At 38.1% G+C, this 288,358-nt stretch overlaps 6 protein-coding genes across 8 annotated transcripts; 2 read left to right on the top strand and 4 right to left on the bottom strand.

Annotated features, from left to right (window-relative positions):
* The first annotated feature begins 40,717 nt into the window (after positions 1-40,717).
* Positions 40,718-49,349, top strand: LOC127452350 (grifin). The gene is made up of 4 exons (XM_051717768.1): positions 40,718-40,805; positions 45,651-45,730; positions 48,680-48,842; positions 48,953-49,349. The coding sequence occupies exons 1-4, from the start codon at positions 40,794-40,796 to the stop codon at positions 49,115-49,117; spliced, it is 420 nt and encodes a 139-aa protein (XP_051573728.1). The 5' UTR covers positions 40,718-40,793; the 3' UTR covers positions 49,118-49,349.
* A 916-nt stretch (positions 49,350-50,265) lies between these two features.
* On the top strand, positions 50,266-55,047 carry LOC127452345 (neuropeptide FF receptor 2-like). Its single transcript, XM_051717761.1, has 2 exons — positions 50,266-52,204; positions 52,728-55,047. Exon 2 carries the CDS (start codon positions 52,816-52,818, stop codon positions 54,181-54,183), a length of 1,368 nt encoding a protein of 455 aa, XP_051573721.1. The 5' UTR covers positions 50,266-52,204; positions 52,728-52,815; the 3' UTR covers positions 54,184-55,047.
* A 20,912-nt stretch (positions 55,048-75,959) lies between these two features.
* LOC127452346 (carbohydrate sulfotransferase 12-like) lies at positions 75,960-87,625 on the bottom strand. 3 transcript variants are annotated; one of them, XM_051717764.1, is made up of 3 exons: positions 87,546-87,606; positions 85,787-85,926; positions 75,960-77,684 (listed from the first exon to the last, which is right to left on the bottom strand). In XM_051717764.1, the coding sequence occupies exon 3, from the start codon at positions 77,629-77,631 to the stop codon at positions 76,315-76,317; it is 1,317 nt and encodes a 438-aa protein (XP_051573724.1). In that variant the 5' UTR covers positions 77,632-77,684; positions 85,787-85,926; positions 87,546-87,606; the 3' UTR covers positions 75,960-76,314. The 3 variants fall into 3 exon arrangements, with proteins under 3 accessions (XP_051573724.1, XP_051573722.1, XP_051573725.1); XM_051717762.1 differs by lacking the exon at positions 85,787-85,926 and having other exon boundaries at positions 87,546-87,625; XM_051717765.1 differs by lacking the exons at positions 85,787-85,926; positions 87,546-87,606 and adding an exon at positions 77,818-77,887.
* Positions 87,626-89,142: 1,517 nt separating this feature from the next.
* On the bottom strand, positions 89,143-105,318 carry LOC127452341 (eukaryotic translation initiation factor 3 subunit B-like). The gene is made up of 19 exons (XM_051717757.1): positions 105,088-105,318; positions 104,516-104,708; positions 102,960-103,079; positions 102,815-102,872; positions 97,928-98,056; positions 97,656-97,813; positions 96,949-97,080; positions 96,777-96,843; positions 96,640-96,686; positions 96,288-96,498; positions 96,121-96,193; positions 94,455-94,577; positions 94,284-94,362; positions 94,058-94,196; positions 93,343-93,468; positions 93,172-93,249; positions 91,464-91,572; positions 89,697-89,809; positions 89,143-89,607 (listed from the first exon to the last, which is right to left on the bottom strand). The coding sequence occupies exons 1-18, from the start codon at positions 105,188-105,190 to the stop codon at positions 89,709-89,711; spliced, it is 2,046 nt and encodes a 681-aa protein (XP_051573717.1). The 5' UTR covers positions 105,191-105,318; the 3' UTR covers positions 89,143-89,607; positions 89,697-89,708.
* A 9,324-nt stretch (positions 105,319-114,642) lies between these two features.
* LOC127452347 (guanine nucleotide-binding protein subunit alpha-12-like) lies at positions 114,643-202,438 on the bottom strand. Its single transcript, XM_051717766.1, has 4 exons — positions 201,647-202,438; positions 181,489-181,704; positions 127,924-127,974; positions 114,643-118,801 (listed from the first exon to the last, which is right to left on the bottom strand). The coding sequence occupies exons 1-4, from the start codon at positions 201,965-201,967 to the stop codon at positions 118,232-118,234; spliced, it is 1,158 nt and encodes a 385-aa protein (XP_051573726.1). The 5' UTR covers positions 201,968-202,438; the 3' UTR covers positions 114,643-118,231.
* Positions 202,439-210,312: 7,874 nt separating this feature from the next.
* Positions 210,313-269,840, bottom strand: LOC127452339 (caspase recruitment domain-containing protein 11-like). Its single transcript, XM_051717753.1, has 24 exons — positions 269,722-269,840; positions 240,885-241,101; positions 237,280-237,417; positions 236,611-236,936; positions 234,141-234,320; positions 233,870-234,016; positions 229,830-229,955; positions 229,534-229,728; positions 229,059-229,208; positions 228,912-228,963; positions 225,771-225,898; positions 225,555-225,658; positions 224,936-224,988; positions 224,715-224,850; positions 224,325-224,523; positions 224,116-224,242; positions 223,438-223,678; positions 222,324-222,408; positions 220,682-220,777; positions 220,454-220,574; positions 219,718-219,900; positions 217,162-217,286; positions 215,079-215,194; positions 210,313-214,899 (listed from the first exon to the last, which is right to left on the bottom strand). Exons 2-24 carry the CDS (start codon positions 241,087-241,089, stop codon positions 214,695-214,697), a joined length of 3,438 nt encoding a protein of 1,145 aa, XP_051573713.1. The 5' UTR covers positions 241,090-241,101; positions 269,722-269,840; the 3' UTR covers positions 210,313-214,694.
* Between the last annotated feature and the right edge of the window lie 18,518 nt (positions 269,841-288,358).

The following is a 288,358-nucleotide window of genomic DNA, read 5'->3' as shown; positions in this document are numbered from 1 at the left end:
GTCATTGTGACAGGTTTGGGGAGAGTGTGTAAGCAAATAACTGCTCTGGCTCATGAACTGAAGGCATGTGTGTGACCCCTCTCAGGGCATTTAAGCACTCCTGTATCAGGCCAGATAAGAGCATAGAGACCAGCTTCCTGCCCTAAAGCCCTAACTCATCAGTTTTACTGCCCTTCTGTGGGCCACACTCCTATGCTTTTTTCTCGCACTTTCCGGTGAATGGCTGCGCTTTCACTAGGACTGAATTATACTTTTTCTTTCGTATGGTTGCTACAGCCATCTATGTGTAATATGCTGTCCTTCAAAGCCAAACTAACTACGCCAACACTGGAACTGAGAAAAATGGCTTCAGAATTTTTTGACTGCCCAGCCAAATGTGGATTATCAAAAAATCGTAGTCTGTTTTCTCGATATTTGAGCATAGTTTAGCTAAACCTGTCTGCTACAATACAGAACATAGTCTAACAGGCCCAGTTTCGGTTATTACAATGTTGACAAAATGTGTAGTTACTGCATTTTGCCTTTGCATGGCAGTATAGTTATCTGACTACAGAATGCTTGTTAGATTTGACATGCAATATTTGATATGTGTTTTTTTAGTCTAAGATGGATAGACAAGTGTTGATATAATATCTACTTTCCCAGAAGCCATCAGTTACTGCATCGACATGAAGATCGGAACCATTTTATCCTACTATTTGAGTTAGTGTGGATGTAAATGATATAATCTAAAGATAACATAGAGAAATGTTTGTTTTGACATCAAAAAAGAGCAAGGCTTTTTTTGCTCTCTCCAGCAAGTTTGGCATGAGTTTGATATTTGTCTACACAATGTGGAGGGTGGTAGAGAAATATCCCACTGTCAGCAACAACATGGCTTGGTACAGAGGTACAAGCTATCTCACCTCAACACTGGAGCTTTCTGGTAGCAGACACACAGTGCAGGAGAGCCAGACTGTTGTCACCCCCACCTTCAGAAAGGGTTCCCACTGAGTCCACATCATGGCAGTGCTTACAGACCACAGTGAACACACAGATCTCACTTTAGATTTCCTCTGTTGCCATGATAATTTGCAATGATGAAATCTGAAATTTTAATGATCAGAGAAAGCCAAGGCCTGTATTGCATTAGCCAATGCAAAATATATTTAATGGATGTGACTGCAGTGGCATAACTTTTAGTCACTTTGACCCAGAAACACATGATTTTTGAGTTTATGCACTAAAGTAAAATGGAAAGTCTCAGTGAATATTACTATACCTCAACAACATAATAAAATGATGGATTAGATCACAAATGTCATTAAATATGTGTTCAGCTTTTTACTTTAAATAAATGTTTTGTATGGAAATTTAAATACATTCAGTAATGTAAAACAAATCTGAATCTCTACAAAGCAGACAGGTAATAAGATAGTTTAAGAAGTGCAGTCTCATAGTCTTATTACTAAAATATGTTCTGTACACAGATGTCACTAGTGTGAATAGGTCCATTTGAATGCATTATTTTTATTCAAAGTCTTGTTCATGGTTAATATTCACTTGTGGTCTGAATAGGCCTTTACTGGCCAAATGAATTAAGAGCTGACAGAACTAGTTACACATCAGCACCTGTTTAACAGATAATACATTTGATGGGGCACCATGCATTCCCAGCACCAAAGAAAAATCCTAGTGAATGTGAATGAGTACATCCAAAGCAGTAAAACTGTTACTGTTTAGCAAATCTAGTGTAATGCAAATGAGATACAATGGTGAAAACTGTATTGAATAATGAGAATTTGATTGATTAGATATGAAAGTGCATGAGAGGATGAAAGTGATTTTTCAGTTGTTTATCTTACTATGATGGACAAGCAGAAAGATGGTTTTAAGTAAGGTAGAGAAAGGGCAGAGAGCTACAGGAACAGCTTGATCTCATTAATATACGTAGCAATTTGTATGTTAATATTTGTAACATTTAAATGTACATTTGTTGTCATGGAGAGAAATCTCAGGGACAGAGTGTTGGACTCAATCGCGGGTTTTATTGATAAAGGGAATGGGTGAGAGGTGAAACAAACAGCTGAGGTAATCCAAACACTGGTATAGCACGAACAGCAGGTGAGTAAACTTCAAACAGGGTATAGATGACAATAAACAGATGATCAGAACACGGACAACAGTCTTTTGGTCTTTGTAGGAAGCTGTCACAGTCTGTCTCCATCATGTTCTTCAAGGACTCTTATTTTGAAGTTTTCCCCTGCACAACATTTCCCAGAATTCACTGCCTTAATCACTTCCATCTGTTCGTCGTCATCCTCACCCGCCTTCCATTCCCTCATTAGTTTTCTGTGTATAAATACCCTCTAGTTTTGTTCAGTCATTTGTCAGTCCTTGAAGTGTTGCTTTGAGTTTATAAAGGGTTACATTGTGATATGTTAGCATGTTGAGCTTTAGTGTTTGTTTCCACTCCAGCGTTTGTTCCACTCCAGCGATTATTATTAAAAAATTTAAATCTACTCCTGCATCTCCTCTCTTCCACTCCTAGACTCAACGTTACAGAGGGACTGACCCGCAAAGAATATGGATATACTTACCTGCTCTTCCAAACGTCTTCCTCTACTCTAGCGATCCTACTAATCCTCCTCTACTACAAAGCCTCACCTTGATGAGCACATCACCGAGCATGGAGCCAACAGTGTTATTCTTGGAGCTGTTCAGGCAGGATCTTCCAATCTTGGAATGCACTACCAAGTTCCTTCACCTCGCTGCTTCGACATCAGTACAGGATATATACCTCAAGCCCATTTATGGAATGGGATTAAACTTCCACAGACCCACAGCACTTCCGGAGGCAGAAGATCTTCCCTTGGCGAATTACATCCTAGCCACCCTGAATATGCATAACCCTTCACTCGCATCATGTCTAATACAGAAATTAACTTCTTCCACGACTCCTCCCTCCGTGACTTCCACGGCCCCTGTCTCTGCGCCTTCCATGCCCCTTATCTCCAAGGTAACTCCTCTCCATACAATTCCCCTAAATAATTTTTTTTTGGGGGGGGGCTCATCCTCTCCAGGTTCTGGTGGTCGATTCCCTGCCGCAGTCAGTGGTAGCGACCACGGAAGTTGCATTTCTCCCAGATGTTGTGAATTATGGCGGGAATCCCGGGTCACAACCCGTGCCCATGCCTGTCACGGTTAACGAGCCAGAGCCAGTGCCTGTAGCCGCGACGGTCCCAGAGCCAGTGCCTGTAGCCGCAACCATCCTCGTATCCACGCTCCCTGCTGGCCGGAAGAGGAGGAGAAGGAAAAGGACTCCTCCTCCCCAGTCTCTGCCTATGCTCACAACCACGAAGGTCATTTCCCATTCTCTGCCTATGCTCATGACCACGGAGGTCGTTCCCCAGTCTCTGCCTATGCTCACGACCACGGAGGTCATTCCACTGCCTCTGCCCATGTTCACGACCACGGAGGTCATTACCCAGTCTCTGCCTGTACTCTCTCCCACAGCTCTCGGCTCTGCCCCAGAGTCTTCCATGGCTCCGCCTTCCACAGCTCCGCCCCAGAGTCTTCCATGGCTCCATCTTCCATGTCTCCGCCCCTCGAGCCTCCCATGGCTCCTCCTTCCTCAGCTCCTCCTTCCTCAGCTCCACCACCCTTGGCTCTGCCTCCCTTGGCACTGCCCTCAGACTCTTCCACGGCTCCCCAGAGTCTCCTCCTCCAACGGTTCCGCCTCCTGACCCAGTCCTTGCCCTGAAGCCACCCCCCAGGCCCCTGAACCCTTTCCCAGCCCTGAAGCTGCCTCCTAGGCCTCCTGATCATCCTCCTTGGATCCTTCATCTTTTATGTCACCCTACCCTCATCATCCATTTTTGGGTGCCAGGAGTTGCCCTTTAAAGGGTGGGGGGGTGGGGGGGTTATGTCACAGTCTGTCTCCATGTTCTTGAAGGCCTCTTATTTTGCAGTTTTCCCCTGCACTACATTTCCCAGAATTCCCACATTACAGAAATGTTGCAACACAGAGGAATAGATACGTCACTGGAGAAATGCACAGAGGATGAAACAAGCAGTATTCTCGGGCACGGGAAACAAACAACAAGGTAAGTATTTCGGGAGGTAAGACTAGAAGGGCTAGGGAGTCCGTAGTCTTTGTGAGAACACTGATGAGAACAGACAGTGACAGAGTGTGAGCAGGGTATATATGCAGTCCATGATTGCCGTTCTGATGATGTGCGGGTAATTAAAACTCAGGGGAGAGTGAGCGCAGTGCCGACAGAGAGGGAGAGAGAGATCCCGGTGGATCCGTGACATTTGTACGTTTGGATAGACACTAAAACATACAATAATGATGTTTGAAAGCATCTAAAACGTAAACATTTTTATATAGTTAGAACTTTAGAAACGTAAAATATTGACAAATCCATTACAACTATATTTGAAAACACGAATCAATTATAAATATATTTGTACATTTTTACTGTTTTATAGATATTTTAGATCCCTTAACCCTACCCCAACCTCTAAACATAACCACATTTCAACAATATAAAAACATGTATCAAGTAGATTAATGTACAGTAGCAATAATTTTTGTTACAATATATTCATTTCTATATTTTTTACAGCTGCTAATCCCACACCTACTCCTAAACTTAACCATAATCATTTATAAAGCATATAAAACACATAAAAGGCAGATAAATTGAATCACAATTTATTCAGAAAAATGGCAAAATTCAGTACAAAAGTAGTCTAAAGTGCGATACGCTGCATCTGATATGCTCCCTGGTGGCATACAATAGCATTGTGTGAAGTTGACAGTAGAATTTAAATCAGTGGCGGACTGTCCATTGGGAGAACCAGGACTTTTCCCGGTGGGCCGGCCATGAAATGGGGCCGCATGGGCCGCTGTGTTCTGCAGAACGCACCACAAAACGGCGCCGCGATATGCGGAAGGGAGAAAAGGACAGAAAAGGACAGCAATCCTTTAAAAAGTTGTATAGGGCTGCAGAAATCACACAGAAATAAATGAAACCATTGAAATGTCATAATATAATGTCAACTGCATTAAATAAATGTGATGGCATTTAACTAATCTCATTGATTATAAATTAAATATAATTAACTGATTAAATCAATGAATTATTCAATATGAATCAATTCAAACAGTACACGTGAACATTTGTACAATTCTGTAGGTGTTAATACTTAAAATTATGACGTTTAGATGCTGTCAATATTGTACATTTCATTGTCTATGCAAACGTAAGAGAATGCACATTTGCTAGCACCAAACTTTACGTAAGAATACATACGAATTATCATGAGATCACGTTGACAAGAAAGGGCCATCTCTAGAGACTTAAAGATAAGCTGTAGCACAAAGCTCTGGGTTCCAGTTTCCTGAGAAACTTCCCTCTTTGTGTGCAAAGATATTTGATTTCATGAGTCCAGTTTGTGTTGGCTGCGTAAGTTTGGTGGTAGTGTTAGTTCTAAACACATTGGATAATTAAACCAAGTTCATTGGAATGATCTTAAAATACACTTTCAGACACATTTATCCACAGCTGTTTTCAGTGTTTACACTTTTTTATGTGCATGTGTCTTTTGGGAATTGAACACATGACCTTTGGTGCTGGTGCCATGTTGCTAATACCAGCACTACCAGTTTACTTAGAAAAACACAAAATATACAGTAATTTTGTTATAATGGGTACAGGTGGATTATGTTTAAAAAAAATAAAAAATAAAATCTAAGAACAGATAGGCTTTGATTTTGAAAAACATGAGAGTTGTTACTGCAGTACAGTATGGGAGCTTTACTGAGTAGCTACTTTACCTTGTTATAGTTGCTAACAGCAAGACAAAAATGTAGCTAACAATTGCCAGTGTTGTTCTTGTTTCCAAAATTAAGACAAGCACAAAACAAACAGATTGTACTATAGTAGGAACTAGTTTTATTTGTTTAATGGATAATTAGCTAGCTAGCCATCATCCGGTTCATGCTCCTACTCCAACAAATTATTACTGCACTCACATATGTGTAACAACTGTCTGGGTTAAAATAAAGATTTTCTCTTTATATGCCCTAAAAAGAAGTCCTTCAAGCATTCGTTCATTCATACAGACGTGGTACTCAGCAGCAGCAGGTGAGGAGAGATGATGATTTCTTCTCACCTGCCACAACATTTTGTTCTCAGTAATGTATTGTGACCCAGGTTCTCTCAAGAAACCCCCAGTGAATGGAAAGCATTTTAAGCACTTTGTTTCCTCTTAGCAGCTTCTTTTTTGTTAATAACAATGACCGTCTTTGTTCAGCAAACTTGCATTGTAGATTGAAGTCTGACACACTGACTGGGGCAGTGGTGGCTCAGCAGTTAAGGCTCTGGGTTACTGATCAGAAGGTTGGGGGTTCAAGCCCCAGCACTGCCAAGATGCCACTGTTGGGCCCTTGAGCAAGGCCCTGGACCCTATCTGCTCCCAGGGTGCCATAACATGGCTGACCCTGCACTCTGACCCCAGCTTAGCTGGGATATGTGGGGAAAAAAAAAAAAAGTCATTTCACTATACATGTACAAATGTGTAATAATTATAAATTATAGCACTGTTCAGGAGGAGCTGCAGATAAACTGTACTTACTCTCCCTCAGAAGCTACTAAAATAATTCTCCCAGCAAGCATATCATTGGTGCTGTGAAATATAAGAATAACATTGTAAATCATTCAAGAAAGATACATCTAATAAAAGTAAGGGTCACAAATGTTCCCAATGTTAGCCATTTATGTAAAACATTTTACTTGTTGATATCCGAGGGGATCCTTCTTTCAGCACATTCCAGGCTAAGTCAATCACATTCCGTATGTGGATTTGAGTCAGTAGGGAGAGTGCAGGGATTTGGGACAGTGCCTGTTTTTGGGCTGATAAAAGGGGGTGTTAAGGCAAAGTGTGTCTTTGTGTCGTATCTCTCTTGTTGGATCTGGCTTGTGTGAAGTCATCTGGGGGAAATGGGCTTCTTTTATGGAACTTACAACTGTTAAACTGTGTTTGAAGCCTGTATATATAATGCATTATATAGGTGTTCATATAGGTGAAGTGTGTCACTTCAGTGCCATTAGTGTCATCATTCTGACTTGTAAAAATAATTACTGTTTTCATACACAACATTTAATGCAAGATAATGCAGTAAATGCCTTATTATATATACACCATATAAACAGTTGTATGTTCTCACAAATAATAGTAACCAATATTCCAACTAAATTAAAATGCATACTTATTCATGGATATACCTTCAAAGAGTATAATGGATAAAACACATCATGAACACCAAATTTCATGTGTCGTGTTAAAATGCACTATAATCTTTAACTGTGCAATAATGCATGTATATGTTTTAACCAACTTGACTCAAATAATATTTTAGCCTATTTATAAGAATTACACTTTTCAATTTCATAACAAAATTCCATTAAACTGAATTCTGTAATGTTTAACAACATTCTATTAATAATAATAATTACAAATATTTTACTTTTTTTTTTTCTAAAGATTTTTCAATTTAATTTGATTGAATTTTGTTATGAAGTTGAAATGCGTAAATCTTAAAAATAAGCTAAAATATATATTTTAAGATATAGGCCTAATGGATTACAATGTCTTATTCTTGCAATGTTCATTAAGAAAGGCTTTATAAGGAAGTGTTGACAAAATGTAACAAAACCAGTTTATAAACTGGTGGTCGTGTTAGAGAACAGTGAGTTGGAAGAATTAATGATTATAACCATAGAACATATGGATTTGTATCTGTATGCACATACAAATTTATTGAAGAGAAAACACTGTTAAATGCACATCAACATAAAGCACTGGTCTGGATCTGACCACCACATTGAAAATATGCTTGCTGCATATCATCACAGATCACTGACCCTCAAGAATCTCTAGCTCGTCAATGTGCATTGGTGGTGATTTTAATGGTTGCATGTAACAGGAAGACTGCATTGATTGCAGAGTGGTTCCCAGGGTCCCTCTCTCCAGGAAGAGATCTGGATTGTTGTGTGGATCTCTCCACCATCATTACAGCCAATGAGATGCACAATAGGTCAGAGAGATGAGATAACATTGTCTGCCAGTGAGCCGCAGGTGGGAAGCTCAACAAGGCATTATTAGGTGTCCTGGTCCCAGGGTATAGCATTGCTCAGGGGCTCTGCCCCACCATCTGCCAATGATCTCTCTTTTCCAACCTCGTTTTTGCTCCCTCTCTCCTCAGACACGATTTTGGACATACTCTTTAGAGTGAGCATATGCACAATCAGTGTTTATTAAATCTATTTAGACAGAAGACCTCTCCTTAATGACAAATCACCACTCGTTTGTTCTGTCATTTAGGAACATTAATAGTACATGGAAACAGGAAGGATGAACAAGAGGTCTGTAAGAATGTTAATCTCCTGTATCCATTTATTCCTCATTCTTGCGAGTCTCTCCCTTTCCTGAACCTAGTCTATCAGTTATGAATTTTGTTCTTAGAGACAAATGCTGTCTGTCCAATAACAAAAGAGCAGCAACAGCTACAGAAAAAACATATGACAAAGGATGTTGTTAGTGATATAGCCAGATAAAGCCTCTCATTGCAGTTTGACCTGTTTCTAAATTTGTTCTCTTTGTTGCACTTTTGAACTTAAAACAATTAGGAGTCATAGACTGATTGTCTCTTTCCTTACATTACCCCCGATAGCATTACAAGATAGCAGACAGGAAATCCTAAGAACATCAGATGCCCTGGAACTAGAGAGAGACCAAAACAAATAGCAATAATATTAGAATAATATTAAAAAGTCCATATTGGAATTCTGCAATTCAAAAGCTAATTTTTAAACCCGATAAAGAAACAGAGTTTTAGAATTGTGGAAAATATAATATTTAAGATTGTCCACGATTCTAGGTCACTAATCAAATAAACAATTTTGTCATATTGACCATTCAAAGCAGATTTCCTTCCATTAACACAAGATGCTCATTAGAAAATTCACAAATCAGCCTGGGATAACATAGATCATCAGGTTTTGCCAAAACATGTGGAGTCTGATGCTGATAATGCACTGTAAAAATAGTTAATGTGCAATTATTACTATAATTCTCTATTTATACCTAATCTAATCTTATATAAACTTGACCTGGGAATCACAGGAACTGCACTTGGATAGTTTGAGTCATACCTCACAGGTAGATACTTCAAGGTCACCTGGAGAGGTGTCCAAGTCATACAAGCTGACCACTGGTGTTCCTCAGGGATTAATGCTTGGACCCCTCCTCTTCTTGATCTACACTACATCACTCGGACCGATAATTAAGGCACATAGCTTTTCCACTGCTACGCAGAAGATACGCAGCTCTACCTGTCATTCCTGCCTGACAACCCCACCGTCTTAACTCGTATTTCTGCCTGTCTCCCTGAGATCTCGGCCTCGATGAAGGAACGTCACCTTCAGCTAAACCTGGCCAAGACAGAACTCCTTGTGATCTCAGCAAACCCATTTGTTGACCTCAACCTCTTGACCGCAACCTCTCTTGGTTTGAACTATGCTAACGCCAAAAAGGACAGCTTAAAATCTGGGAGTGGTGGTGACTTCTCGTCAACCGCCCTGTCTTGCAGGTTCGCGCTCTACAACATCAGGAAAATCAGACCTTTCCTCTCTGAATATGCTGCACAGCTCCTGGTCCAAGCTCTGGTCATTTTAAGAATGGACAACTGTAATGCTCTGTTGGCCTGTCTCCCAGCTAGCACAATGAAGCCACTGCAGATGGTCCAGAACACTGCAGCGTATCTGGTCTTTAATTAGCCAAAGAATGCTCACATCACCCCTCTCTTGATTTAATTCCACTGGTTATCTGTAGCTGCCCGTATCAAATTCAAGGCTTTGACTCAAGCCTTCAGGACAGCCTGTAGAACAGCACCCTCTTCAGTTCACTCCTCCAGGTCTATGTCCCAACTCCCAACTCGCTACGGTCAATGAATGAGCAGCACCTGGTGTTCACGTCACACAGAGGCACAAAGTCTATTTCACGATCATTCACTTTCTCTGTTCCTCTGTGGTGGAATGTGCTTCCAGCCTCTACACGATCTGCTGATACCATCTCAGCATTCAAGAACCAGCTGAAAACACATCTGTTCAGGGAGCAATTATCCAATCCACACTACATACACTTAATATTTAAAAAAAAAATCTTGTCAATCTTTCTTCTACACTAGCTTCTATACTACTCCAGCCACTTTGAGAACTTGACAGTGCGATGCTGCAGATATTGTTGACTTTTGTACAACAAAGTGCTTGCTATGTTCCTTATTTGTAAATCGCTTTGAAAGCATCTGCTAAATAACTAAATGTAAATCTAACTCTTAACAATTACTTTCTTTGGTGTAACCTAATGTAGTCAGGTTAATTTAGTCATGTTCAGTGATTGGTGTAATCTGATTACAAAGTAATTAGTTACTGTAATATTACTTTTTACACAAAGTGGTGTAAAGAATTCTATTTTAAATTCTTGTAATCAGATTACAGTTACTGACTTTAATTTAAGGTAATTCCTTTCAAGTTGTAACATTTGGGCAGGCTGACTAAATACAGGACGAGATGAAGATGAAGCGAAGAACCCGTTTATTTACAAGTGCAATAAATCAAAAAAAGTGAATTCAAAGAAAAAAAAAACAGAATATAAACCAGAACATAAACTAGACTATTATGACTTGACTATAACATTACAAACAACAATATTCAACCAAGGATAAGCAAACATGAGGGCTTAAATACAAGGACATGGGCAAACACATGACAGTGACAACCAATAACAAGACTAAACTAATAACAAGATAACAAGACTACTAAAACATGAACCAATGAAAATATAAGACTGATAACAAGTTAAGACATTAAGCCAATGAGAACAAGACACATGAACATGAGGGAAACAGGATATCACATGACTAGACAAGGAAGTTAACTAATTTCAAAATAAAAGACCTGAAACCATGAACATGAATCTAAACATGAAACAAGAACACAAATATGTTACACAAGTACATTACTTAAGTTTCAAAATTGATATTATTTGTGTATAATTCATAAAATATGAATTCATATATTAATATGTACCTCTGTTTGTGTTTTTGTGACAGCTGAAGGATGTGCAACAATGAATAAGGAGGAAATATAGACATTATTTTGAATTTATTGAGTGGAAAAATAAACTTTTCTTTGAAAAGTGTTAGAAAATAACTTAAAAGTAATTCTGATGAAGAAATTAGTGAAGTAATCTTATTGCTTTTTTTAGAGAAGTAATTAGTGATTTGTATTGGATTACTTGTTTTAATTGACTTACTCAGCACTGGTCGTGTTATATAATAAATTTGACGTACATAAAACTTTTTTAATTTAGATGAACAAAGCACGTCCATAATGTTCCTCAGGCACACATGATTGTTTTCTCCAGTCATTGAAAACCTGTAAATATGAGAATTTTTTAATGTTTTTTGTAATAAAATAAAAATGTATTACATTAGAAAGATGCAAAACATTTTCACAAGTGGACTAAGACTTTTGAACCCCACTGCAGAGTAATTAATTTTTCCACTAGTCCTGCATGCTTTCATGCTGTTAAAATAAAAGAAGTCTCATCATTCCCCATCCACACCTTTATCTCCTTATTTTAATTGTAAGTGTTCTGTAAACACAATAAAAGCAGCCTGCATTGAAAAGAGATTTTGACTGATGGAATGATTGGTGGGTCTGATTGGAAATCAATTAGCAGATAAGGAAAAGGGAAGCACAGCAAGTGAGAGACCATTACAGAATGCAAACAAAAGTAAGTGAGAATGTGTGGAGGAAGCTTTTTGGGCCAGAATTTACATTCAAATGGCTAGCAGGGTGAGGATAAGGGAGCACCTGGAAACATTCAGGGGAACACTGTGTGTCTGTGTCAAAACCTCCATCTGACAAAGGTGATCCAACAGGTTGAAGAAATAAATTAAAGAACAGGCAGTTGAAGTTGATGAGCACTCACCATGCTTGAGATGAAAGATGATGGTGGTGGTGATCATCATCTCCAGGTTTGGTATATGGACCATATTACCCTGGTTATCACTCAATATGATTTGTGGAGCATCCTGCACCAGCTTATTCTTGGGTAGTCAAGCTAAGAGGTAAAACGGATGGTTAAAGCATGAATCTGTCAGTGGACTGGTTTATACACACTGTTGACAAACCTCTAGTCCTGTTCACCCTTTGATCTGAGGCCAAGGTGCCAAATCTAAGATGATTCCTCTAACACACGTGTGGACCATCACTTTAGACATGACATACCTCAGAAGAATTTCAGGGATATTGAATTAAGGCTTGCTGTCTGAAGGAGCATGTGGGTCGTTATCTCCATGCGGACAATCACAATAGACCAAATTTGCATGAACTTTTAGAAAAAAAATTTCAATTAAAGCCATATATATGTGCCCTTTAGGACTTGTAAGGTAGGTCATATGGTGGCCATATTATAAAACAGAGGCAAAACACTCTCTTTTGATGTGTCGTACTGTTTGTACCCTTTGAAGATATCACATAACAGTCGTAAGTGCTCTTACCGGTTTTGACTTTCAATATGTCATTGTTCTGGTTCCCAGTCAATTTAGCCTGTTTTATAAACCTCCAAGAATTGCAGAATTTATTTATTTATTTATTCTCCCCAGTTCCCAATGCGCTCTAAGTCCTCGTGGTGGTGTAGTGACTCGCCTCAATCCAGGTGGTGAAGGACGAATCTGTTGCCTCAGCGTCTGAGACCGTCAATCCGCACATCTTATCACATGGCTTGTTGAGCGTGTTACCATGGAGACATAGCGCACGTGGAGGCCCACGCTATTCTCCACGGCATCCACGAACAACTCACCACGTGCCCCACCGAGAGCGAGAACCACACATTATAGCGACCACGAGGAGGTTACCCCATGTGACTCTACCTTCCCTAGCAACCGGGCCAATTTGGTTGCTTAGGAGACCTGGCTGGAGTCACTCAGCATGCCCTGGATTCTAACTCGCGACTCCAGGGGTGGTAGCCAGTGTCAATACTCGCTGAGCTACCCAGGCCCCCCAAGAATTGCAGACTTGCTGTCCACACCGGCGGTTGTAAACTGGTGGGTTGCAGGTCTGTTCTGATTGGGTTTTGGACAGAAGTAAATATATGCTAAATGCATATAATTAAATACAACTAACCATCTAATCAGGCAGGACACCAAAATAAATAGGCTTATTAACTTTCTTAAGTTGAAAAGTTGACTCATCAACATAAATAAGCTTATGAAAAGGGGAGGTTCCCGGCAAACCCGGAAATGTGAAAAATGTCTATTTTGCAACATTTTGATAAAACAAACCTGGTAGCAAATTTTGCAATGTATCTGTGAAAACACTCAAAAATTATTAAAGCAACTCATTTCATGCTCCCACATATGGTATATGATTCAGTAACAGACACCTCAAACCATGATCTGTGACCTTTGCACCCGGACTAACATGCTTAGAAATGCTAATTATCCACATATCCCCCATTTGAACCATGTCGCCATATATCCTGAGTGTGTTCTCAGCTTCTTTCCATTCATTAATCTTGCTAGCATGTCTAACAGGGGGCTTTGGAGTGCCTGGTTGTCTTTGGCATTTCAGATGTCCTGTTTTGATAGAGGGAAATGGATAAGCGGCTAGGCCTGATTTGTCCCAGGCACAGTAGATGCGCTTGTGCATGTCCAAGAGGCTAATGATTTCAGCAGATGACCCCGCTCTGACCTTCAACACAGCCATGCACCCTAGAAGACCTTCTATATCATGATTTACAATCGTCTGAATAACAAAAAGGCTCAACATGGGCAAAACTGGTACGGCATATTTGCACAGGAATCGGCAGCTAGCACTGTGCATGTTGCTGATTAGACATGGCTGGTATTAACATAATGGATACAGAGGGGGAATATTGTTCTAAATGTCTAGTAATAATGTTATAAAATAACAAGTTCTCACTCTACATTGAATGAGCTCCTTGCAATGCAAAACTTATTGCAAGACAAAGTTTTTTGTGACAGACGGGAACACATATTTTAGAAAATAAATTCCTTCCCTGTCCTCTAAGCGGCACCGTACATAGATAACCATGTATACACGGCTGCAGCTATGTGGTTTACAGATATGTTTCCAACTACTTCCTCTTTGTGAGGGCCAGACAGTGTGCCCCCTCATTGAAACCACATCTTACTTTCCTTTATATTTCAAGGAATACTACTTTGAACATTGCAGGAGTTGCAGAATTCTTTTCATCAACACAAATCATCAACAGTAATTTGGAATGTGTATATGGCATTTAAGGATTATCTTTAAAAAAGATATATATTTTATTTAAGCAATAAGGTACGAGATTGCTATATTGTGGATATTGAAGGGTGTTGTTAGGCACAACATGAAGCGGAGTAACTGCAACCCCTTCAGCCGTGATTATATTCACAATATGGAACAGCCTTGAGTGCCTTATTGTTTTTATAAAACAGTTACCACATCATAAAAATATTAAGGATGCAAATTCTCATTAAAACATTTTTTACTTTATTTTTTATTATTAAAATCATTAAATGCCGTCCTTCCTCTAGAAGAAATAGTCCCTGGCAGTAAACAGTAAATAGAATCTTGGTAGGTAATAATAATAACTGTCAGCTATGGGTGCTGCGGAGGGATACAAATATAAGTTCTGTGAAGAGGTCAGAGCTGCTTTATCATAAATAAAGAAAAGCTGTTGACCAATCAGCATGGAGAACCGGTGTCATGTTCAAATGAGTCCGCCCATGAAACAGAGTCCCCAGGGGGAAACCGTTGTAATGCCTAATCAAAAACCTATTGTGTTCTCACAATGGCTTTGAAACAATGTGTACAATGTAAAGCACTATATATTGTATATGAATATAACTTGACTGGCTTTACATATATAATAAACATGTTTATAAAAAAAACAAAAACAATTAAAGACATGTTTTAGGAAAGTTGGTTTTAGCTAAATGTTCTTAAATGTACTCAAACCTGCAGAGGACACAATACATTTTCCATCATAATTGCTGGTGTGCATACACAATTGTAATGTGTGTAAATATGATAAATATTTTGTAATATTGTGGTTCAGTAATTCTGTGGCACATAGCTTGCCAAATGAAAGCTAACTGAAAAACAGCACCGCTTTACTACGTGAAAATGCAAGTGAGGTGTTTTTTCGTTTTTTCCCACTCCCACAGAGGTAAACTGGACCTGGCAGACCACATTCAGACAGCTATGACACACTGCACTTTATCATAATACAAGCATTTAATTGTTATCCGTTTAATTATGCTTAATTTTTAGGTTTCAACTTGTTAATAATTTGTGTTAAAATTTATAGTTGATATGAATATTCCAACAGTGACAGCTCATATTATTACACATGCAAGTTCAACATTAAAGAAAATTGCAATGTACTTTTTAAATTTAATTTGTCACCCCAGATTTTTTAGAGGCTTAAATGTGATTAAAATTGTTGTAAAAGGAATATAAAATAAAACATACATTTTCACATGTATATGTGTGTGTAAATATAGTTGCACCCTTCCCCGTCTCAGTTTAACGCTCACAAAAATGTGCTTACCTTAACTATAACGCAATGGGTGAATGATATGAGAAGACGGTCAGAGGTGTCTTATGAGATATTTTTAATGACTTGTGTTGTCTCTTGGAGTTTTATGAGCACAGAGGCACATCAGTACATCCACAGCTTGAAGGCAGGATCTTGTGTATTTATGAAGAACTCATTTTAAAATCTCCACGCTCTGCTTCCAGTTGTTATGACATCCCCAGAACACTTTAAATACTCATGATAGCTTTTGACAACTCTATGACCTGTAAATCCACTTCACTAGCTAATTACACTTTGACATCAACACCATAGATATCTATATAGAACCGCTAGAATGGAAGTTCCAAGACAAATTTTTCAAGATGGCTGCGCACTAGTTTCTCTGGTGCATTAGGTGAAAAGTACTCATTAAAAGTTCTATGCGCCAATGGAATCATTAGGAATTGCTATGATGTCAGATGCAGACGTATTTTCACAGGTGGACTCATTTGATTATGACACCAGAACTATCCGTTTTATAATGAAATATGACAGAGTCTTTTCAGCATTAAAGGAAACAGACATTTGTTCTACAATCCAAATACAAAACCTCAAAACCCTATATAATTTAGACACATCCTCGTTTGTTTAAATGTGCATTTACATAGTTCCATTTACATAACCAAATCTGACCTTAAAACCATTTAACTTGACAAATTTCCTGTTTCCATTGTTTATGTTAAAGGTGCAGTATGTAAGATTCAGAAACCCTTTTTATTAATGACACCTGTGGCCATTAAGTGAACTGCACCCAGCTACCTGTTGCTCGTGCTCGTGCTCGTGCACACACTCCATGGGGACATGAGTGAGCGAGCATCGGCCAAAACAATGACGTAACGTACAAAGAGACTGAATGTGATACACCGGCATCATGCTGACAGATGAGGTAGCATAATTAAAATTACAGTAATGATTGTTTTACTACAAACTTTGAGACTAAACTAAAACTACTTATCAGCTAACATAGCATACTGATACACACATACAGCTACATACTACCAAACTATACCAGACAGTTTACTGTTGCACTGCACTGTTATGTTGCATGTTTTGTATGTCATATGTTGTACTATGATCAAGAAACCAGCATATTTGCTTAAATTTATCCTGTATACCTGACTTTTAGTATAAAGATAAGATTGTTGAAATTATTTGAAAGTTATGAAGCAAGGTAGCTTGCAAATCATCAGCGTTAGCAGGCAAGATCAAGTTAGCTAAAATTACACAGATCAATCCTTATGGCACTATATTTCACATGCTTTGCAGAATGTAAGCTTACCTGTCCGATAAGAAGAATGCCAATTCAGGGTCGGTTTTGATCCCCAAAACCGAACGAAGGTCCCTCCAGGAATCAAATGCCCTGCCGATGTTCACTCTAGTTTTCACTCGACCACGATCACGTTCCCGCTTAGCAAGACGGGACTCAGTAGATAATTTTTTTTTTTTTTGGCTTACTTGAGTTTGTGTAGGAGTCTGTGTTGTGCTGGGAGCCGGACGTTTGCTGGATTCCACCTCTAAGATAATGTTACCTAGTGTTGCAGTTTGTTGTCGCTGTTGAATAGTGGAAGAGAAGCACTGAGGCAAGGCTCTCAGGAGCACGCATAAACGTCACATCCTTTGGATTTTTCTGGCAAAACCGACCCACTCCCTTTGCATGAAAATCAGTCTACAGGCTTTAATAGGGAACCTAGGAAGTCCAGGAAGGGCTCATTTTTTAAGTTGTGTTACAAGCCGTTCACACATTGGCAAAAAAGGTGAAAATTACATGATAATTGTTACATACTGCACCTTTGGAAAATTTTAAAAAGCTGTTACATACACAATCACAAGAGCTTCACGGATCTTCTGTAGTGTGTCTGATATCAATACAGATGACAAGCACGACCACCTGAAGCTCCTTTAATACAGGTAATCCACTAGAATAACAGATAGTTCTACTTGACATGTTGCATTTTTGCTTAGATTAAATTTCAACTGCATCAGGGAGAAACAGCACATCGTTTTTTCACGCTTTGTCTTTTCTGACTTTGTTGTGCTTTAATATCATGTAGTGTAACACACTGACATAACACACTGACATAGTGGTTGACGTATGTCCCTCCCCTCCAAATACGAACACAAGTGGTCACAGGAGAAGCATTTAAACGACCAGGTGTATACAGCAATGTGTCTCACCTGACCACATGTGATTGGATCACCTGAGACGCATTGTAATACCCAGGTGGAAACTCTGTTTTCTGAACTTGGGTATGCACCTGCAAACCGCACCCAAGTCTGCTTAAAAAGGTGGTCTGGAGTACGCTTCATGTGAACTTCAGTATGGTTTGCTGCTGATATGAATGCAACTGTACCAAATTGCAAAAGTGGACCACTATTGATGACGCTTAGGGCCCCCATATGCTCGGAAATGGCTCTTGGTAAAGAGGTGGTGGCAGTGGTTGAAGGAAGAGACACATTAAGAGGATGTGTTTGACCATGAATAGTATGTTTGTCAATTTCTTGTTTCAGTCAGCAAACAAAGATACTTATAATGCTGTCTAGTGCTCTTCACATACAGTACAACAGTTCAGAGTGGGTTTGACATACAGGTGTCCAGTTGTGCTGGAGTGGTTGCAGTTCTAATTGAGTAACAAATGAGATAGATAGGCTACTCTTTGTTTCACTTCTCATTTCATTTCTTTATTTCTCACAGTAGAGAAATTTTCCTTTACATATACACACTCAGCATACCGCATACCATTATATTTACATTCACATACATATACCCACAATAACTTCACTAGGATACTTTTGCCATTCTTTATTTTGTAACATTGTTGATAGTGGCACCATAGAAGACTTATTAGAAGTTCTATTTCTCTTGCATTATGGTAACTATACTTTTGTCCCAGTGGCATTAAAACATACTCCTTATACAAGACATGGTCTGGATTTTATACAGTTTTCCTCTTCCTCAATATAGCTACTGTATCTTGCAAAGAGGAAGGGGGCAAAGTGCCCATGTCTTAGGTTCTGCAACTTTAGTTTTACTAACAATTTACCATGGCATATACCATCCCATGTTGCAGGATAGATTCAACATTTGCTATGTAAAATATCAGCATGACATTTATGCAGGGACGGAGCTCTCCCGCAATAACCTTTTCTATAATTTTTTTCTTTGACAAGTTTTCATGTAAACTCATAAAATCATATGGAATTTTTTTAATTCCTTTTATGTTTCCAAAATTGAGTTTTCCTAAGTGCACAAAAACAGCAGCTAGGAAACTAGTTAACTCGTATACTTTGAGACTGAGTGTCATGAAATTAAATCAAATTATGTGGTGATCTAGAGAGGGTAAACAACCTATCACACAACTTCATTATACTTCTTTGTAAGTGTACTAACTAATTTTGCCCACTCTGATGAAGTAGAGATGTTTACATGCAGCTTCATAATAAGTAAATAGGACTGAATCACGGGGCTCTTCATAAAAAATTTTTTATCAAAGTAAAAATAATTAATTCAAGTCTTTTTCAGTCTAGTTCCTTTTTATAATAGCCAATGGGCTTTTGTTTACATCACAGCAGTTAACATAATTTGTTCCTTGCTTCTATTAGGAGAGGGGCATTCTCATTCTAGAAAGCATTTCATTGGACATCGTGAGGGAGTGCGATGTGAGTCATCAATATTTTGATTAGTATATCCAGCATTCCTGGTGTAAATCGATGGCTTTAAAGCTAACGGACAGGAACTAAAAGCCACATAACTTTGATTTTGATTTCATGGGGTCTTTAATGCAGCATTTCAAACAAAAGTTTGTAAAAACAGTTGTAAAATCACTGTAATGCACAGCCTCTCATGTCTTATTGCTTCACATAAAGAATATTATTTTATTCAGGATGGTGATGTCTTTTTTAAGAATTATCTTGTACCATTATCTTGTTTTATTGATATATAATATATAATTTAAGTAAATGTAAAAGATCAGGTGACTGATTCTATAAATATTAGCCTGTTTGTGGTAAATAACATGAGTTAATGGCTTCAGACAGCGCTGACATGCGTGCAGTGTTTTCAGATGCAGTACAAGTCAACCTGTCTGGTCTGCAAGTCCTAATCTTATCAAAGTGCTGGAAATAGAGAGTTGGGCAGCACTACGGCTGTCTTGACAAGTGTGAAATATCACAAACACAGTGTTATGTGCAACACACTGTGGCTGGGAGTCTTTTTAAACACTCTCCTATATTTAAAGATATCGAGCGCAAGCGTTCAGTCAGGCCACGAGAGGCAAGCTCAGCATCAGCTGACACCCAGCTGACCTACTTCCTCCAATCACAGTAGTCTATATATCAAGGATGGCCTACATACAGGTATATATATATATATATATTCAACACAACATTATTTGCAGCCTAGCCAAGCACTTGACAACATACCAAGCTAGCAACATGGCTCGACACAGCATGCTCCCATTATACTTAACTTGTCTTACCTTATTCCTTCATGATGGATAGCCCGGAGATAATCTCAGAGCCTTTGATCTTCAAGGATTTCCTCGAGGACACACAATTATTAATTCAGAGAAGTGGAATATATACCGCACTCAGATGCAGCTCCATTAGCAGCTAGGCATGTCATCCTGCATATTAAAATTAGACAGGCACACTGAGGAGCCGCTGTGAAATTTTCATCCTGGGTATATAATCGCTTTTTCAAGATTTCTGATCAGTCAGTTATTTATTTCAAATCCACACGAAGTTTACACTATGTTCATTAGGCAATTTGGAGCTGCTCAGCTTAATTTACAGTGTTTTGGGGGGTTCTTGTAGAGCTTCCCTCTACTTCCTTTAACTGCATGAGAAGAATGACCCTCAGCTCTGCAGGTCCATACAATGCAAGTGAAAGGGTGCCAATATTCTGAAGCTCCAAAAATCACATAGGTCAGCATAAAAGTAATTGTTTGGACCTATAGAGCTGAGATATTCTTCTAAAAATCTTAATTTGTGTTCTGCAGAAGAAAGAAAGTCATACACATCTGGGATGTCATGAGGGTGAGTCAATTATTAGAGAATTTTTAGTTTTGGGTGATCTATCCCTTTAACCCCTAATCCTAAACCTAACACAATCCTAAACCTAACTCTAACCGTACCTCTAACTCTACCTTAGTAGCAACAAATGTGAATCTTGGGAGAATTTTGCAGAACAACACAATAAATACATGTATTGTATGTATTTTAACGTTAGTACACAGTATAACAAATCAACCTACAAATGCCTTACAGCTGTCTCTGCATATAAAGCTGTGATAGGAGAAAGTATTTAAAAATCACCATTTAAAATGTTGAAAAGTTAATAACCATCTATCTGAATACTATAAAATCTAAATATTTAAAAATCAGCATTTAAAATATTGAAATGTTAACCATCTATCTGAATACTATAAAATCTATATACTGTATTATCATGTAATGAAAACTTGTCATTCGTCATTTCCTTGATACATTGTGCTCCGTGTGGTAACAGGGTGCCAGTGGGGCCCATGTTTATGCACAGTGCTTACAGTTTGCTGTCCCAGTGCCCCACCACCTGTAAAAGTCATTCATACAGCAGTGCTGCCAGAAAACAGTAATCAAAATAAATAGAAAGACTGAAAAAAAGAAAGGGAGTGGGGCCACAAGTCTTCTTGAAGGAACCCTACTGAGTAACCCCTCCTTCCGAATATGAGAATACTGGCTAAACGCTTCAGTGAAAAGCTGGACTCTTAAATTATGGTAATAGTGGTAAGTGCTGCATTAGTACACAGTGTCAAAGTTATGACAGAGTGTGGTGGGTCTGGGTTTCTATGAGGACAGCAAAGAACGCTGGCCTCTCGAGTCAGACACTGGTGCCAAGGAAAGAGGTCAGTCCTAATGTCCCTGTGAGACATGTCTCCCTCTGCCTGAGACAGCGGCCTAATCTAAGCCTGATGGTGCAGACCGGAGGGCAGGTCACATGCCTCTTACTGATGGGCCGTTCAGTTTCAGGACCCTGGAGAAAAGTTTTTACCTTTTGGCAACAACCACCTTTGCTTGTGTCACAAAAGGGATTTGCAAACTTTCCTAGCGTTAAAAGAGTTTAGTCTTGTGTGTTGCTGTCTCTTCTCATCTCTTTTCGTCTCTTCTTTTCTGAAATCTTCTCGTTTTGTCTTTTCTTTTCTCGTCTCATTTAGTCTCTTCTCTCCTTTTCTTTTCTCATCTCATTTTCTCTCTCTTCTTGTCACTCTCCTCTCTATTTTATTTTATTCTCGACTTCTCATCTAATCTGTTTTATCTCATGTTTTTTCTTGTTATCTATGCTATTCTTGTCATCTTATCTCATTTTATCGCTTTCTAGATTCTGTTCTGTCTGTTCTATTCTTGTCTCGTCTGATCTGTTTTATTCTGTTCTCCTCTTGTGTTTTCTCTTCTTGTCCTTTCTATTCTGTTTTGTCTGTTCTCATCCCTTGTCTTTTCTTTTTGTCTATTCTCTAATATATTCTGCCTATTCGATTCTCATCTTGTCTCACCTGTCTCATTTATTCAGTTTTCTCATCTCATGTTTTCTCTTCTCTCCTCTCTTCTTTTGTTTCTCTATCTTGAGACTTACTGATTCAGTAGTAAGACAGGATGTTTCCTGCTGAAAGCCTTTAAAATCTCACCAGACCATGAAAGAGTTTTTATAGCTGAGATTTATAGCTCAGACCCTGTGAGTCAACAAGTGCATGAGCTGCAAAGTTTGAATCTGAGTCTCTGTTTCCACCTTTCACTATTCCCTTGAAACAGAAGTGTCATTACATCATCACTGAAAAGATTTAACTTATAAAGAAGTTAAACATTTGGCAACCTTATGCCTTGTAAGTGCACAAACGTGTGCTGGATTTATAGCTGTTCTCAGAGAGCAAAATATCACAAAACTCATTTGTTTACCACTTCCTGCCAAAACTACCATGTAATAGTAGTGTTTTTGGCTTGCCAAAAGACTTATCAATTAAAGTGTTGTTTTATCTGTGAAAGTTTCCTTATCAATGTGTTGCACAATGGCTTCATTGTTCATTGTTATGCTGACCTCAAAGCAGACAGGCTAACAGAGCCTGACTGAAAAACCACAGCAGCATTGTCTGACATGCCTAACAAATCCAGGACTTTGCTCCAAATAGATAAGGGGGACAGCAACTGAATGTTAACGCTTACAACTTTATTATGATTTGAACTGTCAAAACTGTGCTCTTTCCGAAAGATCAAACATCTCTGTGATAAACTGGTTTATGACAAAGTAAAGTTAATTGTACCACCATGTCACTCCCTCAAGAACAAAGGCATTCAATTCATTTCAGGGGCCCTGACCAGGCAATATTAGGGCTTTATTAGTGGAGCCAGGGCTATGTTTATGGGTCCTCATAAAACCATGGAAATTAAAGTGTATATGTGATAAATGTTGCACACTGTATATCACCTGCTGTTTTACTGTGCTTTAGTGAATGTAGTGTATCCTTGAGCAGTCCAGCAGAGATCTTCATGTGTCACAAACCATATCGGCTAAGAGAAAAAAATGTATTGTGCAAAGGTTGCTTATTCATAGCTCAGGAGATATTATTATGTTCTCAGTTATGTCTCATTTAGGTATCAGCTTTGTCTCATATGTTTTTCCTAAAATACCTTAGAAGAAAAAAACACATAAAAGAGACAATTGTTGGCAAACAACAAGAGGATTAAGCTATAAATGTAATGTTGATAGTATAATTGGTTTTGGAATAATATAAAGAGAAAGATTTTGATTCATATTAAAATCTCTGACTTTTGATTGCAGATTTTGGTATCTTGGCAAATTTGAGCAAAGTTTGAGAAATTTTTGAGATCTCTTCTGAAACTTAGTTCAGTCATTAAACTACAAGTTGCTAGCTGTTAGGTCCTTTGTAATGTAATCTGTTAGCCAGTCAACTTGGATGCTCTCTCTTTGTCTAACATTTAAATTGGATCAGTTATTTGCATGTAAGCCGGTTTCACTGCAGCATGCTATGAGAGTTTTATCTCTAAACCTCCTCCTCCCCAGCAGCACATGTCTAGATCTTCTTCAGGGGGATTGTATGTATGTATGTAAAGCAGCATGTCCTACACGCTTAGTGCAGCATGTCTCATGTATGTCTAATTGTGCAGCAGCCAGCAGTTGCAGCATGTCTATGTATGTTCTAACAATAGCAAGTCTTCATACCTGCTATTGCTATCAGCGTAAGCAGATATCATGCGCAAAACCCAAACCTACTAACTTGTTAAACCATTATAACACCTTAAATTTATTCACAGAGTTGTCACGACTGAAATATAATTAGAGATTACCAGGGTCTTTATCTCAGAAGAAACATTTGAGAAACACGATACCTAAGCAAAAGACCCATTTGCTCTCTATTTAAAATTGTTGTTTTCTAGGAGAAACACTTGAAATAAAGAGAACTCGTTTATAATTTTGTGTTCAATGGGTGAGATTTAGGCCTACATCTGGGATGTATGAGCTGTCTGTAGATTAGCGCTTTTGCATACTATATATTTTAAATTGTGAAAAGATTCAGAGTCTTCGACTAAGATGCTAGCAATTAAGACTTTCTAAAATATTGCCAGAAATGCCAGAAATCCAAATGAACACAATTCCTGACAGCTCTTCACTGGTCTGAACTTGTGAAGGGATTCTGCATTATGCTTGTGATGTCATTCCTGGGAGCTTAGTTCCCAGGAACTAAGATCCCTTGTTTGATCAGAGCTGTGGTCACAAGATTCACCACAGCCTCTGCAGCCCGGCGCTGAAGGAATGCATTTCTGCAGGGGGGTCTCTCCTGGGATGTCTATCATTTGCGAGGGGCAGGCATGCCAAATGCACTGCGCCCTGACAAACAAACACACATAAGTCCTGCTCTCCTTTGCCCTGTGATTTGCGAGGAGTCAAGAGTGTGTGACCTCCTGAGGGTCAGAGGTTGTCTCTAAACAAACAGTAGCTGAGGGGCACCCACCCTTTAACTGGGCTATCCTGTAGGCTTAGCCCATAAGATAGACACATCACAAATAAGATCTCTTTAAAGTCTCAATTGTTTTTCTTTAGACAGCAATGAGATTAAACGGAAAGAAATTGTGACTCTTGCTTAGGTCATCTGCTTCTCAGATTTGTCTCCTGAGAAAAAGACCACAGTTATCTCTAATAGTTTGTTTCCTCTAGAGTTTCAGAAGAGATCTCAACAATGCCATACACTGTGTTCAGATTTGCCAAGATATTACAGTCAATCAAAAGTCAGAGTTTTCAATATGAACTTTTTCTACATCAAACATCATCAGAAGTAAACTATAGCAGTGAATGGGAGCCCACAAAAAGAATTATATTTGCATTCCCATTTGCTTTAACAGCAAGAGAAATAATCCACTATTATGTTTCCATGACTTTCCAAAAGAGAAAAAACAAATGATACAGAGAAATGGATTACCACAGTCAAAAGAGACAAAATGCAGAATTTACTATCATTCCCTCAGCAGCTATTCAGCATTAGGGCTGGCCGATATATATTGAATGTTCACGATGATTTTGCTGACGATATTAAATTAAGCAATATCGTGAATATCGCGATCATTTTAATGTACCTTTTATTTGGCTACTGCGTATCTTAACCCCTTAAAGCTCTAAAGGGGGGCGCTATATTTAAAAAAAAAAGTCTACGCTTAAAATGTTAAAATCTCCATATACATAAGTCAGGCATATGAGGTATCATTTGAAAGCTTAGAATCTGAACTTTTCAGAGATAATCAATTCTACATTTTTTGTTACTTAAAATAACAAAATAAAGCCTCAAAACACGCCCCCCAGAGGTAATGGGGTAGAAATATTTATATAAAAATAGAAGTCCTTCACATAGCACCTAAATGGATGAGTCATATCAAATAAAAGTTCTCATTCTCAGGAATGTGACTGTACAGTTAATTCTGTTGCCCTAATACCACAGTTCGAAAGAAAAAAGTGAAATATAATTTCTGTAAGTAATCAAATACAAGCATCTTGTTTATGCTCCAATAACTGCTGCTGTAATCCCCAAATAGTCAAAGATGTTATATCTGCTTTTACCTTTTTCTAAACAATTAACCATTTTTTACTTGTCTGTGAGCTTGCTTGGCTGAATAATCCAATGTTATATCTTAGGTATCCAGAACAAAATATGCCATCCAGAAGGAAAAGCTTGCAAAACAAATCATCAGAAAATATGGTTTTGACTACTGATGATAAAAAAAAATTATATTATCGCTTTCTTCTTGTCCACTCAGAGGCTAAGATATTCAATGAAACAATGAGAGTGGTGCTTCAACTGAAAAATCGACTGAATGTCTATGGACGAGCACATCTGTGAGGGATAAAATGCATTACAGCACCACCTACATTTCAGATCTGTTTATTGTGATGGAATGTGATAGAGAAAAAACTAATATTTTTTCTAGTGCTTGCTGCCACCTAGTGGAATAAAATTAGACTTTTCAAAGTGCGGTAGAGTGAACAGAACCAGAACTACATGTTTACAAAGTTAGGTCAACAAAAAAAAACTTTTGTTTTTTGATAATAATAAAAAAAAAATCTTTCTTTTTATCATAAGATTATAAATACATACAATATTATTTATGAATAATTGGAGTATTTAGAAAAATTTTACCAATTTTTTTGCAATTTCTCCACAGTATGTTGAGCTTTTAAATTGAGTGTGAAAAATTGCAGGTGGCAGCCCAAAAATGCACCAGAAAGAGCGCGTCATCACACTAATTTCATGATCCTTCAGAGCTGCACAATTAATTAAAATAACATCAGAATCACGCAAGCCTGCAAAAGGCTGTGACTTTATGACATGAATACACGGTCTGTGCACACTTTAGAGGGAATGGGTGACGGGCTGCTCTGCGCACATTCTCATGAAATGCTGTTTTCAGAGGTCTCGGAGCGGTTCACGTGCATTGTGAAAGCTAAGTGCTGCAGGTTCACACAATCACATAATTCCAAACATTTGTAACTGCTGCAAGTTATTATACAAATCAAGAAACACGACACAGAATCACAGAAAAGAAGGAAATCACAGCGTCTCACCAGATTTGTAATGAAAACACTGTAAACTGTCAAACACACACTGACATTGAAGTGCACTTTCAGTGTTCAGCTAATATAAAAGCTCCAGGTGAAATAAATATGACAGAAGCACATTACTTTTATATAAATCAAATCTAATCCTCAAAATAATAGTATTAATTGTTCAGTACTTTATTACAATAATGAACTTGACTGGGTCCCACAATAATAATTCAGTATTAAATAATATTCAACTGGGTTCCAGAAAATAAGTGAGGGATGTTCATTCACAAAAATGTTTTAGTAAAATATATGTAGGTAAATAATGGTTTTTATCAGTCTACTATGGATCATTGTACAGTATATAGGCCTACTGTAGGTGCATATAAATGAAAACAAATTCAATATCATTCTTCTTTGTGTTCATTTAGTTTTTTATTTTTAACTAGGTTTTTAAATTGTAATGCATTAAAATCGAATTTACTACAATGGTTGTTTATTTGAAATAATGGTTCCTCTGAAAATAAAAACAAATCACTTTTAAGCTATTTCAGAGCAAATACATAATTATTGAGATACATATCAAATATTGTCAATTGTCTAAAAAATATAGAGATTTTTGTGGCCTTATCGCCCAGCCCATTGAACAGTATCTGAAACCCTATCGCAGCAGTTTTGACTAATTTAAACAAATAAAAATAAAAAAACAGGGTAATATAACAAAATAAATATACATGAATTTTTTTTATTTTATTATTAAAATATAAAAAGTTGGTAGTCAATCTGTGAAAAGGGTCCTTTTTCAGCACTGAAATTTTTTTTTAACGCTAACTGCTTTGTTTCATGTCAGAAATTACTGGAGCACATCACTGAATCGAAAAGAATACATTAGGTTACACCACCAAAAATTATTTTAAAGGTTAGATCATGTAGAAATAGCACCTTAAATTAACAATTGCAGTGTGGGCTATGCTATCCACAGTAATTGACTGTATGTCTACAAATGTGTCGTTTGTGTCTATTTTTATACAAAGATGATACTTAAGTGAGAGACATAACTATAGAGCTCAGTTAAGTCTCCTGAGCAATGAAAGAGCAACTCTTTGAACAATAAAATTTTCCTCTAGCAGCCTTTTCTGCATGTGTCTCAAAGAAGGTACAGGGCTGTCATCTTCGAAGGAACCCCAGCACCACACAGCTTGCCCCCTTGTGAGGCACAAACAGACCTAAGGACCAGGGGGTCTGTCAGCCAATCAGATCACTCGTTTAGTAGATTTCACCCTGTTGCTCTGTTGGCACATGTGATCCTCCTTTTGAGGGTACAGACAGAGGCAGTCGAGCTGTTGCCATGGCTATGAACAGGCTATTGCCTGTTAGAGTAGGGCAGATGAAGGATTTTTGCAAAGTCATGTTCAGACAGCAGCTGAAGCTAGTATGGCTGCCTTTTGTACCGATGCATCTGTCCATCTGTTGTATATGTATATGTGTGTGAGTGGATACTAGGGTGTATTTGTGCTCTTTGTCAAAAACATAGCGTGTACTCAGTTATAATCAAGACTGTATGTGTTATAAATAATAACTTCAGTCATAATGTTAACTTTTGGTAGAAAATTAGGTTAAGTTTATTAGGATAGTTCATGCATATAATTAAGATTTTATGTTAAAATGTATATAAATATTTAAGGGAAAGTTCAGGCCTATACCTTACATGTTGGTGCTGTACTTGGTCACCATTTCTTTTGTTTTTTACCATTCGAATCACCTTTTTGCCTTAGTTTATTAACGTTCTGCGGTGTGACAAATTCATTTTTAAAAGTACAAATATTCATGTTCTTGGAAAAAAATTACTTGGAGTAATGTGATGTTATTGAATATGTTCACTGTGAATCTCAAACATTTAAAAATATTTGTGTGAATTCACCTCCTTGAAATTCTGATATTAGTGGCAGATTTCAGGTCTCAGTATTCAGGTTGCTAAATTTAATTGGCAAAATTCAATGAAGATGAGCCAGATTAGGCGTTTTACATTAATGTGGATATAATAAATGTTGGGTGTAATCTGATTACAAAGTAGTTAGTTACAGTAATCTGATTACTTTTAGTCACAAAAACAGTGTAATGCATTGCATATTAAACTTTTGAAATCAGATTAAAGTTACTGACTTTCAATTAAGTTAATTACATTTAAGTACATTACATAGAGTACTAATGTTTCTGAAATAATGTAAATATTATGAGAATATTATGAGAAATATAACAAGCTCCTTCATGAGTCACTGTAAGGGAGAAATGAGAGAATGACTTGAGTGCAACAATGAAGATGGGGGAAAGACATTCTTTTGTAATAATTATACTTTAGATGATGTGTTGAGCGGAAAAATAGTCCGTAAATTGAAAGTAAAGTAATTAGTAACGTGATTACTTTATGATTAAGTAATCTGATTACAAAATTTACAGAAGTAATTACTAATACTGATTATAATTCACATTATTGTGGCCGTGATTATTGTCTGTATCCCATAAACACAAGCTCATGAATACAGGACTGTAAGCACGTTTTCCACAAGTGAGCATCTCTGTCCATCTACACACTGAAAATCAGTACATCTTCTCATTCTTATTGCTCATTCCAACACAGGTGGGATGATTCCTGATGCTTTGACTGTCACAATGAAGGTTCCATCAGAGAAGCTTGTTGTGTGACCTCTATCAGGGGTAGTGTGAGAAAAAAGCCCCATCAGCTGCCCTCACTGTCATGATGTAGTCAGGCCCCATCTGCACCATATGGTCAATATTCACAAAAGACCCAGAGAACTGACAGCATCATTATGTAAATGGGGATGCTGAGATTTGTGGGGGCCTTGTACACAAGGTACAGACTTCAGCCCCTTGTCATTGTTATGCACAGAGGTCAGAGCAAACAAAGACGCAACATAATGACGCAGTAGAGAATGCAGGGCTTTTAAAAATGGAGACGGATAACATGGCCGGCGTATGTTTGGGTATTTTTTCTTTTCTTTTTTTCTCTCTCTGGGCTCTGAGACTCTCTTGGGAAAGAGAGAGCTTTAAAGTCCGAGACAGGACTGAGATGTAAACAGCAAACTGATGGAATTAGGTCTTGAGAAAGTCCCTCTTGTGTAGCAATGTGCAAAATTATCTGGGAACATGAGCACTCAAAGAAGCACTTTTATGGTGTGTTCCATGATGTGGTAAAACTGAACTGTGACATATATTGGGATGATAATGTATGGCCTGTTTGTTTATAAGAGGAAGAAGAATGATTTGTTTTTGGCCCCTTGTTCATATTTTATATTTATATATATATATAAAATTAAAAAAAAATTAATTATGGAACATAGTATCACTTGAGATCACTTGATGATATATATAGTCAATATAACAATGAGATTTTGTGTCAAAAGTGTATGTTGGTTTAAAACAGCTAGTTCAAAATCTTCTTAAATTACAAACTTTTGTGTGTGTGTGAGTGTGTGTGTGTGTGTGTGTGTGTGTGTGTGTGTGTCTGTGTGTGTGTGAATTCTACCCTCCAAAGTAAGTGACCAATATGATCATATTTGTTATAGCTCTTGTGTAAACAAGCGAACATAAACAAACCACAGGCAAGGGTCAACTATGAAGGCAGATTTTTACCAGTTTAAATCTGTTCATAAAGGTATTTTTCATGAAAGTCAGATTGAGGCATGTTGTCACATTTCCATCAGGGCAAGTTGTCACATGTGTTTTAAATGTCATAAATTTATACAATTGATCAATTATAATATCTGTCAGCCTAAAAAACATGTTTGTGTATGTTACCTTTTCAGTTTTGGGTTTCATTCATCGTTTTGTGCCTCATAATTGTTATACTTTTTACATATAGCTGAAAAGGCTGTAATAGGCTGTTTAAAGGCCTGTTTACACAAAAATCGTGACGATTTTGCGAGACGAACCTCTGAAAGTAGGTCTATTCACACCGATTCTTTAAAAACATTAAACGAAAAACGATTTCACCCCAGAGCAGTAGGCGGCGCTGTTGCTATTCTACAAACATTTATACCAGTCTCCTTCCTGCACGTTTAGCTGTTACAGATTAATATATTGAACACTGTTAAAGCATTTATTAACCTACTTTGGCGTAACTGTTTCATAATATTTTTTCCATGGTGTTGATGTTTTTTATACGGGTGAGATGAGTAAAGAGCGCAGTTGCATATTTATTTGTACTTATATTTTGTATTCCAAACGGACTCCCAAACCATATTCTCTTTTTATAATGTCTGGATTAATGCCTGGATAATATGACACAAGGTGCAGTGATATAAATACACGTGGAATAATGTACATTAAGAATAACAGTTGGCTATAGTACAAAATAGGATGCATTATGTTAAAAATAATATAAAAGAAAACACTAGCTCAAGTTCTTTTCTTTATTTAAATTATTGCAATACTTTGTTATATTGTCCTTGCAATAATAATAGCAGTGTGGTTCTGCAATTTGTATGTCTGCAGTAAAGCATTGCATGTAATTAATTTATGTGATATTTTATTACGAGCTTAGTGCAAACGAATTGCCAAACGTCGCTGCTATTTTTAATGCCATGAGAATATAACAGGCACAGTGATAGATATATTAAATGATGTACAATAAGAAAAACACCATAAGTAGACTTTCAAAAACAGAACGGGTTTATGTTTGCAGTACAAGGGGTTCATGAACTACAACTATTTATTTTTAGGTATATAATTTTTGGAGTGTGTATCAGTTGCAAGTCCAATGTGTGTGTTTTCCAGTTGATTAGCACCACCAACAGGCTGGATTAAACAGCTGTAGCAACTCTGGAAAAAATGACAAAAAGCTCTTATCTCATTGGTCAGTCAGTTTTCATTGCAAAAATCAGACCACTCTCCGTAAAACAAACCTTCGGATTGTTGGTGGACAAATCGAATAGCACGACTGAGAATCCATTGTCCAACCCTGAAAACCCTAATAAGTTCATTGCACTCATTTGATTGAGTAAACTCATTCCCTCGAGTGATGGGGTCTCCCAGAACTTCAGTATTTAAGTTCAATAGCTTGGCTTTTAAGTAGAGTGAACTTAACTATTTAAGTTGAGTTACCTACATGCAAGTGGACTTAGCTTAGATTTTAATTTAAATATTGTTGTTTTTACTGTTGTACATTTTAATTGAATTGATTAAATTTTAGATCAAACAACAGCACAGCTCAAATAAAGATGATAACTGATTCTAGGTCAATTATTAAATAACTCTTTACAGAAATGCATATATGCACTTCAGCTGCACATGCACAAAGAACACTGAGATAGTGTGACCAGGGTCCAAAATGACCAAAGAGACACAGATCACCCTAATGGTGACATTACACCAAACAACTATTTGCAACAAAGCATAAATAAAACAACAAAAGAGCTAAAACATCTATGAATTCTTAATAACAATTATTTAAATTCCCCCAATCTGTTCCCTCTGAGCAAGGAAACATAATTCAAGCAGCAAGGGATTGTGGGTATTCACCATAGCCTCAATTTTGTACTCAGTAGTTTTAGTTATTAACACTTCAAATCTTAAGTCTATGGATTTTTAAGAAAAAGTTCTTAAATATTTGAGTTATGAGTCCAAAACTTTACATTTTGTCATAGTCTGTCTCCATCATGTTCTTCAAGGACTCTTATTTTGTAGTTTTCCCCTGCACTACATTTCCCAGAATTCACTGCCCTCATTAGTTTTCTGTATAAATACCCTCTAGTTTTGCTCAGTCATTTGTCAGTCCTTGAAGAGTTGTGTTGAGTTTATGAAGTGTTACGTTGTGTAGTTAGTTTGTTCTACTCCAGCATTTGTTCCACTCCAGCGTTTGTTATTAAAAGATTTAAATAATCTACTCCTGCGTCTCTTCCACTCCTAGACACCAACATTACAGAAGGACTGACCTACAAAAATACAGATATACTTCCCTGTTCCTCCTAACGTCTGCCTCTACTCCAGCGATCCCACTAATCCTCCTCTCTTACAAAGCCTCACCTCGATGAGCACATCACTGAGCATAGAGCCAACAGAATTATTCTTGGGAGCTGTTCAGGCAGGATCTTCCCCTCTTGGAATACACCAAGTTCCTTCACCTCACTGCTTCAACATCAATACCGGATATATACCTCAAGCCCATTTATGGAATGGGATTAAACTTCCACAGCACTTCCAGAGGCAGAAGAGCTTCCCTTGGTGAATTACATCCTAGCCACCCTGAATATCCATTACCCTTCACTCTTCACATTTAATAGAGGAGTTGACTCCTTCCACAGCCCCTGTCTCCGTGCCTTCCACGCCCCTTATCTCCAAGGTAACTCCTCTCCATACAATTCCCCTAAATAATTTTTTTCGGGGGGGACTCAGCCTCTCCAGGTTCCGGAGGTCAGTTCCCTGCCACAGTCAGCGGTAGTGACCAAGGAAGTTAACCGCGGAAGTTGCATTTCCCCCATATGCTGTAAATGATGGCGGGAACCCCGAGCCAGTGCCCATGCCTGCCAGGGTTAACGAGCCAGTGCCCATGCCTGCCAGGGTTAACGAGCCAGTGCCCATGCCTGCCAGGGTTAACAAGCCAGTGCCCATGCCTGCCAGGGTTAATGAGCCAGTGCCCATGCCTGCCAGGGTTACCGTCCCAGTGCCTGTAGCCTCGACCTTCCCCATATCCACGCTCCCTGCTGGCCGGAGGAGAAGGGAAAAGGACACCTTCTCCCCAGTCTCTGCCCATGCTCATGACCACGGAGGTCGATCCCCAGTCTCTGCCTGTGCTCTCTTCCATGGCTCTCAGCCCCGAGCCTTCCACGGACTCTTCCCTCAATCCTCTCATAAATCCGTCTTCCACGGCTCTGCCCCCAGAGTCTTCCGCAGCTCCGCCTCCCTCGGCTCCACCCTCAGACTCTTCCTCGGCTCCGCCCGTTTCCCCAGAGTTTCCTCCAGCAGTTCTGCCTCCTGACCCAGTCCTTGCCCTGTGGCAAGGTGATGTTTTTCCTATTGTCTACTGCCCAGTTTTGGTGAGCCAGTGCAACCTCCGTTTCCTGTTCTAAGCTGACAGTTGTGGTACCCAGAGGGGTCTTCTGCTGCTGTAGCCCATGTTCCTCATTGTTTGACATGTTGTACATTTAGAAATGCTTTTCTGCATAGCACTGTTGTAACACGTGTTTATTTGGGTTACTGTCACCTTCCTGTCAGGGTGGACCAGTCTGGCCATTCTCCTCTGATCTCTATCATTAACGAGCCTTTTTCGCCCACAGAACTGCCGCTCGCTGTATGTTTTTTTTTTTTTTTTCGCACCATACTTTTCAGTAGTTACAGAAATACTCAAACCAGCCTGTCTGGCACCAACAATCATGCCACGGTCTAAATCACTGAGATACAATTTTTTCCCCATTCTGATGGTTGATGTGACCCTGAAGCTCCTGACTCATATCTGAATGATTTTATACATTACACTGCTGCCACACGATTGACTGATTTGATAATCGCATGAATAAGTATATGTTCAGGTGTACTTAATAAAGTAGCGTGCGTGTGTGTGTACAGGGTTGGGAGGGTTACTTCTGAAATGTATTCCACTACAGAATACATGCTGTAAAATGTAATTTGTAACGTATTCCATTAGATTACTCAAGGTCAGTAACGTATTCTAAATACTTTGGATTACTTCTTCAGCACTGGTAGATTTTTTTTCATTTATTCTGACTATAAAAACTCTGCCAGTACAGGAAGACAAAATACACATGTTCAAAATACATTCTCTGAAAAACCTAAATATCTTATGCAGTGTTGTTTCTAAAACAAGATAAATCAAACTGATCTTGTTTTAAGGATTTTTAGATATTTTTACAGGAAAACAATACAAAAATGATGGAAAAAAAGAAATTATGATCTAATGTGAATTTTCTTGGTAAAAAAAAAATATGATTGTGCCTGGTAATATCTGCATGTAAAATGGCTAGAAATAACATTTTAGCTTAGGGTAAAGCTGACAATTTACACAAGGTTTATTTCTATTTCTTCTGCTCCAGACTTCAAACTTCTCTGTCCTCATATGAATGTAACACATCATAAGAAAGTGTTTCACCGCTGTTCAAATGCACTTTGGATCGCATCATTTATATGTATAAATGTTTTCCATCTGAAAGGACTAAATATTAAATGAAACAAATGACAGTGAAGTAATCTCTTCAGTAATCAAAATACTTTTTGAATGTAACTGTATTCTAATTACCAATGATTTACATTGTAACTGTAGTGGAATACAGTTACTTATATTTTGTATTTTAAATAAATAATCCCGTTACATGTATTCCGTTACTCCCCAGTATGTGTATTTTTATATGTCATGTTTTTTTTGTTTTGTTTTTTTTAAGCATGGTGAGAATATCAATCACACAATTTGCAGGAGTTCTCTCCCAGGCTTTGAGGTTTACACAGGTCATAGGATGGCTTAATTTCATAATGAAGTCCATTTTGTGTGATTAAGAGCCTATTAAAGTGGAAAACTAAACTGTATACGGCTGCCTGGATAAACAATAACATTAACAATACCAATAACAGCTTCTGGAGATAACATGCCTCTTTTAAAGGTTAATGGAGAGAATAGATACAATCGAGCAGAGAAAATCATGATTAAAAGGCCATCATTGACAGTCTCTATTAACCTCTACTGAATTGTTTGCTTTGAGATTCTAAAATATCGACATACTGAGGAATGAAACACCAAGCACTATCACGATGTGTGGTAACTATTTTGGCTTGACACCCAATAGCAACAGGCTTGTTTTTTCACATACCATAATGCAGGCATAAATAATGAACAAACGTAAATCTTTGTCGCCCTCTCCTGTCTGTTTGTATAACTGCTTAGTGAAGACTTGGTTTTGCACACCCCTTCAGTGTTTGTATCCTACATGGAATTGACCAGAAGATTAAGAATCTCAATATAAATGTATGTATGGTAATATAAAAGAGAGTGTCATTTCTCCCCATGCAGATGTAAGTGTCCACAAGTAATTTTCTGAGATGAGAGATTGTATGAGCACTGGCAGCTGTGGGCTTAATGCCGAGATAATCAAGGGACTCTGACTCTGTTGAGGGCACAGAAAGAAGTCATGTACTGTATTTACCACAGAATTGTATGGTATGTATTATAAATAACACTATTCTATTAAGAGACCAGTGATTTTTTTTTCCTGCCTGAAGCCATCAGACAGTACATCCTTACCCCCATCCTTCCACCATATTTACCCATTGGACTATGTGTGTCTGTCTCTCTATCTATGTGTCTGTCTGTATGTGAATAATATCAATTTCACATGTGACTCATACTTAAATGATCTTAATTTCTACAGGCAAAAATCTTAGTTGAACTGTGTTTTATAACTACACTATAGCCTGTATTTAGTATCTGTCTGTCTGTCTCTCAGTCTGTGAATAATATCTATGTTACATATGACGCATATACTTACATCTTCTTTATTCCCACAGACAAAAAGCTGACTTCACCAGAGAGTGTTTAATATTTAACATTAGAACACTAACATTAGAGGAGACACAATGTGTTACAATGGTTTGTTTGTACACTTTAGTTGATAGTTCATATTACCACTCTGTTTAGACCCCCAACCAGTTCTAAGTCATTTGTTCTTGCTGTGTGTCTGGGCTCATGGTACCCAAGAGGCACCTCACAGCCTCATATGAGATGTAATCTAGCAGGACGGAGCCCCTGGCATGAATGGAGATGACATCACATTGTGATCAGAATGCTGCTGCTATGTCCTTGCTTTTTATCTCAGGGGTGGAGGGGGTGTTTAAGGTGTAGCTGCTGGTCATGTAACTGCCTGGCCAACTGATGAGAAACTGAACTGGAGAGGAGCAGGGGCCACACACTAAACTGAACTATAAAACTATCATTGGCAGAGAGTGAAGAGTAATTTTGGACATTCCGTGTGTTCCAATGCCATAATGTAAAAAGTATTCCCTTATAAGAGCTCTTTGATTATTTTTTTCTTTTTAACTGAAACTGTATAAGCTGCAATGCTTTAAACAAGCATGATGGATAGTTTTAGTGATATTTTACATAAGGCAGTGATATTTATTATTGCCAGGCTTCTAGTATTGTTGAGGAAAACCTGCTAAAAAAAAAAAAAAGACATCTTAAACCAGCCTAAGTTGGTTTGCTGGTCTTAGATGGTCTCCCAGTTTCGTTAGGCTGGTCTGGTTTGCTTGTTTTAGAGGGGTTTTGTGCATCTGGGTTGATGAGGCAAACCTGCTAAAAAACAATAACATCTTAAACCAGTATAAGCTGGTTTGATGGGCTTGGATGGTCTCCCAGTTTCGTTAAGCTGGTCTGGTTTGCTGTTTTTAGAGCGATTGTGGGCACCTGGGTTGATAAGGCAAACTTGCTGGGGAAAAAAATCTTAAACCAGCTTAAACTGGTTTGCTGGTCTTAGATGGTCTCCCAGTTTGGTTAGGCTGGTCTGGTTTGCTGGTTTTAGAGGGGTTTTGTGCACCTAGGTTGATGAGGCAAACCTGCCAGAAAATTAACATATTAAACCAGCCTACACTGGTTTTCTAGGTCTTAGATGGTCTCCCAGTTTCATTAAGCTGGTCTGGTTTGCTGTTTTTAGAGCGATTGTGGGCACCTGGGTTGATGAGGCAAACCTGCCGGGGGGGGAATTTTTTTTTAAACCAGCCTAAGCTGGTTTTCTGGGTCTTAGATGGTCTCTGAGTTTTGTTAGACTGATCTGATTTGCTGGCTTTAGATGGGTTTTGGCACCTAGGTTGATAAGGCAAACCTGCTGAAAAAAATAAAAAATAAAAATTAAATCATCCTAATATGGTGTGCTTGTCTTAGATGGTCTCCCAGATTGGTTAGACTGGTCAGGTCAAGTCATCATTTTTATTTGTATAGCACTTTTCACAACACACATCGTTTCAAAGCAGCTTTACAGAAAATCATGCATTAACAGAAAATGAAAACTGTAATATCTATAAAGTCTCTGAGTCATCATTGTGTAGGTTGATTAAATATGATTGTAAATTGTCTATAAAGATAAATAATTAAATAGTTAAATAATAATTGTATTCAGAACCCCAGTGAACAAGCCGAAGGCAACTGTGGCAAGGAACACAAAACTCCATAAGATGTTCGTTAATGGAGAAAAATAACCTTGGGAGAAACCAGACTCACTGTGGGGGTCAGTTCCCCTCTGGCTAACCAGCATGAATATAATGCCAGTATTAGTTATTTATGTACAGTGCAGGTCATGGTTTAAAATTTGTAAACTAAGTAAGTGTTAAGAGCCAGTGTTTATACAAAGATTTTGTATGAACTGTAAGATTAATATCTAATATCTTTGAAGTTCAGCCTGGATTAACTGCAGAAATTCACAAGCAATGGAGTCTGACACCAAGCAGGAACGGAGGTGGATCTGGTCGGCTCTGGTATCCTTGGGGTATGAATCCCGAGGTTGAGACAGGGAAACAAACAGAATAATATTAGCGTAGATACAATTAAAAAAATTTTTGGGGTGGGGGATTTTTCCCCTTTTTCTACCCAATTTAGAATGCCCAATTCCCATTGTGCTTTTTAAGTCCTCGTGGCCGCGTAGTGGTTCGCCTCAGTTCGGGTGGCGGAGGACGAATCCCAGTTGCCTCCGTGTCTGAGACCGTCAACCCACGCATCTTATCATGTGGCTTGTTGAGCGCGTTGCCACGGAGGCACAGCGTGTGTGGAGGCTTCACACCATCCACCGCGACAACCATGCTCAACTTGCCACACGCCCCACCGAGAACGAACCACATTATAGCAACCATGAGGAGATTACCCCATGTGACTCTACCCTCCCTAGCAACCGGGACAATTTGGTTGCTTAGGAGACCTGGCTGGAGTCACTCAGCATGCCCTGGGATTTGAACTAGCAGGGGTGGTAGCCAGCGTCTTTACCACTGGGGAAAAAATCTTAAACCAGCCTAAGCTGGATTTCTGGTCTTAGACGGTCTCCCAGTTTGATTAGGTTGGTCTGGTTTGCTGGTTTTAGAGGGGTTCTCTGCACCTGGGTTGATGAGGCAAACCTGCTGGAAAAAAAAACCAAAATAAACCAGCCTAAGTTGGTTTGCTGCTCTTAGATAGTCTCCTAGTTTGGGTAGGCTCTTCTGGTTTGCTGGTTTTAGAGGGTTTTGTGCACCAAGGTTGATAAGGCACACCTTCTGGAAAAAACCCCCCATCTTAAACCAGCCTAAGAGGGTCTGCTGGTCTTAGATGGTCTCCCAGTTTGCTTAGGCCTGTCTGGTTTGCTAGTTTTCGAGGGGTTTTATGCACCTCGGTTGATGAGGCAAACCTGCTGGGTAAAAACAAAACAAAAAAACATCTTAAACCAGCCTAAGATGGTTTGCTGGTCATAGATGGTCTCCCAGGTTGGTTAGGCATGTCTGGTTTGCTGGTTTTAGATGAGTTCTGAGCACTTGGGTTGTGGAAGCAAACCTATTTGGAAATAAAACTGTTTTGCTGGTCTTAGATGGTCTCCCAGTTAGGTTGGACCGGTCTAGCTTTTTTAGACAGGTTTTGGTCACTTGGTTTGTTGAGGCAACTCTGTTTGTCTGTCTATGTATCTGTTTTTCTGTTTGTCTGTCTGTGAATAATATCTGTTACACATATGATGCATATACTTACATCTTCTTTATTCCTACAGGCAAAAATCTGACTTCACCAGAGAGAGTTTAATATCTTCTAACACCACAAACATTAGAAGAGACACAATGTGTCACAATGGTTTGTTTGCACGTATTAGATAATAGTTCATATTACCACTTTAAAAAATAAAAAATAAATTACCACTTTGTTCCCCCAACCAGTTCTAAGTCATTTGTTCTTGCTGTGTGTCTGGGCTCGTGGTACACTAGAGGCACCTCACAGCCTCACATGAGAAGTAATCTATGAGGACGGAGCCCCTGGCATGAATGGAGATGACAGTACCTGCTTTTTTCAGCCTGGTTTGGCTGGTCTTAGAGAGTCTGGTTAGGCCAGTCTAGTTTGCTGGTTTTAGAGGGGTTTCGGGCACTTGGGTTCAGGTTGGGAGACCAGCTGGCTGACAAGCTAGACCAGCTGAGGACCAATTTGGCCATGCTGGAAGACCAGCTAGACCATCTTAAATCTGCTAAGACCAGCAAACCACCGTGGGCTGGTTTAGGCATTTCAGCAGGCTGGGCACTATAGAACTTGAATATTTTGCATCTGTAAGCAAGGCCTGATGAGCTTTAGTAAGTCATTGTGTCTAAACACAGACAGGAAATTCCTGAGGGCTGGCAGATTTGATAGGCTATAATGCCAAAACAGAAACCCACATGGATAGTAGTTTAATCCCCAGGATCAGTAGCTAATCGTTCACCGCTACAGAAAAAAAAGCCCCTGAAAAATGTCACATGGCACCTCTCACTCACTGCTGATGTCAACAATTTCTAGTTGTGGAAGGCTGAAACACAGTCATCAAAATCACATTATCTTCTCCCAGATAATGTATACACTCCATTGCCTGAAACAAATTCCATTTCATTTCATTTCAATAGTGATGTTTCATAATGAGCAATGGCTCATTAACCGAAGTCTTATGGCACGGCATTATTGCTATAGTATATGGATATACAATATCCATTATATATGAAATCCTGGATATAGTGTTTGTGCAGCTGCAAGTAACTGAAATGCTCATAATTTTGGCCTAATATTATTCTTTGTTGTCTATCACCGGCATCCCACATGGCCATGTGATACAAATCTCTATTGTATTATATTTCTACACTACATACAGAGGAGTTTCTATAGATGAACTCAGCGCATACAAAAACCCATTTAACAGCCTTGATCCTGCTAAGCTCATCCCTCACGTGGTGTCTCGCTCTTTTTAAATGATCTCTCAGCGCCAAAACACATCCAGCGGGAAGCTGATCAAAACACAGCGCTACTGACAAGATGACATTACTGGTAAGGAAAACACCCTCTGCTAAACTGCAAACAGAATTGGATCAAGTTTACTTATTCTGTTGTGTAAAACCCAAGTATTTCAAAGCTTTTTATTTTGCTCATACACTGCATATGCCTTGGCACTAAAAGGAAAGAGTTTGCATAAGGTGCAGATGTTTTTCTTATTAAAGTAGTTTGTGATTTGGCTTCAGTTCTTAGATTTGATCATTACTGCAGAGATAGCTTTAGATGACAAATATTTGCTTTAAAATGCACACCTTCTCTTATAGGAGGGCAGCACCTGACTTAACTCTTCTGCATAGCTCATCACTTTGTCTCTCTCTCGCTCACTCTCTCTCTGCGCTTGCTAAGCTAATGATGCCTTAATTATTTTCCATGCGGCTGCACAGAAAGTAATGGGGACATTAAAGCTTCAGCTTCTGCTTCAATCTAAAGAGCACTCTATCACTACCTGTAAAATACCAGAAATTAGTTTTTTTGCGAATGTCCTTGCGAGGGCTTTTAAATAATCAGACTTTTAATATGCAGCACTTGCGGTTCAGAACCAGTTGCATACACTGTTTGTTGCTTAAAGCATGCTCATTTATCTTGCAATGCTGCGGCATGAAATCTTGCACAGATATCAGTGCCTGAGCCGGAGCCAGTTATTGGAGGGAATGATGAGCACAGGAAGCGTGACAGGTTTCGCAATTGCCCTGGTTACCTAAACAGTCTTCACAGGCAGTCTGTGGCGCCAAGCTTTATAAAAGTGGCACATAATCCAGATAAGAGTGTGTGGCATAGCCCTGAAGCACATCAATGTCTCTGATAAAACAGGTGCTGGCCAATGGAGCTGAAATGATACTGCGAATAAAAGAGACAGTCCACTGACGTCTCTCACCTCTGCTCAAAGCAAAAATGTTCTCTCATGTTCTTCCACCCATCACTGAATTTTACTTTACTTTGCGCATGGCTGATTTCGTTGCCAGCTAGCCCTGTATCTTCATAATGCTTTATTTTATCTGTTCAAACTGCTTTCATAAAAATAAATAAATAAATAAAACAGCATAATGTGAAAATACAACATGCTAAGAGCATATCATTTCATGAAAGAGAATTTTACTTTCAGACACATTTCAGATATTAAAAAAAAAAATATTTTTTTATCATTAGGCTACTTATTTAAGCAATATCAAATGAGCAAGAGTGATGTATGGCCCTACATCAGCATGGCTGTGGTTTGGCCGCAGACACGAGGCCGCAGTCTGAGTGCCACAGGTAAGCATAGCCATGCTGATTTAGGGCCATACAGCATGATTGCGAGTGTGATATTGCTTATATACAACAGTTCAACAAACAAGTAAACAAAAAAATAAGGACTGCCACAAAAAAACGCAGTTGTGCATGGAAGTACTTTCTTTCGTGACGGATCAGAATCTGCCGTTGCTAGTTCAAAAGATGCACACAAGCCTCTGTTACCAATTCGAAAAATGTCACTTTAGAAATAGTAATGACAGCTTGGGCTGTTTCTAACCAGTTTTTGGAGAAACAAGGATACAGAGAGAGAGAGTAATTGAGCATGTGTGATTACCTGCGTCAGTCGCGACTCTCAAGCAAAGATGCTATAGTGTGTAAGTCAGCTTGCTAAAGATAATTTAGTTTTGGTCAAATATATCTTATATTCTCTGTGTAAAAAGAGCCATCCGAGCTGGGATATTTCTCCCTATTTCGTGGTAGCCGAGCTGGGGTATTCCTCCCTATTTCTTGGTAGCCGGTGCACAAGAGTCATTCACTATAGAAACTGTTTTTTCCGTCTCCATGTTGATTAGATCTCCTCAATACAGAAACTCCGGTATTAGCTAAGCAGCTTGAGTATGTTTTTGTTTTTTTGTCTGTTGTGTCTCTCAGCTGTAAAAAGCCTTAATGCTGACGCTGTTAGTTTAACTATATTTCCCAGCTGTAATGTTGTAGTAGTAATCTGAGCAATCGTGGAGTGAGACAATGCCGATGACTTCAAAAGAAACTGTTTGCTGACTGATGTGTGCTGACTCAATACACGTCAAACTTTACTGGCACATAACACATAAAAATTGTCTTTTGTCACCACCTGCTGGATAAAATCTTTAAAGGTGTTGTAAGTGATTTTAGCCATTCTACTTCCACGAGACTGAGCTGTTGAATTAGCCACGCCCCTCTTTCCAAAACCCGGCATTCCAAAGATATCAAATTAGCTTTATTGAGACCAATATTGCACAGAGCATCTCTTTTCTTGGTATGGAGTTGAACTCGGTAACCCTGATGGCACACCTTATGAACGAGCGTGCACAGTCGGTGCTGGCCTGCCTGAGAACCTTCATGCAGAAGGTAGCGGTCCTTGTGAAAAAATTTCAGAGGATCCTGGGGCATATTTCATCCTCGGCGGCGGTACTCCCCCTCAGGTTGATGCATATGAGACCGCTCCAGCACTGGCTACAGACTCGAGTCCCATGGTGGGCATGGCACCACGGCACCCAGCGCTTAACTATCACTCCACGGTGCTGCCAAACTTTCAGCCCTTGGTCAGACCTGCCATTTCTTCGGGCAGGGGCTCCCTTAGAGCAGGTCTTGAGGCGCGTTGTGGTCACAACGGATGCCTAGAATTTGGGCTGGGGTGCTGTGTGCAACGGGCAGGCTGTATCAGAGCTCTGGATAAGGCCCCACCTGCAATGGCATGCCATTTGTCTGGCTTAGCAATCACAAGACCTGCCGTGCCCTTTGGGAGTCCAGGCGCACTCCACCAGAGGTGTTGCGTCCTTCTGGGCACTGGCGAGGGGCATCTCTCTAGCAGACATATGCAGAGCAGTGGGTTGGGCTACACCAAATACCTTTGCAAGGTTCTACAACCTGTGCATAGAACCGGTTTCGACCCGAGTGTTACGGGGTAACAACAGGTAGGCCGGGCAGCCGGTCGGGTGTATCACTTGCATTGCGCCTTTCCCCTTTTAAGGTGATAATGTGCGCTATCTTGTCCTCAACAGTTCCCCGCAACTGGTGAACACTGGACGCCTCTTTAATTCTTTAAGCACTATTCAGTGACGAACTGAGCGGAGGAGTAACGCCGCCAGGCCCAGTACTCGTGGTATGCTCCTTTTCCGGTGAGCCCGTGTACTTGGGCTCAGTGCTCCATACATGATGATTCCCCCCTCGGTAATCCCGTATGATGCATTTCCATGAGACTATGGGAGCGGCCCATTTGGTTTCCCCTCTGGTGAACCCTGTGTTTCCCCTCATCAGGGCTCTGCTCTGCCTCGGCCATTGTTGCTGTGTACCCTCTCCGTAGATAGGGTCCTCCTCAGTGGCATCATTCCATATGTGAACTTCCCCGTCGGTAAGTCCATGTGACGTATTCTCCACATGTTAACCTCCCTCTGGTAGGATGTGGTCTTCATAGTGCTCTCCCTCCTGGAGAGGGAAGAGCACTTCCCCAGTGTTATTCTAGCAGGTGCTCGGCGGGAAATTGCTTAATACAAAAATCAGGAAAGGCCACTGCCTGTAGCTTCCTCGGGTAAGTGCCTGCTTCCACCCTTATCGGGACCAGGGAGATGCCTTACCTAACTCGCTGGAAGGTCACGACGTGGTCAAGTGCTCACTGTGAGGCACGCAGCAGCCTGCCCGTCTCCGCTCCTCCGTACCTTGTGACACGGTTCAGTGCCTGCAGCGTTTCATATAGGAACCCCTAGTTTAACCCCAACGTCGAGTGAGTGACAAACAGGGAATGTCTTGGTTACTGATATAACCTCAGTTACCTGATGGAGGGAACGAGACGTTGTGTCCCTCCTGCCGCAGCGCTGAACTGACCGCTGACATGGCCAGGACGCTCTCTCGGCTCCTCAGTACAACTCTGAATGAGTGGTGCATGCCATCTCCTTTTATACCCCTATGTCCGGGGCAGAGAGTGGCATGCAAATTCCACTTGCCAATTTTCACTGGCCTTTTCTGAATAAAGCAAAGGTGATTGGGGCTCTCAAGAGGGAACCCCTAGTGTCACTACATCGACACAACCTCTTGTTCCCTCCATCAGGGAACAGAGGTTACATCAGTAACCAAGACATTTTTTTGCATACTATTCCATGAAAAAAATGCTTACAGCACTTTAAATTTCACAGGGAAAAATGAAAAGACATACATCTAGCTTTTTACACATTTGTACTGCTCTTAGTTTAGAACTCTACAAACACAAGCTGAATGATTCAAACAGTGAAGCGTCTGAGTGCTGATGGTGTGAGACATTAGAACTCATAGAATGTCTCTCGTCCAGTCAGATTCAAGACCAGAACTAACTGCTGTATATTTAAGAACAAAACATCTGGTGGTCTTATCTGGAATCCCACCCTGACCAGCTAGACCATATTAAACCATCTTAGGTTGGATTAAGCTGTTAATTAAGCAGGGTGTATAGTATTACATTTTGTTGGTTCGGAATTGTGTTCTCAGTAGGCAATTTTTTTTTTTTTTTTTTTTTGGTGCCCAGTAATAAATAAATAAAAAAATGATGATAATCTCATTCAGCAGTAATGGATCATCTATATCAAGAACACAAAGTCCTTGAAAGCTATTCATATGAATTACTACCGCTTGTTACATTATATAGCTTCAGGCTAGAGAATTTTGCTTTACCTTCCCCATTTATTGCTTTACCGGCAACAGCCATGCAGTAAAACAGATGTCTATTAATTCCTGATCAAGTCAGGGATGAGATTCCAGAATGGAAGGCCTTGGCATAATTGGACAATTCTAAGCTCTTCAACACACTGGGTTTTCTAGCCCATAAATGCTTTGTATTGTTTAGTGAAAGTGATGATGATTGTGTTGTTTCTAATGCTTCAGTTTGAAGCTTCCTGTCCTGATGGTCTGTGTCCAGGATGGAGTGTCATCCTGAAAGGAGAAACCCCAGCAGAAGCCAACAAGTAAGTCCTCCTTGGAGCATATGATTTTGTCATCAACCTGAACTTAAAATTTATAAACAAATCCACTCACCACCTCAAAACACAATTAGGCAAACGGAAAAGGATGGGTGTTTGCTAATGGGAAATCTTTGATAAGTCTTTTTATTTTGTACTCGCATGAAGAGCAGCAGAGGAAATTTGCCTCTTCAGAATGGACTATGAGAGCAGCCAATGAGCCATGCAAGAGAGAGACCATAGCCAAAAAAATTTAATAAGGTCATCTGCTTGCATGACTTTTTTTAATATACCAGCTAGGCATATCAGTGTTGTCTATTCATTTTATTTACCACCTGCTCAATTCAAAACGTTTTATTCTATGAGAGTGGGAATATCAGCACCAGGGCTCTTCAGTTATTTAAAGTTTATTTAAAGACCAGCACATTTAAAGTCTAGCTGGTTTTCTTTTCTGTGTTGATATATTTCCTTTTGGAACAACAGGACATATTGTAGGGCTCATCCCCTTTTTTTCATAGAAATAGCCACTAGGCTTTAGAAAGAAGTCATCACACCCATGTACCATGATTTGCTACTTGCTTGTCGGTTGCATACTACATGTAACAACTTGGAGTCCACACCAAATTTCCCCTTGGGGACAATAAAGTATACTTTGATACTAGAGAGTGTTTGATTGGACAAAAATCTGTGCAGTGCATAAATATTTTTGGTTCATTTTCCTGAAGGAGACAGACAGTACATTTTAAATGCATTTATCTGATAAAAAGTTAATACTGTCTAGGTTTAGGGGTACACTAACATATAGATGGCCTCAAAGCTAACATACATTGACTAAGGCAACCTGGTCTCATAGAATCACGTTATTACAGTTACATTTTTGCAAAACAAGTTTTATTTGGCTTGTTGTTCATATCACAGCAGTTTATCAATAGAGGCGCAACAACAACAATGACTTTAACTCACTTTCACACAAATCATGAGTAAAATGGCAGATTATCAGTTCATAAAACATTTACTTTTCGCTCAGTTCCTCACACAATACTATCTTATGACATCAAAACATTTTTACTATAGCATGTGACTTATAAAGGGGCGGTCACACTACACTTTGTGCTTTATTCACTCCCACACAAACGCATCAGAACACAGGAGACAGGAAACGCAAGCTCATGTGAATAAATTCCGTACAACGCTGCGAACCAAAGATCAAGCTTGGTGAACTCCGAACCATGAATTTGTACGACGAGAGGACGCGTGACCAATAGAGTGTCCAGCAGAGAACGTACATTGACTTGCATTGACTTGCACATTGAGCACGCACATTGACATACTTGCATTTATTATATCACATTTGCTTTTATGACACAATTAGTTAGGTTTAGGGTTGGGAGGTTGAGGTTGATTTAAAACTCAATAGAGCATTGACCTTAAAAACTAATCTGTCTGGGAGAACATTTCACTCTCTTTTAGCGCCACTCAGTGGACATTTTACATCGGAACCAACATGTCATGAACCACGTAATTTCATTTTGCCAAAATGTCACCACAGTCACATAATTTTCATGAGATCAGGCTGACTAAGAGCCAGAAAACTCTAATATTGATTTCATGGTATCTTTTTTTCTTTTTAGCAAAATCATCTAGAAGCTTTTTGCACAAATAACTTATTAAGTCCTTTGAAATGACTCATTCATCAGGTTGTTTATAAAGAATAACTCCAATGTAAACAACTCTACAATCAAGCAGGGCTGTAAGAAGAGTAGTACATAATAATGTGGCAATCAGAAGAATCAAACTTCCAAATGACAATTAATTTAACATGAAGTTTTATTCAGAACAATGTTTTATCCCGGGACTCATCCTGATGATGTTCAATCATTATTCATACTCAGGGTTGGGGAGTAATGGAATACATGTAACGGGATTACAAAATATAAGTAACTGTATTCCACTACAGTTACAAATTAAATCATTGGTAATTAGAATACAGTTACATTCAAAAAGTATTTTGATTACTGAAGAGATTACTTTGCATTTTATTGTCATTTGTTTCATTTAATATTTAGTCCTTTCAGATGGAAAACATTTATACATATAAATGATGCGATCCAAAGTGTATTTGAACAGCGGTGAAACACTTTCTTATGATGTGTTACATTTATACAGACAGACAGAGAAGTAAGTTTGAAGTAAGTTTGGAGCAGAAGAAATAGAAATAAACCTTGTGTAAATTGTCAGCTTTACACTAAGCTAAAATGTTATTTCTAGCCATTTTACATGCACGTTACCAGGCACGATCATATTTTTTTTTATCAAGAAAATTCACGCTAGATCATAATTTCTTTTTTTCTAGTAAGACCTTTGATATTAGGGCAAAAATCGTATTCTTGATAATATTTTTTTTTTTATTGTTCTCCTGTAAAAATATCTAAAAGTCCTTAAAACAAGATCAGTTTGATTTATCTTGTTTTAGAAACAACACTGCATAAGATATTTAGGTTTTTCAGAGAATGTATTTTTAACATGTGTATTTTGTCTTACTGTACTGGCAGAGTTTTTATAGTCAAAACAAGTGAAAAAAATCTACCAGTGCTGAAGAAGTAATCCAAAGTATTTAGAATACATTACTGACCTTGAGTAATCTAACGAAATATGTTACAAATTACATTTTACAGCATGTATTCTGTAATCTGTAGTGGAATACATTTCAAAAGTAACCCTCCCAACCCTGTTCATACTGTATATAGAAACAGATACAAGCTGAAATATAGTCTGGGTCAAACGTGATTTTCACTCACCATTTTTTCCAAGTTAGAATTTACTTTCAAAAGAGTGATAAAGAAACGCTCAAAGGCAAGTTTGTATCTTATGATTACCCTTCAACCAGCTGTCTAAGACTCAGTATTAGCCAACATGATTTGTTCATTATAGTGTATGTGCCTTCCTGTCCCTAAGGTTTGAGATTAATTTCCTGTGTGATCGGGATGACAGAATAGCCTTCCATTTCAACCCCCGTTTCACTGAGTCTGATATCGTCTGCAACTCTTTCATGGCAAACCACTGGGGACAGGAGGAGAAGTGCAGCAACTTCCCCCTTGGAATAGAGGAGCCTTTCCAGGTGACAAAGTGTTGTGACTTTTAATTGACAAAGTATCACAAGCAACAGGATTTGTGTTTTATAATGATTGAGGATGATTTAATCAGCATCGATTTCATATATCTCAACAGATTGAGATTTACTCTGACAATGATAACTTCCATGTTTACATTGATGACTCCAAGATCATGCAGTACAAACATCGTGTGGAAGACCTGAAGACCATCACTAAAGTACAAGTGGTGAACGACGTCAAAATCTCCTCTTTGGAGATCACCAAAAAACATTTTTACTGAGGCTTTGTAATAAGGCAAAAAAGAACTATGAGAAGATTAATCTGAAGTAGCCTTTGTTTGTTTACGGTGGATTATTGTATGTTTTGCATTTTTGTTTACACAACTTTAAATACCAGTGATTATCCTCTTGAGTTAATTATTTGCCTGTAAAGGTGTGATTATTGGTATTGATATGCCTTATCTGAACTCCATATTCATATGAATCTATGAATAAATGGGAGGTTTGAAAATATTCCTGTAAGACTCGTCTACTTAGAATGTTCTAAGTGACTTGGAAAAGTATGGTTGCAATAGCCTTTTCCAGATGAAATCAGTCAAAATACATATAGTGACAAAAAAAAATTTCAGTCTATAAGTTGTCAGCCACAGGTAGGCTAAATATAGCTTAAAAAAAAAAAACTTAAATTGCTTAAATGTTTGATCACAACTAGTGACCGACCGATAGCCTGGGTTATTTAATGGCCGATGCTGGTATTTATATTTTTAGAGAGCAGGGTGACAAATGGCAGATACTATAATGCCAATATATAAAACATATCATGTAGACAAAATTGCAGAATTTTAATCAATACTTATTCAACCTTCGCTAAACTATGGAAGCCCATTTTGTCCATGGTTTATCACTTTTTCTGGCTTGTTGTCTCATGATCTCAACATAACAAAAGCTGTTTTCTCAATCACGACGTAATTTTCTTGAGATCAAGATAACAAAAGATGTTTTCTTAAAATAACAACCGAAGTGTTAATAATTAGTTATTAATTTACTCTCTGACATTGTTTGTATTAACACAACACAGTGATTTCTTAACTCATATGTGAAGCCTTTGAACCTTCACTTGGTTATTACTTATTTATTTATAAACACTTAAAAAGACATAATAGCTTTAATAATAAATTTTATTGCTTCAAAACATTGTGAGTCACAGTGGCTTACTAGTTGTGCCTAATATTTTTGGAACACTAGATGGCAATAAATGTAACAGTGTACAGAAACTTTGAGTAACGAACACAATTTCAGTATGTTTTTAATGAAAGCCCCACTGCTTCAGAAAGCTTAATTTTCCCATCATTACTCCATGGATAGCAGATGATGAGTGAGAGATGTAGGTCCATCTCTTTGACTTAGAGAGGCCTACTGTTGCGATAAACTGTACTGTAAGTCACAATCACGAGAACACATGAGAAAATTAGGTCATGTTCAGGAGAAAACATTTATGTCGAGATCATAAGAAAATTATATCATGATCACAAGAAAACAACATCTGTTATGATGAGATCACAAGAAAATTATGTCGTGATCACAAGAAATCAACATTTGCTATCTCGACATCACGAGAAAATTAAGTCATGGTCACCAGAAAACATTTGTTACGACAAGATCATAAGAAAATTATGTCGTGATAACCAGAAAACATTTGTTATGACGAGATCACAAGAAAATTAAGTCATGATCACGAGAAAACGAGACAGAAAAAAAGTAAAAAACCAAAGGCAAAATGGGCTTCCATATAAAACAAATATTTGATAATATATGTGAACTATCCATTGACAAGTCTGTCATGAGATTTTGTAACTGACATGAGATAGAACTATATAGGTAACTTTTGTCAAGACAAACTTTGATGTTGGCTTGACAAAGAACTGTCATTTAAATACGTTTTTAACTTTGATAATTATACTGCCATTATAACCTTGTGCGACCCCGTGTATACATGCGTGGACACTGTATTATCGATATATGCAACGCATAATTTTAATTAATTTAAACCAACTGATCTCAGTTCAGGAGACTCTGGGCTGTCAGTAAAGGGTTAAACTTTCGATGTACGGAGTCATGTGACAAAACAACATGGTGCCGATCACAGCAGAGTTTGTCTTTGGGAGAAACGGCAACAAAACTACATCTGGTAAGAAACCTAATTACGTTTTTACATTGAAACCTGTTTGAGTCAAAAGATTACAGTCTCTAGTTTCATCCGATATGCCATTTTATAAATTTGAGCGATTTATCGTGAAACACTATGCTGCTAAACACAATGTACACTAATGTGTACTTTAGTGCATTTTTTCCTTAGAAATCCTATATTTACTGTGCATTATCACATTGAGAATCAATGGGTTCATCCAAAAGCTGAAAAATGTTGCTTTCAGAGGCTTTATATGAAGTTAGGATGAAAATAAGGTGCATTTCGAACTGTTCTGAGACCAGTGAAGACAGACAGCACACTGGAGTTAAGTCATTCACTAAATAGGAAACAAGGGAGCATCCTATAGCTCTCTTTGCAGCAAAGTGCATTCACTCCTAAAATCCGACCAAAAGTTCAGTTTCAGGCTGCAGATGATGTTTGGACCACTCAACATGTTTGGCAGACATGGGACAATGGTAATCAGTACATAGATTTAGAATTTATAATGTATAATTTAATTTTAACATGGTTGGATGTAATTGTATGATTACTTTGAATAGAATGAATTATGCTAATTTCTTATGTAATGTCTGTAACGTCTCAAAAGCATGAATAACCAAAACAAAATAATATCGGGTTGATGGATGGAAGCCCTAAACCAAGTCTGTATAATAATAGGATGTTGTCTTTGTCAAGCCAACATAATGCCCGCTTTTCTTAATTGCCAATTATGCACCGTAATAAAACATGCCTAATCATAAAAAGGCCAAATATCGAACTAACTGATATATCGGTTCTAACACTAATCAACAAAAATCACATCACATAAGCCGTCACATGATGTAATTGAATTTATTTGAGCCTGATCATCTAACATAACGGAAAACACAAACAGGTTAAAGGTTGCACAGTTTTATCCAGACCTTCCATCCTTTCCTAGTTTATTTCACGCCTTTCCCGCATCTTTATTTACACAGTGATCAACGCCTCAGTTTGCGGAGCGATGAGGTGAATGAGAAAACTGCTCCCATCACATCAGCGCACACGCGTCTCCTCTGCCAGCAGAGACTTCTCCTCTGAGCCGCAGCCGCTCAGTTCTTCAGAAGAGCTCGAGACTGAGGAGCAAACACAACATTCCCGGAAGCGCACCTGCTATTTCACAAATACTTCAACATCGTTGGTATGTATTTATATTTCTCAAATTACCTTTTATTCACGACGCTCTGTAGAGTAGTTCAGATATGTAAAATAATATTTGAATGAATTAAATGAACGAAAGAAGCAGCAAAAGAGAAAGTGATATGGAAAGTTATAGACATAAACGCGTTAAATGTAAAAGGAAAAATCGCTAATACTACTTAATTTGTTTATTTATTTATGATGTAAATCTTCGTATAGCCTATTATCAATTTACTCCATTTAAGCAACTGATACTTTGTGGTTGCAAATCATGCGTTTTATATTCAATCCTGACAAATGAGAAGACTGTAAAGAGAAATAAAAAATATTATTTGTGATACTTAGCAGCAGTCTGTGCAGAGAGTTGGTTTCTTTCAATTTAAGGCTTATAGTATAAATGCAGCTTGAAATTCGTTGGTCAAAATACAAATTAATTTATTTTCTTTTGTTTTTAACCCAGTTGCTTAGATGTTTTGTTATCAAATGAATTATCATTCAAATGTATGTCATGTTGATTTTTCTAGAGGGCAGCTGGCTAAATCATGGATTGCATTACCTTACTCTTCTTGTCAGAAGATGAAGATGCAGTGAGCTTTAGTAATTGACTCTGGGATGCTTGAAATAGACTTTGGACTCAGAATACAGCGTATTAAAACATCACATATATTTCCCAATCCTAAGAGAGACAAAGGGAATATGAATTTCACTACAGGCTACCTGAAAAAAGAGCTGCAGCTCTCAGATGCCTTGCTGTCCTTGAATGGCTCTCTCCATGGAGCTGAGGACTTAGAAAGTGATTTTTTCCTCCACCAAGGTGGAGAACTGGAGAAACTGCTGCTGTTGACAATCAAGGAGCCTACCACTATCGCTCTCACCGTGATGTATTCATTATCATTTGTGGTGGGCTTCATTGGAAATCTCATGGCCATTCGAATGCTTACCTGCCAGAAGAGTAATAGGATCCAGAGCATCAGTGCCACCCGGAGTTTACTCATCAACTTGGCAGTGTGTGACCTTATGGTGGTTTGCATCTGTATGCCCATCACACTCGGCCACACAATTTACACCGCATGGGTGTATGGAGACCTCCTTTGCCGAGCCGTTCCCTTCATCCAGGCTGTGTCTGTTTCAGCAAGTGTCCTCAGCTTGACCGTCATCAGTGTTAACAGATACTACAGTGTTCACAGTCCATTGAATTCCCTCTCCTACTTCACTCAGAAGAAGATCTACATCACCATTGTGGGCGTGTGGGGCGTGTCCTCTGCGATTTGTACACCTTTACTCTTCATGATCAAGCTGGATGAAATCCACTTGACTGACATTGTCGTGCCAATTTGCAGAGAGCTCTGGCCTCAGGTGACTCTCAAGCAAGCCTACAATGTTCTTCTCTTCATTACTCTCTACTGTATACCCGTGTCTTTCAACCTGATCATCAGCTTCCTAACGGGCAGGAAGCTCTGGAGGGCTTCTCAACATTTCACTGACTTTGATCCACACAGCCAGGCCATGCATGCCTCACGTCTGAAGATGCGTAAGAAGATCGCCAAGGTGGTGGTCACTTTGGTCCTTCTGTTTGCTGTTTCCTGGCTCCCACTCTATATGGCAGATATTCTGATTGACCAGGAGGTCCATCCACCTCACTGGGTTTTGCAGACTCGTCCTTTTGCCCAGTGGTTGGGCCTCACTAACTCCAGCCTCAATCCCATCTGCTATTGTTTCTTAGGCGATCTGTACCGCTCAGCCAGAGCAGTCAGGTCGAAGTATCACCAGAGGATGCTCTCTGTTCTTAGATCCTCCAGCTCTAGAAACCTTGTTCTCTCTCTCAAACAGCAGCAATCTGACCGGCGACAAGGTGCCGTAAGCCAGGTGTCAATGGAGACCCTCTCTGATTGGTGTTCCAACAACAGCCAGATGGTGTCTCTCCAAAGTATCTCAGGGAGGATAATGTCTAGAAGCAATCTTGAGTTATCTATCCTGTAGTGAGGCTGCACATTACCTGAAAAGACACAGGGCACTTTAAGGAAGAGTTCACCCAAAAATTATAATTATCTCATCTTTTACTTACCCTTATGCCGTCTCATATGATTCTCTGTCTTCTGCGTTACACAAAGTTATTTTCATATAAATATGTAATGTGTTTTTGTCCATACAATGCATGCTCCAAAAAAGACAAACGCAGCATAATGGTAATCCATACGACTCGAGTGGTTTAATCCATGTCTTTTGAAACATACAATCGGTTTTGGGTTAGAAACGCACCAAAATGTAACTTTTTTCACTGTATCTTGTCAAAAGCAGTCTTCTTCGGGATCATGACATGATCAAACCATGATCGTCAAGGAGACAGCAGATATCAAGATTTACAGTGAAAAATTAGTTACATTTTGGCCCATTTCTCACCAAATGCGATCATATCGCTTCAGTGAACATTGATTAAACCACTCGAGTCGTATGGGTTGCGTTTATGCTTCCTTAATGTCCTTTTTGGAGCTTGAAATTGTTAGACCACATTGACATGCATTGTATGGACAAAAACACTTTTTATCTTCATCAAAATATCTTGTTCCGAAGTAGAAAGAAAGTCATACAAGTTTGAGATGACATAAAGGTGAATAAATTATCATTTTTGGGTGAACTATTCCTTCAAGCATTGTTCATTTGCCTTTAGTGCTGTAAAATAGCATGCAACACTGGGCTGGCCACTAGTCATTCTAAGAAAATCTGCAAAGAAAGTGCTTGGATACAACATTAGTATTTTGATTGTATCTGTAAACTGTCCAATTATATTGCCTCACAAACACTGTACGTGAATAAAAGATGTTCGTCTCTTGATTTTGTGACTAAATAAAGAGCACTGTTTTCAACATGGTCTCATCGAATCACATCAATGTACCTACATTTTTGCATAATGATTTTTACGTGGCTGGTTTTACATATCGCAGCAGTTTCCTGGTGAAATGAACACTAGAGTGTACAACAACATTGACTTTTATTCCATTTTCAACAAAATACAAGTAAAAAGGCAGGGTATCTTTACATTAAAGCTTACTTTTCACCCTGTTCCTTACACAGTGCTATCTTAGGACATTCTAACACTTTACTATACTATAATATACTGTACTGTACAATGCTATACTATACTATACACTATATTTACTATAGTGCATGACTTGTAAAGCAATACATTTTAACATTTGCATTACATAACCAAACTTCATTTAATAGCTTCTTCCAACACGATCGAATTGCGTGGTAGCTCATCGGATAGTGTTGCACTTGCGATGCAAAGAACGGCAGTACGAGCCAAAAGTCAACACATGAACAGAAAGTGTCATAGAAGCACCACAAAATTACGTGGTTCCTTAAGTATTTGCATTTTTCATCTCACATTTATTTTTTATGAAACTATCAGTTAGATTTAAGGTCTTGGGTGTGGATGTAGATTTTGTTGATTTAAAACTCAATAGAGTGTTAACCTTAAAAATCTCATCTGTTTGGGAGAACATTTAACTCAGTTTTAGTGCCACACAGTGGACATTTCACCTCAGAACTGCCAGAACACATTTAAGGAGCCATGTGATATAATTTTGCAAAAATGTCGCCAATCACGTCATTTCCATGAGATCAGGCTCACTGTTTTCTGTAGACGTCGCTGACACCGACGGTACATAAATGCTCAATCACCACCAAATCAGGACAGATGTATTTTAAATGATGGCAGAAACAAATCAAATCTATGTGAACTGTTCAGTGCATTACACTGATTTCCCATTCTCTGTCTATAAATATATTGACATATACATCTGCATTCAGGAGCATTTTTTTTTTTTTTTTTTTTTTTCAGGTTAATATGATCTGTTCCTGAATTAAATTATGGGCAGACAGAATGTAGGCTACTGTACAGGTCCTATGCTATGTATTTTCTTTTTTCAATGAAAATCAATGTGAATTGCAAATGAGATGGTTCAGTGATTAGCTTAGAACAAGGCCTCTTTTGATAGGAATATATCCACACACTGAAAAACCATCCTTTTCTATCTCCTTCTCTATAAACCATCTCTTCTTTTCTTTTATCATGACACATAATCACTATGACAAAATAACATTATAAAAGCAAGAGATGCACAAAACAGAATTCATGTACATCTGATAGATTATATTATCAGAATCCAGTGCATTTAGCTTGCTCTGATGAAATCCAGATTACCTAGTGGAAAAATACAATAACACTGCAATATAAAACTCTACATAAAAGCAAAGACAATCACTTTTTTCATATCACCATTCAAATATTCACAGTCATGCATCCCTCCTCTCAGGAAGCTCTTCTTCTTCCCCTTTCACACATGTTATGCACCAACTTTGGCAGTATCCTTCATATTCATGCTAATTCTGATTAGGATCTGTCACTTCAGCGAGTATGTAGAATAGGGCTTGATTAGCCTATAATATGCAGTAATAGTATTTCACTTTCGTAAGAACGAGTAACTATTGAGAGGAGAGTTTGGAACCTGATGAATAGTAATTCAGTTCAGGAGAGTTAAAGGCTGTTATCAGCCTGAGCTCAGTGCACATCTTTCACAGGAACAGGGTGTAATAGATAGAACAAGGAGCACTTCTTGATTAAAAACACAGACTCTATGAATATCTGGTAGCAGATAATATCATCTCTTTATATAACGTAAAACCAACACAATCTGTATATAGTTACGTTTACAGTACATTTGCATTGAATAATATAGAAAAATGTCAGTTCTTGAAGCCACTGTTGTTTATACCAAATTTATTTGAATGTGACAAATTTAGTGCTTTGTTGTTTAAGTGCAAAAACAATGGGCTGTGATTGTCTGATAGTCACAGATTCACAGCTTTACTGAACAGTTACAAAAATGTATGCGGTGAACTACTGCATATTGTATATGTTCACCCTTTTTGTGAAATTGTACAGTATATATATGCAAATTATAAATCAAATACAAACATTTCAGTCCTCTGATAAATGTTTTGTGGATTAAGTGTTTGCTTTTTTGTGCACTTTACCCTTTTTGTACTTTATAGGTTATTACATGCATTTTTTTGTAATTCCTTAAAGGGATAGTTCACCCAAAAATTATTCTCTCATTATTTACTCACCCTCATGCTGTCTCAAACTCGTATGACTTTCTTTCTTCTGCGGAACACAATCAAAGATATTTTGATGTATGTATGATGTGTTTTTGTCCTTACGATGTAAGTCAATGGGGTCCAAAACTTTCAAGCTCCAAAAAAGACAGAGGCAGCACAAAAGTTATCCATATGACTGTCATGAAGCGAAATGATAGCTTTGAGTGAGAAAGCAAAAATTAATTCCTTTTTGCTCTCCTAAAAGAAGCTTGTTGTATCACGCATGCAACAGTTCTTGAGTGAACATGCAAACACGCAACCGTGAGGACACATGAACGAGCTTCTCTCATGAACGTGCATTGGAGAGCTGGGCAGAAGTAAAGATTTTTTTGTGGAAAAGGACTGGATTTTTTTCTGCTTCTCACTCAAAGCTATAATAACACTTCAGAAGACGTGGATTAAACCACTCGAGGCGTTTGGATTACCTTTGTGGTGCCTTTATGTCCTTTTTGAGCTTGAAAGTTTTGGACCCCATTGAAAAAAATATCTTTGTGTTTTGCAGAAAAAAGAAAGTCATACGAGTTTGAGATGGCATGAGGGTGAGTAAATGATAAGAGATGTTTCATTTTTGGGTGAACTACTCCTTTTTGAGTGACCATGGATCTTTGACTGAAATGTCTTTGGATTAGTACAAATAATATACCTTCAATCTATCTTCTTGCATTATTTATTCTACTGTATATCAAATCAAGAGTTCCATGCTATTGATATCAGAATATAATCTGTGCTGTGTGATTGTAGTGTATTATAAGAGGGTCCAGTGGCCAATTACATTGCAACTGCTTCAGTCTCTCGTGCTGTCCAATCAGGACTGCATTGCATTTGTTTATCATTTTTCAATTATGCAGTCGACTAATTCCATTTACCCAATCTTGGCACAGCTGAAATGAAACTCAATCAGGCATTACAAATTAATTCTCTTCACCAAAACAATATAGGGTAATATCTGCCTCTGTACAAATATATCTGCTTCAAAAAAATATTTATAACCATTTATGTCCTAAAGGACTTTTATTTAGTGCATGTGATTTTCTGCATGAATTGTGTAAGTGTATCATATAAGTGTTCACAGAGTTATAAAAGCATGTGGAAGCATCCTTCAGGGGCAACTTCTGCCATTTTAGTGGACTCTGATCTGTCTTATATAGGCATATACTGTATCATTCAGTTAAAAAAAGAAAAAATCAATGGGAAAATTCTGATGCTTTTGTGGAAAAAAAAAAAATTGTTCTTGGAAGGCGAAGTGTTGGAGGAACTAACCTTGTAAACTCATGGGGAAAATCATTAGGTGATTTTTATATTACATTCTCTCCCTTTCTGACTTCACATGAAAGACAACATTTTATTTAAAGGCACTGACTTCACCTTCTGAATCTTTAAACTACATAATGATAATGCTGGCAATATCAGAAAGGAAGAACAACTGAAACTAGATACAGTAAGTCAAATTTGTCAAAACAAACTTTGATGTTCGCTTGACAAAGGATGACCTGAAAGTTGTAAAAGATTGAGTTTTGGGGATTTTAAAATGTAAAAGTCCAATCAGTTAGAAAAGACATAGCACACTAAGTCCGAACAGTCTGAAGGTCTGTGCCAAGTTTTCTAAATGTAGCCTTAAAGTTCTAGTTGGAGTTACTCTTGATAATTTTAGCCTTTGTTTAGGGATTTTGTAAAAATATGCAAGCCATACGGTAGCTTTGTGTGAAAAACAGACCAAAATGTAAATTTTTATTCTGTTAATCTTGCCCTTCATCAAGCTTTGAAATCTCATTGCCGTTTAAATTCAAAGATGGCATGCTGATGCGTCTTGCTAATTTTCCCGCCATTACTAACAAACACTATTGGTTCTCATGTGTTTTGTAACCGAATGCAGCACGCAAGTTCAAATATGCAGAATGGAGAATGAGATTTGAGAGCTACAGAAAGGTTTTAGTGCACAAGTCTTATGGACTACTTTGATGGTTCTTTTTTGGTATTGTTTGTTCTTTTTGGATCTTGTCAGACATGGTCACCATGAACTGTTGTTGTATGGAAAGAACTGTGTGAATTTTTTGTCAAAAACAGGATGGATTTTAAAGGACGTTCTGTTTGCTGATTTCCATATAATAGTACTAAATTGTGACCAGAGCTGGGCAGTAATGGATTACATGTAATCTGGATTGCGTAATCAGATTTTACAAATCAAGTACTTGTACATTTCAAAATAATCAAAATTAGATTACAGTTACATTTTTATTGTGTGCATGGTTACATAATTAATCAAGCAACTGCAGTAAATTGTTCTTAATTTATTGATCCATCTAATTCTTAATTTTAAATATTTTTAAATGTTCTTTCTTAATCAACCTACATATGTTCGGTAAGTCTATAAGGGGAGGAGGGTTGTGGAATTGCATACACAGACCTGATACGAGCCATCACCAAGTTGGCTGCAATTGCTCTGAAGATGGAGCAGTAATCCACACTAAAGTTTCCACTAAAACATTTTGGTGCCAACGTGTCAGGGAATGATAAACTTTATCATTCCTGGACAAACTGGAAAAATCCGTTCATCACATTTCTGCTTCTTTGCAGGTGAAGCCACACTGTCAGTGCTCCTCATCCTGCCGTTTACTAACTGGCCGGTTAAGATTTCAAAAATGACTAAAAGTTGTTTGCTTTAACATATTTGCTTGTTGCGCTATACATGCTAGCTTGTCTTGTAATGTTTTAGCTATTACAATGTACCATGATCGCACACACCTACAGTAGTAAGTATCAAGGATGTAATAGCGAACCAATCAGAGCACACATTACAGGAAAAAAATGTAAAAAATGCAGTTGCATAATTTGAACATACTCTGTCAAACGTATGTTTGCTTCGTGTTAATATTTTTACCAGACATTGTCCCTGACGATTTTTGATTTTATCTGACATTGGGAATATTTAACGGTCAAAAACTGGTATTTACCGGGTAATGGAACCCTGATCCACACATGTATGGTGAACCGATTGCATTAGTGCCTTAAAGTTAGTTTTAGATTTGCAAATTGCTTTTGGAAAAAATGTACATGAATGCACTTTTGCTTTTGTGACAACTTTTGAGATCTTGATTTACAAATATAACTGGTCTAATCTGCTACCACACATGAATGGTGTTTGTAATGCCAAAAATGCCAGAGTAAGAAAATTTTAAGTGCCTTCTTTATTTCGCTTAGAAACAGGCAAATAGCGAGTGAAACGCACACACACAAATCACATATTCTCATATTATGATCCTTTAAGTTTTCTTTCATGCATTTAAGCAACATTATGTCAAAATGTTAACAGTTTATCGTACTAAAATGCATGTGACATCAAATAAAACAATATTAAGGTCAGACGTCATTTTGAAGTAATCCAAAAACATCAGATTAGATTACTTTAAAATTTAATCTAAGAGATTTTAGTCATGTAATTTGTAATCAATACCAGATTACAATTCAGAAGTAATCTACCCTGCATTTATAGTGACTCACTTTAATGCTAAATAAAGCAACCAAAAGTTCATAAAAGTAGTCCATGCGACATGTGTCATATTTCTGAAGGCATACAATCACTTTGTATGATGAACAGACCAAGTTATTCACTCAATTCAAATCAATTTTAAATCATTGTATCAATTTCTAAATGCTAATAATTGTAAAAAAAAATATAAGCAGAGCACAAATACAAACAAACAAACAAAAAACTTTCTTTGTCGGTCTCTTTCTTCTGAGCTAGCTTCTAAACTACTCCAGCCACTTTATGATCTTGGCAGTGCAATACCGCAGTTACTGTTGACTTTTATATGACAAATTGCTTTCTATGTTCCTCATTTGTAAATTACTTAATGTAAATATAAATACATTTATATATAGTGTTTTACAAACTTGGCAGAAGAGTTTCAAGGCAATATTGTAGTTAAGTAAATGAGACTGCACTGGCCCAGTCACATAATTATGACCATAATGGAAAGGGAGAAGCAGAGGGCAGGGATGGACTAGCCATCAGGAGCACAGGGGAAACTGTGAGCCAGATGGGCTGGATTTTTCCAGGGCTGATTTTTACTTTCAGTCCGGCCCTGGCAGAGGGTATAATGATTTTTTGCCTTCCTAATCACCATGATCATCATTATCATATCAATTCCCATTGATCCAACCTGCAACAATCTGGTCAATGGTTTTTCAGGGAAAGACTACCCTCCTTCAAAGTGCGATAGTCACTTACAGTATACAACTCACTTTTAATCCTGGTTCCATTTCCATTAACCCCAGCAGGGAGAGTCCACGATTAAATAAAGAGTGACTCAGTGTTCACTGTCACATATCATCCAGCACTAAGCTTATATACTCAACCAATTCCATTTTCTACATTCCCTTTAATACCATTCATTTCCCAAGATAAATCCTTGTCAGTAGAGTCCAGATACGAGAGCACATCCCACAACATAATCCGCAATGTCTTAAAGCAGGTGAGTGCACCCCTGATGGACTAACTACTTCTTTCTCCCTAAAAATCTCAAGGCCATCTAAGAAAGATAAACAATGCCATGCCATGCTTTAGCCTAGCTCTAAATAAGTAACATAGGCCTACCCATGCTGTGTTTCAAGTATGCTATTTTAAGACATAATAATCTGCTATTTGCACTTGGTTTAGTATACATCATGTGTACCAGTGACATCACAGGACCCAGATGATATATGGTCAATACAAATACCCAAAGAGGTGATCTCTAGGGCTCCTCTGCATTAATCCATTAGCTGTGGCACCTCAACTCACACCAACAAATTCTCTCAAGATGTCAAAAAGAAGCCCAGAGAGAATATAAATAAATCAAGAATGGATGCGACAAGATAGAGTTAAGTTAAGGCTTTGCTATCGTTATATCAGGATGCGGTCAGGTAACAAATGACTTCATCATCAAATCTCCAGCCAGAATCACAAATTCTAAGTGATAAATCAATTACTGAACAGTTTAAGTGCTACTGCCTCAACATTTCTAAATTTCTAGATAAGTTCTCTTTGATAACAGATAAATTAAACCTTGTTCTGTTTCCAAGCGGGACTGTACATAAAATCTATTTAGAAGAACTTTACGTCAGTGGTTCTTAACTGGTGGGTCACAACCCAAAAACGGGTTGCAGATCTGTTCTGATAGGGTCACAGACAGTAAGGGAAAACAATGACAAATCAAATAATAAAATGCAACTAGCGATGTAAAATCACAATTAGGAAAGGAAAATAAATAGTGATTTAATATTAAAAAAATTCGAAATGGCTTTGAATGCGGCTTATCCAATCAGAATTAGGAGTCTTGAACCATCCGTTTTTAGGAAAATATGACACAGAATATATTTAAAGGGATAGTTCACCCAAAAATAACAATTCTCTCATCATTTACTCATTCTCATGCCATCCCAGATGAGTAGGCTATTACTTTTTTCTTCAGCAGAACACAAATGAAGATTTTTAGAAGAACATCTCAGCTCTGTAGGGCCATACAATGCAAGTGGATGGCGATCAGTAGTTTAAAGCTCCAGAAAGACAATCCTAATAAAAGTGATCCACACAACTGCGGTGGTTAAATTAATGTATTCTAAAACAATACGATCGCTTTGGGAGAGAAACAGATCAATATTAAAGCCCTTTTCACTATTATTGTTTACTTGTGGTTGCTCTCCAAAGTGCGTCCAGGAGGGGACTCAGTTCACACAGCCTCCCAGGGGACATAAGCGCTGGCTTGTTCAAATGAACGCAAAACCAATGAAGCTTGTGAACACTGTTCTCTTGTAAACAAATCAAGCTGCACTTCTGGTTGTATCACCAGTTCTCGCGTGAACATGTCAACATGCTTACGTGCGAGAGGCAGCGTGAACTAAGTACCCTCTTGGATGTGCTTTGGAGAGCGACTGGAAGTAAACTATTATAGTGAAAAGGACTTAAATATTTATCTGTTTCTCACCCAAAGCAATCGTATCATTTTAGGAGACATTAATTTAACCACTGGAGTCTTATGGATTACTTTTATTAGGATTGTCTGTGTTTTTTGGAGCTTTAAAGTGCTGATTGCCATCCACTCGCATTATATGGTCCTACAGAGCTGAGATATTCTTCTAAAAATCTCTGTTTGTGTTCTGCAGAAAGAAAGTCCTACACATCTGGGATGGAATGAGGGTGATTAAATGATGAGAGAATTTTAATTTTTTGGGTGAACAAACCCTTTAACACAAATTACGTTTGGTACAGGGTTGAGTCGCCACTTGATGTCCCATGTAAAATCTGGGTCCTGAAGTAAAACCCGTTGAGAACCACTGTTCAAGTTTTCAACATTCTTGGCTTTATTTGAGAATGCTGTGGCATGGCAGACCATAACCCAGCCTGACCTCTTTTAAAAAATATGTTTACAAGACACTTGTGCCCTGTGGTGACAGCATGATAAAAGCAAATCCATCCCTATGATACTGTTATAGGTGGAAGAATTGACTTCAGTGACACAGCAGATGTGTGATGGTATTTCTTTTTCTTTTTTTTTCTTTTTGAAGAAACGGCTTGCATATTAACCCTCTATCGGCATGCATATTGCCCAAGCTCTTCCATCAAGATAGGAGAGTATGGCTGCTGCTTGCATACATCTGCAATCATTTCCCTGCAAGATGCCAGCTGGCCTTTCCATAAAACCCTTAAGCGTTTGAACCAAGGTCAACTGACAGCACTAACTAGAGCGGCTTAAATTTGGAAACATCCAAAGATATTGCTGGAAATTTTCCTTTCATATGTACTGTATACAGTTGCAATCAAAATTATTCAATCCCCTGACCAGCAATACATTCTGGTGATGTGAATTAAAACACATCAACTAAAACCTCAGTAAACAGTCAAAGTAAGTTTTTAATACACATTTGAGTGATTTTGAGAACAAAGAGTTCAGTTTACCCGAATTGTAAAATAAAAAATAACTAATTCTCTCCACAAATGTCATGTCAAAAATATTCAACCCCCCAAAGTCAATCATTTGTGGAGCATCCTTTATCCTTAATAACAGCAAATAAATGTTTCAGGTAAGTGTTCTCAGGCTTCGGACACCTCTCTATTAGAATTTTTACACATTTCTCATGAGCAAAAGCTTCCAGCTCATTGACATTCTTTGGTTTCTGTGCTGCCACTGTTTCCTTGAAATCCCAACAAAGGTTGCAATGGGATTTTAATGATGAACTGAAAGGGCCATTTAAGGACATTCCACGACCTATCCCTGAACCAGATTTTGGACAACTTGGATGTATCCTTGGTGTTATTGTCTTGCTGGAAAGTCCAGTGATCACCGAGCTTCAATTTACACACTAAAGACATAGCATTTTTCAAGGCAAAATGGCCTGATACCTGAAAGAATCCATGGTGTCAGTCACATAGTCAGGATAGCCATTTCCTGAAGCCGCAAAACACCCCCATAACAGGACTGACCCACCTCCATGCTTGACTGTGGGGATGGTGTCGTTCTTGTCATCACCTTGTTATCTTACTCCAGATGTACTGCTGACCCATGGGTCTAAAACTCATTTTCAGTTTAGTGTCATACGTCTATAAAACCTTCTTCCAGGACTCCACAGGTCTTTCCTAATTACTTCTTGAATGTTCAAGTCAACATTTCCCTTGGTGAAATTTTGCTTTCTTCCACACCCCAAGAAGGTTGCTGTTGTACCATATTTAAAAAATGTATGAATGGTACTGCCAGCTTTCTCTATTGGAAATTGAAATGCTTTGGAAATGTACTTTTAGCCATGACTTTTCTTGTGTAATGAAATAATCTCCTCTATTAGCTTTTGAGACAGCTTATTTTTAATTGCATTTTTTGCTTACAATGCTAAAATTAAATTTTAAAACTTAAATGTGTCATTGCAGATTGATGACTTAATTTTGTTTTAAAGCAATTACTTGTTTAAGAAACAGCTACATGCAATAGGGGTTGAATAATTATAGCATGGCTGTATTTTAAAAAAAATCCTGCTATTTAGAAATATTAGGTTATATATTCACACTATGACTTTGAATGTGTCACTCAACTGATATGGATGTAAAGTTTAAAAATTCTGTGTCATTGAAAAGCTTACCTTTGTAAATCCTTACTGTCTTGGGGGGGGTTGAATAATTTCGATTGCAACTGTATATATAGACACACAAACAAGTATTTTATATAATGTCTTCATATCATACTGCAGACATATCTTTAACTTGTATTGTTCTTGAATTTTAATTGTAATTGCCATAGATTAACCCTATAAGACAAACTTTTGGCACTTTTAAAAGTGAAATAAGACATTATTTATTCCTTTTATGAACCTGTTTTCCTTGTCCCAGTTTTTCACTGTTTATTCAATCACTGACTTCAACTGCTTTTAAAATTATCTAATGATATGTTCTAACACTTAACCCCTTTAACTCTGGTGCATTTTAAGGCTGCTGTCCGCAATTTTTCACACTAAAATTTAAAAGCTCTCCATTCACACATACTGTGGACCGAAATGTTTTTTTTACTGTTTGCAAATATTTTTTTGTTGTTGTCCTAACTTTGTGAACATGTAATTCTGGTTCTGTTCGGCTCTTTTGACAAGTCTTATTTCATTCCACTGAATGGCAGCAAGCACTAGAAAACATATTTTTTTCTTTATCACATTCCATCACAATATACAGATCTGAAATGTAGGTGGCGCTCTAACTCATTTTAACCCACAAAGATGTGCTCGTCCATAAACATTCAGTCTAATTTTAAGTTCATGCACCACCCTTGTTATTTCATCAAAATTTAAGTGTCATTAGCTAAGATCCTCCCCTTTGTGATAGACACTACCTGGCCAAAAAAATAAATAAATCGCCATTTGGATTTAAATGAGCAGATCCTTAAGAGCCTATAATTGGATCATTCTTGCAGTGATTAATATGTTTCAGCTGGCAACAGTTCTTTTAACCCTAACTGATGCAGTGTGAAGCTTCTCATTTCTTAAGCAACCATGTCGGAAGACGTATCCCGTGGTCGTGGAAAAGATGTTACTGTGTTTCAGAAGGGACAAAGCCTGCATCAAGCAAAGAAAATAACTAAGGAGATTGCTGACATAACTGGAACTGGGTTAAGAACTGTCCAACGCATTATTAAAACCTGGAAGAATAGCGGTGAACCGTCAGCTTCACAGAAAAAAATCTTGAATGATCGGAGATCATTAAAAAGCTTGGTGAACTCACATCGTAAAAAAATCGGCAGTAGAACTCACGGCTATGTTTAATAGTGAAAGTAAGAGCATTTCCACACACACAATGCAACGAGAACTTACAGGATTGGGACTAAACAGCTGTGTGGCCACAAGAAAGCCACTTTTTAGTGAGGCTAATTGGAAAAAATAACTTTTTTCATAAAGATTGGACTTTGGAACAATGGAAAAAGGTCATGTGGTCTGATGAGTCCAGACTTACCCTATACCAAAGAGATGGGCACGTCAGGGTAAGAAGGGAAGCACATGAAGCGATGCACCCGTCATGCATAATGTCCACTGTACAAGCCTCTGGAGGCAGTGTTATGATCTGGGGTTGCTTCAATTGGTCAGGTCTAGGCTCAGCAACGTTATGCGGCAATAAAATGAAGTCAGCTGACTACCTGAATGACCAGGTTATCCCATCAATGGATTTTTTAATTCCTTGACAAAATGGGCATATTCCAGGACAACAATGCCAAGATTCATCAGGCTCAAATTGTGAAAAAGTGGTTCAAGGAGCATGAGGAATTATTTTCACACATGAATTGGCCACCACAGGGTCCTGGACTTAACCCCATTTAAAGTCTTTGGGATGTGCTGGAGAAGACTTTACAGAGTAGTTCGACTCTCCCGTCGTCAATACAAGATCTCGGCCAAAAATTAATGCAAGCCTGGATGAAAATAAATGTTGTGATGTTGCATAAGGTTGCCGAAACAATGCCACAGTGAATGCGCGCCATAATCAAAGCTAAAGGCGGTCCAACGAAATATTAGAGTATGCAACTTTTTTTTGGTCAGACTTTGGATTATATTTTATCATCAATAGTCGAAAACTTTTCTGATGATTTGTTTGCTTTTCCTGCTGGATGGCATATTTTGTTCTGGACATCTGGCTCATTTTTTAGAAAACTGCTTAAGGTAAAAGATTTCAACCTACCTTTTAACTAGACCAAACCCTTTACAGAAACCTTTACATTTTTTAATTTTAGCTACAAGCTACACTATGTAAGGTTTTTTTGTTAGAAATGAACAAAATTTCATTCATGAGTGAGCACAACAAAAATCTGTCTTCCAAACCATGTTTTTGCTGTACCACAGTTCACTATGGTAAGCCTAGAATAATGATTCATATTTTAGAGCTGTCAGGTTGGATTTCCCAGGAAATTGCATACTTCTGTCATTCGTCCATGTGTGTTTAAGTCATGTCCATAAATAAAGCCGGTCCGGCTACTATAGCGTGTGTATGGTGCAGTGGAAGGTGTGGTAGTAGCTTGAAGCTAAAAGCTTGTAGCCACAACAACTGGGCAACACTGACCATGGATCGTTCAAAAAAAGCAACCCTCTGGGGAATCACTCGTTGTAAAAATAAAACCATGAATAGAGAAGAGTCTGCAAGCATAAAGGGAAATTGTAATAAATTAACATAATCCGTAATAAAACACGAATCAACATCGGCTTGGCTTTTCAGAGGTGGCGTCAACTCCGAGATCTGAAAGGATTTAGAACCAACCAGAGATGCCTCTATACTTGCTTGACAGGTATTGGACCGATAGTTATCCAGGTAGCTCTCTAACATTAGAGCGGTAGTTCGTTAGATAGCGTTAGCCACTCTAATGGGGCATTTTATTATGGGTTGTGGTACTGCAGTGCTTGATTTCATTTTCAAGGAAGGACAGTGGAAAATGTAAGCTTTATGGGTATGCAAACTACCTACGTCGTCATCTATCTTATTAGTCGACTAACGACCATTTCCAGCTAAACATGTTGTCTCTTGAGCTAGATATTTTGTTTCACTTTATAGTGAATGTTTTATGATAAGTAGGATAATCTTCATTTATGTTATTTGAAGTTATCAGAAAGGGTATACGTATACCTCAAACCATCAGATTCATGCACAAAGCCGAAGCCCAACTCACATAATTACCAAAACAATGTTCCTCTGCAAGTAACTTGCAGTTTTATGCTTCAACCTCTAGAGGGCCAGAAGTTACATAATGTAGCTTTAAGACATAATTTAGTGTGTTTAGTAAGCCACTTTCCTCATAGGATTGGCTGGTGCTCCCACTCTAGGTGATTTCAGGTTATGCTTTCTTTGCTCCCCACAAAGTGGCAAAACTATCCCACAGTTATTGGTTTTAGGATTTCTTAGGAACTTTTCAAAGTCAACATTAAATCAAAATTGACCATATTTACTTTCATAACTCAAGGAATAATCATGCTTGTCTTGTTTCACACAGTGCATGTTATTCCAAAGAAAGTAAATGTCTTTGTAATGTTTCTTGAAAATGAAACAACGTGCTCTGCCTCTGAATCGACTGTCCTGTTTGGATGACGTCACAAAATTATTTCTTAACTATTTATCAACTCCTCCTCTCCAACCACCTGACAAATAGATCCCACTTATCAAAATACAATCAATTCCCAGTTTCATGTTGATTTTAAGGAGAGATTAAATCTCCTGAGCTACAATACTGAGCAACATACTTCCTCAAAATCTTTGAACTTGTCTCTTCCATTTACACCAGCTAAAATTAAACTTCTTGTGACACTGACCTTTGCTGAGCCCTTTTTAGTGGTGTCTGATTCAATAATAGGGCAGGACATTTATTTGACACCACTGATTTCATTGTGAAGAAAATAAAAACCTGATTGACTTAACTTAATGCCCCTGGTCTATTCAACCTATAATGGCAGACACAATATTTTATTAGCATTTCTTATTAGAGATCTGTTGAAAATCATCACTGTCACATGGACGGACACTACTGATTCAAGGAGTGCGTGTACATTAAATTAAATTTTAATTTTAATTCTTAAAAAAGGGAAAGGCAGGAAATCAATTGGCAGTTCTAATTCAATTAATAAAGCCCAAAATACTGACATTTCATTTTGATGTTTAATAGATTAAAATAGCAATCAGATAGCAAAGCCTTTGGCACATAGAACCAGATCTCAACAGGCATCTAATTTTCTATTTAACCTGAGAGGATGGTGACAGAGGTCTTTAACAGTGCTGATATTGGCTTGCAGGGAAATAGCTAGAACTGGACTTGGTCTCCGGACCATGGTGTACATATATATTTTCAGCAATGAGCCTGGATAAAGGTGAGACTTCAGTTAAAATATCAAATCATTTAATTATCTCATATTTCATTCAAATTGCTTTTGCGGTGAATAAATTAGTCAGATTCCCACAGACAAAAGCAGTGTTTCACAGATTCTGTAAAAACAAACCATGTGGACATAATAAATAGAACAATATTGATTTTTAGACAATTAAATTCACCTGATATTTTAAGCAGGTACACTGTAAATAATAATAGATATCTCAAATTGTAAAAACAATAACTTAAGCTTATTTTTTTTTTTTTTACTATTCTTACTAGTTTTAATTAAGTGACTGTTACTCTCTAAACCTTAAAGTTGTCATTAATTAAAATATTTTACATTTAAACGTATTAAATGTTCTTTAGACTTTGGCTTCTAACTAACTCAAACTTATCAAGTACAAAATTGCGGCTGTGTGGAATACCCACAAGCCCTTCCGCTTGAATAAATTATGTATGTTTGGTCAAAACAAGGGAACTTATGTAGAAAAATAATAATTGTTATTTAAAAATGTAAACAGTTTTAATTCTTATGAATATTGTTGTTGTTTTGTTGTAGCTGGTTGTGGTTTGTGTGAAGTCACCATTGGGGTGATTAGTGTTACCTCTGGTGAACTTGGAGCCTGTAAAATTTTAGACATTCTTCTTTAGGGCATCAAGATGAAACAAATGCCGCACCAGGTTAAATTTCAATAAGTTACATAGGCCGATTGACAATGGTGGGTTAGGCCTACCCAAGATTTTGTTTTATTATTATGCGTTCGGTCTTAGACATTTGGCTCATTGGTCGCTTCCACCTGAGAGAGCCCCTCCCTGGTCTTGTATTGAAAAGGAAGTTCTTCCCCCTATCTCGCCTCTGCAAAGCCTTTCGATCAAACTAGCCGGAGAGGTTAAGTCGCACCCCATTATTTTGCATTTGCACTCGATATGGACAAAAGTGTCCAGAGTGTTTAATTCTGATATTTATTTAAACGTAGCCTCGAGCATATGGCAGAACCCTAAACTATGCATTAATAAGTCCCTTTTTTGTTGGTCAGATTGGATTGTGAGGGGGGTTAATGCACTTGGTGACCTATATGAAGGTGGAGTATTGAGACCTTTTGAAAATTTGGTTCAATATTTTGGCATTCCCAGATCTCAGTTTTATAAGTATTTACAGCTTCGCCACCCCTCAGGTGGCAGGTGCTTTGGGAGGGGTGATTGCTGCTTTTGGAAAAGGTCATGAGGCATCAGTGTATTACTCCCTACTAATTCAGAGTCTGGGGGATGGAGCCTTGACTTCTCTCAAGAGAGTATGGGAAAAAGATTTGAATTTGGTATTGGAGGAGGGAGTGTGGGCTAGGATTCTTAAAAATGTCAAGTCTGTATCTAGAGATGCAAGGGTCCGCCTTATGCAAATTAAGATTTTACATAGATTTTATTGGACCCCCTCTAGATTATATAGGCTTGGTCTTAAAGACACACCCACTTGCTGGCGATGCCAATCAGAAGTTGGAGACACTACCCATGTCTTTTGGGGGTGTGTTAAGATCCAGGAGTTTTGGTTGAGGGTTCAGAGTTATTTGTGTGATGTTTTGAACATTCAGGTTTTGCTTTGTCCCAGACTCTGTATTTTGGGTGATGGGGCGGTCATGCATTTAGGGGATAATCACATAAAAAATTGGGTTCTGACCAGTCTCATGATCGGCAGGCAAGTAATTTTAAGGGGTTGGAAGTCAAGTGGAGCATCCTCTTTTTCGGAGTGGTGTGTGGAAATGGGGAGGGTAGCTGCATTTGAAGAAGCGGTAAGTAGAAGGCTGGGGTTTAGGGACTTATTTGTTAAAAAATGGGGCAAATATTTAGTTTTGTGGGGGGACTCTCGGGGAGGGGATGTGGAGAGTGTAGTTTAGTTTAATCATTTATGCTTATTATTTTTATTTATTTATGTGTATGTATGCATGTATGTGTGTATATATGTAATATGTATATATATATATATATATATATATATATATATATATATGTGTGTATGTGTGTATATATATATATATATATATATTTTTTTTTTTTTTTTTTTTTGGGATTGTGTGTGTGTTATGTGGGACCACAGGGGTGTTCGTTAGTGGTCGGGGTGGGATTGTATTAGTAGGGTTTAAATGTAAAATTTTGATTCTTTATATATGTGTTGAGTTTTTTCCACTGTCATGTGCATATGAATCAATAAAAATGTTAATTACAAAGATGAAACAAATGAAACCTACCCATAGAGTTTTAAACCATGAAGATTGTGTCTACTTTATATAACACTATTTTATGATGATACATTTTGAATTAAATTTCTACTTAGTAATAGTCCATGCTGAGAGTAGTAATGACATTATTCTGCCATTTTTATTAAGGCCTTACAATACTATTGGAAGACATGGCAGGAAAGGTAAGATTACATCCCTACATAATCCTGAGCAGGAATTTCTAATTTCCAAAGAGCCTACAGTTTACAATGCAAGAAACCACTAGCATCAGCAGTATCATTCATAATGTCACTTCAGGTTTTCATCTTTTTTACTCTCTATTGCACAGACAGAAGGATACACAGATGGTTTTTGCTTCAGGTTTTACATCTGACATGAAGTGGCAACTGAAAACAGTACACTTTCGTAAAAAAAAGTGGCTCAGCGGTTAAGGCTCTGGGTTACTGATCAGAAGGTCAGGGGTTCAAGCCCCAGCACCGCCAAGATGCCACTGTTGGGCCCTTGACCCTATCTGCTCCAGGGGTGCTGTATCATGGCTGACTCTGCACTCTAACCCCAGCCTAGCTGGGATATGTGAAAAAGAAGAATTTCACTGTATATGTGCAAATGTATAATGTGTGATAAATAAAGAAAAATTATTAAAAAAAATTATTATTTCACAGCACAAAACATGTTGTGGTTTGCACAAAAAAATGGTTATTTGTTCAATATTAAATTGTTATAACAATGTGTACCATAGAATGTTAAAAATAGTCTTTCTAATGCTGAATTTGTTAATGTGCATGTATAAATAATATTGATCATGTTTATGTGTATGGTCTCTCTCTACAAGGAGTAAAGACAGACAAATACCTGTGTGGTCTATCTAGGTGTTTCATATATGGAGGGTGATACAAAGAAAAGTGTTCAGTCCGTGCTGAGTGTCTGAGACACTGCTGTTGCTGCTGCCCTTTGTGACCCTCTGGTGACCACAGTATTCCAAACACTGATCATTCCTTACAGTCAGAGGAAGAGAACTTCCTGTCTGTCCTCAGTACATTAGCAACACCTACAACACACACAAAAGGCATACAAATTGCACTAAAATACCAAAGCAAGTCCTAAATTGTTAAACACTGCAAAATTTAAATGCTGTTTTTGTGTTACAGTCATACAATCCTCCAACTAGACATTCAAGGAACTGCAGTTCCTGCAAGCTGTTGCTAAACTACTGCATGAAGCTGTATTGCCAATGAATATGCAGTATACTTGTGTACTTTTGTGCCATCTAGTGGTTATGAAGATGTCAACATACTAATGAACTATGCCAGTGACTCATCACAAGCTAACACAACTCTTTCCAATGTTCTGTATTTGTTCCATAAATATTTTCTCTATAAAAGATTTTCTAAAAGACATTTTTCTACTGTGTTCCAAAATCAGCTTTGGTCTTTCTCTGAATAAATATGGGTGTTTTAATAAAAGAAACGTACCATTTATGCAAAATAAATGACGGTCTGATAACAGTTTAACAGTTTGCACCATGCACTGAACTTTATTGAACTTTTTTCTTTTAAAACTGAAGCATTAAATAACAAATAAAATAAGAGCCATGTACATTGCCATAAAAACGCAAACAAAATGTCAAAAACACATTTTATTTATGCTAAGACCTGATTAAATGAAACAAATGTTTCCCTTTTGCTTTTTACATGTTTTCCTGAAAAATATTTCATGCAACTAAGAAATTGCTATGACTGAAAAGTCCAAGTAAAAAGGTTTTTAATGTTGACATCAAGACAATCACATTATAACACCTTTCTTTGTACAATGTGGCACCAAATGTGTACAAAACATAGGTCCTCATTTCACAACATAAATCAACAGGCAACGTACTGCACAATATTTTTCATTTTCCCCTGTAACAGAACTTGTGGTTTCAGAGAAACGCTGGAAATGATTTTACAATTCTCAATAGCCCACCCAGCCAAAAATGCAATAATTATATATATATATATATATATATATATATATTTTTTTTTTTTTTTTTTTTTTTTGTGGCAAACTTTTGTCCAAAGGCACTGCTACCAAATGGGCCCAACTGTGCATTGATTCCAGAATCCTGGCTTCCCCTGAGAGCTTGCTAAACTGGGGCATCTTGTTCCCTCTGGCCCATCACTTTCAGAACAATCATGCTACACTTGTGCTCCACAGTTCATTTTACCATCTACAATCTAGATCCAAATCCAAAGATACTTCATCTCTCCATCCTAAATACCTGTTTAATACATGTGATCAAAGTGCGGCACAAAAACAAGATAGGAAGTAAAAGAAATACCTTCTTGGCAAAGGAGTTAATCCTTATAAATCATTAAATTCCTCTTTTGCACATGCCCAAATTCAACTTGTGACGAAAGGAGGAACTATAAACAATACTGACAGTTGTGCTTAAACGTTCTAAAGCCATTACACCAAATAAATACCTTATGCCTGCAATTATATTTCAAACAGTATGCAAACAAGGCTATTGTTTTGCACTGTAAGCCTACTAAGAAAAATAAATGTTGAGTTGTGTTTGCTACAGTACTCTTAGAGTGATGCATATTTATGAAAAGGACTGCAAGGCACACATGCTAACATCTATAGCATGCTGCAGATCAGAGGGATCATCCAGTCCCTGCTACACACTAATAGAAGTAAAGGATCAAAATGATGAAAGAAAACATTCCTTTGACAAGAACAGGCCACAATCTTCCTGTGATATTCTCTCGGTTTCAAAGAAATATATATTTTGATGTCATGTACTTATCTTGCTGCTCATCAGCAAAAGAATTTCATTTTGTGCCAGTTACACAAATACAGTGGTAAAGATGTGCTTCACTGCAGAACACTGCCATTATTGTGGAGTACTGTGAACTAAAAGAAATGAGGTTTCAAAACATTTCATGCTTAAAAATAAAAAAATTACATAGAGACATTAAAAATACACAAGGCTTAACGGAAAATTCTGGGTTCAATACAAGTTAAGGTCAATCAACATGTAATACGTAAAATAATTTCAACTCGTTAGTCTTTCTTTAAAAAAAAAGCTAAACAGTGAGTTGCAGTGAGGCACTTACAATGGAAGGGAATGGGGCCAATTTTTGGAGGGTTTAAGCAGATATGCTAAGCTTATGATGTTATAAAAGCACTTACCTTAATTCTTCTGTTAAAACTTGTATTATTTGAGCTGTAAAGTTGTTAAAATCATCATTTTTACTATCATTTGTTGACATTACATCGTCAAGGCAACAAAATTGTAAAATTGGCTATAACTTTACACAAAAAAGTAAAAGTTAGTAAGCGATTGTATCACACAAAAATCATGTTAACACATACTGTTTACGTCTTTTGACTATACTTTTGAAACTGTAAGTATTTTAACATTTACGGATTAGCCCCCATTCAGTTTCATTGTAAGTGCCTCACTGTTTTCCTTGGTGGAAAAACCAGCATAAGCTGGTAGCTGTGTTTTGGAACATGGTAGCTGGTTTAAGCTGGTCGTAAACTGGCATGAGCTGGTCCAAGCTGGCCATGAGCTAGGAGACCAGCTTGGACCAGCTACCAGTTGGTCATACCAGCTCAAGCTGGTTAAGCTGGTTTTTAGAATATAGTAGCTGGTCAACCAGTTTATGACCAGCTTAAACCAACTACCATGTTCCAAAACACAGCTACCAGCTTTAGCTGGTTTTTCCACTTTTTCCTTTTAAAAGAGTCGAAATTACTTTTTGTGGTAATCAACATTATGCCACAAATTCTGTCGATTGAGCTTAACTTGTATTTAACTTGGAATATTTCTTAAAGAAAAGAAACTGCTGTAACAGAGCAAAATATCCCTTTATGCTGAAGAAAAAAAAAAAAAACTTTAGCTTTTAAGACAAAAGTGCCTTGACTTTTCACATTTAATTGAAAAATGTTACAAAAATATTCTAAAATAATCTGTGCACTTCCTAAATACATTTTTGATATTTTAGTTTGGTGGTTCTTTGTTATTTAAAAAAAAAAAAAAAAAGACTAAACTTCACATACATCCTCTCATAATTCAAATATTGAGTTATGTTTTTTTTTTTTTTATGTTCAGTATCTTAAGTCAAAGTGTGCATTGATCATCAAAATGCCGTTATAAATAATAGTAACATTTAGGGAAATACTGGTAAATGGACTGGGTAAATTAGCTGTATACAAGGGATGTATGTTCGCTACAGTATAAACCACATTCAATGCCCACAAGACTCTTATCATTTGAAAGATCCAGACATTAAGAACCAGGCAGGAGAAAATTCTATTTTCCTCTTCTTGTACTGTCAAAGATTTTCAGCATCCCAGTGAAGAAGTAGTTCATCATAAATGCATTACTCATGTAACAGCTGGTCTGGTCTGGAATATCCAAACAGTTTAAAGTCAGCTTCATAGAGCCTGTACAGCTCTTTTCTAGATTCCAATGGTATGCTGGAAAACCAGTCCTGCTCCCAACTGCTAACCGTTCGATTTCGGTGACTTTGCGGAAACTCAACGACATTGTCGACACGAAGAATCCGCAACAAATGCTCAGCATCTTCATCCAAAGTCTCCAGCTTCCCCACAAAATCATAATTTATCTGGCAAGGATGGCACAGGCGGTATATTTGTCTCCAGTGCTCATTAAAAGGCATCTCTTTCTCAGTGCTGGGATCCAATAAATACTGAACGAAATTTGAGAAAGATGGTCGAATCCCAGCTGCAAAAGCGTCCACCACCGAAGCTGGTGGATTGTAGTAATTACTGTATTTTTTTAGCATGACTACTGCAAAACTCTTGTAGAAGTCCTCATTCTCTTGTTCAAACTTGTTGCGATAGGCAGAGATCAGTCTAACAAAAGGATCCCGGACAAACAAGAACTTGGTGTATTTCTTAAGCTTGATCTTCATGAGGTGCCGTGAGAACTTTCCATAGCGCTTCCAGAACTTGTTGAAGGTGAAGTGCAGGTTACTGTTGTGGATGAGCTCCTGAGGAACATCTAGAGGGTCTTGGTAGGGCACGCCATCTAATAACATGCTCTCGCTCAGCACGATCATAATGCGCTTCCAGTTTGTGCAGGCCACCTTTGGAACGTAACAGTAAATAATCCCATGCCTGTCATCCACGATGAGGTGATCCAGTTCCTTATTGGGTATGTCATCGAAAGTCCTGTTCTTTCCAGGGAAGTCAAAGAGACTTTTGTTGCTGCATGCATCTTGTATCAGCTGCTTTCGACTCTCCTGCCTCTGTTTTTTATCTGGATCAATTGGAGTGAGATGGATTTTCCACTCTCGTCGTGGAACAAATTTTTCCTCAGATTTCTCAGAGGACTGATTTTGAGACTCTCCGGGGGGCGGTTCTCCTCTCACCTGTTCTGTAGGGTCTGCAGTTCCTTCCAAAAACTGGTTGACAAATGCATCTATGTCTGTCAAAAATGAGCTCTCTTTGTTCTCGTCTGCTTTCTTAATCTTTGCAGGGTCTGAACGGCCATGTGAAGGGAGGTGGGATGGACGAGACCCATATATGGTTGTGTGCAAGTAAAAATTAGAGCCCCCCACATCATCCCAGTATATGATTATAAGAAGGATCATGAAGACCGCACTCACAATCATAAACATGCGGAATAGCCTTGACTTTCCCATTTTGGTTGATTTTGACTGAGAAAGTGCCATTCTCACCTCAACTCCATATCACAATCAACAGCTCAGATAGGATACATCACATCCTAAAGTAGAGGGAAAAAAAAAATAAAAAAAATCAGAAAAGGGAAGTTAAGATTACACACAACCAAATTTTGTAATAATTCAGCTAACATTATTATGCAATAAAGAAACGTATACAACGCTCAAAGATTTTACCTTGCATAACTTGTCAACGGATTTCAAGTCAAACCTCAAAAGTCACATACTGTTGAGAGTAAGCCAGATTTAGATGTGCTACTTTTTGAATGACACCTTAACAGATTTTAAGATAAGCAAATCTGAATGTGGTTAGTCCACTATTGGAAAAAGCGCTGCGAGTCATTACTTGCGTCACATTTTCACATTATTATATACAGAAACAAGTTACATTTTATATATGAATGCATCATGCAATTAACAGCCATGTCTGTTTGTGTCCATTTCATCTAAATTATAAGCACAACAGTGTCATTTACGAAAATAAGATTCATTGGTGTCAAAAAACAAAACAGAATTTGGTTACAGTGACCTGAATAACTGATTTGCAAACAGTGGTTATAACAGACAAACCTAAGAGTGAGGAAAATATAGACTGAAGCAATATAAATTCAACAGTTCAGTTGCAACAACTACTTTATTGATAGATCATAAATCATAAATCAAAATAAATAGATCATAAATCATAAATGTGGACAAATAGGCATGCAAACTAAATATTAGGGGTGTAACGGTTCTCCGTAAAAAAAAAACAAAAAAAAACGAACCGTTCGGTATGCCACCCACAGTTCGGTAAGCATTTGTCAACTTTGGGTCAACTTTCTGCAGAGAGAAGCTGTCATATTAGTTAGCATGTTAAATCAGTTGATGATGATGACACCACAGTTTTGCACGTGTTAGAGTGTAGTTGAAAATGGCAAGCGCAGAAAACAAGCTACAGATAGAGAAGCCCCCTGCGTCATTCAGGTCTTCTGTCTGGGAACATTTTGTTTTTGCAGTCAATTACAACTGCGATGGTCAAAAACATTTACAAAACAGGCACTGTTTGCAGACGTTGCCCAACGCAGGTGCTGTTTACTGGTGATACATCAATATATAATTAGCTATTTGCGCTGACATCACCCAGGGAAAGCCGCAGGTAAGCCGAAACTGCACACACTTTCTTCCGTTTTTAGCAGACACTCAGTGCTAATTCGGACAGATATGAAACAATAACTAAAGTGCTTGGCGTTTTCATTGCCAAAGTTATGTTATCTTACTCCACTGATGAAGATGTGGAATTTCCACGTATAATAAAAATACTCAAGTCACTTTACGACATCCCTTCTTGTATCCTTTTTAATAGCAATGTTCCTTCTATAGTGATGTAAAGCTTTCTAATGTTGAATGTATGTTGAGTTCAGGGTACACATTTTGACTAGTACATTTCCATGACTTTTTCACGAATTTCCAAAACTCTTTTGAAGCATTTTCATGTTTCTACTAGGTCTGTCAATTTATTGTAATTCAGCGCAATTAATTACATATAAAATGACGCATTAAATTAATGTAATTAATCATGTCCCCAGACCATATTAGGAATGTTTCTACCATCGGAGCAATTCAAGCTTGAAGTACCACCTGTTTTCAGCAGGGGGCAGTAAATTAAACTCAAGCTGTATGGGCAAAGCGCACTGTAGAACAAACTACACTCAGGCATGCTTGACACTTACAACATCCCAAGATGAGATCACGTTCTTGCTTTCAAACACAGTTGGACGGATCGCAATTCCGAATGCAGGGTCTCGAGACATGTTTTTTCTAAGTTTCAATCCACGTTTAAGTTGACACAGTGACCTAAAAACACTGTGCTTTTGGTGAGACACAACCAAAGTGCTCTAAAACCATTCGCCTGATGCATGTTTACATTGATGCGTCCTTAGAAAAGCCCCTTAGACAGATTGACTAATTCAACTGCAAAATGGACTGCTTTGGACTATAGGCCAATGATAGGATTATGTTCAATAATATAGAAATAAATATGTTGCCTTTTAATGCCACTTTTTGTCTTAATCAATGCTTTACTCGTCTGTCACAATAATGCATTTTAATTATCTGAATTATTTTTATAATACATATAATTTTCATAATTCTTAAAATACAACTATTTATAATTATTTCATCATTATATATTATTATTATTATTGTTATTTGAGGGGCTTTCTCAGCAAATATTTAGATATGCGATTAAGCTGCGGTTAATTCGATTACATTTTTAATCGATTGACAGCCCTAGTTTCTACCCATTTGTGAAGAATAAAATTCAGCATTGTGTATATAACGGTCAAAAGATACACCTTATACAATACCACTAAAGCAATGACACACAGCATTTGCTTTGTAATAATTGTAAGTTGTATTTATTTTTGCTTTGAACACATTGTTTTTGCCTTGTCTTGTCCTCTTATCACATCTTTTGTATGTCCCACTGTCAGCATTTTAATGTCCACTTTGATTTTTAACAAGCCACTTTTTTCCTTTTCAAACAAATAGTGGAAAATACCGGTATATAAGCTATGCATATACAGTAAAATGTTAACCGCTGGATTTAACGTTATTAAAACTCCGAGCACCTTCCAAGATGGTCTGAGATCATTTGCAGCGCTCACATAAGACAAAATTCTTAAACTGTTTTCAGACCACTGGCACAGAGAGAAAATCTTTAAATGCGCATTCTGTGCCATAGCCACGGGAAGTAGGGGTGTTGGTGTGGCAGCACCCCCTGTTAAGTGCAGTCAAACCGTCATATTCTATGTTAATCTCGTTAAGGAAAGTAATGACGGAAATGTTAAGGGGTGTTTTCTTATTTCTGCAGAAGTGCCCAATTTCCCCCATTCTTTCCATTAAAAACAGGAGAATTTAGGTGATATGGAGACTTTTAATGATTGCTCATCAAGAAGTGGACAATTAACACTACTCAGACTCACAAGCAAACATCACCATCACCACATTCAAAGCCTTAATACAATCAAATAATAATGTAAATATGAAATTTACTAATTCCTTTACTTATACACTAACCATCTGAACTTGAGCAATCATGAGCGAACTTCAAGCGTTAATGAAATGCAAAATGTGCCACCGCATGGCGCTACGCCTATTCACAAACTACTCAGTTTAATCAGAAACACATTTTGCATGCTCTTGCTCCGCATGGGCCTGATTAGCGTTGCTCCATGATTGCGCCAAACGTAAAGAATTCTTAGCACACTGGTATTGCTGAAAATATTTTGTTAGAAAATTCCATGACTTTTCCAAAACATTCAGTGTTAACTTGTTTTTCCATGACATTTTCAGGCCTGGAAAACGCAGTTTCTAACTTCCATGACTTATCTAGGATTTCCATGACCGTACGAACCCTGAGAGTTTGAAATGCACTTTATGTTGACGCATGTAAAATAATTACACACAGGTATTAAATAAAAAATTGGATTTAGTAAGAGAAAACATTTTTTTTTAGTTAAGGACCCAAATGAAAATTAAAAGAATTTAGTAATATTGTAGTAACTATGACCTTTATAACCATGACTGCTGTCACCATGGTTTTCTTAGCAGAAATCATGGATTTGATACAATTAACCATGGTTCCCTTTCGATTCAGTTCACTCGACATTGTTTTAAGCACTATGGGGAGTCCTTCTAGACGACCTTGTTGAAACCCTTAATCACGCCAATCCTCTGATTAGCAATAGTGTCTGAGCCCCACCCCTTTAGGCGAGCAGTTGGTCTATATAAGCGGGCGCTCAGTCACCATTTTTTCAGAATTTACTTCCTTCAAGACTACGAACTTAGTCTTCAACTTGGAAATCTTCTGCTTTGCCGTCGATATACACTTACAGAGGACTGAACATCTCAGCAAGACACGAACAGGATGCCTGTGCTCAGCGCCTGCACCGAGAGGCTTTCAGCTCCCGTGTGTTCCGATTAAGAGTTCTCCACATCGGTGAACGGGTTCATCGCTTTAGACGCTTGTCATTCATCAGTGCGGCGCTTCAGAGAAAATTCTACCTGCTTCCCACAGCGCCCTGGCTGGAGTCACTGTATCCTTTTTATATACAATAATAACTAAAAAGCCACTTGTGTGATATGCATCTTTTAAAAGATGTCGTTCCACATGTGTTTCCTATGCAAACTGCACATTGCACCATCTGTTGAGCACGAGAGCTGTGTTCACTGCCTGGGCCGTGCCCATGCACAAGCAGCTCTCATGGAGATGGACTGCCCTCACTGCGACGGCATGAATCTCTGGACATTGCACTCTAGGATCAACCTCATTCTGAGGAAGATCCAGCCTCTCATGCCCCCCCACCCACCTCTTCTGTGTTAAGTCCCGAGGGACCACATAAAGGAGGCATGGTGGGGCAGTAAGGTTGAGCTGGAAGAATTAGAGGAGGATCTTGTGCTGGCGAAAGCCCTGTGAGCCCCCTGAACATCCAATCTGTGCAATATGCACGTGATGAACTCCAGCCCTCTATTGGAGCGCACAGCCTTATAAGTTTGGCAGCTCTGACCATGGAGATGATGCTGTGTCACTCGCAGCTTCAGGCGAGTGGTTCACGGAGGAAGTTGCCGCCTCTTCCCCCAGCGAGGGTGAAGAATGTGCACACTCCACGGACAAGGAGCTTTCTTGCATTCTCGCGAGAGCAGTTGAAGAGCTCTGTCTTTAGTGGTCTCCTCCAGAAGAGCCAGAAAAGTCTCGCCTGGATGAATGGTTTTTGCAAACCGGCCGGCATCATCAGACCGCGGTCCGGAGGAGCACACCATTGTTCCCTGAGGCCCACGCAGAGCTCACAAAGACCTGGCATGCACCCTACTTCTTGTGCACTCAGGTTGGAGATGCTGACATCCTCACTAAAGTGGACCCAGCTGAGGAAGAGGCTACTCAAAGCTTCCTCCGGTGGAACAGGCGGTCACAGCTCACCTCTGCCATAATACTGCCATGGGATGGAAAGGGTTCATTCTAGATCTGAGTTGCTTGAATCGCGTGCTCGCAAAGCACCCATCAATTCAAAGTACTTCCTTTCGGTCTGTCTCTGTCTCCCCACATTCACGAAGTGCATCTATTTGGCGCTCGCACCATTGAAAATGAACGGTGTGCGTGTTTTGAATTACTTTGACAAATGGCTATTACTAGCCCAATTAGAGGCACTATTGAACGAACACAGAGACTTGCTGCTTCACCATCTGAAAAATCTGGGTCTGAATGTCAACTGGGTGAAAAGCACACTTTTCCACAGCCAGCATATCTCCTTTTTAGGGGTTCATCTCGGCATGTTCCACATCGCACCTAGAGCCTCGGGCGCATGCGCATCAAGGTAACCTGCTGCTGTCTGGCTGCTCTAGCACCATGGACAGTGCCGGCCTTCTACCAACAGGGTGTTATGCGGTTTAAAATTTTCAGAAGAAAAGTGGTGACCACAGATGCATCCAACACAGGTTGGGGCGTGTTGTGCAATGGACCCCCGACTTTCGGGCATGGCACATCAACCGCCTAGAACTACTGGCTGTCTTTATAGCTTTGAGAGCTTTTCATTCCGACACTGTGAATAACCACGTTCTGATTGGTTCGGCCAACACAACAGTAGTGGTGTAAATAAATCGTCGCCACAATTAATGAGCATGACACAACGCCTCCTTCAATGGAGCGGGCGTCATCTCCTCTCGTTGCATGCAACACGTGTCCCGGGCCGTCTGAATTTCAGAGTGGATCTGTTGTCATGCCAAGGAGCATTACCAGGGGAATGGAGACTTCATCCTCAAACAGTGATGAGGATTTGGGAAATATTCAGCAAAGCGGAAGTCGACCTATTCACCTCCACGGAGAACGCCCACTGTCCCCTCAGGTACTCCATGTCCCAAGACCCTCTGGGTGTGGACGCACAGGCTCACAAATGGCCGGGGAAACGTATATGGTGCACCTCCATTCTGTTATCAGCAAAGTCCGAGAGGACATGGAAACAGTTCTGTTAACTGCGCCGAAATGGCCCAATCAGTCCTGGTTTCCGGAGATTATAGAAATACTAGACAGCCCTCCATAGGAAATACCAATGAGGAGAGACCTTCTTTCACAAGCACAAGGCACAATTTGGCATCCCCAGCCAGAGCTGTGGAACCTACAGGTGTGGCCCCTGAACGGAGCATATCGGACAAGCCAGAATTGGCTCAGTAGGTGATTTACAGGCTAGAACACTGTCCACGAGACACCTCTATGCACTTAAATGGCGCGTGTTTGCAAACTGGTGCTTTTCACGTGGTAAAGACCCAGTGAATTGCCCCATAGCGGAGATTTTGACATTCCTTCAAGAGCGGCTGGATGCTGGTCTTACCTTGTCAACGCTCAAGGTTTATGTAGCGACTATCTCAGCATACCATGCCCTGGAGGCTGGCTCTTCAATAGGCAAACATAATCTAGTCAAAGTTCTTTAGGGGAGCGAGGCATATGAACCGCCCTCGCCCTGCTATGGTGCTGACTTGGGACTCGAATATGATGCTGAAGGTACTCAAACTCTCAGTTCGAGCCACTGGAATCTGTTGAGCTGCGGCTGCTTTCCTTAAAGACTGCACTCCTATTGGCTTTGGCCTCATTTAAACAGATGGGTGACATGCAAGCGCTGTCGACTGACAGCTCATGCCTGGAGTTTGGTCCAGATCTGTCAAAAGCCACCATTAAACCTAGAAAAGGCTACGTGCCTCAGGTTTTATCAACGCCCTTCAGGGCTCAGGTGGTTCGTTTGCAAGCCTTCTTTCCCCCACCATTTAATTCAGATGAAGAGCAATCTATGCATATGTTATAGTGCCTGGTGAGGGCATTGCATACATACAGTATGTTGAGTGTACCCGTCAGTTAAGGCCGTCGGATCAGCTCTTTATTTGTTATGGAGGATGCAGAAAAAGGAATGTCCGTCTCCAAACAAAGGCTCTTTTGCTGGATCATTGATGTGATTGCCCTCGCTTAGGAATCACAGGGAGCGAATTGCCCTATTGATGTCAAAGCACATTCAACCAGAGGCATGGGGTCCTCACAAAACACGTTTGAGGTTTTATAACAAGTCCTCTCTGTATAGAGCGCATCTTACTGTCAAGCGGGTGAGCCCAAGCCCTTATTACGGATGAGCTACCGACTATAATCAACACAGCCACCTAATTATATGATGTTGAACTGCTTCTTTTAAAGTCATAAGCACTTCCATAAGAAAGAAAACCTACTTTCACAACCTTGTAGTGAGAGAGTTAATAATCCATATCGTGTATATCTATATGGTTCATATAGAGCCCAGACTGCATTAGTCTCCATCTGGCATCCGCCACGTGGGACTATTCAAATACACTTTAATATGATTTAGAAGTCATCGGCCTGTGACTCCTTATGAATCTATTTAGTGTTATAACTCTGGGAGTGTAATGTCACATAGTGTGGCATGATGGGATATCATTCCCCATAGTGCTTACAGCAATGTCGAATGAACTGAATAGAAAGGGAATGTCTCCTGTTACACATGTAACCTTGATTCCCTGAAATGAAGGGAATGAGACAATGTGAAAGCTGGCCACACTACTACTTCAGAGTTTTATAATACAAGTGACTCACTCTTGTCCCTCAGTCAGAAAATTCAGAAGAAATATAATGCTTATATAGGCCAACTGTGCGCCTAAAGGGGTGGGGCTCAGACACCATTGCCAATCAGAGGATTGGCGTGATTGAATAAGGGTTTCAATAAGGTCATCTAGAAGGACTCACCATAGTGCTTAAAACAATGTCTCGTTTCACGTGTAACCGGAGACGTTTTTTCACAGTAATACTGTAGTTTCCATACAGTAACCATGACTTTACTAAAGCAATATTGCAATAATACATATGACAGTAACATGTTAATTTTGTGGTTACTATGATTTTACTAAAAATACCACAGTTAAAATATGTTTACTGTAGTAAAACCATGGCAATTTTTATTAAGGTCGAACCTGTTAGAAGTTTTTGTTACCAAAATAGAATATTCTTACTTTGGATTTGGCAGTAGGACACAACAGGTAAAAGGCTCCTTTAGTAATTTTTGCTGCTATTAAAGGAATAGTTTACCCAAAAATGAAAAATCTCTCATTATTCACTTACCCTAATGCCGTCCCAGATGTGTATGACTGTCAGGTCCTTATAATGGAAGTACACGGGTGCCAGCACTTTGACAGTCCAAAAGTCAAATTTAGGCAGCATAAAAGTAATCCACATGACTCCAGTCAATCAATGAATGTGTTCTGAAGAGAATCGATAGGTATATGTTAGAAGTAGAAAATTAAAAGTTTTTAACTTCGAATTCTTGCGTGAACTCGCTGACGTGCTTAGTCACACTTCGTGTCAGCTGCTGCCAGGAAGTGCTTTTTAAAAGTTAATAACGTTTTTATTAGATTAGATTTATTTTTTACACAAACTTATCAGTTTGCTTCAGAACACATTCACTGATTGACTGGAGTCGTGTGGATTACTTTATTGCTGCCTAAATGTGACTTTTGGACTGTCAAAGTGCTGGGACCCATATACTTCCATTATAAGGACCTGACAGAGCTCCATCTTCTTCTAAAAATCTTAATTTGTGTTCTGCTGAAGACAGACAGTCATACACATCTGGGACGGCATTAGGGTAAGTGAATAATGAGAGATTTTTCATTTTTGGGTGAACTATTTCTTTAATACCAACAATATATTTGTTTCTTATTGGAATAACTTTCCAATAAGTGAAAGGATAATATTTGGGGTAAAAAGCCCCCCTGTTGCAGGGGCTAAAGGCCCCCATAAAACACACTGTTTTTCTTAAATGAAGCGAATAGATTTGTTATGAAAAATGTTCAAAGTGGGCTCACATTGACTGATCCAATCACAATGGAGATTAATTTGTTTATAAAATACTTGAGATGTTATGAAATGCCAGATGTGTTTGAAATTAACAGGACATTTTTTAAAACGGAATTCTGATCAAAACTTTCCCTTATTTATTTTCACAAAAATTATGTTGCTCCATCAATACTCAAAAATAAATCATTTTCCAATCTTGATATTTTGTGAACAGAAAAGAGCCAATTTTCTTTTTTTTTCTGAACATAAATACCTTACCTCACCGAAGCCGTGACCCTAAAACCGTGATACAAACTGAACCGTGAGAAATTTGCACCGTTACGCCACCACTTAATATTAATTTCGCAATTCCATCAATTATTCAAAGTACAACACACTAATGTTTGCTACTAAAGACACAATATTACGCGCGCTCGTGCCTTGTATCGTCAAGTAATAAAAATTCAAAAACTGACACAAGTGTTGACGTGCTGACTATAGTGTGTATGTTTAGCTTTATTTAGTACTGAAATTCAGGTCAATTGTTAGTCTGAAAGCACAAATTTCAGCAGTACTCTGAACAGGTACAATTCACCATGCCCTTAAGTTCATATCCTACTAATTGATGAAATGCAAAGCGAGCCCTCACATTCAGCTGGACACAATGTAGCTCTTTGACACCATTTGACCGTGGGAGGAGGAAACTGCAAAGATTCGAGCGTATTCGCGAAAACTCACCGTAAGCCACTGATATATCTATACGTTTCACTTTGCAGCTAATTTCGTTCGGACTGGATAATGTTGAATCAATCGTGTTTCCACTGATAAGATCAAATATGGACACAAATCTGGAGCAAGTGCAAAGACATGTATGCCTACAGCACTTTTTCCATAGGAAGTCATAAAGAAATGTACTGAAGCTACTCATTCCTGACATCCAGCGGCTCTGTTATGTCTTCAGCGCATAGAATTACCAGAACACTACGCTTTAATTAAGTGAATATGATCAAATGAACGAGTAAAGTGGCTGTAACGGAGGTCTCACCTCATCGTAGGAGTCGGGATCTCTCAGCAGACCGACGGCGTCAGCTGAGGGATGTGCGCTCGAGCGCCCCACTGAGATATCGCGAGATTTCTGAGCGTGCTCAAAGCAACGGTTCTGCTGAAGCTTAACATTTATGAGTTTGTCAACGAGTGTTGAGGACACGCCTTACCAATTAAACCCGAAACATTACTAAAACATAGGTTCCATTTATCAAAAGAGAAATGCTATGTAATGAAGAAGTTACTGATTTATTATAGATCATAGATCATATATATATATAGAGAGAGAGAGAGAGAGAGAGAGAGAGAGAGAGAGAGAGAGAGAGAGAGAGAGAGAGAGAGAGAGAGAGAGAGATAACATCACAGAATTATAAAAGTATCTTTTTTTAAAATTGCAATTGTAACCACATTTTCCAACAAAACACCACGGTTGGGTAATTCTCACGAAAGCTGTAAATGTCCTGGTCCTTTTTTAATCCAAAAACAAAATTTTTGGAATATAGAAAATTAAGTTTATTTTAGGACTATTACGATTTGTTACATTGTATTATTATTATTATCATGACAATTATGTACATTTCAAACATGTGGTATTAGGGCAACAAAACCAACTGTACAGTCACATTCCGGATAGTGAGAGCTTTCATTTGATTTGAAGGACTTTTATTTTTATACAAATATTTCTACCCCATTACTTCTGGGGGGGCGCTAATTTTAAGTGTGAACCTTTTGAGGCCTTATTTTGTTATTGTAAGTAAAATGCATTTCAAAGATTGATGTTATCTCTGAAAAGTTCAGATTATAAACTTTCAAATGATACTTTATATGCCTGACTTATGTATACAGAGCAAAACAATTTCCGTGATATAGCGCCCCTTTTGGACCCATCGGCAGGTTAATGTCCGCTTAATTTTATGCAAAATATATTATATTTTTGTACTGATTTGGGTTTAAATATAACCAGGACATTTTGAGAGGTTTCATGAGAATCCCCCAGTTGCAGTTATTTCCATTAGGACTAGGTCTTGCGTTCATCTGCATTGTCAGATACCATACTCCGTGGTATCTGACCATATATTATACAGTTTCAGCTTGCCTCACATCCGGTTTAAGTAAAACAATTTGCCCATTACGTTACTCAAAAAAATGCAATAATGTAACTGATCAATGATGTGATTAGTGAATTCATCCACTGGGTCACTGATGTGATAGCCAAAGTCAAAGATGTACAGATCACTGCGTGATTGTTTTGCACAAAGAGCGATGAAAATGAGCCCCATTCACAAAATACAAAATTATCAACAGAGGGCAGAAAATACCAAATATCAAGAATGAACTCAATTTTCAAAAGATCATTCATGCTTTTACTTATTTACTTTTTGACGCATTTTTCAAAGTTCATGATATTGCTTGACATGTACAAAAATTGTATATTTATATTATAGTTTATAAAAACTACATTATTCCTTGTCTTTCCCCTTCAAAAATACACAGATCTGTGAGAGCCCTACTGTATTTAAAGCATATAGCTTAAGTTCAGTAAGGCAGAACCACGTGCAAGCACTTTTGTTTCACGTTCAGAGAAAATCAACAAAGGATTTGATTTCAGTTACACTTTATTTCCTTGTTGTGCATTTAATATCAGGTAATCTGAATGGAGGAGGATAAAGCCCACTGTAGTGCCATTTTCGCATACTAGAGTACAAGTTCGCCTTGCGGAAAATCTTGGGAAACAAAACGCTTTCCTTCAGTGTGATGTAAAAACAGTTTATGGCATATCGTGCCATGGTAACGCCCTTTTGATGAGGTAGATCTACCCAAGGCAAAAATAAAATCACGTTACATCAGATCCACCAAGAGTAGGCCTGAATGATGTTGGCAGGGCGGGTCCTCCCAGAGAGCTTGATGGTGTTTTAAAAGAAGCAGTAAACAGTGGCACAAAATTCTCCTTCTGCAGGAACCAGTATTAAAAGGCACTTGAATGGATGATAACAAGGAATTCTCTTATATATCTCAGTTTTTTCTCCAATGCAAGTCCACACTCCTCCACTAAAAATCGGATGCTGAAAACAAGAATGCCATAACATAAGTAACCACGACTGCACCAACATGTTTAAAAGAGCATTTTCATATCACAGGACATCACTAGTACCTGCTGTTGGAATTACAGATCTCCGATGGGAATAATTTCTTCATTGATGAAAAACTCAATGGTCTCTTCCTCCCAGTCCTCGACATTGCTGTCCAGCTCATCTGTGTCCACACCTAGAATGATTGAGAAAAAAAAAAAAGGTCATGACTTCAACTGAGAGTCAGATCACATACCTAAAGACAAAATAAAAAATCTTTTAACCAATTCTCAACCTCAAGGGTAGGGCTGTCATGACTTCTACATTTGTTAATAATTAACTGTAATAACAATGAACAATGCCCATGATAAAACATAAAAGGTCATAATCTTTTCCAGTATTTCTTTAAAAAGGAAATATTTTATTTCTTTGGCTATAACATTACACTTTTAAAATACACCATTTGATACGGTCATGTTTATTTTTTGACACCGCTGATTGGAATGTGCGATTGTGGTCATTTAGTTTGCAAATTTTGGTTAGGCTTTTTTTTTTATACATTTGTGGAATCAGCTCCTTTCCAGTGTTACTTTGGCTGTCCTTTTTCACTTGGAACAAAATGTTGCCATTCCAGTGCTGCAAAAACCATGTTTGTCAAATTCTAGACTGCTGCAACTAATCTCGAGAGCAGTATCCAAATTGTCTGTCCTCTTTCTTCTGAACATGTCTGCTGCTTCTCATTTCTCCAGCCAGCCCAGCAATTCAACATAACTTTTCCATTCAACTAGACTCATCAACTATTACACCACCGAGAAATCTCGGTGTTGTGTTTGATGATCGACTGAACTTCACAGACCACATTGCAAGAACAGCCCGATCATGCAGATTTGCGCTGTATAACATTAGGAAGATCAGACCCTTCCTATCCGAGTATGCTACAAAACTCCTTGTCTAGGCTCTTGTTATATCTAGACTGGACTACTGTAATGCTCTTCTGGCAGGACTTCCTGCATGTACAGTCAAACCTCTGCAACTGATCCAGAACGCAGCGACAGGATTGGTCTTTAATGAGGCCAAGACAGCGTACATCATGCCTCTTTTAATCAAACAGCACTGGTTGCCAATGGTTGTTTGCATCTGATCCACAAGGCACTGATTCTTGCTTACAGATCAACCACTAGCTTCGCACCCCCCTATCTACACTCTCTACTTCACTTCATCCATTCCTCGATGGTGGAATTACCTTCCAAACCCCACCCGAGCAGCTGTTTCTCTCGCTATCTTCAAGAAACATCTAAAGACAGATCTTTTTCGCAGGCACTTGACCCAATCCTACTACCGCAAAAACTGTCTTCTCTTCTGAAATTCTAAATTCATCCTTTTTCACCACTCTCTCAACTTTCTCTCTACTTGTGCTTCTCTGAGCAATTTACAACTTTGTTTTACAATACTTCTCTTATTACTGCCTCCTTAGGATGAATAGCTTCTATTCTTCAATGTTTTTCTATGTAAACATGCGCTAAACGGACGTTTCCATGATTTTTCACGTTATACTCCCTGATATTTCCAAGTTGTCTATGACCTTGGGATACCTGTAGCATTTAGGGCATGCAATTTCCTTATTTGAATGACAACATTTGATTGTGTAATTCAAACAAAAAGATTGTGGTCATGTCAAATAATTGTGATTAGATCAAATGATCACAATCATGTAATTATTGCAATAGGCCTACTCTAGAGAAAGGGGAAATGCAGAGAAAACCAAACGTTAATGGCTCTGTGGCTGCAACTAATGATGATTAATGATTAAGTTAAATATTGAAGAGAGATGTGCTCTCTGCATTAATGACCTCCTCTGAGATCAAGGCGGAGAGGTCTCTGCTCCTGGTACATCTGCATGGCTCTCTCACGGTACTTGTGATACTCCTCCATCATGGCGCGTCTCTTGTCCACCAGTTCCTGTAAAGCACATGGCACTCGTTAAAATCTGACCACAGAACACTGATTCAGCCATAATATATCAAACCAGCCAAGTAAATAAACACTAGTAGCCGCTATGGGGTTTTTAATGGCCGATGCCAATTTCCAGAGCAGGATGGCCGATAGGCCGATACAATGCCAATATATCACACAATTTAATATAGTAAATAACAAATATAAAATTGCTAAAAATAATAATAATTAACTCTAATTTAGCACTATACTTATTCAATTTCACACAAAACGAAAAAATATTATTGTATTTTAAATGGTAGATAGAGTTTCCTTCTGTTTAGTCATCAAATCTTACTAATTTATTTGCACATGAAGAAATTGCTAAAATATTAGGGAGGAGGAAATAACAGCACACACAGTAGTCTAGCAACCATGGATGGCATGTCCACGTTAGCAATTGCATTTTCTAAAAAAAAAAAAAAAAAACCTGAATCAAACCAATTGAACATACAGTGCGTAGTGAAGGAGACATTTACTTATAGCACACGTGAAGCGCTTTTAACTTGAGCTGCATCCAAAAACGTGGGCAGCTGACTTGCTACCTTGCTGCCTGATCAGTTAATGGCTCAACTGATAGCTGTTTTGAATGAATGGAACTCTTAAGTAAACTGGTCTCCGAACAGTTTGAAAAGCTACTAATTTTCAACCTACATCCGTATATAGCCTCCAGAGGCAGCATTTTCCTGGTTTCGGACGCAGCCTTGAAGTTGCACTCACGGGTTCGTGCGGATCCAGCACAAGCCTCAATCTCCTGACAGTTTAAACGGCCTGGATTGCCTGCTTGGATAGTTACGGAGGGACCATTATGATGTGAATGAGAGGAACTTTTGATCCTGAAGCTTTTGATTCTGGCTAATAGAATACGCACTTCAGAGGAAGATATTAGATGAGTGCTCAACGGGAAGAAAACGTTGGATTTTCGTGAATGACTTCTGTTTATACGAGACATCTGCATATTTGCAAATGGTATATAATACAAGTTTTATTGATATTTGCCTTTTATCATTAGAAAAGTTACAGGGAACTGTTGAGAGAGACTGTTAGAATACGTGCTTCAGAGGAAGATTTATGAGCGCTCAACAGGATGCTGGATCTGCTGAAGTTGTGTGAGGTTGGTTTATTACATCGGTTTAAACGAGATATGCACATACTTGCAGACGGTATATGATATTAGTTTTATTGATATTTGCCTTTTGATCATTAGACAAGACAGTTAGTTACAGGGAACTATTGAGGAGAGAGAGGGAGAATGAAACAGGCGAGCATTTTAATATTATGAGCTCAAATGCGTCTGTCTGATATGCGGACCGTTTAAATTACACTGTGCTGCACACCAGTCTATTATTGTAGTAACATGATGGCATGTAACAACAAAATGAACTGTGACTGGTTGTTTACATGTCTCAGGTCGCTTCACATGCAAGCAAACTATTTTCGGCACCATCAAAAAAAATATTATCAGCAGATGCCGAAAATTTTAAAAAGTCCGAATATCAGTCGATTTATCGGCCTCGGCAATATATCAGTCGACCACTAATAAAAAAAACAGATTAATCTAAATACCTTTGATGCCTTGGACTGGCTGAGGCGATCTTTCTGCTCAAAGATCTTGGAGTATTTCTTCAGATCCTTCTTTATGAGCTGTGGGTTTAAACAGACGATGTGGGATTAGAGCTCATTCTAAAGGATGCTGACAGAATAATAACTGTGACCCTGCATCTGACCTCATCTTACCTTTATTTGCTCTTGAGTCAGAAGAGAGGGTGGGCGGGGCCTCCACAGCAGCTGGCAGAAACGGTCCTTGTTGATCTTCTGCAGCAGACGACCCTGGAATGTCCACAGCCAGTATGCATTGTCCACCTGAATGCATCAAAGTGCGGATTATTATTAGAGTGCCGCACTATGCAGTTAATCCTTAACCACAAATTTTTCTCCAGTCTTCTCCACAAATATCAGCAATTTATCCAGTCAGAACCGCTTAATACAGAGGCTCTATTCAAACTTTTTTGTTGAATGGCTTATTTGAGTCTTAGGTGTGCCATTTAATTTGATACTTTAAGAAATGTAAGATTTAATAATTTGTAAATCACCGATAGATTCAAACATTCTAACGGATAACGTTGATGTTATCATAATATTTGCATATTGGTTTGTGATAGGTCTTTAATTCTATCATCTATTTAACCACTTATTGTTTTCATGATGTGTTGATTCTCAAGCACAGGTGACAGAAAACAAGAGCATGCTGTCATGACAACAGCAAAGTGGCTTTGATGCTGAATTTCACTTACACATAACTAAAACCTGAAACTTTAGCTTAAATAAAACTTTATCACTAGGCTTTTGCGGTTTTGCAAACACTTGTATTTCCTTTAGGAAATACAAATCTAATTATTCAGTGTGTTTCTGAGACGCACTTCTAATTATTGAAAATGTGAGGATTAATCACCTTGTGACTCCACCAGGAGACAGACGTCACAACATATCGTCCAGTTGGATCCCACTCCACATCTGATGCCATGTAATGCTCAGCGATGTTCATCATGGTGCAATCTGAAGTGTCCACAAAAGCAAGAGCTCCATTCATGCTACAGGAGAAAAAACACAAAACATTATATGGAGCAAATCTAAAAGCAAACACACAGAAACAAAACTTTTTTTTAATAAGTACAGACCTCCTCAACCCAGCCAGTACCAAAAACTGCCCTTGTGGACTCCAGAAGATACTGTTTGCTTGTTGTTTGTCAAACATTTCTGAAACAATACATTTGTGGGTTAATCTTTAGATTAAACATCAATACAAAGAAACAGGTCAGATTATATGTTTTAACAATGAGAACACTTACTTATTAAGTCAATTTTGCCATTGTTCTTCACATGGTAGAACGACACATTGATTCTGGGAGATTCCCCATGCAGCACAGCAAACTTGCTGCCATTTGGTTCCCAAGCAAAAGCAATGATGCCCTCTGTAAGACAAGCAGAGAAAAATTGTCTTCAGGGACTTAAAACGAAATGACAAGTTTAATGCACTTTTTTTTAACAGCCAGGAATATTCTTTGCATTAATATAACAAGGTGCGGTTTGGTTTATATCAGGGGAGCAGGTTAGCCGGTACCCGTTAGCATGAAATTAACTTGTTTTTACCCGTCTCAAACTATTGACATCACAACTCAAGCAAGAGCCTAAAGCGAAAGCACCAAGGAAGCGACAGCAAGCGGCTTAAGCACTCACTCGCACGAGGCTGGAAACAAACTTAAAATCCTCGTTTGACACACAACAAGAGATTATGATAAGATACGTTTCCTACACATCAATGTGTATCTTATGCATTTGACAGCCTGAATAACCTAATAAACAAAATGGGAACTCTTGATTTTGCAGTATTGCGTTTTATGTTTTTTAAATATTGACATTACAGCAATGTGTTACAAAACATGAATTCATTTGTAATGCATAATTCATGATATCTCAATATGGAATGATGCCTTTAAGACAGCTTTTGATTGTGCTAATCATCACTTTTTAGGGTCTGGTGGAAAATTCCATTAGTAATTTATTGATACCGTAATTATTTATTTCATTAATTTTTTGCCTAATTTGATCACCCAGGCCACATTCACATGACTGTATCCTACCATTACCGTTGCACGCATTGGGATATGAGATTTATGAGGAGGTCATTTTTCTGCGGCTGCAGATCAAGTTACATGACAACTTGTGCCAAGATCATACTCCCTTCCGGGGGAACCCTGTGACAGCTGAGCAACTCAATAGAGATGAATGGAAATGCTAACAGATAGCTCTCTCCAGGTATTTTTATTTGAGGTATTTTACTCCTTGGTTCACATGTATTCATTGCACCCTCTTGTGGATTAAGGAAACAATTAAAAAATCTGGGGACTTGAAATCTCAAATTTAATTAGAGTTTTGTTAATATTTAAGGTAAAAATTTGAATTTAGTTTCTCAGTCCTATTAACAGCCCTACACTGCGTGGGTGCGTTAAGACTAAACATCACCATATGCAGGCTGAATTATTTTTTAACGTTGGTATACCCACAGAGAGCACATGCACAAACCACATTCTTCTGGAGCTAATAAAAGTCCTACAACAACTTTATAACTGATTTAATAACCAGCATTGGAGTAAAAGAGAAGGGAGCACACACTCATTGCTCTTGGCACTTTTTCTGTAATAAGTAGGGCTGGGATTTGCCACAGACCTCCCAATTCGATACTTATCAATAAAACAATTTTTAGTAGCCAATTCAATATATACATATCTGGTTCTCAATCAAAACCAAGCAGCATCAATTAAAATCCTTTGGTCTTTGAATTAAATAATGTTAAAAACCAGTTACCTGCATTTAAAATTAAAGTTTTCACTATGGAACAATTGAAAGGGACTTTGTTCCCATTTTCTGTTACGTTCTGCAAAAAATCTAGCTTGTTTTCGGTTTTCGTTCCTTGACCCGTTTTAAGTCCCTGCTCAAAGAAGTTTTTTTCTTTACCTTTCATCTCCACCACATCCACAGGTACCTGCTTCTCTCTCATTCGGAATATCTCAAAGTTGGTGACAACCCCCTGAGATACAAATTTTAGAGCAGAGTTTCACTTTAACAAATGGATAGAAAAGTTTCAATCATTTGAAAGTGCAATTTAAAGACAATTCTTGTACCTGTGTTCCTTTGGGTGTTCTGTCCACCTTTACACAGAGATAGTCTCCGTTTTTCTGCCAGTGAAGCTTGCAGTCCACAACATTAAACAGGTTGCGGACTCTGATCTCATTTCTGGATGGAAGCTGCATGAGAGTTACTCTTGCTGGGATGTCTTTATCCTCAGGAACCCAGAATGCAATGATATTATCACCAGGCGACCAGGAGAAATCCCTGTTGGCATAAAATTAGTGGAACTAAAATTAGTATATAGGGCCTATTAAATGAAAGAAATCATTTAAATCTTTGAAGCAAAATGTATATTATATCAGTATAGCAAATATGAAGCTAAATAATTTTACTTGTTTTACTTACTTAATTCCATTTATCCTCAAACTCTTCTTGTCCAAAAGACCCATTGACTAAAAAAAAAAACAGCCGAGTTAAACAACAGGACCAATAGGCCATCTATACCTCTGACACGCACATTTTTAATTCTTAAAGACACTTACTGGTGTCTCGTAGATGCTCAGGGTGTCCTGTGTCATTCGAGCAAAGAATTTCCCATCTGGACTCCACCTGAAAAGAGTATTCAAGTTTTTAAAGATTAATGAGATTCTAATTACTTACTTACAGCTCGGTAACAAGCAAAGTTGTTTAAAAATAATCTCAGATGAAACTTGCTTGAAAATTGGCCAGTGAGCAGAACTTTCACAGTGAAAGCCTCTTTTCTTGTGTCCTGTGAGAACATCCCAGATAATGATTGCCTGAGGGTCATCTTTAGTGTCCATAAGAGGGCTGAATGTGACAACATATCTGTGAAGAAAAGTTACAAAGTTTATTTAATAAGATAAAAAAGGTAAAATAATTAAATGACAGTAATATGCAGCATTTATACTGTTCTCTTAGTCTTTTTAAAGATCTCTAAAATATATGAACTAGTTATAAGCAAATTAATCATCATTTTGAAATCAACATCGGCCAACAACCATTTCCCCCAAGAATCAGTTCCAAATTCTGTTGCATTAATTTTTCAGCAATTTTCTGTATATCTTATTTGATTGTATTATGTATATATCTGCATTATATCAGACATTAGGCACCCAGCTCTCAAGTGATCAACCATTTAAAAAAAAAATATATACACACACACACACACACACACACACACACACACACACACACTGGTTGATCAGTAATATGGATCCATTTCTTTTATCATCATTATTTTATTGGCAATCTCACATTTTTCTTGATCAACACAAATCAAGGGGTGAGAGAGAGGGGACAGAAATGGGAATATGACCCAGACCGGACTCAAAAGTCACCCATAAGCAGGACAGCTCACACTCTGACATAGACCCATTTCTACACATGAATACATGACATACCTCTCACAGGGAGAGAAATCAATGAGCTGAACTCCTTGATGGCTGAACCTCTGGATCTGCTTGAACTTCTCACCCCCCCATAGAGCAATGCCTCTCTGATGGAATGTGGCCAGATAGGTGCCTTTTGGAGACCAGCGCACATAAGTCTCAGTCCAGCGCTACAACAAATACGCACACAGAGACTTAATCCAATATGCATGGAGCTATGCATGGTTAAACTGTGTACAGTACATGGTTATCATATTTTTAAGGATGGGTGGGTGAACACTCACCGCTCTCTCCTCCACTTCAATGGGCTCCTTGACATCATTAGCAAATATGCCCGTTCTTTCACCAGAGTCGTAGATTACACTGTACTGATCACGACAGTCAGGATCCTCCATCCAGTGACGGAGATTTCCCTAAGACAAAAACATCAAATATCAATTATTAACAAAAGCAATACTAGGGTTCCCACTCTTTTCAAGGTACAATTCTCTAGGATTTTGTGTGTCCAAGGGATGTAGTTTTTAAGCAAAAACACACGAGCAGTCATGATGTATATTGTGGTTATTTTTTCTGAACTCCGTATTTGACAAGTTTATTTTTATTTTAATATCAAATTGGTGTCTAATCAAATTAATTAATTAAAACTTGGATCAAATGAAAATAGAATTATTGAAATTAAATTCTTCAACATGACATTGCATTATTTTTTATTAAATGAAGTGCTTTTAAACAAAATCCTTACAGGACAATCCGAAACAACGCTGGAGATAGTTTTGTCAAATAAAGTGCTATATAAAAGAACATCACAGATATAAAATATTGCTTTAATACATTATTATTATTATCATCATTTAATTACAGTAAACATTACATTACTATACAGTATAAAATATTATATTTTTGTCTTTTCCCATTTCACACGTCCATTTAAATCAAGCTTTTATTTTGGAGCTCTGCTCTCGGTCATCTACTACACAAACACAAAGCTTGTGATGATCATGATGCAGTGTTATCAGTGTATGAGTGGCCAGCTTCACACATTCATTTTAAGCATGCAGCACATGCAGATTATACAGTTATTTAATTAAATTGCAGCCTTTTGCAGCTTAATAATCACACTAGGACATGTCACGATTTTAATTTGTCAAATATTTGGCAAATTCCGTGACACTCCGCATTTTTTAGCAAATGCCATTTTTATGATTTTTATGGCCCTACATGTGGTAACCATGGTATAAGCGGACCCTGACCCTTGAATAATTATTGAAAATGAATTCACATTCCGAGGTGTAAAAGCTGCATCACCATGCTACCAACTTGGATTGTGAATTCATTTTTTTTTTTTTTAAACAGCGGCCCGATCATTATCATTGTTTAAAATTTACAACTCAAATAGTTATGTAGTTAACACTACAGCAATGTTGAAACAGATAAAGAAAAAAAAAAAAAAAAAGGAAAATATTTTGCACTATATCAATACTTAAACTATTTCATCTGAGCAAAGCAAATAATTTTGTAGCAAAGCAGATGAGCAGAGAATGTACGAAACAGGGCTTCATTCATGACAATCAAACATCGATGTTGTTTCACAGTGCGCAGCCGCCGGCAGTGACCAAATAAGTATTTGACACCTATCCAGAGTTCCCATCGTTACCATGTTTTTGTATATGTATCAAAAACCTGGAAAACTGCATTGCAAAATTCCAGGTTTTCCAGGACATGTGGGAACCCTGAACAGGTTCAAGATGACAATTTTTTACGAAGTGACGCAATGCGTCATAAAATCTCCAGTTTAGATTATTTTGGTAGGATTCATCATTATACTGAATGTAACTAAACAGACAATTTACACCCTAGTAGATAAAAACAATACATCAGGTTTTACATGTATAACACAATGTCAAGAATCGCATATTGGATAAGAAATGAACATTAAGCAAATTAAGCAACTAAAATTGATTACAGGGCTCGACAATGAGGACTGCCCGATGGCCCGGGGCTAGTGTGAGAGAGATTCGGGCCAGTGCTGCATTTATAACATTAGTGCAGCAGACAACAAGTGTGAGAGCACAAAAATTACACGGAGCGAACGAAGTCTTCTAACCGAGCACTCAGAGATGAACGAGCACGATTATATTTAGCTCGCAAAGACGCGTGAGCGCATAATATATTGGACATGTGTGCGTACAAGAACATGCAGACACTGAGCACGCTCTCCTAAAACTGTCCTTGCTCTTTTCAGAGTGTCTTAGCAGCAGCAATTACCAATGTGTAGAAAATAGCAGGAAAACAAACATCTTGCGCAACATTTTAAGTAGGGGTGTGCAGATCGATCGGCCGATCTTCATCTTAAGTCTGTGATTGGCCGATCGTGCCTAGAATCAGGGCCGATCTTTTTTTGCAGCACGCAGGGAATCACACATACACACTGCTACTCTAATGAATGAGCGCTTTCTCAGCCCTTGATACATGACAGAGAGGCCTTTGGAGGTTGAATTGTTAGCAATTCTAAGTGAAATTCTAAATTTTCAGACATGCTTTTATTCAGATGAATATGCAGGTTTGTTTTTAAAAATGTGTAAGAATTACACGTGTATGAATATTAAGTTGCCTATATTCTAGAGTCACTATGGTAGTAATTCTGACTCGCTGCATTGTGAGCACGGAGAGGATAAAGAGACTGCCATGGGGTAGTAAAACGAATTAAACATGCAAATACAAATCTTAGTATACGTGATGTAACGCGAGTCGTGACAATCAGACGTGTTGAGCGATAGAGACTTTGAGTGATCATGAGCACTTTCAGCTTCACTCCCTTCAATATGCTCACTCGCGGTGTCAAACATGCACACTCTCCAGGTGCTCTCAATATCTCCTCAGTCACTCATCCCAGCGCTATTCTGTGAGGATCCCAATTTAAATCAGATTAATGTTGGTCAAATTACCACTAATCACAGCAATTACATTTTAACCATAACGGCACCGCATCTTCACGCATTTGCTTAATAATTAGTGATTTGTGTTACAGCAAAATGCCAAAGACAGTAAACAAATCACAGATATTAATGATATCTCACTGGAGCAGTTTTAGAGCTTGTAATGGATATATTTTTCTTATTTTTGAACATCTCTGCTGTGTGTGATGCTCTCATGGTTTTTACTGCTTACCAGTATGTCACAATGACCTTTTGATATTGACAACAGAACTATTCATATCTGTTTCAAAACAAATAAATGTTAGCAATTCACAGTTAATGTAATTTTAGTAACTTTATAAAAAGGTTCCATTCGTTAACAGTTAATGCATTAGGGATCATGAACAAACAATGAACAATATATTTGTACAGCCTTAATTAATTGTAATGTTAGTTAATAAAAATACAATTGTTCATTGTTAGTTCATGCTAGTTCATAGTGCATTAATGTTAACTAATACAACTTTTGATTTTAAAAATGTGACAGTATATGTTCTAACTAACATTACGTTCATTAGTTCATGTTAACTACAGTCATGTTGTTAAATAATGTTAACAAATGCAACCTTTTTGTAAAGTGTTACCATAATTTTACTGTGTGAGGCATAAACATATAACTGCACAATATAACTTGCAAAAGTGTGGCAACGGGCACTTTAAAAAGATCTGTATCGGCCTCAAATTTCCTGATCAGTGCACCACTAATTTGAAATATCCCCACACATTCCATGTTCACAGTGCATGAAATTCCCACATTTCTTCGCTTTAACATGTTGGTAAAAATTAGTAATCCACTCATAGGAACACAAGAAATCAATAGCTTTTGTCTACTGGACTGTAAATCTCTGTCCGTGCATCTCTCTCCGTGCGGCGTAGATGCTGTTTAACGTGCATGCGCTCTCTTAAAGGGACAGAGCGCTTGAATTGTTCCCACAGTAAATAAAAAAAGCGCCATTTATCTCATTAATTTGCCTTTAGAGATGAATTGTGGAATGAAACATAATAACCTTAGTTAAACCCCGGTTATACACGTGGCTAAGAATCATGAGCTGTGTATCCAAAATGTAAATATAAATTTAATTAGGTAATATTTCAAAATGTAAACATTAGTTCGACGTGATAAAGGCATTTGATATGAAAAGCAGCAAAATCACTCTGGTTATTATTATTTTCATAGCTGTTCAGCTGCAGGGTGAAGATGAAGATTTAAAACAGTCTACTTCATATTATCCTCATGACACACCGGTAACATGTCTCATTTCTGGACTGTACTGGTATTTTCTTTGTGTTTTGTATATCAGTCAGTGTTGGTCTTGTTTGGGTTGTCTAATTTCTTGTTTATATCCATATTTTTAATTAACAGATTAGGCCTAATGTCTACCTAGTATATATTACATGTCACAACCGATTTAGTAGCAAGTCCCTCAGGGATTCTCAAGTTTATTACATTCAGCCAATAATCAAATCTTTAACTCAGTGACTAAATCTTTGATCCTGGTTGTGAAAACATTACACAGGGCCCAAAAGTTGACAGAATGACTAAATGGGTGACTGAAAACCCATCATTTGCTCCACAGAACTCTTCGCTTAAAATAGCATGTGTAAAAGGCAGGACAGCTTAAGTTAATGTGATGAATTAATGAATTAATAACTGTAAAGTGCTTACATGGGGTTACATAAGGCGTAAATCATATCCTGTAAATTATAAACGTGATACAATTTTGGGGGAATAATATGTCTTAAAAACATAATATACAGGATATAACATATATTTAGCTTTGGACAATTTTTTTTTTAAAGCCATATAAACAGCTATTTTCAGATTTTGGTAGGGCAAGTAAAAATCTGAAGCACTGGCCCGAATGGGCCAGTAGAAATAAATCCTTAGCGTTGACCCCTGGGTTAAATTACATTATATCACTGATGCATATAATTTTATAATGTCAGACTGATGTATTTAACACCCCAAGTAAAACGTAAAACAAAATAAATATGCAAAACTATTACTGAAGACATATCTTTCATGCACATTTTGAATATAGCAGGTCAAATGCATGTTGTGATTAAAAAAATAATAATAACCATAAAATTAAGGCTAAAATTATTTGGAAAATAATTCTATAAAGATCATTAAGATCTCTGCTCTCACTACTTTATTGTCCATACCCAGAACAGTACTTGGGAATAAATACTCACAAAATCTTTAAAGGGCTGCTTCTCAGGAGATTCCCACTCATCACAGATTGACATGTACCTATAAAGAGGACAAAAAACGTAAGGCCATGAAACAGTCCATGTTTCTCTATAGTCACAAATGCTATTACAATTAAGCACAATATACTTGTCAAAGTCTGTGAACAGATTAACACGGAATGTATGCTGCTTGTCCAGCTTGTAGCCATCAGCATTCTTGACTGCTTCAAGAGCATGGCTTGGGGCAGAATACTCCAGAAAAATGTACCTGTGAAGATGAAGAGCATTAATGACTACTAAAACACTAACACAGTCAAGTACAACAATGCTTTCAGGATGCACAATTTATTGTTGATCATATCAGTAAACAGAGAATTTCTAGGCTTTTACTTTTCAATTCAAACAGTATTGTCTTTTCATATCTTTTCTGTTTACAGTTATCCATCTTTTCTACTGTACATTATAATATTTTGACACCTGATTTTGTTTGCAGCATATAAGAATATAGCCTGGAGCTCTAGTGTGAACAGTTCTTTAAACAACAGGCAAAACACTAAAGATCTAATATACTGGCCAGCATTTTAGTTATCTATGGAAGCCCATTTCTGCCACATAGAAAAACAAATCATGCTCTAGTAAGTCAAAATTATGAGATACAAGTTCATAATTGAGATACAAAGTCATTGTTCAAAATAAAGTCAAAATTATGAAATTGTCATAATTGTCACTTTTCTCAAAATTATGATTTACTAAATCATAATTATTAGATTAACAAGTCACAATTTTGAGATAGTCATAATTATGAGTCAATATTTAGATAAAAAATAGAAGTTATGATAAAAAGGCATAATAAAAAATCGTTAGAAATCTGAGATAAAAAGTCACAATTATGATTTAAAGTTAATATTTTTAAATAAAAATTCAAAATTATGAGATCATCAAGTCATAATATTGAGGCAAGTCAAAAAGTTTAGATATGACATCTAATAATTGATTTAGTCTTTCAAAATTATGACTTAGCATCTCAAAATTATGACTTAGCATCTCAATTAAGATTCAGTATCTCATAATTCAGTGTTTCCCATTAATTACCTAGACTGTGGCGGCCCCATATAATTTGTCCTGCCACAGTTTCTAAAGGAGCTAATGATTAATCGTTGCAATAATCTCAATAGTCGAATAACCGTTCTAATCATTAATCGATTATCAAAATAATCATTAGTTGCAGCCCTAATCTATACAACCAATGTGTTTATGTTTAACTTACCACCAAGGCACAGCATTGTTTACAAGAGCACAAAGATCTTCATAGGTCTAGCCTCTTAATTTTGCTCACAATGCGCACCAGATTGATGCATTTAACTTTAATATGTACAAAATTTCCCCCCTAGAGGGTCCTCGGTCCACCCTCCACAGTCTCACAAAATCCTGTGGGAAACACTGTACTTTCAATTTATCTCATAATTAAGACTTTATCTCATAATAATGATTTAGTAACTCATAATTATGACTTAGCATCTCAATTAAGATTCAGTATCTCATAATTTAACCTTTAAATAAATAAACTTTGTTTCTCAAAATGTTTACTTACCAAAGCAGAATATTTTAGTGCGTGCAGCAGAAATGGACTTCCATACTTATTAGACAAAGTGAATATATTGTTAAATCCCTAGTTTCAACAATACAGCCAAAATAAAAAGTTACCCCTTGGTTTTTCCATCTGCCTCTGGGTAGAATTCATTGGTGATTTTGCCAAACTTTGAGAAGATCTTGTGGATGACGTTCTTCAGTTTCTCTAGTCGTTCTGGTCCAACTTGAGGGACATTATCAACCACAATGACCGAGTCGATGCCGTCAGCCTCCTGAGGTTTATCCCGGAGAACATCCTCAAGCAGCTCTGCATATGGAGAAATCATCCAATGAATGACTTATATCATCAGACATATCTAAAAATGCTGCAGATGTGACATCACCACAATGTACTTTGAAAAGATGCTTATTCAAGAGCCATACATTGTGCATCTCGAATAAGCTGATGACACGCGCCTCAATTTCCCTGTTGATGTTACAATGCTTTTGTCCTGTTTGCGCATATGCTGGAATAGTAAAACTCCACTAGTGTTAACTCTGTAATAGCACAACCAACCAGCATAAAAGTTGAAAAACAGCTTATCTGAAAGGGGTTCGTGTTAGTGCCGAGCGGACATGTTGATCTTTAGGGTTTAGTGCGGCTGATTTACCGTTAGCAATCGAGCTAAAAGACAGGCCTCTCTTACCATGATCACTGATGTCATCAACGAAATCCTCCGGATCACTAAACGAAGGCTCTTCTTCGTCATCATACTCCAAATCGGCCTCCATATTGTCCGTATCTCGCATTTAGAGATCGATTGCTGTTATTCTGGGCTGTAAAAAGCGTCACTTCGGCAATCCAGAGATTTTACTCACTCGGCCATGTGCAAGACAGCCGGCGCCAACCACTGCGAGCGGGAGAAGGGCCGTACCATGTGTGTCGAGGACGAGTGACCGCTCTTTCACAACTGTTAGTATCAGTGTACGATTGATATTTCAGAATAGGATTACGTTTTAATTTACAACAACATGTTTTTTTTTTATTTCAGTCTTGCTAAATAACAATTGCTCAAATGTGTTATTTTACAACCAACATGACATATTTCACCCCTTTATGGTAAACGTGGTCTTTCCCTCGGCTTATCGCGCTCAACTTCCTTTTCATGTGACAGGATGAGCTTTCCACTACAAGTCCACCATAACCTTAAAAAAATTAAAAATTCATTTTTTAAATCCTCATTAAAAAAGTGTAACTCCTAAAGACATGAATTGTAATTTTGCAATACAAGTAGGAAATCATGAACACTCATATTAAAATGAAGACTCCAGTCATATCAGTAACCTTATATTAGTAGGTTTATTCTACATGGAGAGGGTCCGCACATGGGGGCTGCCATGTTAGAATCACATGGCAAGCTGAATACCTCTCGCTTAATCTCAGTAACCGTCCTGTTATTTGACACTTTCACTCATTGATTAAAGTAATCATGGCTGACTGTGAATACTAAATGTATACAAAAGCATCTGAAACTGAAAAGGATTGAATAATGCTGCATCCAAGCCGCTAGGTGTCAGTGTAAATCCAAGATGACACAAAGACCAAACTTACCTTTAATTGGTTAATGGGTAGCTACCTTAAACTAAAACTAAATAAAATTATAATATATGTAAAAATACATGTTTTTTTATGTTAAAAAATTATTATTTTACCATATAATGAATGGTTAAAAATGTATATTATGTTTAACAAGAGAATACATGTACTTTTTACTGTAAACTATTGTTAAAATTATGGTGAAAAACAATAATCGGGCATTCCCAGAAGTCCTTGCATGACCCATCAAATTTTTTTATATTTTATGGGAATAGTTGTGTTTCTTCTTATTTTTAATATCAGTTATGTACATTGGAGTGTTCTGTGTTATGCAGTTTAGTTAATGTTTGGGTTTGAAATTAACACCTGTCAACCCACCAAATGCGATTAGAAATCGCATTTTCGAGGTGACTCACAAGCCACTTTGGCGGGTGAAGTTTTCAAGGTTTTTCCTACTTGGAAAATTCTGTGAATGTCGGGTGACTTGGAGCCACTGCCGAAGCAAATTTAATGGTATTCATTCCTCTCATAATAACTCACATACGCATCTGTGTGGGGTGAATGAAGCATGCTTTCACATAAACCGACGCAGTGCACATCAGCATGTTTCAGAGATAAGACCACCAGAGCTCTGGGACAGGACAAAATGAAAGTTGTGTGATTCAGTCGGGCTTCACTGGATACCACGGCGGCCAGTGGAGACCACAAAACTTATGTGATACATTTCAAATCAAATCAATCAAATCACTTTATTTATTTGAATTCTTCAGAGAACATTCAGTGTTGGGGAGTAACGGAATACATGTAACGGGATTACGTATTTAAAATACAAAATATAAGTAACTTTATTCCACTACAGTTACAATGTAAATCATTGGTATTTAGAATACAGTTACATTCAAAAAGTATTTTGATTACTGAAGAGATTACTTTGCATTTTATTGTCATTTGTTTCATTTAATATTTAGTCCTTTCAGATGGAAAACATTTATACATATAAATGATGCGATCCAAAGTGCATTTGAACAGCGGTGAAACACTTTTTTATGATGTGTTACATTCATACGAGCAGACAGAGAAGTAAGTTTGAAGTAAGTTTGGAGCAGAAGAAATAGAAATAAACCTTACGCTACATTAAATGCTATTTCTAGCCATTTTACATGCACGTTACCAGGCACAATCATATTTTTTTTTATCAAGACAATTCATGTTGGATCATCATTTCTTTTTTCTAGTAAGACCTTTGATATTTGGGCAAAAATCATATTCTTGATAATAATTTTTTTATTGTTTTCCTGTAAAAATATCTGAAAATCCTTAAAACAAGATCAGTTTGATTTATCTTGTTTTAGAAACAACACTGCATAAGATATTTAGGTTTTTCAGAGAATGTATTTTTAACATGTGTATTTTGTCTTACTGCACTGACAGAGTTTTTATAGTCAAAACAAGTGAAAAAATCTACCAGTGCTGAAGAAGTAATCCAAAGTATTTAGAATACATTACTGACCTTGAGTAATCTAATGGAATACGTTACAAATTACATTTTACAGCATGTATTCTGTAATCTGTAGTGGAATACATTTCAAAAGTAACCCTCCCAACCCTGAGAACATTCTAGTAAACAGCTCTTTATGGAGGAAGTCTCAAACTGCTGGACAGCCCCTTCATTATAAACAGCACAACGAGGTCAAGCTAAAAACAAACAAATCACATGATCATTTTTTAAAATACACATCATCATCTTTACTGAAATGTTTTTTTTTTTTTTTTTTTACTGCAGTAGCACTAACTGTAACTTGTATAGATTCATATTAAATCTATTAGAGTTTATTTTTATTAGAACTGTGAATGTTGTAGTTAAACTATGCTAGAACAAGGATAAACTTTGTTGTGACCCTCCTGCTTCCAAGTTACCTCCAAGGATCAAAGGACTGTTGTGAGTTATCGATTCATCTGTACATCACATTATTTCCCTGTCTGGAAATTACTTGCCTGCTATTTGTAACGCTACTCTATCTGGATTTACTCACCTGTTTACAACACTTGCATTCACCTGTTCAATAAAACCCCACTGTTGAATCCATATCCCTGCCCCCGTGAGTTTCTCCGTGACAATAACAAGGTGGACAATAAATCAAGGGACCCACAAAACCTTCACTATCAGTGCTGAAATGAGACACAAACTAAAATTACCTCAAATTAATACATTTTACTGCGAGAATGTAATGCTAAGCTCTTTATTGGGGGGGTAATATAAATCCAATTATTTAGCTCTTATTGTGAAATGATTCATATGCAGCTCTGGAGACATGAGTAACTGACACTATAGTGCAATAATTAAAAATTATTTCAATTATTACAAATTTGACTTAGGCCCACAACATTGTACAACACTATAAATAGTCTTCATTCTTTTTAACAAGCCTATTAAAATTTTAATCCGGTGAAGGAATGACTTTTTTTTTTTACTTTTAAATGTGTATAAACTAACTATATTTCACTTTTCAAAGCAAAAGTATACAATAAGTCACTCATGAACTCTGGACTAGGGGTAGTGTTCTCTCTGTTCTTTGTTTTAAACTTTCTCAGCTCAACAATAATGACAACAAATGACATATTTTTTTAAACATTAAGTCTTATAGTTATGAAGTACAACATATTGTATTGTACACATACTGTAGTATATGCTTTAAGAAATTCACTGGAAGGGTAAGCCCTGTTAATGATCCTCTTTAATCTTTTGGGCAGCTGGAAACGTAACATGAGAGTACTGTAATACTTCAAATACATCCCTAGGGCATGACCACAATACAGAATTCATATCAGCCTGTAAAGGATATAGTTCATTATAGTTTGGAAGTTTAACCACTCTGTTTAAAAACATTGAAAATAAACTGTAGCAAAACAATATTTATTTCCTTATGTATTAAGGACAGTAGAGTATAGAGGAAATTATTCTACTCCTTTCATCCAATAAACAAACTATGGACCATATTGTATTTATCATCCAATTAATTATGTATTTACATATGTAAAACCAGCATGCTGTTTCAAATTTGTGTGCGTTTAAGTTATACCTGTGCAAAAGTTTCCAAAAGGCTTTATCAGTCCTTTTTTATGACAATGCAGGCTCTGGGGCGGACAGGGCTGGCAACGCTGGCTCTGGGACATACGAGGCTGGCAATGCTGGCTTTGGGACGGACGAGGCTTCCAGCTCGTTGACCATGGCAGATGTGGGCGTCTGCTCGTTGGCCGTGGCAGGCAGGCATGGGTGTCGGCTCGTTGGCCGTGGCAGGCGTGGGCACTGACAATTTGTGGGAAAGAGTCTTCGTGGCCCTACGCACTGATATAAGTGGTGGATAATTCAACTTGGAGACCAGGGCAGTGAAGGCCTTTGAGCAATGAGTCGCAGAAGGTTGGACTGTGGCATGGTGTGGATCAGACTCGGACGTGGTTGTGACATGGCATGGAGCAGGCTGTGGCGTGGTATGGAGCAGGCTGTGGCATGGCTGTGACGTGGCATGGAGCAGGCTGAAGTGTGGCTGTGATATGGCATGGAGCAGACTCAGGCGTAGCTGTGACATGGCGTAGGAAGGCTTAGAACCCGGGATCGGGATTGAGAGAGGAGGCTCCCCCGAAGCGAGTGTTTCGAGTACCAGCCTCACATATACCTCCCACGTGTAGTCTCTAGAGTCTGGCAATTCCCTCCACTGGCATGCTGCGAGTCCAATTCAGTATATGAATTTCAAAGCTGCATCAAAACCAGTGTGGGCGGCAACGGTGGAAAAGAAATAGGAGTACTCCCTTATTGATAAGTCTGCCTGGCTTAATTGAATGAAGGATGCTGCTAAATCCATGGTGCGGTGAATTGTTTTAGCTGAGGCCGGGTGTGCCGCTGGGTTTGATGAAGGAGCTGAGACATCAGTGTTTAGTGGAAAAAGCCGCTGGATCGGTCTTTGGCGAAGTCTTCTGTAATGAGTCAATGGAGTTGAGATCCAAGTGCAGCTTTTAATAACAATAAATGTAGTAATTCAGACAGGCAGGGGTAAATCACCAGCAGCAGTAATATCAAAGGCAGTCCAGAGGGGTATCCAATAAACAGGCAGATCGGGGCAGGCGGCAGACAATCACAGGTTATATCCAGGTAAAACTAGGCAGTAATAGTAGGCAGGCAGCAACGGATCAAAGACAGGGTAAACAGTCATGTATAATACACAGGTAATTCAACAAACTAAGAAAACACTCAAATGTCAGCATGGGCAAAACAAGACTTCGCAATGACAGCGAGAGTGAGACTTAACTAGCAGAGTGAATTGGAGTCCAGAGAGTTAGTCAAACCCTGAGCGGGAGGAACAACAAAGGCAGAATTCATGACCCTGTAAACAATTTTTGGAAAAATTACTTGTGTCATGCACAAAGTAGATGTCCTAAATGACTTGCCAAAACTATAGTTTGCTAATATTAAATCTTTGGATTAGTTAAAAACTGAGTTTTAATGACTTCAACCTAAGTGTATGTAAACTTCTGACTTCAACTGTATACTACTAAAATGCCAGTAGTACAATGTCTATTGCTCCCTCTTTCAAATAAAAGCATAGTTCAAGAATATGCAGTCACAAATTCAATATTATTAACTCCTGCTGTTGTTGATTATTCCTGATTGGCTATTGGCTGCTGTATTTGAATAATGACATAGGTCTGTGCAAGGTTTGGGGACTGTTTGGGAATATTATTAGTTGTCATGTTTAAGTATTAAGCCATCATGTCTTTCCATTAGTTCAGACTATTAAGCTCAATACTTACAGTACAAGGATGTTATTCAAGAATGGCCATATTTCTGCAAACAAAACAAAGTAATCTTTGCTAAATTCACCACTTAAAATCAAATCTAAGCAAAGAACTATTTGGCAAATAAACTGAACTAGTTTTGTTATGATAAAGGTGCTACTGTATTTATACCACAAAATGATCAACAAAGCCCCAAAACTTGACAAATATTCAAAGTGTTCATAGTTAAGGAATATAGGCATCATTTCATTTCAGTTCTTTTTATTTTGTTTTTAAATTTAGTTTCTAAGGAATCCTTGAGGGATTTAGTTTGTCAGGATTTACTGTATAAAGAGGGGTCGCTTAAGAAAATAAACACTTGTTTTCACCAATAGGAGGTGCTCTTGTTGCAAGAAGTTTTAAGTTGACTTGGTTTTGCTTCACTTTGTGAGATTTCCAAGTCATACTACATTCACATGATTTGTTCTGTCTGAACAAACTCTTGCCATCTGCACAACTGAACATTGGTGTCCTTCTAGCAATGTTTTGGCTGCCAAAATTAGATAACTGATGATAACCCAATGGCGTGGATTTGGCTTGAATATTGGGGGGGGAGAATATCATTTTTCAACTGATCATGGTATAAATATTGGGTGGGGGGGGGGGGGGGGTTGTACTTGTTTTGATTATTGGGAGGGTTACCTCTCCCCGCCATCCCCCCTGGAATCTACACCCTTAAACTCAATCCTTTCCAACTTGTGTCAAAGCTGACATTTTCTCTCACTCTTTAATACATAAAGCTACACTATGTAACATGTTATTTTTAAACAAAATAAAAAATGTTATTAATTTAAACACTTTGATAAACCTATAATAAATATTTATATTTTAGAGCTGTCGGGACAGATTTCGCAGGAAATTGCATACATGCATCATTCGCCCGTGTGTGCTGACATCATATGCGTACACCGAGAAAATAAGCTCCGGCTACTGTAGCGCGTGTATGGTGTGGGAGCAGCGTGAACCTGAAAGTTTGTTGTAAAAATTTACCATGGATTATTCAAAATGGCAAACCTCTGGGGAATCACCGGTTGTAAAAACAAAGAAACCCCAGACAGAGCAGAGTCTACAAGCAAAAAGGGAAAGCGACAGAGTCCGTAATAAAACTTGAATCAACATCGGCTTGGCTTTTCAGAGATGGCGACAACTCTGAGATCTGAAAGGATTTAAAAGTGACCCAGATATGGCTTTTTTCCTTAGTCAACAGATAAGATATTTTATTGATATGGTTTATGTATAGTTATGTAATCTCACACACACAATTGTGTATGTGTGTGTGTGTGTGTGTGTGGTGAAATACAATAATTATACTGTAATCAGTGCAGAACTTTTCACTTGCTGGCACACGTGTTTTTCTTTATAACAGCAATCATTTATATAAATAAATCCTTTAGTCCTAGGCTTACCAAGGATATGCGAGTCTTGAAATTATGTTGACCACTGGTTGGTAACAATGACAATCTATAAACTAGATAGGTACATTTCCTGAAGAAAATGTGAGTGGTGCTTGCCATGGCAAAATTTCTCACCACAATGTCCCACCAACTGCCCCAAGTTGAAAGATGCCACCCCCATGGCAGTAGGATGTTCTGGTGCAGAGATACTGGTGTTGTTCCATGGTTGCTAGGGAGTTACCAGGGTGATACTCAAAAGGCTCCTTGCTATCCTGAGTGAAATAAGTCAACCCGGAAGTCTCTATGATGTTCTGTTGCAGAGATGTGATTTGTAACTTGGTTGCTAGGGTAACCCCATTAGGTTGCTAGGCAGTTTCCAGTGTGATACTAAGAAGGCTGCTGGCTGTCCTGAGTCATACAAGCCAACAATGATGTCTCTACAACATTCTGATCCTGAGATACCCATCTAAACGATTTGGAATGGAAGTCAAGGGGATGGTTGCTAGGGTGCTCTAAATGGTTGTTAGGGCATGGATAAGTAGTTTTTCAAGTGGATACATGAAGACTGATTGCTCACCCATATGAAATAAGCCAACTGTCATGTCTGTAGTACGTTCTGATCCAAAGATATTCTTAGCCATTTTTAATATAAGTCAATAGGGCTGGTTGCTAGGGTGCTCTAAATGTTTGCTAGGGCTTGTCTAGTCAGTGACCAGAGTGTTTCCTATTTTATCTGCTTACTAACCTGACTCAAAAGAGCCAATCCCCAAGTGTCTACAACATTCTGTTCTGAAGATACCCTTCGGAGCCATTTTGAAGTCTACAGGAGCAGTTGCTAGGGTGCTGTAAATGGTTGCTAGGGTATGGCTACACCATTTCCAAGATTATCCTTAAAGACTGATTGGTAGCCCGGGTGAAATGAGCCTGCCCCATGTCTCTATGACATTCTGATTGGGAGATATGATTCCACAAAATCAGTATCTTGTCATAGCAGGAAAAAAACAATTGTTTTCATGGGTGAGACCCTTGCCATAGTATGCCTATGGGACATTTTTGGGAAGTTTTTTGCCCCCCCAGAGGTGCACCGTACCCCCAACCCCTTAGAAAAGTCATAGCACAGGCGTCGTCAATAGGCCGAGTGATCTGACACCTAATTCGTGGGTCTACTACAAGCGGGACGAGTTAGATACTGAAGTTTTGTACAGAATAATAAGTATGTGAGATTATAATAGTGATGCTTTGCTCCGCAAGCACCACTAATTAGTTACAACCGTGGTCTATTTGGCCAGAATATCTTGCAGGTATAAAAACTTTACAACGTTTGACCTTATCAGACTAGCAATCGTTATGGCTAATGTTAACGAACGTTGCCTAAATTTTGTAATGTCATTTTTCAAAACATCAATGTTTCCAATAAGTCAAAACAACAGCATTAGATATGGCACTTACTTGCTCAGATGATGTTTTTGAATATCTGTCTTTTCCTTTCTTTCGTTATTTATTTGTCCATTTGCTATAAGATGTCCTGTATCCATGTGAACACTGGTGCCTCGAACCACATTCATCCACACAGAGGAGCAGAGCCAAAGCACAAACAAAAAACTGCTAGAGGGCAAATCGTTACATTTAGTGTAGCTTTAAAAATAATAATAATTGTTGGATGTGTATTCTATTGCATATTTGTAACGACTACACAAGCCTAGAATGGCAATAAAGGGCAGACTGAAACGTCAGTTAAATAATCTGGCAAAGACTGCTGCCCACATTTATTTCTAAATATCAGTTTAGTTTAAAATCCAATGAAAGGCAGCCTTGAGGAAATGCAAGTTTAACACAAGTCATGAGTCTTGATCGTCCCAGAGAAAGACGCATTGTGTGCTTAGACATTATCTCCTCCCTTGCGTATGGGATTTGTCAAGGTTTACATGAGAATATTTTTTTAGATGTCTTACCATAATAGAACCTCTTTGGACCCCTCACAGGAAATGCAAGGCTGTCAGCAAAGCAACTATTACATGACAATAAACCCTAAAATAGCTGACTACAAAGAGGGGTGGAGTTTAAAAAAAGTCTTAAGTTAAAATGGTGCTTACTGAACACAGGGCGCAGTTGGGGGTAACACTTCCTCTGCCACTTAACTCTTGCATAACCTCTGTTTATTTTCATCTGTTTGAACTTGCTCCCAAAGCCATGTCCAGGAAATGCATAGTGTGGTGAAAATAGAGTTCTTCATTTGGGGAAAAACCGCAGCAGATTTAAAATTTCTACTTTCTCACAAATAAGGAACTAACATCAAAATGGGTGTAAACAAAAATAAATGATCTGACATAATATCCTGATATTTCAAAAAGTGCTATTGGTCTATACAATTCACAGTAGCTTGCAGAAGAATATGGAGTTACACCTATTGTTATTGTAGTACACTAGTAGAACAACCCCAATATAACGCAACATTAACATTTTTATTGTATTTATACAATTCTTATATACAAAACTCACAATGCAGTTCATCTGGAATTTCACACTTTTTACAATCACTGGAAATGTAAAACATTATGGAAGCAACATGAAAATAAAAACTAAATTACAGTAAAATACTGTGTAAAAAAAAAGAAAAGAGTGGACATCCTGTTAACAGTGACAGTCATGTGACACTAAGAGTGACAAAACAGCAGAGCAGCAAATATAATGTATTTAAATCACTGTCAGTAGATTAAAATCACATTATTTAACTGGAAATGGTTTCTCAAATTAATTACACTCCATATGCTTTCTTGATTGTTCTATACATTCAATGCAAGTTAAGCTAAATCGACAGCATTAAAGGTATAATATTGATTACCATAAAAATGATTTTGACTCGTTTATTATATATTAAAAAATCTAAACATGGTTATAATAAGGTGGAAGTGAATAGGGCCAGTCCATAAATGTGAAAGTATTTCAGATTTGCCGGCGTTTCATGGCAACAGAGATTAAATATTGGATTTCTTTATCCTGATAAGTTTAGTAAGCAATTTTATCACCTTAGAAAACATGTTAAATACATTGTTTACATCTTGTGGCTATACTTTTGAAACGGTGTGTTTTTTAATGTTTATGGCCCCATTATAATGGAAGTGAAGGTTTTTCTTTTCTTTCTTTTTTTTTTTTTTTTTAATAAACAAGGAACGAGTCCATTTTTTCTGATAATCAACATTATGCCACAAATGCTGTTGGTTGAGCTTAAGTTGTACTGAACCCAGAACATTCCTTTTTAATACTCTTTATATTTATACATTGGGCTTGTGTTTCTCCACTATTTACAGTAACTTCCAAACTCTCTCAATTAACTTAGTCTTAAAGAGTGACACAAGCATCATCACAGGCTTGAAATCAAGAATTCAATCTGCTTTATCTACATAAGAGCCAGATATTTTCCAGCTGTCAGGGACAAAGGTTTAGGGTGTGTCATATCTCGGATCAAAAACCCTTCTTGCCAAATTTCAGTAAAGCAACATGTGCCATTAGTGATTGAGGAAGGAGAGAATTTACAAAAATACCCCTAGGGGATAGAAAAACATTGTTATATGCTGATTTCTTCATGGGAACATCTAGGTTTAAAAGAATTTACAATCCATTATTACAAAAGTAATGAAGGACTTATAATATCCATTACAGTACACAAAAAAGAATGCAAGAAAAGATGCACTCATGAAAACCACAAACTATTTGATGAAACATGTATGAAGACATATCTCAAGCTTTCCCTTGAAACAAAACAATGACAAAAAACATTGACAAGCTGACACCTGTGATGAACCTGAAACCATTCACTTTCGTAGAAGTGCGTGAGTAACTTCATAAGATGATAAAACCAGATATCTGGAAAATGGCTCAAATTGTGCCACCAACCACAACAAACACTCCTCAGCATTGGCAGACATCACTGGAAATTCACTTTGTGCCCCATTCAAGGATTTGTTTGATAAAACGCAGCATGGGAGTGAAAAGTGGGGGCTCGTCCGGGATTTGAAACTGGGACTTCACATCAGCTAAAAACAACAACAACTCACAGCTGCCATTCAAAAAGATCCCGAGACCAAAACATGTCCGTAGCTAAAACCAAGGAGAAACTAGGATCTTTATATCCACTGATATAATTGACCAGTTCCAGGTTATGTGTCTCTATAATCTCCTTTTAAAAGTGATGAGCTACACAGTTTGGGAGGCTTATTATAGTCGTCAATCTTTATATCATATGAACCATCAAAAAACTAAGTAGAGGTGTTAGCAAAAATGACATTTATTGAATACTAATAATTCTTTATTCATTTGAAGTTAGTGGTGTTAGGCGAAAAACCAGTGATTTGACACTATAAAAACTTGTAGCTTAATGTGAAAAGACACATGCATAGTTCAAAAGCAGAGGTGAGACAGTTAAAATGTACAGAAGCAACTATTCACTATGTACAAAAAAACCCTGCTTATTTATTAAGGATAATTTTGCATGTCATCTATAAACTTAAAGTATAAAGCAGACTTACAAAAATAACCTGTAAACAGGAAGTGACTTGAAACTAACTACTTAGTTCAGAATCCAAAAACAGGCAGGATGCTCAGTGCACGTTTTCTATTTATTTTTAGGATGCTATCTGGAAGATGAGCCAGTGTATAGTTACTGTGCATTGAGTATATCCTTGAGAAAATGCAACCTGGTCTAATAGAATTGTTACTATACCTACAGTTTTGCAAACTTATCTTTATGTGGCTCATTGTATGTATCGCAGCAGTTTCTTGGTGAAATAACCACTAGAGGCGCTACAACAATGACTTATTTCCTTTCACACAAATCACAAGTAAACGGCAGATTACTTGTGATACAAACACTTTTCACCCTGTTCCTCACACAATGGCAATCTTATGACATAAACACTTTTACTATAGCCCATGACTTGTAAGGCCATACATTTTAACATTTTATGACCCTATTGTTTGATTTAGGTTTAAAGATTAGGGTAAGGAGGTCGGTTTTGTTCATTTAAAACTCGATAGAGCATAAACTTTAAAAACCTAGTTAGTTTTTCATCTCACATATGCTTTTTCTGACACTACTTGTTTTAGATTTAAAGTTTAGGGAGGTAGGTTTTGTTGATTTAACTCAATAGAGCATTAAACTTAACCTCATCTGTTTGGTGGAAGTCTTAACTCTCTTTTAGCACCACTTACAGGACATTTCACAGAAGAACTGCCGTGATATGTGCAATAAACCATGTAGTATCATTTTGCAAAAATGTCGCCACAGTCATGTTATTTTCATGAGATCAGGCTGGAAAAAGGTGAGATTACGATTAAAAACAAACTCATTGCATTTACTTTCATACCCTTAAATGTTCCTGGTTTTTCATAGTCCAAAGTGTCATCAAGAAGTACTTCCTGTTTCACAGGAAAACATTAAGATGAGTAATTAGGAGTGACAAAAGAAAAAATCACTATTATGTCATTCTCTTAGCACTGAATGCAATGTCTTTGAAATAATGGACTGGACACTGCACTCTTATGACCCACTTATTCAAACAAAAGAGTGCATGATGTAAAATGGAGCATTAGTAAAATTGTAACACAAGAAGCAAAGCACATTTTGCACCATTCTCTTCTGCACATTTGTTAAGGTAATCTGGGCTAAATGGTCTGCACTTATAGCTCTTTTTTTAACCTTAGCAGTTCCAAAGCACTTTATACTGTGACTCATTCACCCATTCACTCACACACCAATGACAGCAGAGCTGCCATGCAAGGCGCTAGCCTGCCATTGGGAGCAACTTGGGGTTCAATGTCTTGCCCTAGGACACTTCGGCATATGGAGTCATGTGGGCCAGGAATTGAACTGCCAACCCTGTGATTGGTGGCTAACCCACTCTACCACCTGAGCCACAGCTCAGGCACAGCTGGCTAAAATGTCCAGTAGGCATTTCTTATAACGTTACAGGCAAATGGTTCGGAAAATTGTCTCTAACAACGACGAAAACAGATGAAACAGTCATTTGGTCCTCACTGCAACATAATGTCCTTAAGGTTCTCCTGAAGAATCGTGTCTTTGACTGCATGAAAGACAAAACGAATGTTCTCAGTGTCAATGGCAGTGGTAAAGTGGTGGAAAAGAGGCTTGCTGCGGTTGCGACGTTTGCAGTTGAAGCATTGCACAAGATAGGCCTGCACGTCCTCTAGTCGATGAGGGTCTCCCCGGAAATCGGAAAAGTGCTTGGAGATGCTGACTTTGTGTACCTTCTCCACCAGCAGGTCCATCTTGTTGAGGAAGAGGATTATGGAGACGTTGGAAAACAGCTTGTTGTTGACTATGGTCTCAAAGATGTTCATGGACTCAACCAGTCGGTTGGTGCGGCGGTCTTCCATTAGCACTTGGTCATATTCGCTGGAGGACACCATGAAGAGGATGGAGGTGATGCCATCGAAGCACTGAAACCACTTCTGTCTCTGAGACCGCTGGCCGCCCACATCTACCATCTTGAAAGGTATCTTTTTAATGACAAAATCATGTTCCACAATCCCTTTGGTGGCCTTCCTGGCCAGGAGGATGTCCTGTCGGCTTGGTACATAATTCTGCAAGAGAACAGGTTGAAAACTGAGTTTTGTTTTCCAGATGAATCGCTGACAAAAATCAAACAGGTTTTAGATCTTCATACATTGTACTTTTAAAATGTATCTGAACAGTATGTAAAAACAGGACTATACTTAAACACATTTGTGCAACCTAAAACATAAATACTACACCTTTTGCAACCTTAATCATTCTGATATTTGTGAAATCTATGTGGTAATAGGTTAAATCTGAGCGGTCTCTTCAGCATTCCATGGCAATCTTTTTGACAGTCTGACAGCAGAAATACACAATCTTTCATGAAAATTGACACTTTAACAGAAAGGGTGGATGAAATGTTCTTTGATGCAATTTTCAAAGGGCCCACAACCCAACGCAACCAAACTATACCATGAATCTGTTTTGTCATTGGCTTGGTTTCCAAGCTCACGCAGAACACTTCCAGGCCTTTTTCTTTGTCTCACTCATATGAGACACTAGATATGTGTTCTTTGCAACCTTGGTCAACATCAGTCTTAAGGAGACCATTTTACTTTCCCTCTCAATGTGTATATACAGTTGTACTCAAAAGTTTGCATACCCTTGGAGAATTGGTAATATGTACCATTTTTAAAGAGAACATGAGCAGGCAAAACACATTTCTTTTATTTCTTATGGGATTCATATTCAACTGTAGGTTATAACAGAATGGCAAAATCATAAAAAAAAACAAAAAAACATGGCAACAAAGAAAAAAATGAAATGACCCCTGTTCAAAAGTCTGAATACCCTTAGTTCTTAATACTGTGTATTGCCCCCTTTAGCATCAATGACAGCGTGCATTCTTTTGTAATAGTTGTCTATGAGGCCCCAAATTCTTGCTGGTGGTATAGCTGCCCATTCGTCTTGGCAAAATGCCTCCAGGTCATGCAAATTGTGCTCCTTGAAACAACCACACTGTCTTTTTCCAGAGCAGCCTGTATTTCTCCTGAGGTTACCTGTGGGTTTTATTTTGTATCCCAAACAATTCTTCTGGCAGTTGTGGCTGAAATCTTTCTTGGTCTACCTGACCTTGGCTTGGTATCAAGAGATCCCTGAATTTTCCACTTCTTATTAAGTGATTGAACAGTACTGACTGGCATTTTCAAGGCTTTGGATATCTTTTTATATCCTTTTCCATCTTTATAAAGTTCCATTACCTTGTTACGCAGGTCTTTTGACAGTTCTTTTCTTCTCCCCATGGCTCAGTATCTAGCCTGCTCAGTACATCCACGTGAGAGATAACAAACTCATTGACTATTTATACACAGACACCAATTGCAATTTTAAAAGCCACAGGTGTGGGGAAATTAACCTTTAATTGCCATTTAAACCTGTGTGTCTGTAACAAGGCCAAATATTCAAGGGTATGTAAACTTTTGATCAGGGCCATTTGGGTGATTTCTGTTATGATTTAAAAAGGAGTCAAACAACTATGTGATAATAAATGGCTTCATATGATCACTATCCTTAAGACAGGTGTGTTTTTTTTTCCCATGATCAGTCTTTTTTCAAAATCAATGGCAAAATTTCAGTTTCTTCCAGGGTATGCAAACTTTTGAGCACAACTGTATATCACAGAGGACAATCTGCATTCTTCTGCACGAAAGCTGCGCATGGGATGCTCTTGGACTTTCCAGCATGACAATGACCCTAAGCACAAGGCCAAGTTGACCCTCCAGTGGTTACAGCAGAAAAAGGTGAAGGTTCTGGAGTGGCCATCAGTCTCCTGACCTTAATATCATCAAGCCACTCTGGGGAGATTGTGGACCTCCACAAGTCTGGCTCATCCTTGGGAGCAATTTCCAAATGCCTGAAGGTACCACGTTCATCTGTACAAACAACAGCATGCAAGTATAAACACCATGGGACCATGCAGCCATCATACCGTTCAGGAAGGAGACACATTCTGTCTCCTAGAGATGAATGTAGTTTGGTGAGAAAAGTGCAAATCAATCCCAGAACAACAGCAAAGGACCTTGTGAAGATGCTGGAGGAAACAGGTAGACAAGTATTTATATCCACTGTAAAATGAGTCCTATATCGATATAACCTGAGAGGCTGCTCAGCAAGGAAGAAGCCACTGCTCCAAAACCACCATAAAAAAAAAGCCAGACTACAGTTTGCATGTGCACATGGGGACAAAGATCTTAGTTTTTGGAGAAATTTCCTCTGGTCAGATGAAACAAAAATTAAACTTTTTGGCCATAATGACCATTATGTTTGGAGGAAAAAGGGTGAGGCTTGCAAGTCAAAGAACACCATCCCAACTGTGAAGCATGGGGGTGGCAGCATCATGATGTGGGGGTGCTTTGCTGCAGGAGAGACTGGTGCACTTCACAAAATAGATGGCATCATGAGGAAGGAAAATTTATGTGTATATATTGATGCAACATTCAAGACATCAGCCAGGAAGTTGGGTCTTCCAAATGGGTCTTCCAAATAGACAATGACCCCAAGCATACCTCAAGTTGTGGCAAAATGGCTTAAGGACAACAAAGTCAAGGTATTGGAGTGACCATCACAAAGCCCTGACCTCAATCCGATAGAAAATTTGTGGGCAGAACTGAAAAAGCATGTGCGAGCAAGGAGGCCTACAAATCTGACTCAGTTACACCGGTTCTGTCTGGAGGAATGGGCCAAAATTCCAGCAACTTATTTTGGGTAGCCTTCCACAAGCTTCTCACAAAGTCTGACCCAAGTTAAACATTTTAAAAGAAATGCTATCAAATACTAACAAAGTGTATGCAAACTTCTGACCCACTGGGAATGTGATGAAAGAAATAAAAGCTGAAATAAATAATTCTCTCTACTATTATTCTGACATTTCACTTTCATTATTAAAAGGTGTTTTTTTTTTTACATATAAAAAAACATATATAAAAAATAACAATATTTGGAATTATATTATTTACAACCCTTCCACACGAACATTAACCACCCCACCGCCCAACACAAACAGATACCCCAGTGGTCAAATACAATTGACAAAGACACACAAACAAACAATAAAATGGAAGGAAAAATGTATATGTGCAAAAACAAAAAGGCTACAACATACACATTTAAAACAACACGTCTCCCTCCACTGTCCCTCCCCAAGAACATATATATGTTGCCTAGCCATTTATATGACGACTCTTCCCAAGCTGCCACCCTGCCCATCTCCTCACACCACTCACGAAACGAGGGGGCTCCAGCTGACTTCCATCCTCTAAGGATAACATGTCTGCCGACCATAACACCGGCCAGGATCCAATTCTTCATGTACTTATCTCCTACATCAATGACCGCCCCGTCACCCAAAATACAGAGCCTGGGGCAAAAGGAGATCTGAGTACCCAATACGACGGCCATAAAATTCTGGACCCTCAACCAGAACTCCTGTATCTTACGACACCCCCAAAAAATATGGGCGGTGTCTCCATCTTCTAAATGGCATCGCCAGCAGGTGGGTGTGTCCTTAAGACCATGTCTATTCAATTTAGAAGGGGTCCAATAAAATCTATGTAGAATCTTAAATTGCATAAGGCGCACCCTTGCATCTCTAGATGCAGACTTGATGTTTTTAAGAATCCTAGCCCACACTCCCTCCAAAATCAAATTTAAATCTTCCTCCCATAATCTTTAATTAGCAGGGAGTAATACACTGATGCCTCATGACTTTTTCCAAAAGCAGTAATCGCCACTCCCAAAAACAGTGCAGAGTACATGCCGCAGCTGTAAATAGTTAAAATTGAGATCTGGGAATCCCAAAATTTTGAACCAAATTTTCAAAAAGTCTCAATACTCCACTCTCATATAGGTCACCGAGTGTATTAACCCCCCTCACAATCCAATCTGACCAACAGAAAGGGGACTTATTAATGCATAGTTTAGGGTTCTGCCATATGCTCGAGGCTACGTTTAAATAAATATCCGAATTAAACACTCTGGACACTTTTGTCCATATCGAGTGTAAATGCAAAATAACAGGGTGTGACTTCTCCGATTAATTTGATCGAAAGGCTATGCAGACGCGAGATGGGGCAAGAGCTTCCTTTTCGATACAAAACCAGGGAGGGGCTCTCTCAGGTGGAAGCGACCAATGAGCCAAATGTCTGAGACCGAATGCATAATAATAAAACAAAATCTTGGGTAGGCCTAACCCACCTTTGTCAATCGGCCTATGTAACTTATTGAATTTAACCTGGCATGCTTACCATTCCAAATGAAGGACTTCGCTATGCTATCAAATTGCTTGAAATGAGAGAGGGGGACATTTATTGGGAGAGATTGTAACAGGTAGTTGAATTTTGGAATACAATTCATTTTAATTAAATTAACCTTCCCAATCATCGATAAGTGTAATGAAGCCCACCTGTCCACATCATTCGAAAATCTTTTTATTAAGGGATCAAAATGAACTCTGACTAAATCAGACAAATTTGCTGGAAATAAAATTCCCAAATACTTAATTCCCTGTTTGGGCCACGGGAAAGTGCCCGGCTGGAAGGCCGTTACTGGACAGTACGCTGTCAAAGCGAAAGCTTCGGATTTAGACCAATTGACTTTGTATCCTGAGAACTTGGAAGAGGAATTAATAATTCTGTGGAGGCAAGGCATAGATCTAGTGGGATCGGAGACGAATAATAAAACATCATCTGAGTAAAGCAGAAGCTTATGCGCCACACCTCCCGCCGTCACCCCTGGAAAATCATCCTCCTTTCTTATCGTGGCTGCTAATGTTTCCAGGGCAAGACAGAACAATAATGGGGAAAGAGGGCAACCATGCCGAGTGCCCCTATTCAGAGTAAAATAATCTGAAATGAATCCATTTGTTTGTACCGCTGCTACGGGGTGTTTTATAAAGTAACTTAATCCAACCAATAAATGTACTCCCGAACTCCCAAAATCTTACAAATATAATCCCATTCTACCATATCAAATGCCTTTTCGGCATCAAGTGAGATGGCAGCGACCGGAGACTGATCATTCGCTACTGACCACATGATACTGATGAGACACCTGTTATCAGAAGAGCTACGGCCCCGAATAAATCCCACCTGATCTACATGTATAAGAGATGTCATAACCTTACTTAATCGGTTAGCCAGAATTTGACAATATTTTTACATCTAATTGGATCAGGGAGATTGGACGGTAACTTTTACACTCACTTGGATCTTTGTCCTTTTTAAGAATCAGACTGATCCGGGCTTGTGTCATGGTTGGAGGAAGCTTTCCATTCTTTAATGATTCAGTATAAACTTCTAACAAAAGTGGAGCCAGTTCCGTGGCATAGGATCTAAAAAATTCTGCGGCAAAACCATCTGTCCCCGGAGCCTTGCCAGTAGGTAGGGACTTAATTACCTCGTCAAGCTCCTCCAAGGTCATCTCAGAATCAAGAGTTTTTTTTGCTCAATCATCCATTTAGGAAGATCTAATGGTTCCACAAAGTTTCTAATATCTTCATCAGTAGACCAAGATGAGGAACTATGGAGATCAAAGTAGAATTCTTTAAAAGCATTATTAATATCAATGGCCGAGGTAAAAATTTCACCACCAGCAGATTTCACTGAGGGAATGATAGAAAGAGACTCTCTCTGCTTTATTTTTTTTTATTTATTTTTTTTTTTTTTTTTTCTTTATTTATCACACATTATACATTTGCACATACACGGTGAAATTCTTCTTTTTCACATATCCCAGCTAGGCTGGGGTCAGAGTGCAGGGTCAGCCATGATACGGCGCCCCTGGAGCAGATAGGGTTAAGGGCCTTGCTCAAGGGCCCAACAGTGGCATCTTGGCAGTGCTGGGGCTTGAACCCCCGACCTTCTGATCAGTAACCCAGAGCCTTAACCGCTGAGCTGCCACTGCCCTTTATATATCTAGCCAAAAGCTTCCCTACCTTGTCACCCAACTCAAAGTATGACTGTCTTGCCCTGAATATAATCAAAACTCCACTTTCCGTGACAAAATAGTATTATCTATATTTCGGCGCTTCAGCTCTGCCTCTACACTTTTAATATTCTCTTCCAACTCCACGAGTTCTCGTGCTTTGGATTTTTTTTTAATGAATGAGGCATACTGTATGATCCGACCCCTAAGAACCGCCTTAAGTGCCTCCCAAGCCATGCCCACAGAGGATACTGAGGACCATATAAACATTGATTTCAGTCTTTAACGTTTGTTGGAAATCAGGATTTTGCAAAAGGGACACATTAAGGCGCCAACTATATGATTTCTTTTTCTCTGTATATGGCAACACCTCTAAACTCACCAGGGCATGATCTGAGACTAAGATATTTCCAATTGAGCAATCAACAACAGATGAAATGAGGGATTTGGATATCAAAAAAAGTTCTATTCTAGAATAAATCTTATGGACTGATGAAAAAAATGTATAGTCCCTACCAGATGGGTTCAAAAGTCTCCAAATATCTGTAAGACCAAGATTTTTACACATCCTGTGAAGCGTCAATGTTGCTCTAGGGGGTTTACACACTTTTGCTTCACTATGATCAAGGACTGAGTCCATCAAAAGATTAAAGTCTCCTCCCAATATTATATCATGAGGGGTGCCAGCGGTTTGCAGCATCCCTTCAAGATCTATAAAAAAGCCCTGATCATCAGCGTTAGGTTCATAAATATTAGCCAAAATCAACCTTTGCCCTTGAATTTCAGCTAAAACAATAATGACTCTTCCTAATTTATCTTTAACCTGTTTGAGACATTTGAATTGTAAATGTTTATTTACAAATATAATGACTCCCTTGCTCTTACTTGAGCCAGCACTAAAAAAAAACATGTCCACCCCATATCTTCCCAAATTTTTCAGCTTCCTGCGGGGAGAGATGTGTTTCTTGAAGAAACACTATCATATTTTTTACGTTTAAGAAAAGTAATAACCTTCCTTCTTTTTATGGGGTGCCCCAACCCATTCACATTCCATGTGGAGAGAGAGAGAGTACACTCATTAACATTTGACATTTTGATATAGTAAAAATTATAAACTGAGTGTCAAAAACAAAATTATACAGACCACATTCCCCATTAGTGTAACAATCAAACCCCGAACTCCCCCCCCCCAAACAAAACAAACAGAAAAAAGAAAAACGTGCGCATTAACCCTGTGCACGAGAGAGCCAACCAGCGACAATCCCTTTAAACTCAAAAGGTCCATGAATGCCCACGAGCCCCCACGACAACTTTGCCGTCGGATTGCTCAATTTTTCCTCACAAATTTGCGAGGCAAAATTACATAACAGAAAATACTTTGTAAAATAAACCCCAGCAAATAGGAAGAATAAACACAAAGGAGGAGTAGATTCATTCACAGAACTGTCTCAAAGGTGTGATCTTCCACAAAACAAACTCCAGCTGATATAAAACTGTTCAGATTCCTCGGACAAATGAATGTTCAGTGAGCCAGCTGTTATGAGTTCAGCGGATGACGTAATCATTCCAATGTTGCATAAAAATACTCAAAACAAACCACAGTCAGCAGGAGGAATAAGCACAAAGAACGAACCGATTAATCCACAGCTGTTCCAAAGAAATGTTATTCAATAGAACAAGCTCCAGCCACTAGACGGAACCAATGCAAAAGGAAACAAAACTGGCATCCCGGTTCCCCGGATGGTCGAGTCAATTCACTCGGAGGCCGCATAAAAGTATATACCATAACTTACACAATCCGTCAACTTTATAAAAGACATCCTTTGTGTGAGCATGTAGATATTTTGCGGTCATCCGTAGTGTCCACTCTCAAACTGGCCAGGAACTTCAATGCACTGTATGCATTGATGAAAGACTACTTTTCTTTAAGGAAAAGTGTTATTCACAAAACAAACTCCAGCCGCTTGGCGGAGCCAACGCAGTTTACTCGCTTATTGATTCAATAAAAGACATTGCCTGATTGGGACATGTAAATACTTTGCGACCGACCTTCGTTTCTATTCTCAGTTTGGCCAGAAACATCAGAGCAAATGAGATCTTTCGCTGATGTAAGAGTTTCTTACATTCCTTGAACCAATCGCGTTTCTCTCTTGTCGAACTCGCAAAGTGCTGGAACAAGAAAATATTATGGTTCTTCCAAGAAAGCTTTCCTTTCATCCTCGCCTGGCGCAACACCAGATCTCTATCGGACGATCTCAGAAATCTGGCCAGAATCGGTCGGGGCCTGTCTCCCTCAGCAAATCTGTGAGCTGGGACTCTGTGAGCTCGCTCGATTTCCAGCTTGTTATGTCGAGCAGACTCGGGGAAAAGCTCGTCTAGGAATTTCACCATATTTCTGCCCTCCTCATGCTCAGGAATTCCAACAATTCTAACATTATTCCTGCGGCTTCTATTCTCAAGATCTTCAAGCTTTTCAAGGAGATGTTCCAAATCAACTTTGGTCGTGGGCAGATTAGCGGTTAATTCCCTCTCCGAAGATTCCAGACAATCGATTCATCTCTCAACATCAGTCACTCTTGTAACTATCTCAGAAATTTTTCCATCACCGTAATCGATCGACATATTGCAGCGAGATCCTCCAAGTCAACAAGAACCTTCGTCAACATCACCGACATGTTGGACAACTGACGCTGGACCTCCTCTCCAGCCGCACCATCCAAATTGAGTCCCTGGTCTGTAGGTCTGTCGGGGCTTTCATCCTGAACACGTAAGTGTCTTTTATTGTCTCCAGAGCCCGAGGATTTTGACTTCTTTGCCATGTTTTGCATCAAAGAGCAAATGTGTAACTGGGTGTATCAAATTTCACCAGAATATAACATGAAAATAATAACAAATTTAGCAGTGCGCAGAGCTCGTCGCTCACATGTCTGCTTCTTGCATGGCGTCACGTGACCCAGTTGACATTTCACATTCTTAAAATATAGTGATCCTAACTGACCAAAGACGGAATGTTTCTATGATTAAATGTCAGGAATTGTGAAAAACTGAGTTTAAATGTATTTGGCTTAGGTGTATGTAAACTTCTGACTTCAAATGTTTATATGTTTTCTAATCATCTAAATAAGCTTAAATTATTATCTATTTAACAGAACATTGTTACAATTTTTAATTATGCATATTTCATGAAGAATTGCCACTTAAATAGTGCTTAGTTATAATGACTCACCAGTTGGCCAATCCGATCCAAGTTGTCCAGGAAATACTTCACTGATTCACTCTGTTAAAAAACACCACAAAAAGGATATAATATTTTTAGCATGTACTGAAAAAGAACATTTCAGGTTATTCCCATTTACAAATATTTTAACTTAAACTCACACTAAATATATCAATGCATTTATTGCTTGGGTTATTAGCAAATAAGGTTGTATGAAGTGATTTAAAAATTAGTCTCTTTTTAAAAAAAACTAGTCTACAAAACATCAAGTTTGTAGAAACACAATATTTGTGTACATGTTGGTTTCATATTTTTTTGAAAAATATTTATAGCATTTTCTACACATTTAATAACTTTTCAAATGTAAAGCAGTGTAACCCATCAAGAAAAAAAAATATTAAAATACTTTCCCTGCACCTTTAATACGTTTCAAAGTTTTCAAACATATTTTTCAAGGTAAATACATTTAAGTTACGAATATCAAGTTTTCATTTCATTGACCTGAACAAAATGTGCCTTTTCATAGATGTCAAAAGTCATGAGGGTCTGAAGGGGTCCTCTCTGTTTTGTTTTTTGTTTTTGTCACATGACGACAAAATGGCATATTAGCATGTTGGTGGCATGTTGGTTACACCACCTGACTTTGATTTGGTGGACAAAATAATTTTCAATATGAATAATATTTTAAACCAAAATTGTTTCACCGCTTATTGATTTAAAAAAAAAAAGTAATAATTATTCCAAACTACTTTTTAAAAAAATAACGAGCTTTTAATTTTTGTAATTTTATTTTTTTCTTCTGTCTCTGGATGGTTACCACTTTTTCCTGTAACCCCCAAAATATCAAAATGACTCTGAACTCAGAAATTGAAAACATGCTCATCACAGTAGATGTGTATTCCAGTATTTGTTTTGTATGAATTGCAATTTTTTTTTTTTTTTTTTGACATTATTTAATGTATAGGTTAATGTAGTATATTTAATTAAAAGACTCGGGTGAGAGGGCAAAAGTAGTAGTTCTTTACTCAAAGCACAATAAAAGTTTAAAGTTCTCTACATAACCCTCATTCTCACATTGTGCTTTATTTGCAAAATTCTCTCTTAGCATTTTTTATGAAAACAAATAGGGCAATGGGTTGCCAAAAGTTGTTCTAATTCAGGAATGGAAAGTCTTAAAGTAACAGGATGTTCCTATGTTTGTCTGAAAACTATGCAGGACACCCATACCACACAGTGCCCGTCAGCAGAACTCCAAACGAGAACAGCTTACTCAAACATTTAGCTTTTACACGCAACACTCATAATCTCTGGTTACTTCGTAAAAAGCTGTGGGGTGTGAGATGAAAAATCACTTGAGTATTGCTTGCCTGGACCAACTTTCTTAAGTGCTTAACACATTTCACAGTCATGACCACACTGCATTAGGTTCTGTTTACATTTATATAGACCATTGGCTATAATAAATGGATGGTATAATCTACAAAGATTACAAATGAACATGCAAATGAAGGGCAATATCTCAAATGGCTACAGCCAGAGAGTTGTACCAGCTTGCACAACTACAGGAGAATCAGGTCAAAGGTCAGTATGAAAACCCAATCCATAAATTAAACTGACTAATGAGATGTCTGCAACACTGGACAATCGAAGTTGGGATGCTATGTTCACACTGGTCTCTTCCAAGAATTCATTATTTCTTCTGCCTTCATAAACCACAATCTACTGATAACTAGACTCCCCAGAATAAAGCAATAGGGAGATGTACTAAATTGCTGTGAGTATTATTTCCTGACAAAGTTGTTTTCACGCAGGCTTTTGTATGACAGACACTGCGGCCTTGGCCTTTCAGTGAAGATTGTTTAGAAAAGAAAAGTGTGTGTGTGTGTGTGTGTGTGTGTGTGTGTGTCACAAAGCCCCATGTTCCCAACAGGAAACAGCTCTGTGTGAAAACAGGGGATTAGTAGAACAGCGCCTGCCCCTCTATAAAAGACTGCATCCCAGCCTCCACACAGACAGAGGAACATAATCATCATCAAGGCTTAGTGCAACACAGGCAGGAAATCACACAGATATCTGATAGTAATACCTGTAGCATTTATCAATCCCTCATTAAAATAAGCACTCACAATTAAAGCATTCTTTCCTATAAAATATCCTACAGTATTAGCAGTGGATCATTACAAAGGGACAAATTATTCTAAATTAAATCATTAAATACATAATGAAACCAAAACTATAAAATCATTAAATCACTAAATACATAAAAACAAATTCTGTTGTATTTCATTTTAGCACTAGTTTGCCTCCATGTGTTCATTTTAGCATTATCCTTGTTTTTGTTTTCATTTATTATCCAAGCACAAGCTTCACGTCTTTTCATTTTCAGGGTTACGTTTGTTGGCATGTCACTTAATGACAGTGGATGTCACTTTTCAAAATAGATTTATTTGGACTGTCTGGCTAGTCAGTTTAGTCACATGTTTTTCACACCGCCAACATGATCACACAGGAAATTGGAATGTTGCCTCCGAATGTTCCAGTACCCATTATGCCGAGTTACTGACAAGTGCCATCGCCATGGTAGAGCTAACAAAATATGCATTTCTCTTCAATGTATTGCATCCTTTACAGCTAAAAAAAACTCACTTTACAACTCGCTTTTGGTGCCTCTCTGTGGACATTTCACCCAGAAACTGGAGCTCACGTGTGCCTTTATGTGCAAAAACACTTCAGCCACTGGGGGCAGTTCTTCAAATTTCGGGAAGCACAGAGAGAGTTAAGCTAACAAAAAAGTCAACCTACTGTTTCCGAATTCACATTTGAGCTTGTTATATGGAAATTTCTTGTTAAATCTTTTTAATTAAGTTGCCAACCAAAATATTGACAATTACTTAATTTTAATCTATTTAGAAAATGCAAGGGAAATGTTGGCCCGAAATAAATGCTGTACATGACAGTAACTTATGTGTGCGGACCATTCTTAAAAGCATTAAACATTATATTCAAATTGAAAATGCATGACATGATGTTGATTCTGTGTGAGAAGGTAATTATAGAAGAGGACGTTCTATTTTGAAAAGTGATGCCCACAGTTGCTGAGTGACATGCCGATTACCATGACCCTCAAAATGAAAAAACATGAAGCTTGTGCTAAAATCGACACAAAGATAATGCAAAAATGAAAATGAACGCAAACTAGTGCTGAAATTAAATAGGTACATTTGTTTATTTATTTAGTGATTTAATGACTAAATTAATTATAATATATAACTTTACATAATATAGAATAAAACTGTTTAGTTATATTTAAAAATGTATATAATGATTTAATTTTGAATTATTTGGTCCTCCATAGATTATATGGGTTAAAACGATAAACCGGCAGAAATATTTACAGCATTGTTTCCTTTGTGGTTATGTAAAACACTAATTAACTCCCCCAGGGGTACTTTAAGGTACAGTACCTCTGGTCCCATGGGCTCGCTACTGCACGGACGCCTTTAACGGTTGCGCACTGTCACCATGTCAACAAACGCATCTCCCGCTGAAAGCATTTAAACGCGCTCCTCCAGCGAACATGAATAGGGGGAAATGGGCCCCATGGCCGCGAGCTGGGCCCCATGGGAGTTATAGACCCCCGGGTTTTCAGTTCGTATAAGCCTGTGCGTTAAGGTGCCTGTGGTGGTGGGGGTGTTGTCGAGCGCCGGTTTGTGAATGGAGAGCGAGTTCGGGAGATGACAGCGGTAAGGATTTACACCTGGAGTGAATTATCTCAAACGCTGTTTTCTATTGCAGTGAGAGCTGGAGAGGGATAAGAGCGAGCCAGACCGCCAGAGAGAAGAAAGAAAAAGCATGCAGCTATTTATGTTGTGTGTTTTGTGTGCTTGCGATAGACACTGAAAAGTGTGTTCAATAAAAAAGGACTCCCATCGGATTGTATAACTGGCTCCTGCTTCCTCCTTGCTTTGAGTGACCTAGATCTTGCCACAGTGGTGCCAAAACCTGGGATTTTTTTGAAGGAAGGAAACGTCATCATGGAGTCCTCACCGCTGGCCGTCAAGACCATTGCCGTCATCCACCAGGCTCAACATCAAGCAGAGGACCAGCAGGTGTTATGGAGCTTAGTACCCCAGGCGGGGTCTTCCACCGCGACTCCAGCCATGACTATGGCCACTCCCCAAGACACGCTCTCTAAGATGGGACCGCAAGATGTTACATCAAGCTGTTTAAGCAAATGGCCAAGGTGTGGAAGTGGCCAAACACCCAGTGGGCGGTCCACCTTCTGCCGCTGTTGACTGGGGAAGCCCAGCTCGCGGCCCAAAAACTTCTGGTCAACAACCTCCTGGTGTATGAGGATTTGAAGAGAGCCATCTTGCAGTGGGTAGGTCTCAGCCCAGAGCAGCATCGCCAGTACTTCCGCTCACTGACACTTGCTGAGCACGTGATGCCTGCCGGAGATGGCTGCTGGATGGACAATGTGACGTCGAGGCCATAACCAATCTGGTGGTATTGGAACAATTCATTACCCAGTTACAGAAGGGGACAGTGGAGTGGGTCCAGTGCCACTGCTCGATGGCGCTTGAGGAGGCAGTCCAGCTGGCATAAGACCATATTACAGCATATCCGGGGGTCGGTGAGCCCCTGACTTCTCTCTCTCCCTTCTCCCCTCCTTTCTTCCCCTCCCCTTCCTCCTGTCCTGTTCCTATTCCCTGGAAATGGGGAGTCCCCCCTCACAAACCGGCTCCCCGGGCTCGGGGATTGGTCAAACCGCCAGTTCCCCCTGTCCCTCTCCGCTCTTTCCCCCAGGTTGATGAATTTGCCACTGCGGGTGCGGGCGTAAAGCCTGGGCCAGTCTGTTGGAGCTGTGGAGAACCTGGGTATTTCCAGGACCGATGCCGAGTGATGGAGGTGGGGGCATTGGTCCGGATCCCCGACACACCGCAGGCTGACCCTGATCGAGCTGGAGCGTACCGGATAACTGAGTATTAAGGGGGGGGGGGGTACAGTCCAAGCCTTGGTGGATAAGGGTTGTAACCAAACCTCCATCCACCAATGCTTGATTCAAGACGAAGCTTTGGGTTTTCGGGTGAATTTGAGGTGTGTGCATGGGGATTTTCACGATTACCTGTTAGTGAAGGTGATTATTCAATTTCAGGGACAAAAGCATAGTGTCGAGGCTGTGGTTAGTCCCCGCCTCTCCCATCCCCTAATTTTGGGTACGAATTGGCCGGCATTTGCTACTTTATTACAGGGAATTTGTGTAGATGGGTCCTGTAACAAAGTGTCTCGGTATGTGGTTTGCGATTCGCTGGCCAGGGAGGCGGTGCTGGGGCAGTCTACGTCAGCTCCGCGTCAGGATGACGCAAGGGAGGGGTAAGTCTTGGCTTCCCCAGCCCTTAGAGGATTCCCTGCAGGGGATTTCCCTCTGGAGCAGAAATGAGACGAGACCCTTAGGTACGCTGAACCGTCTAATGGCCCATTTCTATTGGCCAGGCATTCGCGGGGATGTTTGCAGGTGGTGTGCGGTATCCCGTGAATGTCAGCTAGTAAATTTGCCGGCCACCCCAAGAGCGACATTGCGCCCACTTCCGTTGATCGAGGTCCCCTTTGAAAGAATTGGCATGGACCTTGTCAGGCCATTAGAGCGGACTGCATGCGGGCATTGCTTTGTGTTGGTCCTGGTGGACTACACAACGTGATATCCGGAAGCAGTGCCTCTCATCAACATTTCAGTGTGAAGTGTTGCAGAGACACTCTTCAGAATTATCTCCTGAATGGGGATTCCGAAAGAAATCTTCACTGATCAGGGCACTAAGTTTATGTCACGTACACTATGCGAACTGTATGAATTATTGGGGATTAAATCAATCCAGACCAGCGTTTACTACTCCCAAACGAATGGCTTGGTTGAACAATTTAATCAGACCCTAAAGAATATGATTCGTAAGTTTGTACACGAAGACGCTCGAAATTAAGATAAGTGGCTCAGACCCCTATTATTTGCAGTGCGAGGGATCCCGCAAGCCTCCATGGGGTTCTCCCCATTTTAACTATTGTATGGGCGTCTACGTCCTATGGGAAAATTGGGAGGAGGGACCTTCAAACAGCAAAAACAAAATTCAATACATTCTTGACCTGAGAGCAAAACTCACTGGGGCAATTAACAGGAGAATTTACTCCAGGCTCAAGAATGTCAAAGCTGGCTGTATAATAGGGGTACCTCCCCCACATCGAGCTCAAAATTACTCACCAAGTGGTAAGGATCATTTGAGGTCACACGGCGAGTTGGGGAAATCAATTATGAGGTGAAACGAACGGATAGAGGTAGAGCACGTCAGATTTACCACCTCAACCTCCTAAAACCATGGAGAGAGGCGGCCCCTGTGACTTTGGGGATTGTGGTTCTGGAGAGGGAGGAGCTGAACATAAAAGCCACCGATCGAGTCATCCCGGTCACTTGTGGAGACCACCTCTCACCATCCCAAGTCACAGAGGTTTGCCAGGTTGCAAGGAGAATTCTCTGACATGTTCTCTCCTCTTTCCGGTCATATGAATCTCATAGAGCACCATATTGAAATGATCCCAGGGGTAGTGGTACGCAGTCATCCCTACCGATTACCAGACCACAAAAAAAAAGTAATTTGGGAAGAATTAAATGCCATGCTCGATATGGGGGTAATGGAAGAATTACACAGTGACTGGTCCAGCCCGGTGGTTCTGGTACCTAAGAGCGACGGGTCGGTCAGGTTCTGTGTGAATTACAGAAAAGTCAACGCGGTGTCTAAATTTTATGCGTACCCAATGCCTCGTATTGACGAATTGCTCGATCAGTTGGGCGAGGCTCACTTTTATTCGACACTGGATTCGACAAAGGGATATTGGCAGATCCTTAACACCAATGTCCTGCGAGAAAATTGCCTTTTCCACACCATTTGGGTTACACCAATTTGTGACCCTTCTGTTCAGTTTGTTCAGGGCCCCGGCTACGTTCCAGTGGCTCATGGACAGGATCCTCAGACCGCATGCTGCTTATCTGGATGACATCATTATCTACAATAATGAAATACAGCGAGCAACACACACACTTCGGTTCTGGCTCTTGAGCTCCCGCAGCAGGGCGACTGGGTGACGTCTCGGCAGCATACTTGCTCAGCAAAGTGACACCACTCTCCCATTCCTGTTAGGGTTTCCAATCGATTCTCCTCACTCAGTGCTGCACTCACTGAGAATCATGTTGACAGAGCCTTAATAATTGGTGATTCTATTGTAAGGAATGTGGAAATAGACATTGTTAAATGCATTTCAGGGGCTCGGGCATCTGACATCAGATCAAATTTCCAAGTGCTGGCTAATACTAAACATATATTTTCTAAAATTGTTATTCATGTCGGTACTAATGATGTCCGGCTTCGCTAGATCACTAGAGATAGAGGTGTGTGAACTTGCAAAAACAATGTCAGACACTGTAATATGCTTGGGCCCCCTCCCTACTCATCGTGGTGATGAGATTTATAGTAGATTAGTGTCACTGAATGGCTGGATGTCTGAGTGGTGTATAGAGAATAGCATAGGAGTTATAGACAATTGGAAGAGTTTTTAAGGTAGACCTGACCCTCCAGGGAAGGTGCCACTCTCCTCTCTAGTAATTAGGGTTTTAATAATGATAGTATTTGACTAACTGAGGCCCAGGTCAGGAAGCAGACAAACTGGCTAATCCGAACGTTTGCTAACTGCCTTGAGATGTCACATAGGTCACATAAACTACAACACATAGAGACTGTATCACCCAGATATCATATAGAGACTGTGTCTTTTCTCTGAACTACCCAACACACAACTCTCACTAAATCATTTAGAAAAAATGTGATTAAGCTCAAACTTGAAAAAAAAAAAAAAAATTAAAATTAAGATAAACATCATATAAAGGTAGGGCAACGAAACATTAGATCTCTTTCTACCAAAGCACTAATTGTAAATGAAATTATTACAGATCATAGTTTGGATGCACTCTGTTTGACTGAAACCAGGCTTAAACCAGATTAATATAATAGTTTAAATGAATCTATTCCCCCAGGTTATTGTTATAACATGAGCCTCGTCTGAAGGGTCGAGGAGGAGGTATAACTACAATTTACAGTGAAGATTTTGGTGTTATTCACAGGATATAAGTTTAAGTCTTTTGAACTAATAATGCTTAATATGACACCGTCAGATAAATAAAAAAAAAATCACTGTCATCTTTTGCCCTTGCAACAGTATATAGATCACCTGTGCCTTACCCTGGTTTCCTTGGTGAATTTGCAAATTTTCTATCTGATCTAGTAGTTAATGTAGCTAGAGCTTTAATTGTTGGTGACTTCAAAATTCACACAGATAATGAAAATGACACATTGGGATTAGCATTTATCAATATTCTCAACTCTCTTGGAGTCAGAAAAATGTGACAGGACTAACTCATCGCCATAATCATATGCTAGATTTAATTCTGTCATATGGAGTTGATGTTAATACTATAGAAATTCTACCACAGAGCGATGACATCTCAGATCATTACCTCGTCTCTTGTTTGTTGCAATCAGCTAATGTCACTCAATCTACACCACACTATCGTTCAGGTAGGAATATTCTTTCAACCACTAAAGATAGCTTCACTAATAATCTTCCAGAATTGTTCTCACGAGCAACTTCAATCCTTCACTGTCATAGGTCATGAAGAGCTAACAAAACTTATCAAAAAATCAAAAGCTACAACATGTATGTTAGATCAAATACCAACTAAGCTCTTAAAAGAGTTATTCTCAGTAATCTCAGAACCTTCTTAATATTATTAACTCCTCGCTATCCTTAGGACATGTCCCAAGAAACTTTAAAATGGCAGTTATCAAACCGCTTATTAAGAAGCCACAGCTTGATCCTAGAGAATTGGCTAATTACAGACTGATTTCAAATCTACCATTCATGTCGAAAATACTAGAAAAGGTAGTGTCCTCCCAACTATGTTCATTTCTACAGAAAAATTGAATATTAACAATTTCAGTAAGGATTTAGGCCCCATCACAGTACAGAGACTGCATTTATCAGAGTTACAAATGACTTGCTCTTATCATCTGATCGCGGCTGCATTTCTCTTCTAGTGCTTTTAGATCTTAGTGCTGCCTTCAACACGATAGATCACGACCTTCTCTTAATTAGGCTGGAGATTTATGTTGGCATTAGTGGACTTGCATTAGCATGGTTTAATTCCTATTTATCAGACCGCTACCACTTTGCATGTGTAAATGAGGAATTGTCAAATCAAACAAAAGTTAAGTATGGAGTGCCACAGGGATCAGTTTTAGGACCTCTGCTTTTCTACTTAAACATGCTTCCCCTGGGAGATATCAGGAATTATGGAATAAGTTTCCACTGTTATGCCGACGATCCCCAACTTTATATTTCTTCTAAACCCAACGAAAATTCACAATTCTCCAAATTAGCAGAGTGTATCAATTAAATCAAAGATTGGATGGCCAGAAATTTCCTTCAACTCAATTCTGACAAAACAGTAATGATTAGTAATGATAGGTGCTAATGATTGGACCAAAAACCTCTAAAAATAAGCCGCTAAAATATAATTTGACTCTCGATGGATGTACAGTTACGTCATCTTCTTCAGCAAAGAACTTAGGTGTTATATTTGATACCAATCTGTCCTTTGAAAAATCTAATTTGCAATGTTTGTAGAACAGCATTCTTCCACCTAAGAAATATTGCTAAATTACGACACATGCTCTCTGTTGCTGGTGCCGAAAAATTAATTAATGCGTTCATGACCTCAAGACTAGATTATTGTAATGCATTACTCGGAGGATGTCCAGCAAGTTCAATAAATTAACTTCAATTGGTTCAAAATGCAGATGCCAGAGTGCTGACTAGAACAAAGAAATACGATCATATTAGCCCAATTTTATCGTCGTTACATTGGCTACCTGTTAAATTTCGTATTAGTTTTAAAATTCTGTTAACTACATACAAAGCTTTGAATGGTCTAGCTCCACAGTAATTATGTGACCTTTTGACACGCTATATTCCATCACGTTCATTACGATCAAAAAATTCTGGCTTGTTAATAATTCCAAGAAGATCAAAATCCACAAAAGGAGGTCGATCCATTTCATACTTGGCTCCTAAACTATGGAAAAGTCTCCTTAACACTGTTCAGGATACAGACACACTCACTCAGTTTAGTCGACTAAAGACTCATCTATTTAGCCAGGCATACACCTAATTTATCTTTCAACTCACAATTAGGCTGCTTTAGTTAGGTCTGCCGGAACCAGAAACATCCATCATGATCTATAACTCTGCATAACATTGAATGGCATCTACGCAAATATTGTTCTATTTGTTTCCATGTCTCAACCTCAGCATTTATATCCTGAGGTTAGCAGAGCCTGCCAGATCCGTTCCTGCTTGGTGTTGGACTCCACTGCTACGTGTCGCTGAGAGATGACAACAAACTACAGCCTGTGCTAGCCAGACATCATTTTTTTACTTCAGAGGATGAACTGATGCCAACTCCAACTGTAAGACATCGGATACTTCATACGCCACTGCCTGAACCTTGGATTTAGGATGGACCCCACCGAACCTCACCGAAATGACCTGCAGGTTGAAATGCGATGCACCTCATCATTTATCTCTGCCTGCATCACCTTTGTCTTTGATGGACTACACTCTTGAAGTGGAATACACAGACACTCATTTAATTGCCAACAAAAGCCTTCATCAGCCAACTAATGAATGACAATGCATCTATGTAAACTTGTGCAGTTAATCCAGGATGGACTTCAAAGACATTAGTCATTAATCTTAAAGTTCATAAAAATCTTTATTTTATATTTTTAAAACACTGGACCTTAACACTTAATTTACAAATTTAAAACCATGACTTGCACTGCACAAAAATAACTAATATTGGCATTATATTCATGTTGTTTAGCCAGAGGAGAACCGGCCCCCACAGTGACCCTGGTTTCTCCCAAGGTTATTTTTCTCCATTAACCAACATCTTATGGAGTTTCGTGTTCCTTATAAATGTAATTATTTAATTTCTATACACATTTTACAATCATATTTAATCAAACTACACAATGATCACTGTAAGACATTATAGATATTACAGTTTAATATTTTTTTGTTTTTGTTAATGCATGATTTCCTGTAAAGCTGCTTTGAAACTGTGTGTTGTGAAAAGTGCTATACAAATACAAATGACTTGACTTGACTGGACGGCTCCCTGGCCTGAGTCGGGCAATTGGGGTTTGTGGTGGTGGGGGCATGGTCAAGCGTTGGTTTGTAAATGGAGAGCGAGTTCGGGAGATGAGAGCGGTAAGGATTTAAACCTGGAGTGAATTATCTCTAACAGCTGTTTTCTATTGCAGTGAGAGCTGGAGAGGGATAAGAATGAGCCACGCAGCAGTTTATGTTTTTGTGTGTTTTGTGTGCTTGCGACAGACACTGAAAAGAGTGTTCAATAAAAAAGGACTCACACTGGATTGTTTAACCGGCTCCCGCTTCCTCCTGACCTAGAGTTTGCCACAGCGCCCCTGACCTCCCCAGTCTCCATTCATTTTTGTTGTATGGAAAATATCCTAATTTGTATCCCACAGAAAAGTATTATTGATAATTGTTTTCAATTTAAATGAATTTTCAAATAAAAAAATCAAAAGGATGATATTTCTTTGAATAATTTTGAATCACTTTTCAATAAAAATGTGTATCACCAAATGTTGAAAATATCATGATATACTTAAAAAAAATTATATTGCCTATATATGTGGGTGAATCTCATGAAGAAAATATTATGAAAACAATCTTTTCAAAAAAATAATTTTATAAATAGGCTTATTTTTCTATATGCAAAGTATAATTACTTTTTTTTTTTTTCAGTCCTGTCAGATACTTTTCCAGGTGAGCAGAGCCAAAACACTATACTGTAGCCCCACACACAGACTTCACTGCATGATAGTCGCAGTTAACAGGGTTGTCAACTGTCAACCCTTATCTGAGCTTCCTGATTGGTTCCTAATCTGCGTGAAAATACACGATGCAGGTCATTGGCTGGCGAAGCAAAGTCTCCCTCCTCCCTCAAGCTGCCCTGAATCCCTCCATGACGGTCTGCTGAGAGTGTGGGAAAGATCTACGCTGAGGCTTTGCAGGCAACAACCAGCAAGTTCAGTGTAGAAAAGTTTGCCCATGGGTATTTGTGCAGTGAGTAAAGGGAAGCATGATTGAGCACGGCCATGTAGAGAAGCCTTAACCCCTCCCTTTCTAGCAGAGATCACTATCGCTATAGTTTGCCACGGTCTCCTCCAAATAAACAGCAGATCTACAGAAATTAGATCCAATTAAAGGCATCCCTTATGACCCTGATTCAAATATAGGCGCTAATCGCTAAAAAACACAGCCATGGAATTGGAGGGAAAAGGCTGGAAGCAAAACATCTTTAGTATAAAAAAAAAAAATTAAAAAAAATCTTTCTTTATACTCTGTTTTGATCAAACAGCATTGGTGCTGTCTTGGGAGTGCTTATACGGACCAAGCCAAGTGAAAGGGATAAATGCTTTCATAAAGCTTCAGTAAGTCCATCAGGGATACTTTTTGCTTCACACTTTGTTATATCTGAGAGTAAAACCTTCCCCGGCAGTGAACGGAGATCCCATTTAAGTGATGTTTAACTGCCAGATCCAGCAGCTGTGCTTTGTTGGTGAATAGCAGTTCCACAGTGACTGAGAACAGACATATCCCCAAATGTTATCATTTAGCTATTTGAAAGGTCGTGCCATTCTATAAATGTGAAATGAAACTGGATAGATTCTTTTTTTTCTAAAATAAAAAAAAAACATTACACTGACTGAAAGGACATAAAAACACCTAAAAATGAAAATTCTGTCATCATTTACTCACCCTCATGTTGCTTCAACCACAAACAGGAATTGGGGTTCCATACATGAATGCAAAAGCAAACGAGTTTTAAGAGCTACGGTGGGAGCAACATTTTCAGTGAATAATGACTTAAATTTTTGTCTGTTCCTTCAGAAGATGCCACTTTTTGGTCATTTTTAGAGTTAGACAGCCCCAGTTCTTTTTCATTTTATGGAAAAGAGCAGTATGAAAATTCTGCTAAACATCTTCTTGTGTGTGCTATGGAAGAAAGAAAATCATACAGGTTTTGAAACAACATAAGGGTTAGTAAATGATGACCATTTTCTTTTTGGGGTGAACTATTCCTTTAAACTTATATTTTATGATATTCTCAAAAATGTTAAGTCCATCAAAAAGCATGGAAAAATTTTAGAAACAAATTTATGCGAGAACCTGGGTAGCTTAGCAAGTAAAGACGCTGACTACCACACCTGGAGTCGCAAGTTCGAATCCAGGGCGTGCTGAGTGACTCCAGTCAGGCTTCTTAAGCAACCAATTAGCCCGGTTGCTAGGGTGGGTAGAGTCACGTTGGGTTAATCTCCTCGTGGTCGCTATAATGTGGTTCTCGCTCTCGGTGGGGCGCGTGGTGATTTGTGCGTGGATGCCGCGGAGAATAGCTTGAGCCTCCACATGTGCTATGTCTCCACAGTAACGTGCTCAATAAGCCACGTGGTAAAACGCGCGGATTGCCTGTCTCAGACGCGGAGGCAACTGAGATTCGTCCTCCGCCACCCAGATTGAGGCGAGTCACTGCACCACCACGAGGACCTAGAACGCATTGGGAATTAGGCATGCAAAATTGTGGAGAAAGGGGGAGAAAAAAAGAAAAAAAAAAGAAACTAATTTCTGCTGGGGTGAATTTCAGAGAGAAAAGCAGCCCTCTTCTGAAATTACAATGTCCGCCTCTCCTCCATAAATAACAGACTATGTAAATAATCCTCACGCAAAACAAACAGAGCTTGATTTCACAGTCCTTGGAGTGAGATTAATTGTTTGGTTTGGACATGAGAAGAGAACTCGTATTTATCCCCCACATGGAGCTTCACCTCCAGAACTTCACAGAACCTCGGGCTGTTCCCACACTGTTGATCTAGTTGCAACTGTAAATATTGCCTTTCATCTTTGTGGATAGCCTCGTAATATGATTTTTGAATTGGAGGAGACCAGAAGAAGGAAAATGGATGAGTGTCAGGGAGCTCTGAAAACAATTTGGAGACTTAAATTATGCCAGAGGTATGTTAGCAATAACATGAGCTGTGTTCCTAGAAACAAAAGATGAAAAGCCGTGTATATGCATTCATATATATGCATTCACACATATCAAAATATCAAGACATAATTGATGTTAACTCAAAAATCGTCTGTTTGTACTGTGTAACAAAGTCATATTTTAGTTAAAAATGGATTTCAGTTGTTCAGACAGGATTAAATTCACTGGAAAAGCACTAATAGATGAGCCTGTCTTCTCTATTTATGTGTCTCATGGAGCAGTCATGCCCTCAAGAGCCCTGTCTATCACATATATCTATAAAGCACAGTGACACAAAACTGCTCTCAATGTAAAAAAATGACCAAAATGTCAAACGCATGAATATACTGTGTGATTCTTCAGCTGAAAGATCTGGGCAAGGGTCTCTGGCATGTCTCACATTCGTGGCAGTAAATGGTGACTTCTGTAGAATAAGCTGTTTACCACAAATGTTATTTCTGCACTAAAGATTTTTACATGCCCTGCCAACCTAATGCATTAACACTGATATTCTAAATTCAGACTCCAATCAGAACAGAATGCTGCTGAAAACCAGCTTAACCCCTTACATTTTTAAGGATTTCATGCTTAAATGGCATACCCAAAAGTAAGTGTATAACTTGTGTATAAAAGTGTATAAAAAATGTGCAAAGATGGTCATTTGCATAGTATTAATCTATAGAAAACTTTTCTAAATTTGAAGAAAATATATAAGGATCAAGCTTAGAGACTCTCTAACAATACTACAACACTGCTGACAAAACAAAAAAATTTGTGCTAAAAATAAACTTTTCAGTTATTATTAATTTTTGACATTATAACTTTAAGACAGTAAGTATGGAAGGTCATAAGATTAACTTTGGTTTTGTTCTCCAACATGTCAATTATTCCAGGAAAAAAAAAATTGTGTTGATAGGACAAAGCAATCAAAAGTTATAGCATAGCTATATATATAGCATGGAGCCCAAGGTGGACTTTTATTTATAAGAGTGTCCAAAAACCTCTCCAAACAAGTATTCAGGTGGTTTATTGAACATTAAAACAGAATAACTGAAAACTATGAATGATAACATCTGAAAAATAAAAAATGTATGTAAACTTAGTGTCTAATAATTAAAAATGAGCATATTGGCTTCTTTTTCCATCACTACAAAAAATGTGCGTTGAGCTCCCATGTGTGCAGTCTACGTATGAGCGCTCCTGTTCTGCTGACCCACATGAGACACATGCCTGTTTTCAAATATGGATTCTAACACTCTCTAAGCATCCAATGAGGACTACCTAACACATCTATGATGCAAAGGATCACGTTTCAGTGAATCGATCCCAGAGAAACCGTCTCTATAGAGACGCCATTAGCGATAGCCATAGCTGTCATGAAACTCTTTGAGAAATATTTCAGGATGTGCATATCGTATTATGTTGAGTGTGGGCTTATTTGATTCACAATAGGCTGCTGTAAATTGTGATATGCCATTTTATATATCATGTTTATTCAAGTAATAAACCAAAATGTGATGATAATTCTGTTTATCTGTTTATTATACAAGTGGATTTCACATGCTAATACTTACTGTAGTTTGGTCTCTGAGTGAATCAAATTGGCTCGTTATATTTTAATAATCAAGACCTTTCCAAAGATATATGACACATGGCTTTGTGATCTTTTTACTGGTTCTAAATATGATTGTTGTGATTGCAAATTTGTGAATTCTGAAAATGGAACAGTTCTAATTTATTAGCAAATTTAAAAGCAGTATTTTAGAATTGGTCAGATCAGCTATATTCATTGCTAAGATAAAGAGTCTAAGCTTTAAAATGACACCTATTTTGTGCAGATCAAGCAACAGGTTGTTGAGTATTATCATAATATATCTGTTTTTTTTTTCGTGATCAGCACCCCGTAGAAGGCTTGGTACTGGGCCGCTCTGGGTTTAAGAGTTTAAACCAGCATTCATTTAGTGCTGGTCTAACTTGATGGACCAACATAGCCATGTTGCTCACCCACAAAACTTAGCACATGATTCCCACCCTTTTTGACTAATGAAATCCATGACCTTTCCAGTTATTTGTGATAACACAATACAGATTTATTTATTTTGTTATCATTTTGATTCGGACTGATTCAGTAATGAATCATTTAGATCAATTTGTGAACCGTTTTGACCAATTCATTGAAAATAACTGATTCAAAGTAACGATCAGCCATCACTTTGGCTTTCAAGCAAGTTTTATGCTAAACAAGAGCAATATTTAGCAAGCTGATTAAATATTTTAGAGTGGAGGAAAACTACAAATTTTTTGTTTACTATAGAAATATCCATGCCTTTTCCATGAATTTTAAGATTTTTCAATTTCCGTGATTTTTCTAGGCATGTAAAAACAATTCTAAAGTTCACTGATATTTCCAGCTTTTCCATGACCATGGAAACCCTGTTAGAAGTCAAAGCTGCTTAACCAGGCCAGAATGGTCTTTTCTCGGTGATACGGGTTGATCATTGTAGTATTGCTGGTCAAGTTAGTCAAGAAGCCTTGTTGGAACAACACCACAACAGCTTCTCATGCTGGGGATCAGCATACCAAAAATAACATATGCTGGTCTTTACTTTTCAACATGCTCCGTCGACCTGGAAGATAACCAGCATTTATAGGGTGTTAGCATTTATTGAGTCAACCATGAGCGTGAACTCAGAGACAGAAACAATCTGTCATCTTTAATGTGAGAATGTGTAAAAGGTGCGAGACTGAGAGTGGGGCCGTTGTGTTCCTCCTACGTCACTCAATGATTCTATGGTTATTTCCCTCTTCTCTCCCTCCTGCATCTCACCACAATCAGTCGCTCTGCTTCTCTATCTTATTCCTCCACCTAATGGAGGTCCCTCAGTGAGACTGACCCTAGACTCTGCCCTAAAAACAGAGTGGGAGATAAAATTTTAAAAAATAGTCAAGAAAAACAGTGTGGGTGGATGACGTTTGAGACAACAGCCAAACATCCAAGGACGTTTGAGACAACAGCCAAACATCCAAGGACGTGGCTGCCTGTAAAGTCAGTTTTTTCTCTTCCAGTATGGTGCTCCCTTTGCGTCTGTTTTCAATAACAAAACAACCCACTTGCCACCTGTTTCACAAGGGCTTATAACTTAATATCTATTGCTAATTCTCAAACTTGAGCGGAGCAGTTTTCTTGAAGACATGAAATCAGTTTTAAACTGTGTACTATGCTCTGCTGAAGATGCAGATGAGGGAATCTGAAGTTTGTTCAAAGTCTACCTCAACCACCCAGTCCTAGATGATCTTTCATTGAATATTTATGATCTTGGAACATACTAAATTCATACACATTGATGTATAAACAGACAGAAACAAAGTGTGCTCCTTCAGGAGTCCGATTTGAGGCTATATGCTTCTCATCTTTCCACAAAACTTAAAGCTGCTTGTTTCAAACATAAGATGTGCAGAGTTTTAGGTGCTCCACACAGCCATGAACAGCACAAGGTTTGGTGATCTTTTTACACTTGTAACTCTTATTAGTTCTTCTGGTGTTTGGGAATAATACTATCTATCCTACTTCTATTTATCCTACGCCCATTATTGTTCTGTCTGCACCAGGGGTGATGCCAGAAATATCCAAATGAGTGGACCTTGATGAAACAGGGTGGACCTCTATTCTGTGCCTAATTTCATCATGAATATAATGAAGGGTGCCCCTTTCCTCAGCTGTTATGAGTGAATATTCATTCATTTACACTTAGCTTAAAACATAGAGTTGCATAATTACAGGTACAATAACAATAATTATTTGTTTTTGAACAGTTATTACGTTTATTATTAGTAATTTACCTTAATAGGTCATATTTATGCAATAAAAAAATTAAATGGCCATAGAAATAAATACAATAAATTAAAATAGGAGATATGACGCAATAAACATTGTTATCAGAGACTTTTCAGTCATCCTGCTTTGCACAGGTGTTGGCTATTTCCCCAAAGATCTAATCTGTAATTAAGCTGACAAACTCTCTCCTTTGGCTGACGTTCTGAGCTTCATGGAGCTGTTGCAATGTTGCAAAATATTTCTTTTGATTTGTAGTCTATGTAAAATAAGAGGTCTGGTGAAAAACACGAATCAGATGTTCTATTTCATAGCTGTCCTATAGAGTTGGGGAATGTTTCATTCAAATGGAGTCTAAAGAGAAGACAAGCACAGAAGACAAACTTCTTGTTCAAGAACCATTTCTGAGGTTGTAGCTACTGAATATGACACATATGACATTTCACCTGGCATCCCAATGTCCTTGCATCCTGAGATGGTCTGAGATCATATTTAGCATTCTCATAGACGACACTTCTTATAAACTGTTCGCAGATTACGACAGAGAAGAAATAGTGAGAACTCGTCATATGCGTGTGTTCCGTGAGACACACTCATGCTGCCAACGTGTCAATAAACCTCTGAACACACAGCGAATCAGAGACGTGCTTCGGCAGCTTTTATTTAATCTGTTTTACAAATATAATCAAGTGTGCTTCTTCAAACGTGTTCATTTGGTTCTAATGGCATTTCTCGTAATTTCTCACTCTGAGACGTCTTATATGTGGCCAGCCACGGTTGTGGGTAGACGACGAGCAAAATTACCCACTAATTTCATACCCTGCCATGTCATCTACAGAAACATCTACCACACTCCCACGTGTTAAGTGAGGCAAAACATGGATACATTATCTTGGTGCTAAGCTGATCTTTTTACAGGAATGACTGTGTAGTGCTGTGCAATGCAGAGAACATGAGCGATAATCACTCATAATCATATTAAACTTTTTATTTGAAATAAAACATATTTTTCGAACTATATTTATAACAGGAATATGATGATTATCTTGAATGTGAGCTATTTTGCGTGTGACAAAATGCAGTTTCTTTTTATTTGTAAACTGTTAGTATATTCCTGCAGTTTTGATTGGGTGGACCAATCGTCAGTCTGGGTGGACCAGTGCCACTCTGGCCCTTATGTGGCCTCGTGCCTGGTTTGCCCAAAACGTGGAAAAAACAGCTGAAAATAATGATGGGACAGTGGTTCAGGAGACATGGTTGATGTTTTATTTTATTTGCAAATTAATCTTTTGTCTCCTGCTTCCAAATGCCATCCTCTCTGCTAGTGCTCTTTATATTTCATTGGCTTTTTCTCACTGCTGGTGTTTCATTGTCAGGACAGTGGATACATCTGATGACTCATGGGCCAGATTCCAAGCAGGTTTGAAATTTGTTATAGCGTCTGCGACTTGTTGGGGCATGTCGCAGGAGTGCGCAAACCACACAACTGTTGGTTGTGCCACTGGAGACTTCTAGTCATAGACCAGTAGCAAATTCAAAACATCAAAGGAGACAAGCTTGAGTCGCGTAGTGTGCGACTAGCTTAAACGACTCAAAAGTGCACCAAAACTAATAACAAGTCCCATGACAAATGTTCAACATTCTCTGAAAAAAACAAAAAAAAAACATTGACCTAGCCTCCAAATAATGTTGGAAAATGGCAATACTGGACTCTAAAGGATTTTATAGACATTTTAAGACTTTTAGACTTTAGCCTTTAAACTGTAAACCAACTGCAGGCACAAGCCTGGAAGTATTTGTCATAAGCATATCAAACCTAAGCCCATGGAGTACTAAATTGTACTATAATGGCCTAGATAGGGGAGACAAGCAGATAGGACACTAGAGGAGCAGGCCAAAATGAGCATCCATTTATCGCTCCTGAGAGTCTGTCTGCAGATAGCATAAGACAGATGACAGGGGCAGTCGGAGAAATAGGGGTGAATGCACGAGTGACACCTCTCAGTGTCAAGAGCCATTCTGCTCTGTCAATTCCATTATGCCCCCAGAAAAATGAGGGGCTATAGTGATGTTACGGATGACATGAAGCCCAGAAAAAAGTGTAAGAGAAAGGATTTTCGCATGATAGATGATGATCAAGTTGGAAATCTGGAAGTTTATTGCTGTTTGATTACAGAAAAAAAAAAATTCTGTGTTGTTGTATTCCTCATTTGTAAGTTCCTGTTGATAAAAGGGTCTGCTATATAAACAAATGCAAAAATGGTAAGCAGCATAAACAATTATTTTTGAAACACTGATTCAAGAATTTTAAATGAAAAACATGTAATAAGGCAAAGCTATCACTGCCTATTGCCTAGTTCTCCATGAGGAAATCAAAGTGTGTTTCAAATCTGTTTTAAATTAGTTTAAACTTCTCAGTTTGTTAATGATAGAAATGAGACATGCAAGATTCCCATGAAAGAGAAAAGAATCTCAGACCAGATTACAATGGATGGTGAAATGCCATACCATTCTGGTATCAAATAAACGTCAGTGAGAACATTTTGGGCAACAATGGAAGTAAATTCATGACTAAAGTCTTTGAAGCATATAAGCATGCTGAATTGCTCTAATCGAAAATATAAATGCATTGTATTATCAGTGCTTGCATTTAAATGCGTTGAATTTACAGTGTTTGCATTTAAATGTTTTGCATTTACAGTGCTTTCATTTTGGGAGGCTGAAATGTAACGTTGTATTTTTAAGCATTGAATATTTCATTTGGAAACATATAAACTAATTTCATTATTAAAAATTCAACAATAAAAATTCACCTTCCAATGTTCATTTCCAAAATATTCAGTTCATTTGAAAATACCATCTAGATTTTTCGACAGGTAAAATTCAGCCCATTCTATTTCACTTAACAAAATATGCATCCTCAAATTCAGTGGTTCTACATACGGGAACTGCAGGAAAAGCAGCAGTGTACTGATGCACAATCTCAACCTGGTGCCATTAGTTCTCACCAGTAGGTGGTGGAATGCAATCGGGTGTTGACTGCTGAAGACCAAAGCTACAGGTAGAGAGAACAGCCATGTACGTTTTGATAGTTTGCTTTTCAATTTCAAAAGAAATATATAAAATTATATATTACAATAAAAATAATAAATGAATGAACAAAAAATTAATTAGGCCTAAATCAACAAACAATAGGCCTACCTTTGTGCACAAGTTGCTACAAAGTGGCCGTATGATACAATATTAAATTTAGAAGGAATGATATCGATGTTATACTGTATTTACGGGGTATAAATTATCTTGGCACGTCTTCCCTAATTCCTTCTCCTTTACAAATTGCTCATCTTCTTCTCTAACACCGAAGGGCACTGTCAAGTGCACATTGTTATGCATTGATGTCACCGTTATCAGTTTGGGTGCAAAGTGCAGATCTCTACTTAATCAGTTAATGTTTGTACATTTACCCTATGTTAGTGATATTGTGCACATGAAATAGGCCTGCCAACAAATCAACCTCTTTATACTTTTTATATAGTCTTCACAGACCGTAGAAGCTTGCACCCCGATGGTCGACCCACAGATAATAAATGAAACATTGTAAACGCACATTTGATGAACAAAGCAGTGATTGTGTAAAAACAGCAGACCTTATCCTCCAGCACAAAAATAATTACATAACTATGTATTTAATTATGTAGTTAATTAGTTTGATTAATTAAGAAAACAACTTTGAACATTTCTCAGCGAGGTAAATTACAAGTATTTATAAAGTTATGCACAAATCTATGAATGAGCGACATTATATGGTCAGATTTCAGAACTTCACAATGGACAGCAACTCATAAGAAGCACTTCCTGAAAAACACGAGTCTAATGAATTAGGTGTATAGACTTGGGTAATGCTACTTTTTACTTTTAATGGAATAATTGTTATATCATTACTTTGTATGGAATGCAGTGCGTTTATGCATAATTTTTCGTAAAAACTGTTTTTTGTTTCTCATGATCAATGCACTTGGCTGGGAGCGCTCTCCATTTCAGTTTAAGTGCTTAGAAGCAATGGCAGCTTAGAAAGAAATGGCATGCAAAGAAAATAGCGCAAAACAACGTATATAAATTAAGAGAAATGTCAAGATATATAAAGCTCTCGCTCCCTCATTTTGCATGGTCAGCCCATGCGTTTTATGCAGTGTAGGTGGTGCTTGCATTGTGGTTTCAGGGGCAGCCGTTGCCTTATTCACAATGAACAAGAACTCCATTGTGTCAAGTCACATACATACACACGTTTGTATTTCCTAAAACCAGCGTAATTAAACACAAAATTTCGTTATCTGTGATCTGTTTTACCTTACCTCAAGGAGAAGTGCCCTGACAACAATATTAATTAAGCTGCAGTTGACCACAGATTTTAAACTGGGCTCCCTTTTTCCTTTAACTGTTGCCGTTCAAATAGTAGTTAAATAAAATCAGCAGACAGTAAGTTAAATAATAGAAGTCAGTTGAATCATAATCAGTTTTTACATGAGATAAACAAAGGATAAAATAAAAACGGCACTTGTGTTTATTGTTGATTTGTCTTTGATTTGCCTACGAGAAAACTTGATGCAAATTTTGCGCAACATACAATCATACACAATGTATTATTTTTATTTGTTGATTATAATTTCATTAGAATTAAGTAAAATATTTTGGGTATGGTTTATGATTAGCATTGATGACATGTCAACCATTGAATTCAGTTAATTTTAAAATTAGGCTTCATTTTGCAGTTTATTTTAACCTGGCAAACCAACTTGTGCACTCATATGCTCCCAAGCCCTGGCTTTCAAATAATGGCTGGGTTTCCCAAAGCACTAAGTAGAACGTTAGTAGCACTTAAGTAGTACTTAATCTCTAATGTGCGTTTCCCAAAAGCATCGTTATCAAAGTAGTTTGTAAAAACGTTCATAAATTAACGAGAGCTTTGAACCGCTCTTAAGTCCATTAAATGCAACTTAAACATATCTTTCTGGCATCTTTCACAGTTTATCAAAGACAATAGGACATTTAATAAATTGTATTAATATATTTTGATCATTGGAAAGCCACTGTAAACTATTGTATTTCAGAGGATAAAAAAAGTATTGAAAAAATCGCTATGAAATCAATAGGCAGTCTCCGCAGTCTGCGCATGCAACGTGATACGTCTAAATTTACAAGACACATAATAAAGTATAACGTTATATTAGCCTTCTTTGATAAGCATAATTGTAATGGCAATAGAAAGACAATATGCTCTTATTAAACAGATTATTTAAGAAGACATGTGAGTAATGTGACCATGCAGTTTAAAACTTAAATAAATATGCCTTAATAAATAATTAAAATATGGTTAACAGAGGCAATTAGATCAAGAGTGTGCAATGAGAGATTCCCTCTCTCTCTCTTTTCATCCTCCTCCTCTTCTTTCCTCTTCTCCTCCAATGACTGGTTCATATCAGCTCGCCTACAGTCTTTTTACAAGGCAGTAACAAATTGCATGCTGCATAATAGCATTAAGGCTACAAGTTCACCGTACTTTGAACTCTAATCAGATGATCTATTAATATTTAGACATGTCTATGAGTAGTTCAATACTGATGCCTGTCATTTTAATCTTGTTCTGTGTGCATTTGTTCAGTTTCCAGCCAAAAAATCATTAGGCTACGTGAGAGCCCCTTATGATTCACAACGCGTACATTCACGTTACATGCATTTACTGTGTCACTTTCATTAATCTCTATGATTGAGCATCAATACATCTGAAACACTGTCTTACTAAAGCCATCATTATTTCTATAATTAAATTCTGTAATAGTTAGGTACTAAATTTCGGCGCCTCGACAAGGTTACAAACAACTGCATGTTTGTCAGTATTTCCACCTTATTTTCATTTTGAGAAGACAAACTCTGGACATATTTACCAAAGTGATCAGCACATCTGGACCGGACAGCTCCCATAACGAAGCACTTAAGTTCTACGTTATAATGAGCAATCTACGTGCTGGTTTGGGAAACAGGTGTTACTCCATCATAAAATAACGAGTGATGTTAGTTAAGATGATCGTTAAAGCTTAAGTTGCAACGTTATTGGGAAACCCGGCCCTTGTCTATTAAGATGCTCTTAGCTCTGTACGATTACTCCAGAGCACTAAATCTACGAGCATTTTCATGTTCCACTTAAGTTACGATGGCTTTGGGAAATGGGAGGCAAAACTAAGATGAATCGTAAGATGTATTCTACGATCTAGGCTTACGATGCTTTTGGGAAACAAGGCCCAGAACTCTGCAGTGCGCTCACATCTGCAATTAAAAACGTGCAATTAGAAATTTGAATCCATTCACATGTGAGCGATAATCTTTGTTTCTATATTGGAATATCCACAAATGTAGCAAATTACAGCATTGCAACAAAGAACTTGTAAAATGAGTCTGATGTCTACTTTGATATTGCAAAATCTAGGACACATCTTCTGGGTGGAGGTAATGGGCATTTTTCAAACTGCATTTTTGCGCGCTTGAAGTGCACTTCGGGAAGGGGATGCCACTCGAGTCTTTCTAAACAAAAGAAAGAAAGATAACTTTTTCACAAAGGGCCCTTTTACAAGACTTATGCCATGCTCTCTTTAGAGAGCCCACATCAAGAGCTTTGTCCTTTGTAGTAAGCAGGGCATAGGGATGATCACTTTCGATTGGAATTCGCCTAATGTTCCCTCTTCGCTGTGCGCCGCGCCCTATCGTGCTCAAGAGAAGCAATCCATAATTTTATGAGCTGTACGCAAAAACAAGAGCAGGAGAAATTGTGAGGTGATTAAATAAAATGCTAAATATTATTCTGTTTGCCCGACAAGTCATGCATGTGAGTCCTTTATCTAGATGCTTGACTTGAAGAGCACAAGCTTAAACATGTTGAACTTTGACACAGTAAGGGGGCTTTCACACTGGGCACGTTTGCTGTGGTCCGATTCCGAGTGCGATTGTTCTAAGTGCCCCCCGCTGCGTTGGTCTGGTTTCACACTCACTTGATTCTATCGAACCCCGGTCCATTTGCGTTCATCTTACGTCATCACAAACATGCATGGAGAACACAACGCGACTCATCATACTTCTTGTTTTTTTGTTATTTTGGTGCCATTATGCACAGCAGAGTGAACGACAACTGTGTATATGTGCGCTTCACGGTGTAACTCATCAGATGTCCAGGGGAAAGCGGCTAGCTGCTGCTCGCAAATGGTGTTTTTTGAGGAGACAGCTGATTGCAAGGAATTCATTTGCATCTTTGTTTACACTGCACGCTTACTCACGCTCGTGTCCAAGGTGAAGTTATCGCCACTGTCATCCCCTATTATACCCTATATTTATAACCTATAATAGTATTTATATATAGTATTTATAAGATAGATAGACAGACAGACAGACAGACAGACAGTATTTATAGTGTTGATTGTACTTGTATGTCATTGTGGTGTCATTACTTTTTTGGGACTTTGAGGAATTAAAAACGCATGCACAGGTTACTTTACTTCCTGAACGAGTGCGCACCCGAGTCCGAGCTGCTTTCACATTCACGCGAATCATGCTACAGTTCCATTGTAACCGAACTCAGACCACCTCCTACAGGTAGTCTCGGGTTCGGTACCATGGTGCACTCCCCGGTCCGCATGACAGCTTTCACATTACCAATTTTTCATGCGAACCGTGCTCTGTTTCAAACTAAACTGCCAGTGTGAAAGCACCCTAACACTGAATTCAACATGCACCATGCCATGTGTTCCTCTAATAGACTATTCATATTAGTAGTTGACAAATAATGTACAATTAATATAATAACATTATAATGTATATAATGTATAATGAATATTAATAAAAATATTTATTAAAATGGTTGTATTTATTCCTGTGTTTACTACAAAGCAAGAAATAGGAAAATGCACATTCTTTGGTGTGTTGTACTTTCAGAAATGGCTAGAATTTATCTGAACATGAATATTAATAGTAATATAAGTATGTCATTATTATTTCAAAACGTGGTATGGATATGGGATTGATTATTTTGCACGCTCTATGTTTTAGTTTCTGTACTTGTAAAACACTAAACAGTTAAGTCAAGAATGTTTGAAGGTGAATTTACTTTCAAGAATGTTTGAAGGTGAATTTTTACTTTCAACAATGAAATGGCCACAGACCATTCACAGCAAGCATGATGTAAACTGCAGCATAAATCTGCAAGAGATGTCAGAAACTCCATTCTGATTGGCTGGCAGCTCTTATGAGAGCCACAGGTTTTTATCACTTTATATATAATAAAGTGTTGTTTAGAAGTTACTAGGCTACAACAATGAAAAAAAGCAGTAAAGAGTACTGCTTTAAACAGATTGTTAAAGTGATTATTTGAATGAACAACCACTTTGTTGTATGTCATGCCCCATTAAATAATAAAATTAAGTAAAAAAACAAACAAAACAAAAAAACTCAACCATTTGGGGGGCCACCAAAATAAATTTTGCCTAGGGCCTCTCAATGTCTAGGCCCTGAAACACCGATTGCTGTGTAGGTAGACATAGGCATAATGAAGTAAGGTGACCACAGTCCCAAAAGTGGAAGCCTTGTCCTGCTTCCAGTAAGTCATAAGCAGTGTCCCGCATTTCAATTATTTGTCTATATTAATTTTTATTGAAAAAATATATAAAATAAAATACACATTAATTTACAGCCTACCCACTTAAGGTCACGAGGGTACTGGAGTCTATTCCAGCTAGACGGGCCATATCATGGCAGGAAAACAACCTTAACAGGTGGATTAAATTAATGTGTGAGATGAAATTATTCTATTAATATGATTTGCTGGAACAGGTATTTTTTTATCTAACATTGTACCATGGTGAAAACGGAGACTTGTTTTTTAAATGTATTTATTTATTTTATTTATTTATTTTCATTTCCTAACTAATGTTAGGGAAAAAAAAAAAAACATGTTCCTGGGATAGGTTCCAGTACCTTCATGACCTTACATAGGATAATTGGGAATAAATTAATGTGTATTTTTTACAACAAAAAATAATATAGGCTGAGTTTCCCCATAACAAGTTGCAGCTTAAACTTTTATGATCATCTTAATTAACGCCTCTCATTATTTTACATTAAGAATGCACTTAGACTGCTCGTTATAAAGTAGATCTTAAATGCTTAGTTACGGGAGCTGTCCGGTCCAACACTGAAACCTTGGCCAATATGTCCAGGAGTTTGTCTTCTCGACATGACAATAATGCGGAAATACTGACAAGCATGGAAATGATATGTAACCTTGTCGAGACGCCAAAAGTTAATGACGATCACTGCATTTAATTAAAAAAATAATGATGACTTTGGTAAGACAGTGTTTCAGATTGATACTCAAATTTATAGAGATAATGACAGAAATGCATGTATGTGAACACACGCAATGTGAATCATAATAAGGGGCTCTAATGCAGCCAAATGTTTGTTTCTTTTGCTGTAAACTGAATGCACACGGTATTGTCATTTTTCTATTTCATAAAATGCATCACATTTATTTATTTTCCTAAAATTTTTGAATTTTGTGAACCTTGGCAGTACTTTTTGTCAGTTAGTGCAAATTGTCCCTTCATTTACCTGTGCAGTTGTCTTCTGGATTTTGGAAAATAATTATGTAACTTTCTAAAATAATTTAATAAAATTTTATGACTAAATATTAAGCCTAATATTTGAATATATTAACAGGCCTACCAACTCCATTAATAAAAGTGCAATTAATTTGTTTAGGCTAATAAATTCATTATAATGTAATGTGGGGCTAAATAGAAAAGAAAATTATCACTAAAAATGGTTTCATTTGTGAACGGCAATTGTTGTTAAAGTTACAAAAAAATCAAATTTATCGTGCTTTAGTTCTTGCACACAGTTTTCCCTTGGCACACCTAAAGTCTTGTTTCTGGCTATGGCTTTCCAATTATCCAAATATATCAATACAATTTATTAAATGTTCCTTATTCTCTGATATACTGTGAAACATGCGAGAAAGATACATTTAAATTGCACTTATGACTTTAGAGCGGTTCAAAGACCTTGCGATGCTTTTTGGGAAACGTGCTGTAGAGATTAAATACTACTTCAGGGGTACTAACGTTCTACTTAGTGCCATGGAAAACCTAGCCATGAACAAATAAGTGAAATGAGATTAAAAAAAAAAAAGCTTCCAATTCAGGACTGGTCACCCTACTACATTATATGTAATGCCTACCTACACAGTAATCAGCGCTTCAAACATCTGAGTTATTTAATAACCTGGACAATGTATCGGCAATCTTTTTATACAAATATTTAAAAGCCAGTGCATTCCACATACTGGTCTGTGCTTCACTACAACGTAAATGCATCCCCTCTGCGCGGTCCAGTGGGTCGCGCTGTGCGCAGCTTTGCCACACCTTTTGATAGAGATTTTGATAGCTGACAGCTAAATAAAACAGGCTGTGTGTCTAAGAAGTAGGCTATGTAATTTTGCGTGCAGAAGCGAGGGACATCAATAGGCTATTTCTAAAACAGACAACTAATATTTCTCTGGCACATGCAGGTTGCAGAACCCATGCCTATGCAGAAGAAAGTTGGCACGAAGCCCTGTCTAGACCCTTCCCTGACTAGTACGGTTTGTGTCACAGGCAGTAGGGGCAGTGGTGGCTTAGTGGTTAAAGCTCTGGGTTACTGATCATAAGGTTGGGGATTCAAGCCCCAGCACTGCCACAATGCCACTGTTGGGCCCTTGACCCTATCTGCTCCAGGAGTGCCATATCATGGCTGAATCTGCACTCTGACCCCAGCTTAGTTGGGATATGTGAAAAAAAGAATTTCACTGTATATGTGCAAATGTGTGATAAATAAATAAAATTATTATAAATTATTCCTTAGTCCAGTTGTTTGATGAGAGAGATCTACTATGTAGTTGCAATAAAAGTTGAGCAGCGGTGGATAATTATTCTGTTGCACGGCATTGAGGAACTGATGATGACATGGGTTGACCAATCAGTGGAAAGGTGCATTTCATGCCCACTCACATGTGCAAATCAAATATTTATCTATTTTCTACCCATGAACAATTTTGAAAAACAAACTATCAAAACATACATGGCTGTTCTCTCTACCTGTAGCTTTGGTCTTCAGCAGTCAACACCCAATTGCATTGCACCACCAACTGGTGAGAGCTAATGGCATCAGGTGGAGATTGTGTATCAGTACTCTGCTGCTTTTCCTGCAGTTCCTGGATGTAGAAGGTTGAATTTCCAAACAAATTTGAACCACTGAATTTGAGGATGCAAATTTTGTTTATTGAAATAGAACGGGCTGTATTTTACCTGTCAAAAAATCTAGATGGTATTTTCAAATGAACTGAATATTTTGGAAATGAACTTTGGAAGGTGAATTTTTATTGCTGAATTTGTAATAATGAAATTAGTTGTGAAATGTTTCTAAATGAAGTATTCAATGCTTAAAAATACAACAATGTTAAATTTCAGACTCCTAAAATGAAAGCACTGTAAATGAAACACATTTAAATGCAAGCACTGATAATAAAATGCATTTATTTTTTTGGATTAGAGCAATTCAACATGCTTTTATGCTTTAAAGACTTTAGACATGGATTTACTTCCATAGACAACTCTTTTCTTCTCAGATGGACAGGTGATGAAGGCCCCTAAATATATCATAGAAAAAGGTCTTGCAGGGTGAATATCACGAAACCTGTCAAGAACATGTTCAGGTCATATTACATGCCAAAAATCAAAAGAATAAAACATGAAATCATATTTTGTGTATAAAAAATTAGGGTCCATTGTAAATATTTACATTGTGACATTATTTTCATGAGAATTAAGCGAACACACACACACACACACACACACACACACACACACACACACACACCCCCATTGTCATTACTGTAATATGGAAACATCTCATTCTCACTACTCTAATGCAAAAAACAAAGACACATTTTTGTAAAGTACAATTGAATGTATAAATGATGTTAGTATTTATAGTACAAAGTAGGGATGCTCAAATCGATCTGCCACTGATCGGAATCGGCTGATATTCACGTCCTATGTCTTGATTGGTGATCAGTAATTTGGCCGATTGCACAAACCGATCGCAAAAGATGCGCGACTCCTTCAAGACCCGAGCAGCACTGTCATAAAGTGTGGGGAATACTGGGATAGTGTTTTAAGACAATAAACTTGATTCAGCAGTTAAGAACGTTGCAGAGGGTGAGGTATGGTGAATATGAAAAGTTTGTGTACAGTTAACCTGGCGTTTCACACACAACAAGGCAAAGGGAAAACAGTGCAAGCTCTCAGAATCTCAGTAATAACGCGAGTTACAAGATGTGGTGTAATTCAAACATCTTTATTAAATTTCTCCCAATTAAAAGGCATTAACAATCCAGAGTCCAGAAACATAAGCTCTTTCTCCGTTTCCCTCATGAGAGAGAGTGCATGTTCCCCTCAGTAAAGTTCAAGCAGCATCAACTGAAAAATGAACTATGAATGCAATCAGCCAACTAAATGAAAAGGCAGGGAAGGAATTTATAAATATAATAATTCTTTATACAATATTTATATACCACAATATAATGTTTTAAATATAATGCAACAAATCTAATAGAAATAAGGAATAATAATAATTATATGAAATAATGACAATGAATCCATAACCAAAAATGTCACATTAAGTTTAATTGCAACTAAGGGTTATCAGATTGTCACTAAGCTTCATTTTTTTATAGGGCTATCTATCTTATATCTTTGTTAGCCTATACTTGTTTTAAAGTCTTTTTTAATAAGCTTTTTAATTTTTTTTGTCAGCAAAAACTAGGCAAAATGATATTACTGGGAAGATGGAAATTACACACGGTCACAAAATAGTGACAGTGTGCAGAAAGCTTACATAGCCAGTTATAACAGAGATCTTGATAAAAGATGAAATGATCGGTATCGGGATCGATATTGGCCTATCAGGTGACAAGAAGATCGGTGATAGGTATCGGCTGTAAAAATCCTGATCGGAGCATCCCTAGTACAAAGTATAGGGTAATTGTTGCACTCAAACAAAACTTACTTCAGGTGCATAGAGACAAAAAATATGTCAAAAATCACAAAAGTTGCTAGTGTGCGGACAGCACCTTTTGTGATTTTTTTAAGTATTTGAAGTTCAAAATTTAACTTATGCTAAATTTTGTAATAATAATAAAATACAAAATCACTATGTCCAGACAGGATGATTTTCATTAAAGTATTACAGTATTCTTTTTGCTTTTTGCATTTCAGTAATGAGAATTTAAGGAAAAATGTGTTTAGATGACATAAAATGTGCTTACATGGAATATTGGGGTGAAATATGACACGAACAGGATGCAGAAAGGACTGCAAAGAGTAATGTAGGCCTATACCCATTAGCATCAAAGACTGCCATCATAAATACAGTAAATGTTTATTTGGAAAAGATGTAGTACGTTACATAACAGCTATCCAAAGAGTAAAAATACATGTCTATTTCCATCTCACTTCCGGATCCCCTAAACAGAGAAAGTATAATAGCTTTAAAGCTACGTATTTTTATAGATTTTGTAAAACAATTCAGTGAATAAACACGAACAACTTAAGTTTAAAAGGAGAAATAATGTTATGAAGCCATTTAAAGCTATTTATCTAATGTCTACATCTGCCTCATTACGGTTGCTCTCTGTAAATAAATAAAAAAACTGAAGAATTGATAAAATGCTTTCTGGAAACAGCCTCTGCAAAGATCTCAGCCAAAATCCACAACACATCTGGTCAGTAATTAACTGGAACACTCTCTGAACCATAAATGACATTGTGTCTGGGTTTCCTCCATTTATTCACTTATATATTTCACACACAGCTCTGCTATGAATGTCCCAGCCCAGTGACTATATCCCAGCTGTGTGAGTCTAGCTATGTTGGGGTGGTGTGTGTTCCCCGCTGACCGGGAGGCAACTGAGCAACAATAGGGAATTATTTACCCTGGCCACAACCAAAGGAGTGGGATTCAGCGAGAAAAGTTCTCCCATAGCTCAGCACTCCTCTCGCCTGTTTGTTGCACACTCTTGGGCAAATTTGCTTTAATTACAAAGTGTGTAAAAACCAGGCAGCTATTGACTAAGAATACTCTGCTCCAGTGGCCAGAAATGCAGAGCAGTAATCGCGGCCACATCCGTTGGGGAAAGAAGCCAGATTTACTATATAAGAAGAGTGAATTGTCACAAGTGTTAAGTCTAAGGAGTTGGCGGAACAACTTGAGCTGTAACAAGCCAAAAATAGAAAATATTTACAATAATGAAATCTGTATGTCACATTCAGCACCACTGATCTAAAAGACTCGTCCCTCCTTTATTAAAAAAAAAAGAAGGCAAAAATTGCATTTACACTGAGGCACTTACAATGGAAGTGAATGGGGCCAGTCCATAAATGTTAAGATACACATTGTTTCAAAAGTATAGCCACAAGATGTAAACATTATATATGGTAACATAATTTCAGTGCAATAAAATAATTTACTAACCATATCTGTGTAAAGTTATATCCTATATTGCAACTTTATATCCTGGATATACAGTTGTGCTCAAAAGTTTGCATACCCTGGCAGAAATTGTGACATTTTGGCATTGATTTTGAAAATATGACTGATCATGCAAAATTTAAGGATAGTGATCATATGAAGCCATTTATTATCACATAGTTGTATGGCTCCTTTTTAAATCATAATGATAAGAGAAATCACTCAAATGGCCCTGATCAAAAGTTGACATACCCTTGAATGTTTGGCCTTGTTACAGACACACAACATGACACACACAGGTTTAAATGGCAATTAAAGGTTAATTTCCCACACCTGTGGCTTTTTAAATTGCAATTAGTGCCTGTGTATGAATAGTCAATGAGTTTGTTAGCTCTCACGTGGATGCACTGAGCAGGCTAGATACTGAGCCATGAGAAGCAGAAAAGAACTGTCAAAAGACCTGCGCAACAAGGTAATGGAACTTTATAAAGATGGAAAAGGATATAAAAAGATATCCAAAGCCTTGAAAATGTCAATCAGTACTGTTCAATCACTTATTAAGAAGTGGAAAATTCGCTGATCTCTTGATACCAAGCCAAGGTCAGGTAGACCAAGAAAGATTTCAGCCAGAACTGCCAGAAGAATTGTTTGGGATACAAAATAAAACCCACAGGTAACCTCAGGAGAAATATAGGCTGCTTTGGAAAAAGACGGTGTGGTTGTTTCAAGGAGCACAATACGACGATACTTGAACAAAAATGAGCTGCATGGTTGAGTTGCCAGAAAGAAGCCTTTACTGCACCAATGCCACAAAACAGCCCTATTACAATATGCCCGACAACACCTTGACACGCCTCACAGCTTCTGGCACACTGTAATTTGGAGTGACGAGACCAAAATAGAGCTTTATGATCACAACCATAAGCGCAATGTTTGGAGAGGGATCAACAAGGCCTATAGTGAAAAGAATACCATCCCCACTGTGAAGCATGGTGGTGGCTCACTGATGTTTTGGGGGTGTGTGAGCTCTAAAGGCATGGGGAATCTTGTGAAAATTGTTGGCAAGATGAATGTAGCATGTTATCAGAAAATACTGGCAGACAATTTGCATTCTTCTGCACGAAAGCTGCGCATGGGATGCTCTTGGACTTTCCAGCACGACAATGACCCTAAGCACAAGGCCAAGTTGACCCTCCAGTGGTTACAGCAGAAAAAGGTGAAGGTTCTGGAGTGGCCATCACAGTCTCCTGACCACTCTGGGGAGATCTTAAACGTGTGGTTCATGCAAGACGACCAAAGACTTTGCATGACCTGGAGGCATTTTGCCAAGACGAATGGGCAGCTATACCACCTGCAAGAATTTGGGGCCTCATAGACAACTATTACAAAAGACTGCACGATGTCATTGACTTAATACACAGTATTAAGAACTAAGGGTATGCAGACTTTTGAACGGGGTCATTTCATTTTTTTCTTTGTTGCCATGTTTTGTTTTATGATTGTGCAATTCTGTTATAACCTACAGTTGAATATGAATCCCATAATAAATAAAAGAAATGTGTTTTGCCTGCTCACTCATGTTTTCTTTAAAAATGGTACATATATTACCAATTCTCCAAGGGTATGCAAACTTTTGAGCACAACTGTAACTTTGCACACATAAGGTTAGTATGTGATTTTATCACAAAAATCAGGTTAACATGTATAATGTTTATATTTTAGGCTTGGGATCGATGCCTTTTTCATGCATCGATAATCTGAAGGTTTTCCCGATTATTATCGATATACTCTATATCAGGATTTGTTTTAGATATAAATAGGGATGCTTGTTGCACAGTAGTCTTTGTCTTTTCAAACATATTTCTCAACACAACTTTGGTAAATTAAAGGGGGTTGCACACCGGATGCATCCGGCAGATGACGATACGTTCTAAAATTCGAAACAATTATTTTCTACAAAGGTACGCACACACCGCCAACGCTCAGCGTCAAAATTCTGCAGTTCCACAGAGTGCCATTTACAAAAATTTCCATTAAAGGTGCTATATGTAATATTTTTTCTGTACTAAATCATAAAATGACCATAATATGTCATTAGAGAATTAGAAAACATGCTAAGTTGAAATACTGGCTTCTCCTGTAACAATGCTACAGCCAGTATATTCTACTTTCAAGTTTCCATTCCGGGCCGGAATTTCTGTTTATGTTTTGGCCTGTGTGATCCCACCCACTGCCCACTCACCAATAGTATTTTGACACCGCTGGGTTGCCAGATTTGAACAAGTTTGCAAATTTGAAACAACACTGCGTGCTGCAGCCATGGAAGCCAGCAAACGAACAGGATCAGAGATAACAGATTCCACCTGACCTAAAAAGCCTCACCATCTGTCTATAAATCACCATGACCAGAGGCGTGGTAAAACAAGGCTAAATATTGGAGATGCCTTTGGAAGATGGAGACAGCTTAAAGCCCAGAAATCCTTTAACACATTCTGGCAACCTGCATGAGCTTCGAGTCTGGGGCGGGGCAGACAACTCTCCAATATTTTGAATTTGGACTGCAGTACCCATTTCAAATGCTTGTTGTCAATCTTACAAACAGCATCTTTAAATTCGACCCAAATCATTATCAAAGGACAAAGATTATTTACTCTAGCCATCAATGGATGATATACCGATCAGCCACAACATTAAAACCACCTGCCTAATATTGTGTAAGTCCCCCTCGTGCCGCCAAAACAGCGCCAACCCGCATCTCAGAATAGCATTCTGAGATGTTATTCTTCTCACCACAATTGTACAGAGCGGTTATCTGAGTTACCGTAGAATTTGTCAGTTCAAACCAGTCTGGCCATTCTCTGTTGACCTCTCTCATCAACAAGGCGTTCCCGTCCACAGAACTGCCACTCACTGGATGTTTTTTTGTTTTTGGTACCATTCGGAGTAAATTCTAGAGACTGTTGTGCGTGAAAATCCCAGGAGATCAGCAGTTACAGAAATACTCAAACCAACCTATCTGGCACCAACAATCATGCCATGGTCCAAATCACTGAGATCACATTTGTTGCCCATTCTGATGCTTGATGTGAACATTAATTGAAGCTCCTGACCCGTATATGCATGATTTTATACACTGCAGCCACATGATTGGCTGATTAGATAATCTCATGGATGATCTTTCATATAGCAATGTATTTTCATGTCGTTTCGTGGTTTGACAGCTTGAATGAAAGACCTATTCAAGGCTACATACAGAGATATTGCATAATAAATGTCGCCATTTATAATTGTTCAGTTTCATACAGTAACCTGCAAACTCAACACTGTCACTTTTTTATTTCTTGAAGAATTTCAAAAAACTTTGTAACTTTGGACTGCCACCTGCTGCGCCACATCAGCTCAACCTGTGTGTGTGATACTAGGGTTGGGCGATATGATGATGTTATCGGATATCGACGATGTCTTTCAAATCTCCTGATGTCGATTCCGACACTCATTGACAAATGATGACCGACAAAATCAGTAAATGACAAAACCATGGATCTGGGATGTCACCAGATATATTAAACAGTAGCCCAGAGTATGAAATTTGAACCCGCCAAATGCAACAAGGCTGAATCCAGCTCCTTATTCGCAAGCACCTCATCCAAATGCAGGTGTTTCATGAGCGGGTAAGATTGCTCATCTACCCGCAACAGTGGTGGGCTACCTGTAAGATATCTCAGGAGTAAAACATGACAAGAAATGCTGTTAAACACAAAGACACGCACACACTTTATTATATTTTTAAGAACAAACAAAAGAAAAGCCATCAATGCCCGTACTGATGCGCTGTTTGTTTAAAGGCGTGCTGTGGGAGCATCTCATGGACGCACATGTCACTCTTTCTTCTCTGTTTCAGTCATCTGAAAACTGTTTGCAAGAATAGTGTTGTGTATGAGAATGCGAATGAGAATCTCAGGAGGAGTTCGAAGTTTAGTTCGCTTTATTTACATGGATCATTTCACACTTAACATGCATTGTGAACGCAACTCTGCAGGTTCAAATATATCTTTGTATCAAAGAAACAAAGACAAAAGTGATTAGATCATAAAATAATACAAGACCACATTTACCTTGAACCTAAAATTGAGTTCTATTTTCTTTTCTTTAGGCAACATTAACTGAATTAATGAAACGCAATACAAACACAAATTCGATAACACAAATTTGGCAGCATTATTTTAGGAACACAAGGACATTTATAAGGCTTACACCTAATATAAAAACTGGTGTTTTCTATTCGTTTAAGCACAAACTAAGCGAAGTAACAAACTGTTTTAGCTGTTTTGAAAGTAGAAATTATGTGGGTTGTGTTGAACTTTCTATAGGTAATAGTTTATTTATTTATTTTTAAATATTATTATTATTTTAAATATTATTATTATTATCTTTACATTTATAATTTTTTTTAGTTCTTAATTTTTAGGCTATTAGTAATTTCCCACCTGCTGCTGTAGACGAATACATGTGTGATGGCAAATGGGGGCTGTTGGAGATGGTTAATGTTTGGATTTGGGAAGGTGGTTATATACGATTTTTTGGTCACAGTTATTTTAATAGCTTTTTCATTTCGTTGAATGTAATTTGAATTTATAAATTTCTTTTGCTTTAAGTTTTTCGTATTTCAATAAATTAATTACATTTTTAAATCAAAATTATTAAAGTAAAAATATTCAACGACCCTCAGCAGCCCTATGTGATACCTGTGCCTTTCCTACATGCGACTGTCTTCAGTAAATGTTATATTATACAGATATACACTGGCAGCCAAAAGTTTGGAATAATGTACAGATTTTGCTCTAATGGAAAGAAATTGGTACTTTTGTTCATCTAAATGGCATTCAACTGATCACAATGTATAGTCAGGACATTAATAACATGAAAAATTACTATTACAATTTGAATTAAAAAAAAAAATAAAGTATTAAACTACTTCAAAGAGTTCTCATCAAAAAATATTCCACGTGCAGCAATGGCAGCTTTGCAGATCCTTGGCATTCTAGCTGCCAGTTTGTCCAGATACTCAGGTGACATTTCACCCCACGCTTCCTGTTGCACTTGCCATAGATGTGGCTGTCTTGTCGGGCACTTCTCACGCACCACACAGTCTAGCTGATCCCACAAAAGCTCAATGGGGTTAAGATCCATAACACTCTTTTCCAATTATCTGTTGTTCAATGTCTGTTTCTTTGCCATCTCTAACATTTTCTCTTTGTTTTTCTGTTTCAAAAGTGGCTTTTTCTTTGCAATTCTTCCCATAAGGCCTGCACCTCTGAGTCTTCTCTTTACTGTTGTACATGAAACTGGTGTTGAGCGGGTAGAATTCAACGAAGCTGTCAGCTGATGACATGTGAGGCGTCTATTTCTCAAACAAGAGACTCTGATGTACTTATCCTCTTGTTTAGTTGTACATCTGGGCCTTCCACATCTCTTTCTGTCCTTGTTAGAGCCAGTTGTCCTTTGTCTTTGAAGACTGTAGTGTACACCTTTGTATGAAATCTTCAGTTTTTTGGCAGTTTCAAGCATTGTATAGCCTTCATTCCTCAATACAATGATTGACTGACGAGTTTCTAGAAAAAGCTGTTTCTTTTTTGCCATGTTTGACCTAATATTGACCTTAAGACATGCCAGTCTATTGCATACAGTGGCAACTCAAAAACAAACACAAAGACAATGTTAAGCTTCATTTAATGAACCAAATAGCTTTCAACTGTGTTTGATATAATGGCAAGTGAATTTCTAGCTACCAAATTAGCAATTTAGCATGATTACTCATGGATAAGGTGTTGGAGTGATGGCTGCTGGAAATGGGGTCATGTCTAGATTTAATCAAAAATGACTTTTTTCAAATAGTGATGGTGTTGTTTTTTACATCAGTAATGTCCTGACTATACTTTGGGATCAGCTGAATGCCACTTTGGTGAATTAAAGTACCAATTTCCTTCCGAAACAGCAAAATCTGTACATTATTCCAAACTTTTGGCCACCAGTGTATATATACAGAAGCCGAACTGTGTGAATTGGAAAGCACACAAATTAGGCTTCTAAATTTAATAAATCGATGCCTCAAAAATATATAGATAAAATAACATGCCAATCAATAATCAATATGTCGATATTTTATGACATCACTATTACATTTTGTGGCTATACTTTTGAAACAATGTGTATTTTAACATTTATCAACTGGCCCTATTCACTTTCAATGTAAGTGCCTTACTGTAACTGCAATTTTTATTTTTTTAATAATTGAGGGCCGAGTCAAATTCTATAGAAGAAAGTCATACAGGTTTGGAACAACATGAGGGTGAGAATTTGCCAGAATTTTAATTTTTGGGTGTACTACTAATAAAACCTATAGAAAACTGACTAAACATGAACAAGAATTACAAGCTTTTGACAGAAGAGGACATGCATTGGCTTCTGGTTGTATTTATGTTTTGCTGATGTCTAGGCTGACTGTGGTATTGGGGAGGTGAAGCGGTCCCTGGAGATCTACAGTGCAGCTGCTCAGGAATGTGAACTGGGCTGCTTATCTCAAGCTCTTCTGAGGACTGCTTATGTTCTGCTATAAGCCATCGCTCCCAGCCCGCTCAGTAAACAAATACACCCTTCCTCTGTATGGATTCAATTTATATATTTTGGATTGCCCATCTAAGACCATCAAACAATTCAAATGGGCCCCACATATACAGAGTGGAGACTGAAAAATATAGAGAAGCAGGCCCAGGCCTGGTGAGAACTCCATGAGGCATCATAAACTACTTAAGATCCTCCTTAACATTTTTGTTTATGGGAAACTACACACAGCATGGTTGCTTGGTATGCTGTGAGATGCTAGAAACAGAAAGAATATTGTCAACCTTCACAAAATGTACAGAGGTTCAGAGGTGAAGAATGATGGTGGCAGGAGTAGTAGGAGTTGTCACAGCTCTCTTAATATACAGCTTGCTTTTTTACTTTTTAAGACCTGGTAATTTTAGCTTATTTCTGAATCATGCTAATAACCATTCATCATACAATAGATATGGGAAAATATATGCAAATAATGTTGATCGGTCAATCCAACAAACAAATAAAGCCTTGGGAAATTTCGGACATGGCAAGCATGTTCTAGTGGTAACGTTTATTTATCCATCTCTATATAAGCGGGTGAAGAAACATTCAAAGCCATCTACTCAACTTCAACAAAGTGAAACTTTAATCATTACGATATGTTTGCTATTATCTGCCGATATTCATCCGTATCCTGGCCCGCGCCACGCCAAACCAGAGAATGCAGTGAATTTTACACCAGATCTCACAGGTACGCACTTTTGGTAGCTATACGTTGCTGTCTGACTATGCACAACAAACTAACCTTCCTCGCTTTGGTTCGCTGGGCACTGTTGGTGGTGTTCTGCCTGTTTGGAGTGTCGCGGCAGGCGCAGAGGTGGCGGCGGCGAGGTTGCCGGGTGCTTCCACGGCCAGGGTTGGCGGCGAGCAGCGTGTCCCTATGGGGTTGTCGGCGACTGAAGTGAGCCTGGGTTCTTGTGCAAAGGACAGGAGTGACACTGAGTTACAGATGGAATGGTGTGTTTCGACAGCTTTGGGGAGCGAGGGGGACTCTGTACTGGTTGGACCACGGAACATTTCCAGTACTGCGAACTTTGGTTTAGGTACTTTCATGTAGTTGAAAAGACTATGCACAATGTAAAAAGGAAATTCGTAAATCAAGCGATTTTAAAGAACAGGAAGTGGGGGATCTTTCGGACAGTAAATCAATCAAGAACAATTTGGGATCCTAAAGCTAAGCCAAAGGGACTTTTACGTGGTCATTTGAATATACGAAGTGTTATATCAAAAAGTGATCAAATTCATCATCTTCTACTGGACTCTAACTTAGATTTTCTTTGTTTATCTGAGACATGGCTCCATGTAAATTCCCCACCAGCAGCATTAAAAGTACCTGGTTTTAAACTGTATAGGAGAGATAGAGTTGGTTCTAAGGGGGGTGGAGTTATGATTTATGTGAAAGCTAGTATCCAGTGTAATGAAATCCCTTGGTCAAACTCTATGAACTTGGAATGTATTGGCCTGAATATTACTTTATCATCACAAATGTCCTTTGTATTAACCGTAATTTATCATCCTCCCTCTTCTAATAGTAGTTTTTATGAAAATTTGAAGCAATTACTAAAACAATGTGATTTTAACAAAGAGGTTTTTATTATGGGAGATTTAAATATTAATTGGGATGACAAAATAGCTAGAAAGAATCTTAAACAGTTAACTGATAATTTTGATCTGAAGCAACTGATTAATGGGCCTACAAGAATAACTAATTCAACAAGGACTCAAATTGACTGAATATTTAGTAACCGAGCTGAGAGAATTTTAAAATCTTTTAATATGTTAACAAGCCTCTCTGACCACAATTTGATTTTAGTGGCCAGAAAATTATTTAGTAAGAGATTTAATTCATTTGATTCTTCCGGCATCCCAAAACATAAACTAGATGACTTCAAAAGAGCTGTTCATCAGATCAAATAGGGTGATTTATTAATGGGAATTGATCAGGAGGAAGACAGTCAAATATTCTCCAAAACATTAGAGAGCACTATTAAAGATTTTAGTTGCAAATTTAGTCATAAAAATAAAAAACATACTGTCCCTTGGATAAATTCAGATATTTTAAAATTGATGAAAGAACGGGATTTTGTTTTAAAAACTGCAAATAGATCTAAGTTAAGTCACAACACACAACATTTTGTTATGTTAAGGAACAAGGTGGTAAAGACACTCAGAAAAGATAAAGCAGATTATTTCCTGAAGATAATTGAACAATCAAGAGGTAATTCTAAAATAATCTGGAACCAGTTAAATAAATTAAAAGGAGATTAAAAAAAAATTTAAAAAAAGATAGAACATCACTTGAATTGAAAGTAAATGGGAAGCTGACAAATAATCCAGCTGAAGTGGCCGAAGCACTTAATCATTACTTTACTGATTCTGTAGTCTCAGTTGCACAATGTTTTTCCCCTGAGTATACAGAAGTTTGTCCAGTTAATACAGTTGAACAAGCCTTTACTCTAAAGGCTGTCAATGAATTAGATGTCATAAGAGCAATTACATCTCTTAGACCATCCAGAGCATATATTTGGATATATGGATATAAGGATATATTTGGTATGGATGTAGTAATGCTTAAAGAGCTTAGTGTGTCACTAATTAAGCCCATCACCAAAATTATCAACCTTTCAGTTCTCCAGGGGACGTTTCCATGTGCTTGGAAGTCATCTGTTGTTGTACCTATATTCAAAAATGGAGATTTTCATTGTGCCAGTAATTACAGGCCTATTAGTCTTTTACCTATAGTGTCAAAGGTTGCAGAGAAATTGATAGCTGCGCAAATTACTGATCACCTGGATACTAGTTTAATTGCCATGCATCCAATGCAATTTGGATTCAGAGCAAACTACTCAACTGAGATGGCAAACTGTTACTTCACTGAAAAAGTTAAGTCTCTACTGGACAAAGGTGGGGTTGTTGGAGCAGTGTTTCTTGACCTTAAGAAGGCTTTTGACACTGTTAAACATAGAATTCTCATGTCTAAATTATTAGGTTTTAATTTTTCTCCAGAGACTTTGAGTTGGATAAAATCATATTTGTCAGGTCGAACACAGTATGTTCAAGTACTGAATTATAAATCAACAGCTCTAAGTATATCCACAGGTGTTCCCCAAGGATCTATTCTGGGTCCATTGCTATTTACTTTGTATATTAATGATCTTCCATCTTTTTGTCCCGACACTAACATCCAAATGTATGCGGACGACACTGTTATTTATATACATGGGAGCAGTGTGTCACAAGTTGCTAATGAACTTACAAAATCCATGGTTCATGTAACAGCTTGGTTAGAACAATGCTGTTTACAATTAAATATCTCTAAAACAGTGTGTATGTTTTTTACCAAAACAAATATTTCAAGTGTAGTGCCAGATGTTTTTGTATCGGGGAAAGGCTACAAGTTGTATCTGAATATAAGTACCTTGGAGTTTTAATTGATTCCAGACTTTCTTTCAAGGCTCAGGTTAAAGAGGTCTGTAATGGGGTCAAATTTAGTCTCTCAAATGTTAGATTATACGAGATTGTATGTCCACAGAGGCCGCTATGACGTATGTACATTCTATGGTCATTTCTCATATTACTTATTGTTTAACAACTTGGTCACAAGCTAGTACAACTAGGGCTGGGACGATTCATCGACGTAATCGATGTAATCGATTACAGAAATACGTCGATTTGCATAACATGCGTCGGCGCATCGCAATGGAGTAATTAAAATGGCAGCGCCCGGTTTAAGCATGGATTCCCCCGAAGAACAAGCTGCAGCTAAAAGAACTCGCCCACGGTCATCTTAAGTGTGGGAGTATTTTAGCCAGAGACCCAACAATGTGGTGCTATGTAAGCTATGCAAATTGGAAATGGCTTATCACAGCAGTACAACCGCCATGAACGAACACTTGAAGTGAAAGCATCCCGGAGCACTTTGTCAAGACGGCAGCAAGGCAGCACCGTAAGTCCTGTTTACTTTTTGTCTCCACTCAAGCATGACATATTAGTATTACAACACGTGTTTCTGTTAGTAGTAGTCACTTAAAATGGATTTTCTAAATGTTTCCTCATCGCCCCCATGTTAAAAGTAATTTCTGCACCGCTGCTAACGTTGGGTGACCATACGTCCTCTTTTTCCCGGACATGTCCTCTTTTTCAGACCTTAAAAAAGCGTCCGGCCGGGATTTCTAAATTTGCGAAAATGTCCGGGATTAGGCTTTAGTTGCATTATGATGTGCATCTGGTCTAATACTTCATTGTGTGTGCACGCATATTTGCATTGCTTTAACCCCTCTTTGTAAGTCCCGCCTTCTCGCACACCAATTGGTCGATTATAAGAGGCTTGCAGCAACTATTGACCAAATTCCTGCCTGTCAATCTCTCCGCAAACGCGCGAAGCGCTGTTGTGTTCGGCATCAAACAGTTGCTTGACAGCAGCAGCTGAGTGGAAACAATGCCCTAACGAAAGTGCATATTTACAGAAGATTTGCATAAAATTCCCATGCTTTCGTCCAGGTCGAGATCCGTGGGAAGCAGAAAGTATGACATGTAAAGCTGGCACTTATGCGTCAGTTGCTAATAAAGGTGCAAGTGATTTAGAAGCACACATTAGCTCTGCGAAGCATAAAGGGTCAGTAAAAGGTGAAAGTTCATCAGGTAAATTAACGGACTACTTTTTGCGACCAGGTAAAATTGTTATCACATTGCTTCATTTTCCATGACCATTCAAAATAATAGTAATAGTAAATGAAGGTACACTCATGGCATCAAATATTTTATTTTAGTACATGGACATTCAAAAGAATGTTGGAAATTTTTATTTATTTATTTATATATATATATATATATATATATATATATATATATATATATATATATATATATATATATATTATGTTATGCTAATAGAGTGTCTTTTTCACTGTATTAAAGTTTGCATTCATAGTAACACTGTTTTGAACCCTATTATCCACCCCCCCCACCACCGGGCAAAAAAAATGTGTCCTCTTTCTGGAAAACCAAAATCCTCCTTCCTCCTGAAAGTGACTTGTATTTTACATTTGTTTCATTTATTTTGTTGTTGGATTGCTAAATGCAGATTGCACTTTCCTTTTACTTAAATTGAACAAGTTCTTTTATTTTGGAGAGATTTTATGTTGGACTGTAACATGGAGATTACCAGTTAAAACAGGGCTATTTTTGTTGCAGAATAATGCCCTGCAGTGCACACTTTGTTTCTTGTACATCTGTTTGTGTTTAAGAGAAGATGATTTAATAAAATACTAAAATATTAATGAGAATATTAATCAAGTAATAATTTTCTAAAATTCTAAAAAATCTTTAGAATAATTTGCAAATTAGTCATTAGATTAATTGACTAATCGGAAAAAGAATCATTAGATTAATCGATAAAAAAATAATCGTTAGGTGCAGCCCTAAGTACAACTACTCTAAAACCATTGGAGTCTCTGTATAAACAATCACTAAAAACTCTTGATAAGAAATCGGTTTAATTTCATCATTGTTCAATATTAAAAAAATATTATCTGCTTAGTTGGGAAAACATGATCAAATATGTAGATGTTTGTCTTATGTTTAAGACTATACATAGCTTGACCTCCCCGTTAAAACAGTATATTACCATCTGTCCACAAGTGTAAATTTAGTCAGTCTGTATTTTCCGTTAAAGTTGCACGGGAATGGAACTCCATCCCATCAACAATACGAGGACTGGATACATACAGTTCTTTTAAGTTTCATCTTAAAAGATGGTTAATTAATACTCAGCACTGTCTACATTAGAGTTTTATTTTATTCGATTTTGCTTGTCTGTAATAATTGTTATTCTCCTGTCGCTAGCTCTCTGACCTCTTACGTAGCACAATATGAGTTTAGATCAAATTTCCTGCTAATATAATGTATTTAATATGATTTATTGTACTTGGAATCAATTATGTGCTTGTATTTTTATTTAGCATTTGATAATGTAGTTAATGTGTTTTTTTTTTTTTTTTTTTTTTTTTTTATTGTATTAATATAAGATGCTTTGTTTTTTAGGGTGACTTTTTAACATTCTGTCAAGGGTCTACAGATGAAAAATAGCCATTTGACTAATTTTGGAACATTTACAGTCATGTTCATTAATGTGCACTGCCCCTGTAAATAAATAAATAAATGTTAAAAAATTGGTTAATAGGGAGCTGAGCAGCACCCATCTTATTTTCAGCCATGTGGAATTTAAGACACATCCCAGCAACATCAATCTCCCTGTGGAATGTTGAATGCCGCCCAGCTGTTGGGTTGTGGGGATATCTTTCTTGGGTCACATTTTGAAATAACGTTCTTCCTAGCTGGGGAGGTTGTGTGAAACTTCAAATATGTCTTCATTATAGCTCTCTGTGTACATGAGATATCAATCCCACTAATGGAATGTTAAAGCAGATATAAAGGTGGTCTATTTGGACAGCCAGTGGAATGGGACTCTAGTTACATGTGCCACAGTGTGCACAGAAGATAAGCTCCACTGTCTCCTTTGAGAAGGTTCTCTGTGTAAATGAAGTCCACTCCCTGTCTTATACACTTAGTACACTTGTACAAAAAGACATGATTACTCCTCCTGGCTGATGCTTTTGTTGGCAAATGCTTGGCTGAGATTTCCACACATGAAAAATGACTGGATTTTTGCTTAACAAACTAACATTTAACAAACACATCTTGTCCTCTTAAAAGGTCTCTTCAGATAGCAGCCACAAAATGAGGAGAAAGATGAACTGGAATGCCATTCATCAGATCATGACAATTGTGGGCAAAAGAAAAATGATCCATGAAATGTACTGATTACACAGCTCTTTGGACTACTCGATTCTGATTGGTCAATGGAGCCATCTAGGTCTGAAATTTTTAGTAGCAACCGCACATCCACATATCAGACCGCTTATCCAGGTGTTGCGAGCCGACTTTCCTGCTTCTCGGATCACTGTGCGATCTCTACAAGTAAGCTCATAATTTTGTCATTAATGACAAAATATTTGTAGATTTATTTCTTCTAACATAATTACAAAATTTCAATGCAAATCAATGTTTCAGGTCCATTTTTTTTTTTTTGGCAAGCAGTCTTTTAATAGGCTAAATAATGATGAGTCAGATGGTAATTTTCAAAAAATAAACACCAACAGAACTCTAACGCAAACCAGAGGTGGAATTCTCAGATAATTACAGAATTTCAACACAAATCAATATTGTATGTCCATCTATTTATTTAATTGGTTAGTAGTCATGCAATAAGCGGGATAATGTACAGTCAACCGGTTGTTATCGCAAAATAAACCCCTTCATGGTGATTCACGACCCTGTGGGGTTTATTTTGCTATAAAATCTGGCTGACTGTACATTATCCCTTACATAATTCAACGGTCCATCATCAATTATTCCTTACACCTACTTCATGTCCTTACAAGAAAAAACACTACAAAAATCAAAAAATATATTTAAATCATTGAGTCCTGACATGATGATGTATTACAGTAATTTTCAGTACTAATTGTACTGAAAACAATGCAAACTCTCTTTATGGTTGTAACACTGGCTGGCAGCAAGGTAAACGAAGAGACGATGAAGTGCGATGATCCCAAGTGCAGTTTATTAACAAGGTGTATTCCAAAGCATGAATCCAAACGTGAACACAAAACATAAACATGAACTAGATTTGACTAAACTTAACTTGACATGACTTGGCTTGACAATGAAACAAAACATAAACATGACTTGACTTGACTTGATCATGGAACCAACATTACACAAACAATGTTACATTAACACAATACCTGACATATACCCCCCTCTAGGGGTGGCTCCCGACACCCCTAAACAAAAATACAAAGTTCAAGAGGGAGCATGGGGGGGTGGGTGGCGACTTGACATGGTTACGTGGCATGACTTAGAAACATGGTGAAACAAGGTGTGGGGCGTGGTCTGGTGAAAACATGGCATGGAGCATGAAACCAGGGCAGAGCCCGTGGGGGGTGCAGCCATGAGAGGCTCGAGGGGCGTAGCCATGGAAGGCGGAGCTGTGAGAGGCTCAAGGGGTGAAACCATGGAGAACTGGATACCCGGAGAGTAGCCGAAGACTCGACGGGCCAGGGTGGAGCTGGAGGCAGGGAGGACCAAGGCAGCACCAGAGTTTCGGAGGAGCAAGGCGGAGCTGGGGGATCGGAAGACTGAGGCGGAGCTGGAGGGAAGCAGGACCCCGGTAAAGCCAATGTCTGGGATATCTCAGAGGGCGATGATCGAGCCAGTGGCTTGGGGGAACCGGCTGATCAGGAGAACTCAGGGTGGGCACAAGGGTGGGAACAAATTCCAACTCAAATAGCCCAGTGAGAGATGGCTCTGGAACGGACGAGGTTTGCAACGCTGGCTCTGGGACGGACGAGGCTTGCAACGATGGTTCGTAGGCCGTGGCAGACATAGGCATTGGCCCGTTGACCATTGGCTCGTTGACCAGAGGTGAGCCTGAGACATTGCATGGAGCAAACTGAAGCTTGGCAGTGACATGGCATGGAGCAGTCTCAGGCGTGGCTGTGACTTGGCATGGAGAAGACTGAGGCATGGCTGTGACATGGCATGGAGCAGACTCAGGCGCGGCTGTGACATGGCATGGAGTAGGCTCAGGCGTGGCTGTAACATGGCATGGAGCAGGCTCAGGCATGGCTGTGACATGGCATGGAGCAGACTGAGGCGTGGCTGTGACATGGCATGGAGCAGACTGAGGTGTGGCTGTGACATGGCATGGGGCAGACTGAGGCGTGGCTGTGACATGGCATGGAGCAAGCTCAGGCGTGGCTGTGACATGGCATGGAGCAGACTGAGGCATGGCTGTGACATGGCATGGAGCAGACTGAGGTGTGGCTGTGACATGGCATGGAGCAGACTGAAGCCTGGCTGTGACATGGCATGGAGCACACTGAGGATCCGGGGCAGAAGGTGGCGCAAGCTCAGCGACCATGACATGGGACTCTGGCATGGCGGTCATGAAGTGGGACTCTGGCTTGGCGGCCATGACGTGGGATTCTGGCTTGGCGGCCATGACGTGGGATTCTGGCTTGGCGGCCATGACGTGGAACTCTGGCTTGGCGGCCATGACGTGGAACTCTGGCTTGGCGGCCATGACGTGGAACTCTGGCTTGGCATCCACCTCCCCCACAGTGAATGATGAACCACATATTAGTAGGGCAAGGTCGATATACTGAGCCAGGCTGTGGGTACTCTGACCGCCTGGCATCAGGGAAGAGATTGGCTCATTCAGTCGAAAGCGAAAACAGTCCTTGAGGGCAATCTCATTAAAACGACCCTGTTGGTCAGAGCACAAAAGCTCTCCACATATTCCTCAATGGAAACGTTTTCTTGGTATAGGCAAAGAAGTTGAACTGGGTTCATCTTGTTCGGTCGAGTATTCTGTAACGTTGTCTGGCAACAAGGTAAACGAAGAGACGATGAAGTGCGATGATCCCAAGTGCAGTTTATTAACAAAAACATGAATCCAAACGTGAACACAAAACAGAAACATGAACTAGATTTGACTAAACTTAACTTGACATGACATGGCTTGACTATGAAACAAAACATAAACATGACTTGACTTGATCATGGAACCAACATTACATGAACAATGTTACATTAACACAATACCTGGCAATGGTTTAATTTTCTTGAATTTTCTCACAAAGCGAGTTGAGATTTGTTTGTGATTTTTTTGTCCTATTTACATCGATCCTGTTGAATTTCTTCTTAATTATTATTTTTTATTATTTATTCTTCATGTCTTATCCTTTGTTTATTATTGTGAAGCACATTGGTCAGTGGTCTGTTGCTTTTAATCATGCCTTATAAATAAATTGACTTGCCTTTATGCTAAATTTTTGGACTTGATCCGGTCATGATTTTTGTGAGATTGACCCAGTTATGGCTCTACATCTCCTAATACTAGCAGAATAAAATTGTGATTCAGTATCATACCAAACAATAGATAGTTTAAAAAAAAGTTTTAGGAAGACTAATCAATAGAGTAACAGATTGTCACTTTACTTGAGATACAAGTGACCCACCAGTAAACCCTTTTTTTTTTAAAAGCAAGAAAAAAGAAAAAAAAAAGTGTACTACAAAATGATGGTGTGTTTATCAGAAAGGGATTTATGATGGCTCTGACTCAACTGTGGTGAAGCTGCATTGCACAGACAGATCTGTTCGTGGCTGAGAGCCAGTGTGGTTTTTCGGAGGACAGCAGCGTCAGCCTTCAACAACAACAGCAAAGCAACGTTTGTGTCCAATCACAATATCACCAGAACCCCATTCCCGCTAACGTCCAGTCTTATGATTCTGGCAGCCAAACTGACAATGGATTAAGTCCATTTTCTTTGTTTTTAAGTATTTCAATATGTTAATGTCATGGTCTCACACACATAAAGCCTGTTTTTACTTAAAATGTGCCTCATAAACAAAAGTGGTGGGAGATTATGCTGCCTTCAAGTGCAATTCTGAAGTGGTAATTACAAGTACATTGCATTCAAGTGCTTTGTTTTTGGAAAGAACAGGAAACATGGACAATGCCAGGTTCATTTATGCATATTTCTTGAGGAACTTTTACTTTGACACGATAATCCATATTACTCAGTTAGCTTTGCTGATAATAATGGAATTTTTGTCAAATACAAGCTATTTTCTGGGTGTGAAAATGTACAACATGCATCAAATGGTTGCTGATATGCATAAATGAATATGACCGAAACAGCAAGTGCTTACAATTAGCTGTATTTACAAAAATTTATAAATTACAACTGTTATTCACAACTGAAACTGTACTCTCCTCCGCCATGTTGAAAGTTTACGTGTCCTCCCAACTCAGAAACTCTAACTAAACTATTCTTTTTCCCCCCTGTCCACTTATAATGATACTTATGGTTTTTAATGCGGCAAATTCAGTCATAATTTACTTTTCTGGCCATTTTCCACCCTTTCTCTGACCCTTAAAATTAAAAGGTCAGTTTATTTTATGCAGTGTCTTTAAGACTAGTACATAAACACCCTCTTTGCATATGAAATGAGATACAGTTTTGTGCTATACTTAATCACGAGCTAAAGGTTTGCTGCCGGGTTCAATAAAAATGTTAACTGTCGCATTCTTCAATAACTGCCGCTCTGCAAAGACTACATTACATTGTGAAGCTCAGACTTTTAAAATCAGACTGAAATGATATGGGACCTTGATAAAAATAATCTTCCGACGCTTGTTTCTCAAACTGGTATCCTTTGGAAAGATATGCAGAGCTGCTGGTGCTACACCCAGAAACATTACAACATGCCACATTTTGCTCTTATTATTTGTTTTTCTGGTTTTGAGAGATCGTGTCCTACTTCATCTCTATCAGTACGTTCACATACACTTTAAAAGAATAATTTGTCTTTTTGAAATGTCATGTAAACACTTCTGTTTGAATGAAATCGTACCAATCTGATTTTTTTGCAAATTCGTAATAACAGACCTAGATAAGCAGAAAATAGGTGTCATTGAAGTGCAAAAGTGTTCAGATGTATTCATCTGTCTGACTTTATGAAGCTGTGGAAGGACTTGATTTTAAAGATTTTCAGTAAGTGTCTTTTTTAGTTCTGAAAGTTACAGTATGCTTTCATATTACAATGAACTCTTTTTTTTTTTTCTTAAGTTATCAAGAAAAATTTTATTCCTCATGATGTGACCAATTTAAAAAAATCTAGATTTATTGGGACCCACAAATCTATCATATGTAATGGTCATCCAGATTTCTGACATTGATTTAAGGTTGCATAATGACAAAAATCTGTTGCTTGTTTCTCATGGTCAGTGCCAGTACTTTTCCTTGAAGGGATACAGCAATGGAATACAACCAAATGCTGTAAGTGCTGAAGGACCTCCTTTGCCCTGGCACAATCCCGTCAGGAGCTGATGGAATGGAGGAGACAGTGGACGTTGAGGATGAATCTGGGCCATGTTCCTCATAACGAGCTGCCTGGAGTAGACCTGTCTGCCTACAAAATATTCTCTGTTAGCTGACAGTACTAACATGGTTTAAGGCATCTAGAGAGAGTGAGTGGTCTCATTACTGCTGTGTGTGTCAAAATTGAGTTTTGACCAAAATTGGGTCTCATAGACTATGATCTGTACTGTGATAGATGGGTTTGGCTCAGCTGTGCTCAGATTCAGAGAAAACTGCATTACAGTAACTACACCACCCAAAACCAAGTAACTTCAAAGCCATTTTTCTTATTTTCAGTGTTGGCATAGTCATGGTGTTTTGCCATTGTAGGGCAGATTAGTATGTAGAACTCCATTCCAACACATGTTTCAGAGATTTTGTAGGAAGAGAGTTTCTTTTAGGGAAAAAGACCAGCTTTTACACAGGCACACTTTTGTTTGGGGTAGAAAAAAAGAGGATGTGAAGGACAGGGCTAATGCTTTGGACTCTTGTCAGTGTAAGGAAAAATTAGTTACTCAGTTTGACAGGCTGAGCACTGTAATGTCCTCCCACTCACAGTCTTAAGACTGGACTTACAAACAAGCAGGCTTTCACAGAGTAGAGAGAACAAAAGAGTCCGAGCAAGACAGGGGCACAAACCCTTTGGCCCAGATGCCCAGATCGACGTAATAGCTCTTAAAGCGTCAATAGACTCATGTCTCCAACCGAAAGGAAAAAAGCCGGGACAAACTCCACAGACGTCATGCATGTCTCATTAAAGTAAAAATATGTAAATAATGCCTTTTAAAGCTAATTGCAAGGACAATTTTAAAACTTAGGAAGGAGCAGGATAAAATTCATTTTACCCTAGTATGCAATAGGAATGTTTTTCACAAAACAAACAAAAAAAAGTTATATGAAACTATCTTCTGAGAAAATTTCCTCAGACTATATTCAAGCAACATTATTCTACATCAGATCAACAAAATTTGATCAAACTGTAAAGTTTAGAAGTTACTTTTCAAGTTTCAATTTCAGTTTCACAAAAAACAATTGTGACATTTAGGGGATTGTATATTAAAATGAAATCTTTTATTCAAAGCAGATTACAAGTATACTTTCTTTCTAAAGAACATTTCCTTGAACAATACTGTCTGGGTCTCATCATAGTAGCGATTTTTATCACCGACTATTCGTTCAAACAATCGACCGACTAGTCGATTATGAACATTGGTAGTTCTGCACATCCCTAAACAATATAATGATAGCAAATAAGATGTACACAAAATGACTGAACTGAAATAACAAAGAAAACATATTTTACACAATATTTACACAATTCATTAAAGAGTCACATTTCCAATCCATTGATAAGGCTGTTGGAAGACTGACACTGCCACTGACACTAGGTGAAACGTCCACTTCAGTTAATCAGCACAAATTTAGATGCCAATAATTCAAAATGGCCCAAAATGGTCTATCACTACAAATAACTGATTCAGAGTAGCTGATTTTTTAGAATAAAATCTTTGAATCATCTCGTGTACAGAGAGAAATGTTTGCCATTTCCTTTCAGGTTTCCTCACTGACTATCCTGTCCTCCATCCTGCTCCACCTGACCTAATTCTTCAGGACTCTCCACAAAGCTTAAAAAATCATAAAGATTTAGAGGTATTGTGACAGAGACATGCATGTGAATTGCATCGCTCTAGTGCACAGTAAGAGCGATTAAAGTTTGAGAAACTCCTGTGCACAGCTTCTGAACTCATTAAAGTCCTGTGGCAGCATACACGCTGAGCCGAAATGCACATAAATAAGTAAGTAAAGCTTCCTCTGCTTTTCTGCACTCAGCAGGTTTAATTAAAGTCTCCCTGTCTATGGCTTTAATAGTTGGTCCAACAATTTCCATCTTTCTGACACTGAAATATTTTTTTATTTCCTGTACCCTCCTACCATTCATTTTAGCATTAAAAAACACACAAGATGTGGTGCTTAAACTCTAAATAAGTTTGTCCACTCAGGTGAGCGCATTTGAGGTGGTTTTGTCTAGTGGTTGATGATCTGTCCTACTAACTAAAAGGTTTGTAGGTCTGAACCTTGCAAGGTGTTATGCATGAACTATTCCATCACTGTTGTGCCCATGTGCAATGCATTTACCCCAGGTAAATAATAGATTATTTGTGTTTTAAGAGGAGACTTGTGACCAATTACCCAAAGAGCTGTGTGGTACTTCCTGTGAAGAGTATTATCCAGATGGCACAGGTTTTCAGGAAATGTGTTGTGACTGCACTTACCAGTTGAAACTCACTCCGGCGCCCATAGGCTTCCTGGATTCCACTATCATTCCAGAGTGCCTGCAGCGCTGGTACGTACAGCTGAAAGGTGCAGGGTTCAACAGGCATGCCTGCTTTGTTTTCGAAGGACATAACAAACATGCCATGCTTCTCGTTCTCTGAGTTCTGCCAGAGAACACCGAGCTTGTCCCGGGCATCCACCAGTACCCGCATGCCCTTTATGAAAGAGAAAGACAAAGAGAAAGAAAGAAGGGAGATATGAATTCCACGTTTGCTTGTCTGGGGTGTACAATGTTAACAGGGTGTGTCCTGTTGAGGTTATAACAAGATGAAGAAATTCTCAAAACAATCAAATAATGTCTAATAATATTGTCTTCAAGTTCACCTGCAGCACACTTTAAATCTGCAAAAACCTGTCTACTTTTGTGAATCTACTATGCTCAGTTTAAATCAGTTACCAATTTACATTTAACTTCTAAAGTTCTAAAGGTAAAGTCACTGCTTTTTTTTAAATAAAAGTTCATAACTTAGCATACTGACAACACAGGTTTCCATATCAATGTCTATTAAGGTGAGAAACATACTTCACGCAAGTACGTGTACGCAGAGCCCTTGGCCAACGCATGGCCAACGCATTGCCAACGCGTGGTCCAGTTGAACATGCGTTAATGTGGCGGTAACAAACCTCTGTACTCATTGGGGTGATAGAGTTACCTGAAAAAATGTTGTGCCATTAAACTGGATGCATTATTATTCGGGTAAGTTGTTATAATATATTAATTTTACCTTACTTTCTCAGCAATATTCTTTCAAACTGTTGCTCTGCCATAACAGTATTTGACTTCAAAGAGAAAACTCCCCGTAGAAGTGGACAGTTCACACAAATGTCTGCTATAGCGCCCCTTGCATCAATGTTGAAAATGGAACTTGTGTTATGAATTGCATTCTGACACATTTTGGAACACAACGCACAAAAAAAACTAGCATGCTTAGCAACTAGCGCCCACTTTTCCGCAGTAGTAGTAGAGTATATTTCAGCTTTAAAAGTGAAGATTTCTGCGGCACTCATGCCACCAAATGAAATTGCAAAAATAAACATGGTTTAACATCAGTAATCATCTGTTGTGATTTAAAAAAAAAAAAAAAAAAAAAAAGAAAAAGATAGTCCAGGGTCGCTCAAAAAAGACAGCAATTTTATATTGTTTACATCTTTTGAGGAAATCAACCTATGAATGGCTTTCTCCCTGCTTAAAAAACCAGCATTGCTGGTCAGCAGCTTATGTTGTGTTTTGGGCGCTGGTCCCCCAGCATAGTATGCTGGGATGCTGGTGTACTGGTATCCCCAACAAGCTTTTAAACTAGCCTAACCAGCTTCATCAGAAAGACCATGCTGGTCAACCAGCTTCACCAGCTAGGCTTTGCTGGTGATAAGTATGGCTATGCTGGTCAACCAGCTAGACCAGCACTAACCAGCATAAACCAGCCTATACCCGCATGGGAATTGCATGCTGGTTAAGCTGTTCTTTCAGCAGGCCTGCATATTAAGCGGGAATATAAGAAAGAGTTTTAACATAGAAAAGTTATACACTTCAGATTTCAGCAACTTTGGGCACTCTCATGAACAATAGTGTGAACTACACCGGTACATAGAGGTCAATAAGAAAGTCAATAAGTCATAACAATAATAGTCATAACAGAGGTCATTTACATATAGAACTATAATTCTATAGGGTCAGAGAGAGAGAAAGGGAAATGGGCATGAACAACTATGTGCATTACAACAGTTTTTGGTGCAAGGAACTTTGGAGGAATGCTGCAGAAGTTTAGCATATGGTGCCTTAAAATACAGCCTACTCTCAATATTATCTAAAACAAATCTGCTCTTGTACTTTTTTTGAAGTGTGCTTTTGGGGAAGATTTGAACCAAAATACTCTGCTCTGAGCCAAACATGAAAAGTCTCCAGAAAGCTCTGTGGAGGATAGCAAACTCACTGAAACTAAACTTCCGTGATGAGCCTCTTCACTTCCAAGCATAACACCAAATACACACAACCCTGAACAGAGCCTCTAGCAATAACTAGAAGGGTTGGGCTCTGTGGAAGAGCAGAAATATCATGAGACATTTTGTAAATGTAACATAAGGCCATTGACTTCTCTTGATAATGAGTGCAGTACAATCAACCGAGGCAAATCCTCCCTTGCAGCACATTTCACCCTCTTTTAAGAGCTGCACTATAATAACATCCTGATGTTCAGAGTCCCAGAAGGGGTTACTGGTCCTCTTCCTCTGCTGTATGGAGCAACATATGAATCATCTACACTAGCACTCAAATATGCCATGGGCAAACGTATGCTACAGTAATTAAAGTGCTACGCCAGCTTTTGTCTCAGAAGAAGATAAAGAGTCCCTCGGGCAGGTGTTTTGTGGGTTGTGCCTCATTGGATCTTCACTCAGAAAAGTCTGATTAATGCCAGTCCTTCATGATAGGTCAGTGGGCTAGGCTTGATGGCTCCAAAGACTGTAGTTTGTCCTCGTGCGAGGGATCTGTATATTAACATGAGACCGATGCATTGTAGAACCAATAAAATAGCAAGGCAGCAACAGGAAATGAATGCGGTACAGTCCTGTTAGTCTGGCTGTCTCCTCCAACTCCCGAGATTCCCCCAGCTCCCAAACCCAAGATTCCCGTAATCATCAAATAGCTCACAAATGTAAACAGTTGTTCGTGCTTCATACCTCCCTGCTGATGTGGTTTAATGCTCTTAATAGAGGGCCTTGGTCAAGGACCGTCAACCAAAGTCCCTAGGGTACGTTTTCCCTTGTGCACTCTTCCTGCCTTTATTTGTCTCCAAGAGGCAGCCCCCAATCCAAAAGCCACCTACCCTCCTCTGACCTTTCACCCACTTCTGGCCGCCACAATCTGAGAAGCATAGACATATTTTCTTGTCCTCCTTGGCTCAATCCATTGACACAGTCAGGGTGAGAAGAGAGAGAGCAACAAGGCTGCTTTATCACAGCGAAGAGGTCAGTTACAGGGCTTCTAATCTCTTCCTGAGTTGTGGCAAAGTCCCAAAAATAGCTCCATAAACCACCAAAACCTCACCTCACCACAAGAAAGGCTCCAAGTGTTTCTTGAAAAGCCTGAAAAAAACAACAACAAAAAGCAAGCCTTTGGCGCTTGTTTTGAATGGCTCCTTCCAAAGTGACTTTTGGGCTGATGCTTTTCTTAAAACTTTAGAAAAGCCTAAAAGGTATTTTCCATGTGATAAAGTTTTAAATCCCACAATAGATAATATGCAATATTCTCTTTGTTGTTCCACAGAAAAGGGGGATTTCCCAAATGTCCACTAAAAAAAAGCTAATATGTTTCACTGCGATCACGATTTCTGTTGAGAGACACAGCAGACAGAGAATCTGTTGTCCCTCATCTGATAGGCATTAGGCAGGCGTTGCATGTTAGGCACATTAATTAGGCTAGTGGTGGTAAAGGCAGAGCAGTGATTTTGCAGCCTAAGCAGATGGAGGAGCGGTCCGGGCAGCCGCTCACGGGTTCCCTACCGCTGAGCAACAATAGCTAAATCAGCAACTACTCCTTAACCATTAACAAGCCGCCTCTGAAGGAGCCTCCCAAGACTCCAGTCACAGAGGAACTCTCCGATTTATCACACAGGAAGATGGGCTTGATATATGCTTGTTCCCAGTGTCACCCTTTAACCACTTCCTGTATCCTCCCCTGCAAACATCTTGCGAGCAGAAAACCAATTTATTTGAACCTTTCTGTGTGTCAGGGAGTAGCTTGTTTGGTGTGGTAGAACTGGATTATAACATGCTCTTTGCTCCCCCCATACACACTCACTTTAGTATAACTGATCCACATTCTCGGCATTTACTAAATACCACAACAATTTTCTCAAGGATGTAGTAAACAGAGGAAATGCTTCGCTGCCAGCAGCATCCCCTTGTACAAGAGAGGAGGGAGATCAAGAGAGCTTTGAAATTGGGAAACTGACTCTTTGAGGGTCAGAGTGATGAGTTAAGGGTGCGGGGGGCCAAACAGAGGTGAGATCTTATCGCTGTCCTAACACAACATGTCAGTCTCAGGTCACTCTTTAGATTAGTCTCCCATCAAAGATAGCTCTCTTAAAAGCCCCAAAGAGCTAACAGAAATGAATTGATAGTTAGTTATTGATCTAGGAAGTAATAAATTCCTACACATAAAGTTAACCAACTTAAAATGGTTAAATCCATAAAGAAATGATTGTGGTGCATCAAATCATTCATCTGGACTTTTAAAACAACATGAAACAGCTAGGGTTGCAAATGTTTAGAAATTTTCTTAATCGACAATCGTTATTCATTAACAATAGTATGTACAGCTTGAAACTTACAAAATACAAGTCAATATCAGAGAAAAATTCCTTACTGTAGAAGAATAACATGAAAACATGAAACAGCCACTGAAGTATGTGCATGTATCCTATTGTTTAAAGGGATAGTTTCACAGAAAAATGAAAATTAAGTCACTGATTACATTGATTAAGTTATTGACTTTCTTTCATTTTCTTAACACAAAGAACAAAAAAAAATTGTTCTCAGTGATGTCATATAATGACAGTTTGTGGTGACCAGGTCTTCAAGCTTCAAAAAGACACAAATGTATAATTCAGAAGTCTAATAAATTATTTCATAAGACTCATTATTGTTATTAAAGTATACGATAAGGTTTGGTGAGAAACAAACCAAAATCGAATGTATTATTTAGTGAAAATGTTAATTGACCATTATTCTCCTGTGCGCATTCATGAGTCTTCACGAGCTTTAGAGCACTTTGCACGAGAGCAACAGTAGTTATGCAGCACGTGCGAAATGGGGTATTCAGGTGAAAACTTGTTTTGTTTCGCTTTGACCCTATTTGCATGTTATGCAGTCTGCGTAGGGCACCAACTCCCTAGAGGGGCACCATCTTACCCAAGGGGGTTACCAGAAACTCCACCGGCTGTCACACGTTATAACCCGAAAGCAGTCGTGGAACACAGACGATCGCCTCACGCTCGCACCACGCATTGCATTATGGACCGGTGCCTGTTCATAGCAGACGGGGTTACCGGGCGCGACGGCAAATATAAAAAACCAAGCGATCGACAGAAGGCCCCGTTGCTCATCGCAGCTGCTTAGGACAAAAAAACTTATTGCATGTGATCTGGCATCTGAGTAAGAGACAGTGTGACTTCAGCCCCATCTCTCTATTTGTTGGAGAACTCCATTGAAATGCATCTATTCTTCCACTACAAACTCTTCAGACATGTTTGTAAGTTCTGTTCTCTGGTTTGTGTACAGCTATGTTGTGTTTTCTGTTGTTAATATCGCTGGTGGTCCTGTTGAAGCTAAACAAAACGAGTTTTCGCTTGAGTGCCCCATCACACGCATGCTGCGTAACTACTGTTGCTCTCGTGCAAAGAGCTCTAAACCTCAAGTGCAGACTTGCGCACAGGAGAATAACGGTCAGTGAACATTTTTACTAAATAATACATTCGATTTCGGTTTGTTTTGCACCAAACCTTATCGTATGCTTTCATAACAATCATGAGTCTCATGAGAATAATTTATTAGACTTCTGAATTATACTTTTGAGTCCTTTTGAAGCTTGAAGATGTGGTCACCATAAACTGCCATTGTATGACAGCACTGAAATTATTTTTTTCTTCCTTTGTGTTAAGAAAAAGAAAAAAAGGGGAGCCTGGGTAGCTCAGCAAGTAAAGACACTGACCACCACACCTGGAGTTGCAAGTTCAAATCCAGGGTGTGCTAAGTGACTCCAGTCAGGCTTCCTTGACTCAAGATGGCACCAAGTATGGCTGCTACGTTGCAAGCTCCAACACAACACTGCAATTTTTTTGTTTGTTTTGTTCACAATTCTATGTTTTTTTGTCTTGGATGTTGTCTGCCTTATTGTCTACAACAGACAAACACTTTTGGACATTGGTTCTGCAATAGCACACTGAAAACCGGACTTTAAATTCCTCAATGCTGACTCGCTGTTTACAAACACGCCAGCGGAGCCCTTTGTCTGGGCAGCCCGGCCGCAGAAACGCAGAAGGAAAAGGGGAAATAGAGCCGCCGTTCTCATCAGAGTAAGACATCGCGCAAATCGACCCCCGCTACCCAGTACTCTACTGGCAAATTTTCAGTCTCTGGACAACAAGCTCTGCGAGATGAGAGCATGGATCTCTTTCCAACGAGAGACGAGGGACTGCTGCATTATCTTCCTTACGGAAACTTGGATGGCTGCTGAGATTCCAGATTCAACATCCCCCCACAAGCCGACACAGACCGGGCACTATAGGAACTGTATGGGATTATAAGCAAGCAGGAAACCGCACACCCTGAGGCCGCGTTCATTGTGAACGGGGACTTTAACAAAGCCAATTTTAAATCAATCACACCAAAACCAACACATCAGTTTCAACACATGAGGGGACCGGGTTTTGGACCATTGCTACTCTCCCTTCCAGGATGGCTACAAATCCCTCCCCCGCCCACCTTTTGGCAAATCAGACCACTCTTCCATTCTGCTTCTGCCCGCTTACAGGCAGAAACTGAAACAGGAAGCACCCACCCTCAGAACGATTCAGTGCTGGTCGGACCAATCAGACTCTACGCTACAAGACTGTTTTGATCACGCGGACTGGGAGATGTTCCGGTCCGCCTCTGATGACGACATCGAGGTGTACGCTGATAGAGTAATGTGTTTCATCAGAAAGTGCGTAGAGGATGTTGTTCTGACCAAAACAATACGGATCTACCCCAACCAGAAGCCATGGATAAATAGCAATGTTCGCACTGCACTTGATGCGCGGACCTCCGCTTTTAATTCCGGGAATGCGGAGGAGCATAAACAAGCCAGTTATGCACTCCGCAAAAATATCAGAGCAGCCAAACGCCAGTACAGGGACAAGATTGAAGGACAGTTTAACACCACCAATTCTAAAAGCATGTGGCAGGGAATTAATATCATCACGGACTTTAAAGGGAATAAAAACTCCGCCATGAACACCGCTGCCTCTCTCCCGGATGAGCTAAATACTTTTTATGCTCATTTCGAGGGAAATAACACCACCCTCGTGGAGAGAGCTCTCATGGCCGAAGCTACAGAGGTTAGTTCACTCTCCGTCTCTGTAGTGGATGTAACCTGATCCTACCGACGGGTGAATAACCGTAAAGCCGCGGGTCCAGACAGCATTCCGGGCTATGTCATCAGAGCGTGCGCGAACCAACAGGCTGGTGTTTTTATGGATATTTTCAAACTTTCCCTCTCCTTGTCTGTGGTCCCCACATGCTTTAAAACGTCCACCATTGTGCCTGTACCAAAGCAATCCAAAATCACTTGCTTAAATGACTTAAATGACTGTCGTCCTGTTGCTCTGACCCCCATCATCAGCAAATTGCTCTGTGCTGCCTCCATCACTGGACCCATTGCAGTATGCTTACCACAACAACCGCTCCACTGATGATGCCATTGCATCTACAATACACACTGCTCTCTCCCACCTGGAAAAAAGGAACACTTATGTGAGAATGCTGTTTGTAGACTACAGCTCAGCATTGAACACCATAGTGCCCTCCAAGCTTTATGTGAAACTCCGGGCTCTAGGCTTAAACAGCTCGCTGTGCAGCTGGATCCTGGACTTCCTGTCAAGCAGATGCCAGGTGGTTAGAATGGGCAGCAACATCTCCTCATCACTGACCCTCAACGCTGGAGCCCCGCAGGGCTGTGTTCTCAGCCCACTCCTGTATTCCCTGTACACACATGACTGTGTGGCAACACATAGCTCCAATGCCATCATTAAGTTTGCTGATGATACGAAGGTGGTAGGTCTGATCACTGACAATGATGAAACGGCCTACAGAGAGGAGATGCTCACTCTGACATGCTAGTGTCAGGAGCACAACCTCTCCCTCAACGTCAGCAAGACAAAGGAGCTTGTGGTGGACTTCAGGAGAAAAGACAGAGGACACAGTCCCATCACCATCAGTGGAGCACCGGTGGAGAGAGTCAGCAGCTTCAAGATCCTCGGTGTCCACATCACTGAGGAACTCACATGGTCCGTCCACAATGAGGCCGTTGTGAAGAAGGCTCATCAACACCTCTTCTTCCTGAGACGGCTGAGGAAGTTTGGAATGAACAGCCACATCCTCACACGGTTCTACACCAGCACTGTAGAGGGCAACCTTTCTGGCTGCATCACTGCCTGGTACGGCAATAGCACCGCCCACAACCGCAAAGCCCTTCAAAAGGTGGTGCGAACTGCCAGACACATCATCAGAGGTGAGCTTTCCTCCCTCCAGGACATATATACCAGGCGGTGTGTGAAAAAAGCTCGGAGGATCATCAGAGATTCCAGCCACCCAAGCCATGGGCTGCTCTCACTGCTACCATCAGACAGGCGGTATCGCAGCATCAGGACCTGCACCAGCCGACTTCATGACAGCTTCTTCCCCCAAGCAATCAGACTTCTGAACTCTTGATACTTCACGATCAATATACATCAGCACTGCACTTTATTAATCTTATTATCTCACACTGGACTGTCTTAAATTATATTCTCTCTTAACAACACACTGGCAACTGACTATCAACCGACAGCCTGAATGTCAATACAGTACAATACAGCCTACTGTATATTTTATATATACTATATATACTATTTTTATTGTATGTGTATTCTATATTGTGTATATGTGTATTCTATATTGTGTGTATTGTATACTGTACAATATTCTATATTGTGTGTATTGTATACTGTATATTGTATATTATTATTTGTATATTGTATTGTGTGTAATTATGTGTATATTAGAAATGTAAATTGTGATGTGTAAATCTGTTTATTTTACATTGGTATATGTCTCATCTATGTCTCATCACTGTCATGACTGCTATGTTGCTCGGAACTGCACCCAAGACTTTCACCCACTATTGCACTTGTGTATATGGTTGTGTGACAATAAAAGTGAAGTGAAGCAACCAATTGGCCCAGTTGCTAGGGTGGGTAGAGTCACATTGGGTTAACCTCCTCGTGGTCGCTATAATGTGGTTCTCGCTCTCGGTGGGGCGCGTGGTGAGTTGTGCGTGGATGTCTTGGAGAATAGCGTGAGCCTCCACACACACCAGGTCTCCGCCGTAACGCGCTCAACAAGCTAGGTGATAAGATGCACGGATTGACTGTCTCAGACACAGAGGCAACTGAGATTCATCCTCCGCCACCTGGATTGAGGCAAGTCACTACGCCACCACGAGGACCTAGAGCACATTGGGAATTGGGCATACCAAATTGAATGAATAATCAATCACTGATTATTCATTAACATACACAGAAACAGCATTTGCAATGCATATCCTCCGCAATGAGATGTATTTCTGAGTAAAACAGAATAGACCCTTTTCACAAATCCGGGTTTGGAAAGAGGAAGTAAACGATGGCAGGATTTACTTGTACAGCGGTAAATGGGAGACCACAGCAAATATAATTTTTGCTTACCCGTATGCTCCAACAGAAAAAAACAAAATCCACTATTATGCTTTCAAAGCTTTCCAAAAGAAAAAGCAATAAAGAGCAAAGAGTGCTGGATTACAGCACTCACCAGAGAAAAAGAGGACATGTATTTTCTGTCACTCCCCCAGCAGCCTTACAGAAACCTTATCGCAGCTGTGGTAACTCTCTTTTTAAAACTTGTTCCAGGGTAATATAAAACAAAGTATGTTATAAATTTACACTAAATAATAAAAAATATTTTAAAAATTGCTAGATTTACGCTGCTAAAGGCGGTCATCACAGTCTGTGAAATGGGTCCATGGGGTGATTACAGGTAAAGTAGGACACTTAAAGGGACAGTTAAAAAATGTACTTACCCTAATGTCATTCCAAACCTGTATGACTTTCATTCTTCCTAAACTAAAACAGCAATGACAAATCATCACAAAGTGTCCTTTTAAACCAGTTTTAACCCTATTCAGAGCAAAAGGACGAGACTTGATTATCGGAATTTGATTGAATAATTAAACATGAAACATGTTAGGCTATGATATTATTGGTTACATCTACATAAAAGAAGTTGTTTCTGAAGGGAAAAATGTAATGTAAGCATTGACTTAAATAACTTTTTGCAGCCTTCCTAGACCAACTCCTTCAGGCGTAACAGTGCAGTAAATACTAAAAAGGCATGACTGGTCCAGCCAGGTCTCCTAAGCAACCAAATTGGCCTGGTTGCTAGGGAGGGTAGAGTCACATGGGGTAACCTCCTCATGGTCGCTATAATGTGGTTCGCTCTCGGCGGGGCGCGTGGTGAGTTGTGCGTGGATGCCGCGGTGGATGGCGTGAAGCCTCCGCACGTGCTATGTCTCCACGGTAATGCACTCAACAAGCCATGTGATAAAATGCACAGATTAATGGTCTCAGATGCGGAGGCAACTGAGATTCATCCTCTGCCACCCAGATTGAGGTGAGTCAATACGCCACCATGAGGATTTATAGCGCATTGGGAATTGGGCATTCCAAATTGGGGAGAAAAAGGGGAGAGAAAAAATAAATAAAACGCATTACTGGAACGGTTTGGAAGAAGTTGAGAGGACTATCTACTGGACCTTTGCCACTGTAAAGTGGCTGAAATGAAGATAACGCTATCTGTAAAATAACCAATAATGTGATCAGCACACAGGCTAGGATTTGCTCACACGACTGCTAACCTCTGGGATTGTTTGTCCTACTTTTTCATCAGCTGAGGAAAAGTCTGGACTGTGGTTGCTCCAAATTGGTATCAGTAAAACAAACATCAGTGATGCTGTCATCATTCTAAACCCTTCAGATGGATGGGCTGAACAGCTGGGTGATGACAATCGGTCTTATGGGACAACTGAATCGCCATTGTTTGCAGCATTCGCTGTCTGTGTACTGAGGAGAGGCATTTCCTCTGGCTCTGTGCACTGTGCGATACTGAGAGCCTATAGAGACTACCATTGTGGAGCTATTCCAATCTAACCTTGACTTCACCACTGAAAACAAGGTCACTAGACCATTCTTAATCCAATTCACACATATTTTAGACTGTATAATAAAAGTATTCACATCACATGCTTTCCTCTTATACTGTTTGCCCCAGTAATGAGCAACTGCTTTATTGCCTGTTCACTCCATGACTGATAGGACTAAATGACACAAAAGCACTGAGAAAATTGTTTTTCTCATAAAAATTATTCACATCGTAACCAAAGCGAAATTTTTGTAATTTGTAAAAAAATTAAAAATAAATTAGAAACCTATTAAAAAAAGGTGAACTGTAAAAAAAATCCTAGGCTCCAAATAAAATGACAAATCTAAAATCTGGAAAATTCAGATTTGGTGTAAATTCTGTAGACCTTCATCATTCAGTACATTTTCTGTACTCTGATAATCTGCGGTTACATTTACAGTCAACCAATTCGATTGGTTTCAAATTCGAAGTCAAACTGTTTTTTTCACTCAGTACGCTCTCAGGTGCATCTCAATAAATTAGAATGTCGTGGAAAAGTTCATTTATTTCAGTAATTCAACTCAAATTGTGAAACTTGTGTATTAAATAAATTCAGTGCATACAGACTGCAGTAGTTTAAGTCTTTGGTTCTTTTAATTGTGATGATTTTGGCTCACATTTAACAAAAACCCACCAATTCACTATCTCAACAAATTAGAATACATCATAAGACCAATAAAAAAAACATTTTTAGTGAATTGTTGGTCTTCTGGAAAGTATGTTCATTTACTGTATATGTACTCAATACTTGGTAGGGGCTCCTTTTGCTTTAATTACTGCCTCAATTCGGCGTGGCATGGAGGTGATCAGTTTGTGGCACTGCTGAGGTGGTATGGAAGCCCAGGTTTCTTTGACAGTGGCCTTCAGCTCATCTGCATTTTTTGGTCTCTTGTCTCATTTTCCTCTTGACAATACCCCATAGATTCTCTATGGGGTTCAGGTCTGGCGAGTTTGCTGGCCAGTCAAGCACACCAACACCATGGTCATTTAACCAACTTTTGGTGCTTTTGGCAGTGTGGGCAGGTGCCAAATCCTGCTGGAAAATGAAATCAGCATCTTTAAAAAGCTGGTCAGCAGAAGGAAGCATGAAGTGCTCCAAAATTTCTTGGTAAATGGGTGCAGTGACTTTGGTTTTCAAAAAACACAATGGACCAACACCAGCAGATGACATTGCACCCCAAATCATCACAGACTGTGGAAACTTAACACTGGACTTCAAGCAACTTGGGCTATGAGCTTCTCCACCCTTCCTCCAGACTCTAGGACCTTGGTTTCCAAATGAAATACAAAACTTGCTCTCATCTGAAAAGAGGACTTTGGACCACTGGGCAACAGTCCAGTTCTTCTTCTCCTTAGCCCAGGTAAGACGCCTCTGACGTTGTCTGTGGTTCAGGAGTGGCTTAACAAGAGGAATACGACAACTGTAGCCAAATTCCTTGACATGTCTGTGTGTGGTGGCTCTTGATGCCTTGACCCCAGCCTCAGTCCATTCCTTGTGAAGTTCACCCAAATTCTTGAATCGATTTTGCTTGACAATCATAAGGCTGCGGTTCTCTCAGTTGGTTGTGCATCTTTTACTTCCACACTTTTTCCTTCCACTCAACTTTCTGTTAACATTCTTGGATACAGCACTCTGTGAACAGCCAGCTTCTCTGGCAATGAATGTTTGTGGCTTACCCTCCTTGTGAAGGGTGTCAATGATTGTCTTCTGGACAACTGTCAGATCAGTAGTCTTCCCCATGATTGTGTAGCCTAGTGAACCAACCTGAGAGACCATTTTGAAGGCTCAGGAAACCTTTGCAGGTGTTTTGAGTTCATTAGCTGATTGGCATGTCACCATATTCAAATTTTTTGAGATAGTGAATTGGTGGGTTTTTGTTAAATGTGAGCCAAAATCATCACAATTAAAAGAACCATAGACTTAAACTACTTCAGTCTGTGTGCACTGGATTTATTTAATACACGAGTTTCACAATTTGAGTTGAATTACTGAAATAAATGAACTTTTCCATGACATTCTAATTTATTGAGATGCACCTGTACATGTGTAGTTATAATCGAGCTACAGGCTAAGGAGGAAGCTGAGGAAGTGAAGCTCCTCCAAAATCTCCACATGTGGGCACATGACTGATGTGTTGCCGGTCTTTCCATTCTTCCCATCTTCTTTGCCGTGTAATATTTCTGTTTGGGGTGCTTTCAACGTACATGTATCTGTTCGGGGTTTAGAATAAAGCCAGTTTCTTCTCACTTTTTGCCGACTTTCTTCAGCAAAAAGGAAGTTCACTATTCCTTGTTTTTCATCCGTCCATGTATTTAAGAATGTTCACTTTTGTCTTCCAGAGCATGTACACAACGCAGAGGCCAATTGTGGTCCAAATAGCATGTATACATGCTATACAATCAATGGGCGTATGTGAAAATTCGAACACCCTAGCCTTTCAAAGTATACTCAATTTGACCATGCGTGCTACGACTGCTATGAGATACTGGATTATTTCTCTTAAGGAGTTATGAAATTAGCAGTCCTCACACACGCTCTTGATGTGCACATCCACTGTTGTTGTTTCCACCTTCATCTCCTGTTGTTCAATGCCATTTACATCATCTTCTTGCACTTCTTTGTGAAAGCAATGGCCCAGCGGTGAGTGTTGCCACCTTGTGGACCCACTAATTAGTGCAAATAATTCCAGGCGCATGCGCAAAGTATACAAACAGAGTATGCGTGGTTAGAAAAATCGAGCCACCTAGCGTACAATGCTCAAGCACTATGCTGATGTCAAACTTACATCACTCACCCTATACGCATACATTGGCATAACAATAAAAACTAGGGCTGTCAATCAATTACAGTTTTTAATCTAATTAATGAAATGATTGCTTCGCATCTCATGGGCTGTATGGTGGGACATTCAGCATCTCTAGTCATAAGCGCTGTGTTTTTAGGACACTGTGTCATGTTAAATGTAGCTTGAAACATTGAAAAACATGTCTCCAGATCCCTCAATTCTGTTGTGCTTGGTCCAGCTGTCTTTGAGCGCAAAATCCCATCTCAGGAAGGCTGTACTGCCTGTTGCTTTCGTTGGTTTGACGAGGCTTGTTGCCTGTAAAGCTGGAGCACTGACTGCCCTCTACTGCATCAATGTGGTACATCAAGCTTGAACCGATAGTAGGAACATTCCTTATTACAGAGTTCACGTACGGATCGGGGGCATGATTAATTGCATAATTTTTTTTAACACTATATTTTGCATATAATTAATCACACTAAATTCAATTGGATTGTGTTGCAGACATGTAAACACTTACATTTATTCATTTGGCAGACACTTTTATCCAAAGCGACTTACAAAAGAGGAAAACATAAGCAAATCATCTTAAGGAGACAGTGGTATGAAAAGTGCCATATTACAAAGTTTCACTAGCATCAGAATAGTAGTATTCAAAACAGATTAATGTTTTTTGTTTTGTTTTTTTGTGACTGTTTAAGTGCTCATGGAAAAGATGTGTTTTTAGACATTTTTTGAAGACAGAAAGTGAGTCAGCTTCACGGATGGAGTTGGGAAGGTCATTCCACCAGCACGGTACGATGAAGCCGAAATTCCGGGAAAGTGTTTTGGTGCCTCTTTGTGTTGATGCAACAAGGCGACGTTCCTTAGCCGACCGCAGGCTTCTAGTGGGCGCGTAGCTCAGCAGAAATGAGATTTGATTTTTTTTTGCCCTCTGATTTGGGCTACTTTCAAATGTGGTTCTAAATTCAAAATGTATCTGGCATCTGGTCATCTAATATACATCTAAACACTCCATCTAAAATGTAGTTGTTTATTTTAGAAATGTTGTGGTCCTTCACATCTACAAATTACCAACAGTATTACAATAAACCATAAATATAGTCGCGCACATGAGCACCTACTCAGTGTTTAGCCATCCATAGTCAAACCTGTGGTAATAATAACAATGTTCATGCAAACCCAGAGGACAGTGCAATTCACTGATAGGAAGGGGCAGAACAATTTGAGCTGTATGGTGGGACATAGGCTACATGTAAACACAGTCAGTTATGTCTACAGTAAATGTAAACAGACGAGAGAGAAAAAATCAGACATCCATTAAAATATCAGATCTGTGCATTGCAATGTAAAAATACAGTCGAAGTGTCTTCCTCTCAAACTAAACAAGGCATTTCATTTTGACAACTACATGTTGTACAGAGAGCAAGTGTTGATTGGTGAAAAAAAGCCATGGTAAACCATTCAGAAACACAAAACTTTGGGCACATTCTTTGTGGTCATTTACTCTTTTCACTTCACTGGCAGGGCAGTGAGTGGACCATGTAATCAGTGCCAATGCATACATTAAGACTGTTTCATGCCGCTTGTTGTAAATGTCAGGATAAATCACAGATCTACGAGAACTTCTCGTATATACATAGGCTCTCCAAAACACTGACCTCAACATATGCCTTTAACACTAATGAAAGAGATGAGAATTGAGAACTGTATTATAATTTTTCCTCCGCTTGCTCGACAATCTGTGGTGAAGGGGTCTTATTGAAAATAAACTGAGATGACATCATCTCCACAAAGAACGCTCAGTTCTGCTGCTTTGCTCCTCAGGTCCTTCATGGGGCTGAAAGAGGATCTGATCACAATCAGCCTCAGCAGAATCAAAGGGAATCTTTTAGTTCTGTCTCAGTTGTGTCTCTACACAACATAGGCTCCAGGAAAGACACTTTAACTGAGACCCACAGACAAAAGCTTAAACAAGAATAGTCTGGCTATGGGAATTATTTGTGACATGATTCGATGTTTGATAGTTTGGCCAATAACTCTTTGGTTGACATGAATCTTGGAAGGTGGAACATTTTGAAGTCTGTTTCGACAACGTCCTGAGAAAATAACCTTTTTCTCTGTTTTTTCCATATAAAGCAAAAGCCTTCCGTTGAGCCATACCTCTGATCTAACAGCACTGCTTTTGACCAAAATGTGGCTAAGATAACAAGACCAAGGATAAAAACATTTATGATTTCTGTTTCCCACTGAATGAAAGAACATCATAGTTTGCCAGAATACAGACATATTTATGTTTAAGGGAGTAGAAAAGTATTTTTTCCCTACTGAAAAGATCAGCAAAGCTGGTTACCAGTATATGTTGTGTTTTGGGTGCTGGTCCCAAACGTGAGATGCTGGTGGCCCAAGTTTAACCAGCAAGACTTCCTTGGTGAAACAGAAATACTGTGCTGGTCAACGAGCTGGATCCGATAATTTTCACTGGTGAACAGTACACCGATCAGCCACAACATTAAAACCACCTGGCTAATATTGTGTAGGTCCCCCTCGTGCCGCCAAAACAGCGCCAACCTGCATCTTAGAATAGCATTCTGAGATGTTATTCTTCTCACCACAGTTGTACAGAACGGTTATCTGAGTTAACGTAGACTTTGTCAGTTCGAACCAGTCAGGCCATTCTCTGTTGACCTCTCTCATCAACAAGGCGTTCCCGTCCACAGAACTACAGCTCACTGGATGTTTTTTGTTTTTGGCACCATTCGGAGTAAATTCTAGAGACTGTTGTGTGTGAAAATCCCACGCACAACAGTCTCTAGAATTTACTCCAAATGCTGCCAAAAACAAAAAACATCCAGTGAGTGGCAGTTCTGTAGACGGATATGGCTTGTTGATGAGAGAGGTCAACAGAGAATGGCCAGACTGGTTCGAACTGACAAAGTCTACGGTAACTCAGATAACCGCTCTGTACAATTGTGGTGAGAAGAATATCATCTTGGAATGCTACTTTGGTGGCACGAGGGGGACTTACACAATATTAGGCAGGTGGTTTTAATGTTGTGGCTGATTGGTGTATATGCAGGTCTGACATCTAGACCAGCACCAAACCAGCACCAACTTAGACCAGCATGGAAATTCATGCTGGTGTAAGCTGGTCTTTTCTGCAGGGTTATATGTAACTAAAGGTTGTTTAACTAAATCAAACTTACAAAAAGGATGATAATGAGAAGATGATGTTCAAATAAGTTTCCATGTTTCAACAGATATCATGTTCATAAAAGAAACATGGCACTTGTACTTGTTAAATTGGCTTCAGACTAGCAGACTCCAAACAACTCGATTTTGGCCGAGGGTGTTACACTTGCTGACTGTTTTGCTGAGATCACGCTCTCTTCAGTCAGAGGTATGACACACTTGCTGATACAAAATGGTGGAGGGGTGATGACTACCCTCCCCACCCTGATTCCCTGTCACGTGGAGCTCACTGAAATAACAAAAGGAGTACCGTGTGAACATGAACAATTGTAATAGAGTGATTTAAGATGTGATTCACGGAGTAACTTTACCTTGTAAAGCTGGCGTCACACTAGCAGACTCAGAACAACTCGATTTGGGTGGGGGGTGTCACACTTAGTGAATGTTGTTGCTGATCTTTCCCTCCTAGTCAGTGAGCCTGTTACACTTACTAGTTAAAAACAGAGGGAAGGTGTCACACTTAACGACTGCCTTTGACTCTTCTCAAAGCTTCACTGTCATGCCCCACCCACAGTCACTGATAATTCCAAGCAAGCCGGACATATTTTTTAGCCACTAACTCAGCAGGGAGTCCCGCTGAGAGACACTAATGCGCACTTCGTCTCCCTCCATCTGGACGATGATTATGTTAATGAAGCTAACACTTGAAAATCATTGGAAAATTCGGCAAGCGAGACGCCGGCTTAAATGTGTGTGATTGTTTATTTATCCCATTGAGGCTTGCCGTAGAATGTATATATCCATATCAAAGAAGAAGCTCATTGGTCAGTTGATGAGAACACAATAGCCTTCAACCATCATCCATCAACTCAGCAGGGAGCCACGACGGTCAAGGGATTAATGACCTCCCACTGGCAGACTCTAATGTGCACTTCATCTCTCACTTACTGGCTGTCGATTATGTAAATAAGGCTTACACCTGAAAATCAATGAAAAATTGGATAGTGTGACACCTGCTTTAGGCATGCAGACATACTGAACAACTTATAAGAGAGTCAAATCTCCTCTATCTCTGCCTCTCTGACATGGCTCCACTCTGATCACATCAGATGCCATTAGAAAACTTCCCTACAGCAAATGTGAATCCAAGATAAAGATTAGGAGGAGAAGACACACAAGCAGAAAGTACACAGAGTGGAGAAAAACAACAAAGGTCTTCACTATCTGGATATATTAAGACACCCAATGACACGTGAGCTCAGAAAACACATGAGCCGATTTACATAAGTCAGAGACAGCTGTAGAGACTCTCTGTACAATGGGATTGTTCATAGCAGAGAGAGAGGGATGAACCTCAATCCTTTGCAACCTGCTGGTTCACGTCATTTCAGACGATGGCTTAGTGATTTTTAAAAATAAACGCTGAACAAAAGAGTTGTGATTACTCTCTTGTAAACAGTTAGAAAGGCCAAAGGTTGCTCTCGAACTCCAACATGCTCCAGGCTTCCTACCTCATTTCACACACACATTCTTTGAAATTGATACATTTTCACCCCTTTCCCATTAACTACGAACTATGAGTCAAGCCACTGTTATTAAACACAGGCATCTTAAACAGACTTGCTTACAAGAAATAACCAAGAATAATCCCCCTGGATTTTGTTTTGTGGCAGAGTAGATGCCTAAATCAACTGTAACCATGACCAACACAGCACTCTGGGGCAAAAAGAATTAGTCAGATAAATAATAAGGAAAAGCGAACAGCCAGATCTGGACATCTAGATTATATATAATAAAATGAAGTGTATGTTAAAGGAATATTCCAGGTTCAATACAAGTTAAGCTCAACCAACAGTATTTGTGACATAATGTCGATTACCACAAAAATGTATTTCGACTCATCCGTCATTTTCTTTAAAAAAGCAAAAATTAAAGTTACAGTGATGCACTTACAATGGAAGTGAATGGGGCCGATTTTTGGAGGGTTTAAAGGCAAAAATGGGAAGCTTATAATTTTATAAAAGCAATTTAATTCTTCTGTTAAAACACATGTATTATTTGAGTTATAAAGTTGTTTAAATTGTAATTTTTACAGTCATTTCAGGGTTTGTTGACAACGAAGTTGTAAAATTGGCTATAACTTTACACAGAAAAGGTTAGTAAACAATTTTATCACACTAAAATCATGCTAACACACAAATAGTTTATGTCTTGTGGCTTTACTTTTAAAATAGTGAGGATTTTAATGTTTACATATTGGCCCCATTCACTTCCACTGTTAGTGCCTCACTGTAACCCAGATGTGTGCTTTTTTAGAGTAAAGCATGGACGAGTCAAATATTATTTTTGTGGTAATCAACATTATGCCACAAATGCTGTTGATTGAGCTCAACGTGTATTGAACCCAGAATATTCCTTTAAGTAGCTGCTAATGTGAATCTGCATGTTTGACTGTGTGCACTGATTCATTTACATGTGATGCACAGACTTTGGGAATTAGTACTGAGTGCAAAAACTGCCTTTATTTATGTTTATTATTTCTATGAAGAATGCTTGTTTCACTTACTGTGACAAAAGTGCAGGTACAACAGGAAACTTTTGTGGAGTAGACCTTTAAATTGCTTTAGCATAACTTAGACTGACTCGACATAACTTTTAGGTTTTAACGGAGTAAAGCAGTATTATTATTGTATTAAGAGTATTAATGATTACAGACACTGCATTTATTTGTGTTCCTCATGCAAATTTGTGTGGAACATGTTTTTATTGTGACAAAAGTGCATGTCACAACATGAAACCGGCAACTTTTGTATATTAGGCCTTTAAATAACCTTGGCACTGACTAAAACTTACTGTAGTCTGACTTCACATAATTTTTATTGAACTAAAACAGTAGTAGTAGTATTATTATTATATGAAGATAATCTTGTATTAATAGAATTTTTACAATTATTTAACTAATTTTCAATATTTCTAATGCTCATGTCTAGAGCAATGGGTGATGTTTATCTATTTGATCTAATATTCAGTTCTAAAGTTACATCATAATTTGAATTAAGTTATTTATATATAACACTACATACAACCAAACGTTCATCCATGTGACCGTTACCTTGATGATATTCTCAAAGATAGTATCCCTAAAGTCGAGCAGCGCTCTCTGGTCGAACTCTTTTCCATGGATGATCCTCATTTGTTTGAGAAATGTGGATTTTCCGCTCTCTCCGGCGCCCAGCAGCAGGATCTTCACCAGGCGCCTCACCGAGCGCCTCTCGCGCGCAAGCATGGCATCGATCTCGCGACTGCGCCGCTTCGCCTCGCGCTCCTGGTTGACATCGCGCTCGCGGGCTCGTTCTTTCCCGTTACTCCTGTCATCATGAGCGGCCTCAGCTGGCAGCAGACACCGGCTCAGGGTGCGCACCACGCCAGCCATGCCTTACGGTTAAGCCAACTTCAACACGGTTAGTTCCCACCTGATGTATTCATTCAAGTGCCAGAGAACTTCAGTTTATGTTTTGTACAGATAATACATAGAGCACACTATGTTTTCACCTGCGAACATCTATTTGTGAAGATTCCTCGAACACTAAATTGACAGAACGTCACCATAATCCGCATTTGCTTCCATTATAAAGACATTTCTAAAGGAAAACCGTTAACACTGATGAGGTCCTTCCCCGGTGTCGGCGACCACTTTTGTCCTTCGTTCAAGTGAAGAAAGACAGCTGCCAACTAAACAAATCCTTTGATCGTCGTAATGAAAATCTTAAAGTAAATGTGGTCAGTAAATGTTATTTAGCTCTAAGATGTGTATTTACTTATAGACTGAAGGCGATGTAAGTCTCAAAAGCTCATTGTGGAGGCGCGTGAGAGACTTTGTGACGTTCCCTCAGTCTTGGGAAGTTTCTTCTGACGCCGCTCCTGCTGTTGTGCGCAGCGTCATCAGGGGGCGCCAGCGAGGCTCCAATGGGCGGTAATAAGGCTGAGACGGATTCCAGTGTCAGCAATGTCATTGTATTACAGTGGCCCCTTGCTGTCTCTCATACACTGTTGTCTCAGAGGCTGACAGACTGCATGTTAAAACCTCACATGGCAAACGATAATGAGCAAAAAAGATATCTCATTGTCCCTTTTGCTCACATATGAAAGAAATTCTCTCCCAGCGAATGCTGTGAATTATACTGAGGACCTTCTATCTAGGTACAATACGAAAATATATTTTTTACCAATTCTATTTGATTAGTTTTTCATCATTTTGGTCACATTTTGGCTTTTTAAAAATGAACAAATCCATGTATTCCCTCAATAAATATGATATTATATTGCATATATAATTTTTTGCTACATGTTTATTGTTTAATAAAATAATGTGTACTATTTACATGTATTTACATTGATTTGTTAAACTCGTGCTAAAAACTGGTACTGTCTCTTTAAGAAACCCAGCATTTCTGTAAAGAGCATCTTTAGATGTACTCATGTCAATGAGAGAGACTCGAATGGCTTTATCTCATCTGTGCTATACGCGATTAGAATTAAATGTATATTTTTGGTTGTTTTTGATCAACAACTGACTGTAGAGAACAGAAAAATTATTAATAGAGACATTATTCAATAATAAATTGAGTTGTGTGGATCTTGTCTTTGGACAGACATTACATGGAATAACTTTTACTCTCAACAAGCAGTGAAAGGATCTCACTGCTGAATACTCCACCACTATACTACACAATTACTGGTAAGTGATATGTAAACATTTACCAGCCAGTTGCCAAATATATAAATTTTAGTAGCATAGCACAAAATTTGTTTGCTGCTGCGAGCGATTTTCTCTCATTGTTGTGGAGGTTTGCGCATAGAGTAAAAGATCGATTTTGGGACTTAAGGGTTAATATCGAGATCATTCAAATGAAGATTGCGATGCATCGGAAAATCAATATTTGGGGGCGGGCTATGTGTATCAGCAACACCCTAGTAATTACATAGTGATGCCCTGGTACCTACTCACAATACCATAATATCGTGGTGGTGACTTTAAAAAAAAAATATCTTTAGAAAATAGAAAAATCTATTTTCAATCTAGATTTTTTTTTTTTTTTAAGAATGTTTTTTTTTTTTTTTTCACCATTCAAAAATTCCACCATGAGAACATAATGCATAGCACAAATGGTTAAAGGTGCACTAGGTCATTTTTCCACCTTAAGAGAAGTTTTGCGCCTAATGATTTGAATACTACGTTAAACATATATGTTTAAAATGATGAAGATTCATATCAGTCATATCAGTGGCCTAGAAAAGCTATTTCATATACAGTACAGTACAATAAGCATGATGTCACCCCCTCATGGAGACCACCATGTTGATATCACCTGACAAATAGTCACTTTAAATCGGTAACCCACTTATTATCGGACACTTTTAGTTGAAGAATGAATTAATGAGGGGTTACAGATATGACTGCGAATATGATATTTCTACAGTGGCATTGGTTTCTAAAAATGTTTGCTCTTTTGCGTGATGCTGCATCTATGCCAATACCACGTATTGGCCAGTGAAAATAAACAAATAATTAGTGCTCCTTTTGACATTTTGAGAGATTTGGCGGGTACCCATCCCTTTAACCCTTTAGAATTTTCTGACGGAAAAAAAAAAAAAAATCTAATTTTAATGAAAAGCAGGACAGGTAATGGACAATGTTGCACTGCGTCACCGCAATAATATGAAAATAATTGTAGTTTTCTGTTTCTGTTCTAATTTTGATCAAACACAAGGGTACCCCCTAAGTCCAGTTTTTTGTTTTTTGGCCTTATGGGGGACCCTTAACTCTTATGGGGTGGTGGGGGGGGACCCTAAATTCAAACACTGGTTTCTACTGAAAATGGGATTATGTTCAGGTGATTCTCATGAAATTGTCAAGAAAATGTCCTGGTCCTATGTATATAAATTATATTTTGCATATTGGCAATAAAAAAAATTATATATTATTTAAATGATTAAGTATTGATACATCAGAGTAGTACTCTCTTGGTACACTGAAAAAAATGATTTGGTGGTGAAGTAAATATAGCAGAAAATATTAAGTACTTTCTACAATGAATAAGTTAGTTAAGCATGAACTTGAAAATATTAATTAAATTCTACATTTGTACTTAAAATCAAACATGTAAAAATGAATGCTCCAGCTTATAAGTAAATATTATTCATGAGTGTTTGTTATCTTTACAACTGGTCATCATGTATCAATCTTAAAGTAGAAAATGTTGTCATATTTCCTAATTTGAGAAAATTTCTCAGGTAAATAAAAGAAGTAAATTTGACTTAATTTTTTGAAGCTGGTGTTCACAGCATGCTTGAATAATTACTGAGCTTGCATGGTTTCACTGGTTTGCAAGTTTATTTACACAGTTTTTATTGTTGATTTTGCTGTTACATTTGGTAACTTCTTTTTTTGTGAAGTCTGAAGTAAATTTTCAACTCAAAATTACCTGTTCATGAGCGAAAAAATTACCTTTTGAAGTATACTGTCATCATGTTTTTCACACCAAGTGTTGTGTTCTGCATGTGCAGCCCTGAATCTTGTTTCTATTGCCTGTAATGCAAGGTGATATTCTTTAAAAGACTACATAGCATGCATTAAATGTATAGTTCACCCAAAAATGAAAATTCTCTCATCGTTTACTCACCCTCATGCCATCTCAGATGTGTATGATTTTCTTTCTTCTGCAGAAAACAAATTATGATTTTTAGAAGAATATTTCTGCACTTTTGGTCTATACAATGCAAGTGAATGGGTGCCAAAATTTTGAAGCTCCAAAAATCCCATAGGTCAGCATAAAATTAATCCATATGACTCCAGTGGTTAAATCAATGTCTTCAGACGTGATATGATAGGTGTGGGTGAGAAAAAGATCAATATTTAAGTCAAATTCTGCTAGAAATTATTTTCCCTGCCCAGTAGTGGGTGATATGCATGAAGAATGTGAATCACCAAAGAGAAATGTGAAAGTGAAAGTTAAAGTGGAGATTGACTGAGCAGGAAGGAGAATTTATAGTAAAAAGTTGACTAAAATATTGATCTGTTTCTCACCCACACCTATCATATAACTTCTGAAGATGGATTTAACCACTGGAGTCATATGGATTACTTTTATGTGGCCTTTATGTGATTTTTGGAGCTTAAAAATGTTGGCACACATTCACTTGTATTGGATGGGCCAAAACAGATATTCTTCTAAAAATCTTTGTTTGTGTTCTGCAGAAGAAAGAAAGTCATGCACATCTGGGATGGCATGAGGGTGAGTAAATGATGAGAGAATTTAAATTTTTGGGTGAACTATCCCTTTAAGCTTCCCTGTGGAAGGCTTCAGTATGTCATGAGGTCATGATTAAACATGTGCTTATAAAGAAAGTTAAAAATGTGAAAAATTGTTCCAATAAAATTTCATTTTATTTTCATTTTAATTAAAACTTATTTTCATTTAAATTTGACTAAATGCACATCAGATTTGTAAGTGAATGGTACTGTATTAACTGAAATGTTAAAAGTTAAATTTACTCACTTTAAATAATATTATGTCATGAAGAAGATTTTACCTAATTTGAAACCATTAAAATTTTTACAAAATAAATAAATAAATAATAATAAGAATTGTACAACTGCATTTTTTAAATTTATATTTTTATGATTATCATCATTTAAAATAATGGGAATAAGTAAAATGTCCAGACATGATACAGTAATGAGAATTGTGGGTAAAATGTGCTTAAGTGTCCTGAAAACCCCTGATTTTCTTGAATGTTTCATGAGAATCACCTATACATCATTAAATCAAACAACTTGCTAGTTAGCTGACAATACCAGAGTTCTCAACTAAAATTTAAATTAGACATATATCTACAATTTATTTAATTTTTATGTATTTATTTTGAATAAATGTTCAACACCATAGTTTTTAAAGGACAGAGCTAGGATAGCTTTATTCAGAGCCTCTTTCTTACATAATGAAAATATTTCAAATAACTGTTCATTCAGCAGAGGGCAGTGTTAACTTGTGCTTACATTTGTACATTTCTTCTGGATCACATTTTCCTCATGCACATAGGTCACTTGTTAATATGAAAATGAACTCTGTCTGTCTGTTAGATGAGTGTAAACCAAAGAATGAAAAATGAAAAACTAAATAGTTTATAGCTCCACCCACAGGTAAAGAAACCATATAATGAGCCCATGTATCAAAACATAATTTGTCAAAGAGGAAATTTGTGATCATAAGTGTGGCTTTTTGCTCGTTTCTACACCACTTTATCACATGCCAAAACATAATACATATACTGAGAAACCCATAATATTTTAATATTTAAATGTATGCCCAGCACAATGGCTGAGCACCACAAAGGCATTTTTATTATTAAAAACCACAGGTGTAGAAAGTAAAAGTAGAACAGCTAATTTCGTGCCACTGACCACCTACATGTGAAAAAATGGACTTCTGACATTAGCATATATATAGTCAAAAAAATAAAAAATAAAAAATTAAATACAGATTTTTTTTTTTTCTCATCAAGCTAGATTATTTATATCTTAAACACTCTCTGATTACTGTGGCCCAATGCAGAGTTCTTAAACCTATTTGTCGAGCTGACGTGCACAAGGAAAACATTTAATGGAAAAGCTTTCAAGTTGATTTTCAAGCAGGAGGTTAATTGGACTGGATTTTTGGAGGAAAGATGAAATCAGCATGCACAAAAGACACAGCTGAAGAGGTTTTCAGAGAGCAACATAGTCATGATTACACATTTTGATCACCAAATCAAAAAGCAACATACAAATATACATATCTGTTCTTCTGATTGGATAAATTGCACTTGAGAGCATTCTTGTGGCGAGCGTGTTGATGCAAGCTTAAGTTGAAAGAATCATCGTCCATGTTGACTACAGGTAACATATTTTCAAGCAGTGGCAGTAATATACGTGATGGAGAAGAAATGACCTGTAACTTTGGATCATCAAGACTGTTTATTTATTAAAATGCACATTCAATATGAAAAAAAAAAAAAGTGTAATCTCAGATATTTTAGTATTCATCATTTTTACCACGATGTTCTGCTTTTTGTAACTTGTTCTGTATAAGAACATCTGCTAACTGCCTTAATTGCAAAATGTATTTATCTTTTTTTGGGTGCAGTAGTCAAAGTTACTGTCGTACTGTAAGTCTTTTGCATATTTTGGTAACTGAACACAGTTTGTGTTGTGTCTCTGTCAGCATAAAAAAATCATTGACTATTTTATACATTTTCCATACGGAATTCAGAACAGCATGGACTTAAAAAGATTCTGATAGTTACAGTAATAAGCAGATATTCTTAACTTTGTTTTCAAAAGGTGACTCCATTATTTAAGCCGATTGTCTAAGAACATATAGAACAATGTAACTGAGGGATGATAAATAATGTTTTCAGGCACAAATATTTGACAGCGAAACATCAGCATGCAATTCGAGGCTTTGTCCGGCCTAATTAAGTGCGATAAGAATAAACTAAACCCAGCGGGCATGTTGTCTCTGTGGACCATGGCTGAAAACACAAATTCTCATTAAAATGTCTAATTATATAAATAAAACAGCAACTAATAAAAAAAAATGTACGCCACTTTTTGATTCCAGCATAATAAGTGTCATTAATGGAGGTCTGTTTGCGTTCACAACAACGTTCACAGGAAATTGACATACTGCTTCCGAATGTTCATGTACCATGAAATTAACCCCATTCTGCCGAATACTGAGAATCACCACACCCCATCAACCATTTTTGCATCAATGTAAAATTGTTCACCTTTTTCCGTGGTAGCACAGTATTGATATCCTACTGGTAGCACCATGCATGAGTAATCTCTAAGACAACACTTTGCGTGAGTGATCTCTCAGACATGAGTTCTGGTTGCAATGAAACCATAGGTAGTAATCACATTCACATTAACAATGGCAAGCACGATTCGAAGGTTGCATTTTCGAATTTGAATTTTTACTCCACTGACCATTAGGTTAGGGTTAGGTTAGAGTTAGGGAGTAGGGTTAATAAAATATGCATTCCTGTTGACTATTATATAATTTACAACTTTACAATTTACAAGTTGAGGTTAAGGTTAAGGCCGAGGTATACTTAGTTTTTGTGTGTTCTGGATTGGCTCGTGCCTGGTCGTCCATGTTGCCTTTGTGAGTGTACTCTTCTGACCGTGAGCGAATACGAACGTTCAACACATGCCCACTACTACTTCTTTGTGATACTCTTTTAGTGGAGTCGATGGCTGGCGCATGCACCAAAGATGCGCACAGACAATGACCATGTACGCTAGTCAAGAAAACTGGCCGGCGCGTGGACTGGATTATGACGAAATTTACATCAGGCATACTGTGCGCGGAACGATCCGCAACGCGGACGCGTGAAGTATACTTTGCCCTTTAGGGGTTAAGAATTAGGTTATGGTTAGGTTAAGGAGTAAGGTTTATAAAATATGCATTCCTGTTGACTATTATATACTTTAATTTACAACTATAAATACAACTCACTTTTGGTACCACACTGTGGACATATTACCTTTACAACACTTCCTAATTCAGCCACTGGGGGCAGTGGTTCGAATTTCAGTAAGCACAGACTGATTTTATTAGCAAAACTTTCAACTTCATGTAGCTTAATTCACAGTGTGATCAGTCTGTTAACAATCCATACAGAATACTTGATCGCCATAATGAAAAATGGTTATTAAAATGAGTGAGGATGGTTTGCTTAAAAAAACAAGCCCATGTTTATCGAAAGAAAGAAAAAGAAAAAATTCCTGTAATTGTATTTCACAAATCAGATAATAGTTTAACTCTAAAGTGATACTATTAACACAAAAAATAGCAAAGAGTTGCACATTGCTGATGGTTCCTTCATTGTGATGAGCTTATTTAAATTGCTGAAACTCTTTGTCTTGACACCTTCCAAGGGTGCAGCTGATAAGCAAAGGCCTCTCTATTTTCTAATCAAAACAATGATCTTGATAATGTTTTATAAAGAACTTCTGTAATAAAGGAAGAAAGTTTTCCGCACATTTGACAGAAGTATTTAACATATTTAACGGTGTGGAACATGTATTAATCTGTTTTGGTAAACAGCAGAGGCTAAAAGCCTTGTGCTTTTCAGAACAAAGGATGAGTGGGATCTGATTGCTTATGCAGTTGCAGGTGGAATAGGGGGCCTTACTGCTCAGTATCACAGTCTTGCATGGGAGTTACAGATGGTCTAGGCACCAGAAGTTCTGATGCCTGTCATAGACACACTCCCTGATGGAGAGTCTATTATGACATTTCAGCTCCAGCGCTCCTCAGATTTGACTGATGTATACAGGGACCGCTGCATTTAACAGACTGGCAAGCCATCTGCCACAGCGAAGTGACACGCTCGTGTGCAATACTTCCTGTAGCGATCAGCTGTATAAGAAAGGCACCAAATGAAAAAAACACATACACGTAGAACATTGCAGCACGTCATTGAAAAGCTTGATTAGTGGTTGAATTATGTTTAGACTAGTTGTTCACATTGTGGTTTTGAATATGTGATAAGAAATACAAATAATTTGTTTTTACAGTACATAATGCTATCTCTAAAGCACACTGGTCACACAGTAAAATGCACTCCCACTGAGCAGGTCTAGGGAGAAACCAGCGTTGTTTGCACTAGACATTCACAACATAATGTGTTTGCATTGATGTGCAAATTATATTTTCATATCTCTACTTCCCCCTTTCATGAAAGAATCGTAAAATGGGTAAAAAATAAACTGACATACTATAAAGCAAACAGGGCATTTCGTTCTGCAAAACAACTGGCCCATAACTAAATAGTGGTGATAGTCCTTCTCTCTAACTTCATGACAAACTTTAGCAGAGTTGTATACAATCTTATGCGAGGCATTCAGTTAAATGAAACCCATTTCCCTTTGTTTTAGTAAACAGTGACAGATCAGAGAGATTCTTGCATGGTATTTACAATCACAGTGGAAAGTTGGTTTACCGTCAGAGTTGTTGTCTGCAAGTGACGCTACTCTGAGAGGAACCAGCACCAACACCACATAAAGCAACAAGATGTCTGCAGTCAGGGAGCAACTGAAATTTCCACTGCTGCTTTCATGACACACTCTGTCCAGGATTTCTCCTCTTTTCAAGCCGTTTGTTTTTCAGTTTTCATTTCGACAGCAAACATTTGTCAGTTTCTTTCTGAAGCATAGTGTGCATGCAAAAGATCTGCAGCAGATGCATCTAGTGAGTTTTAACTCTGATAACTGTATGCATTTTCAGCTGGATGTGCATATCAAATTATAGCACACATAAATGCTGCTTCTCAAAACAATTTAATATAAAACACACCATACATTGTTGTGTCAGCTGCATAAAGTCCATTGTTGTGTCTTTTTCCCAAAAATGTAAAAAAGAAAATAAATAAAAATGATAAAAAAGATCAAGAGGCATCAATCTCTTTACAGCTGAGAGGAGGACAACAAACAGTAAAGTTTCTTTACTATATTGAATGAAAAATTGACAATTTGGTGACCCTCCCATAGTATTTACCCCTGGATAAGACAACATTAATAATAATAATACATTTACAAACTTAATACATCAGAAAATGACTATGCCATCTTCCGCAATAGAAATGGCTGTATATTTTTATTAAATATGTGTTAATATGGAGCTTTGTGGTATAGAAAGTTACTTTTTGAATGGTATTAATTTAAACAATAAATATAGTATACCGGTATTCACATCTGTATGCTGTATCTTTAAATCAGAAAGGCAAGATAGGAAGTATAACTGAAATGTTATACAGTGACAGCAGTGTACTGCAGCATAACATGCGATACTTCATCTTAAACTTTTTTTCTCTACATGAAATATTTATTAAAATGTAATTGTCACACCACAGGACTATTTATTTGAATAAAAAAACAAACAAACAAAAAAAAAACACCTCAAATACACACTTTACAGCACCTAAACTATACACTTGTATATATAAAATGTGCTCAAAATAATGACACTATGCAAACAATGTTAATGTTCCTAAATGTAGGCCTTATTGTCTTTTAGGGCTGCAACGATTATTTTGATAACGATTATTAGAACGATTATTCGACGATTATTGCAGTGATTAATCATTAGCTCTTAACCGATTATTCAGCTTGTGCCCCGACTTAAAAGGTTGTATTAAATGTGTTTACTAACAATAAAGAGGACAAAATCATCTTTTAAAAATACCTCTAAATGACATTCACTGAATTAAAGGGGGAAACATTTTCTCCCCTTTTCTCCCCAATTTGGAATGCCCAATTCCCAATGCACTCTAATTCATCGTGGTGGTGTAGTGACTCGCCTCAATCCGGGTGGCAGAGGATGAATCTCAGTTGCCTCCACGTCTGAGACAGTCAATCCGTGCATCTTATCATGTGGCTTGTTGAGCAAGTTACCGCGGAGACCTAGCGCACGTGAAGGCATCACGCTATTCTACGCGGCATCTACACACAACTCATCACGCGCCCCAACGAGAGCGAGAACCACACATTATAGTGACCACGAGGAGTTTACCCCATGGGACTCTACCCTCCCAAGCAACCAGGCCAATTGGTTGCTTAGGAAGCTTGACTGGAGTCACTCAGCACGCCCTGGATTCGAACTTGCGACTCCAGGTGTGGTAGTCAGCGTCTTTACTTGCTGAGCTACCCAGGCTCCAAAAATACATTTTATTAAGTTTAATTCAGTAAAGAAATTCACTGCAAAAAAATCCTATTGTTATCAAGTGTTTTAAAATTTAAAATTGTCTAAAAATCCTTAAAACAAGATACATTTACTTGAGAAGCAACATATAAGATATTTAGACTTGCTTTAAGAGAAATATAAGTGTATTTTTTCACTTGGTTATACTTCAGCGAGTGCAGTAAAGACAAAATATACTTATATTCAAGATCTATTCTCTAAAAGTAAGTTCAAATATCTTATATGCTGCTTCTCAGGTAAATGCATCTTTTTTAAAAGGATTTTTAGATATTTTAAAATATTAAAATGTTTAATATTAAATTCATAATATTTTTTAATATAACATTCTCAGATAAAAAAAAAAATGTATTCTGCAGTATAGCTGCTAAAGAAAATGTACGTTGTTTTAAAGGAGTTTAAGATATTTATATTGGAAAACAAGCCAAAACAAAAACAAATCAAAAATGTATTTTGTTGCAGCTTATAATGGGGCAAAGACTACCCTCTCTCACATTTCTGTTCACTTCAATCCATCTTTAACTCACACAAAAAACGAACTCTCTCTTATTAATAAAGCTGCGTATTGCCAATTTTATTCACGATAAGAAATGTACAGTGACAAATATATTATGATTCAATAAGTCACGAACCATCACATTATAATCTAGCTGCAGCAACTGCGCGCTCGAGGGATTAGCGTCCCCACGACAGATTGTGCATCAGCCAGGTGCAATTTCAATCTCTCCCCCTTAGATCGGGACACTTCACGCAACTCATAGAAGAGGCGCTGACCGCACAGAGAAATGCCTGTGAAAAGAGTTTGTAGTTATTTACATGATCCTCTTCCGTATTATGTGAACTTTAATGAAGCTATAACGCATTAAATATAACTGCATTTAAAATGTAACGCCGGGGTGTTTCCTTTAAAGAGCTCCGGCTCCGCTTATTACACAACGAATGTATTTACTTGTTTTGTATTTTCGCGATCTACATCACCTGAAGATGTTTGGAAAGTTTAGAGTGCATCTGGACTGTGAGCTGTTTTCTTCCTCTCCTCATTCAGGCGCGAGCTGCAGTGCTGCTCTCACGCATCATCATTACAGTTTAATGTGGTCTCGTGTTACGCTAAATGACAACAAACGACTATTCGACAAGAAAATTGTCGATAACGTTGACTAATCATTTCAGGCCTATTGTCTTTATAAAATATATAATTTCTTGTTTCTTTCTTTGATTTTGGAGTAAAATAGGACCAGGAGATTTTCTTGACAAGTTGCGATAGGATCTCCCATACATTCATATACATTTTTTAACCTAAAATCTTGATGTTGAAAAAAATTAAAAAATCATGTACATGTAGTCAACTACCTATAAACCATTCATTTCATGTTTGAATGCCAAGCAGTGTACTAGATCTTCATCTACAAAAAGTGTACTTAGATAAGAACATTATGTTATGCACCAGAAATAGCTCTCACACATAAAGACCATTTGTACGATAATATCTAGACAAAATGAGTTCCCACTTTAGGGCAGAACATACCAAGGATGTCTGGTGGTAGTTTTTAGAACAATCAATGACAACTTAAACATAAATTACCAAAGGACTAAAAGATAATGCTGACATACCTGTAAAAAATAGCTTCACAAGATGCTAATTACAGTTATGAGCTCAAAATGTAAAAACAAACATAGTTAATGCCTTTGTACTAGAGTAAGCAATGCTCAAAATCTTGGCACATACAAAAGTAATAGCTGAAACAGGCAAAGAGATAAGCCACACTTGTGTTATCCATATTAAAGCTAACCATAACATTTGAGAAAACACATTTCAGCTGACATACGGTGGGCTCATGTAAAAATAAATATATAAGTAACAAATTAATTAATGAATCTATGTAACGTGCCTTCAAAAGATAAAAACACATGGCTACTGCAATAATAAAGGCATCAGATTTAATTTACAGCTATATACACATACATTTTGTTTGTGGTCACAACTGAAGCACAATGCATTGGGCAGTTCTCTATTGAGTTTTACAGGCGGCGAGTGGGCAGGATAATGTTTTATTGACAACAGCTTCGCTTCAGGAGAATAATAGATAAGAAGCTTTGGGGTGAGAACATTTCCACTGCTTACTATGAATACCTCAAGAATTCCTTGTCCACGTTTTTCTTCTTTTTACTGCAAGAGAAACACACAATACCACGCTACGGCCTTTGACAGAGTCACTTCCTGTACACATGCCTGTGCTGCATACATACCACCCCCGAACTGGAAACAGACAGATTTTAGGTGTGCAGACATGCCATAAGCCGCATGTGAGCCGTATCCTTATCTGCTCTCATGGTTAGGTTACAATAGGTCACCTAGAGTAGATCCTGCTCCACCCAAACCGTCTTCTTTTGCTCTTCAAAAATCTTGTCCTTGATGATTTTAAGGAGGTCCTCCACCCCACCCCAAGAGTCCGGCTCCACGTTGGCATACAAGCATGGCAGAGTCTCGAGCTCCTTCTCTTTGGAGCGGCACATCTTTAAAAACTCCTCCTCAGAGTCCACCTTGAGAGGCAACCTTCTGCTCACCATAAACACCATAAACAATTACTGAAAACTGTTAGGAACATTTGACCTTGATCAACGATAAAAATCTCATTTGAATTAAACTAAATGTTATTTCGTATAACAACAAAAAATGAGAGAGGTTTATTCAATCTTCACAAGCTAGATGGAGGAAGATCTCAGAAAAATGCTAACCTTAATTTTTTTATGTTCCTTTCACAGATTTTGATGAAAATCACGATGGGGTATATCTCTCTTCTCAGCAGGTCTTTCACACAATTCAGATCAGCTTCCAGTAGACAGTGCTTTTTCTAAGAAATACATGAAGTCTAGATTAATATATATAAACAAGATTTGCATTTCCCGAAGGAATACCAGTGCTTTCAAATCAGCAAAAGAATAGTGTTAAAGTTTTAGATAAAATGGTCATTAGAAAAGTTAAAACCCCAGATACAGATAAAGAGAGAGAGACATTGTTAGTAAATGCCATTTCAATGGATCAATCAAAATTAAGCATGCATATATACTTAAGAATAACCAACTCCAATTTGTTATGCAAATATTACGATGATGTAATCATTGTTGGTTAGATTTCGAAAACTGAACATGCAAACTTTTTTAAAAACGTTAATCTTACATTTCTTCAAAAAAACAATAACGTATAAACGAAACTTTATAATCTAAGGCTGACAATATCTACATAAAGTTTGAATGGAGTATGTACGAGCTGAATTAACTGCAAAAAAAATTTAATCCAGTGTTGTAATAAACAAAGACTAGCATTACGGTTTATTTTCCTAATTACACAATAGCTATTTTATTTGTAAAGTGATGCATTTAAAGATCAATATGAACAGTGATGAGTGCACATTTTGTTACAATTCAAACAGTCAATATTGAGAATTCATCAAGTGAGGCTTCTGTTCTCATTTTTGGTCCTGTTTTTGGCACAACTCTCAAATAAGTGAGATTTGCAATGGAAAATTAGACTCATCTCCTGACACATTCGTAACCATCTGATAAAACCCCAACAAGCAGACAGAATCTACAACCGGCATCAGACAGACTCCTACATGCTGCTGTTTAGTTCCCTTTTCGATAAAAAAACAAAAAGAAAAAAAAATGATGCAGAGTTTTATAGAGCTCTCCTTTTCACTGCCAATTCTTAAAGGAATATTCCAGTTCAATACAAGTTAAGCTCAATCGATAGCATTTGTGGCATAATATTGATTACCACAAAAAAATATTTTGACTTTCCCCTCTTTTTCTTTAAAAAAAAAAAGCTAAAATCTGGGTTCCAGTGAGGTGCTTACAATGGAAGTGAATGGGGCCAATATGCAAACATTCAAATATTCACCGTTTCAAAAGTATAGCCACAAGACAAACAATATGGTTACATTTAACTATATTTTCAAACATTCATTGAATATTTTTTTTAATATGGCTATTATTCATCAAGTTAAAAAGTGGTTTATTTATTTACATTTCCAATAAATAAATTGATAATTTATTCCTCCATTTCATTTTTAAGTAGCACTCCTAGTCTACCATAGTCACCAGTCTATCTTGGATCCCTGTTACCTATTCTACTTAAATAGTGTTCTGTGAGTCCCTCTCATAATACTGGCACCTGTTTCCACTGATTTGAGAGCCAAACATTAATGCAACCGAATACATTACTACATAACCCACCCACCCACCCACAAAAAATAAAATGCATTATGATCTTACACTTAGATTTGAGAACATATTTTAACAAAGTAATTTAATTCAGCATTTTTATTCCATTATGAGCTTGCTTTGATGTAATGGTTTAAATATATAATAAATAAGATTCATAGCTATCAATTCACATAATATTTGTGAGCAAAAACGTTTTTGTTTTTTTTAGACAGACGGAGAAAATAAAATGGATGAAGTACCTTTGCAGCGTGACAAAATTAGAGTGTCTGCCAACTGAATGCATGTTGCTTAGCTACATTTGAGCGCTTCCAATGTAGATAGCTTCATTGATTATAATGGGAGCATTTTTGTTTTGTTATGTGTGGAGCGGTGCCAGATTGGGGGAAAAGGGGTATGAGTCTTCTAGGAAAGGGATAAGCTCTCACCAAGAGGAAACCATTCTCTGAGTCATGGTAATTGCTTGGCAAAGCAGCAAGTACATAAATACTGTATCTGACAAACTTCTTAAATAGGTATAAGAAATGACAGCGCATAAAAGCAAAAACATAATTTAGCAATTATCAAATTGTCCTGAAAAGAAAATTGATTACTGTACCTTGAAGGCAACTGCTTCGATATTTTCTGGGGTGATGCATTCATATGTGCCTCCCTGCTTTTCTTTGGAATAAATGATGGGCTCTATCTTCTGTTTCATGAGGAATTCATCTTTTGTTAGAATGTCTGGAAGGAAGATGAATTTATAGTGCTTTAGAACAGGATTTTGTTTCTAAGAAAACAATGCTGACATTCCCCTCTAAATAATAAACAATTAAAACAATGTTTTGCTTTTAACAGCTGGATTCCTCAGATTCTTTTCGAGTTTTTTTTTACATATATTTCATAGTTTTGTACTAAACATAGACGAGTGGGATGATGCCTGTGACATGATGGCTGAATTCTAGGAACAGAGATAAAAATCACATATAAGATCCTGTTACCAAGATAAATATATTGTACATGTGATCCATAGTTAACTGTGGTTTCTGTTTAGTGAATAGTATGCCAGTACAGTAATATAAGGGTGCTTTCACACTAGCACTTTTGGTGCGCACCCGGGTTAATTTGACATCACAGTTTGGTGTGTTTTGATGATGTGAATGTTGTTTTACAAACGCCCACGAACCGCACCCGAGTCCGCTTGTAAAGGTGGTCTGGGGTACGGTTCATGAAAACTTTGGTACGGTTCGTTGCTGATATGAACATAATCGTCCTAAATCGCAGAAGTGAACCGCTATTGATGACGTATAATTCACGTCCTTGCAGGCTCCCAATTGCAATTATATTTTGCATTTCTCATACCTGCTTTTCTCCAAATAAATCGCCTTCAAAGAGCAACTCACATTATTCACATCTTTTGCTATGCATCCGCGGGCTTGCGGCGGACAAACACTAACATTCTTTACGTCATTGCACATTCAATGCATCCGTGGCAGACAAACACAAGTGTCGTTCTGTACATGTAAAGTTTTGGTGGTAAATCCAAAGAAACTAAAAATTCAATAACACAGAGAAGCTGACGTCTTCTTGAGTTGTTACCTAGTTACAATGATAAACAGCTTCCGCTTGTACTTGCGTTGATGACGAAATCAGACAGCGGTCCAGACCCAAATAATATGATGCGAACAGAGACCAGCGGTGGCAGGGGGAAGGGGGAGGAAAAGAACTCGGGTTTGGGCCAAGTGTTAAAGCTTCCTAAGATCCCTCGGTTTAGCCAGATTTTAAGGCAGTATTGTGCAGAGGAAGCAATTCCAGAATGCATTGTGACAAGCTCTGAAAAATCCATTCAAGATGGTGGATGAGTCAAGAGAAATGCAGACTACAAACATAATTCACATAATTCAACAATATTTCAGTCTAATTGATTTAAATTTAACCCAATATTTGAGACTGCTGTCTTGTGTTTCTTGCGTCGTTAAGTTAGCAACATGCTAATGTCAAACTCCATTGAAATCAATTTACATTTAAATGTATTCATTTGGCAGATGCTTTTATCCAAAGCAACTTACAAAAGAGGAAAACAAAAGCAAATCATCTTAAGGAGACAGTGGTATGAAAAGTGCCATACTACAAAGTTTCTCTAGCATCAGAATAGTATTCAAAACAGATTAAAAGTGCAATATTTTTTATTAATGACTGGTTAAGTGCTCATGGAAAAGATGTGTTTTTAGTTGTTTTTTGAAGACAGAGAGTGAGTCAGCTTCACATCTAATGAGTCACATCTATTTTATCAGGTGCATTTTTGCCATGCAGAGTTGCTATCTATAAAAAAACATTACAAATTACTCACTTATGAGGTTTAATTTCAGTTAGGATGTTGCCTATTAAGGCAACAGACTGCAAGGCAGCTCACTGGGTTTTTAGAACATCATCACCACAGTGCATTATATATTGTTAAACCCTCACGATCAAAGGATTAGTTCACCCAAAAATGAAAATTCAGTTTTGGAGCTCTTTGCACAAGAGCAACAGTAGTTACACTGCATGCGCAAGATGGGGCATTCAAGCAAAAACTCATTTTGTTTCACTTCAACAGGACCACCAGCGATATTAACAACAGAAAAATCAAAATAGCTGCACACAAACCAGAGAGTAGAACTTATAAACATGACTGAAGAGTTTGTAGTGGAAGAATATATGCATTTCAATGTGCAGCCTTATTTGTTTGAACCGGAGTCCTAAATCTAAAAATTACAAACTCTTCAGACATGTTTGTAAGTTCTGTTTTCTGGTTTGTGTTTTCTGTTGTTAATATCGCTGGTGGTCCTGTTGAAGTGAAACAAAACAAGTTTTCGCTTGAATGCCCCATCTCACGCATGCTGCATAACTACTGTTGCTCTCGTGCAAAGAGCCATGAAGCTCACGTGCAGACTCATGAACAGGAGATCAACAGTCAGAGAACATTTTTACTAAATAATACATTAGATTTCAGTTTGTTTCTCACCAAACCTTATCGTATGCTTTCATAACAATCATGAGTCTCATGGAATAATTTATTATACGTCTGAATTATACTTTTGTGTCCTTTTGAAGCTTGAACAGGTGGTCACCACAAACAGTCATTGTAAGAAAGTCATATGGTAATTTTTGGGTGAACCATCCCTTTAAGTTTTACCTGGTTTGCAGATATTGAATTCCATAGCCCCTCCAAGATTAAGGAACTTCTGGACAATGGTCTTGGCCAGGACACTGGGGGTGAAGAGGACAGGCCTTTTGTTTTGGCATTGATGAGGAGTCACCAGACTATATGGAATCAGGTTCAAGCTCTTATTTAAGTCACTCTCTGGGTCAGATGAATCTGGAAGAATGGAGACAATTCATTGTTCAGCTTTAAATGATTCGTTCACCCATAATTTAAAATGTCAACATTTAAATGCCCTCATGACGTTCCAAACCCAATTTGTTTTTCTTCTGTGGAAAACAAGAGGTGAATTTATGAAGAATATCCTGGCCACAGTTTAATAAAGTCCATTAATAAAAGTGAATGAGTACTAGGGCTGTTAAGCTTCAAAATGACATAAAAAGGACCATAAATGTGGTCCAATTGAGTAGTGCGTTCTATTCCAAGTCTACTAAAGTCATACGATAGCTTTGTGTGAGAAACAGACTGAAAAACAGTATAAATACAGATGAAATAGTCATATGGGTTTGGAAGGACATGAGAGCGGGTACTGCAAGTCAATTTTTAAGAGAACTATTCTTTTAAAGGAAGTTAAATGCTAAAAGTCAAATGTAATTCAGCTCTAAATGCTAGAGAGAGCCATGAGAGGCACTGTGATTAATAAAGTATGACACCCATCATAAAGATTCCACAGAAACAGACGAGTAAAGAACAGAGTGGTCATTCTTACCCTCAGGCCTCAATGTTTCAAAGCCTGGTCTAGAGACTGATGATGGATTCCCTCCATTGACAATGCGGACACGCTCATTGCTGTTCATCCTCTTGTACTTGTTATCCACTCTGCTGACAAACTGACACCAGGGATCTCTTTTAATCTCAGTAAGACACTTCTCTTCTCCTATCTGCAGCTACACATCAGTACTGTGCCAGTGCAAGCAAACTCAGGAGGACCTGTTACCTGTAATATCTGACAGATGAAGATACTGGCTCTGGACAGGCGTGGGCTGGACTTGGGGTCTGGGGATGGTGTGGGTTCCTCAGGTTGTAGAGTGTTCTGTGTGGATAGAGGGAGGTAAGAATTCATTGAAGGGCTATTTTGCTGGCTATTTTGAAATAAAAGTGTTTAATGCACTATGTAGACTCTCAAATGTTCACAATGTAAAGCTTTATCCAGTCCATTTTTGAAAACTAAATAGCAAAAATTGGTAATTTAGAATTTATCTGTATATATGAAAGTATCTGTCCAGTTATGGCATTACAACTATTAACAATAACTCTTTTATTGGTGAATTTCAAGTCTATGTTAGAGTCTTCTTAATTTTTGATTTTGATTTTGGGGTGAAATATGACTTAGACGTGTTCTCTCATGCACTTTGTGAGATTCATCAATAAATATATCAACAGCTATTCAGTATTCAGCAATTTGGCCTGCCCTGATAAATGACAGTGTGAACTGTGCCAGTATGCGGAAGTTAGTCAGCCATGACAATTCCCATTTACATACATACTATACTACTTTCAAAGTCTTAAAGGTACAGAAGCAAAAATAGCCTGTTTAATTCATCAGGTCAGACAGGGTGGAAAATGGTCATGTAAACTAAATGTTCTTGATGCAAGAAACCTTATTAGTGGATTAGTGGATTCTAAGTTCATTTGAACGATCCTGATATAAATTCTTAAATCCCAGGATTGAGTAAAACACTTGCATTTGTGACCAAATTTTGTGCTATGCGATTAAAATGTCTGATAAGACATTGGCTGGTAAATTTTCAGATTTCACTCACCAGTGATTAAGTAGTAATAGTGGCGAAAACATTCAGCACCGATATCCTTTTACTGCGTATTGAGAGTAAAAGTGTGGTTTGACTTGTTTTGTGTAATGTGTGTCCAAAAATGAGATAATTCATTGGTCATTGAATAATGTCTCTTTTAATACGATTTCTGTTCTTTGCAGTTAGTTGTTGATCAAAAATTTTTTTTTTTTAACATTTAATTCTAATCACACATAGCACGGATGCAGTGAAGAAACTCTCGTTTTATATATGCTCAATTAAAACACCTCTATGAGACACTTGCTGAACTGCCACTATTCATAAAGAGACAGTACCGTTTTAGCATATGTTTTACGTATCAATTTAAATATTTGAATATGGTACAAATAATGCATATATACTATATATTTATGCAATTTCTGGACACAATATTTATTGGTGGGATATTTGGAATTTGTTTAAAAAACTAAAATGTGACCAAAATAATGAAAAACCAACGCTAACATAAATTTTATGTACCAAGTTCCCTGTATAATTGCCAGCATTAGCTGAGAGAGAATTTAACTGAACATATAGAATACCTAATATATATATATATATATATATATATATATATATATATATATATATATATATATAAACATATATTAATCTAATTGAAATTGGAAACTAATCGAAAGCTTGTGAATTGAAATCTAATCAAATCTGAAATTCTCTATCAATACCTAGCCATAAAATTCACGAAGTGTCTTGTCAGACATCTGACTAATCAACACATGCATAAGTCGAAAGTGGGTACATTTCTTAAACAATCTAGAAGGAACTGACCCGGAGCCCTCGCAGAGTGTCGGCTTCCTCTCGACTTCCTCTGCACATCAGCTTCTGAATCTTCACCAAGAGGAGCTGCTGGGCTCTGGGGACAAGGTGACAGCCAAGTTCACTTAACAGCTTCTTATCACAGTCAACAGACAGAAAAATGCACTCACACATACTCACCTTCAAACTGACTGACAGATAATTATCAACAGGTGACAGACTAATTTAGATGAATTTCTAGACGTTTTCCGTTATGATCGATGCAAAGAGTGGTGCTCATTTGCACTCAATTTGACTTCAAACCAAAACACGATGCTGCCTTACAAAGCCAAACTGCAGTAACAATGCCAACATTGAAACTGAGAAAAATGTCTTCAAAATGTTTTGATTGTCCAGTCAAATGTGGATTTTAAAATTGTATTATAATATTTAAGAAGCCCCACTCTGTTTTCTCTGAATCTGAGTACAGTTAAGCCAAACACCTCTATCACGGGACAGATCATGGCAAAAGACAGGAGTTTTCAAACTGGGGTCTGGGAATGGAAAGGGTTTGCTAAGGGGCCACAGAACATTTCAGAGGAAAAAACAAATTGTAAAAATATTTTTTTTTATTTAATGAAATTTGACATTATTACAGTCTCATTCTACCGAAAGGTCAGAAATCATGAGATTAATCATGATTATTGTATTCTATTGACAGCCATAGTTTCTCCTCATCACTGTCCCCTTTAGTTTGCTCACTGGAAGTTGTAAGGAAGTTAAAGCTTTTTTGCAACAATACTTATTGTGAAAAGAGCTATACAAATATTAATTTTAATTGAGTTTAAAATTATTATTTTGTAATATAATGACAATTTAATGCCAGTAATTACATTTTCCAAAATGGGTCCCTCACAAGGGAATCATTATATTTGGAGATCCTTGGCATCAAAAAGTTTGAGAACCCCTTGTCTAAGAGACTAGATTTCACTCACAACTCAATTTGGACAAAAACCTGTAGTTACTGCATTTTTCCTTTGAAGTGGAGTTTACATTTACATTTAATAATTTAGCAGATGCTTTTATCCAAAGCAACTTACAAATTAGTAGTTTAATGGTTTTTCATTAAGCTTTTAAGTGTCCTCACCTGGAATAGCTCGGTATAGTGCCTCTCTCCAGGTCCTTGTCTGTAAAAGCATCCACACGAGCGCACAGCCACTCGCACTTGCCCTGGTGCATGGTGTCCAGCACGTGGAGAACCTCATCACATCTCACATTCAATGAGCAGTTGTCTGATTGGCTGGAGATGTTTAGATTGAGACGTATGTAGAAGGAGTCTCCAGATACCACAGTGCCATCTTCAATGTCTTTCAGCAGCTGTCTGTAGCCTGAAATCCAGAGAGCAGGGTCAAAACAGGGACCTTTTGTGGCCCAATAAATAGCACCTGAACACAGGAGACAAAAAGGTGCTGCACTTTTCACAAAGACTTCAATGGCATGTCTGAAGAGCTAGTGCAAGAGGCCCGGAGCATAATGTGATGCCCGATGCAATCCAACTGAATGAAATTTTGATAGAAAGACTGATGCTTTAAGGTCTGTGTAACGGACTCCCAATAGACATTCACACCAAACGGAAGCGCAGCACATTGATTCAAACAGCACCACAGGCTAAAAGACCAAAGCCCAATCTTTTCTTTAAAGTCTGCATATGTAATAAGGGTTCCTTTTGGGGTGGCACAAGTCTTTTTGCTGTACCCTCTAACCTCCACCATCCACCTTGAATTCTTAAAAGAAACATGTTCCTTTCAGAGAAGTTGGGACTCACTGTCATAGTTGGACTTGTAGTGGAGATGCACCTGTCCAGAACATCTCTGCAGGGTCCAGTGAGCTTCCTCCTTGGTGCATGTGTCTAAAGCCAAGCTCTGGGCTTCTCCACGGACACTGCCCTCCAGCTAGGGAAAAATGAAACCGAAGTGTAAAGATTACACTAGCTTGGGTATTTTGATTGTGGAACACATACAGCATCCAACTCACCATCAAGAGATGGTGTCCAACTATAACTCCGGCTCGCTCTGCATTAGAACCGGACTGGACAGAGGACACAAAAATGCCACTATCATTTCCACCAATCAGAGTGATTTCTGATAAAAGGTTTTCTCCTGACAGAGTAAGGCTCTGCACTGTCCGCAACAAGCTGCGAGGAGGGACTGAGGTCAGTGAAGGACGGAACGGTCTGGAGAAAAACAACAGACACATTCGCAGTGATGATGTAGATGTACAATACTGTACAAAGGGGTTGAAGTGACAAGACTGAGGTAGATAAAGAAATGTCATCAAACAGGAGAATCAATTAAGAGTGAATATTATAATAATGAATAACACTTAAACAATGTACTGTCAAGATAAAAGAAACAACATAAAAACCTCTCCAAAGAGAATTTCCTGAAGATGTTATTGACTTGCTCCAGATCATATGTGTCCATTGTCTCAGACTGGTGGGAAGATGAAGATGAGTGAATGGATGAAGGCCCGTAAGAGGAAATATCTATGTCATGGTCATCTACAGCAAAGAATGAGGAATTTTTCATTAAGTGTATGATTCAGACGGTGAGAGGGCAAAATGAATGATTGATGTGTGTTCATACCCATATCTGCATTGTCTCCACTGTCAGTATCTGCAGTATCTGAAAAGGGAATACTGAAAGAAGGATACAAAACATTACAATGTACTCAACAATAGTAGCATGGCTACAGCAATTATGCAAATGTATCATGTTTTTACTATACTAAAACTAACTTTAGCTGCTATGGTGCTTGGTGGAAATGTTTGATGTTTTCTAAATAATCTAATTTAGTTATAACATCTAACCCATTTTTGTTAGAACCATCCCAGTTTTAAGTATACAGATTTTAAATGTTGTTTAGGCTACTATTTTTCAAAATAAATACCAGTTACAGAAATTAGTTACATTGATATTAACTGGCTAACATATCTTATCTAAAAGTACATACTTAAAGCTGAAGTGTGTAATTCAAAAGTGTGTAATGGTGGAATAATTTCTCGTAGTCCAGCTTAATATACATTTTAAAATGGTTTACATTTACCTGAGAAGTAAAACTGCATAAGATACCATATAAAGACTTAAATATATCTTGAATATATTCATGTAAATGAATGTAAGTGTATATTGTTTAATTTCTAACAGTCAACACTTTCCCTTTGATCTGTGTGTCTGTTCTAGAGAGCAGTGTTTTTTTCATTACCACTTGTACTGAGAGTTTGGGTTCTCCTTTATCCTCCTGACAATGGATTGCTGGTCTGGAGGTTCGGGCATGGTGGACAAGATGCTGTCATTACGGTAACGCAGCTAAAGTGACACAAACATACAAATAAAATGCCTGTCTTCAAATTAAAGCTACTAGAGGTGCTTTAGTTTTCACAGAGGTAAACAAACTTGCAGAAAATGAACTGAAGTATACATTTTTACTGTAGATCTCTCCAACAGTAGGAGTGGGTATGATAGGAGTATTCATTAAGTTGGCATTGGTAGGACTTGTGCTGTCAGCGGCTGCCAGTTCAGACAGATCTCCATTGGTGAATGGCATGGCTAAGTAATGAGAGATGAAATAAAAGAAAACCAAGGTTAGATACCCTTAAATTACCCTAACCAGTGGCATCTGGTGCTTATCAAAAGTGGGGAAGCACAGATTATTTTTTCAGTACTTCACAAGTAATCCTTGATAAGAGTTAAAGGAAAACAGATTTGGCTCACTGTCTATAGGAGGAACATCCCCAGACTTTACCTGAGTTTAGTTATAAATAGACAGAAGGTGAAGTTGAGGTGGAGGAGGGATGCCAGAAGAATTGTTGCAGCAGTTTATATCTGCTTACTCCGGTGTTATGATTGGTCGAATTAAACTAACATTCTCTTCCCAAACTTTGTTTGTAAACTCCACTTTTGATATCTGTAATGTTGCTTCCAGAAGCTGCTTAAACTGCTCCTCAAACGGTGACATTTTTAAATGAAAACAATAAACTAAGCTCAAAATAGTTTTTGCAACAAATTAGGCAAAATTTTTGATTACGAAAGCTGAAATAAATGTGTTACTTCAGATTGCAAACAAATGCGCGCATATCTCCGAGCCACCGAACACTCTGCGCTCAACAGCGGTGCATTAACATTTTATAGGCTGTCAATCGCGTACATCACCGTTTTTATTATTGGCCGTTTGTTGCAAAGTCCCGCCCATTTTAGAGATAGACCAATCATCATATTGTGAAGCCGGGCTTCCAGGGCGACAAAAATACAGGAATTAAAAGCCCAGTGTGGCCATGCGTCAACAGACTTCTATGGACATATTCATTAGGGGCATAACGGTTCTCGGTAAGAAACCAAGCCGTACGGTTTGCCAACCACGGTTCGGTAAGCATTTGCTCCGCGGTTCATCTCTAGTTTAATAACACATCTGGATCATGCAGTTTGGTGAAGAAAATAAAGCGCCTGCATCATGCAGTTTGGCAAAGAAAATAAAGTGCCAAATAGACATGCGCAGTTGTAACCTCCTAATGCACCTTTATGGCTCTGTAGATGAACACACTCTGTCTGTGTTTCACGTGGGTCAACTTTCTACAGAGAAGCTGTCCTATAAACTTTTAGTATGTTAAATCAGTTGATAACATCACAGTTCTGCATGCGTTAGTTGGCAAAATGGCAAGCGGAGAGAACAAGCAGCAAGAGAGAAGCCCCTGTGTCATTTAAGTCTCCTGTCTAGGAACTTTTTATTTGCAGTCAATAACAACAGCAATGGTCAAAAAATATTTACAAAACAGGCACTGTTTGCAGACACTGCTCGACATGAGTGCTGTATACTGGTAATACATCAATATTTGATAAGCTATTTATGCTGATATCACCCGAGGATATATAGTGCACATAGCGCACAGTCACAGGTGAGCCCGAAACTGCACACACTCCCTTCCGACTTTAAGCAGGCACTCGGTGCTAGTTCGGACAGACATGAAACAAGAACTAAAGCGCCTGGGGTGTTCATAGCTAATGTTATGTTGCCCTACTCAATTGATGAAGATGTGGGATTTCCATGTATGATTAAAATACTCGAGTCACGTTATGACATCCATTCTCGTATTCATTTTAATAGCAAGTTTATTTCTTCTATAGTGATGTACAGATTCTGAATGTTGAATATATGTTGAGTTGAGTTTGAAATGCACTTTATGTTGATGCATGTAGCGTAATAATGCAGGTATTAAGTTAAAATTTTGAGTTAGTAATTGAGTTTGTTTTTTTTTAGTTAAGGACCCTAATGAAAATTAACCATGGTTTTTATAGTAATACTGTAATAACCATGACTGTAATAACAAGGACTGTTGTCACCATGGTTTTCTTAGCAGAAATCATGGTTTTGATAGAAATAACCATGGTTTTATGTAGTAATACTGTAATAGCCATATAGTAACCAGTGTTTTACTATAGTAATATTGTAGTAGCCATGACTCAAGTAACAATGACCGCTGTCACCATTGTTTTGTTGGCAGAAATCATAGATACAATTAACCATAGTTTTACAACAGTAATACTGTAGTTTCCATATAGTAACCTTCATTTTACTACAGTATTGTAACCATGACAGTAACCATGTTAATTTTGTGGTTACTATGATTTTATTAAAAATTCATTGTTTAAACTATGGTTACTGTAGTAAAACCATGGTGATTTGTAGTGAGGGCAAATCTCTTGAAGTTTCTGTTACTAAATAGAATATTTTTACTTTGGATTTGGCAGAAATATTTTTTTTCCCCTGAACATAAATACCGAACTGTACTGAATCCGTGACAAACCAAACCGTGAGAAATTTGAACCGGTACACCCCTAATATTCATGCAGACAAAAGTGGGTTGTGTTACTTACGAACAGCCCAATAGTGATATGCGATATTTTACACTTTTAATCTATAAAATATTGAAATTGACAAAGAGTGATATGTAATTTATAGAGATTATTTGTACATTTCTTGCCACATTTATTTTAAGAAATTATAGGGGGAGCTGTGCTTCTTAAAGCAATCACCACTGGTCCTAACCATGTAGGATGCAATAATGCTGTAATGAGTCAGGCGAGGATGGATGATCTAAATGCGGCTTTTAATAAAACAAAGATAAACAAGGTAACTCAGAATATAAAGAAACAAAACACAGTGAACAAACATACAGAGCACAGCATAATACATGTGAAGACTGACAAACTAACCAAGGGAAACAAGGGCTTAAATACACAAGGGAAAACAAGGAACACCTGGGGAAACAATCAGGGAATGAGGAACACCTGGGGAAACAATCAGGGAACGAGGAACACCTGGGGAAACAATCAGGGTGAACTAATCATGAAATACAACTACAAAGGACTACAAAACTAACTCAGGAAACAGGAATGGGGGACTAAACAAGAATTTCAACATAAAAGTCTAGACAAAAACAGGGAATACGTGACAAATGCAACATGTGATTAAAGCAATTAAGTGTAATTGGAAAAAATGTAATTTTGATCTTGATCGCTTGTTGCAAACAGTTTTTGTACACAGCACTGTCAGAGCATAATTTACCTTGGAACTGCAGACTTTTGGGTCCAATAGCTGGAGATTTTGGTCTGCCAACCTAATAAATGAGAAAGGCACAAAAATTGAGATGCACAAATTATAGTATGAAAAAGGTATAAAATGAGAGATGCTGTTGTTTAAAATTCTGCTTACCCTGGCCTTGAGGTTATGTCTGCGTTTCAACCTCTGTTCTTGGTCATCAACAGTTTCTTCTCCAGAGTCTTCAGAAGGTCCTCCTGTATTTGGGTCAGGCGGGCCAAATTGCTGAGCTATAATTTGTGGAGTAATGTCTCGTGGCAAACTCTGAGAAAGAGAGGGAAAACAAATTTAGAAAAACAAAATTTTCTTGTTAACACAACAAATAAATCTAAGAGACAAATTCACTAAATACACTAGCTGCGCCACACTAGTCAGAACCTGTATCTTATCCTTTGCACCATGCAAATTGTGTTCAGCAGATGTTTTGGTCATGCTTGTGTCCTTACCTGATTTGTATAATTCCTTTGGTGAACAAGGCACTAATGTAACGCAGACAGCGTGTGTACATAAATGATGCTATCAGCGAATGCAATTAAACGCAAAGTGAATTCCCCCCTGAATTTTTTAACCTGACAAATAATATTCTCACCTGATCCAGACCATTTTCCTTTGACATCCGTCTCAGTTTGCACTCCAAGTTGACAATCTTGGCTTCTTTACGTACAGTCTCAATTTGAAGTTCATCACTCTTTTCTTCCAACTCCCTTATTTGTTTGCGGTACTTGTCTTTATCAATCAGACACTGAGAAGCAAGATGTTGGGCATCATCTCTTGACTTGAAAGCCTGTTGGATACAGAAAAGAGCATTAAATCAGTAGCCCTTTTGACTAACAGGAAGTAAACTGGTCTAACAAACAGGAACAAAAAGGAACTTTTGCACTCAACCTGGTCTCGCTCACGTTCCACCTCTTCAAGCTGAACCATGATGGTATTCATGCGGTTCTTGTACATGTCACAGTCCTTCACCAAAGTGGAGCACTTTAATTCAAGGTCTTCCTTCTCTTCCAGATACTATGCACGAGATTAAACATTTCTCTATTAAAACGGATCAAATGAGTTTGGTATAATAAAGAGTAAAGTGGCATCATTCAATACTGTATCACTCGACATCAAGTGGCAACCTTCTGAACTATTGAGATGTTTTAGAGGCAACATTTTGTAAGTTTCCTTTCAGCACATTAGTAATACGTACCCGTCAGACCATAATTTCACACTAAGCAGTTTTATGTGGCTCAAACCCTGCTGACTGCATGTCACAAAGGCAAAGCTACAATCTCCATCATTACAGAGAAAATACTCTGCTGTGGCATAAATCTCCATTTTGCTTTTGCATAAATTTCCATATAGCACATCAAGAATGTTGCAAAGATTCATTTCCATGTCAATAAACAAAAAAATAGATATCAAACTGCTTTTTGGGAATGTGGAAAGGGTCCACATTCCAAAGGGAAAGAAGTCTGATTTGCTTTGGCAAGCATTCTGCAAGGATTAAACTCTACAATATTTCATTGTTTTATTTAGTTTTTATTTAGATTTTATTGGTCATCATTTTCATTGTTGTAAGTTTTTCCTCTGTTTTAGTTTAATTGTATTTTATCAGCATATTTTGTTCTTTAGTTTTAGAATTTTAGTGCTGCCAACGTTAATGTGCTAACTGACATCATTTAAAGGTGCACTCAGTAATTTTTTGAATATGTCATTTTGGACTTACACTGACACCTAGTGGTGTGGATGCAGCATCATTCAAACACAACAGTTTTCAGTTACAGATGCCATAGTATACATTTACAATTCACAATCAGCTATAATTAATTTAATTCATGAGTGAAAGTGTCCAATAACAGGGCAGTTTCTGAGATTAAGCAAGTAGTATTCGGCTGGTCATGTGATTCTAACATGGCAGCCGCCATGAGGGGACCCTCTCCATGTAGAATAAAACAGCTTTTATAAGGTCAAGGTCAGGATCAATTTATTTATAGAGCACATTTAAAAAATAGTGTATACCAAAGTGCTGTACATGGGCGAATAAAACAATTAATTAAGGGGAAATAAAAAAGATTAACATTAAATACAATAAACTACACAATAAACATTCATACAAAAGCCAAAGAATATAGATATGTCTTCAGACGTGATTTAAAAATGTGAAGTGTAGCAGCGGATCTAATGTCCAGAGGTATGTTATTCCATAGTCTAGGGCCGACTACGGAGAAGGCACGATCCCCTTTAAACTTCAAGCATGAGCGTGGTGTATGCAGGAGATGTTTATCAGAGGATCTGAGAGTCCTGGAGGACTGTTGATGACTAAAGAGTTCTGAGAGATAAGATGGGGCTAAACTATTAATAGCTTCAAAAACAAATAACAAAATCTTAAAATGAATCCTGTATTGGACTGGCAACCAGTGAAGAGATGCTAGAACAGGTGAAATACTTTCCCTCTTCCTTGTTCCAGTCAGCAACCTAGCAGCTGCATTTTGGACTAACTGCAAGCGATACAGAGATGAATGACCAAGACCCATGTACAGTGCATTACAATAGTCAAGTCTGGATGTGATGAAGGCATGAATAACTAACTCCAAATACTTAAATGGTTTTATTTAGCAATCAACCTGAGTTGGATAAAGCTGCCCTTCACCATAGCACTTATTTGTTTTTCAAAATTTAGAGCCGTGTCAAAGATCACTCCCATGTTTTTGTCAATGGGGTGAACATTTAATGACAGGGTCACTAGATTGCTAGTGATATCAGAGACAGTGCTAGGGAGGCAAAACACAACAATTTCAGTCTTGCTCTCATTTAGCTTAATTCAAGAAGTGGTACATTAGATAAGCCCCAAAAGAGGTCTGGCTCTGATAATAAGTCTTTGAGCCCCCTCTCCCTCTTCCTGTCTTACCCTGAATTCTGACACTTTTCACACGTCACTTCAGATGCACTGCTAATTAGAGATGCAGCACATTGCAGAAGGGACCACTTAGAGCAGCCAGTCCTCATCAGCCTCTGTCACTTCTCATTCTTGTGACAAGTGAAAAGCCCTTTGCCTACACTTCATTATTTCTAGGCGTCAACTAAAAACTCTCATGCAGGGACCATATTAAATACGCAATGCCCCAATGAGACCAATGTAATATCACATTTAGCATGTTTATTATGAGGTCATTTGAAAATTCAAGACGTGACCTAAAGTCAACCAGTCTGACCTTAGATGCTCTGTTCTTTTCACACTGAAGTTAGCTGCCAACCTAGACAGCATTTGAAGGCGAGCTATTGAAATGAACGCCGTTCCAAATAGTAGGCAGTAAAATTATTCTGCCTTCTAAGATACCTAATTTTGGCCATATATTAAGGTAGAACTGCATGTGTCCTTGACAGACAAGGAAATCCAAGAATGCAATTGTGAAAAGCTCAGTGAAGAAATTCAAGTTCAAAGAAATATCAACCGTAAACACAGCAACTTATATTTCATTCATTATAGAAAAATATCAATAAAACTGTTCAGTCTCATTAAAAATTGACTATTTTACCCAATATATGTGTGTTATGTATTGCTATAGTTACTACAGCAGTGGTTCTCAACTGATCAACTGGTTTTGGTTCAGGATACAGATTTTGCATTGGATGTCAACACAATATCAAACCTGTAATCCATATTTAATGCAGTATCCTTTATATTTTACTTTTTTTTACCTTGTATTGTTATGTTAATGGTTTTTAAGGATGAGGGCATGTCATGCAACCTGCCCAATGCTGGCATCTGCCTTATTTGGCAAGCTAACATGGGCTACCAAGCAGAGCATGTGAGCGACGATCATGAGTGCTAATGAGCGAGAGCGATGTTGGAGCAGAGCGGCTGCCTGCCTCAATAAAAAGTGAATGCACTCAGCCTTCCATCACCATAATGAAATCCTACGGTAACAAAAACTGTCACTCCTAATTCGCTAAGACTTCCAACTTGGATTTTCTCAGATTTACTTGCCTGTTAAATATGTTAAGTTTATCATTTGATTCACTCGGTGAATCACTTGTCATTTTATTTGTTTGAATGAGGTACAAACAACAAAACAAAAACCTCCATCATATAGGCATCCAACCTAATCTTACATTCCTGAGCACAATTCCAGTGGAATTTGATCGCTTTGCTCCTTGCCACACTCCGCTCACATGCTCTGGTGACGACTGCTTTAAGACTACATGGGAAGCATGGCTTCCCCTAAAATTTCATTAGAAATACAGATATGACATGTTTGATATATGTACAAATTATCTATAATATTTAAATTTTTTAGCGAATACAAGTGTAAAGAATCACACATTACTTTCACGCCGTTCGTAAGTTTACAATCCACTTTTTCCTACATGAATATGTCCATGTAAGTTTGTGGACACACGGCTCATCTAGATCCATTGAAGCATGGCTATGGCAGATACCAGTAACATGCAAATCAAAGTGCAAATGATCAATGTTCATTGGATGAGTGGCTTTAAACGCATCATTTTGGGTCCAGTCCAGAGGCTGTGCTTCTTTGGCTGTCTATGGGAGCCTTATAAGCGCTATTTACTTTGACTCTGCATCTGATTGCCTATTGGACATTGGGCTTTCAAAAAAAAAAAAGATTCTTGCATAGAAGCCCAGCTTTTCTATATGATGATTGGCCGAGCTCCCAAATGGGCAGGACCTCACAACAAACGGCCAGTCATGGGAAAGCACCGTTGTGCTTAATTGGGATCAGTTGTGAGTTAAGAATCCCATTTGCTCCACGAGGAGCACTATTTGTGTTTTAAGAATTTCAAATCAGTCATTTAAGAGGTGTCATTTCAGTTAAGATGACAGTAGACAGAGAGGCAGCTCAATAGGTTTTGGAACAGAGCTTGAGTGTTCAGCTGAAATGCACTAAAATGGTTATAAAAGGAGTATGGCTGGTCCTGACCTTGTCCCTGAGCTCCTCAGCCTGTCGAACCTCCTCATGCAGGTTATAGAGTCTGTTGACGAGCTCCTGACGATCCTCCAGAGCTTCCTGTCGATCATGCTCCAGGATATCCAGAATGGCCTTGTCTGAATCAGGTAGAGGTCCCGGCTATGCATTAAAGAAACAAAACAAGCATGCAAAAAATATCTGATAACTCTTCCTTTGAAAGACCTTTTCCAACTGTTTGCTTTTCACTGTTTTCCATTTACTGTGATGTAGAAAGGATCCTCACCTGTATGATGGACTGCAACTCCTGGAGTTTGATCTTCAAGACCTCATTCTCACGCTCCAGCTCAAATATCTGCTCCTTCCGAGGTCGGTTCTCAATGTCATTCTTCAATTTCAAAGACTGTCTCCTCTCCATTTTACACTCCTCCTCCAACTTGTTGAGTTTGTGTTTTAGCTGGTCAATCTGAAGAAAATGGTGAGATAACAAGCAACATTTGTGTCTCATGTAGTCAAATCATTGATATTAAAATAAATGATCTAAGGAGACTGGAGACCTACAACCTCCTCATGAAACACTTCTAGATGATACAATGTGAAGGATAAAGAGATGTATTCATATAGAGCTGTTCAGTTTGTAGTCCTTAAACCTGTGAGTGAAATAGCATTTTCAAGCCATGGGTTCCTTCAGGGTTTATGAGTAAAATAGGGTCTGTGGATAACATTCTTTCTCACGTTTTGATCTACAAGATAAATTACACACTTATACCTCAGATGAGAATTTTGAAAATGCTATGTGCTTAAAAAAAAAGTTACGTTTCTACTTAAGGACAACAACGCTTGTCCGATTTGTCAAGCCTCCAAAACTAGCATCCTTGTTAACAAATTATCTTTTTTAAAGCACACAATGTTTTCAAAATTAATGTTTGAGATACCATATGTAATTTATGTAGTAAACAAATGTGAGTCACCTATAAAAAAAACTATTATCAAGAATCCACACTATAAAAAAATCTTCCTGAGGTAACCTTAAAAAATGTGCTTCATGTGGTAACATTTAATTAGCTGGTTTTAAATTGAAATTAGCTGCCATCCCATATGTGTGACTTTCTTTCTTCTGCAGAACACAAACAAAGAATATCTCAGCTCTGAAAGTCCATACAATGCAAGTGAATGGTGGCCAGGTCTAAAAAGCAAATAAAGGCAGCATAAAAGTAATCCACCTGACTAAACTGGTTAAATCTATATCTTTTGAAGTGATATGATAAGTGTGGCTGAGAAACAGATAAATATTTAAGTCCTTTTTTACTATAAATTCTCCTCACTGCCCAGTAGGTGACGATATGCACAAAGAATGTGAATCGGCAAAAACAAAAGAAGAAGAATGTGAAAGTGAAAGTGAAAGTGGAAATTTATAGTAAAAAAGGACTTAAATATTGATCTTTTTCTCACCCACACCTACATTACCATACCGCTTCTGAAGACATGGATTTAACCACTGGAGTCATATGGATTACTTTTATATTGTGCCTTTATGTACTTTTTGGACTTCCGATTTGTCAAGCCTCCAAAACTTGCATCCTTGTTAACAGATTACCTTTTTAAATCACACAGTGTTTTCAAAATTCATGTTTGAGATAACATGTAGTTTATGAAGCAGAGCAAATGTGAAAGTCTCTTCAAGCAATGTTAACCACAGACCTTATTTTACTCAAATTGAAAACCTCTTTTATAAAAACCTATTACTGAGAGAACCCACACTGTGAAAAAAAATTTCTGAGGTAACTGTAAAAAAAAAAAAATGCTTCACGTGGTAAAATCTAAATTAGCTGGTTTTATTAAAGGGATAGTTCACCCAAAAATGAAAATTCTCTCATAATTTACTCATCCTAGCCATCCCAGATGTGGATGACTTTCTTTCTTCTGCAGAACACAAACGAAGATTTTTAGGAGAACATCTCAGCTCTGTAGGTCCATACAATGCAAGTGAATGGTGACCAAAACTTTGAAACTCCAAAAAGCATATAAATGCAGCATAAAAGTAATCCATATGAATCCATGGTTAGATCCATGTCTTCAGAAGTGATATGATAGGTGTGGATGAGAAACAACATTCAAGTCCTTTTTTATTATAAACTGACCTCCCTGTCCAGTAGGTGGCGACATATACAAAGAATGCGAATCACCAAAAAGAAAAAAAAAAGAAAAAAAAAAAATGTGAAAGCAAATGTGGAGATTTATAGTAAAAAAGGACATAAATATTGATCTGTTTCTCACCCACACCTATCATATCGTTCTGAACATACAGATTTAACCACTGGAGTCTTGTGGATTACTTTATGCTGCCTTTAAGTGCTTTTTGGACCTTTAAAGTTCTGGCCAGCATTCACTTGCATTGTATGGACCAACAGAGCTAAGATATTCTTCTAAAAATCTTAATTTGTGTTCAGCAGAGGAAAGAAAGTCATTCACTTCTGGGATGGCAAGAGGGTGAGTAAATGATCAGAGAATTTTCATTTTTGGGTGAATTATCCCTTTAAATACAAAAATGTTATTTAATCTGACTAAATTTACCTGACAAATAGGTTACACCAGCGAAAGTAACTTTTATGGGTTAGATAAAGTAGAAATAAATCTTTGAGGTAACAATGCCAGGTTACCACTTAACGAATTAGCCTACAACTCATGACTGAACAGCTCTATTAAATGACAAAAAACAGCTCAAATCTGCCCGCTACCCTTGCACGGTCTCTGACCTCTAGCTGCAGGTCTCGGCTCCTCATAACTGCCATGTTCTTCTCCTCGCTGAGCTGGGCATACCGCATAGCCAGCTGATAGTTGTCATCCTTCACCTTGATGAGTTCATCATTATAGTTATTGCGCTCTTCTTTCATCTTATTGTAGCGCTCCTGGAAAGTAAGCAGCTCCTTGTTGGCCAGCCGAAGCTTCTTTTGCTCGTCTTCTAGCGTGCGGCATTTGGTCATGAAGTCAACTCGTTGCACATCTTTAGCCTTGGACTGGTGCTGCAGCTTTATGACCTCATTCATTAAAAACTGAATGAGCCCTTCCTGCCCCTCTTCCACTGCAGGTAAAAGAAGAAATACAGTCAATGCAACACTACTGCACAAAAAAGTATCATGGTAATACTTCACAAGAAACTAAATAAACTAAATAAATCTAGTCTAGGTTGTGCACATTTTTGACAGGTAGTGTAATACTACAATATATTTCAAAGTACCATGGAATAACCATCTGATACCATCACAAGTGCCACAGTAATTTTTAAGTGTACTACATAATCTAAAAGGGAATTCATAGCATATGCTCATAGCACAGGGGAAGCAGCTGGAAGATGGTAACAAAGATTTTAAAGGGATGATTGCAGGTCATTTAGTTGTGTGCCATTTAAATTTTAAGTAGCTCACCAACTATACTAGAGCATCTGCGAGTCGGCTCCTTCCCTGTGATGAGTTTGTAAAGGTCAGGGTAGTACAACTCCAGACTCTCTAAAAACACCACATAGCCACGCTCCCCCTTTGTGTGCAGGATATCAAGCAGCCGACCTGAAACAAAAACCATTAAACATTTATTTTTTTGCACTGTAAAAAGTGCAGTTGTTACCTTAATGGAATAGTTCACCCAAAAATTAAAATTCTGTCATTATTTACTCCTCATGTTGTTCCAAACCTGTATTACTGTCTCTCTTCCGTAGAATGCAAAAGGAGATTTTTAAAGAATGTACTGGTCCCTCTTTTCCACTCAGTTACAATGAATAAGCTTTCAAGCTTCAAAAAGAATGCAAAAGATTAGTCCATATGACTCTTGTGCCACATTCCAAGTCTTTTGAAGCCACTCTATAGCTTTAAAGTCATTATTCACTGAAAAATCTTGACATCCTCTCAGGCTTACTATGGCTTGATTTGTAAACCAATTGTTCTGTTGAGCTGAATCTTTCCAATGAACCATTGGTTCAGATCACAAAACTGGTCTGAATGAATCACACAAATCAGACTGATCCGGTTCTCGAGTTCAACTCACTGATCTGGTTAACAGCTCACTGGAGGGGAATGTTATCAGTGAATAATGACTTAAATTTCTGTCTGTTTCTTGCCCAAAGTTATCACATGACGACTTTGAAAATAGTGCACAAGTCGTTTGGACTACTTTCATGATATTTTTAATGTTGCTATTGCTTTCCCGTTTATTGTAACTGCATGGATAAAAGCAATCAGTACATTCTTCAGAATTTCTCTATTTGTGTTCAACGGAAGATAGGAAGTGCTAAGACTTTTAATGACATTGATGACGTTTATAACCATTTTTAAGCTTTAAAGTGAGTTACTATCAAATCCTATTATATGTAAATAAGTGATTGTGACATTCTTTAAAATATCTCCTTTTGTGTTTTGCAGAAGATATGACAGAATTACATGAGGGTAAGTCAATTATAACAATTTTCACTTACTGGTGTAATTCAAATTACCGGTAGTCAGGTCGATTCAGTCATATTAAGTAATTTATTGAATAAACCAGTTAATTCTTGTCACATTGAGGAAGCACATTTTCAAAGTTATCTGACAAAATGTGTGTTTGTGTGTTGTTGCTCTACTATAATCGGAATTTCCTGATCTGTCTTTGATAAGGCAGTGCATTGTATTTTAAATCATCAGACAAACTCATAACAGAAAAACACTTGAAAGATCTTCTGTATTATGTACCAGACTGCCAGTCTCAAATGGAAAAGAGAATCATTAGGGAGCTGTGAAAATCCCAGCCGTGGTAAACAAGCTCTCTGATGTGCTGCATTGTGACAAACAAACAGTGCAGACTTTAGCAAGCAGCTTGGGCGAAAACCTTGTCATCCATTTCGCCTGTGGCCATTGAGAAGTTGAAAAATGATACGGGGGTTCAGGAAGGAGTCGTTGGGAAAAGAAAAACTACAGTGGCAGCTCACAGGATTAAAAGCATCCATTCATCATCACATTACAGCACTGGGAAAACAGTGAAAGATGGCCGACGAGTAACTGATTGATGGTGTGATTTGCATGTAAATGTTTTTGGCATGGAATTTGCATTTGCATATTCCCATGTTTCATATTATTGTCACCATCATGTATAATTGTTGATGTATTGGCAGTCTGACTGATAAATACAAAACCAACCTTGGACAGATCAGTATAACAACATCAACTATACAATATCAGGGTTCCCACTAGAGGTGTAACGGTTCTCTGTAAAAAATGGTTCTGAGAGCATTTGCACCGCTGTTCATCTTAAATCTAACAGCGCATCTGGAGCATGTGGTTTGGTGAAGAAAACACAGCTTCAAATAGACATGCGGAGTTACAATCTCCGCTAATGCACTGTATGGCTCTGTAAGTTGGATATGCGTTGCCTGTGTTTCACGTAGGTCAACTTTATACAGAGGTTAGCAGTTCAATTAACTGTTAGTTGTAAAATCAGTTAATTACATCACAGTTCTGCATGCATTGGTGTGTAGTTGAAAATGGCAAGTGGAGAAGATAAACCGTTGAAAGAGAAGCCCCCTGTTTCATTTAAGTCTCCTGTCTGGAAACATTTTTATTTGCAGTCAATTACAACAGCAATGGTCAAAAAACCTTGACAAAACAGTCACTGTTTGCATAAATTGCTCGACGCGAGTGCCGTAAACGCACGGCAATACATTGAATCTATTGCTGATATCACCCTGGTATAAATAGCGCACATAAAGGCACTTTATGTTGATGCATGTAGCATAATAATACAGGTATTAAATTAAAATGTGGATTTAGTAAGAAAAAATATTTTTTTAAAGTTAAGGACCTTAATGAAATTAACCATGATTTAATAAGAGTAATACTGAAGTAACAATGACTGTTGTAACCATGGTTTTGAGACAATTAACCTTGGTTTTACTACAGTAATACTGTAGTATCCATAGAGTAACCATGGTTTTACTATAGTAATATTTTATTACTTTAATTTACTATAGAAATATTTAAATAATTTTTTTGGTAACTATGGTTGTACTACAAATACCATGGTTAACTATGGTTACAGTAGTAAAACCATGGTGATTTTTCATTAGGACAAAGTGTTTGTTACCAAATAGAGTAGCCTTCCTTTGGATTTGGCAGTATTTTAAGGGGTGGGTATCAATACAGATTTCCCAATACGATTCCGATTCACAAGCTCTCAATTCGATTCGATTTCAATTCGATTTGATATCGATTCATATGGGTATATTTCAGTTATAGTGTCTCTTTTGCTCACATATGAAGAAATTCTCTCCCAGCTCATGCTGTTAATTATACAAGGGACCTTCTAACTAGGTACAATATGAATATATTAATTTTCCTAATTATATTTGATTCGTTTTTCATCATTTGTCACATTTTAGCTTTTTAAAAATGAACAAATCAATGTATTTAATCAATAAATATAGTATTATATTGCATGTGTTATATTTTACGTTATATATAAATTTTTATTGTTTAAATTTGTACAATTTACAGGTATTTACATTGATTTGTTGAACACGTGCTTAAAAACGGTATTGTCTCTTTAAGGGAATCCTGCATTTCTGTAAACAGCATCTGTAAATAAGCAAATGTTAACGAGAGAGACTGGAATGTATATTCACTAGAACTTCACATGACTCTTCCAAGATTACTAATTTCTGAAAATCCTTAATATTTCCAAGTTTTCCATGACAGTGGGAACCCTGCAATATGCTTAACAGCTCAAATAATACATGATTTTTAACACAATAATTTATGTATGTCCTTTTATAAAATTAGAAGCTTCACATTTTCTACCTTTAAACCATCTAAACATTGGCCCCATTCACTTCCATAGTAAGTGCCACACTGTAACCTCAATTTTCACTTTTTTTAAAGAAAAATTATTTTTGTGGTAATCAATTTTATGCCACAAATGCTGTCGATTGAGCTTAACTTGTATTGAACCCAGAATATTCCTTTTAGCCAATAAACACACACTAAATCACTAAACACACACTGTATGGTACCTGCTCGGTTGGGTTTTGACTCGAGCAGACGAGAGTTCAGCACTTCATCTTCATCCTGCTCATCGATGACTTTGCATTGCCGCAGGTATGAAGTCATTTTGTTGGGGTTGATGAAACGGCACAGGATGCACCTGTTCTTCTCTGCGTTCTCCCACAATGCCTCTCCATAGTCTAGCATGTCCATCAATGAGCCTCCGTTCTCCATTCCTACAGAGGCCTATGTGAGATAAGAATGATGTTTGAGACACTATTTCAACACTCCTCTCACACTCACAGCATCAACAGCACATCAAGATAAAAAAAACTGAACTTATAAATGCATGCACAAAGATTAGATGTGTCCATTCAGAGGTAAAAACATGCTTTAAGTTGTAAGTTAGTGCTTCAGCACTATAGGCATCAGTTTATATAAACAATCATCTGTAAATACCTTCAGCAGAAGATCAACATTAAAATACATTATCATGCATGGATGACCTGCAGCTGTGGTGGTTCTGTGCTTCATCATGACACATTTGTGCCTTACAGCGGGCGTTCTTCTCTGTGGTATCACATGCTGCCTCATTTTAGACAAAGTGTAACAAACATTATCTTTTTTAAAACCTTGTGGACATAGGGCGGTCATCGAAATAGGAGATAAATACATAAAAAATTGGGTCCTGACCAGTGTTATGATAGGCAGGCAGATTGTTTTAAGGGGATGGAAGTCGGCTGGAGCGCACTCAATTCGGGAGTGGTGCGAGGAAATGGGGAGGGTGACAGCTTGCGAGGAGGTGTCGTGTAGAAGGCTGGGGATCTGGGATTCATTTGATGTGAAATGGGGTAGTTATTTGACGTTTTTGGGGGACTCTCAGGGTAGTTTTAGATGTGTATGATAATTATATTTTTTATTTTATTTTTTTATTATTATTTATTTAGTTAGTTATTTTTTCTGTGTGTGTGTACTTAAGTGAGACCACGGGGTTGTTCGTTGGGGGTCAGGTTGTTGACTGGGGAGGGGGAGGGGTAGTAGTGGGAGTTAAATGTTGATTCATTGTATATATGTTTTGTTTTTCTTTGTCTTCTTTGAATCAATAAAAATGTTAATCTTAAAAAGTTACAAAATTCAATTTGATGGAATTTTGTTCTGAAATTTAAATGCATCAATCTGAAAAAAATAAGCTAAAATAAATAACTAAATAAATAAAATTACATTTGTGGTCAGTGGCTATGAAGTTGTCATAGCATATCGCTTAAGCAAAAGCCAACAGAACTAATATATAAAAATATTTTTTCTCCACTAGTTCTGATAACCTTCTGAACAAGGTCTCATGTGAACACGCAAGTGCACATGCGTCAAGCGCAAGGACACGTGCACAGGCTTCTCTCATGAACGTGCATAAGAGAGCTGGGTGGAAGTGGAGTGTTTTGGTGAATAAGGACTGAATTTTTGCTTTGTTTTTCACCCAAAGCTATCATATCTATTCAAAAGGCATGGATTAAACCACTCAAGTCGTATGGATTACTTTTATGCTGCCTTTGTTATTTTCAGAGCTTGAAAGTTTTGGACCCCATTGACTTAAATTGTATGGACAAATACACATCATACATCCTATAAAAAATCTTAATTTGTGTTGCGCAGAAGAAATAAAATCATGCGAGTTTGAGACAGCATAAGGATAAGTAAAATGATGAGGTTATAATTTTTGGGTAAACTATACCTTTATAAATTAAGTTACATTTTAGACACAATATGGCCAGTTATTTTGTTAAGTTTTGCTCCGGCAACAAAAATATATCCAAAAGAAACCAAAACAGGAACAATCGTTGCGTGTTGCTGTGACATTCACGTCGTGTGTCATCTCTCAGTACATTATATGTGAAGTTAAAACATATATTCACTATAGAAATTCTCATGACCTAAAATTTTTTACAGTGTGTGAACCTGTACGAATGTGAATGATCCATGTGGGAACTCTGCAATAGTGATTGCTTAATTTTCCATGTCCATATCTTCGGAGCTTCCAAACTGGAAAGGTTCATGCAATTATGAATGCTCATGAGTTTGTTTCATATATTAAGTTTTTTTATTATTGATATAGCCTAAACAACTTTGAGAACATTGGAAATGTTCTCGACTTATATGATTTTTTTTTTTTTTTTTTAAACTAGAGAATAAAAGTTCCTGTCCACTACATGCTGAATTCCAAGAGTCCTGACGTTTCTTAAAGGAATATTCCGGGTTCAATACTAGTTAATTAAGCTCAATCGAAAGCATTTCAGGGCTCCAGACTAAAAAAATGACTTCGGAGTCATTGGCTCCTAAACTGAAACATTAAGGAGCCAAAAGGAGCTGTTTTTAGTCACCAAATCACAGAAATGCTTGATTTAGATTGCTGTTCAGAAACAAGATGGAAAGCCAAAGAAAAGGAAGACAGTTGATAACCCATTAATCTGATATAAGAGATAAAATATTTTTTTATTTAGTACTGCTCTTCACAATCTACATTACAGATATTTACAGAAAGTATAGTATGCATATAGTAGTGTGTTGTCTTCTTGAGCATCATTGAATGTTTGCACCTTGTGTAATAGTTGTGTGCAAGTCCCTCAATTGCCCTAAGTGTCAAAAGCTTGATCTTATATATATATATATATATATATATACACACACACACACACACATACACACACATATACATACATACACTGCCGGTCAAAAGTTTTGAAGCACTTAATCATTCTTTATTATTATTTTTCCCCCATTTTAGAATAATATTTAAGTCATCAAAACTATGGAATAACAGAAATGGAACTATGGGAATTATGTTGTGACTAAACAAAATCCAAAATAAATCAAAACTGTGTTATATTTTAGCATCTTCAAAGTAGTCACCCTTTGCCTAGAATTTGCAGACATGTACTCTTGACATTTTCTCAACCAACTTCTTGAGGTATCACCCTGGGATGCTTTTTAAACAGTATTGAAGGAATTCCCATCTACGTTGAGCACTTATTGGCTGCTTTTCTTTATTATTTGGTCCAAGTCATCAATTTCAAAAACTGTTTTTTTTATTATTACAGGTGCATCTCAATAAATTAGAATGTCGTGGAAAAGTTCATTTATTTCAGTAATTCAACTCAAATTGTGAAACTCGTGTATTAAATAAATTCAATGCACACAGACTGAAGTAGTTTAAGTCTTTGGTTCTTTTAATTGTGATGATTTTGGCTCACATTTAACAAAAACCCACCAATTCACTATCTCAAAAAATTAGAATATGGTGACATGCCAATCAGCTAATCAACTCAAAACACCTGCAAAGGTTTCCTGAGCCTTCAAAATGGTCTCTCAGTTTGGTTCACTAGGCTACACAATCATGGGGAAGACTGCTGATCTGACAGTTGTCCAGAAGACAATCATTGACACCCTTCACAAGGAGGGTAAGCCACAAACATTCATTGCCAAAGAAGCTGGCTGTTCACAGAGTGCTGTATCCAAGCATGTGAACAGAAAGTTGAGTGGAAGGAAAAAGTGTGGAAGAAAAAGATGCACAACCAACTGAGAGAACCGCAGCCTTATGATTGTCAAGTAAAATCGATTCAAGAATTTGGGTGAACTTCACAAGGAATGGACTGAGGCTGGGGTCAAGGCATCAAGAGCCACCACACACAGACATGTCAAGGAATTTGGCTACAGTTGTCGTATTCCTCTTGTTAAGCCACTCCTGAACCACAGATAACGTCAGAGGCGTCTTACCTGGGCTAAGGAGAAGAAGAACTGGACTGTTGCCCAGTGGTCCAAAGTCCTCTTTTCAGATGAGAGCAAGTTTTGTATTTCATTTGGAAACCAAGGTCCTAGAGTCTGGAGGAAGGGTGAAGAAGCTCATAGCCCAAGTTGCTTGAAGTCCAGTGTTAAGTTTCCACAGTCTGTGATGATTTGGGGTGCAATGTCATCTGCTGGTGTTGGTCCATTGTGTTTTTTGAAAACCAAAGTCACTGCACCCGTTTACCAAGAAATTTTGGAGCACTTCATGCTTCCTTCTACTGACCAGCTTTTTAAAGATGCTGATTTCATTTTCCAGCAGGATTTGGCACCTGCCCACACTGCCAAAAGCACCAAAAGTTGGTTAAATGACCATGGTGTTGGTGTGCTTGACTGGCCAGCAAACTCACCAGACCTGAATCCCATAGAGAATCTATGGGGTATTGTCAAGAGGAAAATGAGAAACAAGAGACTAAAAAATGCAGATGAGCTGAAGGCCACTGTCAAAGAAACCTGGGCTTCCATACCACCTCAGCAGTGCCACAAACTGATCACCTCCATGCCACACCAAATTGAGGCAGTAATTAAAGCAAAATGAGCCCCTACCAAGTATTGAGTACATATACAGTAAATTAACATACTTTCCAGAAGGCCAACAATTCACTAAAAATGTTTTTTTTATTGGTCTTATGATGTATTCTAATTTTTTGAGATAGTGAATTGGTGGGTTTTTGTTAAATGTGAGCCAAAATCATCACAATTAAAAGAACCAGAGACTTAAACTACTTCAGTCTGTGTGCACTGAATTTATTTAATACACAAGTTTCACAATTTGAGTTGAATTACTGAAATAAATGAACTTTTCCACGACATTCTAATTTATTGAGATGCACCTGTACATTTTAGTTTTATAATGAAATAAATTAATATGGTGGCACAATTATATTTTTGTCTACAAAACTAATTTCAAACATTTAAGCATACGCCTTCAGATCTAAAGATTTTTTAGATCATAAGAAACATTTCAGTCAAGTGTTTCAAAACTTTTGAATGGCAGTGTATATATACAGTTGTGCTCAAAAGTTTGCACACCCTGGCAGAAATTGTGAAATTTTGGCATTGATTTTAAAAATATGACTGATCATGCAAAAAAACCTGTCTTTTATTTAAGGATAGTGATCATATGAAGCCATTTATCATCACATTGTTGTATGGCTCCTTTTTAAATCATAATGATAACAGAAATCACCCAAATGGCCCTGATCAAAAGTTTACATACCCTTGAATATTTGGCCTTGTTACAGACACACAAGGTGACACACACAGGTTTAAATGGCAATTAAAGGTTAATTTCCCACACCTGTGGCTTTTAAAATTGCAATTAATGCCTGTGAATAAATAGCCAATGAGTTTGTTAGCTCTCACGTGGATGCACTGAGCAGGCTAGATACTGAGCCATGGGGAGCAGAAAAGAACTGTCAAAAGACCTGCGTAACAAGGTAATGGAACTTTATAAAGATGGAAAAGGATATAAAAAGATATCCAAAGCCTTGAAAATGCCAGTCAGTACTGTTCAATCACTTAATAAGAAGTGGAAAATTCAGGGATCTCTTGATACCAAGCCAAGGTCAGGTAGACCAAGAAAGATTTCAGCCACAACTGCCAGAAGAATTGTTCAAGATACAAAGAAAAACCCACAAGTAACCTCAGGAGAAATACAGGCTGCTCTGGAAAAAGACGGTGTGGTTGTTTCAAGGGTTGTTTCAATTAACCTACTTGGTTAATTGCAAAATAAAACACACAATGAGGGTGGAAAAACTTGAGGATGAGTAACTTATTTTGTGTATTTTTTTTGTTAGCAAGCAAGTCATTTTACAGATACATCAATGATGAAAAGAATTTTTGTCATTTTTTATCTCTGAGACAGCACAAAAAAGAAAGGTAAGCTGACTGAAACAGGCAAATTCCTAGCAGACACAGTGGTAGTCTGGTATTGTGTGAATAAAAAAATAAAAAAACAAACTTTTTATAACATTTAAAGCCTTTATCCAGAAAAATATTGCATTCAGCGCCTTTAGTATTTTAAAGGACCAAAAAGAACCATTACATTTGTGACCTCAAAACCCCCAACCCCAAAATGGTTTGGTCCCTCCCAATGTTCAAGACATGGTTACGGCCTTGATCATAATAATTAAACTTTCTTGAGGGAGAATCAGTTTCAGGGCAGTCTCATGACCAAAACGTCACTGTACCGACTCATGCCATTCTCATCTCAGTTCAGACAATTTCATCACAGGTTCTGCAATTTTCAGATTTATCGTGCGTATTCAATATAAGTTTAGTTACATTATACAATCATATTAATATTTTAGATCCCCTAACCCAACCCCACCTAAATCTAAACACATAATTTTCCCACGACGCTTGAGTAAATAACAAACATGGTATCCGAGGAAGACTTCACTATTTTATTCTCCATTGCTTCACTTTCTTTCCAGATATTCCAGAGTTGTTGCTCTGTTTGTTTCCTTAACTTTCTATCACGAGCTGCAGCGAAACTGCGCTGTAATAGTGGGGTTTCCCTTTACGTAAACTCAGGGATTCCCTCAATGTATGAGCACATATACGTGAATGTGAGGGACCGTCGATCTTTTACATTGGTGTGTGTAAATGGGTATAGTTTATAGTGTATGTGCTTTTCCCGCTTCATGATCCACAGACAAACACAACCAGCTAACATTTATGAGTGATTCTATGTTTATGTTTAAGGAGGATTTTGATGATAAAAAAAAAAACAAAGCACAGTGTTGATGTGAGACAGGTATTATTTGCGCATGCGACAGTAAGTGGTGCCAGATTCACATGGGTCACGAAAGAGAACCAGAAGAGATCTCGAGTGCGCATCTGATCATATCTGTACCACTCTGAAGAAAGCAGCGTTCTATATACTTTTATGTCAGGAGGATCTTTAGTTTATTTTGTTATAAATAAATAAAAATATTATCCTGCTAGTAACCCAAATTTTTACCAAATGTAACTGTAATCTGAATATGTTGGGTTTTTATGTAACTGTAACAGATTACAGTGTGTAGATCAGTTTATGTTTCACCTACTTTGAACAGACAATTTGAAGTGTTTGTGTGCTTGTCTGGTCTGTGAGCCATTTTAATAAATATCCTGCCAAAACAAAAATAATTGTACTATAAACTCATGATGTCTCATATTTTCCCTGATTTCCTTGGGACGGAAATGTAAATGTTAATGTGCAGTAATGTTTTAATGCACAGCTCTGCACATCTGGGTTTCTTTGCATATATTTTGTGATGAGATGTGTTGAAGGTGCAGTTGATCCCCTTCGGCTGTATAATACCAGCACTGTTTTCCAGCCTTTGCAAATTAAATCAAACCATTCTACTGATTTGCCCACACACGCTTTTGCATATTCCTGTGTATCTATCATCCCTCGCTCTGCACTGCTGCAAATGCGATAAAACTCATGACATCTGCCTTTTCGCTTTTGCCCCCCAGGCTTAGGAAGAGCTGCATATTTGAGTGCAAACTGGCCGCAATAGCATCTCTTCCCCATCCCAACAAGAGAGGAGTCATCTGATCTGAGATCAGTGGGTGGGTGACAAGGGAGGACAGTTTCTGGAAAGGACTAAGTTAGTCTCAGCATCAGACAGCAGCATACCCACAGAGACCCCACAGCTGGTTCACTGACCATCTAATGCATATTACACACAAAACTGGAAAGCACTTTCTCCAGCTGGCAAGCTTCAATCTGATTGGCTGGCTTTACGCAACTTCTGTGAGTAATGGCTTTTTTCAGGAGCAAAATGTTTTAGCAGTCAATCTGGAAACAAAGTTGTGGTTAAAAGGTACCGGTTAGGTACAATAAGCACTTTTAAGGACTAATCACTGGATTTGCCAAAGGTTTGCTGGATAGTTGTAACAATCTATGACACTGAAGAACAGGGACTGTAAATGTTCCAAGGAACAAAAACGAAAACAAAATACATTTTTTGAAGAACATAACTGAAAATGGGAGCAAAGTCCCATGAAAACTTTATTTTTAAATGTTGGTAACTGCTTAATAACAGGTTTATTTCGTTCTGATATTTTTTTTCATGAAACCAAATTGTAAAAATGTTTTAGCAGTAATTTTTGGAATTGCACCTCCTCCTATTTCACCAAAAATTAGTCTTCTCTCTTTTTAGTTGAACATGATAAGCATGTGCTTTGATTCTGAATGAAACTGCACACACCTTTGCCTTAATGCACATTAGGGTTGCATTGTTTACCAGTACTAATGAAGTATTGCGTTACTACAAAAATCTAAACGGTACGATATCATCTTGATGCTAATTTCAGTACCATATTACAGTATGCTGTCATTAGCAAAATGAAATGAGATGTGACAGTTTGAAAATAAAATAAAAACATCTGGATATGGCCAAGTGTGGTCATTAAACAACAATAATTAAATATTATACAGTCACATGCACTGCATGCTACAGAATGAACAAGAGGTGCCGCTCTGCTCTGTCATATGATTCCAACACACACAGACACATGGGCGCACGCATGCGCACACTCACACAAACGCAGCACACACTACTGGTGCTTAATTTTCATGCAGTGTTTAGAGTATAAATGGCTGTTAACACTTAAATGAACTCCTCCGGTGCAGCTCGGAGATTTCAGCTGGAGAGTCGCGACGGGAGTATCCCAGCATTAACGGAAAACTTGATATAACTAACCCATCAAAAACAGGAAGAACTCAAAGAACTCGCTTCATATTTTGAACCCCTAAAAGGTTCTATTTTTAAGGGTTCTATCAAAAGAATCCTAAAGGGTTCTTTGAGCCAGGTGAAAAGATTCCATATACAGAACCGTTAGGGGTTCGTAAAATTACTTTTTTGTTTGGTTTTTAAATTTAGTTTTAGTTTTTATTACCATAGAAATTGTTTATTGGATATGTTAATTAAATAGTTCATAAAGATACTATATCACTAAGAAAGTGAAATAACCTTATAAAACACATTTAAAGGTCCCTCTTAAATGAAAGCTCTATTCAACTGGATGCGTGAAATTGAAGACAGAAAAATTTAATATTCAAAAAGTAGCAATAATACTCATAATAACAATTCTATAATATTAAATGGTTGTTTTGTTATTATTATTATTATTATTATTATTATTATTATCTGTAAGCAATATCACAAATCCAAGTGCTTTATCAGCATGTTGTGATTCAGCCATAGCAGCTTTGTGCCACAGGTAATAAAAATGTTAATACTTTTTAACATTAATAATGTGTAGCTCTGTTGTGCAGCATTTTAATTTCTCAAAAATAAAATTGCAATTCTTTTGTAAAAAATAATAAAATAAAAAATAAAAATTACGTATTATATTTTTATTTGATTAAAGCTGTATGTATGATTAAACACCATTTGATCATAACATTTGATTACAACATTTAACATGGAATCCAGAAAAATTCAAACGGAAAACGTATAATTTGTACCTGTGAGACTTTATGCAGTTCTTTTAATCATCATTTTCTGTATAATTTCATAAAAAAATCTGAGGCTTTTTATTTGTTGATTATAGTATCGATACCAAGGTACCAGAGCTGGTATCGTACTGAAGCCAAAATTTTGATATCGGAGCAACCCTAATGCACACTGAGGCTGTAGCCTTCTGTGTCATGCTTTAGACCTTTTAGACAACTATGTATAATTACTACATACATATACATGCATGATTAATCCAGAGATTAAAAAAATATTGAGGTAAAAAGAACATTAAAAGTATGTAAAAAGTCTTCACTGAATTATTGTTAGGTATGACACATTGATACAGATCTGTAATTAAAACAAATAAATAAAATCAAATATTTCAATAATTATTACATGTTTAAGGGGGCCTGGGTAGCTCAGCAAGTAAAGACGCTGACTACCACACCTGGAGTCGCAAGTTCAAATCCAGGGCGTGCTGAGTGACTCCAGTCAGGCTTCTTAAGCAACCAATTGGCCTGGTTGCTAGGGTGGGTAGAGTCACGTTGGGTTAACCTCCTCATGGTCGCAATAATGTGGTTCTCACTCTCGGTGGGGCGCGTGGTGAGTTGTGTGTGGATGCCACGGAGAATAGTGTGAAGCCTCCACACACACTAGGTCTCCGCGGTAACACGCTCAACAAGTCACGTGATAAGGTGCACGGATTGACTGTCTCAGACACAGAGGCAACAGAGATTCGTCCTCCACCACCCAGATTGAGGCAACCCACTACACCACCACAAGGACCTGAAGCGCATTGGTAATTGGGCATTCCAAATTGGGGAGAAAAGGAGAGAATAATAATAATAATTATTATTATTATTACATGTTTAAAATAAAATATTTGGCCAGCATAAGATGATGTTTAGTCCAAACGTGCCCATGCAGTGTGTGTGGGTGTGTATGTGTGTGTGTGTATGCAGGAGAGAGAGAGATTTTGGTTATTTATTGATTTTAGATGGCCAGATGCATTTTTGAAATATTTGTAATATTTTTGGGGATATATTTAATATTAAGAATACATTTAATGAAAAGACGTTATTTTATATAGGCTTCTGTATACTTTGCTTGTTATGATTTCTATGCTGATAATACCCCCACATGGGGGAAAAAAATAAATAGCTTTTTATCATTTATTTTGCTTGAGGCAAATCCTTTATTTTGAGCATGTTTTTCCAGACTACTTGAGAGATATGGTAAGACTGCAACTGGTACATCACCCACTCTTAGCACAGAGTACTGTCATTTAAAATATACTGTAACTAAATCAAGAATCACGTTAGTTCAGGCAGGCCACAACAGTCAGCTTGAATCAGCACACCCATTATCATAACATGTACCAATCAAGTTTAGACATCTGTCATAGCAGTCTTCAAATTCACAGCCGCCTCGTTGCATACTGCATGCCACATTTAAAAACCCACCTCCATCCCCACCCCCTCCTTAGCATCAACCCTGCTGTCTCCCTTCTTTATCTCATTGTCAGCGATTCTAGGCAAGCATTGTTATCTTGTATTAACTATTCTATTCATTGTCAACTGTTATTAGTATGTCATTTATACTGTTTGTGTGCCAACATTGTCTGCATATCTGTTTGGTTATCCCCCAGGGGATATATTAAAAAAACTGCTGCTCCCCCTGCCTTGCAGGCACAGCCACATGGAAGGCACAGGGAGTTTCACTCAGAACAGATCATACCACCAAATATACCTGTTGCTATGTATCAATAAACTACTGATGAAAGTGGACTTGACTGAACCATTCTTTAATTTTGATTTAACCAGTTACCAATTGGAAAGGAGGCAGTGGAACACTGGAACCGGAACGGAAAAATACAGTTTCTGCTCAGAACGAACAGAAATGAAAAACACTCTTTTAGTCCCTGCTGAAGACACTGAAAAGACACTTAGTAGCAAGTAGGACTGTCGCAATTGTTAAATAATCATCTAATCGTGGTTATTTGATCTATTTGAGAGAACCGCGATTATTGTACACTTTAAATTCCAATCAAATTTTACTGTCCAAATAAGGGAATTAACGGCATATTTGAGTCTCTCATTCAACTGAACTCAAACCATATCACTGAGCCACACAGCGGATCACACTGAGTGCACTGAGGGCTGGGTAAGCTTTAATAATTTTAGGCAACAGCATCCTAAGCTGTTGTTTAAAAAAGTTAAGACACTTTTTTGATTTTTGGAAATCACAGAATCGAGTGGGAGAGAGCACCAAAGTAAACACGATCCTCTGCTGACTACGCTCTTGTTTGAATGACTACTGGAAACACACTGCGGGCTGCTCCCCTCAGATTTCGGCACACTGGCAGACTAACAGAGACATGGCATTATACTGTCATTCATCATCATTTGCTTTGTGTTCGAGTCAGGACATGACTCAGCCGAGTCATAATTCAGCATCACACGGAGAGGTTCATATTCACATACACACAAACATGCAGTCCACGCCCATCTGTCTTATATACCTTTACCAGATTTCCTCTTAACTTATTTTGGAGTAAGTGAGTAAGACCGCACACTTCACTTCCTCATTTCATCAGCAGGTGTTTAACTCTGCCTCTTAAAATAAGAAATGTTGGGAGAAGTTGTGTGCCTGCTGTGCACATTTAAAGTTGAACAGCAGAAGTGATACCCGTTTTGCAGTATATTTAAACACAGATTATCAGTAGACGGTGTGTCTTGCAAACTATCTCTTAAATGTGAATGGTCATTTTTCTTGATGTTTAAATACTTTCTTTTTTCCAGTTTAATATGCAGAGACAGGAAAGCCATTTTAAACCATGATAGTCTCTTTGAATCATGTTACTATACCTACATTTTTGCAAATTGAGTTTTACATGGCTCTTTGCACATATCGCCGCACTTTCATGGTGAAATGAACACTAAAGGCACTACACCAACAACTTTTATTCATTTTCCACACAAATTATGATTAAAAGTGATTTTCAGTTAATAAACACATGTACTCTTAAAAAAAAAAAAAAAAGATTCCATATAGAACCCAAGAGGGTTCTATCACTCGCTTCATATTTTGAACCCCTAAAAGGTTCTATTTTTAAGGGTTTTATCAAAAAAATCCTAAAGGGTTCTTTGAGCCAGGTGAAAAGATTCCATATACAGAACCGTTAGGGGTTCGTAAAATTAGTTTTTTGTTTGGTTTTTAAATTTAGTTTGAGTTTTTATTACCATAGAAACTGTTTATTGGATATGTTAATTAAATAGTTCATAAAGATACTATATCACTAAGAAAGTGAAATAACCTTATAAAACACATTTAAATATTATTTAGTAAATTAAATAATAAAACTAATTATTTAGTTTTAATAGTTTGTATTTACAACAACACAAGCAATAAAAAACATGATTTATAATACAACAGTCATAAGAATTGACTTAATAAATTCACAGGTTTATAATAATAACCTAAAAGTCTAATTAGTAGTAATATTATTTATTAAAAATTTTTTTTAAATCATTTAACATTAAACATAAATTAAAATAATAATAAATAATTCCAAACTAAGTAAAATAAATAAATGAATAAATAAATCAAAAAAACAAATGACCAACAAATAATGTAGACTATACACATGGTTGGGAGGGTTACTTCTGAAATGTATTCCACTACAGATTATAGAATACATGCTGTAAAATGTAATTTGTAACATATTCCGTTAGATTACTCAAGGTCAGTAACATATTCTAAATACTTTGGATTACTTCTTCAGCACTGGTAGATTTTATCACTTGTTTTGACTATAAAATCTCTGCCAGTTCAGTAAGACAAAATACACATGTTAAAAACACATAAAAACTTAAGTTAGTTACTGTATGTGAATATTGTTACACATGACATTTTAGATGATTCATAATAAAAGTGATAAAGGAAATCAAATCTCAATAGCAAACGATGTCTAATGTCATCTTCCACTTTCAAATGAACATGGAATATGGGATGGATGGGTATTATATAAGGTGCAGGCTTCCTTAGCTTAAACATGGTCACAGGTGCCTTTTATAGAAACATTCACTTAAAAATTACCCTGTGAAAATAATTGTACAAATGTATGTCGATAATTCAAATACCTGCCGACTGCAGCCTCAGATTTTCAGTACAGCTGTACCTTTAAAAAATACAGCCAATGAAAATAAGCGGGAGGTCCTATATGCCACCCACCATTTTTTAAAGTGGAACGGATATTTCGGCGAATAAGGAGCTGGCGGAAAAGGAGCTGGATTCAGACTCGTGCCTAAAGGACCCTTTTGTGCAAAAAGGGTTTCTTTTTTTTTTTTTGTAAATCTTTGTTAATAGAACCTTTTTGGCATAAAGTATTCTTTGGAGCTGAGTAAAGAACCCTGGGGTTCTACCAAGAGTTTTGCCTTGTTCCTCAGAAAATGCTATCTTATGACATCTAAAGACTTTAACTATAGCACATGACTTGTAAGGCGATACATTTTAATGTTTGTATTACACAACCAACTACAGTAGTTTACTTTTTTTTAAACTACTGAGTAAAGGGGGTCACACAGTAATAATGCTAAATTGCTAATTTGGTACTAGAAAAATCACTTGCCATTATATCAAACACTGCTGAAAGCTATTTGATTCATTAAATGAAGCTTAACATTGTCTTTGTGTTTGTTTTTGAGTTGCAACAGTATGCAATAGACTGGCATGTCTTAAGGTCAATATTAGCTCAAAAATGGCAAAAAAGAAACAGCTTTCTTTAGAAACTCGCCAGTCAATCATTGTTTTGAGGAATGAAGGCTATACAATGCTTGAAATTGCCAGAAAACTGAAGATTTCATACAAAGGTACGCACACCGCCGCCGCCACTCTGTGTCTGTCAGTGGCGCCCAACTCCGGAGGCTGCTAAAATTTCTGCCATGCCACGGAGTGCAACTCAAATATTTTCCATTAAATTCAACCCAAATCATTATCAATGGACATATATTATTTACTCTAGCCTTGTTCATTCTTTTAATTCTCGTCTGGTGTGAGACCGCCTTAAGAGTCCTGAAGAGCAAACTAGTCAATGTGAGCCCAACAGTGTTTGGTAAGTTACTCAAAAAAAGTCATTTATTACAAATCACTACTCTAATACTGTAATGAGATTACTGACTTTACAGATTACTTAATTGGAAAAGTAATCACATTAAAGTTATTTTCTAAAACATTTCACAGAAAAGTAAAAAAATATATCTATTTTCTTCTTGTTCAGGTACTCATTAGGGGGTGCATGCCCTTCAGCAGTCACAAAACGCAAACAAATGTAAATATCAACAATTCATGACTATATAATATTATTTTAAAAATATGTGTAAACCAAGTAAGGTAATAAAAAGTAAAAGTAAACTTAATTGAAAAAAATAATATTTTGAATTGTCATGCGCTACATTAATTTTGTATTAAAAAATTATTACAGTAATTCATTACTTTTTTAATTAAATTGCACCCAACACTGTACCTCAAAGTGTCATAGAAGCATCACAAAATGACGTTGTTGCTTCAACTATTGCGTTTTTCATCTCACTTTTTTGAAATAATCTTTTAGGCTTAGGTTTGAAGTTTAGGTTAGGGAGGCTAGTTTTATAGAGCGCTACACAGTGGACATCTCACCACGGAACTGCCATGATGTGTGGAAGGCACCACGTAATATCCTTTTGCAACATTAAGGACAACACATTCATGTAATTTTCCTGAAATCAGGCTGTGCAGGCTGATTTCCTAGAAATCTGTAGAAAACTGGCACTTTTATTTCTCTGTTTGTTTGAGCATCCCGACCTGCACGACACAGCAACATTCATTAAAAAAAATAGCTCTTTGGCTGAACTTGATTCATTCATGGACATTGGTACCACGTGTTTGAAATTAGTTTTCTTAACTTAAAATTACTACGTAATCGCAACACAAACACTTTGTGTAGAAAGAACCTGGTTGAGTTGGGTAAACTCAAAATCAGACGTGTCGATGTAACTCAAATACATCTTTTTTTATTTCTTTATGTACAAACTAGTGAAGTGAATATTAACATACTAAATACGTGCTGGTTGGAAACACAACAGAATGTAATTTAGTAACAATGCTATGGTTAGCACAGCATTTGCTCAACGAAGTGAACAATCAATATCATGTGTGACATCTACCTGTCTTCATCATTAACTCTTCTACATAATGGTAAACCCCAAAACTCAACATAACAAAACATTAAACACTAACAACTATCCCCCTTTATATTGATCTTGCACAAAAACACATAAAATAACACTTAATAATAACATTAACTCTCTCTCTATCGAGTCCCATGCTGGAAAATGGAAATCCCCTGCCCAGTTTCATCAATGCTAAATTAACACCACAAAAAGTATTATTTTAGTCCCAACTCAAATGGATTAAGTAAACTTCCATTTTACAAATTTAAATGGATAGAATGCAATGAAATCAAGTTGTGACAAAATGTTCTAGAATTGCTTTTATTTATTTAGTTTATTTTTTATTTTATTTTTTTATTGATTCAATACATTTAAAAAAAAAAAAAAAACTTGTCCCTCCCCCACCCCCAGTGGTCAATATAAATATAAATACAAATAAAGGACTTACATATATAAACAAACACAGAAAAAAAGTGATTATCCAGATAGAAAAGCAATAAATAAAAAAAATTAAAATACAATTAAAAATGACTACATATAACGAAACAACACTGCCTCTCTCCCCTACCTGTTTGTTATTGAAACCCTCCAGGAAGGCCACATATCTGCCCCATTTCTTCCTGTATGCCTCCATGTTACCCAGCCGTCTATATGCCATTTCCTTGAAAGCCGCTACCTTGCCCAATTCAGTGCACCACTCTTGAAAGGAGGGAGAACCAGCTGCCTTCCAACCCCTAAGAATAATTTGCCTCCCAAACATCACACTGGATAGAACCCACTTTTTTATATATTTGTCATTTATATCAATGACTGTCCCACCCCCCAAAATACACAGTCTGGGGCAGAGAGTAACGTCAGTGTCCAAGACCTCACTGATGAAGTTCTGGACTTCCGACCAGAACTCCTGAATCATCGAACAGAACCAAAAGGCATGGGCTATGTACCCATCTTCCAACTGGCATCTCCAACAGGTAGGTGTATCTATTAAAACAAGTCTATACAACCTAGAGAGGGTCCAATATAAACGATATATGATCTTAAATTGCATAAGACGTATCTTAGCATCTCTGAACATAGATTTGACATTTTTTAGAATCTTTTCCCTCTCCCCATCCTCCAGTGCCATGTTCAAATCCTTTTCCCATAACCCATTGAGAGATGATAAAGCACCATCGGCAAGACTCTGAATCAGCAAAGAATAATATGCCGATGCTTCGTGACCTTTCCCAAAAGCAACAATCATCACACTAAGGGTTTCCGCCGCTTCGGGGGGCTTTATACTACTTCCAAAGACAGTACATAATAAATGGCGCAACTGTAAATATCTGAAGAATTGAGACATCTGAATCCCAAATTGCTGTATTATATTATCAAAAGATCTCAATACTCAAATACATGTCTCCAAGCGTAGCAACACCCCTCTCAATCCACTCCGTCCAGCAAAAGGGGGACTTATCAATGTGTAATTTAGGGTTCAACCATATGCTTGAGGCAACATTCAGATAAACATCCAAACTGAACATGCAGGAAAACTTTGACCACACTGATTGCAAGTGCAAAATGATGGGATGAGATTTTACCATTCTGGGCAATTTCGCAGAAAGACTTTGTAATGGTGAAATAGGGACAAAGGCCTCTTGTTCAATGCAAAACCAGGGAGGAGCCCTCTCCAGTGGGAGCGACCAATGTGCCAAATGTCTGAGACCAAAAGCATGATAATAAACTAAAATGTTGCAGAGACCAAACCCAACTTTGTCAACTGGCCTGTGTAACTTAATAAAATGCATCTGAGGACATTTACCATTCCAAATGAAGGATTTGGCTATACTATCAAATTGTTTAAAATAAATGAGGGGAATTCCAATGGGAAGTAGTTGAATTTTGAAATATAATTCATTTTTATAACATTAACCTTCTTTAAAATGTAAAGAAGCTCACCTGTCCACATCACTCAAAAACCTTTTTATTAAAGGGTCAAAATTAACTCTAATTAAATCACTAAAACTTGATGGAAATAAAATGCCCAAATACTTAATGCTCTGCTTGGGCCACTGGAAGGTGCTCGGCTGAAAAGCTGTTACAGGGCAATATGCTGTCAGAGCCAAAGCTTCGGATTTAGACCAATTAACTCTGTATCCTGAGAACTTTTTTAATAATTTTAATAATTAATAATTCTGTGGAGGCAAGGCATAGATCTAATGGGGTCGGAGACAAATAATAAAATATCATCTGCTTAAAGCAGAAGCTTATGCGCCACACCTCCCGCCACCACCCCTGGAAAATCATCTTCCCTTCTTATCGTGGTTGCTAATGGTTCCATGGCAAGATAGAACAATAATGGGGAAAGAGGGCAACCCTGCCAGGTGCCCCTATCCAGAGTAAAATAATCTGAAATTAATCAATTTGTTTGTACCGCCACTACCGGGTGTCTATAAAGTAACTTAATCCACCCAATAGAAGTATTCCCAAACCCATACATTTCCAAAATCATAAAAAGATAATCTCATTCTACAATATCAAATGCTTTTTTGGCGTCAAGTGAGATGGCTGCGACTGGAGTCTGATCATTCGCCACTGACCATATAATATTAATGAGACGCCTAATGTTATCAGAAGGACTATGGCCCCGAATAAACCACACCTGATCTATATGTATAAGAGATGTCGTAACTTTGCTTAATCGGTTAGCCAAAATTGTTGACAATATTTTAACGTCTAGCTGGATCAAGGAAATTGGACGGTAACTCTCGCTTGGATCTTTGTCCTTTTTAAGAATCAGACCGATCCGGGCTTGTGTCATGGTTGGCGGAAGCTTTCCATTCTTTAATGATTCTGTATAAACTTCTAGCAAAAGTGGAGCCAGTTCTGTAGCATAGGATCTAAAAAATTCAGTGGCAAATTTGAGACTTGCCTGTAGGCAAGGCCATAATTACCTTGCCAAGCTCCTCCAAGGTTATCTTTGAATCAAGAGAATTTAGGGAGTTCTAATGGTTCCACAAAGTTTCTAATTACTTCATCAGTAGACGAAGACGTGGAACTATAGCAATCAAGATAGAATTCTTTAAAAGCATTATTACTATCAATGGCTGAAGTAAATATTTCACCACCAGTAGATTTCACTGAGGGAATGGTAGAAAAAGACTCTCTCTGTTTTATATATCTAACCTAAAGCTTCCCTGCTTTTTCCCCGACTCAAAGTATGACTGTCTTGCCCTGAATAGCCAAAACTCCACCTTCCGCGACAAAACAGTATTATATCTGTATTTCAATCGGATCAATTCTCTGAGGCCATCAGATGACATTTGGCACTTTAGATCTGCCTCTGCACTTTTAATATTCCCTTCCAACTCCACAAGTTCCCGTGCTTTGGATTTTTTGATGAATGAGGCATACTGTATGATCTGACCCCTAAGAACCGCCTTAAGTGCCTCCTAGGCCATGCCCACAGAGTATACTGAGGACCAGTTGGTCTCCATATAGACACTGATTTCAGCCTTTAGCATTTGTTGGAGGCATAAGCACAAAGGACATGCAGATACATCCACAAACTGTCCCGAAGGAGTGTTATTCCACAAAACAAACTCCAGCCGCTACGCGGAACCAACACAAAAAGAAACAAAGAAGGCACCCAGTTTCCTCGAACAGTCAAGTGAATGTTCAGTGAGTCAGGTCCACTCGGCTGCATCGAGAGCAATGATTTACTCATTCAACTGACTTTATGAAGGACATCGCTTGCTGTGGGCATGTAAATATTTTGCGGCCATCCTTAGTATCTATTTAGTTTGGCCAGGAACATCAGTGCATGATGTAAGAGTTTCTTGCATTCCTTGAATCAATCACATTTCTCTCATCAAATTCACAAAGTCTGGGAAAAAGAAAATGCTGTGGTTCTTCCAAGAAAGCCTTCCTTTACTCCTCGCGTAACACAAGATCTTTACCGGATGATCTCTGAAATTTGGCCAGAATTGATCGAGGCCTGTCTCTGTGGAGCCGGAACTCTGTGAGCTCGCTCAATTACCAGCTTATAGCCTGTTATGTCGAGCAGACTCGGGAAGAGCTCGTCTAGGAATTTCACCATATCTCGGCCTTCTTCGTCCTCAGGAATTCCAACAATTTGGACGTTGTTTTGCCGGTTACGATTCTCAAGGTCTTCCAACTTTTCCCAAACGCGCTCCAAGTCTGTCTTGGTCACTAGCCGGTTAGCAGCTAATTCCCTCTCCGATGACTCCAGATAATCTGTTTCTCAATATCTGCCACTCTTGTAACCAACTCAGTGAATTTCATCTCCATGGCAGTGATCAATCGACGTATTACAGCAAGATTCTCCAAGTCAGCAACCTTCGCCAGCATTGCCGACATGTTCAACAGTTGACGCTGAATCTCTCCCACCGCACAGTCCAAACTGAGTCCCCGGTCTGTGGCCCTGTCAGGGGTATTAGCTTGAGCTTGTAAGTGTCTTTTAATGTCTCCAGAGCCATTAAATTCTTCTTTTTTTTTTTTTATTCTTTGACATATTATCTTCAGAGAACAGTTATGGAACAGGGTGTATCAAATCTCACCGGTTTATGACACAAAAAGTATTAAAAACTAGCAAAGTGCGCAGAGCTTGCCGTTCACACGCCCGACCCTCGCATTGTGTTGTTTTAGTTCATTTTAATTAAGTAAAATTAACAAGCAGCAAAAAGGATTTTTTTTGAGTGTTGGCTCATCCAATGCCATGAGTTTGGGGCAGGACTATCTGTTTGTTAGAGGGGGAGTATTCAGGAATTTTCGTTATTTTTGCAATTTCAGCTAAAATGGAATGAAAAAATTAATAATCAGTGGGATTGTAAAGACACAATTTAAAATGCATAATAGCACTACTCTAACTTTTATTTTTCCACATAAAGGACATGAAATATCACACAGACACAAAGACAGAATTTAAAAATGATGTTAAAAGTTTACTGTGCAGCATCCAAATAAATTCCATTGTTTTCTCTCCCAGAAGAGCAGTGAAATTCTGTGTCACATCTAAAAGTTTGTTTGGCCCTGGACCTCTCTGTCTGTCCCTGCAGGACCCTGCTTGAGTGCTTTTCAGTCATGTTGGAGAGCAGTGTAAACCGAACTAGCGGAAGCCCTTACCACATGCTCCTGCGGCTCCATCCGATTTTAGAGAAAAACACAAACCAAAAGCACCTCATCAGCCAATGGGCTGCAGCCTTGCTCCTCCAAGCTACCAGTACAGGGGAACTGCACCAAGCTGTTTTGTGTGAAAGTGAAACACTGTGAGGCAGATCTGATCTGAGGCCCTGACCAACTCTCTTCCACTGACTGTGATGGTAAAACTCTTATGGCTAGGACACAATGTAAACTAAATTAAGAAAGTGCTGATTAGAAAAGTAAAAAATAGCAGTTTAGTTAGCTGGAAAAACTTCAGTGAAAGTATGAGTTATTTCTGCAGGATGTTTTTGTACTGTAGCAACAAAAACTGACTATTTGTATTCTAGTCCAGTTACAGCACCACTTCCTTAAAGGGATAGTTTACCAAAAAATAAATTACAATAATTCTGTCATCATTTCCTCACACTTATGTCATTCCAAACCAATATGACTTTCTTTCTTCAGTGGAACACTAAAGAAGATGTGAGACAGAATGTTACCCTCTGTCGCCATTTACTTTGCATAATTTTTCCATACAATGAAGGTGAATGGTGACTGAGGTGACAAGCTTCTCACAATAAGTTGCTGGAATTTTGGCCCATTCCTCCAGACAGAACTGGTGTAATTGAGTCAGGTTTGTAGGCCTCCTTGCTCGCACACGCTTTTTCAGTTCTGCAAATGTTCTATCAGCCTGAGGTCAGGGCTTTGTGATGGCCACTCCAATACCTTGAATTTGTTGTCCTAGGTTGCCTATTAAAGCCTGTAGACTGATTTTCATGCGAAGGGAGTGGGTCGCTTTTGCCGGGAAAATCCATAGGATGTGATGTTTATGCGCGCTCCCGAGAGCCTTGCCTCAGTGCTTCTCTTCCACTGTTCAACAACGTCAACAAACAGCAACACTAAGTAACGTTATTTTAGAGATGGAATCCAGCAAACGTCCGGCTCCCAGCACAACACCGACTCCTACACAAACTCAGAGTAAGCCCAAAAAACCCCCCAAAAAAACATTTACTGAATCCCGTCTGGCTAAGCGGAAACATGATCGTGGTCGAGCAAAAACTAGAGTGAACATCGGCAGAACATTTGATTACTGGAGGGAACTTCTTTGGTTTTGGGGGATCAAAACCGACCCTGAATTGACGTTCTTCTTATTGGACAGGTAAGAATACATAACTGCAAAGCATGTGAAATAGAGTGCCATAAGGATTGATCTGTGTAATTTTAGCTGACTTGATCTTGCCTGCTACCGCTGACGAATTGCAAGCTACCTTGCTTCGTAACTTTCAAATAATTTCAACGATCTTCTATTTATACTAAAAGTCAGGTATGCTGATTCACAGTAACTGACATAATGTTAATCTGTAATTATTCAAGGTAAACTACGATAACATATTGAATGCTAGACAATGTTCAAGATAATGCAAAAAGACCCATTCATTAGTGTAACGTAACTTGGTTATACCGAAAATATATACAATCTATTATTATAAAACAATAGCGCATCGATATATCAAAATGACATTTGTGGTGGAATCAGATCAATACTGAATTGTGTCAACATATTTATAATGTAAATTCTATTTTATAAATGGCTACTGTTATCATCCACCAAATTGAGCTAACAGCTATTGATAAAGCTGGTTAGCTAGCTAACGCACACATAGGCTATCGTATAAATGCAGTCAATGTATCATGCAAAGAAAAGTGATTACTTCAAACTACAGTCTCGCATAGTCGGACCTATTTCCACACTTTGTTTTAGCCCTGTTCCAGCACTGGAGAGTCAAATATAATATGCAGTCTCAAAGTTTGTAGTAAAACAATCATAACTGTGTCATTTTAATTATGCTACCTCATCTGTGATCATGATGCCGGTGAATCACGTTCAGTCTCGCTTCCCTATGGAGTCATGCTCGCTCGCGTCCCTATACAGCGTGTGCGCGCGATCACGAGCAACAGGCTGCAGTTCACTTAACGGCCACAGGTGATGCCTTTGGTTTTGTATCGTTATGTTCGGTGTTAAAAATGCCAGTGTGAACACTAAGCAAACCAGGACTAAATGTATCATTTTCTTTTTTGGTCCGGACCAAGAGCACCAAGAGAACCGAACTACAAGTGTGAACACACCCTTACTACATGTTTTATTTATACATAATAACAATGATTAGGCTGGTTTATTCCTCTGTATTATTAATCACTCTGCCAGAGATTTTACATGCAAATTGTCCAAATGCATCATTTGAATCAACTCATTAATGTCCTCAGAACAGATCGCACACTGCATTACTGTTTGGCTGTCCACAACTATGTAAACTCCACTTTGAGTTTTGTTCTTAATCATCAGTTAGTCAGTCAGAACTATGCAATTAGACAAAATGCCTTTTCAAAACATTATTGAGCTTAGTCTACCTGCAGATCTCTAACAGGGCGGACACACCATGACTACTGAGTACATTTACAACTGTTCCAGTTGAGTAAGCTGAAAGGGAATGCTTTTCAAGTTTGATAAGGTCTCTCCTAAAATCCTTGCCTCATTAATAAGGGTTTCTGAATCTTACATACTGCACCTTTAACTAAAGGCTGATGTCTTGAGATGTTGCTTCAATATATCCACATAATTTTCCTCCCTCATGATGCCATCTATTTTGTGATGCCATCTATTTTGCTGCCACCCACATGCTTCATGGTTGGGATAGTGTTCTTCAGCTTGCAAGCCTCACCCTTTTTCCTCCAAACATATCGATGGTCATTATGGCCAAACAGTTCAATTTTTGTTTCATTAGACCAGAGGACATTTCTCCAAATTGTAAGATCTTTGTCCCCATGTGCACTTGCAAACTGTAGTCTGGCTTTTTTATGGTGATTTTTGAGCAGTGTCTTCTTCCTTGCTGATCAGCCTTTCAGATTATGTCGATATAGGACTCGTTTTACTGTGGATATAGATACTTGTCTACTTGTTTCCTCCAGCATCTTCAGAAGGTCCTTTGCTGTTGTTCTGGGATTGATCTGCACTTTTCGCACCAAATTATGTTCATCCCAGGAGACTGAATGTGTCTCCTTCCTGAACGGTATGATGGCTGCGTGGTCCCATGGTGTTTATACTTGCGTACTATTGTTTGTACAGATGAATGTGGTACTTTCAGGTGTTTGGAAATTGCTCCCAAGGATGTACCAGACTTGTGGAGGTCCACAATTTTTTTTTCTGAGGTCTTGGCTGATTTCTTTTGATTTTCAGAATTTTTCAGAAAGGCTGTTGCTGAAATTTGGTATTGATCAGATGTGGCACTGGTATAGTTTGGTATTGATTCTCGGTGACAGACACAAATAGCAGGCTTAGATCACAATCCCCATTTATAAAAACCTGATAAAGGACTGTCCAGATATAAAACAAGATATTCTAAAAATGCTAATCAATCAGATCAATGACAGAAATACGTGGCTGTTTCAAATTAAACATAATAAATCCATTGTTTTGGGTTGAAGAGGGAGTCAGCACACTCCAGCTGTGATGCAATCATTTGGAATCGGACACCATTTCAAGCAAACGCTAACAATTCCACCTTTGTCAGATAGGATGCCATGCACATGAACCTAAAAGCCAATCTGATGGCATTCCAATAACAGAAAGAGGCGCTTTCTTCTGCTCTCTACAGTCAGGTGTAGCATGTGTTTGACTTGGAATGCTTTTTCATGTGTATTTGTGGAGTCTTAAGGAATGGGAATCTATGCTCAAACATTTCTATATAGAATTTTGAGATGAACAGCAAGATGCAGGCCATTTTAATCTCGTTAACAAAATCACTGATGAAAACGCTCATTGACGAAGGGTCACAAATATCGTATAACAAATACGAGATGAAAAAGACGCATTGTGGCGATTATTAAGCGATTTTATTAAAGCGTTGACGAAAATATGACAAGAAAAAAATAATGCTGCAAGATAGTAACAGTGCAAGATATAAACAGAAGAAGGAACATCTAGAGAAAAATCTATTTATAGAAGAAGATATTAGATATTGGTCATATAATCCAATAATCCAGTTTGTTGTGGATTTCCTCAAAAATCAATAAGTCTCCAAAGCATGAAGTATTCAGAATACAGTAGGCTAACTTCTGAAGAGTAGTTTAGTATATTCATTATATGCTATTATTTCAGCTGCTCAGGTTTTCAAAACAAGAACAGTTGTAGAGTACGTTGTATGTATCTTTATGTTTGATAGATGTTTAAAGGAATATTCTGGGTTCAATACAAGTTAAGCTCAATCAACAGCATTTGTGGCATAATATTGATAACCACAAAAATTCATTTGACTCATCCCTCCTTTTCTTAAAAAAAAGCAAAAATCTGTGTTACAGTGACACACTTACAATGGAAGTGAATGGGGCAAATCCATAAAAGTTAAAATACTGTTTTTAATCACTGTTTTAAAAGTATAGCAACAAGACTTAAACAATATGCGTGTCAACATGATTTTAGTGTGATAAAACACTTACTAACCTTTTCTGTGTAAAGTTATAGACAATTTTACTACTTCTTTGCCCTGAAGATGTAACATCAACAAACCCTAAAACGACTGTAAAAATGAAGATTTAAACAACTTTACAGCTCAAATAATACATGAGTTTTAACAGAAGAATTAAAGTGCTTTTATAAAATTATAAGCTTCACATTTCTGCCTTTAACCCTCCAAAAATCGGCCCCATTCACTTCTATTGTAAGTGCCTCACTTTAACTTAAATTTTTGCCTTTTTTTAAAAATAGAATAAACAGTCATTTCTTTTTTTTTTTTTTTTTAATAAGTATTATGCCACAAATGCTGTTGATTGAGCTAAATTTTTATTGAACCCGGAATATTCCTTTAAATTAAGAAAATGTAAAAAATTTTCTACATGTTTGAATATTTGAATGTTTGGTCTATTACAGTTTGACAAGTTTTTTGTCATTGTACACATTATCAAGCCATTTTATTCAGAGTAAAACTAACCAAAATGAATGAACATGACATGATGAAATACTGACTCATTTTAAAGGATATTTTCATCAAAAGACTATATGATAATAAACAATTATTATATATATATATATATATATATATATATATATATATATATATATATATATATATATATATATATATTTATTTTTTTTTTTTTTTTTTTTTTTTAATTAACACTGGTTGCAGGACATTTTCTCTGTTCATACATAGTTTGAGTATCATAAAAACTGTTTAATTTTGTTTTATTTTGAAAGGACAGATCACACAAAAAATAACATTCGGTCATCATTAATTATTCCTTTAAGTTTAAAAGTTGTAAAGTTTCAAACACATCTTTTAGCAACATAACAAATGTCTGGCACAGTTGTGAATGGTTAAAAAGATTTTGTCCACATCCTTTGACACTATAATTTAGGGTTTGAACAGTAAACGATTTAAACGCCTTTGTATTGATACAGTGTTTGCTCAACCAGGAAGAACAGATAATATCTCCTATAGTCAACAGCAAGTCAAAATGTTTGCCTTTTGTGATTTTTTTCATAAGCACCACATTCATGGTAATTTTGTGTCATTTAGTTTGAAAATAACTTTTTATATTATTGTCATTGTTACAATAAAAGCATTGCTGTCATGTGGCACTGCATATGATGCTAGACGATTTCAGTTAGGTCACAGACTGGTCTTAGGGTCAGATTGGACTATATGGTGAATATATTTTGTACTTCACACCATATGATATATCAGTAACACCATAGAGTCTATTGGTTTGTTGTATTTTTTTTTTCTGTTAACAAGTAAAACGCATTGTTTATTTTATTCCAACTTAAATATCATTGATGTTTTACTTCCATTTATTAAACTGTATAATCCTATACATGCATTATGTAGTATTTGGATAACATTTTTGTAATAACAATGATTATTAGTGATTATATTAATAGCTATTATATAATATTGTCTAATTTTGTTATTATTATTCAGTATTATTATGTTTATGACAGGAGGAAAAATCTTAATGAGGCAGTCTTAAGGTGTGTTCACACTTGACAGGTTTGGTTAGATTAAAACGAACTCTGGTGCGATTGCTCTGTTAGTGAGGTTCATTTGAACAAGTGTGAACGCTGCCATCCGAACCTTGGTGAGCACCAAACATGTGGACCTGGAAGAATTCCTGGTGCTGTTTTGACTACTTTACACATTTTATTAGCTCTTCATTGTTCTCAGCTGGTAAAAATACCACCATATATACATATATAAATATAATGAGCGCATTTCGCCCAGCAGCCAGCATTGTTTTGGATGTTTGGCAAGTTCCGTCAAAAAATATACGTCATAAAAGCTGTCCAATCAGGTTGTGACTTTTTCCTGATGCCTTTGGTTTTGTATCGTTATGTTCGGTGTTAAAAATGCCAGTGTGAACACTAAGCAAACCAGGACTAAATGTATCATTTTCTTTTTTGGTCCGGACCAAGAGCACCAAGAGAACCGAACTACAAGTGTGAACACACCCTTACTACATGTTTTATTTATACATAATAACAATGATTAGGCTGGTTTATTCCTCTGTATTATTAATCACTCTGCCAGAGATTTTACATGCAAATTGTCCAAATGCATCATTTGAATCAACTCATTAATGTCCTCAGAACAGATCGCACACTGCATTACTGTTTGGCTGTCCACAACTATGTAAACTCCACTTTGAGTTTTGTTCTTAATCATCAGTTAGTCAGTCAGAACTATGCAATTAGACAAAATGCCTTTTCAAAACATTATTGAGCTTAGTCTACCTGCAGATCTCTAACAGGGCGGACACACCATGACTACTGAGTACATTTACAACTGTTCCAGTTGAGTAAGCTGAAAGGGAATGCTTTTCAAGTTTGATAAGGTCTCTCCTAAAATCCTTGCCATTGTGAAACTAAGCATGCATTGACATGCCTTTTAATTTGTTAGGCAAAGCTGAGATCAGATATAGGGCATCTGGTAAACTGACATAGTGGATCCTTGTCTAATCCATCTCTCAACAGTCACGTGACATCTTCACACCATGCACAACTCACAAGCAGGGAATACAGGTAAGGTGTGCTTCAAAAGGGCAACAGCATTGATAAGGCTCTAATTCCATTCACAATTTAAATGAAACTAGGACTAAAAAGAAGGTTTCCATGTTAAAACAAATATCAACTCACAACAAAGATGGCAAAAAATGCACATTTACAGCATTCTTCTCAACTATGGACATGTTCCAGTATATCTGACAAACAGAAACTGTCCAAAAACCTTGTCTGACTTTTGAACAGTTTATCTATTATTTTTATCATTTACATTTTCCTAACAAATTTATTTTTGCGAAATGTTAAACTTGAAAAGTGCACTTGGGCTATCTTTAGTCAATTCCACTTGGTTTGATATCTACATTTAAATGTACAGTACAGTTGTGACTGTATCTGTATAGCAAGTACCAAATAAATAAATATAAAGCACACACTGCCATGCACAGCATCTCAACTTTTGCATTTCACTTTAGACTTAATGCATTTTAACAATAATCAGAATTTCCTGTTTCTCAGTGGCTTAATGGTGTCAGATTAAAGGTAGTGTAATGAGCTGTACATGACCCCTTTATGTGTGTTCAGAGCAAGCAAAAACACTAGTTTCTCATCACTCTTTTAACTAAGGCATGCATCAGACATTGAGTTCATAGTGTTGAAACTGCAAGATCAACTCGTCACATCCTATTAGATGACATGTAATGGAGGGTGAATGACTAATACGACTAAATGGAACTACAGATTTTATGGGTACGGTAATCAAAATATGCGCAAATTACTTTTCATCCCTGTCTTCTCTAAATAGCACTAATTCATCTGTTCCATCGGTTTAAGCACGCGTGTAACAGGCACGCGAAGGCGCATTGAAAGTTACTTCAACAACTTAATTCTTGCACGATGTACTTATACACTTACATACAGTCAAGTATAGCCTACACATATGGACCACCAAGTACAATAATACTATCACTATTACGTTTTGGTAATAGCCTATATATTATTATAACCTGACACAAATCAATGTTATACGTGTGTCGGACGCGCGAGGTGCTTCGAAAATTTGCGATCGACTTTCTTCGGCTCTAAAGTTACACAGAAGTCCTCACCTTACTTTGATAGTTAATGTAAGTAAACATTACATCCTCTTCTTCTAAAGAATAAAGTATTTTACCTGTTAAAGATCACTTCCTGGTGTTTAATTTGACAGCTCCATTGTGGCACCTTGAAGTCTTCGGTGTTTAAAACAGCTGAACTCTGTCGCAACAGCTCGCGAGACTCCTTGAATAATTCCACCTGCAGCTGAATTGCAGCTGTCAATCAGAGAGCTGTTGGCAAGAGTGGGCGGAGTTATTGGAGGACATCGCTATATAAACTCACAGTGGCGAAGTCAAAATTGCAAACAACACAGCAAGCAGAAGCCTACCACTTACAGTGTAATGTGTTTCCCACAAGATAAAATCGCAGAACAGTTTAACGGTTTAAAGCTTTATGTGCTATGTATATGAGAGAAAAATTGTTCATGAGAAAAATAAATAAATTAGATTGACTCTATATGAGTAATTTTATATTATAGGCTACTATTTGATATATTAATTATATAATTTTTTTTTTCTTCAAAATATTGTATATTTATATCCCAGATAGCCAGGGTTGGGAGGGTTACTTCTGAAATGTATTTCACTACAGATTACAGAATACATGCTGTAAAATGTAATTTGTAACGTATTTCGTTAGATTACTCAAGGTCAGTAACATATTCTAAATACTTTGGATTACTTCTTCAACACTGGTAGATTTTTTCACTTGTTTTGACTGTAAAAACTCTGCCAGTACAGTAAGACAAAATACACATGTTAAAAATACATTCTCTGAAAAACCTAAATATCTTATGCAGTGTTGTTTCTGAAACAAGATCAATCTAATTGAACTTGTTTTAACGATTTTTTAATTTTTTTTACAGGAAAACAATTCAAAAATTATTGTCAAGAATAAGATTTTTGCCCTAATATCAAAGGACTTATTAGAAAAAAAGAAATTATGATCCAACGTGAATTTTCTTGATAAAATAATATGATCATGTCTGGTAACATGTACATGTAAAATTGCTAGAAATAGCATTTTAGCTTAGCATAAAGCTGACAATTTACACAAGGTTTATTACTATTTCTTCTGCTCCAAACTTACTTCAAACTTACTTCTCTGTCTGCTCGTATGAATGTAACACATCATAAGAAAGTGTTTCAGCGCTGTTCAAATGCGCTTTGGATCACATCATTTATATGTATAAATGTTTTCCATCTGAAAGGACTAAATATTAAATGAAACAAATGACAATAAAATGCAAAGTAATCTCTTCAGTAATCAAAATACTTTTTGAATGTAACTGTATTCTAATTACCAATGATTTAAATTGTAACTGTAGTGGAATACAGTTACTTATATTTTGTATTTTAAATACATAATCCTGTTACATGTACTCCGTTACTCCCCAACATTGCAGATAGCACACATATGTCCCTGAGATGTCTGTTTAAGATCTTTTGATCTGGAAAGCATCACAATCTGTTAAACATCTTAAAAAGGTCAGATTTATGAACATTCCAAATCATGAACATCTCAAAGACATGTGCAGAATGTCTAATAGACATCTGAGAGGAAACAGATACAATATGTCAAATAGACGTATTGAAGATTAGCAAACGACGTAAAATAGACGCCTTCCAGATCCAATCACACACATCTAATAGACGTCTAGGAGATGTACTGTACGTGTGCTATCAGGGATATATAGGCTAGATATAAATATAAATAAATATGTCCTTATGTATTTGTTTTTGCAAATTGCAACATAGCACAGCAACTTAAGCAAATAAATATATTTAATGCATAATATTATAAGAAAATATAATTATTTAATATATAATATTATATATTTGTACATCAATATAATTATACTATAAATATAATGTTATACTATAAATATAATGACATATATATATATATATATATATATATATATATATATATATATATATATATATATATATATATTAGTCTATCACGCTTACAATTTTGTTTTATTCATATTACATTGTAATAACATGTTAAATGTGATAATATTGTCTAAGACAGTGTAGTCATCTATATGCATTGCCACAGCTTGCTGCTGTGTTATTATGAAATACTGAATTAATAAACTAATTTGCTTATGATTAACACTAAAATATGTATCATTTTGTGAACACTGGTGTGATGCGAATTTTAATTATTCTAACAATTGCCTTAATAACTAAGTCATTAATACAATTCTGAAAGGCTTTGTGGTTCATCTTAAATCAGTAACAATGAAAGGTGCAAAATGATCTGTCTCATCCTAAGTTAGTTTTGAAAAGATCCGTCCTGATGGACTACATGATCTGTTCTGTTCTAAATTATGTTAGACTTGAAGTGTCATGACAATACTGTAAAGATTCAGCTGCCACACAAATTTCTAAACTATATATATATATATATATATATATATATATATATATATATATATATATATACACACACACACACACACACACACACACACACACACACACACACACACACACACACACACACACACACACCTGTTTGGCATAGGGAAACTGTTCCTTACTCCAGGTTTTGACAAATAGTTCCAACATGAGCTCAGTGGCAGTGGCACAGAACATGCAAATATATTCCCCAAAACATTTGTTTATGGAAACAGTTACTGGAATGTCACACTGTGGTTCCAGAGGTACTATGTTTTATTAGAGTCTTACTCTATACTGAAATGAGCATATAATTTGATTTATACAGACTCTAAATGAGTCTCAATGAACAATGTTACACTAGATCATTGCAGACAAGGAGATGTATTATTTGAACTATTGTGTATATACTTTTTGATTGTCAGTTATAAATGGAACCACAAGTCAGACAGAAACTAAGATACAATTTGCAAAAAATATATGTATATATATATAAAAAAAAAATAATCCTCTCTGATAGCCTAATTAAATATCCCATTGCCTAGATTTTGGACATGTTAGGTAAATGTACTGTACAACAAACATGACTACATTTCATATCAAAGACCCTAATCCAGACATCACAGATGTTTAACGCTTATCAGCGACAAGTTCACCTACTACAGAAGTCGGTCAATTAGCTAAAAAGTGTGCCCTCCAGTGGCAAAATACAGAGGAACTATAGTAACTTCAAAATTCAATTTTTTTATTTTGTTGTATTCTTTGTTAATAGTAATTCACTTGTACGTCTCACAGAGTGAAACCATCTCTCCATTGTTGACTGGATTATTTTGTTTTTGATGGCACCTGTTGCAGGGTGGCATTCTGCTGCTCAGAAGTAGCCTTGTTATCTGCTTTTACAAAGTGAAGATAAATGTTTATTCAATTGAAATTTTTACAAGGGACGGGAGATAGTTTGTTTCAAAGGAAAGGAGATACTGTAGATAGGGGGGTTATCACATTACTAATTGCTTTACATTTAAGTTACTTTCTAAAACACTTTTCCGCTCAGGGGCAGAATGACCATAGGGAAAACCGGGACTTTCCTGGTGGGCCGGCCGCAAAACGGCGCCACGGTATGCCGCAGGGGGCCACGATATGCAGAAAAGGACAGCGACACCCCCACAACTGTTGGCCTGTTTCTATGTAAAATCCAGGGCAGGATTCTCTTCCCTGTCCACCCCTGTTTCCACTCAACAAATTCAAAATAATGTCTATATTTCTTCCTTGTTCATTGTTACACACAAGTCATAAGCTCAGCACCTCACATTTCTCCTTCACCATGACTCGTTATGGGGCCATAATTCATGTATTCTACATAAACAGTATATTAGAAATAAGAATAACCCTATAATGTACTTAAAAATAATTAAATTAATTGAAAGTCAGTAACTGTAATCAGTGGCTGTATGTATAAAACTTCTCAGAAATGCTCTTAAGAATAGTCTTTTGACTTAAATGTCAAAAAATTCTTAGCAAAGAGTAGGACTTGTGTAAGAGTAGGAGCTTTTTATAAAGATGCTAAAAGCAACTTTCAGCAAAGTCTAAGACTGATTCTTAAGTGCTGACTGTGGTGATACTTAAGTGTTGTGAAATAAGGACTACAATGATGTCTACCCAAAATTGGCGCCCTCAAACTCTGAATCAGACAATAGTGAGCTAAACGTTGATTTTTGTCAGCATATTGGTGTGCATGTCAATGAGCTTACTGACATATTTTTTACAGTATTTATCGTTTTCTGTAAATTTTTGGGATACTCAATTTGGAACACGTGAAACAATGAAAATGCCAGACCCATTGCAAGTGAAATGTCAACTCCTCCATTGTCATGGACCATGACATTTCCATCCATTTTGATTGTTACATTTGTGACATCAAGTGGACTCCCATCACAGCTACCTAACACCAGCATGGGTGTTGGAGTCACCGGATCCTGACAATGAAAAAAGACCTGTCAGACCTAGCATCATAAACAACATCTCAAATCAAAGTAGGGTTTGGTGATGGACTAGTAGATGATGATGATTTAGGAGATAATGATGATAACTTAATAAACTTACCTTATCAATAGTGAAAAGTTAATCTTGGTTAATCTGGGCAGGAACAGGACAGCTGCATTGACCATTTGGCCTGTACACAATGAATAAAAACTCTAGTGAAAAGGATATTCATTTCAAGAACTATCCTTATTTTAGTTTATAAACTCTTTAAAATGCAACAATTAACACATTTCAAGTTTGTTTAAAATATTTAAAAATATTTTCTACAGAAGTTGGACTAAAAGTGGTATTGAGCAGGTTTCTTATGTGCAAGTAAAGAAGCAGTGTATTTTTATGTCATAGAGAACAAAAGAGAACCATAAAGCATGCATCTGTTTAGACTGCTTACACCTCACCCATTTGGATTAGTGTGTTGTTACTGATTGTGCATTGCATTCATGTGCTTAGCAGACATATCTGTGATTGATTACAATGCTCAACCCTTCAATAACAGAAAACGAAGAATACTTTAATGCACTTACATATCCAGTTCCATACTTTTCATGCAGGAATGGGTGCTGGATGAGGAGCGTCTTCAGAAGATCCACATACTGTCTGTGACTTGGATACCTGCCATGGATTTAAGTGGAACTAATTTTAACGACACTTCATTTATAAGCAACATCAGATCCTCATATTTTAACCTATTCCATTCTATATTCATATTAGCACACAATCCATCACATCTGAAATTTGGAGGATGTGAAGTGTTAATTTAGTTAAGTTTTAGGGAAGATTTGAGAAACAGACAAATTTGATTTATCTCTACAAAATAAAACTTACATAGTTTGCAGACTAAGATAGTCATAGAGATTCTGCACCAGTGAATTTTTCATCTTATTCCTTTGATGAGACTTCAGCTGAGGGTCTTGATTCTTCAGTGCAGTCATGAGGAATGGTGGAAAGTGAAGTTGGACACTGGCTGGACCACTTCCCACACACGCTTGTAAAGTATCATTTGCTCCCTCATCAGTGAAGCTTTCTCACTTCTATTTAAAAAAATAATAAACTAACATCATCGACTTTACAAGCCCAGAATTTCTTTCTAGACATGACCAACATCATGTGCATTGCAAATTTGTACTCTGTTTGATAAATCATTTGATATAAAACTTGCAACTTGCTCTTTTTTGGACTCAAGATGGCGCCGAGTATGGCTGCTGCGTTGCGAGCTCCGACACAACATAGCAATGTTTTGTTTGTTTTGTTTACAATTCTTATGTTTTTTGTCTTGGATGTTGTCTGCCTTATTGTCTACGACAGACAAACACTTTTGGACATTGGTTCAGCGATCTCACACCGAAAACCGGACTTCACATTCCTCAATGCCGACCCGCTGTTTACAAACACGCAAGCGGAGCCCTTTGTCTGGGCAGCACGGCCGCGGAAACGCAGGAGGAAAAGGGGAAACAGAGCCGGCGTTCTCATCAGAGTAAGACGCCGCGCAAATCGACCCCCGCTACCCAGTATTCTACTGGCAAATGTTCAGTCTCTGGACAACAAGCTCTGCGAGCTGAAAGCGCGGATCTCTTTCCAACGAGAGACAAGGGACTGCTGCATTATCTGCCTAACAGAAACTTGGATGTCTGCGGAGATTCCAGACTCAGCCATTGAACCCGCGGGGTTCTCCGTGCACCGAGCGGACAGAGCGAAAGACCTCTCAGGTAAAACTAGAGGAGGTGGTGTATGTTTTATGATCAACAAATCCTGGTGTGATCAGAGGAACGTACATTCCATCAAGTCTTTCTGTTCTCCTGATCTGGAATTTCTTATGCTTCTGTGTCGACCATTCTGGCTACCGAGGGAATTCACAGTGGTCATTATCACTGCTGTGTACATTCCCCCACAAGCCGACACAGACCGGGCACTCAAGGAACTGTATGGGATTATAAGTGAGCAAGAAACCGCGCACCCTGAGGCCGCGTTCATTGTGACCGGGGACTTTAATAAAGCCAGTTTCAAATCAGTCGCACCAAAATATCATCAGCACATTAGTTTCAACACACGAGGGGACCGGGTTTTGGACCATTGCTACTCTCCGTTCCGGGATGGCTACAAATCCCTCCCCCGCCCACCATTTGGCAAATCGGACCACTCTTCCATTCTGCTTCTGCCCGCTTACAGGCAGAAATTGAAACAGGAAGCACCCACCCTCAGAACGATCCAGTGCTGGTCGGACCAATCAGACTCTACGCTACAGGACTGTTTTGATTACACGGACTGGGAGATGTTCCGGTCCACCTCTGATGACAACATCGAGCTTTACGCTGATAGCGTAATGTGTTTCATCAGAACGTGCGTAGAGGAAGTGATTCCGACCAGAACTGTACGAATCTATCCGAATCAGAAGCCGTGGATCAATAGCGATGTTCGCGCGGCACTTAATGTGCGGACCTCTGCTTTTAATTCCAGGAACGCGGAGGAGCATAAACAAGCCAGTTATGCCCTCCGAAAAACTATCAAAACAGCAAAACGCCAGTACAGGAGCAAGATTGAAGGACAGTTTAACACCACCAACTCTAGAAGCATGTGGCAGGGAATTAACATCATCACGGACTTTAAAGGGAATAAAAACTCCGCCATGAACACCGCTGCCTCTCTACCGGATGAGCTAAATACTTTTTATGCTCGTTTCGAGGGAAATAACACCGCCCTCGTGGAGAGAGCTCTCACGGCCGAAGCTACAGAGGTTAGTTCACTCTCCGTCTCTGTAGCGGATGTAACCCGATCCTTCCGACGGGTGAATATCCGCAAAGCCGCGGGTCCAGACGGCATTCCGGGCCGCGTCATCAGAGCGTGCGCGAACCAGCTGGCTGGTGTTTTTACGGACATTTTCAACCTTTCCCTCTCTTTGTCTGTAGTCCCCACATGCTTTAAAACATCCACCATTGTGCCTGTTCCAAAACAATCAAAAATAACTTGTTTAAATGACTGGCGTCCTGTTGCTCTGACCCCCATCATCAGCAAATGTTTTGAGAGACTAATCAGAGATTACATCTGCTCTGTCTTGCCACTCAATCTTGACCCGCTGCAGTTTGCTTACCGCAACAACCGCTCCACTGATGATGCCATTGCATCTACAATACACACTGCTCTCTCCCACCTGGAAAAAAACACTTATGTGAGAATGCTGTTTGTAGACTACAGCTCAGCATTCAACACCATAGTGCCCTCCAAGCTAAATGAGAAACTCCGGGCTCTGGGCTTAAACAGCTCGCTGTGCAGCTGGATCCTGGACTTCCTGTCAAGCAGACGCCAGGTGGTTAGAATAGGCAGCAACATCTCCTCATCACTAACCCTCAACACTGGAGCCCCGCAGAGCTGTGTTCTCAGCCCACTACTGTATTCCCTGTACACACATGACTGTGTGGCAATACATAGCTCCAATGCCATCATTAAATTTGCTGATGACACGACGGTGGTAGGTCTGATCACTGACAATGATGAAACAGCCTACAGAGAGGAGGTGCACACTCTGACACACTGGTGTCAGGAGCACAACCTCTCCCTCAACGTCAGTAAGACAAAGGAGCTTGTGGTGGACTTCAGAAGAAAAGACAGAGAACACAGTCCCATCACCATCAATGGAGCACCAGTGGAGAGAGTCAGCAGCTTCAAGTTCCTGGGTGTCCACATCACTGAGGAACTCACATGGTCCATCCACACTGAAGTCGTTGTGAAGAAGGCTCATCAGCGCCTCTTCTTCCTGAGACGGCTGAGGAAGTTTGGAATGAACCGCTACATCCTCACACGGTTCTACACCTGCACTGTGGAGAGCATCCTGACTGGCTGTATCTCCGCCTGGTACGGCAATAGCACCGCCCACAACCGCAAAGCACTGCAAAGGGTGGTGCGAACTGCCAAACACATCATCGGAGGTGAGCTTCCCTCCCTCCAGGAAATATATACAAGGCGGTGTGTGAAAAAAGCTCGGAGGATCATCAGAGACTCCAGCCACCCGAGCCATGGGCTGTTCTCACTGCTACCATCAGGTAGGCGGTATCGCAGCATCAGGACCCGCACCAGCCGACTCCATGATAGCTTCTTCCCCCAAGCAATCAGACTTTTGAACTTTTGATCTCCCACGATCAAAATACATCAGCCCTGCACTTTATTACTCTTTTATCTCACACCGGACTGTCATAAATTATATTACTATTATTATATTATGTCTCTCTTAACAACTGACTATCAACCGACAGCCTGAATGTCAATACAGTACAATACTGTACATTCTATATATATATATATATATATATATATATATATATACAGGTGCATCTCAATAAATTAGAATGTCGTGGAAAAGTTCATTTATTTCAGTAATTCAACTCAAATTGTGAAACTCGTGTATTAAATAAATTCAATGCACACAGACTGAAGTAGTTTAAGTCTTTGGTTCTTTTAATTGTGATGATTTTGGCTCACATTTAACAAAAACCCACCAATTCACTATCTCAAAAAATTAGAATATGGTGACATGCCAATCAGCTAATCTACTCAAAACACCTGCAAAGGTTTCCTGAGCCTTCAAAATGGTCTCTCAGTTTGGTTCACTAGGCTACACAATCATGGGGAAGACTGCTGATCTGACAGTTGTCCAGAAGACAATCATTGACACCCTTCACAAGGAGGGTAAGCCACAAACATTCATTGCCAAAGAAGCTGGCTGTTCACAGAGTGCTGTATCCAAGCATGTTAACAGAAAGTTGAGTGGAAGGAAAAAGTGTGGAAGAAAAAGATGCACAACCAACCGAGAGAACCGCAGCCTTATGATTGTCAAGCAAAATCGATTCAAGAATTTGGGTGAACTTCACAAGGAATGGACTGAGGCTGGGGTCAAGGCATCAAGAGCCACCACACACAGACGTGTCAAGGAATTTGGCTACAGTTGTTGTATTCCTCTTGTTAAGCCACTCCTGAATCACAGACAACATCAGAGGTGTCTTACCTGGGCTAAGGAGAAGAAGAACTGGACTGTTGCTCAGTGGTCCAAAGTCCTCTTTTCAGATGAGAGCAAGTTTTGTATTTCATTTGGAAACCAAGGTCCTAGAGTCTGGAGGAAGGGTGGAGAAGCTCATAGCCCAAGTTGCTTGAAGTCCAGTGTTAAGTTTCCACAGTCTGTGATGATTTGGGGTGCAATGTCATCTGCTGGTTTTGGTCCATTGTGTTCTTTGAAAACCAAAGTCACTGCACTCGTTTACCAAGAAAGTTTGGAGCACTTCATGCTTCCTTCTGCTGACCAGCTTTTTAAAGATGCTGATTTCATTTTCCAGCAGGATTTGGCACCTGCCCACACTGCCAAAAGCACCAAAAGTTGGTTAAATGACCATGGTGTTGGTGTGCTTGACTGGCCAGCAAACTCACCAGACCTGAACCCCATAGAGAATCTATGGGGTATTGTCAAGAGGAAAATGAGAAACAAGAGACCAAAAAATGCAGATAAGCTGAAGGCCACTGTCTAAGAAACCTGGGCTTCCACACCACCTCAGCAGTGCCACAAATTGATCAAATCCTTGCCACGCCGAATTGAGGCAGTAATTAAAGCAAAAGGAGCCCCTACCAAGTATTGAGTACATACAGGTGCATCTCAATAAATTAGAATGTCGTGGAAAAGTTCATTTATTTCAGTAATTCAACTCAAATTGTGAAACTCGTGTATTAAATAAATTCAATGCACACAGACTGAAGTAGTTTAAGTCTTTGGTTCTTTTAATTGTGATGGTTTTGGCTCACATTTAACAAAAACCCACCAATTCACTATCTCAAAAAATTAGAATATGGAGACATGCCAATCAGCTAATCAACTCAAAACACCTCAAGAGGTTTCCTGAGCCTTCAAAATGGTCTCTCAGTTTGGTTCACTAGGCTACACAATCATGGGGAAGACTGCTGATCTGACAGTTGTCCAGAAGACAATCATTGACACCCTTCACAAGGAGGGTAAGCCACAAACATTCATTGCCAAAGAAGCTGGCTGTTCACAGAGTGCTGTATCCAAGCATGTTAACAGAAAGTTGAGTGGAAGGAAAAAGTGTGGAAGAAAAAGATGCACAACCAACCGAGAGAACCGCAGCCTTATGACTGTCCAGCAAAATCGATTCAAGAATTTGGGTGAACTTCACAAGGAATGGACTGAAGCTGGGGTCAAGGCATCAAGAGCCACCACACACAGACATGTCAAGGAATTTGGCTACAGTTGTCGTATTCCTCTTGTTAAGCCACTCCTGAACCACAGACAATGTCAGGGGCGTCTTACCTGGGCTAAGGAGAAGAAGAACTGGACTGTTGCCCAGTGTTCCAAAGTCCTCTTTTCAGATGAGAGCAAGTTTTGTATTTCATTTGGAAACCAAGGTCCTAGAGTCTGGAGGAAGGGTGGAGAAGCTCATAGCCCAAGTTGCTTGAAGTCCAGTGTTAAGTTTCCACAGTCTGTGATGATTTGGGGTGCAATGTCATCTGCTGGTGTTGGTCCATTGTGTTTTTTGAAAACCAAAGTCACTGCACCCGTTTACCAAGAAATTTTGGAGCACTTCATGCTTCCTTCTGCTGACCAGCTTTTTAAAGATGCTGATTTCATTTTCCAGCAGGATTTGGCACCTGCCCACACTGCCAAAAGCACCAAAAGTTGGTTAAATGACCATGGTGTTGGTGTGCTTGACTGGCCAGCAAACTCACCAGACCTGAACCCCATAGAGAATCTATGGGGTATTGTCAAGAGGAAAATGAGAAACAAGAGACCAAAAAATGCAGATGAGCTGAAGGCCACTGTCAAAAAAAACCTGGGCTTCCATAACACCTCAGCAGTGCCACAAACTGATCACCTCCATGCCACGCCGAATTGAGGCAGTAATTAAAGCAAAAGGAGCCCCTACCAAGTATTGAGTACATATACAGTAAATGAACATACTTTCCAGAAGGCCAACAATTCACTAAAAATGTTTTTTTTATTGGTCTTATGATGTATTCTAATTTTTTGAGATAGTGAATTGGTGGGTCTTTGTTAAATGTGAGCCAAAATCATCACAATTAAAAGAACCAAAGACTTAAACTACTTCAGTCTGTGTGCATTGAATTTATTTAATACACGAGTTTCACAATTTGAGTTGAATTGCTGAAATAAATGAACTTTTCCATGACATTCTAATTTATTGAGATGCACCTGTATACAGTAAATGAACATACTTTCCAGAAGGCCAACAATTCACTAAAAATGTTTTTTTTATTGGTCTTATGATGTATTCTAATTTTTTGAGATAGTGAATTGGTGGGTTTTTATTAAATGTGAGCCAAAATCATCACAATTAAAAGAACCAAAGACTTAAACTACTTCAGTCTGTGTGCATTGAATTTATTTAATACACGAGTTTCACAATTTGAGTTGAATTACTGAAATAAATGAACTTTTCCACGACATTCTAATTTATTGAGATGCACCTGTATATATATATATATATATATACTTTTTATATATATTTTAATTTTTTATTTTTATTGAATAATGTGTATCTATATAGTAAAAAACAAAAAAAACAAAAAACAAAAACAGCATATTGTATACTGTACAGTGTATGTTATTATTTGTATATTGTTGAGTGTAATTATGTGTATAACAGATGTTTAAATTGTGTTGTGTTAATTTGATGTTTTAAGTTGAGTGTAATTATGTATAACAGATGTTTAAATTGTGTTGTGTTAATTTGATGTTTTAAGTTGAGTGTAATTATGTGTATAACAGATGCTTAAATTGTGTTGTGTTAATTTGATGTTTTAAGTTGAGTGTAATTATGTATAACAGATGTTTAAATTGTGTTGTGTTAATTTGATGTTATTGTAATTGGTATATGTCTCATCACTGTCACGACTGCTATGTTGATCGGAACTGCACCCAAGAATTTCACACACCATTGCACTTGTGTATATGGCTGTGTGACAATAAAGTGATTTGATTTGATTTAGATTTTTTTTTAGTGCATCTAGTGCAGTCATGAACTGCACCTGGTCCTTAATTTTAGGGAAGATCCGCTCACCCATTCGTTCTGTGAATGTCATAAGCGTTGGGCCATCAGCTTCATTTTCTAGAAATGAAGGGGGAAAAAACAAACACCTGGCATGAGGTAAAGTTACATCTCATACAACAAAAAAGAGAGTAACTGAGAGCTGCTGTTGTTATACAAATATATTCATAAAAACAAATACAGAAAAAGGTGGCAGAGACCAAATTGCAAAGTTTGGTAGTTTACATGAACACTTTAAACCAGGGGTCACCAGTCCAGCTCCTGGAGGGCCACGGTCCTGCAGAGTTTAGCTTCAACCTAGTCCAAGTGTGCGCCTCAATCAGTATATCATGTACATGAATTCGGGCACTGGCAAGGGTGTTTGACCCACTGAAAATTGGTACACTTATGACTGAATCACCTTTGACACAATTAGGTCACATGATTAAACACAGTATTAATCAACAACATCGATGTATAAATGAAACTTTTGTGCTTTTTTTATGGTAGATTTCAGAATCAACAATGATTTTATGAAAGATAAATTACATAATGGAGTGAATTTTTGAATCTTCTTCTAAAAAATAACATTTAAAGGATTGAATTTGCTTTCATACACATGTAGAATGAAAGATATTATAAACAAAATCTATTTTAAAGAGAAAAAAAAGCTTGTGCTTGTCTTGTGCTTTTAACAATGTGAGAGACTTCAGAAGACATGACGTCATTTCCAGTAAGGAAACAACATAGTGAGCAACGATGCTCCTTGGAGCATTGTGGGATTTTCTGAAACGATTTTGACATTTGGACACTCCTTAAAATGGCCAACTCCCTGCCCTGACTACTGAACTAGGGAGCTGACTGAGGCGCACCCTAACTTAACATCTCTGAAAGTTTCTGGTAATCCTGAAGACCTTGATTAGCTGGTTCAGGTGTGTTTAATTAGGGTTGGAACTAAACTCCACTAGACTGTGGCCCTCCAGGGCCAGAATTGGCGACCCTTGCCTCATACAATAAAAGACCCTTATGCATGGGCTTTTTATAATGCAAATGCCAGGAGGTCACGTGACGCCATGCAAGGGGCAGACGTGTGAGCAACAAGCTCTAAGCACTTTGCTAAATTTTTAATTATTTTCATGTTATAATCTGGTGAATTTTAATACACCCAGTTACACATTTGCTCTTGGATGCAAAACATGGCAAAGAAGTCAAAATCCTCGGGCTCTGGAGACATTAAAAGACACTTACGTGTTCAGGATGAAAGTCCCGACAGGCCTACAGACCGGGGACTCGATTTGGATAGCGCGGCGGGAGAGGAGATCCAGTGTCAGTTGTCCAACATGTCGGTGATGTTGACGAAGATTCTTGCTGACTTGGAGGATCTCGCTGTAATACGTCGATCGATTACGGCGATGGAAATAAAATTCTCTGAGCTAGTTACAAGAGTGACTGATGTTGAGAGACGAATCGATTTTTTCTAGTCATCAGAGAGGGAATTAACCGCTAATCTGCCCGTGACCAAAATTGATTTGGAACATCTCCTTGAAAAGCTTTAAGATCTTGAGAATAGAAGCTGCAGGAATAAGGTTAGAATTGTTGGAATTCCTGAGCATGAGGAGGGCAGAGATATGGTGAAATTCCTAGACGAGTTTTTCCCGAGTCTGCTCGACATAACAGGCCATAAACTGGAAATCGAGCGAGCTCACAGATTTGCTGAGGGAGACAGGCCCCGATCGATTCTGGCCAGATTTCTGAGATCATCCGATAAAGATCTTGTGTTGCGCCAGGCCAGGAGCAAAGGGAAGCTTTCTTGGAAGAACCATAATATTTTCTTGTTCCCGGACTTTGCGAGTTCGACAAGAGAGAAACGCGATCGGTTCAAGGAATGTAAGAAACTCTTACATCGCCGTAAGATCTCGTTTGCTCTGATGTTTCCGGCCAAACTGAGAATAGAAAACGGTAGGTCGCAAAGTATTTACATGTCCCAATCAGGCAATGTCTTTTATTGAGTAAACCATTGGATGTTTCTGATGTGAGTGGGTCGACTCGCTGTACTTACTCTTGAGGAAGCTGGGCGACATTTTGGGTTTTTTGCGTTGGCTCCGCCGTGTGGCTGGAGCTTGTTTTGTGAATAACACTTTTCCTTAAAGAAACTTTTGCATTGATGAAAGATTACTTTTGCATTGAAGTTCCCGGCCAGTTTGAGAGTGGACACTACGGATGACCGCAAAATATCTACATGCTCACACAAAGGATGTCTTTTATAAAGTTGATGGATTATGTAAGTCATGTTATATACTTTTATGCAGCCTCCAAGTGAATTGACTCGACCATCCAGGGAACCAGGATGCCGGTTTTGTTTCTTTTTGTGTTGGCTCCACCTAGCGGCTGGAGCTTATTCTATTGAATAACACTCCTTTGGAACAGCTGTGGATTAATCTGTTCGTTCTTCGTGCTTATTCCTCCTGTTGGCTGGAGTTTATTTTGTTGAGTATTTTTACGGGACATTGGAATGATTACGTCATCCGTTGAACTCATAACAGCCAGCTCACTGAACATATCTGAACAGTTTTATATCGGCTGGAATTTGTTTTGTGTAAAATCACATCTTTGAGACAGTTCTGTGAATGAATCTACACGTTCTTTGTGTTCATTCTTCCTATTGGCTAGGTTTATTTTACAAAGTATTTTCTGTTATGTAATTTTGCCTCACAAATTTGTGAGGCAAAATTGAGCAAGCCGATGGCAAAGTTGTCGTGAGGCCTCGTGGGTGTTCATGGACCTTTTGAGTTTAGAGGGATTGTCGTTGGTTGGCGCAATTAATGTGCACCTTTTTCTTTTTTTCTCTTTTTTAAGTTCGGGGTTTGATTATTTCACTAATGGGGAACGTGGTCTGTATAATTTTGTTTTTGACTCACAATTATTATTATTTTTTTATTATATCAAAATGTCATATGTTAATATGAGTGCACTATCTCTCTCCACATAGAATGTAAATGGGTTGGGGCACCCCATAAAAAGAAGGAAGGTTATTTATTTTCTTAAATGTAAGAAATATGATATAGTGTTTCTTCAAGAAACACATCTTTCCCTGCAGGAAGCAGAAAAATTTGGGAAGATATGGGGTGGATATGTTTTCTTTAGTGCTGGCTCAAGTAAGAGCAAGGGAGTCATTATATTGATTAATAAACATTTACAATTCAAATGTCTCAAACAGACTAAAGATAAATTAGGAAGAGTCATTATTGTTTTAGCTGAAATTCAGGGACAGAGGTTGATTTTGGCTAATATTTATGCACCTAACGCTGATGATCAGGGCTTTTTTATAGATCTTGAAGGGATGTTGCAAGCCGCTGGCACCCCTCATGATATAATATTGGGAGGAGACTTTAATCTTTTGATGGATTCAGTCCTTGATCACAGTGAAGCAAAAGTGTGTAAGCCCCCTAGAGCAACATTGACGCTTCACAGGATGTGTAAAAATCTTGGTCTTACGGATATTTGGAGACTTTTGAACCCATCTGGTAGAGACTATAAATTTTTTTCATCAGTCCATAAGATTTATTCTAGAACAGATTTTTTTTTTTTTTTTGATATCCAAATCCCTCATTTCATCTGTTGTTGATTGCTCAGTTGGAAACATCTTAGTCTCAGATCATGCCCTGGTGAGTTTAGAGGTGGTGCCACATACGGAGAAAAGGAAATCATATAGTTGGCACCTTAATGTGTCCCTTTTGCAAAATCCTGAATTCCAACAAATGTTAAAGACTGAAATCAATGTTTATATGGAGACCAATTGGTCCTCAGTATCCTCTGTGGGCATGGCTTGGGAGGCACTTAAGGCAGTTCTTAGGGGTCGGATCATACAGTATGCCTCATTCATCAAAAAATCCAAAGCACGAGAACTCGTGGAGTTGGAAGGAAATATTAAAAATGCCGAAGCAGAGCTGAAGCACCATTTGTCATCCGATGGCCTCAGAGAATTGACTCAATTGAAATACAGATATAATACTGTTTTGTCGCGGAAAGTGGAGTTTTGGTTATTCAGGGCAAGGCAGTCATACTTTGAGTCGGGGGACAAAGCAGGAAATATACGGGTTCGGGAGTACATTTATTGGATGGATTAAGTTACTTTATAGACACCCAGTAGCGGCGGTACAAACAAATGGACTAATTACAGATTATTTTACTCTGGATAGGGGCACCCGGCAGGGTTGCCCTCTTTCCCCATTATTGTTCTGTCTTGCCCTAGAAACATTAGCAACAGCGGTAAGAAAGGAGGATGATTTTCCAGGGGTGGTGGCGGGAGGTATAGCGCATAAACTCTTGCTTTACGCAGATGATATTTTATTATTTGTCTCTGACCCCACTAGATCTATGCCTTGCCTCCACAGAATTTTAATTCCTTTTCCAAGTTCTTAGGATACAAAGTCAATTGGTCTAAATCCGAATCTTTGGCTCTGACAGCGTACTGCCCAGAAACGGCTTTCCAGCCGGGTGCTTTCCAGTGGCCCAAACAGGGCATTAAGTATTTGGGTATTTTATTTCCAGCAAATTTGTGTGATTTAGTTAGAGTTAATTTTGACCCCTTAATAAAACGGTTTTCGACTGATGTGGGCAGGTGGGCTTCATTACATTTATCTATGATTGGGAAGGTTAATGTTATTAAAATGAATTGTATTCCAAAATTCAATTACTTACTGCAGTCTCTCCCTGTAGATGTCCCCTTCTCTTATTTCAAGCAATTTGATAGCATAGCGAAGTCCTTCATTTGGAATGGTAAGTGTCCCAAATTACATTTCAATAAGTTACATAGGCCAATTGACAAAGGTGGGCTAGGCCTACCCAAGATTTTATTTTATTATTATGCATTCGGTCTCAGACATTTGGTTCATGGGTCGCTTCCACCTGAGAGAGCCCCTCCCTGGTTCTGTATAGAACAGGAAGTTCTTGCCCCTATTTCGCCACTGCAGAGCCTTTCTATCAAATTAATCGGAGAAGCTAAGTTACATCCCGTTATCTCGCACTTGAACTCGGTATGCACAAATGTGTCTAGACTGTTTAATTCTGATTTTTTTTTAAATGTTGCCTCGAGCATATGGCTGAACCCCAAACTATGCATCAACAAGTCCCATTTTTGCTGGTCAGAGTGGATTGGGAGGGGGGTTACTACACTCGGTGACCTATATGAGAATGGAGTGTTGAGATCCTTTCAAAATTTGGTTCAACTTTTTGGGATTCCCAGATCTCAGTTCTAAGTATTTACAGCTGCGCCACCTGCTCTACTGTTTTTGGGAGTGGTTTACACCCTCCTAAAGCGGCAGATACTCTGGGAGTGGTGATTACTGCTTTTGGAAAAGGTCAAGAGTCATCGGTGTATTACTCTCTACTAATTCAGAGTCTGGGAGATGGAACTTCAACTACTCTTAAGAGATTATGGGAGAAAGATCTAAATTTGGTATTGGAGGAGGGAGAGTGGGCTGGGATTCTAAAAAATGTCAAATCTGCATCCAGAGACACAAGGGTTCACCTCATGCAATTTAAGTGGGGGTTATATATTGATTCTGTATATGTGTGTTCTGTTATTGATATTTAATGGTTGAATCAATAAAAAATGTTAATCATAAAAAAATTATGCAAATGCCAAAGGTGGACAAAGCAATTACCTTTAAACATATACATATTTGAATGGTTGATGTAGGAATGTGATAAAATCTTTTCCAGAATAATGGTAACAGTCAAGTGCATGAAAATCAATTTCATCTCCAGGGTTCAGAAGGATGTGATTATGAAGGGATTTTACTTTGGAATACTGACGAGGACAGCTGTCAATTCCACATGTAACCAAAAAATTACTCTCACTTTCGTGGTACAGCTGCAGATGTTTAGGTATTTGGAGTAATTAGTGCTCTAAATTGGACATCTTTGGCACTTTGGTCCAATTAGCTCACCAATGAAAACTGACGCAAAAGCACTAAGTCCATTCTTCTGCAGCCAGCTGCATACATCATCCACTGTCCACTGGTATGTCATATCTAAGATGGAAAAGGACAACAATTATTATATCATTGTTTGTAAACAATCAAAAGCAACAAATGTCTAAGATTTATTGGAACCATTAGATCAGAATTTTGTTTTTTACAAATTGTATTTTTTAAGGCTATAAAATTTAAAATGTTAAATAACAATATTAAATCAAATATCCAAATGCAAATACAGAGTTTAATAACTT

This window comes from Myxocyprinus asiaticus, chromosome 14 (genome assembly GCF_019703515.2).
Source record: "Myxocyprinus asiaticus isolate MX2 ecotype Aquarium Trade chromosome 14, UBuf_Myxa_2, whole genome shotgun sequence".
NCBI classification, from domain to species: Eukaryota; Metazoa; Chordata; class Actinopteri; order Cypriniformes; family Catostomidae; genus Myxocyprinus; species Myxocyprinus asiaticus.
The sequence above is the reverse complement of the archived record's forward strand: the minus strand, read 5'-3'. Positions and strand labels throughout refer to the sequence as shown.

What these genes read in the sequence shown, in the direction of transcription:
- LOC127452350 (XM_051717768.1), top strand. An exon ending in ACCCCAGCAGAAGCCAACAA is followed by an intron (nt 45,731 to 48,679) that starts GTAAGTCCTCCT and finishes CCTGTCCCTAAG; the next exon opens with GTTTGAGATTAATTTCCTGT. An exon ending in GAATAGAGGAGCCTTTCCAG is followed by an intron (nt 48,843 to 48,952) that starts GTGACAAAGTGT and finishes ATATCTCAACAG; the next exon opens with ATTGAGATTTACTCTGACAA.
- LOC127452345 (XM_051717761.1), top strand. Translation starts at nt 52,816, where the DNA reads ATGCTTGAAATAGACTTTGGACTCAGAATACAGCGTATTAAAACATCA.
- LOC127452346 (XM_051717762.1), bottom strand. Translation starts at nt 77,631, where the DNA reads ATGGCACTTTCTCAGTCAAAATCAACCAAAATGGGAAAGTCAAGGCTA.
- LOC127452341 (XM_051717757.1), bottom strand. Translation starts at nt 105,190, where the DNA reads ATGCGAGATACGGACAATATGGAGGCCGATTTGGAGTATGATGACGAA. An exon ending in AGCAGCCCTTTAAAGATTTT is followed by an intron (nt 98,057 to 102,814) that starts GTGAGTATTTAT and finishes TTTTTGTCTTAG; the next exon opens with GGAAATCTCCGTCACTGGAT. An exon ending in TTGAAGTGGAGGAGAGAGCG is followed by an intron (nt 97,814 to 97,927) that starts GTGAGTGTTCAC and finishes TATTTGTTGTAG; the next exon opens with CGCTGGACTGAGACTTATGT.
- LOC127452347 (XM_051717766.1), bottom strand. Translation starts at nt 201,967, where the DNA reads ATGGCTGGCGTGGTGCGCACCCTGAGCCGGTGTCTGCTGCCAGCTGAG. An exon ending in TCTTTGAGAATATCATCAAG is followed by an intron (nt 181,705 to 201,646) that starts GTAACGGTCACA and finishes TCTTTCATAAAG; the next exon opens with GGCATGCGGGTACTGGTGGA. An exon ending in GCCGGAGTGAGTTTCAACTG is followed by an intron (nt 127,975 to 181,488) that starts GTAAGTGCAGTC and finishes GTTTTTTAACAG; the next exon opens with AGTGAATCAGTGAAGTATTT.
- LOC127452339 (XM_051717753.1), bottom strand. Translation starts at nt 241,089, where the DNA reads ATGGAGAACGGAGGCTCATTGATGGACATGCTAGACTATGGAGAGGCA. An exon ending in GCCGAGACCTGCAGCTAGAG is followed by an intron (nt 234,321 to 236,610) that starts GTCAGAGACCGT and finishes CATTTTCTTCAG; the next exon opens with ATTGACCAGCTAAAACACAA. An exon ending in AGGAACATAAAAAAATTAAG is followed by an intron (nt 214,900 to 215,078) that starts GTTAGCATTTTT and finishes TATGGTGAGCAG; the next exon opens with AAGGTTGCCTCTCAAGGTGG.